This window comes from Amphiura filiformis, chromosome 19, assembly GCF_039555335.1.
Source record: "Amphiura filiformis chromosome 19, Afil_fr2py, whole genome shotgun sequence".
Classification (NCBI taxonomy): Eukaryota; Metazoa; Echinodermata; class Ophiuroidea; order Amphilepidida; family Amphiuridae; genus Amphiura; species Amphiura filiformis.
Genome location: NC_092646.1, coordinates 39,001,093 through 39,231,680, shown reverse-complemented (window position 1 = coordinate 39,231,680; position 230,588 = coordinate 39,001,093). Strand labels below are relative to the sequence as shown.

At 38.2% G+C, this 230,588-nt stretch overlaps 5 protein-coding genes across 5 annotated transcripts; 3 read left to right on the top strand and 2 right to left on the bottom strand.

The window, feature by feature from the left end:
- Window positions 1-6,965: 6,965 nt before the first annotated feature.
- On the bottom strand, window positions 6,966-14,316 carry LOC140140576 (monocarboxylate transporter 12-like). Its single transcript, XM_072162333.1, has 4 exons — window positions 14,133-14,316; window positions 12,049-12,192; window positions 8,441-9,229; window positions 6,966-7,285 (listed from the first exon to the last, which is right to left on the bottom strand). Exons 1-4 carry the CDS (start codon window positions 14,314-14,316, stop codon window positions 7,140-7,142), a joined length of 1,263 nt encoding a protein of 420 aa, XP_072018434.1. The 3' UTR covers window positions 6,966-7,139.
- An 11,375-nt stretch (window positions 14,317-25,691) lies between these two features.
- Window positions 25,692-161,032, bottom strand: LOC140140575 (uncharacterized). Its single transcript, XM_072162332.1, is given in 74 exon segments — window positions 25,692-27,918; window positions 29,296-29,427; window positions 30,742-30,889; window positions 30,892-30,977; window positions 32,375-32,893; window positions 33,695-33,958; window positions 36,933-37,466; window positions 38,401-38,649; window positions 39,325-39,444; window positions 40,570-40,728; window positions 41,710-41,874; window positions 44,408-44,542; window positions 45,032-45,280; window positions 46,035-46,102; window positions 46,104-46,407; window positions 51,716-51,829; window positions 52,454-52,705; window positions 53,316-53,567; window positions 54,512-54,760; window positions 55,565-55,813; window positions 58,135-58,383; window positions 58,887-59,135; window positions 59,832-60,080; window positions 61,174-61,422; window positions 62,321-62,569; window positions 63,305-63,553; window positions 64,780-65,028; window positions 65,456-65,704; window positions 66,926-67,174; window positions 68,200-68,448; window positions 70,578-70,826; window positions 71,306-71,554; window positions 71,843-72,010; window positions 72,012-72,092; window positions 73,934-74,182; window positions 76,359-76,607; window positions 78,364-78,612; window positions 79,049-79,297; window positions 80,618-80,866; window positions 81,039-81,287; window positions 82,385-82,633; window positions 83,111-83,359; window positions 85,432-85,680; window positions 86,369-86,617; window positions 87,316-87,564; window positions 89,174-89,422; window positions 90,164-90,412; window positions 90,975-91,223; window positions 92,500-92,751; window positions 96,085-96,333; window positions 97,912-98,160; window positions 99,678-99,926; window positions 101,650-101,898; window positions 104,918-105,166; window positions 106,707-106,955; window positions 107,511-107,759; window positions 108,860-109,108; window positions 110,369-110,617; window positions 111,452-111,700; window positions 112,145-112,393; window positions 112,841-113,089; window positions 115,967-116,218; window positions 116,402-116,653; window positions 117,200-117,445; window positions 118,952-119,215; window positions 119,547-119,804; window positions 120,901-121,158; window positions 122,314-122,571; window positions 134,228-134,485; window positions 135,669-135,917; window positions 140,382-140,636; window positions 144,013-144,390; window positions 146,486-146,614; window positions 160,862-161,032. Coding segments are annotated over 74 exon segments (17,514 nt in total). The 5' UTR covers window positions 160,914-161,032; the 3' UTR covers window positions 25,692-27,724.
- Window positions 161,033-172,689: 11,657 nt separating this feature from the next.
- Window positions 172,690-180,637, top strand: LOC140141268 (uncharacterized). The gene is made up of 4 exons (XM_072163077.1): window positions 172,690-172,804; window positions 177,642-177,782; window positions 179,154-179,375; window positions 180,297-180,637. Exons 2-4 carry the CDS (start codon window positions 177,677-177,679, stop codon window positions 180,620-180,622), a joined length of 654 nt encoding a protein of 217 aa, XP_072019178.1. The 5' UTR covers window positions 172,690-172,804; window positions 177,642-177,676; the 3' UTR covers window positions 180,623-180,637.
- A 1,155-nt stretch (window positions 180,638-181,792) lies between these two features.
- LOC140141265 (uncharacterized) lies at window positions 181,793-198,958 on the top strand. Its single transcript, XM_072163072.1, has 9 exons — window positions 181,793-182,198; window positions 184,833-184,958; window positions 188,667-189,011; window positions 190,317-190,658; window positions 191,060-191,310; window positions 192,315-192,498; window positions 194,161-194,279; window positions 194,903-195,068; window positions 195,585-198,958. Exons 1-9 carry the CDS (start codon window positions 181,886-181,888, stop codon window positions 198,872-198,874), a joined length of 5,136 nt encoding a protein of 1,711 aa, XP_072019173.1. The 5' UTR covers window positions 181,793-181,885; the 3' UTR covers window positions 198,875-198,958.
- A 74-nt stretch (window positions 198,959-199,032) lies between these two features.
- Window positions 199,033-211,649, top strand: LOC140140573 (uncharacterized). The gene is made up of 4 exons (XM_072162331.1): window positions 199,033-203,155; window positions 205,069-206,040; window positions 207,286-208,404; window positions 211,414-211,649. Exons 1-4 carry the CDS (start codon window positions 199,033-199,035, stop codon window positions 211,647-211,649), a joined length of 6,450 nt encoding a protein of 2,149 aa, XP_072018432.1.
- Window positions 211,650-230,588: the final 18,939 nt, after the last annotated feature.

Sequence of the window (230,588 nt, the reverse complement as noted above, 5' to 3'; positions counted from 1 at the left end):
ATTGGCTATATTTATTCAAAAGTGAGACAGGTGTTGTCAACTATACATAATATCAGTCGAGGGATTAGTACAAGGAAGCCCTATCTGCAATAGCTGCCCTTTATATATAGACATTTAGCAATCTCTGAATTCTATATTGTAGGTCTATACATCTAAAAAATCTGACACGAGGCAGCTGTTGCTGATAGGACATTTTTGTACTCGATATTTTAATCGACGATCCAAGACGTCATGTTTACCAGAATTTTATATAAAACAGGATGTATATCATAATGGTATTAACCGTGACCACAAGGAACTTATATTTATCAATCTACACCACGTATTCTTGATCAGTTGACGTAATCTGCGGCAAGCTCTCGTTTATGTCCATCAAACGTCGTTATGTCGTTATGAATTTGGCAGACAGCCGAATCCAGATTCGGCTTTTGGTAATTTCGTGTTACGCATGCATTATTTTTGAATCAGAGAACAAGGGGTCAAAGGTGTACGAGGGCAGCATATAAATTTTGTAACGGAGATGAGATGATAACAGCGTAATAAGTAATCCAAAGAGGGCGCCATACAGGGTTAGCTAACGGTGCATCGCAGTACGGTCGACGATGGTAACCGTTAAAAATATGCTGCCATCTAAAGTCTGCACAAAAAGTAACTCAGCTGTTATAAATACGCCTATAGCTTCAGAACTAATAATTGTTTCCACAATAGTTTTACATAGAAAGAAGGGCGATTTATTTACGCGCATTTTGATACCCCATTTGTCAAATGTCGCTCAATATTAACTACACAGTGGTGCTTTGAATACCCGAATTTAAAAGTTGCAGTTTACAGCGATCAATGGTTTTTACGCAAGCATTGTGGCACGTAACACCCTCCATTTATCTTCGGGCCGACTTCAAATCAATACAAATACCTGCAACTTTTAAATTCGGGTAATTTTCTTTGAAAACACTGCTGTGATGTTAATAATGAACGATATTGGACAAATGGGGTATCAAAATGCGTGTAATCAAATCGTCCTTCTTTCTATGTTGAAATATTGTGGAAACAATTATTAGTTCTGAAGCTATATGCGTATTTATAACAGCTGAGTTACTTTTTGTGCAGACTTTATATGTAAAGCATTGATCCCATGTTCTCCAAAATAAAGCATGCGTGACATGAATTTACCAAAAGCCGAATCCGGATTCGGCCGTCTGCCGAATTCATAACGATGTGATGTCAATTATACCAAATATCTTTGAACTATAATGCGCACTAAGAGTGTCCGTATAAAACAAATTAGTAATATCTTAACCAAATAAAGTAGTCAATAGATGGAGAATTTTGATACCTTTATTTTCCCCCCAACTTAACTTAAACCCGTTATAAAAGCCGGCAGAATTCAGCCTAGGAGAAAATATTCAAATTTGTCACTCTTGAAATGCCCTCTCTTTTTTTCATTAAAATTGGTAGTCGCGTCGTACCGAATGAGGTATCAGAATACGCAGAACAAAATTCTCTATCTTTTGATCACTTTGTTTAACATAAATTATAGGTTTAAAGACTTTACAAAATCGCGTTTGTTTTATGCATACGGATACTTTTTGTGCGCAGTTTTTATGTAATAAAGTTTACTTTCTCGCTTGACTAAATTATTGTCTCGAAGTAAGAACCCAGAAATATAATTAAGAACAATAAATTTTACATATAAATTATTATTATTATAACAATTACGGTATTTTGTAACATTTCTTACAGATCACTTTGTATAATATTTTATAATTTATTCACAGAATAATCATTACAAACTATCACAATCATTTCCGATCGTATCGGTATTATATATTTCTCTCTCTGGGATTGGTGCTAGGGAACAGTGGGCTATGACAGGGCTTCCCAAATTATTTTCCAGTTACCTAAACTTCATAAGAAAAATTTGGCGTGACCCGCATTATTATACAAATGCTCTTACTGTCCGAAACTTATCAGCGGGGCAAAATTTCCAAAGAGGGTCCACTTTCCAAGTCGTCCCCAGCTGCCAGAATAACTTAACCTAGACGAATGCTCGCGAGCGCGAAAAGAACGCAAATTTTAGATTTTAATGCTCAAATGGGTCGAAATGGGGTTACATGACCAATTCGATGATCCCCTAAACTTTTTGCACGGAGATGTATTTTTTAAATTATTTCCGGTAAGTCCCGCGACCCCCAAATGGGTCGCGACCCACAGTTGGGGAACAGCTGCACTAGGGTTCATTTTGTGGATAGGGGTTCAATTCCTGTTACTTCTCATATTTTGGCTGGAATCTGGCTCGTAATAAGCTCAAATATTAGTCTTACTGATATCGCATTGTGATCCCCGAGTTAATGCATGATGGGCTGAAGGGGAAAAGGTAGGCCCTACATAAAAAATGATTCCTTTCCTTTATGACATTAAATTATTTTTGCCAAGGTAATAATTATGCCTATAATCTAAAAGACACATTACTGATTATTTATTTATGTATTTACTGTAGTGTTAGTCGAGGGAAAATAAAAACACAATTTTATGATCATCTGTATGCGGAAATGCGTCAATATTGTCTCATTTATCAAATACTGTAGGGTTGTATGAGTGCGCTATTAATACAGGGTGGGTCAAAATGGCTTCCTCTATACTCATTTCTTATAAGTGACACGATCTGGTCAATGGGGGCCAAAGGCGGGAAATTTGAAATTGAGATAAAGGCAAAAAATAATATGGAGTAAAAACAATAAAATATATACATACGAAAATAGGCATCACTTAGAACCAAGTATACTAAACCTTTGGTGTTTTCAGTATATGATAGCCTAATGTTTGTATTTATAGTTAGGGTAACTCAATTTTCAAAAATGCCTCCTTTTGCCCCATGGACCAGATCGTGAAGATCAATGTAATAATATCAACAAATGCGTCACAAATTTTTAGTGAAATGACTGAAAATGGATTATGGCTCCTGCCATTCCACTTCTCTTAATGACTAAGCTTGCATTTTCTGTGTTTTTCTTGTTAGCCTAAGTCCCAGTTCAGCAGAGGCGTAGCAAGAGCCTCGGGGCCATGGACAAGGAGCCGTGCGGGGCCCTTCTAACATAGTGTCGGGTTAGTGCAGTGGTCTTCTCACTCGTTACCACTGCGGCTAGGATTTAATTCCCAGCGTTGCCGACATGTGAGTTTGGTTGCTCATCCATACTTGCCCGGCCTCGCTCGGAGATTTTCTCCGGATTCTCCGCTCCGGGTTTTGCACTGCTTCTGAAATCGGCCCTCTTCCATATTCATGTCGCGTCACATTATGCATTCATGTCTACAGTAGAATTCATCTCGACCTTTGCAGGACTTAACCCCATTAAAAGCTATTAAACCAAGATAACACTCATTGAAACAGCTCAACTGATTAAATCGGATCTTCTCTGGTTGTGCACAAGTGACTGTTTTCATGTGCGATATCGCAATAAAGCTGGTATTCATAGCTTCAGTTGGGTAACCGATTATAAAGGAAACGAAAGGAAACAATGCCTCATTTCAAATATATAGTTTTAGTTTTGGTTTTGGTTTTGGTCACGTGGTTTCCTATTGTCCTGCCTAACCACTTGAATCATAAGATATCGAACTCATTGTTTCTACCTTTTGTTTAAAACCGAACATTTGTGTCAGTCAGTTTCGGTTTTGGTTTCAGTTTCTTATAAGTGGTGTGGATCGTAAAATTATTTGATTTGAAGTTACCTACTCTAAGTATACAAAAGAAATGTTTAAATTTCGCAGTGCAATATTCACAAGCAGAGAAGTCGAACAAAGCAGTCTACATTTGAAAGCATTGATTTAGTTTGAAAGCATTGACTTGAGACTACGAATTAGCCTAAGCTGATTTCACTGTGAAAATATATAGACCATCGAAATATTTCCACAGACATTACAATAGGCACTTGACAGATTATGACTTCAGTGTTATAAACACTATTATACACAACTCTATTTATGTGCATGTCGCATGACGGAAGATCAATATCATAGAAAGCTGGTTTAAACTAAATTTTATTCAATTTATTTATTGGAGAATAGAGAGAGATAGAGATAGAAGAGATCGCCAGGGAAAGAGGGTATGTGTGTGTGTGTGAGGGGGAGGGGGTAAGGGTAAGGGAGAAAGAGAAACAGAGGGAGAGAGCATTGGAAGTGGGAAGGGAAGGAGGGGAGAGGGGGCTCAAGAGTGGAGTGGAATAATAGGGAAGAGTCGATATCGAGTGTGGGGAGGGGGAGGAGGAGGTTATATATAGGTGGCGGAGGGAACATAGGTAAGAGGTATGGGTTGTGCTTTCCGGGAATAATCTAATTCATAATCAAATCATCTACATCATCATGCATCGTTTATATTTCAGACAAATAAACAAAACACCCCACCCCCACCCCTCAATATATGCACATGATGTCTATGCATAACTTGGGACTCGGTGTAATTTTATGGTGTCATGGAAGTGTGCCACATACGGCAGAGAGCATCAAAAGTCGTCCGCGTTGATAGATATCGATAATGAAAATGTTAGCACAATAGGCTATTATATACGTATGGTTATAGGCCATTGTACTTTTGATTATATATACCCTCTTGTGTCCTCCCAGCACAATAGTGTTATGATTGCATACCAGTTCATCTCCACATTTTAATCCCTTGATTTTCGGTTTCTGAACAATAGAGAAACCAAAACTATATATTTGAAATGAGGGAATGTTATGTGTGGCTTTGTTCACGAAATCAGACAATGGCGTGCTTTTTGTAAACCAGCATTCTTGAAAATGAGCAACATAATGATTTTTGACTTAACACGGTTTGGAAATAATTTCTTCATATTTTTGGTGTTATCTGTCGTTTACATGTCCTTCCTAAAACACAAAAGTACGACCCTCTCCAAACACCTAAATTAGCTAAAAATTTAGGACATGTTACAAAACTATATTGTCTAGAATTTTAGAAGAGTACTTTTAATATTGGCCGGTTATTTTTCACACAGCGACGTTAACTAGGCAATGTACTATTACCTATAACATTAACTAAAACACCAAAGTACGAATATTTCCAAACATCTAAATTAGCTAAAATTTAGGACATGTTAAAAAACTATATTTTCTAGAACTTTAGAAGAGTACTTTTAATATTGGCCGGTTATTTTTCACACAGCGACGTTAACTAGTCATATCCCCATACTGTTAACGTAGGGCTATTTGTAAAGGTCACGCGTCAATGGGAAAGAGCACTGTGTATTGTGTATAGGAAAACGGACAGTAACTGCAGTATGATATTCGGCAATTCGGTTGGCATCCCTTTAATTCAGTAGCCTTTGAGCACTATTGGTCTTTGCCTGGCTTCGGTCGAATGTTATAAATAAAAATCTCCTTTATTTATTTCAGGTATATATATTTATTAAAAAAACACTCAAATGGCAGCCAAAAAGGCTGAATTACTTGATGAATTACAATCAATTTATAAAGATAGACAAATAATGATAAAATACATAAAAATATTATTATTGAATTATGGCACGATACATTATAATATTAAGTACAATCAAAAATTAAAGGTCAAATTAAATATAGTTATAGCTCATACTCAACCGTACTCAACTCAACACCATATCTCAAACACACACACTCCCGCACTGACACACCCCTCCCATACCCACCCACCCACCAACATCCACTGATGCAATCCCACACTTACCATTGCACAAAAACTCAACCCATTAAAGCCTTAATGGATGGGGTATGGACGTTTGGACAGTATTTATTGTGGGACATTGGAGCACATCACACATATCGAATTGCATTCTGAATACGAAGAATGTCTTTCTGATATCAAATAATTTTGATTTTTTGAAATTTGCAATGTAATACACATTTTATGGCAAATCATTAAAATTGATATTTTGATATTTAACAGTACTCAAGTAAACTTTATAAATCTGATGATTTATACTTAAAGTGTATGTAGGTGGGATGAAAAGCCGACGATCAATTGAAAATTTTGACCTTTCATATTGACGATATGGATTTTTTTCCCAAAACAGCAGAACAAATTAGGTCTTTTGGGGAAAAATCCATATCTTCAAAATGAAAGGTCAACATTTTCAATTGATCGTCGGCTTTTCCTCCCAGCTACATACACTTTAAAAATATATCATTAGATTTATGAAATTTACTTCGAGGACTGTTATATATCAAAAATGTGAAATATATCAAATTTTAATAATTTGTCATAAAATTTGTATTATATCGTGAATTTCAAAAATGAAAATTATTTGATATCAGAAAGACACACTTCGTATTCAGAATGCAATTCGATATGTCTGATGTGCTCTCAAGTCCCACAAAAAATACTGTCGAAACGCTCAAAACGCTCATTCCAGATCCCTTAATATACGATTTCCGTCAAATTTTAATTTTGTTATTCTTTATTCAAAATGTTGCAATAATATTAGTAATAACTGTCGGGAAGATTTGTTGTCCATTTTAAGTTGAAATAACAAGGTAAAGTGAAAGAAACCCAACTGGTTATTTTGGCCAATTAACATGCAGTATTGCAATTCTATGGGAGGACATATTATCATATTTTTTGAATTATGATGGTCGAACTTTGCTCTGTTGACCTACAAAGACAACAAATTTGGCCGATTCCATTTGGGTGCAAGTTGGGACATGTGTAAACATTACAAATATGCAAAAAATCGGGTTTGAAAAAAAAAAACCAATTTCATATTATAAGATCGTACATTATGGCTTTAAAATATCAACGTGACAACATAATAAAAAGATATATGACAAATGACAGGAGAGGGAATTGCACTTGAGGACTTGGACTACCAAATCACACCATCCCACTCCCATCCATCCATTCGCACAATAAATTGTCAGCCTTATTGTCATAGCTTTTGCTCAGGCCTCAGAACCCTCGTAGCCTGGACTTGGAATTCGTCCACCCTGTCCACCTGAAGTTCAGCTTGATGGCTTGCATTAGCTTGCATCATAGTTCATAGTCATGATACTGTTCAGTCGGACCTTTTGATTTTCACGTGGGCTTCCATCATGGTCTCAATCTCATGCAGTCGGCATGTATTGCTAGACATAAAAAGTCAACCAATCCTTTATAATTTTCATACATCAGTCGCCATCTTTTTTGATCTGTCCATATCTCGCATTAGTTTAAATATAGGTATAAACAACACAGCTGCCAAGCAAAGAATGACTCCAAAGGCTAAGTAAGGGACGGTAAATGATCCTGAGGCGTGATGGAGTGAACCTGTATATTATGAGAAGAAAAAAGACATTCAAGTAATAAAAAAATTGCAGGGATTGTACACTCTCAGAAATGTTTCCCCAACATTGGTTAAAGAGGGCACAGCCCAACGTTGGGCAAAATGTTGGGTAATGTTTTACCCAATATTCAGGTTTGGTTAAAGGAATTTACACAACATTACCCAACGTTGCTCTGTGCCCTCCTTAACCAACGTTGGGCAAACTTTTCTGATATCATTTTGAGTAAGAAAAGTAGGAAGATAGAAAATGATGATAGAGTACTATACGATATATATATGTGGGGAGAGGGAGAGAGAGAGAGAGAAAAAAAAGAGGGGAGAGACGAACAAGTAGACAAGACAGACAGAAGAACAACTCCACTGTTAAAACGTTGCAAAATATTGATCGTTGAGCAGTGAAGCAGAGTCACGCTGAAACAGACTCACAGACTTTGCCGGCACGGTAATTGATGTCACATGTAGTACTTTGACAAAATACAGGTACATCGGCTGAACCATTTGCCCAAAATATCTACTTTCTGACAGTAAGCCTTGATTTGACGAAAAGAAATATATTTTTGAAAGTGATTTCGTTCTTTGCCAAATTGCCGGCATTTGTGACGGAATGCCGGTATTCTGGCCTTTGCCGGAGTCGGTGGCCAAAATGTCAGGCCTGTCTCAGAGAGATTGTCAAAACTATATATTTTCTCAACTGCCAAAAATTCGGTCTTCACGAAATTGCCGGTATTTCGGACGAACCATTACCGCAATGTCTGCTTTTTGGCAGTAAGCCTGCCTCGAGATTTGCCGAAATGTACGTTATTCAAACGCCGGTAATTAGGCCGTTACCAAAATGTCGATATTTTGGCAAAACCCTTTTGCCAAAAATGTTTGTTTTCTGAAGTAAGCCTGTCTGGAGATTGTGACTCAACTTTGCTAAAATATTGGTAATTTGGTATTGATATCTGAAGTGCTCTTGATTCCAAATGGCAATTGGGTTGGTAATTCATCTTATCTGAATTGTCCAATTTCGACAACCATTGTTTCAAAATGACAATTCATATTACAAAATGGTATGAGTGGTGAACATAAAAACATTGTCTAGAATATTAATAAGTATATATTTATATTAGAAATAAAAACGTTATTTTTGAGCTTACCTGCAAGTATCATGCCCAAAGTTTGTGCTAGAGCACTCGTAAAAAACACTATCCCAATCGCAGGATCAACTAAAGAGGGCGTGCTCCAATCAACAATCATCCTTGGTATTGGATTGGTTATCAGAGTTGTTATAATTGCCAAAGTGAGTGTAAATATGCACACATTGACCACTAGAAACGCCATATGGTCTGACAATGGGTTCGTGAATAGACTTAAAGCACAGACTATGGTCGATATGCAAAACATAGTCTGCGTTGTCACGTATTTGCGGGTAATAATAATACTATGACCAAGACTTCCTATCGCTCCACTTACACCGCTGATTGTAACAAGTAGCGTGGCCTCGAATGATGAAATTCCCACAGATGTTGCGCGAGGAATGATGTAGACGTAGCCGCCAAAGGCGACCATAGCAGTTAGTCCTACCACAAACACCGACAGTATGAAATGTATGTTTCTATGCAAGGGTGGTCCAGTGAATTTTCTTGAACACTCGTTCTTCGCCGTTGCCGGTTGTTTAGGAGTACCTTTTGCAGTTTTCACCTTGGAGTAAGGTCGATACAAGGCTCCACAGATTATTAGATTCATTGTGAAAGCAGAAAATACGAGCGTCCCTCGTCGCCAGCCATATTGGCTGTATAAGTATTCAAGAAGTGGAGGAAGCAATAGAGTGCCGGTGGATATTCCAGTAAAAGATATCCCATTTGCCAGAATAAGACGTTCTGATGTTGTGAAGTAGGAACCTAGGACCATGACTGATGGCGTATGGGCTATTCCGACACCACAAGCTGAAATAAAGTAGTACGCAGTGACATTATGTAGTCGTCAGACTCTAATTCAAATACATTATAAGAAAGTAGTACAGTTTAATCATCATTCTGGACTCATCAACAATTTTCATGTTACGATTTTCATGTTACGTTGAGACCCGATCACTTGCAGCAGACTATGACTGGTGTTTTCGCCACGTGATGGCAATCTAAGGGTGCATTTTGACAAGGCAATCTAGGAACGCTAACCGGTTGTCTTTCCAACTTCCCTTGATTATACTGATGACAAATGTATCGTCAACGTATAAGAGAAAAAATTTAGGGTAGTATACCTGGACGGTTCTTTAGTTCTTTTTTTTTTCAGCAGACTTGGCAGAGACTTGACAAGTGCTGTCGCCACGTGATGGCAATCTGAGGGTGCAGTTGTTTGATCATGGTTGATTTTGACAAGGCAATCTAACAACGCTAACTTTCCTTGATGATAATGATGACAAATGTGTCAATGTATCTGAGCCAGAGTTTTAGAGAGTTTACCTGGACAGTAATTCTTGAGTCCTTTTTCAGCAGACTATGCAGACCCTATTAAGGCAATCTAGGAACGCTAGCCGGTTGTCTTTGCAATAATGATGACAAAATGTGTCGTCAACATATCTGAGCCAGAGTTTAGTTGAGTTTACATGGGCAGTACTAGAGTACGTATTGTTCAAATTATCAGCGTCAATAACAATTGGCGAGAGGGTAGTCCCATTAAACACAGCAATGTACTCTTTGTACTAGTATTGACTTTACAAATGAAATAAGCAGTGTTCATGCAGATCGATATTAATTCTGATTGTTCTTTAATCAGCTTTGTGCGCTCATTGAGGGTGGATTATTTTCCAGGGATCTGGTAGCGGTATGATTTCATTTTGCTCCAACTTAATGCCCTAGACATTGTACATAAAAACTTTTGTTATATATTAAGGTGACGGTACAAGTAATTTGCTAGCGTATTTGGCTAAGTTACAGGTGATGGATACCGGATCTAATGCTGCTGACAATCTGTCTTACTGGGATCGGCTAATGTAATTGACCTTTTCGGCAAATCCCATAAGCCTTTGCGAGTACACCTAAGAACTCGTCATTTGACGTCACGCCGACTTGCAATGCGCAGTAACGATGTTCGATGTCACGCCGATCTGCGCCGATGCGCACATCGGCGTGACGTCAAATGACGAATTCTCAAGTGTACTCGCAAAGGCTTATGGGATTTACCGAAAAGGTCAATGGACTGTGGATAAACCATAGCGGAAAAACTCTGCGCAGTCTGATGAAGACCCAGTGATCAGGTTGCAACGTACTTGAAAATCGTAGGTGAGTCAAGAATTTTGATTAAATTGTATTACTTTGTTAAATATCACTGGATGACTCTGAACATTCATTTCCTTTGTCATATTGTTAATATTGTTTCAAATCAGATTTTGTTTTTCCATACTTGTAATTAGAATCATCCAAAAATTGTTGTGTTTGTAGGACAACCAAGCAATATTTGAATTACTGTCGTAATGAACACAGTAAATGATGAGCTCCACAGTTAACCGACCAAGATACATTAGTAAGTGCAACGCACTGCAGGGTTTATTGTTCTATTGTGTCCGATTTGAGCGCTGACATATTGGAATATGTTGCCAATCAATATTCATGAGAGTTTACATTCAACGGCCAGTTATCGAGATTGGGTGACTTGTGTTTGGCAGGTGTGAAATACATCTGACTGGGTGTTTAAATTACGTAACGCATAAAGGTTTTGGCATCATTGAATGACCCCTCTTTCACTCCCTCACTTACCCCTGGCTTTTAAAATAGATATTCGTGATAATTAAGAAACCCATTTGACTTTATTGAATAGACCTATAACCATGATAACAACATAATTATAATGCGAAGTAGTTAACTATAGAAAGCGACACAGATAGACCTGTACACCTGGCAGCCATGGCACGCTGTTACGGGTAATCGATCAGCCACTCTATTGAATTTATTTAAATGAGGCGCATAAATTAAAGTGGGTGGTAAATAATTGTACATCGACGGTAAAGTGTGACTTAGTCACACCCGTGGGGCTGTATGAGAACAATAGTTGCCTCTCACTCAAGTGGGCACTTTCACAAGTTCTTTTGATCACCTATTGACAGTAGCCTGTCTGGTAAAGCGTTAATACACTGTCAGGTTAGTTACTGATTTAATAGAATATGCCATAGTCGAATTTTATTAAAAATATGTTATTATTAGTCATGATGAACCCATTTCGTTGAACTCAAAATTATACTGATGTTTATTAAAATTAAAGTATTCAATAGTAAAATGGTCATAAAGAGTTAAAATATCAGACGATTAGTGAAAATAAAAGTAATTGAATGCAACATTATCTTGCATAATAACAATTCTGATTTTGGAATCTACCAGTTTATTGATAGCGAACCCCGATAATTGGGAAGCTAACAAACAGAGGGAGTAGGGTGACTGATCAGATGTGAAAATCTATCAATTGTGCACACATTAATTAAATCAGAGTTTTAAGCTTAAATACAATATCCAGAGTATGCACAATGGGCAAGTGGACTACGGGGTAGTCTACTGATTTAATGGCGGAACTCATTTGTCCTGAACAAAAGGCACCTCTCGATTAATAGCGTGTTGGTAAATCAAATCGGCACAAAGGAACAATGCGTTACGTAATCTATTACGCCTCCACAAGTGGGGTTTCTGTCGGCTTGATCACGAATTTAGATTGTTTGCATGCAAAAGTTTATTTCCATCGGCATACATTACATAAAACAACATAATAATCATCTTACACGTGATAACTCCAAGAAAAATATATAGCTGACTCAAACTCTGTGCAAAGGATGTTGCAAAATACCCCAGAGACGTGACCACACCTCCTATAATTGCTACTGCTCTATAACCGAGACGTCCACATAGAATTCCCGCCACAAAACCTGTAACAAAATAAAAGTTCAGTTTATACTCTAAATGCCGACACACAATATTTAATGTAACATAGCTACGTTGTTTAATCCCAAAGGTGTGTTAAAATTCGCTATTAACGCCTCCATAGATACCCTGCCTTCCTTTACAAATTTAAAACGCTGGGGCAAAAGACTTTTTGACACCTGTCCCCTCTGTAAGGGTAAAGGTACCTTACTGCACATACTCAATAATTGCCCAAATATGCTAGATCGATACTTATGGAGACATAATAATGGTATTCGTATATTTTTATCCACATTCAAAGAGGCTGAATCGTTTAAGTGTGGCAATCTACAAGTATATGCCGACATTGAAAATAATACCATCGGTGGCGGTACAATACCGCCCAACATAATTGCCACATCCCAAAAACCCGACATTGTTTTATTTTGGCCGGCAGACAAGCGAGTCATTCTATTTGAACTGTCGGTGCCATTCGAGCCGAACATTGGTAAAGCCAACTCTATCAAACATGATCGGTACGCTTCCCTTGTTTCCGACATTACCGACGCCGGGTATGATTGCTCGTTAATTGCCATCGAAGTCGGCTCTAGAGGCTTGATTGACACTGACAACAAAAATAGGCTGACTCGTTTGTCAAAACAACTTAACACCCCAAAGAAATTCAAGGTATTGAGAGACCAAATTACCAAATCTGTTCTCATGTCATCTTACTCAATCTTCAACTCAAGATATGAGCCAAAGTGGAATGTCCAAGAAGTCATATAACTTTTTCTTACCGCCATGATGTATTTCCTCATTGTTTATGTGTATATTTGCTGTTTGTAATTGTGTTTACCCTTGCCTGAGATCGGTATGGATCTCAGTTGATCTTGGCGTTATATGTTCTTCTTTTGTTAATAAAGATGATTAAATAAAATTCCCATTCTTTAATTTCTAACGAATGTTTGATGACGAATCGAGGAATTAAAAGGGCATATATATACAGTCCCGAGACTGTGGGATAGTCTAAGGGGGAGGGGCCAACATTCTAAATAATCCACTGATCCACTACTAAAATGAAGCTCGCGAAAATACTATGCAATTTTAACGCTAACATTTGTCGAAATTAGGATAATTGTGGCCTAAAACCGAGCCAAAGGAAGTTACACATTGCAATTGTGGTCAAGTTTGTCCCGGATTTCGAACCAGGAGGGCAACTGACCCCCAACCCCCACTGTACCTGGTCGGTGACGCATGTTTGGCGGTTGACGATATGACTATATAATTGATGGTTCACTATGTCCAATATGACTTAAGGTTCGCTATGTCGAATCTAACTACACTTGAACCCTAACCATAAAGAATTATTATTTTCGACATAATAATAGCGAACCTTATTTTTCAATATTTTACAGATTGTATATTGCCGTTTTTCATAATCTCGTGTATAGACGAATCCAAATACACGCATTCCTACACCTGACTAGCAGCCTTTAGTTGGGTAGCCGTCGGCTACAATGCACTCAAAATGTGAAATGATTCGGCCTTGGCGGAAATTTTAAACTGCATTCCATCACCCGTTTTACACCTTCCGCGAAAACACAGGCAGACAAAAGAATAACACAATACAGTTCCTTCGACAAAACACACAGCATGGTCTATTCGCTGTTGAAGTGACATAATAATCGGATTAATACACGCGGTATCTATGCATTGATGTACTTGCGAACAAAAGGGCTATATGTATGAATAGATGCGACGGGATTACCTGCGGTATTATCTCCATTATATATATTATTAGCTATTATTCTATTAACCTCCTCGTCCTTGCATCTTCTCTAGGTGTTAGGCGGCTTTTATTTGCACAATTGGATGCTCAAAGCACCAGGTTGGTGCTAGCGGCTACCCAAAGATGTCCGACCAAATCCTGACCATGACTTGGCTACTTGGATTCGTCTATACTCACTGGCGACTCCATCGCAGATTGGTATAAGAGCGAAAATAGTACTGACTTCCTGTACGGTCACGCCGAAGTCATAAACCCATGCATTCAACATGATGCCTAAAATACTGCATCCCCCTATGCTCAATGCCTGAGCTAGATGGGAACCAGTCACCACAATCCAGCACCATTTATTTTCTTCCTGCATTGTAAATGGGATATTCCGGTGCGTCGTCCTGGAAAGCGCGAGGCCTATTATAGCCTACTCGCCGTATATTCTTATCGCGAAATTTTTATTTCCACAACTTCGCTCTGTCGCTCTGATGGAGGCATTTACACGTAGTACACGTCGCTGCCGGAGTTCAGATTGTTAAATGCGAAATATTTACGTTACAAAGATTTATCAACTTAAGCTAACAATAACAGAAATGGTATCGGATACTTTGTAGAGTGTGCCAACAATAAACACCAACCATGCAGACCAGAAAGCCCGCCAGAAAGAGGCACTCAGAGCCGGCACTACATGCCGGTTCAACCAGAATTGATTCAAGCATGGTTTATATCCCAGCACTATACCAATTATGAGCTAACCAGTACCAGCATCTTCATGTTGTCATATCCAAAGTAGGCCTGTAGCATATAAAAGTGGGTAATGGTGAATCCAACGGACGAGGACACAAAACACATCAAGGATCAATAAATGATACAAGAGGATACCTTGAATATGAACAACAGAAAAGAAAACGAGCAAGGTACACCAACTTGATGTGGGGAAACATGTAAAATACAGACTAGACAATATGCAGGGGGGGGGCAAAACCAGCAAATGTAGGCATAGGAAGTAGGCAAAGTTCGATAGCCAAAATTACCAGTTCCAAGGCTCACAAAAGTGCTAAACCTGCAAAAACAACAAGGATCAATGATGTAAATCACTGTGCACACTCGGTAAACCAAACAACCAATGTAGGTACCAAAACAGGCAAAGTTCGATGGCCAAAAATTGCCAATTTCAGAGCCCACAGAAGTGTCAGCAAAACAGTACAAAATAACCTGTTTACATGGTTTAGGCTGTCCAAAATCGTACATCAGTGAAACCTCAAACCTCTTTGGTACGAGAATGAAAGAGCACAAATTTGAATCGGATGTAGCTTCGCAAAAACCTTACACCAGGGCCCAACGAAAAACATCAGTTGAAAGCGCCCCAAGAAATCTGCTCTTACCGATCATGTCGCTGAGGACAACCACGTGATTGGATGGGACGAAGCCAAAATAAGAGACATTGAACCCAACAGAAAAAGGAGACATATAAAGGAATCAATTTGGATACGAAAGAGGGGGCAGGCTAATACACTCAACAGGGATTGTGGCAATTACTTCCTTCCGCACATATACACCAATCCGAGAAGCGTTTACTGTATTTGGCCCTCTATTGACGGCAACACAGATGTACCAGAGCGGGAGATTTATTTCGTAATTCAATACTCATGATTGTGTATTGAATATCACTGTTGTGTACAATTCCCGGGTACAATTCTGTATAGCACACAATAAATAATGGATGGAACCCCCGACCTCGGGACACCGCAGTTTTACATCGGGGACACCGCAGTAATGGCGAAGTCGGATAGGTGAGTACGACCAGTTACTAACAGCGCCATCTACGTCAGCTACCAACAGGCAGCAACAGACGAGAAAGGTCAAAGCTGGTCATTCAATTTGAGAAAGTGCTGTGTTACACGAAACGTCATCATGTATGTCAACATCACCTATTTTATTGGATTTGTTTTAGAACCTTGTAAATAATTTCAATCGGACAATCCTGCTGAATCTATTTGCGGACTTCAGTAAGAAAATCCAGGAGATAATCTACAGTGGACAATCTGAGCTGTGGGCTCAGATTGTCCACCAACTAGTCCAGCACCAAGCCCGGGCACCAAGTCTTCAATGCTATGCACCCTCAGTTATTTTCGTCCTTTCTTCACCATCGTCTTCGAGTATTTTTGGAAGTGACTGAAGTGATTGTGTTGTCCTGCACCGAATCATGATGTTTTGCACCGCTGGGCGTGATACCTGTATGGTCTACCCCGGGGGTCTACCCAGAAATCCAGTAGCAGTAGAAGATAGTAGCGTTGTTGTGGCTCCCGTATGCATATATTATGCCTACGCCGTACATCTTGATGAATAGACTTATGATTAAAAGTCAATCAGCTGTATGACCAAGTGCTAGGTACTGGGGCAAGTGCGTGCCGGAAAAACCACTTTGGTAAGACAATTATTGTAAATAATCAGCATACTAGGGACTGGGCCAAGTGCTAGGAACTGGGCCAAGTGCGTGCCGGAAAAAGCACTTTGGTTACAAATGAAGACAATTTATATTATTGTAAATATTACATGTAGATATATGTTAATATGTGATGCGATCAAGCAAAATCAGTCGGAACTCGGAAATATGAAATTTTCAGTTTCTTATAGGATAGTGAAAAGAATGTGCAAAGCTGCATTTTGCAGAAAACCCCATTGAAATTGAACAACCAGCTCTAAAGATATGAGCAATTAAAGAGTTTCCAAAACAACAGGAAACAAACGGAAATATTTCCTTTCTATGGCTATATCTCAAAATCAATATTTCCGAGTTCCGACTGATTTTGCTTGATCGCATCACAATTATTGCAAACCGCTTTGATACTCTTGCTGATGAACTTGTGAATTGTACTAATGCACAGATTAATTGTAATGTTTTCGTTAATGACAAGATTGCTGAACATTGTACAATTAACAATAATTCAAGTACACCAAATGTTACAAAACTATGATAGTCGAAATTCCATAAGCAATTCAAAAGTTAATAATATAAATCAGCCCCACCCCCCTTAAAATAAATCCTGGTTACGGGCCTGCATATAGTATGGGACGGGATAGATGCTGTTTCCAGTTAAAATAAAATTTATCCATGGAAAGAAAAAGTTAACAATTTTTTTAGGAGGATGGCCTTTAAAAATTGTTACCATAATGCAAAGTATTATAAAGAAACAATTATATTTCAATATGCCAACAATAACAATTTAGACAAATGTCCTTCATTGATGTCCCATTTAGATACCAATACAGTGCAACAGGGCATAAATGCCCAAAACTGTAATTTGGACAGATTGACATAGCCTGAATCCTTCTGGCCTCTAATGGCGACGCTTTTTATTTACCCACAATCCTTCACGTTGCTAGATTATGCTTTAGAAACATTGGTAATTTTGTTTCAATCTACAATAAAATGCAAAAAATACAACAACAACAACAACAACAAATACAAAAATATAAACAAAACAAAATAATAAAAATAAAATAAATAATAAAATAAAATAAATAAATAAATTATCAACCCACACAAAAAAAAAAAAAACCATGCGGTTTGCTCAAATTCATACAGATGTTTTCAAATGCGCTGGCTCGTTCAATAACTATTCGCAATCTCTAGTCTATCCTCCAGAATCTCTTAGATTTGAGAATAATAGATTGAAGTTTCTGATTAATATAAGAAACTTGTGTGGGGTGTTGAGCTATTCTTTTCTTGAATTACAATGATAATTTGATATGAGTATTTCACAGTAATCCAGTAATCTTTTATCCATTGTCACTTCCAGGCCAAATATACGCCTGTTGAGGAATCTCATGGGATATTTGCCCTCGGAGTTCTTGAATTGTATGCACCAGTAGTTTATATACCTTTTGTGGGTCTCATCCATGATAGTATTCGCTAATGTTAATCAACGGTTTCCATTGGTTTCAGAGTCTTACACTCGGGAATTCAAGCTCTACGGGGTATGACAACCCTGGGACAAGTTTGGATCTTATTTTGAAAAGTTAACTTCCCCAGTCAGCGTAGAAGTGGACCCAATGGTATCGTCGCGTTCAGTAGTGCAAATTGAAACACTTTACTCCGGTCATACACTGTTGTAAAGTGGAATCTGATGGTAACTGTCGCGTTCCATTATGTTTTCAATAATATTATACTTGTTATTATAATGTGTTTCGGCTGAGATCAGAGGTAATTGGTGTCAGAAACAAATTCCAAGTGCATAATAAAAGGTGACTTGTTTGATTGACATCATGATTATCAAAGCTTTGTGTCATTGTCCTTTTTGGGTTTCTCTGTCTAAGGGTAATACTCCTTTAACAATGGGCTATTCCAGAAAATAATCGCACACCCCCTATAGAGGAGTTCGGATTTCCGGAATTTTTGTCAAGTCATGATTGTTGGAAATCCAGACTTCCAAAATATCTAAATATGAAGAAATCCAGCAAAAAATAGATCAAAATCGAAAATCCTAAATTAAAGGGGCTCATTTCGGACAATTTCTTGATTTTTTATACATTTTATTGCATTTCCAAGCTTTTCCAAGGAACATTGGCAACTGGAATTCCAGTCGTTTTCAGGAAGCAAACCTGGAAATCCAGATATTCCTTTGATTGAAAATGTACTCCTCTATAGGGGGTGTGCACTTATTTTCTGGAATAGCCCAATGAAGATCACAATTGCCCATTTCTTTCTGATCTTTTCATGCACTTGAATGGAATTATATCTGTAACTACAATAAGTAAACAGGTCTTTGATCTCTCTATTGTGGTGTGATATATGATGATTTATGTAAATATATATTATAGTTTGATAGACAGATGTGTCAAATATTATTATCTTGTTTTGTTTAAACTAATTTATATTCATTGATTAAAAATCATAAATGAGTATCCGTTTTTACGTCTTATGGTATGCAACTTGCACACACCAGGCCCACCGAACCAGGGGGGGGGGGCGTCTATAGTTCGGCTGATCCGCTTCTAAAAATTTGACTCAAAAAATGCTGAATACAGGTATTATCAAAATTAATTGGCCTACACACATAGTTATGATAAGATAGGCTAGACATAGACAAATAACATGACATGATGACGGAGTTACATAATGCAATAATGAAATGATGCATTGCCACATACTTCGAAACATGAAAATCAGTTTTATCGATACCCATTTTAAAATGTTAAGAAAGTACGTGTAGGCCTACAGCTGAGACGAAAATCGTCTCAGGCCTACAGATTGTCTATACAAATATCGTGTATACTCACTGGCGACTCCATCGCAGATTGGTATAAGAGCGAAAATAGTGCTAACCTCCTGTACGGTCACGCCTAAGTCATAAACCCATGCGTTCAACATGATGCCTAAAATACTGCATCCCCCTATGCTCAATGCCTGAGCTAGATGTGAACCAGTCACCACAAACCAGCACCATTTATTTTCTTCCTGCATTGTAAATGGGATATCCCGGTGTGTCGTCCTGGAAAACGCGAATTGCTCAGTGTGCGTGTTTAAAAAATTAGGCCTATTATATAATGGCCAGCTCACCGCGCCGTACGTATTCTTATCGCGGATTTTTTTATTCCACAACTTCGCTCTGATACAGTTTTATGATATGCACACATAATAGGCCTACACGTGGGTTGCGGGAGTTAAGATTATTTAATGCGAAATATTTACGTTACAACTTTATCAACTTAAACTAACATGGTATGATAACAGAAGATCCCGTGTCATATACTGGGGTACCCAAAAAGGTGGTTTTGTTACATTTTGATGTGAAGCTTGGACTTCAAAACAGTGTCGCTTGAGTATTCCTTCACTTAGAAGATTCAATTAGGTCTTAAATTGAGGTTAATTTATTCTATATTACTCATGTTTTTATCCGGTTTTAAAATAATTTTTAATTATTTTCTTATGACGTTTGACATGAAATGTTCCAAGGGTGGTTGAGGATTAGGAGGAGGAGGATTATGAGGAGGGATTCGGATCGTAAATTTGATCTAAAACCCCCATTAAAAATTTGAATCTAGTAAAACAATGTCTAAATGAACTCCCAGACATCTAAACCAAGTAAATAAATACAGAAGGTCATTTAAAAGACTAACTTGCTCAGACTTGTAAATGTGGAAAAAAGAGGTGGGGTTAAATCCCACCTACTTTGTGATTGTTTTTGCCCGCACTCTCTCTCATTTTTTAACCGATTTCCATAAAAAAAAAAAGGTTTCAAAATGCTCAGGAGGATGAACCACTTCAAATGAGACGTGTAGGTAAAATGTTTGAAACATTTCATTTTTTTACTAGTTTGTAACACAGAGGTACCCCAGGTTGTGACACATAACCAGAAATGATACCGGCTTCGGTGTAAATAGTTTAGCTGCTAAGCTCTCAAATTTGGTACAATTGTGCACTTTGCTCTCTAAATGTAAAAGAGTGAAAAAATCACTCCTCAAAAGAGTGATTCACTTATAAGGCCACTCAAAAAAGAGTGAAATGCGTTTTTTAACTTTAAATCTACTCTACAAAGAGTGAAACCACTCTAAAAGAGTGAATTTTAACTCTTTCAAGGAGTTAAATGAAGGACAACTCTAAAAATGTGTTATTTTTTATTTAACTCCTTGTAAAGTTGAAATTCACTCTTTTAGAGTTGTTTTCACTCTTTTTTAGTGGTTTTAAAGTTTAAAAAAAACCATTTCACTCTTTTTTGAGTGGCCTTTATAAGTGAATCACTCTTTTGGGAGTGAGTTTTTCACTCTTTTACATTTTAGAGAGGATATCTCAGGTGTTTTGTTACCTGGGTAGCCCATTGAATCATGTTAATATTGATCTACCCACAATCCACGAAAAAAAGGTTGGCACACTTTGCCGGTCTTTTGGTATATCTCTGCCCCCGCTCCCCCAATTCAATGTTGGACCAAGCCATGTTGTCAACAGGTCCGTGAGACCCTCCAACATTGAAAGATGGGGAGTGGGGAAGGGCGAGATATAGGGGGGAGTCTGTACTTCACATATATTGCATGCATGTTTCACTCGCCTCCCCAATTTTAATAGGGCATGCATTTCCATTGTTTAGTGCAAGTGTGCCAACTATTTTTTTCGCGGATTGCAGGTAACAAAATACCCGAGATATAGCAAACTATTATTTGTTTAAACTGTTGTTCCAAGTGGAACAATTTGAGACCACTTAAGCGAAATCGGAGCATTTTTGATTTTTTACGAAGATTAATTCTCTCCATGGTGGATAAAGGTTTCCACTTCTTTCCTATAACAAAGTATTATCGTGTCGAAATGGTGTCCAGGCCTGGCCAGGGTGCCCCTTAGCCCGCGTACCCGTGGGTAGACACGATACGCGCGTATCGTGTTTAGGGTGTCAAAAACATGAAATATTGGAAAAAGGGTAGCAAAATTGCAATTGCTAATACGCGGAAATGAAATTTAGGGTATGAAATTTGATGCAAGGAATAAAATCCCTGTTTAGGGTATGAAAACACTTGTTTAGGGTATCGTTATAGCCAAGGGTTAAATCCTTGTTTAGGGTGCTTTTCAAAAGTTGATTATCGCGGATGGTGTACAGGCCATAATGGGAGTGACCCCCCCGGTTAGAATGTCTTAAACGAAATCGGAAATCTTTGGGATTTGGTCACTGTGCAAACTTTGACCATGGATATCTTCGAATGCCCCAGAGTATCCACCGGGTAGGCCTACATGTGCCCGCTAGATTCTTTTAACGTGTCAAATTCTGCCTGACCGATATCTAAAGCCTTTAAACATGTTAAACTTTGTACCCCATATCTGGCACGATAGAAACCATTTGTTTTGGAGAGTAATTACATGCCTACACATGTGTATTTTTCAACCAAAAGTATGCAGCAAATTAACGTGATTTTGGCTACCCATATTAGACTCATGCCAGATTATCCACGTATATTCTCTACGGACGAGTAAATATCTTTGACATAGGACACTATTATGGTGATGTACTCCATAACACAGAATAACCAGTAGCTTGATCATAATATAGTAACGCGCTTCATACAACATGGACAACTCAAATTGGCAACCACAGGCGAGCAGAAACCAAGCAAGAATAGGTTTACAAGCTATTTTGGAAGAAGGCGCTGTTGTAAAAGACACAAAATGTATCCTCGCAAAGGAGATTGGTAATCAGGGGCTATTCAGACTAGGATGGGCTCGTGATGTAACGACAATAGACAAGGAAATAGTTGTTGCTGATCACGCAACTTCATTGGTAAAAATGTATGACAGAGACGGGTTACTTCTTGATTCATTGTCAACAATTGATTGCCATCCCATTGGTGTTGCAGCTCACCCAGATGGTCGCGTTTTCGTTGCTGTTAAAAACATGGTCAAAGTGTTCAGTCTGTTTAAGCTGACAATGTGGCAGAAATTGTATGAATTCCCTCCTTCGATTGATTGTAGTGGTGTCAACGAACGATCTGAGATTGTCAGCATCACGTTAACTGAAGATAAGTCCAAGATTTTGGTTGGGACAAGATTTCCTGAATATATTACGGAGTTTGACTCTAAGGATGGCAGTCCAGTTGGAGAAGACTCTTGCAGAGCTATCAATATATGTCCTTCGTATATTGCATGCGGTCCATCTGGACAAATCATTGTCAGCTCGTACGGTGTGGAAGAAACAGTTCACATTATTGACGCCAATGGTAAACTGCGTCATATACTCGAACCTCCTCCAGGAGTTAACTCTTGGATACCTTCTGGAGTATGTTTCAACAAAGACGGCTATGGTGGACGAGGATGTTATTGCGTTGCCAATTGGGCAATGCCTGGTCGAGGGATCTATAGTTTTTCGACATCTGGACAATACTTGGGTATTATCACACGAGATGTTTATAATCCTAACGGGTTAGCGATGGCGGATGAAAACACATTGCTTGTTGCAGACGATAAATCCATCAAAATATTTAATTTAAGACAAGACTAAAACCGTCTGCCAATATTGTAAAGTATATAACGCCGCTTCTGAATGGCCGTGAGATCCAACAAAACATTTAGGTTTTGGGAACCCCGGGTTGGGAAGTTTCTATTTTTAAGTTTTCTGTTGTGAAGACAATTGCAATGACTCTATTGCCAAAACTTGCTCTTGTGGCTAAGATTTGCAGTGCAGTGTCCCAAAATTTTAATCTGAAAATCAAGATTGCCTACATGTGAATTAAGTAGGCCTACCACATTATTTTCCGTCGTAGTGAATGCGTCATATCGTATAGGCCTAGTTACTGGTTCATGTTCAGTCAACACATGATCTGTTGGCAACCAATTTGATTCATGCGGTTTAGAAGGCGAATGTGCATCGGGCTTATCATCGCATTCGACTAAGAGTGTGCACTAATGTCCGACTGATGGGTCGCAATTCTCGGTCCTAGCCGGTTTGCCCCTTAGTTACAAAGGGGCACAAATCAGCTAAGACAGAGACTAATTGGCAATATGCGATAGCAATGTGCTCTTACCATTACCAGAGTTCCACTTTCAGGCTTACTTTTGAGTAGGAAAACAGCAAAATACTTGTTCATGTTATTCACACGGGAGAAAATACTTGTTTGGTGCATTTTGCGTTTCCATACATGAGCATAGGTACCGAGTATAGTTACTTGTCAAGTTATAAACTCACAGGCCTTCAAAACCAGAATCTATATTTCATAGTAGGCCTATCATAAACGGAAAACCGGAGAGGGGCACTCCAAGTTTTACAGTGTACTGTGTGCACAAGAGACCTGTTCCGGTATTACTAGTCTCCCCTTTTGAGCAAAAAAACAACAACAACAAACTCTGACCCCTAAACATGAATTTAGCACGGTTTCTTAAAGGAGGATTTCGTGATCCTATAGCATCCTCTTTTTATATTTTTCAGTAGGTATTCACGAAAAAAGCTTATTCCCAAAATGTCAGTTGATTCCGATTTTGCGAGTTATACATGATTATGCTCCATAGGCCACTGTAATTTCGTTCGGGTATACCAGAACGAAATTCAAATTTGACGATATTTTTGCTAAACGAATTAAGAAAGTTTTGGTACATACACGTTATAAGCGTAGCCAGAGGTTTCCAGTGATATAAAAATCGCAACTTTTTTTAAAACAGTGGGGGATGAAGCTGTGGATCACGAAATGCCCCTTAAAACAGAATTACATCACAAAGGTACCCATAACAGGCATTTTATCTTGTAGTCGGGTAGATGCCTTTTGTTTGTTCTCCTTCAGTGTAAAATTGCGTATGACTAACATTTTCTTGTTTAAAGTTGATGCCTAACATGTTGAGAGGTCAAACACTAGTGGCAGGTAGTGGGACCCTTGAGCAATAAAAGAAATGAGGTCAAAGGTTATACAGGGGTCAAAACTCAAAATTGCTCCGATTTGGTTAAAACTTTTTCCAAAATATTCCTCAGTTCACCTTACAAGGATTCAGAAAATATATATTTTGAGTTTTTTGACCTGAAATTTGGGCTCAACATGGGTCAAACACAGAAAATTCATCCGAATTTGATTTTTTTTAAATGGTCTCAAAATGTTTTTCTTGTTATAATAATTCAAAAAAAGAATAGTTCTTACTATGTGTGACATTTCGTTACCTGGTAACGCGGGAAAATACCCAAACATCAATTGGACTCAATGGGAAGTAATTCTTTTTGCTGTATTACCATGGTAAAGGAAACATCGTATGCAAACTTTCGTTTTTGAATTATTATAACAAGGCAAACATTTTGAGGCCATTTGAGCAAAATTTGGTAACTTTTCTGTGTTTGACACATGTTGATTTTTGGCTATTTCTCCATTTATGATCCTGCCCAAAAGTAAGTGTCTTCTTTTGATATGACACGTCACGTTTTTTCTATGCAATTTGTCAAATGGGAAGGCATGTGCCATTCCATGGTTCTAAGATACTAAACCAAACAGTTCCTAACCGGTTTATAGATACTTTAGTCATTCACCATCTACATCTCAAGTCGGGCTTGATGGTATCGGAGCCATTTTGGAAGTGCTCTAATCGAGTAGTAGAACACTGATCAATATACCTTTTCTTTAAGCTAATCGAGCATACACTTTAATTTCCTACATTTTAAATTTCTTTGTACAGTATTGATTGTTTTTATCAATAATCAATACAGTTAATGAGCTAGTATGACTTGAAAGTGCTCATTAATATAATTTTTGCCAATATCTTGCTAAAAAGCGATACATAAATGTTCAGAACATTTTAAATAGAATATTGGTATCAAACTTGGTCAATGTGTTCCTAATGACTTCCAGATAATTTATGCATAATTAGCTAGCCACCCTAATTTGCATAATTAGATAATTATGCAAATTAGTTAATTATGCAAATTAGAGGGCAGCTAGACTATTCAAAACACTTTAAGGCAAAAGTCTTTTATTTATGCATTGATTTTTAGCAAAATATTGGCAAAAATTACATATTGATAAGGCTTTTCACTGATTTAAGCTCATTAACTATATAGATTGATAAAAACAATCAGACACAGAAAATATAAATTGATGTATTATGCTCCAAACAAAAGGCATATTGATCAGTGTATTTTACCCTACTCTATTAATCCGTCTTAAACATGCTCGGGAGCATTTACTAATTTAAAGTATATGCCTAAATTACCACCTAATTATGGAAATAAAACATTTTCTATACAAAATTGGAGTCCACAAGAAAAGTACACAAATCAAAATTAAGAAAATCTAGCCCTTTATTAATATCAAAATACTGTTTTGTTTGACAAATGAAATGACATTTCTATATCCATGACATTTATAGACCTATTTATTTCTAGATTATGTGTTTATACGACGTAAACTGATCTTCTACAATAATTGGTTGATGTCTAATAATACTTATTGCTATCAAATGGAAATAAATATACAAAGGTATGTGCATCCAGTGTCGCCACCATCAAATGGAACATTCCAAATGAAACGAAAAATTAATGTTAACAATGCTAATAATAATCTTTGATACATTTACTTGATTCTATGATAATATTATTAATTCAAGTTATTTGTTGATATTCAAATTTACTAGCATTCCAAGTACTTGCAATGCAAAATTATGAAACATGATCTTCATCCATGGCATTGTCTTTTTAAAGACATTTCTTGTTATTACATGCAAGGTTGATGGTCAATCAAAATAATTAACTGTTTTATGCAGCATGAAAGCAATCCCCCGGAAACTAAGACCTTTCTGATTGGCTCAAAATATCATAATATTCTTCTTGAAGCCAATCAGCAGGGAGGACTTGGGTTGATTTGCAGGCCATCATGTTGTCAAGTCTAGATGTTACAAAAACATTACTTATTATTGCTTGAGTCGCCACAGATGTCATGGGATCAATTGTGTATGTTGATTGTTTATTTTGAACAAAATAGCACTCAACCATAAATATCATATTGTTTAGATCTATTATACTATTGACCATTCCTATAATTGGCACTTTCCTGCCGCTGATGGGGTGAGCATCAATATCACATCAATACCAAATATTATAATACAAAGCAAGCACGGTCAAGAAGGGCATATGATTATAAAGCTTATAAAAATAAAATAAAATCACATGATACCCTTCTAGGCCTTACTTTTACTACCCTATATAAGATATCAATGTAATATCAATCACCCCTCAATGGCAGGAATGTGCCAATTACAGGAATGGTCTATATATATACATGTATGTTTCTCCTACTTAGCTTACAATTTATACATGTTCATATGATATACAAAAAGTTTCAAACACAAACTAAGGCTATCGTAATACAATTCGGGAATTGTGTTGCCATGGCAACTCAATGAGAATTGATATCTAAAAATAAGAGCGATTTTCAATACATAACTGTAGTAATTATGTATCTTTCTATCCAATATAGACATCTTCATTATTACATCTTACAAACCCCTTGTCCACAGGGTTAAAGGTCAACCTTTGTCCACAGGGTCAAAGGTCAATGCAAGGTCATTACATGATAGAGGTTAACTAGTGTTTCTAAATAATACAGATGGTATTTGATAGAACTATTTTCTTTATATGCAAATCAAGAAATATACAAATAAAATAAGTTGAAATTATAACTTAAAATTCTCTACAGCACTACAAAGAACGAGGACTAAAGTTTCACCTCAAAATCGGGTTTATATCGTAAATTTTTCTCTTATTTGTTTTTGTGCTAGCCAAATACTGAAATTTAGATATTTTAGTATCGGGTGCTGGCAGCATTGTCAATGGGCTATTCAATTTAAAATCCACACTACCCCTGTGGAAGATTTTGGAAATATCTTCTACAGGGGGAGTATGAATTTCAGATGGAATAAACACATTAGCAGCTCCATTTGAAACTCACTCTCCCTCAGGGGAAGATTCAGGTTGAATCTTTCTCGGAGAGTGTATGACATTCAAATGGAGCTGCCTAAATGTGCTCATTCCATCAGAAATTCATACTTCCCCTGTGGCAGATAGTATCAAAATCTTCCACAGGGGTAGTGTGGATATTAAATGGAACAGCCCAATATACCCATTACATGCAGCATTGTGACCTGGTTAATACAAAATAAAGCTTTGCATAAATACAGAAAGTTCATAGCACTATCTAATATCATTAACTTGCATAGATATTAACTACAGATTATATTCAGCTGAATTGCGTGTGCTCTTTTCGGTCACCCTAGAGCCATTATATTCTATATATACAAAATGCAAATCTTTACAAATGATTAATTAATTAGTTAATTATGGGCATCTAAATCGGCACGTTTGTTGTAGATGTACGCCCGTCCGTGGCGAGACGCGGAAGACTACTAGTGCCAGGATAACGATGACAAGAACGAGGACTCCCATTGTGACGATAAGCGTGACCTGAAGGAAGGATCCGGAATACATGGGGCTCAGTCCACTCTGGGTTGAGGCGGCTTCGGTCCTGGTAGCTGTAAAGAGATTCAGCGAAGAACGTGTCAAATACATATTGATACACATTAAAAGACAAATATTTAAAAAGGGACAACTTTTTCAAATATTTCAGCCATTTGAAGAGTCTGCTTTCTATTATGCCATCTCAGTCAACACATGCCTTTCGTCGTTAGGCAGGAAAAACCTATGTGTTATTGGCCCCTGAACACATGTAAAGCAAAACCTCCTGTGTAACATTAATAATTTTGCTTCTGCCCACCCAGCCATCCACATTTTTGTGGTGAGGTAAAAATTGTTTTTCCTCAAAGCGACTGCTCAGTGCCAGAAGTGGGTAAGTGCAATAACTGCCCTGTGAACATTTGGCATCTCGTACTCATCTATAATTTGGTTCACCTCAAGTTTGGTAGTGACGTATGTGCATATTTTGTTGGCCTAAGCAGTAAATAGCGCGCATCAAGTTAATCACGCAAAGTGTACACTCACACGCACAAGAGCATTTGTCGGTACGCTTGCGGTGCAATCGCGAAAAAGCATTGATGTCAATACCGAACTTGAAGTGAACCAAATTATACACATGGCAGCTAAACATGGCAGCTATTGCACTTGCCTACTTTTGGTACTGAGCAGTCGAAATATGGTCTTAAATGTGAATATTGGTCATTTTGATATGAAAATTCTTGATATTCAAAGAGGATTTTTCTAATGCATGCACCAGCTTTGATTTTGAGATGGTATAATTGAAGGTGCAAAATTAACCATAAGGCATGCTGTTTTACTGCCGCATTCAGAAATGTCAATCTCGACTACTCCTAAACCAATCACTTCTCATTTTGATTTGATTGACAGGCGAGGCCAAAGGCAAACTAGTATTACTGGCTCGGATTATTATAGACCATATCAAATTAACTCAACAGAAATTGTATACAGTGTCTTAGCTAGCCACCCGTCTGGCCGTCATTAATGCCTTTGACAGATGCTACATTATAATTATAGATGTTGAGAAAGGCTATTGATTTTTTTTTAGTAGACCAGATTTGCAAAACAAGGCTATAGCTATACATATTTGAACTCGTTGAACCCCCAATGGGCTGCAGAAGTCTGGTAAATGTTTTAAATGTCAAATTAGACAGGCAACGGTATTCAAATGTTGGGCAAACATCAATTCCTAGCTAAGACCCTGATGGTATAACAATAACATGGCAGCCATGTTGGTTCTAAGTTCTAAGTTACAGAGGGACAGGTGTCTAGATCGATTCGATAACCATTCATACCTATCTCATGTTTTATTGTATTATCATGAGAATTGCCCCATGGTATCTTATGGTGGACATAATTTTATTCAAATGAGGACGAGTGGCATAGTATTCGATAGGGTCTATAGCAATTTCTCTTACCAGTGAGACAATGTGGTCCATCCCATCCTCTAGCACATCGGCACATGTAGGCTGCATCATCGATATCATTCATGCTCAGGTCAATGCATGTTCCATTGTTAGCACATGGGTTAGGTAAGCAGGGGTCAAGGACTTAAAAGAAAAAAAAATTGCATGGTTGTTTTCAAATACTTTGTAAAATAAACGTACAACTTGTTCAGCTTTATATATCTAAAGAGAATAGTAATGCAGGCATTCTTATTTTATGGGTCAGTATGTGCAACCAATTCTCGAATTTTGGAAGTGAATTTCATGAAAAAATGTCAGCTAAAAAAATAGCCTAAAATTGTGAAAATGTATGTGACATGATCTGGTCCATGGAGGCCAAAGATGGTATTTTCGAAAATTTAGATTTTATGATCATTACCTTATACAAACATTGGGCTGTCATATACTGAAAACACCAACGATCTAGCATACTTGGTTCTAAAGTTATGAAGTGATATCTATTTTATTGTTTTTTTCTCCATATTTTATTTTATATCTCCCTATTATCATACTGGGCTTTTTTTATAATTATTTTAACACCCATACTCCCACTGTATACATGGGTTAACCAAGAGAGCATTTCAAATTGAAAGTTATCTAACTGTCCAATTCTATTTGAAACTTGTACTCCCTCTGTGGAAGACTTCTACAGGAGGAGTGTGAATTTCAAATGGAACAGTCCATAATTACACTCCCCTTCACATTGGATTCCATGACATTGCCATTTGTAATTCTAGTTGAAATCCATACTCCCACTGTGTAAGACTTAAGCTAAATCTGCCACAGGGGGAGTGTGGATTTTAAATGGAATGGCCCATTACACTTGCCTTCACACAGGATTCCATAAGAAACACTGACATTGTCATTTGTAATTCTATTTGAAACTTATACTCCCTCTGTGGAAGACTCAAGCTAAATCTTCCACAGGGGGAGTGTGGATTTCAAATAGAATGGCCTATTGCACTCACCTTCACATAGGATTCCAGAGTAACCAGTTGGACACTGACATTGTACATCACCATTAGTTTAATTCTATCTGAAACCCATACTCCCTCCGTTTAAGACTTAAGCTAAAAGCTCCACAGGGGGAGTGTGGATTTCAAATTGAATGGCCCACTCGCCTTCACATAGGATTCCAGAGTAACCAGTTGGACACTGCCATTGTACGTCACCATTAGTATAATTCTATTTGAAACCCATACTCCCTCTGTGTAAGACTTAAGCTAAAAGCTCCACAGGGGGAGTGTAGATTTCAAATTGAATGGCCCACTCACATAGGATTCCAGAGTAACCAGTTGGACACTGACATTGTACATCACCATTAGTTTAATCTGAAACCCACACTCCCTCTGTAAGACTTCAGCTAAAAGCTCCACAGGGGGAGTATGGATTTAAAATAGAATGGCCTGTTGCACTCACCTTCACACAGGATTCCAGAGAAGCCAGTTGGACACTGACACTGTACATCACCATTACTTCCAGGCTGACAGAGGCCGCCATTCTTACAGAGGCATTCATCAACTGGGCTAATGTCAGCGTCACGACGGCGTCGTCCGCCGCCCGACAGCTGGCAGAGCATATATACTGCGTGGTGGTATAATAGCAAGACAGGTTCTCTGGGCACGGGCTACTGTTACATGGGTTGTTGGGGTTAGCTACAAAAAAAGAGAGAAAAAGTTATTTTACACAAACGTTTTTCACAATATCTTCCAACAATATCATCTGATTGCAATAGACCCATGCTGTTACGTTACATGGGTTGTTGGGGTTAGCTACAAAAAAAAAGATGGAGACAAAGTTATTTTACAAACGATTTTCACAATATCTTCAACAATATCATCCGATTGTGATAGACCGACACTTTTGTGCTTGCACGTCCACACCACTAAATCTAGCAGATGACGAAAGTGCAATCAGACCTGTTGACATTTGACCCTGGTCAAATTGAGAAAAATTATATTCTATGAAAATTTGCATTTTGGTGCAAATTTGTTATCAAATCATACAAATCTGCTTGAAAATCTAGTAATGTGGATTCGGGTCTAGGCGATTAGAAACATTGATGCCTGTGCATTGATCCCATTCAATGGGTTGCATCTTATAACTCTTACATTGACTTTCATCATACACCTTTTTCACCTTTTATCACTACCTAGATCCTGGTCTTGAAAGAAAATGTACATTTGAAGCAACCAGCCGCTTTATAGCTGAGAAAACTGCACTTGAATAGCAGTCATTTTACACAGTAACATCATAGGGGAATGTATTAGCTGTGTGAACCGCACTAAACCACAGTGCCGCTCAGGGATGCCACTCAGTTGCACACAAAAAACGAGCTGAATATAAATAACAATGTGGGAATTTGGATTCACAAAAAACCTGAATTCAGGCTAAAACCTGAAAAGTAACAGCTCTGACAGTGGGTAAATCAAATCTTGGACACTGATGCACCAGCCACACCTTTTGAAGTGATAGTAGCGATCATTTTGGTAGTGGTTCAAGACTCAAAAGCATACGGTTGACAGATAAGAGGAATAGCAACTAATCATTAATACTTTCTTTCGCTTCCATCTTGACTAAGCAAGGTATACACATAATGAAACAAGCCTGATCCACTCGGGTCAAAATTATGCAATTATGCAAAACCAGTTTTAGTATGCTTTTATTATGCCCAAGCCTATACCTGTGGCATACATGGCTTTTTTTATGTTAACCCCATGAGAACTACCTGCCGATTGGCCAAAAAGAAGTTTTCATTATCAATTGGACCAATCAGCAACATTGTTAGAATAATTTCACAACACAAAAAAATTGGGGTGAATTATTTGCAAAGCTCCATTCTGATTGGTGATTAAAGTGAAGATTGTGTAATTGACCAATCAATGTTAGATCAGCTGGTAGTGCTCAGGGGGTTAATGTTTTCCATTTTCACCTTGGTTAATAATTTGCAATGTCAGCCTTTGGTCCGAGTATATCACATGAGATTCTTTACTTTTTTTTTGGGGGGGGGGAGGGTGTGAGGGTTCCAAGGATTAAATAATTGTTAACTTACAAGCAGTAACAGAGACTGTAAATGTGCAAACCGCCTCGTTACCAGCTGCATCACGGAACGTATAGGTCACCTCTGTAGTACCAACATCAAACAAACTGCCAGAAACATGCGTGCTAGTGGTCTCCACAACGCCAACGTTGTCTGTCGCAGACGGCGATACCCATGTCACAACTGCGCTCATTTCACCATTAGCTGCGACACTTGAGGCGCCTGCTGGGCAGTTTGAAATGACCGGTGCCGTGGTGTCAACGATGATGCCACTTTGTTGGACGGTAACCTCAAAGGAGCACAGAGCGCTGTTTCCGGAGCCATCTGTGAAGGTGTACGAGACCACGGTGATGCCAATAGGGAAGGACTGGCCTGGGTTGTGTGAGCTGCTTGTAGTTGGAGTCGCACCAGAGTTGTCAGTTGCAGTTGGTATATTCCAAGTTGCCACAGCGCTTGATGCACCGGCAGCTGCAGTAGTAGATGCCTGGGTTGGGCAGCCAGAGATGATTGGTGCTGTTGTGTCTGCACCGCCTGTTTTTTTTTATAAAGAGGAAAATAGGACAATTATTTGTGATGCTACCAATGAGAAAGGCATTTTGGTATAAACCCTTTGCAGTCATCTCAAAGTGTGGTTCTACTTGTACTTGCAAACTGTGTACAAATTGTTTTTCATACAAATGCTTTTATAAGGCAAGCAAGAAAAGTGTAAATGTGTGCAAGAAAAACACATTTGCACTTGTCATTGCATGGAGAAGTTTTAAGAAAGTACCAATCATGCTTCCTTTAGTACACATTTTAATCAATATTTTTGTGAAAGTATTATGTTGACTGATTAGTGCCAGAAGTGGGTAAGTGCAAATAGCTGTCCTGTGAAAAAATTGGCAATTTATGCAGTATGTAATTGCATAGAACAGTTTTAAGAAAGTACCAATCATGCTTCCTTTAGTACACATTTTAATAAATACTATTGTGAAAGTATCTCGACTGATAAATGCCAGAAATTGGGCAAGTACAAATAGCTGTCCTGTGAAAATTTGGCAATTTATGTAGTATTTTGTACTCGTCTACATGTACATATGGCAGCTATTTCACTTGCCCACTTCTGGCACTGAGCATGTACATGTATCCACAAAAGTTCTTTCTTGCAGCATGCAATATACAGCTATACTGCACCAAAAAAGTATCCTTGCACTTGAAAAAAATTGAAATTTTAAAACTGAACCATATTTGGGTAAATTTATCTAATCCTGCACATTATGACACCCCATTGAATCCAATGTGACCTCAAGAAGTAAGATTATATAGCCATGCATGACATGATTGTTTTCTTACCAGATTCTATTGTGCTGATCACAAAACTACAAGTTGCAGTGTTGCCAGATGCATCAGCAAATCTGTACTCCACATTCAGTGTCATTCCAGCCCCGACAAAGATGCTTGGGTTGGGGTAGGTTTCAAATTCCAAAGAGGCTGTTCCAGAGTTGTCGGTTGCGGTTGGTTCAGTCCATGTGACTTGGGCGTAGCCTGATGGTACTACCTGAGTGATATCACTTGGGCATCCGCTAATCACTGGAGCGGTAGTGTCTAAGATCACACCTGTTGTATATGAATAAATTTACAAATTTGGTTCAAAATTACGAATTCAAAATTGTTTGCAAGTAACAGTTTTTTATAATTTATCCTGAAGTTCCGATTATTACATCTGAAACTTTATAAAGTTACTAAAACTTCTATCACTAAGAACAATTTTGGGAGCATTTTACTGCACTGCATTAATTGTGCAGGAAAAACCTGTGGCCTTTTAACATGTTTAAACAAGAGCACCACTGGTGCTGTAGCTCATTTGTTATGGGTTATGGTCAGGAATACCATGCGTAGCTATGTATAGCCATGCATAGATATGTATAGCCATGCATAGCTATGTATAGCCATGCATAGTATAGCCATGCATAGTTATGTATAGCCATGCATAGCTATGTATAGCCATGCATAGCTATGTATAGCCATGCATAGCTATGTATAGCCATGGATAGCTATGTATGGTCATGTATAGCCATGTAACCATGTCATGGCCATGTATAGCCATGTATAGCTATGTATACAGGGCTGCCAACTTTGAAAAACACATTTCAGTATTCTCAAAATCACCATAGTGCTGTGATCAAGCACAAATCAGCATTTTGAAAATATACTTACGGTTCTCAAGATATTTATTTATTCAAGGCATTTATTTATTTGTACCTTTTGCTTGTCGAGTATCCTTTGATTTGATTTTGTTTAATACAGTTTTGTTTGTATATTTAATGTCTTGGATGCACCATCGGATAGATGAGTGCCACTGATGTAAAAGCAATTTCCAAATAAAAACTTGAAACTTAAAAACTACAACACTTTCATGGTAAATGGCATGCATAGCTATGTATAGCCATGCATAGTTATGTATAGTCATGCATAGCTATGTATAGCTATGTATAGCCATGCATAGCTATATATATAGCCATGCATAGCTATGTATAGCCATGCATAGCTGGCATGCATAGCTATGTATAGCCATGCATAGTTATGTATAGTCATGCATAGCTATGTATAGCCATGCATAGCTATGTATAGCCATGCATAGCTATGTATAGCCATGCATAGCTATGCATAGCTATGGATAGCTACATGTATGTATGGCCATGTATAGCCATGCATAGCTATGTATAGCCATATGTAACCATGTCATAGCCATGTATAGTCATGTATAGCTATGTATAGCCATGTATAACTATGTATACAGGGCTGCCAACTTTGAAAAACACATTTCAGTATTCTCAAACCTCAAAATCACCATAGTACTGTGATCAAGCACAAATCAGCATTTTGAAAATATACTTGCGGTTCTCAAGATATTTATTTATTCAAGGCATTTATTTATTTGTACCTTTTGCTTGTAGAGTATCCTTTGATTTGATTTTGTTTAATACAGTTTTGTTTGTATATTTAATGTCTTGGATGCACCATCGGATAGATGAGTGCCACTGATGTAAAAGCAATTTCCAAATAAAAACTTGAAACTTAAAAACTACAACACTTTCATGGTAAATGAAATAAATAAATAAATAAAATTTTGCACACACATCTAATTTTCCTGACTTCATATTTCAAACAAGTGCTCTCTTCAATCTTCAGAACAGGGAAAGGCCACTAGCCTAGTGTTTACCCCCAGCACTTCCCTGTTCAGACTTTCTGTTTGTCTGTTTTGTAATGTCAGAGAGGGGTTGTCATGGTCCCATATACTGATATACTAGGCCAGTGCCAGTCAAAGGACATTTCACCTTGATTAAATGTTTACATAACTAATTGGGTCAAGATGTGTGATATAAAGTGTAAATGAGTGAGATGTTTGTTCATAGTCAGGGTTGCCAACTAACAATTTGGTAGCCCAATTAGTTCTGATTTGGGAGAATTTGAGACACTATTTGCTCATGGCTCTTGCACAGAAGTAAGGGCCTATAGACAGCACAAGCCCAATTGGTGCTAAAAGCAACACTGAAAAGCAGACATTGTAGCTGCACTGAAACAGTAAAGTTCAACAATCTCTTTTACAAATTCATACGATCAAGGAGTTTGTACAGTGTTTGTAATATGAAAAGCACCACAAACAGTCTACATAGGAGACTATTCCATGAAATTTGGTAGAACTTTTAGTAAGAAAATGCTCCAAAATGATACTTTCTGTCCGAATTTTCTTAGCTAATCATGAACGATCATGCAAAGATCGCCGCCTCAAATTACCAGATCCATTGCGCAAAAGATGTAGTAAGAGAAAGAAAAAACATACAGAAATATGGACTATGCCTATAGTGCATTGCGTTTACGCAATGAGCTAAAAAAACTGCTAAGAGGTAACAGATGAGGTTTTGCTTTAAACATGTTCAGGGGCCAATGACACAAGGTTTCTCATGCCCAAAGATGAATATTCTTTATTCCAGAAATCAATCTATAGCACTGTAAAAGTAGCAATTTTCATATTCACTGATTTGACCTTTGCTCGTTTATAAATTGATGATTGACCTATGGATAAAGTAAATATATTCCCACATTTTTATTTTCACTGTAGCTGTAAAAATTAATGTTCTGCAAAAATTCAACTTTGATAATATTAACATTTGTTTACCGCTGACCTACTATGCAACCAATTTGACCATAATATTTTGAGTTTGATACATTACTATGAATCCTGACAAACCCACAAAAACAAATTTGTCTACAATCCTGGACAAAATTGTTGGAACACTTGTGATATGGGTATACTTACCCCCCCCCCATTAACCCATTCAATGTTGCAACTGGTTGATTTAGTCATGTCCCACTTGACGCACCCAACACTGCTTGGTGGGTAAGGGGGAGTGTTGTAGAAGTTTCAAAGGAATCAAAACTTCAAAGAAAGTGAAATTTTAGAATACAACAGTCCTACTTTTACACAAGTGTTCCAACTACAGTACTTGTGACTCGGATTGTAGCATTTTAAATTTTGGTACAGCTACCAAGAAATAAATTTGGTTCTTTTTAAAATTTTATTACCAACCTGCTTGGCGTACTGTGACGGTGAAAGAGCATGTTGCGCCATTTCCAGAAGCATCAGTGAAAGTGTAGGTGACAATAGTATCTCCAAGGCCAAAGCTCTGTCCCGATTGGTGGGTGCTCATCACAGTTGGGGCAACACCAGAGTTATCTGTTGCAGTAGGTGAAGTCCACAAAGCTGTGGCACTATTTGCTCCAGTTGCGGCTTGAACGGAAACGCCACTTGGGCAGTTGGAGATGACCGGTGGGGTGCTATCTGTGAAGCCAGATTGGGTGACCGTTACTGGGAAGGAGCAGGTGGCAGTGTTGCCAGTTCCATCGCTGAAGGTGTATGTGACCGTTGTGGTTCCCAAGTTGAAGCTCTGTCCTGGGTTGTGGGTGCCGCTTCTTGTGGGGGCGAATCCAGAGTTATCAGTGGCTGTTGGCAAGTTCCATGTGGCGACTGCGCTGTTTGCTCCGTTGGCAGCCTGGGCGGTGACACCAGTTGGGCAATTGGAGATGACTGGTGGAGTAGTGTCTACTACTGGGCTTGTTCCAGCTGTATTAATAAATATCATAAAGAAAGGGGAAAACTAAAGTTTAGCTTAGTTTGGAATTCTAATCTACAAATGTGATGCAATCAAGCAAAATGAGTTGGATGTCGGGAATATTGATTTTGAGATTTAATCAATAATAGTATTCAACTTCCTTTGTATTTTACTATTCTGAGCAACACTAAAATGGTCATATCTCTGGAACCTGAAGTCTAATTATGATGGGGTTTTGAGCAAAATAAAGCTCGGAGAATAGCTCATGTAATGAGATTGAAAACTGAATTTTGATTTTGATCGACAGACTCCGTTTGCTTCATCGCATCACAAATGTGTTAAATTAGACAAGCATCAATATTAATTTCTCATTTTTCTGTGAATACACTTTTCTTCTGATATTCTCTTCTGCTTGAGTACTCTTGACAATGAAAATCACACTGAAATTTACATCAACACTGAAAATATGCTGAAAAAAATTTCAGTGTGAAACATCACACTGAAAACAAACCCTTTGTTATGCAGCTATGCAAATGAGAATAATGCTCATTTTCACTAAAATATCTTTGAAGACTTTAACCTGGGGCAAATCACACTGAAAATCTACTGAAAAGAATTGACCTCTTGGTAAATCATACTGAAATTGTTCACAACTGTTGCAGTGGTAATAACAGGGATTCTTTAATCCCACTGAAATTGATTTAATCACACTGAAATGTACTGGCCAGTGCTATTGTTATGTAAATTTCTCCTCTGAGTCATTGCTCATTATTGCATGTATCAAAATACTGAAAATACACTGAAATACTTCTGAAACACAATTTCAGAGTTGACTTTCTTTTGTTCTGGTCATTTCAGTGTTGAGGTTTGCTTTTCAGTGCTTTTTTCATTGTCAAAATTTCATAGTCTAAGGAAATAGCCACTGAAGTTCACCAAAAAACTTACCTTGCAAAACAGTCACAAAGAATGTAGCAGTGGCAGCGTTATTGGATGGATCAACGAATACGTAGGTGACGGCAGTGGTTCCCAGTGGGAAGTACGATCCTGGAGTGTAGGTCCTACGAGACAAGTTAACCGTGCCCGAGTTATCGGTGGCGGTTGGTTCATCCCAGTCTGCGTTGTACCCAGTGTTAGTAGTGTAGTAGTAGAGAGGTGCTGGTACTCCAGAGATAACTGGAGGCACATTGTCTTGAGCTGGAGAACGAAGAATCAAATCAAAACATTTAGGATGTGTGGATGTCCACGGTTGGTTGTTTGTCCATAGTTTATCAGAATTAAATAAAGTCCACAATTCCCCGAATCTAAAGGTCTTTTCCCAGCTGGTTCCTACAAGCACTCTTATGTGACAAGTAGGCGAGCACATACACACCACCACAATCCAAACCCTGCCTTACACATACAGTACCCAACATCATCTTACATATGTTGACTTCATTTGGTTCCTACATATCCATTAGGACACCCCACAATCCACACACACAAACCCACTCCCACATTGAAAACCTCTTCCCATCTGTGTTGAATTAAAATCAAAATGGTACACCGCCACGCATACTAAAATCTTAGAACAAGTATTCGGAACACTTGGTACATGTTGTAAATCTGTGCAGAATTTGCAATGATCACGGAAATGATGTTTATTTTGTTTAACAAACATGACATCTACAACAATGATTTACACTTCCCCTCTCAATTTCAATCAATGCTGGAACACTTTGGAAGACATTGGCATTTCCCAACATTGCACAGGGGAGAGGGGCGTCAGTTGTCCATTTTTGACTTATTTCCAAGATTGTAGGTATTGAACAATGGACCCCGCGCCCTCAATCCATGCACATCAAACCTCGCACACATTATTGGCCTTCTCACCTGTGTTGATGTCGCAGTTGATTCCAACAAATCCATTAGCACATTGACATGTAAAGTAGGTATTGAATGATTGACACACAGCATTGTTCAAACATGGGTTGCTGTTGCATGGGTCAAAGTCTGCAAGAAAAAAAAGATCAAGTTGGTTAGTAAAGATGTACATTTGTGAAATGAGTCGGATGTCGGTATTATTGATTTTGAGATATTGGCAAATAAAGTGTTGGAATTTTTTTGTTTTATGTTGTTTTCAGCGATTGATAAATTGATGTAACTTCGCAAAGAAAAGTTGTATCAACATGGAGTTTTCCGTTTCTGAAAGCTCTAAATGTCCTCTTTAGAAACATGTGTAAAACTCATTTTCGATCAGGGTCGACATGCGACTTATTCCCCTTGATCATGTCACATTTAGTGTTAAAAGGGCATTTCGTGATCCACAGTATCATCCCCCCACTTTTCTCAAAAAGTTGAGATTTTTATATGACTGGAATCCTCTGGCTACATAATGTTTATGTTCAAATTAACATTTCTTGCAGATTAATTTGTGTAGCAAAGATATCGTGAAATTTGAATTTCGTTCTGGTATACCAGAACGAATTACAACACATTGTCTATGGCACAGTGTAATACACATAATCATGCATACATTGTAACTCGCAAATGCAAAATCGGAATCAACTGAAATTTTGGAAATAAGCTTTTTTCCTGGATATCTACTGAAAAATGTCCTAAAAAGAGGATGCTAGGATCACGAAATACTCCTTTAACTAGAATTGTCATCCTATGAAACCGGAACTACATTTTCGATAAATAAGCAAATCTCCTGGCTTATGTTATCCTCAATATCGTAGAAAATAGTTTATTAATCAGAAGATACCTAGCCCTTCACAGAATCCTTTGAAACATGATGCATCACCTCATTATATAGCAAATGGTACTTGTAATACTTTGTTTTCATGTTGAGAATAGACTGGCTAAACATGGGTCAATAGTCAAGAAATAAACTATGCATGATCTGGATGTGTTCTGTTCATTAAGGTACTTTTCATCACAAAAGACCCATGTTGCACTAGATAGCAAATCAGTACAGCAAATTGAAATGGAAGAAATGCATATGTTATACGCTTTTAATGTTTGGTTTTTTTTCACACAAAACAGAGGGCCATCCGTATATCAGAAGGCTGAAAATTAGATCAATACCAATATCAGTCGAGAGTTATGCTGCAAAATGTCAAGCAAAATACTCACAAAGGGTTTCGCAGTTGTGTCCGATGAAACCAACTGGGCAGTCGCAGACATAGTCTACATCTCCGTCATAGCTATGGTAAGCATTATGACAAATGCCTCCGTTGTCGCATATAGGTCTGCTTCCAATGTTACAGATGTCCAGAGCTTCATTGTTGGGTGCTGTATGAAAATCAAATTAAATAATTGTAGATTATATCTTAATACCCTGCATGCTAGCCATAGGCTCCAACAAAGATATTTTTAAGGGATGTCTTTAGAACCACCGAACCAATTGTTTGGCTTGTTTGTACTCATTTTAATGCTTAGTTCATGCCAATTCCAAATATGGTCATGACGATTTTTAAAACTAAGTTTGAAGCTTGTCATCTGCAATTGACACCTGCTTGGAGAGTCAAGGCTGGGATTTTTGGTTAATTTTGTGCTGGATACCGTATGTCATTTACAGGCGGGTACCTGGGTACCATCATCACCTGGGTACCATCATCACCTGGGATAAAGTCAAAATAGAGCGCTATATTTTTGCACTTGGAAAGCAAACACTGGTGTGAGTTGCATTGATATTGAGCGAATATATATACCGGGAAAATATTTAATGTAAACATATTTCACAAGCTTTATTTGACATTGAACTCTGGCCTCTTGTAATTGGATTATGTGGCTAGGGACAAAGTTTATCAACTCATTGGTGCCATTACCATTGAACTTTTCAGGCAAACTTCTCATGCCATGTTAAAGCTTGTAAAAACAAAAAATAATAACAACCATTGGGCAACCCGGCACCTGAATTCAGACCCGGGTACCTTAAGGACGGCGGGCACTGGTGAGCCTGCCCCAATATCCCAGCCTTATTATTTATAATCCAAAAAGTAGCCAGTAAAATTTCTCATTATTCATCCAAAACGGATAACTCGGCTTTAAGGGTGGATGTTAAGGTATTTCCGGTTCAAAAAGAAAAATCTCAGGTCTAATTATGTTGAATTTTTGGTCATTTAGCATCTAAATCATCTAGTTTTATCCGGTATGAGAGTTCTGAATTAGACAATTCTGCATGAAATTGGTAATTTTTCCATTAAAAACTGTAATAGGTAATTCATGGCATTTAATTTCATGCAATTCAGCATAAACTTGAGGTTTACTTACATGTAGCGAGAGCACAGTTAGTTCCTGAGAATCCATTTTCACATACACATGTGTACTGCCTGTTGAATAGTCCATTTAAGTTATTATTGCTGTTGAAGCTGTTGACGCATGTCGCACCGTTGGCGCAAGGATCGATGTTACATCCATCCAGGCCGGGATTACTCACTGGGGAAAAAAGCATGACATTGAAGAGATTATCATAGAAATTTTGTACAATATTTTGTTCATTTGCCCCACCACCTAATAATAAATAAATAAATTCCTGCATTCTGGATCCAATCAACAATTTGTCTTGTGATGAACAGAGCCTTCACTGCTCAAGGTTACATACCACTAATAGGCCTGGGCGATACATGGAAATACGTTGAGTAACTATCTGAAAAGACTGCATTAAAATCGCTGAAATTGATCAAGTTATATAGCCAAAAAAGTACTTTTCAGGGTTTGATGCTTCAAAATGGTATATTTTCTCTCATGACATTTTTGTTGTAATAGTACCAAAATTCATACGCACAGCTTCAGTTTTTAGTAAATATTAAGCCCTACCATATTGTAACTTTCAGCTTGAGGCGCACTGCCATTTTAAGGTGTTTACGGTTCAGTGCATTAAAACAAGAAAAGTCTCAGGTCAACCTATGTTGAGTTTTTGATCATTTGGCATCTAAATCATATAGCGTGTGTTTCTATTGAGTCCCCTGCATTTTACCGGTAAAACTGTTCGCCGTCAAATAGCGGCGAAAGGCGGATAACAGTCAGTTTCCATTGCACGTTGTTTACCGGTAAACACTCGATGAACAGCGTCAATTGACACCTTAAAAGTTTGCCGGCGAAAGGTCGTGCACTGGGGTCAATCGCAAAGCATTGTGGATTTTGATATTGTAGTATTTTCTTAATTGTTTGGCTAAAAATGAGGTAGCAAACACGAGAAAAGAAGACTGAAGAATAATGTTTTTTATTAGCGTTTTAATTCGTTCTCGTACATCAAATTACGCCATTGGGAAATCCCCCTCAGTGATATCGACGCCTTGAGTACTCAGTATTGTTGCGCATAAAAAAAAATAGGTCTTAGAATTTAATCTTTCAGTTTAATTTCAGTTAATATTCTTTTTTAGCAAAAAGTAATTTAACATCAACAACATAATATTAAATTCATGAAATCTTTCTAATTTTCTGAAGCACACACCGCCATGGATCCGAGTTGATTTCTATTTATTTACATGCACAGCTGGATTCATCCGCTGATGTTGTTGTTGTTTTATTTCATGGCTTTTACTAGGGTCATAAATCATAACTCATGTTAAATATTTAGCATAATATGTATAATGCAGGGATAATGCATTATGAATATTTCTTCCATTTACTTTATTTATAGCAAGTGAGTCAAATATTTGTATGTGATTAGGCCTAAGAATTTTTGCGAACGGAATGGTATAATCATGGTATAATACATAAACAAGCTAGCTCATTGATGATGCAGAGGTCAATTTCGCGACTCAACTTCCGTTTTCTTCCCTGTATGCGCATTCAATCGTAGAGTGAGTTTCTATTGACGTTTACGGTAAGCGTCCCGCTATTTTCCTTCCTCAAGAAGGAAAACGTTATCGATAAAAACTCCCCTCTGTTTACCGGTAAATAGCGGGAAGGTCAGTTTCTATTGAGCAGAAATAATCCCTTTACCGTCTTTTTACCGGTAAACGGTCCCAATAGAAACACGCCTATATAGTTTCACCTGATATTAGTGGCATTTAACTGTGAGAGTTCTGAATATGAGAAAATTCCACCCAAAATTAGCCATTTTCCCATTGAAACCTGTGTAATACATAATTAGTGGTATTTAACCTCAAGGGGATCATGCATTCACAAATGCAACCACAATGAAATGGATCACCTTGCCAGTTGCTATTAGAAACTTTACCACAGTTGTATCTTCAAAGAAAATTTATTCCCTCATGTTTTCCTCTGGTTTTGGAGGTTTTATCTTTTTCCTGCTTTTTTTGCTTTTGTGTGCACGAGACATAATACTTTAGCCAATAAAAAGTCCATATGAACAGTTTCAAATATTTGATTGACTTTTTTTAAAGTAAACAACTAACAAGTACAAGTTGGATAGCAACTTGCAAATTGGCAACTTGCAAGTTGGATAGCAACTTGCAAGTTGGATAGCAACTTGCAAGTTGGATAGCAACTTGGATAGCAACTTGCAAGTTGGATAGAAACTTGCTAGTTGGATAGCAACTTGCAAGTTGGATAGCAACTTGCAAGTTGGATAGCAACTTGCAAGGTGGATAGCAACTTGCAAGTTGGATAGCAACTTACTTACAACTTGGATAGCAACTTACTTACAACTTGGATAGCAACTTACTTACAAGTTGGATAGCAAACAAGTTGGATAGCAACTTACTTCCAAGTTGGATGAGCAACTTCCAAGTTGGATAGTAACTTACAGGTTGGATAGCAACTTCCAAGTTGGATAACAACTTACTTACAAGTTGGATAACAACTTACTTACAAGTTGGATAACAACTTACTTACAAGTTGGATAGTAACTTACAAGTTGGATAGTAACTTACAAGTTGGATAGTAACTTACAAATTGGATAGCAACTTACAAATTGGATAGCAACTTACAAATTGGACAGCAACTTACAAATTGGATAGCAACTTACAAGTTAAAACAACATCACATATGATCAACTTACCCACAGTATTTTGGCAGTTGATGCCCATATAGGCTTCAGGGCACATACAGATGTAATAGTTGGAATCCATAGTGAGACAAGAGCCTCCATTAACACATGGGAAGGAGTTACATGGGTTGATGTTGGTGGTGGTAACTGGAAAAGAAATCAAGTGGAAAATGTGAAGACATATTTGTATGTTATGACCAACATTTTGCTTTATGATACATGTACTCAAAGTCCCCAAATCTACAGGGCTTATTTTTATTGAGACACCTTGTATAGATTTAAAAAAAGGCTGCTTGACAATGCAATGCACTGGAATGTACACTGTACATACTGCACTGGAATGTACACTGTACATACTGCACTGCAATAAAACGGTGCCATTGAATATAGTGCACTGCAATGTAAGAAATTGATACCCAGGTAACCTGATGACAAGCAGGTACCGGTGTTCCCTGGAATTTATCCCAGGCCTACTGCAATGCAACAGTACAACACAGCACACTGCGCTGCAATGCAATGCCGTGTTACAATGCAATACAAATGTACACTGCAATACAAAGCAACCCAATCTAATCGCAATGCAAATGCAATGAAATTATGTACTGCAATACAGTGTTTCTATATATTTTAACTTACTTTGCTGACAGTTGGCTCCAGTGAATCCTGAAGGGCAACTACATGAGTAGGCCGAACACTGTCCAGCAATAACGCTACACTGGCCACCATTCAGACAAGGATCATTCAAGCATGGGTTACTGATACCAATTTCACAGTTGAATCCGGTGAAGCATCCCTGGCATTCGCAGGTGTAGGCTGTGCAGGAGCCAGCGACTCTTGAGCATACGCCGTTGTTACCGCATGGATTAGCTGCACATGGATCACGTTCTGTAAAGAGAGAAGAAATGAAAAAAAAATTTAGATCAACTGTTCATTTCACAATTTTTTACATTTTTGGCATGGGCTATTGCTTTTAAATGGCTTAACACTGCAAAAAAATGCAAGAGAACCGACACAATAAATATAAGGGAACACTTGTTTCTTGGATTTGTCATTACAAAAAAAAATATGATACACAATGACTTCATGACAATTATTTGGAGGGGCTTCAAATCAGGGCCGGAGTTACCATTGGGCCAGATGGGCCCGGGCCTAGGCCCAAAAAATTTGCCCTGTGCTTGTTCCTTTATAGCCTTAAAATACCATGTTTTGGACCAAAATATGGTAAAATTGCACAAATTTTTCACATTTCACACACATTAGCCCTTTACATAGCAAAATTCATGTTCATTTTGGGCTAACTTTGTCTGAAATTGAAATAAAAAAAAATAATAAAAATGAAATGCTTATCTCCCTCTAAATTGCAATGCTTCTGCCGCCACTCGATCTTAGTTATACTAGGCGCCCCTATTTGTAAGCCATAACTTGGCCTAAAAATAAGACCAGGATTATAGCAGGGCATGATATGGTGGATTACACAGGGACTAAAACCTTCCACTATACTTGGAAGACAAGGCACTTCATCATATATATGGAGGGGCTGCCATGCGAAATAACACATTGGTCATGTCTACCAAATGCGAGTGCAAGATATATATATCATTACATTATGGCCGACATAAAACATTTCTTTAAAGCGTACCAATTTGGCAAAACTCTCCAGTGAAACAGCCGCCGCAAGAGCAGGTATACTCGGTACAAAGCGCCATTCAGTGTCTGTACGCACTGTCCTCCGTTCTCGCATCTGCTAGCGCTGCAAGCATCAAACTGGTTCTGGCAGAATTGTCCCGAATAACAGGTGGGGCACTGGCAGAAGTAGACCGTGCAGTCGTCTGGGTCTGGTGTACACACGGCGCCATTCTGGCACTGGTTGTTGTCGCATGGGTTGACACGCTGGGTGCAGTATTGACCAAAGAAACAGTCGTCACATTGGCATTGGTATTGTGTGCAGGATCCGGAGACTGGTACGCAGGCACCGCCGTTGGAGCACAGATTGCCATCGCACGCATCCTGAGCTGTTGAGGGGAAAATAAACAAGAGCAAGATAAAGTGATGGCAACTAACTGTTGACCAACTTACAGTCACAAAATTTGTATTTTAGCCAAAAAAGTTTATTTGTCCTTAACTCCAAAGATATTGACCAATCATGTTTATGTTTAATAGTTGTACATTCATATCCCAAGTCAGAATGATGAATAAATGTTTATTTGACTGGCATTTTAATACCATAAAACATGAGTTATGCATTTAAGAGACCTTGTGTATAAAAATCAAAGATGTGGTGGCAGACTTCAAAAAATCGATTTTCTTTATACATTGCACATGGTTCGACAATGAGTCAACATGTATAAATTTGGTTAAAATTTTACCTCTTCATCTATGGTTACCATGGTAACGGCCAAAATATGAATTGACCCAATTTTCACTATTTTTACCCTTTTCACAACTGGAAAAATGCTTAAATATTAGGTCATATTTCTGTATGAAGAACGTGAATTAAAATAATCTTCTCCCATACAATAAAGTATCCATCCTTGTCCTTTCCAAAAATGAAGTAAACATAACAATTAAATATTTCAATATGGTAGATACCATTTTGTAAAATAGGGGTGTTTTTCATTAATTTAATTATGAAAAAAAATGATCTTTTTAAAAATGACGTAACCTCCAAAGTGGTGCTTTTTTAAAATTATTTTTGGCAGGGTAGGTAGATAAGATATTGGTCTACCTATCTATAGAAAAAAAAGTTCCGGTAATTGTTTTACTGGAAAGCAGTGTTGCCAGAAACTTTGAACTTTTTAGGATTGTTGACATTATAAGATAGTGTGGAAAAATAGGGATTTTGAGCATTTACTTCCACTGAAAATCCTGATTAGGGTTGATAATGTACCAAAAGAAATTGGCATCAATACACCGTAAAGTGAGACACGATTTGATAATATTTTAATGACAGTGTTGCCAGAAAAAAACGTCTCTCAGTGAAGCTGTTGCTCATCTTGTTATTATTAGCTATACAGCTATGCTGAAAAACGGCCAAATAGACCAGGTTAAAAATGAGCTAGGTCCCACACATGAAAGGAGAAACTGAGGAACAAGAATGTATAAGGTAAAAATCCTGTATCCTGAAAACTTTCCTGTGAGGGCGCTTTTTTCAAAATGGCTGCCAAAATCCAATGAAAAACAATTATGCTCTTAAAATAGGCGGATAAAAGATAGAATTTGTTAGATTATGGATTTGTATTTATGAAAGTAATGTATAAATAAGTCGGTATATTAATAAGAAGATACTAGGAGGTCACAGTTGGGGACGCTTATCAAAATGGCCTCCAAAATTAAAAGAAACGCATTATACGTTTACCATAGTCAATTATGAGGTATAATTGACCAGATTTTGTTTAAGTATTGATGACAGTAATGTAACGATAAATTAAGATTTCAATAGGAAGGTACCAGGAGGTCACAGTTGAGGGCTCTTTTCAAAATGGCTGCCAAATCCAATGAAAAGCTTTAATATATATATGGTACACCGTCACTTAAGAGGCATAATTGATCTGAATTTGGATTAATATTTATCAAAGTACAGTATAATCAGCCACAAAGCCTCAGATACCGGTAATGTTATTGAAAAACAAATTGAAACATTGAAATAGTTGTCTTTGATGTAATCGTAGTCTTCAATCATTGTCATCTCTAAGTTATCGTTTTGAGGGTGCAAAAGAACGAGTCACAAAGTCAAGATGACCACTAAAATGTCCACAGGAATAATTTATTGTCCCTATATGTTCACGAAGGGCAACATATTAACTAAATATACTGCGCCAAGAAAGTATCCTTACCCGGGGCCACACAACTTTGGGCGACAGTATGTGCCTGTCAACCCTCTTTTGAAGGCGACTAATACCCGATGACCCCTTTTTTAAAAGTCATACCCGATGACCCCCCTTTTTTAAAAAGTCATACCCGATGACCCCCTTTTTAGTTGCGGCTACCCAATGACCCCCTTTTTTGGTTGTGGCTACCCAATGTCCCCTTTTTTCTAGAAGAACATCATCAAAATGCAACAAGATAATGTCAAAACTTTCAAATTATGCTCCATTTTTTCAAAGTTTTGCCGAAACTTTTCAAATTTTGCTCCATTTTTTTCAAAAATTTCTACCCGATGACATATTTTTTGAAATCTTATACTCAATGACCCCCTTTTTTCAAAATATTATACCCAATGACCCCTTTTTTATTTTTTTGTTTGTACCCAATGACCCCTTTTTACAATAACGCTTTGTTACCGATATGCCCCTACTTATGCGACACGGTAGGCACATACCCGTCACTTCTAAAGTTGAGTCCCCCCCGGATCCTTTTATCTAATCCTGCACATTATGACACCACATTGAATCCATTCCAATGTGACCTCAAGAAGAAAAGTTACAAGCAATTGAATAGAGCGAAGATCCAGTTTTAAAAGTGACAAATTGGCCTATACGATGTGCAAAAAAAAGATTCCAACAAAGCGCAACAAAGAGACTACACAGTTTCTTCAATGAAGCTTTATTTAATTTATTTCAGTTTTTACTTCTCTGTACTTTTCATAACTTTTTTTTTTTTTTTTTCTTTTGTTTCAGTTTTCTTTTGTTCCTTTTCTTTTAAATCAAAGGCACACACAAATTAGCCATTTACCACTCTCAAACCAGATGTCTAGTCCGTGTTGTTTTGAATAGGCCAGTGTGTCACTTTTAAAACTGGATTTTCATCTAATCAAATGCTTGTAACTTTGCTTCTTGAAGTTACAGCAAAGGCAACTGGCATTGCATGTGCCGTTGACCCGATGGCTTTAGTCAGGACATTTACACCTACCATGTATGAGGATTTCGCTTTAAACATTTTTTTGCCAGTAGGCCTATATGCAAGACAATTGATCATTGTTGCATTTTTCCTTGACATAAAGCATCAAGTATGTTGAGAGAAAAACAAGAGGTATGACAATAAATTCAATAATGACATCCAAAGTTATCGCCAGGTAATCACAGTTGTCTTGTGATTTCAACAGTTTCTTTACCAACATCGAGAACAAAGCAGTCTATTGGTGTCAAAGAAGGAAAAGGTTTTAGCAGACTCAAAGTGCAGCTATCTTCTTTTCAGAGAACGCATAGCGTTTTCACAAAAGAAGATATATATGACCTATATGCCGCTTTGATTTCAGATAGGCTAGATAATGAAGAATAATTTTCTTAATGTAGTGATATCGATGTGAGTGATCTCGAAGATAAACACACAATAAAAGAATTCAGTGAAACCAAGAAGAGTAGGAAGTAAATATCCTGCCCTTTGTCAATACATAGGGACAATTCTCTGGTGGTCATTTTGGAGATTTGGTGATCATATTAGCCATCTTGACTCGCTATATAGCACTCTGTAGCTCGCTATATAGCACTCTGAAACACTTGCTTAGAGGTGACAATGATCAAAGACAACTATATTTGAATGATTCAACAAAGACAACTATTACATTCTCTTATCAAAGACAACTTTCTTTCTTAACACTTTTATCTGTGGCTTTGTGGCTGATATCATGCAGCTCTTTTTGGTGGGCATTTTGAAAGGCAACCTCAACTGTGACCCCGGTATCTTCCTATTATTACATTGACTTAATTTTACTGTACTGGGATCAATATTAATTCAAGATCTGGTCAATTATACCTCTTTTTAAGTGACTATTTTAAGTTTAACGATTGTACTGTGTTGGTCCGACATTTTGAAAAGTGCCCTCAGCTGTGACCTCCTGGCACCTTCCTATTAATATCTTGACGTATATTTGCATTACTAGCCTATAACTGCTGTCAATGCTTAACCAAAATCTGGTCAATCATGCAATGGCGTAGCACCAGTTATCATAATAGGAGGGGGCACCAACCAATGTGGGTGGCAGTCCGTTTTTTTGGATTTTTAAAATTCAGATCGATTGGGGGCCATGTAACCCCGTGCCCCTATGACGTTACGCCACTGCAATCATACCTCATAAGTGACTATTTTAACCATATATATGCTTTTCATTGGATTTTGGCGGCCATTTTGAAAAGCGTTCCCAACTGTGACCTGTTGGTACCATTCTATTAATACCTTGACATAGTTATACATTACTTTCATCAATACAAATGCGAAATCTAGTCACTTTTATCTTTTATGCGACCTTTTTAAGCGTATAGTAGTTTTCATTGGATTTTGGCAGCCATTTTGAATAAAGCGCCCTCACAGGAAGTTCTCAGGATACGGTTTTTATTTTTACCTCATAAATTCTTGTTGCTCATGAAAAACTGGTCCAGAAAAACTATGTGAGAATGTTTCCTTTCATGTGTGGTAACATTTTTAACCTGGTCTAACTCTTATTTTTTGAAAAATACCTATCTTTATGGCAATCACTGTTTGCCAATATTAAAATTACCGCAACTTTTTTTTATTTATTTGGGTACAGTACTATCTAGTCCAGCCACACTGAAAAATATAACATATAAAAAGCACCACTTTGGGGTTACAGCTCATTGAATATTGCTATATTTCAGAAAGTCAAAAATTAAGAAAAACACCCCTATTTGAAACAATGGAATATCCCAAGTAGGACAGACTGTTTGTTAAAACAACTGTATTTTTAGAAAGCTTAGATGTTGCCAATTATGTCGTGGAACTCTCAAGGTTTACCTCTTTTTTTCCTTTATATGGTGAATCCTGAAACTTGTTATATTTTTTTGCCTTGTAAAAGTGCGAAATAGTCTAAAACCTGTCATTTTGATGTTTTGGCCGTTGCTATGGTAACGAAGGTGCAGTGATGAAATAATTTTGATTTTGTAGACTTCACCAAAGTTGCATCCTGATATAAAGTAAGAAGAAATTCCATTTTTGAAGTCTGCCAACTATTTTTGATTTTCTTTGACTGGTACGCAATACTACTCTTAATGTTTTGGGATGATTAAATTGTTGATTTAAGTTCCCCCACCCAAGAGCTATTAATTACTACTTATCTTATACCAGTTGATCATGAGACACTTTGTATGCTGCACCAAAAAAAGTATTTAACACTTGGGGAAAAAATCCCAATTTTAAAACTATTTGGTACAATTTATTTTTTTAATAGAATGACTATCTAATCCTGCCCATTATGACATCCCATTGAATCCAATGTGACCAAGAAGTAAAGTTGCAAGCATTTGATTAGATTAGATAGTGCATCTTTTAATAAAATAAATTTACCCTCAGGTGGTTTAGTTTTAAAATTAGGATTTTTTCTGAGTTTTCAGATACTATTTTGGTGCAGTATACTTTAGGTAAACTTACCAATTTCACAATTTTGTCCACTGTAGCATTCCTGGCACAAGCAAGTGTAGGTTGTCAAACTTTCAATGACACAAGTTCCTCCATTCTGACAGGGCTGGTTGAGGCATGGGTTAGCTGCAAAGGTCAAAGAGTCAGAAGTTAAGACCAGTTCTCACAGAAGAAAAGGAACATGTCAGAAAACAATAGGAAACAAAAGGATTCTTCTTTAAAATGGCTTTGTAAGGCCAAATTAAAAAAAGTTCATCTCAGAGCTCCAGCAAGTATTAGTTTTTTCACCCGCATTATTTTAAAAAAAATTCCCTTTTTTTTAAATACAATCAAAATGCCGTCTTGGCAATTTTTTTTAAACTTCCGCAATTCATTTTTCCCTGTACTTGGGTCTAGTACAATAGCAGCATCACTTTCTGTTAAATACAACACTTCATACAGTAGAATAGAACTGAGGATTTGTCACATTTGAAAAAAATCTTTGGAAAAAAAAACGCATTTCGTTTTGGAGAGCTTTGAGACCAACCTTTTCTTTAATTTGGCCAAATATGTATATTTTCCACTTTGCAGCCAAACATAATTTATCCATATAACCATTCAAAAAGCTCATAACTAGGCAATTGAGTAGGACTACATACATAGCAAATGAGAGGTTGCTAATCTCTAGACCTTAAGCTTTAAAACTTGCTCCTTATGTTAAAAAAAAATCAATATTTTGATAAAAATATATGAAATTAGCCAAATTCTCACCATCTTCGACTGTAACAGTGAAGCTGCAAGATCCAACATTGCCAGAGTTATCAGCATATGTGTATGTCACGGTGGTGGTACCAAGACCGAAGAAGTTGCCGGACTGGTGGGTCTGGGAGATCAGGTTAGCGGTTCCAGAGTTATCGCTGGCCACTGGTGCAGTCCATTCAACCTGGGCACCGTTGTTAGTGCCGGACAGTATTGTGACCAGGGCATCCTCGGGACAGAGGACAACTGGTGGAACAATGTCGGCTGTAGATTGAAAACGAATACAGATTATTACATGTGACCAATTTCATAGGGAGGGAGATTGGTTTAGGCTATTCCATTTAAATTTCACATACCCTCTAGGGTTGTCTGTTACATAATTCATATTTCCAATCATTTACCCATAAATCATATGCACATGCAAGTCAAGTTTTGCTTGGAAGCAATCTCTATACTATTTTGAGCTAAGGTGTTAAGTGAATTAATGTTTCAATAAGATTTTACACTCATTTGACAAAACTATTTCATACACTCTACAGCGTGAACCAATCAGAGCAAGCGTTAGAAAAATCCAAACCATGCATTGATTGTGTATAATGTGCACTATCCGTACTACGCGCAGTGCTTTCGCGCGCATAGGCTTGATTCATTTTTCGGGCGGGTTGATGCATTTATATTTGGTTCTATTTTCCAATATTTTAGTGATAATTTTGTTATAAAAACAGCAAAAATCACATGGTTTTTTTTTTTTCTTCTCATTACAATTACAAGAGTCAAATTTCTATTCCTAAAATCAAACTATATTTCACAACATTTTTGGAATATCCGGTATGAACCTTCGAAATATTGTACAGTAATCCCAGCCTAAACCTACTTTCAACAATGGTGACTGTGAAAGAGCATGAATTGCTATTTCCAGATGGGTCGGAAAATCGGTAGGTCACGGTGGTAGTTCCAACGGTGAAGAAGCTTCCTGGTACATGAGTCCTGCTGGTCATCACAGATGTGCCAGAATTATCAGAGCTGGTTGGTTCAGTCCACTGGATGACCTTGCCGTTGATGCCAAGGTTAACGGTGTCCACAATGTTGGATGGGCAGCCAAGAATCTGAGGTGGGACTTCATCAACTGCAAAGAAATTGGAAATAATTTGATTATCACAAATCTAAAGTTTGCAGCAAATGGGATATTTTGACAGTTCTTTGCAAATATGTGACCCAAAAAAACAAAAACACGGCAGTTGTCGTCAAAACGGAACTTGTAGGTTTCTTTACCAGACTAGAGGACTGCTTTTAAGCTTTAAAATGACGCCTCTTCCATTGATGTCGTATGTAGAATGGTGATTTTATCTGACAAATAGAATTCAAAATCCTTATTATTTTCTTTATTTTTTGGGACACATTTTCTTCAGTATCTTTAAATGTGGGTTTCCGACAACTGCCGTGTTTCGATGTGATGGGTCACATATGCAGTTACAGTTCGATACATAAGTGACATGGGAATGGGGTAATATGGAGTAATATTTTTAAGGAACATATCGGGACAATATCCTACTCTTTCAAGCCAGATTGCAGCTTTTGTCTCTCCATTCTAAATAACCATGAGTGCAAAATCTGAATACAATATATACTCAGAAAGGCTATTGAATGAATACAGAATGACAAACACCTCCACAACCATTACAATTCATACAGAGGGTGGGTACAAGACTTTTCAGAATGGAAATCCCACACACATCTAAACAACAGCACAGTATTAATTTAAATGCATTTCTAACTGGAGGTGTCAATAATGTATCCATACAGTCATACAATAAGTGCATATACAGACACCATGGGATAATTATATCCAAGGACTAAAACAGAGTGATTGGTATAACAGGCAAATGTTTATAGGCACTTTTTATTTATTGAGGGTGAATAATGTTAACTTTTCTCAAACAAGCATCTATTTCGGTAAGTTTGTGTGCTTTATCACAGACCCAAAGTAAGGTAGTTTTTATACCCAACCAATATGCAACACTCTCCCATATATTGCATACAAAAAAAGTTTGTCAACATGGCAACACTTACCTTCGGTGACAGTGACAAGGAAGGAGCAGCTAGCAGTGTTGCCAGATGGATCTGTGTAGGTGTAGATAACAGTTGTGGTGCCGGGGCCAAATAGGCTACCAGGGTTGTTGGATCTGCTTACGAGATTAAACACGCCAGAGTTATCGGTGACTGTAGGCTCTGTCCATGTGACGCCAATCTGGCCTGATCCAAGAGGAATGGTACGTAGGATGTTTTCTGGGCATATCACTACTGGAGGTATGGTATCGACTGGAAATAACAAAATATATCCAATAGATTTAAGTCTGGGGAATAATACCACAGAAGCTTCTTAGAGCAAGTGGTCAATTGATACCAACACACTAATACCCTGGCAAACCTAGCAAAAAGTGAGAATTCTGGTGCCAAACCACAAATCCCAAAGTACCTCCCCTACCTCGAGGCAATTTAACAGTCCTCCCCAATCCTGGATCCCTGACAAACAATTAAAGCAATCACTTATTCACCAACTGCCTTTCTAATGGCTTTTCCGATTGGTTAAATACATGATATATTCATCTGAGTAACCAATTAGAACGCAGCTTCTAAATATTTAAGCTCACTCATCTTCAGCCCTATAACCATTGCCCTATCACCCTTGTTACCATATGTTGCTGATTGGCTCAATAATAGTCTTTTAACCAGTACTTTTTGAAAAACAGCTAACACAATAGGGCGTTCATCAGTTGTGTCCGTCATTCTTCAAAAAGGGCATATGGGTTAGGTTAAATTGGATGGCAGATTCAAGTGGATCAGCATTGCTACACAAAAATTTCAACATGGTCATACATGTATGTTAAGGTATTTCTGTTTTCTTACTTAAAAACTTGAGTTAATTTACCTGAAAAAACAGAGCCTTTCTTTGAATCCCATGGGCACTACCTGCCAATGGGTTGGGAACTAAGGGCTATATCATCTATTGAGCCAATCAGAGCACGGATAGGTCTGAAGGTGATAACGGTTAAGTGAACTAAAAGCTCAATTTTGATTGGATAATTACATGTCCAAGTAACCAATCAGAGGTCTTGTTCATACCTGCATTGACAATGACATTCCATGAACAGCTGGCTGTGTTTCCACTTCCATCTTGGAAGACGTATGTTACAAGTGTGGTACCAACGTTGAAGAAGCTTCCAGAGTTGTGCGAGCTGGACAAGAGTGAGACTGTACCAGAATTGTCGGTAGCTGTTGGCTGGATCCAGGTGACGGCGGTGCCACCGGTACCAAGCGATACGGTCTGTGTAATGTCCTCTGGGCAGCTGAGTACAGGGGATTCATTATCAACTGCAAAATTGAAGCAAGGGGAACAATGTAGTGGTTAAAATTGACGTCATGTTGCATGGAAGGTGCACGAGGTTGAATGGGCTATGCATTAAGTGTCATTCTGGGTGAAACCAAGCCTGAACCCAGTAGGACACTTCGCGTATGATAATTTCCTGCACTATACTGATGCTGAACCTAATTACTAATTGATCATACAACCAAGTCATTCTAAACATTTTTAAACAAATAATAAACTAACAATTTGTAAACATTCTAATTGTTGCAAAAAAAAAAGGAAAAACATTACAGAAATTAGATGACTGTTCCGCGTATTGCGTACATATTACGCACCAGGTACATGCGTATCTCGCCGTATACATGTATCATGCTTATGCAATATGCTCACATTTACTAGTAAACACTCACTAACTAGATACTATTAGTTATTAGGTTCAGCGTCGGTATGAGTGCGGAAATTATCGTGCTTGCTGAAGTGTCATACTGGGTGAAGCGAACGCTGAACCCAGTATGACACTGAGCGCACGATAATTTCCCGCACCATACCGACGCTGAACCTAATAACGAATTTATCATACCACTAAGTCATTCTAAATATTGAAATAATTACGTTTTTAAACATTTTAATTGCTGTTAAATAGAAAAAACATTACAGAAAATAGATGACTGTTCGAGTATTACAGATTATGCGTGCATTTTACGCGCCAGTTTACGCTGAATCGCCTTTATCACGCGTACCTCGCCGTACAAGCATATCGGCCTAGCGAAATACGCTCTCACTGACTAGATATAAAGCGTAATATACGCACTCACTGACTAGATACAAAAATATATCAGGTTAGCGGTGTTCTTTGATGTTTCCCTTAGTGGCATGATAAATACATATATCCGGTTGGTGACATTCTTAGATGTTTTTCTATCTTAGTGGTATGTGCGATCTATTTCTTTCTCTAGAAAATTGAGATTAGAATGTTCTATTTGTTCAATGATTAATCTTTTGCCAATAATTACTGTTAGCTCACATCCTAAAAGTGCCACTGGACTAGGTATTTCATTTGAACATCAAGAAGCACATGAATTGATTTGTGACATCTTAAAACTTTCCTGCATACCAAGTGCCCAGTGTACCTCTTCTAAAATCATGGAGCCGATCCTGGCTGCTGTGGTATAACATTGTGAAATGTGTGAGCTGAGCTATATATATTTCAAGCCATATACCCCAGCAAGTCACCACCAACACCATGAATTGAACCCAACCCATCATGCACCATTATTATTAAGCATTTCCACTTTTGTATACAAGTAAATAGATGGAGGAAATGGAATCTAAACTGAGCTCAAAAAGAAATTTTTCACAAGGTCATATCTTGAAATCCTGTCCATCAAATTGAACCCAAATTACACACAGGTTTACTTCAATACTCTACTCTTAACACATGTCAGTAACCAAGCAGTTATCCAACTGACACAACAGCAAAATGCACTGACATGGAACAGCTTCCTGGACCACATTCACAGCCCAGCCCTGTTTCATGAAAAAGTGTATGAAAAGCAGAAAGCAGCACCGTTTTATCATCTGTGCAAGGATCTTGTGTGCATTCTCACAGATTTTTTGTGCTGTGTGTCAAATGTTGGGCTGTGAAAGTGGCAGAAGTCCAGGAAGCTGTCCCATGACAGTGCATTTTGCTGTTGTGTCAGTTGGACAACTGCTTGGTTACTGACATGTGTTTGAGTAGAGTATTAAAGTAATCCTGTGTGTAATTTTGGTTCATTTTGATTGACAGTATTTTAAGATATGACCTTGTGTGTGATTCACAAGTTGTAAAAAAATATAAGTTTCTTTTTGAGCTCAGTTTATATGTGATGTGAACAAGCTAAATGAGTCGGGATGTCGATCAAAATCAAAATTTAGTTTGCAATTTCATTACATGAGCCATTCACCGTGCTTTATTTTGCTGAAACCCCATCATAATTAGACCTACAGTTCCATTTTAATGTCGCTCAAAACACTAAAATTACAAAGGAAGTTGAATATTATTATTGGCTATATCTCAATATTAAAATTCCCGACATTTTGCTTGATTGCATCACATATATGACGTGATCCACTCAGACCAAAGTTGGACATTCTGAGAATTACACATTAACTTATTCTGTATCTAAACTTACTGATGCAGGAAACCTTGGTATACTTGGTTGAAAGCTGTACACTTTTTACATGCCCAGTTCCTGTTTTTAGATTTTAATGCAAACTAACTTCAGTCCGAGTGGATCATATTGAGTCGCATAATAGAAAAAAATTTATAAAGATTTTCAATAATTACTTGGTGTTACGGTCACATCAAAACTACAGGTGGCGCTGTTTCCAGATCCATCCACAAATCGGTATGTGACGGTAGTCGTGCCAACGGGGAAGAAGTTTCCTGGTTGGTGGGACCTAGAGGCCAGGTTAACTGTGCCAGAGTTATCAGTGGCTGTTGGTTCTATCCAGCTTACGGTGGTTCCTCCTTGGCCGAGATTGACGTTTGTGGTGATATCGTTGGCGCAAGCAATCACTGGCGCAACTGAGTCCACTGTTGATACAAAAAAACATGTTTTTATTCAAATTTGCTACAAACATCATCAGTGCATCTGGATCAAGGCTTCTCTTAAGTAGGTTTATGAAGTAATGACTTGCAATTACATATCTGTTCAGTGCCAGAAGTAGGCAAGTGCAATAGCTGCCATGTGTAGATGAGTATACAATATACTGTGTGTAAATTGCCATAGCTATTGCACTTGCCCACTTCTGGCACCGAGCAGTCGACATGTGGTACTTTGTTGCTTGTTATTAATGAACTAATAACTGATAATGCTAAATTTATTGATCATTGTTAATACATACAAAAATGAACAATAGTTAATTGATGGTCAATCGAAAGATCTAACTCATTCGTTTCTATTGCCTTAAGCTTATTCCCCTTTAGCTCTACTGACTATTTCTTACCATATCTCTGATTGCCTCAAAATATGATATAAATAATATCCCTCTTTATATACCCAATCAAAATAGTCATTATCATGGGTTTAAACTCACCTGGAACAACAATAACATCAAAAGTACAAGTTGCGCTGTTGCCAGATCCATCAGTGAATGTGTAGCTGACGGTGGTGGTACCAACATTGAAGAAAGATCCAGGAGCATGGCTTCTTGATGTCAAGGAGGCTGTGCCAGAGTTGTCAGTGGCAGTTGGCTCAGTCCATGAGACGGTAGTTCCAGGGCTGCCAAAGGTAACTGTCTGGCTGATATCATTGATGCAGGCTATGACAGGTGGAATTGTGTCCACTGGATATAAAACAGAAAAAAGGTAGCATTGTTTGAGAAAAAATGACATGCTCAATTGTTTTATTAAGAAATACAGGGTAAATAATGCAGTATCGTTTACACCCAAATAATGTGTCTGGGGCAGTAAAACATAAATAATGGACGAGGCGCAGCCGAACCCATATAAACATCTTTACTGCAGAGTGCACATTTCAGGTGTAAAGGATAATGCTACACCATTTATTTCTATTCTATTACTACAAAATAATGAGATTTAAAGAGAAAATCACTTTTTGCCAAAATATTTTCGGTTATTTACTTTGAGGTTTACTTTGCAAATCATCTAGCCAGTTGCACAATTTTATCAAGGGTTTGAAAATTTTTCTACAGCCTTGTGCTAACTTTATGAACAACAATTGGCATGCAGCTAATCTTATAGACCACTTGATATCATTGTTTATCAACAAAGGCGAGGGACTGGTCTATCGATATGCTTGAATGGACCGCTACACTGTTCAATGGCTTTCTTGTACTATATTAAAATGCACGTGCCCTGAGCAAACTGCGATAGGTACGCACACTGCAGGGCAAGGAACAATGGAAATTGCCATAATTTGCGCGCATACTGCCGGGCAATGACGTCACATGTCAAGTGGTCTATAATTGTTCAATGTGGTTAATAGGTCAGTAAAGGGAGCACATTTTTCTATTACTTACACTCGATAATGTTAACGTTAAATGTACAAGTTGCACTGTTGCCGGATCCATCAGTGAATGTGTAGGTAACTTGAGTGGTACCAACTTGGAAGAAAGTTCCTGGAGCATGGGTTCTTGACGTCAGTGAGACTGTGCCAGAGTTGTCAGTGGCAGTTGGCTCGGTCCAGGTAATGACCTCGCCAGTTACACCACTGCTGACGGTATCGGTTATATCAGCAATGCAGGCGATGACTGGTGGAATGGTGTCCACTGAAAGAAAAGCAAATGTTTGTCAACTTGGATTTATCTTTTCCTGGTTGTGTAGAGTGTACTGTGTAAATACAGAAGCAGGGTTTCCAAATGGCTAATAAAATCATGAAATGTTGGCAACTCATTTGCTGCCATTTCTTGTAAACTTTGCAACAACTAATTTTAACAACTAAGTTTATATTGCAGTCGTAATTATGTCAAAGTATGTACTTCGATTGAATGCTGCTTCTTTCAAACACGCTAATCCACCAGGTGCACGCGAGACGTACATTTGTCTCGGTATAATGTGAAATTTTTACAGAGTTATGATCCGTCCAAGGGTCCATTTCACTCAACTTTACGAAGCTTCGCAAGTCTCAAAATCGTTTGTAACTTACGACGAATCATAAGTTCCATTTCACTAACTTCCTTACGAACAGTACCCTTCGTAAGCAATAGGAATTTACTATATGGACCCTTCGACGAACAGTTAGGGAGGACAGCTTTTATGGTCTACTTAGCTCAGCAATGCTTTGCTGTCTTCGATAATGGTTCATGTACGCCGGAGCGTTCGATAGGATCAAGCGAACAGTATACGAGTTTGCTGATATCTATCTGAGCGTTCAGCAGAGCAGCAGGATTATAAACACGGTCGATGGTAAAACCATAATCAATTTCCTTTGTGTTCAGTAAGTTCATAACGACCCACTCATCAACTACTCAAGTGGTCATTAAATAAGCATGTCAGCGGTCAATAAAAAGTCAATATTATGTGTGTAAGTTTATATGTTTACATAAAGTGGTGTAATTCGGTTTCAAGGGTTGTTAATTCAAGCATGGTCGTTAAATTGATTCTATCGATATTTTGGTCAACGCGTGGTATCGGATCGGAGTGTACAATTGAGCGGAGCCTGACAGAGTTTGCTACAGACTTTTATGGGTTTGGGCTTTGATAAAAGCCAGGTACCTCTCCGATACAATGCGTTATCGAAGACAGCAAAGCAATGCTGAGCTAAGTAGATCATAAAACTGTCCTCCCTTACTTGAGTTATGAAGGGTTGAAAGTCTAGTAAAATGGACCCCTGGTTTATGGTCAAACAGAATGCACACTTACATTGTACGATATTGACATTAAAGCTACAAGTTGCACTGTTGCCAGATCCATCAGAGAATGTGTAGGTAACTTGTGTGGTACCAATGTTGAAGAATGATCCTGGAGCATGGGTTCTTGATGTTAGTTGGGCAATGCCAGAGTTGTCAGTGGCAGTTGGCTCAATCCAGGTGACAGTAGTGCCAACTTGGCCCGATCCAACAGTGTCTGTGATGTCACCAATGCAGGCAATGACTGGAGGAACACTATCAACTAGAAATGGAACAATTGCAAAGATTCTACCATTAGTATAATACTATTATTTCATTTTGTAGGGTCAAATTTTTAGTGAACCTATTTGGTGGTGTAATTTTCAAGAGGATTTGCAAATTTAACCAAGATGTTGAGACCTGTTTCCCCCCAAATAAAAAGGAAAATTCTGATTCATAATATCTGGATCATAAGTTTTAAAAATGAACCAAAATTACACAGGATTACTTCAACACTACTCTAAACACATGTCTGTAACCAAGCAGTTGTCCAACTGACACAACAGCAAAATGCACTGACACGGAATGGCTTCATGGACCAATAATTGGCACCCAGCACAAGAAATCTGTATGAATGTGAAGAAGGTCCTTGCACAGATGACAATTCCCAAAGAGTAAGTGGAATAGTGTGGAACAAGATCAGTTTCTTAAAGAAAGTGTGTGAAAAGCAGAAAGCAGCACCATTTTGTAAATTATCATCTGTTCAATGATTCTCAAATATTTGCTGGGTGCCAATTATTGTGCTGTGAATGTGGTTCAGTGGACAGGGACCTTAATTCTTGTTGGGATTTTCAGGAGGGAGCTCTCTATTTGTACGCGAAATTTTACACAAAGGCAAAGGAGCCCATACTTTGTTTATATCAAAATACTCCATCTACATTTAGCATTTCACGCTTTGTTTACAATTTTTACAACAGAATCAGACCAGGCCTTTTATTTTCAGCCCATATTTGGTGTTTACCCCAATTTTACACTGTTTTTCAGTTTTTTTCTTCATTTTTGGTCTGTGGCCTCTCACACCCCTGATGGGAAACGCCTGGAAGATGCCAAGAGTATAACCTGGAATTGCAATGAATCAAAAGCATAACTGATTTTAAAATGGTTGTTAACCTGAAACTTACTTTCAATAACATTGACATCAAAAGTGCAAGTAGCACTGTTGCCAGATCCATCAGTGAATTGGTAGGTGACTACAGTGTTGCCAACTTGGAAGAAAGATCCTGGAGAATGGCTTCTTGATGTCAGTGTGACAATACCAGAGTTGTCAGTGGCGGTTGGCTCAATCCATGTGACTGTCGTACCAGTGACACCGGTGTTGACAGTGTCTGTGATGTCGGCGATGCAATTGATGACTGGAGGAGTGGAGTCAACTGAAACATCAAAATAAAATGTTTGTTGAAAATTGCAGACTATGACTAGATGCTGTGTACAGATCATGGTCAGCACTTCATGGGCTTTAGACTAATATTTTTGTCCCCCCCCCCCCAGGTTTTGTCCCCACTCTGACAATCCAATATGGCAAATATACCATGGCATTGGACTATTCCATTTAAAATCCACTATACCCCTGTGGAATATCTGAAATATATCTTCTACAGGGGGAGTATGAAATTCAAATGCACATTAAACAGCTCCATTTAAATTTCATACATCCTCTAAAGATTTAACCTGAATCTTCCACAGAGGGAGGGTGAGTTTCAAATGGACCTGCCTAATGGGTTCATTCCATTTGAACAGCCAGGGCCACATTGAATTAGTATTACCGTAGTATGCATTGCTAGCAGTTCAATAGAAGCAAATGCAAAGGTACAAATTTATCCAGCTTTGGAAAAAAAAACTTGGCAAACATCAATAGAGGCCGTCAGCGTGACGTCATATGCCGCCATCTTGTGGGTACACGCTGTGATGGTCGTTCGATCTCCATGCGTGAACATCAAAATCACCGTGTTGATGCGCGATAACAGCTGCGTGGCAAGCTGCGCCCTGCGCGTAGTGTCCGACGCATGAACACACAGATCATTTGTACCCACAAGATGGCTAAAGGCTGACGGCCTCTATTCCATATGGTGGTATGAAGAGGTTGAAAAAAAAATCACAATAAATACCTTCAGTGATAATAACATTGAAAGTACAAGTTGCACTGTTTCCAGATCCATCGGTGAATGTGTAGGTAACTTGAGTGCTTCCGGTGTTGAAGAATGATCCTGGAGCATGGCTTCTGGATGACAACGAGACCACACCAGAGTTGTCGGTGGCAGTTGGCTCGGTCCAGACGACATTGGTTCCACCAGTTCCTTGTGGAATTTGTTGGAAGATGTCAGTGATGCAAGCAATGACTGGTGCAACAGTGTCAACTGAAAAGAAAGAATAAGCAGCACTCAATTAAGGTTGGGCCTGAGAGTAACAAATTAAAGAATTAAAGACCATTGTGAGTATTATAATAAAAAGTTTTTTTGAAAATTTTCCTGACCTCTTCGGATGGTATCAAAACAGCTTATGAATTTTTCTGAGGGAGAACAGCCACGCCCAGAACCGCTGCCTGTGATTGGCTATTGGCACGGGTGTCGACCTGATGGCACAACACGCATGGCTCCGCCTTTTATTGATCTACAGGACAATGAAACCCTTTTTCAACAAAACCCAGGGCTTATTACGCCAATGACAATTTTGGTTTTGATTGAAGTTTGCTCAATCAAAACCCGATTACTTTATGGGCTTCTTTTTGTCATCAAAACAATGCGGTAATCAGCAATGACACACATATTTATTTGTATAGCTGAAAAATGGAAGACAAGTTTAATAGGTGGGTGGCACAGATTTTCCTACTTCCTTGCCCAAGATGCCAATGCTCTCATTAACTCTCCACGCAGAGGACAAGTTTCCATTTTTTAATTTGGACTTGTATGGAAAAGATAGTACAAACAAGCCTAGTATTGGTTCAGTACTTAAAAGGGCATTTCGTGATCCACAGCATCATCCCTCCACTTTTCTCAAAAAAAGTTTTTTATATCACTGGAAACCTCTGGCTACATAATGTTTAAGTACAAAATTTTTCTTGCAGATTAATTCGTTCAGCAAAGGTATCGTGAAATTTGAATTTCGTTCTGCTATACCAGAACGAAATTACAACACATTGTCTATGGAGCAGTATAATGCACATAATCATACATAACTCACAAACGCAAAATCGGAATCAACTGAAATTTTGGAAATAAGCTTTTTTCGCGGATATCTACTGAAAAATATCATAAAAAGAGGATGCTAGGATCACAAAATCCTCCTTTAAGATAGCTCTTAATATTTTGAGGAAATATCTCACAACTTCATGTTGAAGCCTATGGCTAAGTTCGTTCGGCTTATGCATTGATATAGAATGGTGTGCACCCAGTTGGGCGCAGTGCTTACACTAGTTGTGCGTTGCGTAATGTCATGCCTGGTGCACGCATGTGAATTTACGCAAGCATGAGTTGGGACTTTGACATGCGCAGTGCCAGGAACTAAAGGCGAATAATTTTCGCCCTATATAACCCTAACAAACTTGAGCACACAGAGCAGTAGTGTTTGGGAAACATGTTCCTACCAGCATTAACAATGACATTAAAGCTGCAGCTAGCCTGGTTGTTAGATCCATCAGTGAACACATAGGTGACTTGCGTGGTACCAATATTGAAGAAAGATCCTGGAGCATGACTTCTTGAAGTCCTGGAGACTGTGCCAGAGTTGTCAGTGGCAGTTGGCTCGGTCCAGGTGACGCTGGTTCCACCAGAACCAAGGTTTACAGTAGTGGTGACATCATTAATGCAGTTAATTACTGGTGCTACTGTATCAACTGAAATAAATTGGGAAATAATTGTGGATTTGTGAAGGTACATGTAGTCACTATATGAACTATCATATTCCATACCCTCTGTGAAAGAGTCGGCCAAAGTCTTCCACAGAGGGAGTATTATAGGTTTCAAATAAACAATTGGGTAACTTCTCATTTGAAAAATTCACTCCAGGTTGTGTAAGATATGGAAGGTAAAGCCATATAGAGGGAGAGTGCAATTAAGTTTCAAAAAGTAGTGGAGACATCATCGATGCAGTTGGAAGCATTCACCCCTAAATTTACCCAATTCTGGCTCGGTAATTCCTGAAATTGACTTATTGTAATACAGCATTGCAAATTTGTGTGCGCAAATATAAATTTCACTGGGCCAAAATTGCGACATACAGCCTCCGAGTAAATACTGCCCTGAATTTGTTTTAATACCCACCTGGTGTAACGGTAACACTGAAAGTACATGATGCCAAGTTGTTAGAGGCATCTGAGAAGGTATAGGTGACCTGCGTTGTACCAACTGGGAACGAAGATCCTGGAGTATGCGATCTGGATACAAGATTGACTACGCCAGAGTTGTCGGTGGCTGTTGGCTCGTTCCAGGAGACTTGTGTTGATGATGTGCCCAGCTGGACAGTGGTTGTGATGTCATTGATGCAGTTGACAACAGGGGCAACACCATCAACTGCAGGATAAAAAGCAATGGTCAATGTAAGTGTGGACCTAGACATTCATTCTTTAGCCACCAACAGGTGTAGGGTTGGTAAGTAGTGTGATAACGTCTGGAGATTGAGATGGTCACATGTTTTAACACTTAAAAGTGTCCATCACTATTTTCACTCGGTATAATTTGGGACTGTTATCACTGCTGCATTTGTGCTGGTACCTTTTCATACAATTCTCAATTTGAAGAGTTTGGATGTAAAAAGCAATATCCATTTTCCTCTTGTAAAAGAACAATTTAGAAAATATGTGCCGTTTTTGATCCTAGTGGGGTGTCAATTAAACCTAAAATAGAGGGCAGATGTTGGTGGCCGTAACGCAAACAGTTTGAACTCTTCAGACGGACAATAGCTTGATATTCTATAATAATAATAAGGTAAAAGAGTAAAAGGTAAAATGCACGAAGCCAAAAAAATGGCACCCAGCACAAGAAATCTGTGAGTAAGTGGAATAGTGCAGAACAAGACCAGTTTCTTTAAGAAAGTGTGTAAAAAGCAGAAATCAGCACTGTTCCACACTATTCCACTTGCTCTTTGGAAATTGTAATCTGTGTAATGATCTTATACGCATTCTCAGATTTCTTGTGCTGGCCAATTCAATGTCAGAGCATTTTGCTGTTGTGTCAGTTGGACAACTGCTTGGTTACTGACATTGAAGTAAGGCCAAGAAAAAAAAATTGTTTGCTTGCCCTCAAATGAATTTTAACAATTGGGTCGGTCAGGATTTCTTTTTTTTAATTACTAGCAAACTCTATACTGTTTGTATTAATTCAGGCTCAACATATGAAAAATGAGACAATTTTGGTGTCAAAAAGAATCAACTAACATTACAAAACAACTAAAATCTTGAACACAAGCTCTAAACTACATTTTTTTTACATCTTCAGAATGCAAAAATTTGAAAAGAAAAAAAAAACTTTCAGGAATTTTTTTTGGCCTAATACCGTGTGTAATTTTGGTTCATTTTGATGCACAGGATTTTAAGATATGACCCATTTTTAGCTAAGTGTACAACAATGAAAATACAAACCATAATAGGGTCATGCTGTGCAGTGTACCATATGTGATCTGTCACCAAGCCAACCTAAAATATGGTTATTTTATTGGACTGGAGGTTTTTTTTATGGCTGTAACTAGTAAGCTAAATTGTGGTGACCATTTCTTTATACAACATGTCAATGTACCTTCGGTAATGATGACGTTGAATGTACAAGTAGCACTGTTGCCAGATCCATCAGTGAATGTGTAGGTAACTTGAGTGGTACCAACATTGAAGAAAGATCCTGGAGCATGGGTTCTTGATGTCAGGGAGACTATGCCAGAGTTGTCAGTGGCAGTTGGCTCAATCCAGGAGACGGTTGTTCCACCGGTACCCAGTGTGATGGTTTGTCCGATGTCGTTGATGCAAGCAATGACGGGAGGAACGGTATCAACTAGAAAAGATAAATGGGCCAATTGTGTTACAGATTTAACTACGACAGACGATATTAGCCTATGTTTTCCAATACGCTCTACAATATATAATTGATGTCCATTCTGAGGTAAACAAATGGGAATATTAATAACATTATCATTTCAACTTCAAAAATAAAATCATTCATGCATCACAATGAACAGACAAATTCAGTCCTCAAACTACCCCATGCAGTATATACTTGTCTACCTCACATCATCTCGGTAAGATGCCAGACTGGGAAATTGACACCCTGATGACCTCGGTTAGAAATTTGGCTTCCTAACCAAAAGACCAGCTAGAATTAAGTTTGCAAAAAGCCAAAGATTTATGAATTGTCATATCCTTCAAGGTTGCATCATAAAAAACACAAGGTAATCAACCTAAAGAGATTATACCCAAAGAGTACCAACTTAATATTACCTAGTGTGTAATGCCATGATAAATCCGCCATTTTGGATTGTTGCGCACAGATGGCAAACAGAACTCTGGCGTTTTTCGGAATCGATCAAAGATTTGAATTTTAAGCATGAGCATTTAAGGTTTGTGCACTCCGCACAACACTTTATACATAGTTTGCTGGGTGTGTTGCGCAATTGTCCAGAGGTACACCGTTGTCACAAACCGCTCACGGAAGTATCCTGCGCCTCCTCGAGCCACTTCTGGTCCTGTCGGGACTTGAACCCATGACCCTGGGATTAAGAGGCGAGCACGCTAGTGTATAGACCAAAAAAGGACTTCCCCATCAGGTCTATAACACCAACGCACTTATACCTCAGGACACTGTTTGCGCTTCATGAGCGACATGCTAAACATGGCCGAGTCGGTACTCTTTGGTTCTACCTCCTTGTATTAACCCAAAGGTGACATCACCTAAAGGCGATATCACCTCCAGGGGATATCACCTCAAGAAGGAATCGCCTAAAGGGGGTATCACCTAAAGGTGGTATCACCTAATGTGATACCACATATCTAGTCTACAGGTCACATATCCTGTAGGCTGACCTTCAATAACTGTTACATCAAACGAGCAACTAGCACTGTTCCCCGATCCATCAGCAAAGGTGTACGTGACTTGAGTCGTCCCCACTGGAAAGAAAGAACCCGGTGTGTGGCTCCGAGAAGTTTGAGTGACAATGCCCGAGTTGTCTGTAGCCGTTGGCTCAATCCACGTCATGGCTGTACCACCGACTCCCGTTCCTACCGTTGAGCTGATGTCGTCTGTGCAGGCTATGATCGGTGGTACGGTATCCACTAAACAAAGAATGCAATATTGACTGTCAATTTGGAGGAAGATGTGAAGAGTTTAGGTTCAAAATGGGATACCATATCATGTGCTGCCTTGTGTCAATTTTATCACCACAGAGTCAACTGAATAAAATAACCTAGCAGACAATGTCTCCCCATTATTTTCCGATCCTCGCTTCCACTTTTTCACCACAAAAAAATTCAGTCAATTCTGTTTTTGCATTTGCAAGTTATGCAAAATTATGTTTATTACACTGATCCATAGGCCACTGCATTGAATTCTTGATTAAATCTTTGCTAAATGAATTAATCTGCAAGTAGTGTTTTGTTCATTAACATTATGCAGCCAGATAAAGTGGGGGATGAGGCTGTGGATCACCCCTTTAAGAATGTTTTGTTTTTAATTAAACCAGGCAGCCTATGTAAGTATCACAATTTGCAGCTAAACTCTTATGTATCTGAGGAAGATAAAGACATGCCAGCACCATGGGAATATTTCCTTCTTGTTCTAATATCTGTAATGAAACTACAAGAGTATATCATTAAATATCATGCAAAATGATCAGTAAATAATGCAATATGAATGTGATCCTCAATTGGGTGAAATGGGTTTTCCAATCTGATCCAATCAGTATTGTCGCATAAATTCAGAAATTTCAATCATGACAACTCGTAAACAAATCGTTTCCGAGTTTGCCTCTGACATCGCCTGTCAATCAAACTAATATTTTTTATCTCTAGCTCCGATTGTAATAGTATTAATTTTGTAACTTTCAGCATTAAGGAAAGTTATGGTACAACCCTAGTTGGACCAGTTTGGATCACATGATATGTGACCAAGCAAAATGAGCCGATGAAAATTCTAGTTTACCAATAAGTGGAGACATGCAAACAAGCCACAAAATCACTATTAGAAATATGACAAATGTGGACTTTGATTTCAATCTACACAGACTTATTTTGCTTGATTGCGTCATACATGCCATGAATGGAAATATCCGAATAAAAATGATCTGAAAATATAAATGCAAAATGACCCTCAAAACACTCCATGTATATTACATCTGCCATCTATTAGGCACAGAAAAATCGTCTTAGAGAGATCCATATGGTGCTGGCGATGGCCATGTTCAGTAGCATAGCCAGCGGTGGGGCAGAGTGCCTCCTGACAAAAAATGAAAAAGAAAAGGGCAAAGGATCGAGCCCCTTTTCTAGCAAAATTCAGGACCAAAATAGTGTAAAATACAAAATTTTCCGAGCTACGCGCGCACGTTGTAACGATAAAGCCCTTTTCAGCCGGATAATGGGCGAAAATAGTGTAAAATATAATTTTTTATTTTTTTATTTTGCCCCCCCTCGACCAAGAAAGCTGGCTACGCCCTTGGCCATGTTTTTCCCTTGATGGCACTGTGACATCATCAGTGATCAAAAATGAATATGACATGAACTTTCCAGTATGTGAAGCTCGTCACCATTACACACAACAACAGCTCATGTACCATTTTGGCTAACATCCAATATGCTGTGTGTGTAAAGATATTAAACAAGGGGGATGGTATGAGAAACTGGGCACTTCATATATGTGGCCATGGGATATTCCAGTTGAAATCCATACACCCCTATGATAGTGCAAATTTCAAATGGGGCTGGTTACCTAAATGGGCAGCTCCATTTGAAATCTACACCCCCTGTAAGGTAATGTTTTCCATACACGTATGGATTTTTTGTGAACCAGCCCAATGTTCTGCAAGATTTGGATGTTTTTAGCGGGAAATTCATTTTTGCCACTTGAGTCAATTCATATGCAATGCAGGTCATGACCAATGGTGGCGAAATGTGGAATGACATGGGGGAATTTGGTGGTCCAAAAGGATAGCACCTAGCTTTATGTCTCGGGGATCAAAAGGACTAAATGACATCTGCTAAAATGAAATACATGTATGAGTTATGAGCATAAATGACCTCAACCTGTTCCTGTTCAAGATAAATGTACAATTATTAAAACTACACTAGATGACCTGAAACACCCACACGAAAGAAGGTACTGCTACTTCTAGGTGAAGTACCATGCAAATATAGCAAAAAAGTTGACAGAGCTCAATGTCCCCAACTAGCTCAGACCAACACCAACTTGCCTTGTATAATGTCAACTCTGAAATTACAACTAGCGCTATTGCCAGCTTCATCAACAAATACATAAGTGACTTGAGTGGTGCCAACTTGGAAGAAAGACCCTGGTGTGTGTGACCTCGAGGCCAGGGTAACCACACCAGAGTTGTCTGTAGCAGTTGGCTCCGTCCAGGTGACGGTCTTCCCCGCTACGCCGGTGCTGACCGTCTCCGTGATGTCGTTGATGCAAGACACAACTGGTGGAATATTATCAACTGTACAATAACAAATGGGCAATATAAAGTGTTCTCATTTCTGCTTGTTTTCTGCTGACAAGGGGCAGTCGTCAGTAAACAGCTCTTTTCAGAGCCACCACACCTTTAAAATAAGCAGATAGGCGAGATCTGCTTGTTCTCTGTTGACAAGGGGCATTTTTCGGTGAACGGCTCTTTTCAGAGCCATCAATAAGGGGTGGCCTACATGTCTCATTCTTAGGTACTTTGTCCTGAAGTCAGAGCTACTCCTGACTTGTCCCATGGCGAACCTGCTAAAAAACCCACTAATAATAAATATCACTGGTTTGTAACCGAGGCATAACAATTTTTAAACAGATGGAATCCTGAAAAAAAAGCACAATTAAAAGTAGCTTATCCTGTCTCAGCGAGGATCAGAATCCAACAGGAGGACGAGAGATATTTTCTTAATTCCTTTTTGGACAAACCACCCGTCATATACTCATTGAAAACACACTTACGTTGAATAACGTTGACATTAAATGTACAAGTAGCGCTGTTGCCAGATCCATCGGTGAATGTGTAGGTGACAGTGGTGGTACCAACATTGAAGAAAGATCCTGGAGTATGGGTTCTTGATGTCAGGGTGACTGTGCCAGAGTTGTCGGTGGCAGTTGGCTCAATCCAGGAAACGGCGGTTCCACCGATTCCACTGTTGACTGTTTGTGTGACGTCGTTGATGCAAGCAATGACTGGTGGAATGGTGTCAACTGAAAAATAGATGGTAAAATATTAGCACTTTGTAGCTATTCAGGTAACTTAGACACAAGGTTTTTATTGTTTCTTTGAAAAGGTCATGATTTTGACAAATACAATCACTGGTTTGTAACTGAGGCATAAGAATTATTAAACAGATGGAATTCTGAAAAAAAAAGCACAATCAAAAGTAGCTCATCCTGTCTCTGCAAGGATCAGAATCCAACAGGAGGACGAGAGATATTATCTTAATTCTTTTTCGGACAAACCACCCGTCATATACTCATTGAAAACACACTTACGTTGAATAACGTTGACATTAAATGTACAAGTAGCGCTGTTGCCAGATCCATCGGTGAATGTGTAGGTGACGGTGGTGGTACCAACATTGAAGAAAGATCCTGGAGTATGGGTTCTTGACGTCAGGGTGACTGTGCCAGAGTTGTCGGTGGCAGTTGGCTCAATCCAGGAGACGGCGGTTCCAATCGATTCCACTGTTGACTGTTTGTGTGGCGTCGTTGATGCAAGCAATGACTGGTGGAATGGTGTCAACTGAAAAATATATGGCAAAATATTAACACATTGTATCTAATCGGTTAACTTAGGCACAAGGTTTTTATTGTTTCTTTGAAAAGGTCATGATTTTGAAATATACAATTTCGAATAATTTTCAAAATAAACTCCACAATATCGGGCACTGATTGTGGGTTTTAAATACATGCAGGATGTTAAATCCTATTTCTGTTTTTAAGCTCTAGGATGATATTTCCTCACAAATCTATTTTCAATAACAATTAAAACCTTTTGTTCAAGTTAACTTATTGCACGAAATACATTATCAACTTCAGAACAGGGACTGTCAATATGCCCTCTTTTGCATAAGGCTGCGGTCACATAGAAGTATACTATTCGGCTATACGGTGCATGTTTTGCAGGTGCACGCGTATAGCTGAAATTGAACAACGTAATTTCATAGTACCGGGTCACACAAGGCTACGATCACATAGAAGTATACTATTCGGGTACACGGTGCACGTTTTGCAGGTGCACGCGTATAGCTTAAATCAAGCAAGGTAATTTCATAGTACCGGGTCACATAAGGCTACGATCACATAGAAGTATACTATTCGGTTTTACACGGTGCACGCTTTTGCAGGTGCACGCGTATAGCTTAAATCAAGCAAAGTAATTTCATAGTACCGGGTCACATAAGGCTACGATCACATAGAAGTATACTATTCGGGTACACGGTGCACGTTTTGCAGATGCACGCGTATAGCTTAAATCAAGCAAGGTAATTTCATAGTACCGGGTCACATAAGAAGAGGGCACTTTTCAAAAAGGCCATATACCGGCATATAGTATAGTATAGTGAGAATTGTGCACGTTCGATTTTAGTGCAGCGTATACCGTCCTAATTTTAGAACTAAACCATAAGTGGGCAAATTTATTTTTAAATAGATGCACTATCTAATTCTGCACATTATGACACCCCATTGAATGCATTGTGACCTCAAGAAGTAAAGTTACAAGCATTTGATTAGACAAAGGTTCAGTTTTAAAATTGACAAACTGACCTATTATACACGCCTGATCGGAGCATAGTCGTATACCGAATAGAGCATAGCGAATACCGTATACTATACCGTATACTCCTATGTGAACTCGGCCTTATGGATAAATCTTACTATAAATAGGGGAATGTTGTGTGTTTGTGGGTGTGTATGTCAACGAACCAGTTCCGTCAGTTTCGATCCAAATGTCGCCAAATTCACACGGGAGATCGAGGAATATACGACAATGTGTTTAAAGTTTATTTGGTTCAAAACGGTCAAGTATTGGCCTCAAAATCAGTAAAAAAGTGAGTTTTTCGGGCAAATATATAGACCCCCTAGCGGCTGTTTGTTTACGGGCTATGCCAACCAATGCGTCGAATTGGCTAGCAGAAATCGCGCCGTCGTTAGCGGGTCGGCGTACCATCCGCGCGCGTGACTTGACTCGCACGCGGGTGCGCATATCCAACTTGCACACGGGTACGGTTTATGGTATACGGGATGGGATAACGTGATTAGGCCTACTAAATATCGTAAGGGTACGGGAGGAAGGAAGGAAGCATTATGCCATTAGGCCCTATGCCTATAAATAGTCTATCATATAATCTGTTTCCCATTTTAGTAATCACTCCCGTTAACTCAACTAGCGGAGGCCCGCGCGGAGCGGTCTGTAACTAGAAAAGGTCCGAGGCAAAACAATTTTTAAACAAATGGAATTCTGAAAAAAGAAGCACAATTCAAATAGCTCATGTCTCAGAATCCAACAGGAGGACGAGAGATATTTTCTCAATTCTATGTCAGACAAACCACCAATCATATACTCATTAAATATACACTTACGTTGAATAACGTTGACATTAAATGTACAAGTAGCGCTGTTGCCAGATCCATCGGTGAATGTGTAGGTGACGGTGGTGGTACCAACATTGAAGAAAGATCCTGGAGTATGTGTTCTTGATGTCAAGGTGACTGTGCCAGAGTTGTCGGTGGCAGTTGGCTCAATCCAGGAGACGGCGGTTCCACCGATTCCACTGTTGACTGTTTGGGTGACGTCGTTGATGCAAGCAATGACTGGTGGAATGGTGTCAACTGAAAAATATATGGCAAAATATTAACACATTGTATCTAATCGGTTAACTTAGGCACAAGGTTTTTATTGTTTCTTTGAAAAGGTCATGATTTTTGAAATATACAATTTCGAATAATTTTCAAAATAAACTCCACAATATCGGGCACTGACTGTGGGTTTTAAATACATGCAGGATGTTAAATCCCATTTCTGTTTTTAAGCTCTAGGATGATATTTCCTCACAAATCTATTTTCAAAAACAATTAAAACCTTTTGTTTAAGTTAACTTATTGCATGAAATACATTATCAACTTCGGAACAGGGACTCCCATTGGAATGGGTTACTTTGGAATAGGAGGGCATGTTATCTTTCATTCAATATGCCCTCAGTTGCATAAGGCTGACATTCTACCAAACTAGGTCCAATTCATCTTGCAAGGAATTGATTGAATAATTAAGAGGTAGTCATTGCGTCAACGCCACCATCTTGTGAGTACGGGTATCATTGTTGCTAAGATCACCGTGTTGATGCTTGACTGAAGAAGTGCGTCACGTGCTGCGACTTCCGCGTAATCGGGGGCGTAATGTCCAACGCATGACATGCAAAACGGCAGTATACCCACAAGATGGCGGATCCCGCGGGAAAGGCCGACGGCCTCTATTGGTTACATGTTAAAAACACATAGGAAAACTAAGCATATTATTTCATTGGAGTAAACTTTCTTCTGTTTAAGCTGAGACGAATATAACTAAATAGATACAAAGCAATGCACAGCCCTATTGTTATCACATATCGTATTCTGAGGTCTTCCACGGCACCATGTAAAAGACCATAAAAAAACCTAACGCGCGTCAATTTGTGCATCAATATGCAGCTTTATGGATAAATGTGAAAATATCTAGTCTTCTGATAGTACCCAAGACAAGGAGATATGCAGTTCAAGAAATACTTCCCAAGACACCTTCAAAGAGGCATTATAATGGAGTGCTCATCTGTATAAGGGTGAAATAAGGCTCCGAAGGTGATTGCGCTGGTGCTCTACCAATGAATTACTTCTCTTCTGTAATTTGGTTTGTGCATTCAGTTAGTACTTTTTTATACTATAGCGAATATTGTAAACAACTTTCTGACCCCAGTGTATTGAACCTGAAAGTAAAGCTGTGTAATTGATTTGAGCGTGCGCAGTAAGCAGGCAAGAGTAGAGCTAGCGCAATCTGAGAGTACTAAATTAAGAGAGGAGCTACTTCGATCGCTAAAGTGAGGACAGTGTGAGCTCGGTACCTGTGTAAGAGTCTGTTCGTCACGTCGCAAATCCTGAAAGGTGATTGTGAATATGTAATGATATGAATGAGCTATAATGTGACGTAGCTACGTAGGCAGGCCGTGACCTGGGTAAACGCGTACAAAGCAGGGGATGCGACTGTGCCACAGGTCTTGTCTTCGGAATAGGCAATTTGTACAGTGTGCCGCTAGCCTGGCGCAATTTGCATAACAATATCCATGGAGACTGGGATCACTGCACAATGTGCCGTGCACATGGTATGAATAAATGGGGCTTCAGATCTCTTAAGTTTAAGTTTATGCATATTTCATAAAATGTTTTACCAGAATTTTTAACTTTTATTTATTTCACTATTTCATTTATTTCATATAGCCATTGCAGATGTGGGACTACTGTATTATGAAGTTTTAATATGTTTGTAATTTCTAATTATTGTAACCATAACGAGTTTGTAAATATATTTTCTGCAAGTAGTACTTTTCTGGGCAGTCCAACAGGCATACTCTTTATAAATGATAGGCTCGCATCTGGTTGTCATGCACTGCTCAAAATACGAATAAAATTCCTTCTAAATCATATCATAAATATCCGAACTTCATCACTGCATGATAGGTTGTATAATCGAATTAATCTTTTGGTAAATCCAATAAGCCTTTGTGAGTACACCTGAGATGTCGTCATTTAACGTCAGTACGTGTCAGGCTGATGCGCACATCGTTTAGCGAACATCGTTGCAGTGCATTGCAAGGCGGCGTGACGTCAAATGACAACATCTCAGGTGTACTCTCAAAAGCTTATGGGATTTACCGAAAAGATCAATTGTTTAAATCAAATTTTGAATATTCTTTGATGTCCGAAAACCTTTGATGATATCAGATAAAAACAAAATTGTTATCACACAAAAGTATACTACCTGCAGTCACTATCACATTAAAAGAGCAGCTGGCACTATTGCCAGTCCCATCTCTGAATGTGTATGTCACAAGTGTGGTCCCAACAAAAAAGAATGATCCCGGGGTATGAGACCGAGATGTGAGAGGCGCTACACCTGAGTTGTCAGTGGCTGTTGGCTCCGTCCAAGAGACGAAGGTGCCACTGCTGCCAGATGCAACAGTACGAAAGACATCATTTATACACGATACTACTGGTGGCACAGTGTCAACTAAAATGCATGGGATGAGATAATTTTTGATGTATATTGTTGGAAAATTGGTAAAAATTCAGATGAAAATATGGATTTAGTTGATGAAATGATGGTATCAATTCAGATGTATATGGATGAGTGATGAATTGAGTTATTGAAATGACACGTCAAACAAGGGGATTCAATTTTTTAATCATTTTATGTTATAAAATATCACAAGTATGCAACTTCATGCCCATATGGCCATTTCCCCGGACTACTATGTTCGAAGAAAGTCGTTATTTGCGAGATCATCATGATGATTGTGCGGGATTAAAAACTGTAAGTCATGTTACCAATGAAGATCTATATTCTGTTTCATTTCAGGTTGAGAGTAACGCCATGTTGGATTTCACTGTATCCAACTGTTCAAGGTTCAAATCGCTCACGCTAAGCCAAGCTATTCGCGCTCCGCATATACAAATGCGTAGAAGGGCGATTTGTAAGTATGCTGGCAATACAACCCCATAAACGCATTGGAATCTGCCCTGCGAAATCCAACAGTGTTACTCTTAACTATCCGATGTAAATCCATTTTTTAATTTTTAAGTACTAAATAAATATACTGTGAATGAATTATTTTCTGTATACAAGATCAGACACAAAATTGTATGAATGAAACCCAAGGCTAGAGCTTCAGATTGGGTGTTCAAAAACTAAATCTAAATTAGTAAGACATTTGTGATGATACTGGTTGCAAACTTTATTGCCCATTTTCCTAAACTAGCTGCACAGTGATGCATGAACTCCGCACATGGCTCTGTGCTGTAGCTTGAGGACGCTTTCTTTAGGACGTTGTGGTTTTTTTAATTCAATGTCCTAGGATCATTTGCAGAAATATGTAATGATATGATAAGTAATGATATGGAATGATAATGATAATAAAAATGATAATGTAATATGTAATGAAAAATGAAAATATGGAATGATAAATGTGATTATGGGTGATAAAACACTGCAAGCCATATCGAGGGAGGGATATCTTAACATTCACTGTCGCTAAGATTGTACCATATTTAGGGTGTGTGTGATACAAGTGGATCATGGATCTTTTTAATATAAAATATGAAAAATAATAAGTTGATAGCATGTTACCTCAAAATAATATAGCCAAATTTATAGCATCCTGACAATTTCGGTTTGTCAGATAAAAAATATTGAAATTTTGGACCAAAAAAACCTCATGAAATGATTAACACATTCAGTGCATGATAAACTGTGCACCAACATTATCCCAATAAAAGTAAAATAGATTTTGAAACCTTCAGTTGTTTTTATTTTATTTTAATGGGCCAATCTGAGTGGATAAAAGCTTGTTCTACTGGCCTGACCGACCCTGATTTTGCATTGGGGGGATTATTTTTATAGCTGCATGCTGTTTGGAAGTGGATTCATTTCACTTAACAAAATGAAAAAATTGTTAAAATCTGTTTGCAAGCCGTCAGTTAATTTTTAGAGTCATTTAGCCTTTTTATTCAAAAAAAAAGATGGACCCACCCTGCTAAGCAAGTCAGTCTGCCTGCATGTTTTTTTTACGCCGCCTACATTAATTAGCCTTTTCGAGATATGGCGGAACAATATAGGATGGCGCTGCACATAGTGGGTAAAGTCTTTTGAATTTGCCGGGTTTTACCCAGATTTAAGACTGCCCTCCTTTTGTGTACACCATACTTCGAAAAGGTTAATTATGGTTTATCTTTTGCGCTATTACTAATTTATGGAATAAATATACTACCTGCAATCACATTAACATTAAAAGAGCAACTGGCGCTATTGCCAGTCCCATCTCTGAATGTGTATGTCACAAGTGTGGTGCCAACATTAAAGAATGATCCCGGAGTATGAGACCGAGATGTCAGAGACACTACGCCGGAGTTGTCAGTGGCCGTTGGCTCCGTCCACGAGACGAAGGTACCACTGGTCCCCGAAGTAACGGTCTGAGAGATATCGTTAATACACGATACTACTGGTGGCACATTGTCGACTAAAATGCATGGATGAGATAAATTGGGATACATTGTTGGAAAATTAGCATTGGTTATAGCGACAAGTGAATGGATGGATGATTATGTCACAAGACATAGCGATCTTGATTATGCTTATAGTTTGGTCAGCTCGTAATCGAGCTCGTTATCACAGATTGATATCGAATTGTCTTGACATCGCCAAAAGTATGCACAAATTAATAATTTAATTCCTATATTTTGTCTACTTTATTTAACACGTACACACAATAAAGACCAGATAGGTGAAGTATATCACTCTTAACGTGGGACTACTTTTCAGCGTAGTGGTAAGAGCCTAATAATTCATGCCGATTACGAGCTAGTCAAACTATAGTCAAGATCCAAAAGAGGTCATGACCTCTCAGCAACTAACACAGGTCAAAGGTCACAAAATAATGGAAGTTTCACACTTACCGGCAACAACGATAACATCAAAAGTACAAGTTGCACTGTTTCCATTTCCGTCAGTGAATGTGTAGGTGACGGGGGTAGTACCCACATTGAAGAAAGATCCTGGAGTATGGGTTCTTGAAGTCAGGGAGACAACGCCAGAATTGTCAGTGGCAGTTGGCTCAGTCCAGGTGACACTTGTTCCAGTGCTGCCGGACACAGTTGTTGTGGTGACATCATTGATGCAAGCAATGACTGGTGGTATGCTGTCAACTACAAAAACATGAAATGCGGAAAATTTTGTGAAAACTAGACTTTTTGGACCTTTTTTATCCAAAAAAGCGTAAAAAACAGATTTTTTTTTTTATCGCTATGCTCGCAAATTCTGAAATTTTGGGACTCTTTGTATACTTTTCCAAATCGCACCCCCTGCATACAGGCCCGACTATACTAGGAACAGCTTGTAATAGGCGAGATTTATTCCATTTTTGTTACTGCGCGAGTCAATAAAGTCGCAAAAGCACACATCAGTCATGCAATACATATATCGTATAGCGAATACCGTATACAGTATACTTCTATGTGATCGCAGCCTTATGAGCTGATCATAGTAGGAATGCACTTCTTTGTTTGACTTTGGGCTGTTCTATTTCTATTCGACATCTACCATACCCCTGTGTTGGATTAAAGAAAAGTTTTCCACAGAGGGAGTATGTTTTTCAAACGCAATTTGCTGGGGTTAATTATTTTGAAACCATACTCCCCCTGTATTATGATTTACCTATATCTTCCACAACTGGAGTGAGTATTTCAAATGGAAGTTACCCAATTGTCTGTTCTATTTAAAACCCATACTCCCTCTGTAGAAAACTTTAGCTCAATCTCCCACAGGCGGAGTGTGGATTTCAAATAACCCAATAATGAACATGTTAAGGGATGGGGTATGAGCGTTTGGACAGTATTTATTGTGGGACATTAGAGCACATCAGACATATCGAATTGCATTCTGAATACGAAGAATGTCCTTCTGATATCAAATAATTTTGATTTTTGAAATTACAATGTAATACACATTTTATGGCAAATGATTAAAATTGATATTTTTGATATTTAACAGTACTCGAAGTTAATGTATGAAGTGTATGTAGGTGGGATGAAAAGCCGACGATCCTTTCGTATTGAAGATATGGATTTTTTCTCCAAAACACCAAAAAAAATCGGTCTTTTGGGGGAAAAATCCATATCTTCAATATGAAAGGTCAAAATTTTCAATTGATAGTCGGCTTTTCCTCCCAGCTACATACACTTTAAGAATATATCATTAGATTTATACAATTTACTTGAGGACTGTTATATTTCAAAAATGTGAAAATATCAAATTTTAATAATTTGTCATAAAATTTGTACTATATTGTTAATTTCAAAAAATGAAAATTATTTGATATCAGAAAGACATTCTTCGCATTCAGAATGCAATTTGATATGTCTGATGTGCTCTCATGTCCCACAAAAAATACTGTCAAAACGCTCAAACGCTCATTCCAAATCCCTTAAGGAAAGCGGTCGCAAAAAAAAGCGGTAAGGAAAACTTACTTTCAATTACTCTGACATTGAAGGTGCAAGTTGCACTGTTGCCGGATCCATCGGTGTACACATAGGTAACTTGGGTGGTACCAACATTGAAGAATGATCCTGGAGCATGGCTTCTTGATGTCAAGGAGGCTGTGCCAGAGTTGTCAGTGGCAGTTGGCTCAATCCAGGAGACGGTGGTTCCGCCGACTCCAGTGTTGACTGTTTGTGTTACGTCGTTGATGCAAGCAATGACTGGTGGGATTGTGTCCACTGAAAATCATTATTGGGAGAAAAAATTAGACAATTGTTACCAAAAAATTGCTTTTTATGGAAGCTAAATCATAAATAGGGAGGGCTTTCAAGTTAAAAACAGACCATAAAAGAATTCTTCAGGCATGGTTCAGGTTAACATGTTTGTACAAGAAATAATACTGAAACTTACATTCAATGACTACGACATTAAAAACGCAATCTGCGCTGTTGCCAGATCCATCGGTGAATGTGTATGTAACTTCAGTGCTTCCTACTGGGAAGAAGGCACCAGGAGCGTGGCTTCTTGATGACAGGGATACAATGCCTGAGTTGTCAGTGGCAGTTGGCTCAGTCCAGGTGACGGTCTTGCCAGTAACTCCAGTACTGACGGTGTCCGTGACATCGTTGATGCAAGAAACAATTGGAACTATGGTATCCACTGAAAAAAACACAGCAGAGCCAAGTCTTCATGTGACATTCTCTTCACAAAGGGAAGGTGGAAGGTAAAGTGAAAATCTGAAGGGATGATCGTCCAGAAGTAGGGTGTACTAGAACATTGTGCATTTAAACAATCTTCTAGTAGCCAATTGGTTTAATCGAAGCAAATCCAGAACATGGCTAAATGTAGAACAGCTGATATACCGTATTCGTTCCATTAACTGTCCATGCCTCATAAGCACCACCTAGTGACTTTTACAACAAGCAAACTGCCCATGCAAATCTGAATTATGGACCGAGCCATATGACACACTGATGATGATAGATGAATATTGTGGGCTTTTTTACGTCTTGTTGGCCTAGACAATGTAAAAAATAAGTGTCAACCCAAAATGATTTCTTTAAGTGCACTGGGTGGTTAATGGAACAAATACGGCACACTTTGGTCAAACCCTATACAAATGAATCTTGAAGACTCTCGACTATCTGGTTGCAGCGAATTCCATGGCTGCACATTCAAGTTAAGATCCATTGCATTTGAAATATGGTATGTCTGGCACATGGGACAAAGTTTCAACAAATTCCAAGTATGTTAAGATCTTTGGTCCAGCAGACTGGACCTTTACCATTGCTTTAAATGGGCCAAAAACTGGGTTAAACAATTTCCCAACACTCCCAATGGCACCTACTTTCTGCCATACCATGCAATTTGTCGAACCAGAAATTCGGATTTGTGCATATTTGGACCATAGAAGTGATACTGAAGTGTGGACAAATGACGTACATGGAAGCCAGCTGATCAAGTCGGACATCAAAATATGTCTGTACTTATTATTTCTGATTTTTTAATCGCATTCAATATGGTATGACGCTAGCAACAGAAACCAAGGCAATTTCAGAGCAGGGTTTTACATGTTTTATCCAATAGAAATGATATATTCATCTGTGGCTGTGGTCAAATTGGACTATAAATTGGAAAGCCTTAAGTTTCTGGTTCGCAATCCTTGATTTGGTGGTGCAGTTGTAGAAAATATTTTGTACAGAAAATTTCTGAAAATAACAAGCCTTCAGGCCATAGCATATACACAAGCTACTTACACTGGACAACGTTGACATTGAATGTACAAGTTGCGCTGTTGCCAGATCCATCAGTGAATGTGTAGGTTACTTGTGTGGTACCAACATTGAAGAAAGATCCTGGAGTGTGTGTTCTTGACGTCAGAGTTACTGTGCCAGAGTTGTCAGTGGCAGTTGGCTCAATCCAGGAGACTGTGGTTCCGCCGATTCCACTGTTGACTGTTTGGGTGACGTCGTTGATGCAAGCAATGACTGGTGGAATGGTGTCAACTGAAATAAAAATGTCAAAATTGTTTGCTTATTCAGATGATTATATCATGTAAATAACCAATCAGTGGTAGTAGTGCTCAAACCTTTTTAAAGTATGGCGGGCACAATTATAGGACTGTTGTTCAGTTTGGGAAAAGACTTTTGCATTCAAAAGACAGGCCTGGAAAATAAATTCACTTCCCAGGGATGTAGACAAATTTCCCGCCAACAAATCATGGTTTCCCACCATTTCTCATGTATTTCTTTATAAAAAAAAAGAGCATAATTTTTATAAGCGAGCTTTATAATAAAGTAAGCCATTCTTCTGGCATATCGTTCAAACAGTTATGGTCCCAAAACTAATACTTCTGCAAATTACCAGAAAAATGATTTTCAGAGGCTTTGGGAGAGTTAGTTACATCACATGATGCACCGAGAATAAATCGCAAAATTTTAGGCAACGCCAAAAAGACCCTGGTTATTGCCATATATACTTGCCTGCTATTACAACAACATTGAAAGTACAAGTTGCACTGTTGCCAGATCCATCAGTGAATGTGTAGGTAACTTGAGTGGTACCCACATTAAAGAATGATCCTGGAGCATGGGTTCTTCCTGTCAGTGTAGCTGTGCCAGAGTTGTCGGTGGCAGTTGGCTCAGTCCATGTGACTGATGTTCCACCAACTCCACTGCCGACTGTTTGAGCAACATCTTCAATGCAGGCAATGACGGGGTCGATGGTATCAACTATATATGGAATATGGTAATATGAATATGGTAATATGAATGAATGATAAATGATAATTGAGAGATTACAAATGGGCTATTCCATTTAAGGTTGGTCTGAACCCTGGAATTATGGAAACTTTCGGGCCTCATAACTTCTAAATGGTTGGTCTAAAGTATATAAAAGTATACATATTTAGAATGGCAAAGACTTGATAAGTTCATCTGTGAGGTCAAATTTGGGCCAAAATGCCAGTTTGGGCCCAAAATCCCAAAAATAACGGGTTTTGGCCCACTTCTTTTTAAGTGCATCCTAACAAAAAAAAAATCTTGGGCCAATTTTTTTTTTTTTTGTTAATTTTTAAAAACTAGATCAAAATATCTAGGACCCGTTTTTTCATTTTTTTGAATTTCGACCAACTTTGAGAAATTTGCACCAAAAATGGTCAAAAAATGCTGATTTTTCAAAAAAATCATTTAAAAAAAGCCAGATTTTGGCCCAAATTTCAAATATTTTTGGTGAAATTGGTCAAAATTCAAAAAAATGAAAAAACAGGTCCTAGATATTTTGATCTAGTTTTTAAAACTTTAAAAAAATTTGGCCCAAGAATTTTTTGTTAGGATGCACTTAAAATGAAGTGGGCCAAAAACCGTTATTTTTAGATTTTGGGCCAAAAATGGCATTTTGGCCCAAATTTGACCTCACAGATGAACTTATCAAGTCTTTGCCATTCTAAATATGTATACTTTTATATACTTTAGACCAACAATTTAGCAGTTATGAGGCCCGAAAGTTTCCATAACTCCAGGGTTCAGACCAACCTTAAAATCCATACTACCCCTGTGGAAGATTCGTCTTCAACAGAGGGAGTATGAGTTTTGAATAGAATAGACAATTTGATAACTTCCATTTAAAATACCCACTGCAGTTGCGGAAGATATAGGTAAAATCATAATACAGGGGGAGTATGAGTTTAAAAATTACTGACCCTGATCAGTTACATTTGAAAAACATACTCCCTTGTATAAGATCTTTCCAAATTCTTCCACAGGGGTAGTGTGAATTTCAAGTGGAATAGCCCATTTTAAAGCCAATGCCAACTTCTAGGCACATACCAGTTAAACATAAAATATATACAAAGTTCATTAGTTGATTATCATTCAATAAATTTTAACCAACTAGCAAAGTAGTTTAATATTTTTTGCCCTCCCAACCATGTTATGTATAGAGATGCATGATTTGTATGTGTGTGGCCTCATGGTCTCGCCCATTTTATTGCAGGCAAATTACTGGAATATGAATTATGTCACAGCAAAATTTGGTGCACTGACAAATGAGCCAAATATTCTGCGATTCTGAAAAAGTTTATTTACAAATTGACACAAGCGATATAAAACAAATGTTAACAGTCTCAAATTTGTATAATGGTAGAAACACAATCACTCGGTTTGAAAGATGGATTGTTCCATTTCATGAGCCGGAACAATCCATTTCTTAATGATATTTTGTAATCAACTGATTTAACTGGTGTACACATACAAGCCGGTGTTGGCATAATCACCATCTCTCAAATATCCAATATATGACAATGAGTAAATATGGCTGTAAAGTGTACATCTACATAAATGAATACTAACATTAATACTAAATAAATACAGAGGTCTAAAAGCAAAAATGATGTTGTGGTGACGCGATTAGTTGACAACAGATTTTTATAACAAAAAAACCTGAGGAATATAATTTGGTAAGTCATGAAACTTTCTTTGTAAATTTAACCATGGTCTTTAAGCAATAAAATAGGCCTTTTAACCAATCAGATGACATAAATCTATATTAATCCGTATATAAAACACATATTGACTGCTTTATTCGGGTCATGGTTAAAATTATAGGCCCGCAGTGATCTCAAAACCATGTTATGACCCCCGGCTGCGCATCGGGTCATAGCATGGTTTTGAGGTCACCTTTTTAATTTTAACTATGCCCCTCATAGCAATCAATATTTGTATACTATACAACATCTAGATGGTGGTGATTTTAAACTGGATCATGAAGTGTATATGGGTTGATGATTGGAGAGCAGCATACTTACGCTGAATGACATTAACATTGAAGCTGCAAGTTGCGGTGTTCCCTGATCCATCGGTGTATTCATATGTAACTTGAGTGGTACCAACGTTAAAGAAAGATCCTGGTGCATGGCTCCTTGATGTCAGAGTGACTGTGCCAGAGTTGTCAGTGGCAGTTGGCTCAGTCCAAGAGACAGTGGTTCCACCGATGCCAGAGTTGACTGTTTGTGTGACGTCATTGATGCAGGCAATGACTGGATCAATAGTGTCAACTGAAATGAAATAAAATGTCAGAAGAAATAATTTTAAACTAGTCTTTTACCTAGCCCGAAGATATATGAAACATGCTCATGTCTACTACATGAAGGACAATAGTATAAACTAAGATAACAAATAATCCAATTACCATATTATCTAATTATCCTTCAAGAGCAAAGTGCACCAAGGATTACTTGTGGCCGATGCTTTACTGTGCCCCTTCACTCTCGTTGTTCCTATACTATGATCATCAGCTCGTAATACATGTAGGTGAGAATGATTCAGTTTTTGTTACTGCACGAGAACAGCAGCTGAAAGGAGTATCCCATCATGCATTGCAGTATATCTGCATGCTCCATAGCAAATGTATACAAAATATAAACAAGAGCCGCTTAGATATTGAGAGCTATTGATAGATTCACAATACTCTATGGGTGATATTTTTTCAAACAAAAGTCTAAGCTTCCCTGATTTAAGCGAGTAATTGAAAGTTGAAGTGTGGGATTTTGTGTACATTTTCTATGACACAATGGTACCACAAAGCATAATGGGATACTCCCTTGAGCTGCTGTGCTGCATGAGTCAATAAAGTTCCAACTTTATTCCCAAATTCACAAAAGTGTGCGTCAGTCACGCAATATAGCACATGAAAATTATGGGGAGAACATAGCGACATTTTCTTTGACCGAATTCTACACTTACGTTCAATAACAAACACATTGAAAGTACATGTTGCAGTGTTGCCAGATCCATCAACAAATTGGTAGGTGACCTCGGTAGTACCAACTAGGAAGAAAGATCCTGGAGCATGGGTTCTTGATGACAGTGAGGCTGTACCAGAGTTGTCGGTGGCAGTTGGCTCGGTCCAGGAGACTGTGGTTCCACCGACTCCGCTGTTGACCGTCTGCGAGACATCGTTGATGCAAGCGATAACAGGAGGGATAGTGTCCACTGATAGAGATGAAATAATAGAATTGGTATACATTAATAGAATAGAACAGAACAAACCCTAAGCTATTGGACTATTCCAGTTAAAATCCACACTACCCCTGTGGAAGATTTTGTAAATCTCTGAAACAGGGGGAGTATGAATTTCAAATGGAATGAGCACATTAGGCAGCTCCATTTGAATTTCATACACCCTCCGAATCTTCCCGTGAGGAAGAGTGAGTTTCAAATGGAGCAGCTAAAAGGGAGCAGCTAATGTGTTAATTCCATTTGAAATTCATACTCCCTCTGAGGCTCTGTGGAATCTTCTACAGGGGTAGTGTGGATTTTAAATGGAATAGCCCATTGAGCGGAAAATCACCGCATAATACAGAAAATTGCAACGTTGTACTGTGGCAATAGAAAATTGCCCATTTTCAGCATATTGCAAATATTTCACTCGTTTTTAAATAAGCGATTCTAAGCTTTGTTACATTATCCTAATATGGAAGGAAGGTATTTGTGCAGCAGAAGCAAGAACATATATAAAGTGAGAAAACATCCGCTTCTACAGAAGGAAAAGTTATTACAACATTTAGGTTAGTGGATATAGTGGCAGGCTTGGAAATAAGCAGCAGCTGGGTGTTATTGCAAGCCTGTGGACAAGCTCTGCTGGATTTTCTATATTTGCATGAAGCCCAACAAAATGGAATGATACTTACATTCAATAACAAAAACATTGAAGACGCAATCTGCGCTGTTGCCAGATCCATCAGTGAATGTGTAGGTCACTTCAGTGGTACCAACAATGAAGAAAGATCCTGGAGCGTGAGTTCTTGACGTTAATGTGGCTGTGCCAGAGTTGTCGGTGGCAGTTGGCTCGGTCCAGGTGACTGTGGTTCCACCGACTCCACTGTTGACTGTCTGGGTGACATCGTTGATGCAAGTGATAACGGGAGGGATAGTGTCCACTGATATACATGTAGATGAAATAATAGAATTGATATGTATGAAATATTAGAAACGAACAGATCAATACAAATTACCGCATAAAGAAAATCGCACCGCTGTGGCAATAAAAAGGTGTCAATTTTTAGCGTGTTGTGAGTTTTTAAGTTAAATTGTTGATTCTAAGCTTTAAATTATCCTATACACAAAAGCAATATTATTTGTTCTTTGTTATTTTTGCGGCAGAAGCACTGAAGAAAGATCTTGGAGAGAGACTTCTTGCCGTCAATGTGACTGTGCCAGAGTTGTCAGTTGCAGTTAAATCAGTCCAGGTGACTGTTTTGCCTGCTACTACTCCAGAGCTGACTGTGTCGGTGACATCCATGAAGCAAGTGCAGAAAATGCATGTGCAGAATATAGTTTGATTTAATGTATGATTCAGTTTAAAATATCCTGGAGTGCTTAGTTTGTTGTTTCAAAAGACAAAATGTTGGCAGGGTGAAAATACTGATCAAACCAATGAAGACCAGATCGGAAATACTGGATTCACTTCCGCATTGTGCATTTTATGCAGGCATTCGCCATGCCGTGTTCAGTCAAATTAAATTCTTACTGTGATTTGGAGGAAAGTGTACATGCTTCTGGGAAGTAGGTTAAATTGAAGTCACTACCAAACATTGAAATAGGATCATGTTACAAAAATTACTAAGTGGTCAAAAGGTGCAAGGTGCAAGGTGCAAGGTGCAATTCAAAATGTGCCACTTTTAAGCTAAACCAATGTCACATCTTGTCACAAATAGTGCTATTTAATAAACCATTAAATGCTTTAGTCTGGCATCTTTAAGGGCTGGGGTATGAACGTTTGGACAGTATTTATTTTGGGACATTAGAGCACATCAGACATATCGAATTGCATTCTGAATACGAAGAATATCATTCTGATATCAAATAATTTTGATTTTTGACATTACGCAATTTAATACACATTTTATGGCAAATCATTAAAATTGATATTTTGATATTTAACAGTACTTGAAGTAAACTTTGTAAATCTGATGATTTATACTTAAAGTGTATGTAGGTGGGATGAAAAGTCGACGATCAATTGAACATTTTGACCTTTCGTATTGAAGATATGGATTTTTTCCCAAAACACTAAAAAAAAAATAGGTCTTTTTGGGAAAAAAATCCATATCTTTAATACTGAAAGGTCAAAATTTTCAATTGACCGTCGGCTTTTCCTCCCTGCTACATACACTTTAAGAATATATCATTAGATTTATATAATTTACTTGAGGACTGTTATATATCAAAAATTTGAAAAATATCAAATTTTTATAATTTGTCATAAAATTTGTATTATATTGTGATTTTCAAAAATGAAAATTATTTGATATCAGAAAGACATGCTTCAGTACTCAGAATGCAATTCGATAGGTCTGAGGTTCTCTCATGTCCCACAATAAATACTGTCGAAACGCAATAAACGCTCATTCTAGATCCCTTAATAGAACCGTATTGTTCCAGCACATTGGTTTAACCCTTCCTAACATTGCAATGACTGACCCCCTTGTAATATGCAAGTGGTTTCAAGGTCTCATTCCCATGTCACATTAAAATTGGTACACTTACATTGAATAACATTGACATTAAATGTGCAAGTCGCGCTGTTGCCAGATCCATCAGTGAATGTGTAGGTTACGGCGGTGGTACCAACATTGAAGAAAGATCCTGGAGTATGGGTTCTTGATGTCAAGGTGACTATGCCAGAGTTATCAGTGGCAGTTGGCTCAGTCCAGGTGACGGTGGTTCCACCGATTCCACTGTTGACCGTTTGCGTTACGTCATTGATGCAGGCAATGGTTGGATCAAGGGTGTCAACTGAAAACAAAAATGTATAACTTTTAACATCTATGGCTTAAAAATCCATAAAGCAATATGCATTACCATAAAACGACTTGCAGCTTTCGGCCCGTCAAAAATTGCTTACCCCTTGGCCCCTCCTTTGCAAACCGTAAATGGTCTATATATATAATACAAGTGTAGCAAACAGGAGATTTAGCATCTTTAATCATTTCCGTACTGTAGCCCGTCAATGTGTGCAACAAATTGCTTGTCGCTCCCGATTTTACCCTCCCCGGCTCACATTATGCACAGCCCTCAAGGAGGCTCAAGAAACACTTTGTTAACTGATCATAGAAAGATGCAGTTTATTTTAATAGCCTGGTTCAAGTTTATTTGTTCAGGCAATACATTCACAAAAACTAGAAATACTAGTAGTAAATAATTTCTGCGATAAAATGGTGTGGGTAGCAACCAGGGCTCGAAAAGGGGGGAAAGCTCCTTCCATGCCTTGCGGGAAGGGAAATCAGAGCTGCCGCAAAAAATATATAAGAAATTGGACAATGATGATCAATGGACAGACAAATTACCCTCGATTTCACTTCTAAACATTTGTAGTACCTGTAATCTAGCTCAATCAAATTTATCAAAATAGTTTTAAGCCTTGGCAGCAACAAAGTCGCAATAATAAAGTACCCATATTTAGGGGTACATCAAAAACTACCCTATTTTGTTAGTTCTGCGACGACAATAATATCAGCGATGTCTGCATTCACTTACGTTCAATAACATTCACATCAAATGTACAAGTAGCACTGTTGCCAGATCCATCAGTGAATGTGTAGGTGACGGCAGTAGTGCCCACAATGAAGAAAGATCCTGGAGCATGGGTTCTTGATGTCAAGGAGGCTGTGCCAGTGTTGTCGGTGGCAGTTGGCTCGGTCCAAGAGACTGTGGTTCCACCAACTCCAGTGCCGACTGTTTGGGTGACGTCGTTGATGCAAGCGATTACTGGAGGAATAGTGTCCACTGAAAATGAAATTTATTGTAAAACATCAAGAACATTCTATGAAAAGAATTGAATAATACTATGTCTTAACTTGTAGTATAGGTAAGGTGACAATCATTGCAATTCATATAGCGTCTAAACCAAAATCTTTGCACGAAGATGCTCAGAGAGCTGGTTGCATTTTCGAGGAGTGTAACAGGAAAAAGCTTTGTCAGTGAATGTTGTAGTTCTAGCTTCAACAAGGAGTCCTGGTTTGATGCACTGTTGTGACAAATGCCACAACAAAATTGTCACTGCATTGTTTGGTGTTGCAAATTTGGCAGCAAATTTGCCTGCACTGTGTATAGGGTAGTTGCACGGAAGGTCATTAGTTCAAATCACCCTCCAGAAGACATGCAATACCAATCACCTGCTAAAGTGGTATCGATTCTTTTGTACTCCATGCATTTGCATGTCTTCTTGAGTATGGTTTGAACTCATGACCTTTCATGCAACCACCCTATAGCCAAATAAATTTGCCCCAAACACAGCTAATCAGGAAAATCAGAAATGAAATGACTATAGAATCCTAAATATACTTACATTCAATAACATTCACATCAAATATACAAGTTGCACTGTTGCCAGATCCATCGGTGAATGTGTAGGTGACGGTGGTGGTACCAACATTGAAGAAAGTTCCTGGAGCATGGGTTCTTGATGTCAAAGAGGCTGTGCCAGAGTTGTCAGTGGCAGTTGGCTCGGTCCAGGACACTGTAGTTCCAGTGACTCCGGTGTTGACTGTTTGGGTGATGTCGTTGACGCAGTTGATTACTGGGGGTATTGTGTCCTCTGCAGTGAAAGATATGATAAATTCATCAAATCTACTAGATCATTTTGAAGGGAATACCTTTATATGACTGACTGTGATGGTATCCAGTTTATTTTAATTGGTTCAACAGCTCTTCCAAAACATTTTCAGCCATCCAAGATGTTTTGTACCATCTAAAGCCCATATGGAATACTCTCCCTGCACATATTCTTTATCAGACCTTCGGCCAGCTTCAGCAAGTAGGTTATATAACTACCTGGGTACAAACCTGTCAGGAGTTGTACTACTGCAACTCTCTGCTTATTAACATCACAGCCAAAGACATACAGAAGCTTCAAAAGATCCAGAACCGCTCTGCACGTCTCATTTTCCGGGCAAGCAGACGTGAAAACACTTCTCCTCTGATTTAAGAGCTGCACTGGTTGCCAGTCAAGCAGCGAATCATCTTTAAGACCCTTCTGCTTGCTTACAAGTGCCTGCACAATCAAGCCCCCATTTACCTCACTGAACTCCTTCACATTTACATTCCGTCTGTCAACCTGCGTTCCGGGCAAGACCAACCTCGCCTTGTTGTCAACAGAACTTTCACTACTCAAGGGGATCGCGCTTTCACACGTGCTGCCCCAATATTATGGAACACTTTACCAAATGTCATCAGAAACTATCACAGTTGCTTCTTTCAAGAGCCAAACAAAAACTCATTTATTCCCGGACTAATTTCTTCCCCCATGTTTCTTGCTGCTTTGTTTATTTGTTTAAATTAGTAATGTAAGATGTGTAGTTTAAGATATTTTTTCTGTAAAGCGCCAAGGTCGTGTTTTGCTCATGTTACGGCGCTATATAAAAGCTGCTTGTTGTTGTTGTTGAGTCTTGTCAAGATAAGTTTCATGCTGTTAATGATTAGGTATGCATTGTCATAAAAAACAAAGAGCTCTGTTCCATGAGATCACGACCACTGGAGCTAGATTTTTACAGGTTTCCTCAACCTCACATAAAATTTCTGAAACTTTTTTCAAAGACTAGAACTCTGTGGCCGCAATGCCTCCACCTTAACACAGATCCATTTCTCTGAAAAAAAGAAATTCCCAATTCCAAAAAAACAATTTAATGCAAAGGAGCAGCCACATTAGCACATTCTGCCAAGTAAACCTAATGGAATTTGAAGACCTCCAACTGCAACCCCTCCACTTGCAACCTCGGACGGACAGACAGAATAAAGGACGGGCAACCGGAAATCCTAGTACCAATTATCCCTAACACCCCCCTAAAAACAATCTGGGCTCAAAGGTTACTTACGTTCAATTACAGTTACAGTAAAACTGCAGATAGCAGAATTGTCACTCTCGTCGGTGAATGTGTATGTGACAACGGTGCTTCCAACGTTGAAGAACGATCCAGGCTCGTGGCTTCTTGTTTCAGTGATGACAATGTCAGAGTTGTCTATGGCAGTTGGCTCGATCCAGGTGACGATTCTTCCGGTCACGCCAGTACCGACTGTTGTTGCGATGTCAGCAGGGCAATTGCTGATTGTAGGTGGTGTAGAATCAACTGAAAATGAATACACAAAGTGGTTTATTGTCAAGATGCATTGACTATTGTTTTATCCACCCAAATTGCAGTTGTTAAATTTCATCAGGCAGCAGGTACAGAAATGGGCTATTCCATTTAATATCCACACTACCTATGTGGAAGATTTGGATGAAGTCTTCCACAGAGGGAGTATGAGTTTTGAATAGAATAGACAGTTAGGCAAACTCCAGTTTGGGAAGATTGGTAAAACCATGATACAGGGGGAGTATGGGTCTTAAAATGATTAACACTGACCAATTACATTTAAAAAACACACTCCTTTTGCCCATTTGTCTTCTCTATCCTGCTCTTTTAAAATATTTAAAATTTCGCAATTGCTTTGATGACAAATTTTTAAAACTGATTTTATATTTATACTTATTCTAATGATATTTATGCATGGTAATGAATATTGCTATCATGTTGGTGCAACTATCACCCTACATTATCTGGGATGAACTATGATCATCTTTAAGTAATGACAGTAAAATAGTTATTGTAATTCACTACTTATTTAATAGATAAAATAAACTGGCTAAATCATGGTATTCATTGTGTGATCAGGCACGATATCTTACCCTTCCCACAATGCATTTCTTCCCTTACCGATTTGCTATTCAGTGCAACACGGGTCGATAGGTGGAATGCATTGTGGGAAGGGAAGATATCTTTTCTGGCGTGGGATCAAGTTCCCTCTAAATGAACGACATAATAGATGATTTGAGATCTTTTGGTGTCTTTGGCAAACTGTTACTACATCACTACCACATTCATCTATACTACAGAAATTGTTCTTATCAACTTGTGGTCATTTCAAGTAAGTGCTGAAAATACCAAAATCTTTATAAAAAAAGTTTTCCTGTTAGGCAACAAAACCTATGCCTCTGAGCTTGCAAACATTCCCCCCCCCCCCCCTCAAATCTGTCAAAATAAGCTTGAGATACCTGTGAAACATTTTCAAAAATTTTCCAAATGTTTTTTTTTTCCAAGATTTGCACTGTGAATGTGTGCTGCAGCTCAGAGACACTCATTTTTTGCCTTAATATCAAACTAAGATACAAAAATATCCAGGGGAGTAACCAATGGGTAGACTCGCCCTTCAGAAAAAAGTACAGGAGGAAAAAGATAGTTTAAATTGGATCCAGTTTTCTCTGCAACTGAAACAAATTTTTAAGTTAGCCACTCTCTGATAGACAATCCTGGTTACTCGCCCGACAGTCTTCCACTCAAGTTGTAGAACCGTATTCTAGCCGTAATGTACTGTTGATGAATTGATATGATTGGTGCATTCTATATGTATTTCCAATGTGTGCGTAGCTAATGATCGGGAACTAACTCTAGATATGACACAAACTTGCATGTTCACAAATCTTTTAAATGTATTTATTGGTGGGTAATAACACTTATGCATTAATTTTTGTCAATGCACGAATGTGAATTTGTGTTCACATATTACTGTGTGACATGCACGCATCCATGGCTTGGTCAATTTAATTATGGGTGAGCAATGCTGGGCCGCCAATGATGGTATTTTTGATTTTGGTAATTAACCTTTAGCACAATGGTTTTAGAATAACTGACATGAAATATTTTCCAATAATCTGGTATTGTTATTTGCACTACAACAAGATCATATTCAGTCATCATCCTCTAATCGTATCCCATATAAGATTCAATGAACAGGCAAGAGTGACCACATCTATCAGTTCCTTTTTATTCCTACAATGGGGGTCTATAATCGATGCCGACTATTTTGGACTACCTTGCAGAATATTCACATCAAAAGAACAAGCAGCAAAATTTTCATTTTCATCTTCAAAAATGTATGTGACTATGGTTGTGCCAGCTGTGAAAAATGTTCCGGGCTCATGTGATCTACTCGTCATGGTTACCGATCCGGCGTTATCTGTAGCTGTGGGCTCAAACCAGGCCACGGTAGTGCCGGATGAATTGGGGTCGGTGCTTTCCACTATATCCGATGGACAACCAAGGATAACCGGTGGTTCTAAATCGGCTGTGCGTGTTGAAGGGTGTGACGGGTTGTGTAATTTTATGTGCAAAAGAATCAAAAATATATCATTGAAATATGTTATAGCAACCAAACACAAAAATGATACAATTTTTAAAGTTCTTCGGATACTACTGGTAGAAATATACAATCGTGAATGCGATGATGCCAACAATTTCATGAAAAATTTGTTAAAATTTGTACCAATATTTTTGTGTAACAAAATTTCCCCATATTTGAGTACAGCTAGATATCGTCATTGGCCCCTGAACATGTTTAAAACAAAACTGCCAACCAGTTACAAAAGGGATTTTGCTTTAAACATGTTCAGATGCCAATGACGCATAGGCTTTTCCTGCCCAACAACGATATATTCATAAGTCTATAATGGGCTATTCCAGTTCAAATTGATAACCCTTTTGGAAGCCATGACCACACACAGGGTAACACCATATGAAATTCACACTCCCTGTGTGGCAGATTAAGGTCATGTATTACACTGAGGGTGTATCGATTCTAACTGGAATAGCCCAATTCACACTTCAATCCAGTGATAAAAAAAATGATCAAAGCATAGTGATTAATAGTACCAAATTATAAACAGTCCTCATCCCTCCATCTTATTCAGATAAGGCTGAAAAAAAGTTCTGCTTCCGAAATAAAATCCCATATCTTTGACCTATAGATGAGTTGACTTCTGACTGGCAGTATGCGCGCGCAATCATAATTTGTTCAGGGCCTGTGTTTTTAAAACTCCCGCCACATCACAATAAAGCTCTTGAACAGTGTAGTGGTTGCATGGGGTTCACTCAAGCATATCGATATACCAGTCCCTTCCCTCTGTTGGTCAACTCATCTATACAACACCCAAATGTCTTGGCCATCTCATTTTCTTGGTCGGTATCTCATTGGTTGTTACATGCGCCCTCTGACATGAAGGGGACGCTTTCAATAGGGAAAATCACAAAACATGCCATAAACTGAACTATTCGACTTCGAACCAATAGGGATTTCAAGAGGGTGTCCCCTAGCTTTGTCAGACCTGCGAAATGAGCAAGCACGGTAGATGGAACAACCCCGACCAAGATAATATCTTAAATACAATATGTTAATCCAGTTGAAATCTATGCATACATGTCCAATGTAAGACAACCTTAAATCTCGCACACAGGGAGTGCCGATTTTAAATGGAGTCGCCCATTTAGGTAGCCCCATTTTGAATTCACACTCCTTATGCAAAAGATCAAGGTTATATCTTCCATAGGGGGCGTATAGATTTAAACTAGAATAGCCCAAATACTTACTTTGTAGAACAATGACGTTGAATGTACATTGAGCGGTGTTTCCAGCGCCATCAACAAAGATGTAGGTGACCAGCGTAGCACCAGGGTTAAAGTTAGTTCCTGGAGCATGTGACCTTGACTGCAGAGTGACCACGCCCGAGTTATCGGTTGCGGTCGGTTCTTCCCAGGTGACTGGTGTGCTGCCTGTGTTGACGGGCACCGTCACTAGGACATCGTTGATGCAAGCTACGACTGGTGGAGTACCATCAACTGCAATGAAAATGTTGATTATACGTCTAGGATACTAGGATAAATTTTGCGTAATGTTTGTTGATTTACCCCTCCTCTCCCCTCCCATGGGTCTGCCACTGCATTGTCCCAATGAACTGCTCTCGGAATGAATCTAGCTGCACCACCTTTGCAAATAAACCTGTATTAAGGAGCTATGAAGCATTCCATTTTTTGACAATGAGTATACACAAATTAAAGCCAACTCCATCTTCCGTCTCTTATACACTTATTATACCATAAAATGATCCAATATATATTTTGTTATGCGTGTAATATTTGAATCCTAATTATCTGCAGTATTCCTGATAATTAAGGAATCGCGGATAGCAACGTTTGCACAATATTTTTGTGGGACCTAACAGCACTTCAGACTCGAATTGTATTCTGAATACAAGGAATGTCCTGATGATATCAAAATAATGTTGATTTTCGCGATAAAATACAAAATTGCAAATAATTGCTATTATTTACCAGTCATCAAAATAAACATTATAAAACTAATGATATGTATGAAGTTGGAATGAAAGCCGACCATCAATTGAAAATTTTGACCTTTATATTTCCCAAAGACCTACTTTTTTGGTGGTTTTTTTTTGGGGGGGGAAGTCAAAATTTTCATATGATGGATGGCTTTTCATCCCAGCTACATACACTTTAAAGACATATCATTAGATTTATACAATTTACTTCGAGGACTGTTCAATTTTAAAAGTATCAAATTTTGTTCATTTGCCATAAAATGTGTATTACATCGCAATGTGCTCTCGTTTTGTGAAAGCGTCGCTATCCGAGCCTGTGTATTAATGTTCACACTTCCTTCACGGACATCTGCTATACACTTTGCAAATTAAATTGGCAAAATTCGCGATTTTTAAGGGATCCAAAATGAGCGTTTATTGCATTTCGACAGTATTCTTTGTGGGACATGAGAGCACCTCAGACCTATCGAATTGCATTCTGAATACTGAAGCATGTCTTTCTGATATCAAATAATTTTCATTTTTTTAAATCACAATATAATACAAATTTTATGACAAATTATAAAAATTTGATATTTTTCAAATTTTGATATATAACAGTCCTCGAAGTAAATTATATAAATCTAATGATATATTCTTAAAGTGTATGTAGCAGGGAGGAAAAGCCGACGGTCAATTGAAAATTTTGACCTTTCATATTGAAGATATGGATTTTTTCCCAAAAAAGACCTAATTTTTTTTGGTGTTTTGGGAAAAAAAATCCATATCTTCAATTCGAAAGGTCAAAATTTTCAATTGATCGTCGGCTTTTCATCCCACCTACATACACTTTAAGTATAAATCATCAGATTTATAAAGTTTACTTCAAGTACTGTTAAATATCAAAAATATCAATTTTAATGATTTGCCATAAAATGTGTATTAAATTGCGAATTTCAAAAATCAAAATTATTTGATATCAGAATGACATTCTTCGTATTCAGAATGCAATTCGATATGTCTGATGAGCACTAGAGCACTAATGTCCCAAAATAAATACTGTCCAAACGTTCATACCCCAGCCCTTAAGCCAACTCACCAGAAATTACATTGACATCAAAGTTACAACTTGCACCGTTGCCAGCTCCATCAGTGAATGTATAAGTGACGACAGTAGTACCAACATTGAAGAAAGTTCCTGGAGCATGGCTTCTTGATGTCAGGGAGACCACGCCAGAGTTGTCAGTGGCAGTTGGCTCAGTCCAGGAGACGACGGTCCCACCGACTCCAGAGGTAACCGTTTGGGTGACGTCATTGATGCAGGCAATCACTGGTTGTACACTATCAACTGTAAAAATCATTTGAAAACAAAATATACTTCAAATTCAATGTTGCCTTAAGGTACCTACAAACATTTTTCATTTCATTTCATTTTATTTGCCAGATAAAAAACATTAAACATACAGTAAAACACATACAATGATCGCACAATATTAAAAGCATTTAACATTTTCAATTGACCAGCAATTAACACGAGTTATTTTTTTAGGAGTTATTAAAAGGCAAGGCTCCAGTCCATGATGAGGAATCAAAGACTCCCTCGGTGTGCAAAAACAGGAGAACAAGACTCAGAGCCTCTGGCAGGGATAGCTAAGAGTAACAAAAGTCACTTTCAAAGTGGCTAAACCTAAAAACTAAAAAGACAGGATTTCTCCCCATGAACTAGAGTTGGGTAAATAAATAAACTAAAACATATTACATTAGAAACACTCTATAAAAAAATCAATTCCAGCTGAGGTTTTTGAAGTGCTCTTTGGAATTTGTTAAAACCCCATTTAAATTGAAAAGAAGTTGATTACAGAGATCTTGAGGCAGTTGATCAAAAAAAGCAGGAAATCCGTTGAAAACAGTGAATTTAAAACCATCTGTGCGAGGTGTGATTAAATTTTTAATTCTCATTGTGGCGGGGATCACTGAGATAAACTTAAAGGGATTGATATCATACCTCCCATACAAACATTTTGAAACAAAAGACAAAGCAAGGTAAATATATCTGTTACGCATAGAAGATAAACCAAGCATTTCCAATCTGAAATTGTAACTAAGCTCCCCCGGGGAGCATGCACACATTTACGGCCATTTCATCTTGATCACACTGTGACCTGATTGGTATCAGCCAGTAGCGCAGCGAGGATTTTAATGTGAGGGGGCAAAGCCAAATTTTCATCCCTTTGGCAATTTTTTGTCCCATTTTACTCTTTTCCACCCCCATTTTAATCCTTAAAATGTGTTCCCCAATGGCTACACCCCGGGTATCTGCATATATTCACTTCCTATATATTGTTGGTGACAATTTAGGCTTTTAAGCATTTGCGTGTGTGGCACTACCTTAAGCGATCTAAATTTAGCTCATTACTTGAGTTGCGAGCAGACAGACAAAATGGCGGATTGTTACCCGAGGTTTTACAATTTGTTCTACCACTGAACGCACTAAAATGACTAGTATTGTGAATCATCAACGAATATTAAAGAAGTATTTATCAAATCAAAACTGTTTGGTGCGTATGTCATCGAATCCCAGGTACATTCTGCAAGTAGGAACAATCGGTCTCACATCGGCCAAGAATTCACTAGTCGGGGCGAATTCTCGGAAAAACCCTACATATAACAGCAATATCAGGTCCATCTGCACAGAATTTCAGGAAACATGAGGAGCCAATTTCTGTTCAACTAAATGTAAGCCGATATAAGATGATAGTAGAAATGTAGCTTAGTGAAATCTAGCACTTCTGGTCTTGGCATCTTGCCCAGAACAAACAACCCTTCCTGTCAAATATTTCTAACCAACAAAATCTTCAAACTCACCTGCTGATACAATGACATCAAAGGTACAAGTTGCGCTGTTGCCAGATCCATCGGTGAATGTGTAGGTGACGGTGGTGGTACCAATATTGAAGAAAGATCCTGGAGTATGGGTTCTTGAAGTCAGGGACACAACGCCAGAGTTGTCAGTGGCAGTTGGCTCAATCCAGGAGACTGTTGTTCCAGTGCTGCCAAATGCTACAGTTTGGCCAATATCATTGATGCACGCAATTACTGGAGGAATGTTGTCAACTGAAAATGGACAAAGAGTGATACCGTGTATATTTTGTTAAACCAGTGGAAATTAAGGGTTCTTTATTCAAATTAAGGGCATGATCAAATAAGGGTTTATGACGGAGCAGATAATGACAATCCCTGTTCATACATACCAGAGCATTTGTGACCCATCACATCAAACCTACCACTTTGCAGCAGAAATGAAAATGGAGATTTAAACACTAGGATATCAGATACAGTAAAAAAGGTTTTACTTTTATGAGGCAAAACAAGCTCAAATTTCTTTTTCTTTATATTTTCTCATCTTCTTTCATTGTTGTCTGCTGATGAAGTGGTTGGTTCAGCCGTGAAGTGGTTGGTTTTGATGTGATGGGTCACATTTAGTGATTGCATTTCATCAAAATAATACCCTTGTGCTAAGCAGCTAGGCTCTCAACCAATCACACATGCCGTATGATAGTACCTATGTATGAATACCAGAATAAATTTTTAACATTGAAATCTTGAGGCTAGTAAATATAAATAGCAATACAATTTTAGGAGCAAAAACAATTTTTGGGTTGGTATGCACAAATGCTTAATTTTAGGTCTACAGGGCATATCATTCTAGCAGTCAGCGTGTAATTTCAATATTACTAGTAATCAAATGCTGGTAGCATTTTCACAATCACTACCAGCATTCAGTTGTAGCTAGCGACAAAGTTGCTTTCAAGTCAGCTGGTGGCGACTTGATGCTATGGCATGCTAGCGACTTGTCGATCAGATATCAGCAATCGCTTTTCTGAGAAGCTATAGAAGTTGCGTAACATAAAACGATATGCTCATGGCAATTGCACAGTAATATAACATGCCCTCAAGTAGTATGTTTAGACCTGTAAACAGGCCTATGAGTGGGGTTTTTAAAAAAAAGCGTAAAATTTACCTACCAAACTACAAATTCAATGCTATTCATGCATATTTCACAGATTATAAGCTCATATTTCATTGCATAAATGTGAGCGTCGCTTGACAAAATTATGATATACCGTAAACGTTCGCCTAATGGCGCTATGAGCTCTCTTGACATAACTGGAATTTTAGACGCAAACCAAAAGTGTCCTCCCATAAAAAAATCCCACCTGCAAATAAGGGCACATACTCTTCATTCTTGTTGCGATTTTTAGTGGAGGGAGCTCTATTTGTACATGAAATTTACCCCAAGGCAAAGGAACCCAGGTGCGCCATTAGGCGAACGTTTACGGTATGGTAGCCATGATGTATCTTCTCTTTAATTCCATATGGTTTTATTGAATCAAATGTCACACTTCCGATGGATGGTTTGGATTAAAAAATATCTATCGGACAATCATATATCGCCACATTGGGAGAAGGGTGCCATTTAACATCATTCCGAAGGGCGCAGTTCTAAACAAACATATTACACAATGAGTACGAACATGGAATCAAAGAATATGTGACCTTCGCTCCACAACATCGCGATGACCTTTCAAACATCGTTAATCTCATTTGCTAGTCGTTTTATTGCGACACATAAATGCTATCAGAAGTGCAGACACTATTTTGATTTTTGATGTTATAATTGTTTAAGCGGAAATTGAAATCTGTCAGAAAAATGAATAAAAAGCGGATTTCGGCTAAATAGCGGAGATCTCGCAGGCCTGTGTAAAAAAGATTTGCAATGAATTATTCCAGAACAGACTATTCATTAACAAAACCACAAAACCTGACATGATCATACCTTGAACAACATTAACATTGAATGTGCAAGTTGCACTGATGCCAGATCCATCAGTGAATGTGTAGGTAACTTGAGTGGTGCCAACATTGAAGAATGACCCTGGAGAATGGCTCCTAGAAGTCAGTGAGACGACGCCAGAGTTGTCAGTGGCAGTTGGCTCAGTCCAGGAGACTGTGGTTCCGCCGATTCCACTGTTGACTGTTGTAGTGACGTCATTGATGCAGGCAATGGTTGGAGGTGTGGAGTCAACTGAAAATGGAGAAAGCAAAATTCAAAATTTGAAATTATCTATCATATCAATGTGCATTCGTTTCATTATTGTGGTTGTTGCATCAACAGCTGTAAAACTACCGTAAAATTCCGTCTACAAGCATATATATGCCTCTAAACGAGGTTTTTTTGACACAAGAGACAAGAGGCAGACACTCTCAACAAAAACGTTATTTGGAGTTTGAACAACTATATTACTGATAAAGGCGGATGTACAAACATGTATAGTTGTAAGACCAATATATTGCAATGTTTTTGAGAAGGGTATTGGCCTTTCATATCTTTCGTTAAAAAAAAACCTTGTTTAGAGGCATATATGCTTCTAGACGGAATTTTACGGTATGGTAAATGCAAATCAATCAAGGTATTAGATTATATCCACACGGTATGGAGGCTTAGTGGTTAAGTGATTGGATCCATAATCATGGGTCATGGGTTCAATTCCCATCACGGCCAATGAGTTGCATCTTTGGGCAAGGCACTGGTGGCTTAGTGGGTTGCATTGTGTTCTTGGGCAAGGCACTTAATCCCGTTTGCTTCATTTCACCCAGTTGTGACTGGGTACGGCTTATATGCTGGGAAGGTAAATAGAACTATTGTGAGGACTGCTGGATCCCCCTCAGCAATATTATACACAAGGGTCTGCCCCCCCCCCCATCACTTCGATAGAGATGGGCACTCCATGCATGAACCTTTACATTGCCAGTACCAAAGTCCACAAGTCGTCCCAAGTCGTTCACATGATGGATTTTCAAAATTGTTTCATCCTCAACCACATAATGACAGCTATGGAGACACACGCATTAGCATTACCGCGAAGAGTGCAGCACCTTTTGTTGAAAGCACTTTGACAGCTGATGAGCACATGCATATGGATGAATCGGAGGAAATGTGGTTATGGAAGAAAGTCCTTCTCTTATGGAATTATTGATGGAAGAAATTTCTCGAATGAAGACATGAAAGAAAAACAGGTGTGGCATCAACTACAAGTTACATGATTAAAATATATATAATTATCGCAGAGATTAGACTGCAGTGATATGATATGATTTGATATGATTTTGTTAACCTGCACAACATTGCGGCCAAACGGCCGAATTGCATTATACAAGAAACACAACAAATATTATGAAAGAAACCAATTACACATAATTATAAAGCAAAAAAAAAAAAAAAAAAAAAGCAACTTGGCATGGAGGACAGCAGAGAGATGCAAAAGGGCACAAAGGGAAGCCACCAGCACGCAAGCAGATTAATGTAGTATGGAATGGGGCTTTTGGCAAATCTTCTTGTGCACGCACGCAATTTGGAGATATGGGCTGCATTTCTCAGCTGTCTTCCATGGACTTCACTTCTACTAGGAGGGAGCAACATGTTGGTACACTCTGATTTTGCAAGCGATTATCTTGTGAACTTAGGCGAGTGTTGTTCCTCCTGGCAGAGAGAGAGTCTAGCTTACATACACTAACTGCATTATCATACAAAATATAATTAGAACCCAAAATGATTCTGCATGCCCTTTTTTTGACATGCTCAAGTGTACTGGATTGCTTAACAGTGAGCGATGAATGCCAAATGGCATCAGAGTATTCCAAAAGGGGACGTATGTAACCAACATAAACTGTGGTCAGCACCAAAACGTTTCAGAGAACTGAGCATGCAGAGGCGTTTGTTAGCACACTTGCACATGTGATCCACCTGGGCATCCCATTTAAGATCTTGCTGTATGAAGATGCCCAGGACTTTGGCAGATGAAACAAAAGAAAGCAATGAATGGCCTATCTTCAGAATGGGATGAGAAGGTGGGTTTCTCAGTCCGGACTCCGGCATGTGTATCGCTCATCGAGGGCAAAGTAGCTATGGAGGTCACACACATTGGTATTACCAATAAGAGCACAGTAAGCATATGAAGGAAAACCGGTTACGAAAGAAATAGTCTTTGTGTATATGGAATTATTGATGTTAGAAATTTCTCGAATGAAGAAATGAAAGAACAAAAGGATCTTCTCATGCAGTACTGTTACCCAGGCAGAGACTGATATAATTTATGGGAGGATAACACCTAATGAAGTGACAAGAAACTCAAAGAGAGAAATAGGATCTCCTCATGTAATAAGCAAAGGAATTTATCAAGTGAGGAAAAGAACTCCTTGATTAGAACTCTGATTCAAATAAGCATCTCGGTAAGTATACATACTAACGCAAAAAATTATGAACAATAATACTCCCTATTCCAGAATAAAACAGCACCAATTTTTTTGGATACAAAAAATATTATCAAGTTTTGCCAAATGAAACGCTGCTAAATCACAATCCTTTAGTTAGTTCTAACTGGCAATGAAAGTCAAACTTTAATATTTGGTCAATTTTTTATGCAGTGCAAGTCCAAGACTTGTACAAAGACTAATTTTAAGTTATGCATTCTAATTATTGGGAAACACATTTGAAACTTTTATAACCAATTTTAAAAAATAGCATGAAATAAACATTTTGAACCCACTCTTATCCCTATACTCAAGATTTTGAGTGATTAGATGTGTGCCAGGCCTTAGAATTTTGTGACTACAATTGAAAGAAAATGTTTTTCCTTGAAATTGTAAAAATATTTTTGCCAGAACTAAAAGGATTAGGATTAAGCTATGTTTCATTTGGCAAAATAAGATGATATTTTTTTAATTTCAAAAAATCAGTGCTGTATTTTTCTGGAATCGAATAATAAGTAGAGATGTCCAACAAACTTCGTGAATAATACTAAAAGACCAATAGGAATATGAACGCATGTGGACTAAGGAAGCACTTTCAAGTTATTAGAGAGGACAAGATACTCCTCATGTAGAAACTAGATGGAGACAAAGTTGAAGCCAGGATACAGATCTCATGAAGTATACAGCATGATACAATGAACTTCATGAACGGCGTCAAGGAAGACAGAAATGGGGAAAAGGCATGAACGGAGAAACCACAAATGTTGGTCTTTGATTAAAACTTGTGACCATACCTGCTACCACATTAACATTAAAGCTACAAGTTGCACTGTTTCCAGATCCATCAGTGAATGTGTAGGTAACTTGTGTGGTACCAACATTGAAGAAAGATCCTGGAGTATGGGTCCTTGACGTCAGGGAGACAACGCCAGAGTTGTCAGTGGCAGTTGGCTCAGTCCACGAGACGCTAGTTCCAGTGCTGCCAGATGATACCGTTGTGGTGACATCATTGATGCAGGCAATTGTTGGAGGTGTGGTATCAACTGCAAGTTACATGGTTAAAAATATATAAACTGATCTTTATCATTATTGTAGAGATGACACCAAAGCACTGTTACCCCGATAGCTAAATAAGACGTGCACATGGATGAATCACAGGAAAAGCATTTAGGGAATTATCGATGTTAGGAATGTCTTGAATTACTTGAATGAATAAATGAAAGACGACGAGGATCTCTTCATGAAGTCCTGGAACCCAGGTAAGAGACAGACATCATTTATGAGAGGATAAGTTAACTCCTCAGAAAGTGTACATATATGTAAAGAGAAACCATACAAGCAACTCTAATGGAGAAAAACAAAATTAAAATGCAAGAAACAAAGGAAATTTTCAAGTAATGAAATTGGAATGAGGAAAAGGAACTCCATGACTAGAGCCCAGTATCATAAGGATCTCAGTAAGTATACATACTGAACAATACTAGGACAAAAATAGAAACTTCTCATGTAAGGAGCTAAGGAATTTCGTAAGTTAAGGAAATGGAATTGAGGAAAAGAAAGTAGAACCCAGGTTGAGACAGTTGATGTGTATCATAAGGTTCTAAGTTAAGTATACATACTAAAGCAAGAACTCAAAGAACAATACTAGTGATGACAGAAATAGGGTCTTATGTTGGAAAGTAAGGAACTCCTCATAAATCCCAGATAGAGACAGACAAAGCTGATACAAGGATAACAAACTCCTCAGAAAGTATATAATGTAAGATGAGAAACTCTGAATAACTAACTAAGGAAGCACATTTCAAGTCGCGAAATGCAAAAACCAGATGGAGGCAAACAAAGTTGAAGAGAGGATAAGGATCTCAGGAAGTATACAGCATGAGGCAATAAATAATAATAATAATAATAAAACAGCATTTATCCACGCTTTCTGAATACTCAGATTCCTCAAAGCGAGCCACGGGTCGATATGCTGCCAAGCCCCAAAGGGCAGCGCAAGTTGACCTCAATGCTGAGTGTGACAGACAACAGGCCCGGGCTGATCCCCTGCTCTTTACGAAAAGGCCTGCAACTTTTACATTTCCAGATATTGCTCTCTTGGTACATGGGACCACCATTTAACGTGACTCTCCGAACCACTGTGGTGTCTGCACGTTTAGGGCCACAATGAGTGGGATAGAGGATAAATGAGAAAGCTCATGATCTTACAACCTTCTGACTGATAACTTCAAGAACAGTGTCAAGGAAGACAGAAATGGGGAAAATGCATGAATGGAGAAACTACAAAAGTTGGTCTTTGTTTAAAGTTTGTGACCAAAGCTCCTCAGGAAGTAAACAACATAAGATGAGAAACTCTGAATAATGCTAAGAAAGAGGAATAGGAACTCCTCATGTGGACTACAAGTAATCGCTTCAAGTCAGAAAATGAAGAGGACAAGAAGCTCCTCATGCTGAAGTTGAAGAGAGGATCTCAGGAAGTATACAGCATGAGAAACTCCATGAACAGTGTCAAGGAAGACCCAAATGGGGAAAAGGCATGAATGGAGAAACTACAAAAGAAGTTAATCAATTGACAATTCATACCTGCTACCACATTAACATTAAAGCTACAAGTTGCACTGTTGCCAGATCCATCAGTGAATGTGTAGGTAACTTGTGTGGTACCAACATTGAAGAAAGATCCTGGAGTATGGGTCCTTGACGTCAGGGAGACAACGCCAGAGTTGTCAGTGGCAGTTGGCTCAGTCCAGGAGACTGTGGTCCCACCGATTCCACTGTTGACCGTTGTAGTGACGTCATTGATGCAGGCAATGGTTGGAGGTGTGGTATCAACTGCAAGTTACATGGTTAAAAATATATAAACTTATCTTTGTAGTTATATCGCCGATATCTGAAGAGCACATGCACATGGATGAATCATAGGAAATGATGGCAAGTAACTCATCAGAAAGTGTACATGTAAAGAAACAAAGGAATTTCAAGTAAGGAAATGGAAGTGAGGAAAAGAAACTTCTTGACTAGAGCTCAGTTGATTAGAGTATCTTAATGATCTCAGTAAGTATACATACTTTAATGAACTAGTGATGGGACAGAAAAAAGAACTCCTCATGTAGTTATTTCTCAAGTAAGGAAGACAGAAGTTGGTAGAGACAGACAAAGTTGTTGAGAGGATAAGGAACTCCTACAACATACTGCTAAGGAAGAGAGTAACATGAACTCCTCATGTGGAATAAGGAAGCACTTTCAAGTTGGGAAATGGAATTGAGGACAAAAAATTCCTCTTGATGGAGACAAAGTTGAAGAGAGGATAACGATCTCGGGAAGAAACTTCATGAACAGAAATGGGCATGAATGGAAAAAGTCTTTGATTAAAGCTTGTGACCATACCTGCTACCACATTAACATTAAAGCTACAAGTTGCACTGTTGCCAGATCCATCAGTATATGTGTAGGTAACTTGTGTGGTACCAACATTGAAGAAAGATCCTGGAGTATGGGTCCTTGACGTCAGGGAGACAACGCCAGAGTTGTCAGTGGCAGTTGGCTCAGTCCAGGAGACGGTAGTTCCAGTGCTGCCAGATGATACCGTTGTGGTGACATCATTGATGCAGGCAATGGTTGGAGGTGTGGTATCAACTGCAAGTTTACATGGTTAAAAATATACAAACTTATCTTTATAATTATCGTAGAGATTATACCAAAGCACTGTTACCCCGATAGCTGAAGAACACATGCACATGGATGAATCATAGTTAATGCATTTAGGGAAATAGTTTTTCTCGTATGGAATTATTGATGTTAGAAATTCTCGAATGAAGAAATGAAAGAGAAGACGAGGATCTCTTCATGAAGTCCTGGAACCCAGGTATAGAGACCGACATAATTTATGAGAGGATAAGTTAACTCCTCAGGAAGTGTACATATGTAAACAGACCAGAAACTCTTCTCAAGGAAATCAAAGTGATGGGAAAAATCTCCTTGACTCGAGCCCAGGTTGAAACAGACAAAGTTGATACTATCATAAGGATTTCAGTAAGTATAAATAATAAAGCAATAAAATATGAACAATACTAGACAAAGAAATTTCTCAAGGAAGAGAGGAGATGGAGACGGACAAAGTTAATGAGAGGAAAATGGACTCCTTAGGAAATATACAACATAATACTAAGAAAGAGGAATAGGAACTCCTCATGTGGACTAAGGAATCACTTTCAAGTCAGGAAATGGAGGACAAGAAATTCCTCATGCTTTAGTTGAGATGATCTCAGGAAGTATACAGCATGAGAAACTCCATGAACAGTGCCAAGGAAGACAGAAATGGAAATAACTACAAAAGAAGTTGGTCTTTGATTAAAGCTTGAGACGATACCTGCTACCACATTAACATTAAAGCTACAAGCTACAGAAATAGGAAATCCTCATGTAGGAATTTCTGAAGTAAGGAAGAGACACCGGCAAAGTTGAAAGGATAAGTAACTCCTCAGGAAGTATACAACATACTACTAAGGAAGAGAGGAACAGGAATAAGGAAGAGCACAAATGAAAGAGCACAAAAAACTCCTCATGCAGAAACTAGATGGCGACAAACAAAATTGAGCGGCTAATGATCTCAGTAAGTTCACAGCATGAGACACAAAACTTCATGAACAATGTCAAGGAAGACAGAAATGGGGAAAAAGTCATGAATGGAGAAACTACAAAAGAAGTTGGTCTTTGATTAAAGCTTGCGACCATACCTGCTACCACATTAACATTAAAGCTACAAGTTGCACTGTTGCCAGATCCATCAGTATATGTGTAGGTAACTTGTGTGGTACCAACATTGAAGAAAGATCCTGGAGTATGGGTCCTTGACGTCAAGGAGACAACGCCAGAGTTGTCAGTGGCAGTTGGCTCGCTCCAGGTGACTGTAGTTCCAGTGCTGCCAGATGATACAGTTGTGGTGACATCATTGATGCAGGCAATGGTTGGAGGTGTGGTATCAACTGCAAGTTTCATGGTAAAAATATATAAACATATCTATATTATAATCATTGAAATTACACCGCAGCCCAAAATGTGGCATATTTGTGCATCGCTCAAGGAGAGCAAAGTAGCTATGGTGGAAACACCCATTAGCATTACCACAAAGAGCACAGCACCTTTTGTTGAAAGCACTTTGATAGTTGATGAGCACATGGATGAATCAGAAGAAATGCAATTAAGAAAGAAAAAGTCCTTCTCGTATGGAATTCTTGATGCTAGAAATGTCTTCATGTAGTACTGGTACCCAGGCAGAGACCGAGGATAAGTACCTACTCAGGAAGTACAACAACTCTAAGAGATAAAGGACTCAAGGAAATGGAAGTGATAAAAAGAATCTCCTTGACTAAAGCCAAGGTTGAAAATATCTCAGTAAGTATAAATAATAACACAAGAAACTCTATTAACAATACTTGCAATGACAGAAACAGGAATTCTAATGTAGGAAACAAAGGAATTTCTCAAGGAATTGGGGGCAAGGGAAATAAACTCCTTGACTAGAGCTCAGGTAAGGAAGAGAGGAGGACACCTAGGTTTCATTATCACTGAGGTATAGGACTTTATTTTTCGGAGAAGAGCAGGTAGGGCAACTACTTGATTATATTTCTACATGTTCATACTACATACTCTGAAAATTTTAGAGTCCGTTTTTTTAAAATCACATTTTGTTCCTAAAATGGGAGTTATAGCGCCCTCAACGGGCACCCTCTCCATAAGGCTACATGTAAAGACCCGTTATAGACAAATGGCCCTAAAATAAAACGGACTCGTGCAAATTTCCTCAAATTTTGCATATGATGTAGATTTAACATCTGGAATGTAATGCAAGTGATGTCATTGCTGCTCTTCTAAATTCATTTTTAAAATGTCCGCCCCAGACCAAGGTGAGGAACTCCCCATAAATTCCAGGGAGACCGGTAAAGTTAATCAAAGGACAAGGAACTCCTCAGGCAGTATACAACATACTACTAAGGAAGAGGGGAACAGGAATTCCTCATGTGGACAAAGGAAGCACTTTCAAGTAGGGAAATGGAAGAGGACAAGAAACTCCTAATGCAGAAACTAGATGGCGATAAACAAAGTTATGGATGAAGATCTCAGGAAGTTCACAGCATGAGACAAGAAACTTTATGAACAGTGTCAAGGAAGACAGAAATGGGGAGAGGGCATGGATGGAGAAACTACAAAAGAAGTTGGTCTTTGATTAAAACTTGTGACCATACCTGCTACCACATTCACATTAAAGGAACAAGTTGCACTGTTGCCAGATCCATCAGTAAATGTGTAGGTAACTTGTGTGGTACCAACATTGAAGAAAGATCCTGGAGTATGGGTCCTTGACGTCAGGGAGACAACGCCAGAGTTGTCAGTGGCAGTTGGCTCAGTCCAGGAGACACTCGTTCCAGTGCTGCCAGATGATACAGTTGTGGTGACATCATTGATGCAGGCAATGGTTGGAGGTGTGGTATCAACTGCAAGTTTCATGGTAAAAATATATAAACATCTATATTATAATCATTGAAATTACACCGCAGCCCAGAATGTGGCATATTTGTGCATCGCTCAAGGAGAGCAAAGTAGCTATGGTGGAAACACACATTAGCATTACCACAAAGAGCACAGCACCTTTTGTTGAAAGCACTTTGATAGCTGATGAGCACATGGATGAATCATAGGAAATGCAGTTAAAAGAAAGTCCTCGTATGGAATTCTTGATGTTAGAAATGTCTCTAATGATTCCCTCATGTAGTACTGGTACCCAGGCAGAGACCCAGGATAAGCAACTGCTCAAAAACTATACATAAACAAGCAACTCTAATGAAGAGATATAGTAACTCCTCACGTAACTTCAAGGAAATGGAAGTGATGAAAAGAATCTCCTTGACTAGAACCCAGGTTGAAAATATCTCAGTAAGTACACAAGAAACTCTATGAACAATACTTGTAATGACAGAAATACGAATTTCTAATGTAGGAAACATAGGAATTTCTCAAGTAAGGAATTGGGGCAATGGAAATAAACTCCTGTGACTAGAGCTCAGGTAAGGAGGAGAGGAGGAACTCCTCATAAATCCCAGGAAGTCGAAAGGATAAGGAACTCCTCGGGAAGTGTATACACCACACTACTAAGGAAGAGAGGAACAGCAACTCCTCATGTGGATTAACGAAGGGAAATGGAGCATGCAGGAACTAGATGGCAACAAAGTTGAGGATACAGATCTCAGGAAGTTCACAGCATGAATGAGGAAAAAGTCATGAATGGAGAAACTACAAAGTTGGTCTTTGATTAAAACTTGTGACCATACCTGCTACCACATTAACATTAAAGCTACAAGTTGCACTGTTGCCAGATCCATCAGTGAATGTATAGGTAACTTGAGTGGTACCAACATTGAAGAAAGATCCTGGAGTATGGGTTCTTGACGTCAGGGAGACAACGCCCGAGTTGTCAGTGGCAGTTGGCTCCGTCCATGAGACGCTTGTTCCAGTGCTGCCAGATGATACCGTTGTGGTGACATCATTGATGCAGGCAATGGTTGGAGGTGTGCTGTCAACTGCAAGTTACATGGTTAAAATATATTAAACTTGTCTATATAATTATTGTAGAAAAAGATGGCATATGTTCCTTGTCTCCATCTGGGGTTAATTGAACATTATGTTTTGTCAGAAAATTTGATAAATGATCACAACAACCGCGGTAAGGTATGACCATCTGTGTGTCTCGCACCCGAGGGCTCAGGGGTTCAACACCCCAAAAAATGAAAATTCATCGCTTCCTTCTTTTCCTTTCACCAAAAAGTCTGTGAATTTAAAGTTATAGCTGCTTTTTTTTTCTTATTTCAAACATTATTTTGAATATCCACTCGTATCATTTTGTTTGTATGACAAAACTGCAGATGTCAGTGGCAATTGGCTCAGTTGCCGATTGCAACTGGACTAGCCCAATGCCAATAACATGTACACTAAGCATTATAATATATGCAAACCTTACTACCTACCTGATACAACATTGACATTAAAGCTACAAGTTGCACTGTTGCCGGATCCATCAGTGAATGTGTAGGTAACTTGAGTGGTGCCAACATTGAAGAAAGATCCTGGAGTATGTGTTCGTCCCGTCAGTGTGACAACGCCAGAATTGTCAGTGGCAGTTGGCTCAGTCCAGGTGACACTTGTTCCAGTGCTGCCGGACACGGTTGTTGTGGTGACATCATTGATGCAGGCAATTGTTGGAGGAGTGCCGTCAACTGCAAGTTAGGTTAGATGGTTAAAATATTTAATATATAATTATTAAAAAGGGTTGACTAACAAGTCCAAAAATATTAACTTGCCCAAACACCACAAAAAGCTGCAGCAGCAATCCACTACAAGCACAAGTATTCCATGTGATGCAATAGAGTCATACAAAATCGCACATGGGAATGCTTGGCAAAGGTAATCCCCTGTGGCCAGGTATAGCCGTCTGTGTGTCTAGCAGGGTCGGGGGTTCAGAACCGCACCCACGAAAAAATTCTCTCCATCTTCTTTCCATCCGCTCCACCAAAAAGCCTTCATGAAGTTAGGGTTCTACAACCACTTTTCCACTTGTAGACACATTCCCTAACCCTAACTTGTCCGAAAAGCCACAAAAAGCCACTGCGAGATGTATTATTACAGACAATACGATACTGTATAAATCAAACTTTATTACTTACTTGAAACTACATTGACATTAAAAGTACAAGTTGCACTGTTGCCAGATCCATCAGTGAATGTGTAGGTAACTTGAGTGGTACCAACATTGAAGAAAGATCCTGGAGAATGGGTTCTTCCTGTCAGTGTGGCTGTGCCAGAATCGTCAGTAGCAGTTGGCTCAGTCCAGGCGACATTCGTTCCAGTGCTGCCAGATGTTACCGTTGTGGTGACATCATTGATGCAGGCAATTGTTGGAGGAGTGTTATCAACTGTATATTGGATGTATAAATACAAATGCATTTAATCCAAATATTTAGAACACAAAGATATGGTATAGGAAATAAAAACAATCCAAAATTTAACACAATTGAGCAAGTGTCAGATAAAAACAGTTTCTAACATATGCAGTTTATGGTCCGACATCTCCCTATTAAGTGCAATATTGGTAGACGCAAGTGTGCAGATGGAGCATAGAACTGTCGTCTGCTAAGTGCCAGAAGTGCATAGCTGCCAGGTGAACATTTGGTAATTTACACACAGAAATTGTATGCCAAACAATTAATACATAAGGACTGGGCTGTTCTAGTTGAAATCCATACACCCCACTATGGAAGACATGACCTTATCTCCCATACACGATACATGGAGTGTATATTTTCAATGGAGTCACCGATTCAGGTAGCCCCAATTGAAATTTGCGCTCTGTGTCTTCAAACTGAGGTATATGGATTTCAACTGGAATATAACCCATCTCCTGATGCTGCCTTCAATATTACACAAAGCGGTGAAAAGCAAAAAACACTGTGCACATGTGCAGTCTGGCTGTTGTCAACCTGTTAAGTAAATTGCTAGATACATGCACATCCAAAAACTATTATGCAACAAATATTAGAACATGCTCAAATGTCCGATGTACTGCCGAGATAGTCCAGGAGTGTGTACATATTGTCAAAATTCTGCACCTGCTGAAAAGAGGTCAAATTAATTACTATGACCTAAAAATGCATGCAGTGCAAACAGGTGCAGTCCCAAATGCTTTGAAAATTAAACGCAAGGTAACTTGATATACTGTGTCCATGCCAGAGCGAAACGTCCAATGATGTCATTCGACGATTCCACCATCTCGGAGAGGGTTTACTGTAAAACTGCTTCATAATCAAGTCGCTAGCGATGACCACTTGCAATTTGATCAATAAATGAATTGGTTTTTATTGTGCAAGTACTATAATTTCAGTTCATTGACAAAATGGCTCATCGCTGGCAAATAGAACATATACCCATCTATCTCAGACTAGACCCTCCCTCGGGTCCATGGAGAACGACTGGTAATGTAGATTACATAGCATTAAAAATCAACCCAATACATGGACCCTCCCAGTCTGTAAGCAATTTGCCTTCAAGTTCCCACAAAATGCTGGGAGTTCACTTTTACGGATTTGGAGTCACGTAATCTTTCTATATACCACATCCATGTTTTCACTACATTAACGTTTGTGTAAGCGACTAAAACAACGATATTGTATCCGACCAATCAACACAGCTTGGCAGCGGGGATATTTGAAAAGGCTTCCTAGCTAAATAATGTGCAAACATTTGCAAACCGCACGCGATAATATACGCAATATGGACAATAGGCCTAAGTCCGAGTCGAGTGGTTGCCTTTTATTATTGCGCTGCGTACCATGGGTCTATCAGACGCGTGCCACTTGAGCTCAATACCTCTCAGTTGTTGACAAGTGTCCCATCCGATCTTCGTCACATCCCGCGCATAGCTTTGTGCTACCATATTTGAATTGAAACTGGGCGGGCTTTCGTAAGTGACACGGAAACAACGTGCTTCGTTGAACGAATATTTGGAAGGGAGATCTCTAACAGATTGGACCAGTCTCGGAATCAGCGCTCAATGGACTTTCGCGTTCACTTATAATACGAGTATATTTCTATATTGCTGCATGGTTGACTGTGGTGGTGTAATTAGTGGCGCCAATTTGTGGATGAAGAGGAATGGGTTTTTGGCATTGAAGAAAATAAGGGGGGGGGGGGGGTACAGGACTTTTCATATTTTTTTCATACATGTAGGGCATTATGTAATTATTTATTGTTACATTATCCAGAGATGGAACCAAACCGAGACTGGGGGCCAGTCTAATCTCAGACCAGATAGATGTAGCTTTGATGATAGGAAAGAGGCAACTCATGAAAAAAACAAGATTAATTTTTCCCACTTGAAGAAATACAAAGTTCGTTTACAAGGACAATTAGGCCTACAGTAATTTTGCAACTGATCAAGCAGCAGAAGAGCACATTATACATGTACTTGCTACCCTAATCTCACATGATATTCAGAAAAAATCTAATTCAGTTTGTCAGCTTTTTATTGTTATCATTACCACTTTTACACATTAGACATTCAACTGAGAAAGTTGATTTATCCTAATGTTTAGTTTATTGACACCTTTTTTAATCATACATGTTTAATTGTTTATATCACATTTTTAGACTTGTACCTACTACTATTATAGTCTACCAGTGCGTTCTCTTAAGCTAATTAAAGATTTTTTCAAAGCAATATGAACAAGAAGTTGTAGGCCTATTAAATAGACATGAAAGAAGTATGTCATATAACATAATAAAGATCTTTGATGGCCCTCTTATCACTAGCTGATGCCGAAATCACAGATGATGCTTCAAAAAGAAATCAATTTGTATTTGTTGGTGGATATTTTGGACCCAATATAAATATGTTAATATAGCTACAATAACCGAAGAGTTACAGGTAACCTGAAGGTCTCGATAATAGGCAAAACTATTTTTATACCTGGACATCCCCCTCAATATCAAAACCACCTATCCATTCAAGTGAATGATCCTGGGATTGGTTGGACGGACTATAGATGCTTCCAAAGCTTAAAAAACTTCCAACAATTCTGTTTGGCTGGTAGCCAGTGCAGTTCAATCAATAGTTAAGGAATAAAACTTTTAAAAAGTGCATGCTAATTGTTAAAAAATTGTCTGCAACAATACAGAATTTGTGTGCTCAATCTTAATTGCACAGGTGACAGAATACAAATTGTATACAAATTGAAAGCAAAAACATCCATGTGATGGCGCTTATATGTGCAGTACCAAGTAACACATATAAGTACCTGTACTTGCGACAACATTAACATTGAAGCTGCAAGTTGCACTGTTGCCAGATCCATCAGTGAATGTGTAGGTAACTTGAGTGGTACCAACATTGAAGAACGATCCTGGAGAATGGGTTCTTCCCGTCAGTGTGGCTGTGCCAGAATCGTCAGTGGCAGTTGGCTCAGTCCAGGTGACACTTGTTCCAGTGCCAGTTGATATCGTTGTGGTGACATCATTGATGCAGGCAATTGTTGGAGGTGTGTTATCGACTGTATATTGGATGTATAAATTCAAATGCATCTAATCCAAACATGTAGAACACAAAGATAAGGTATAGGAAATAAAAATTACACAGGTGACAGAAAACTGGCAGGACTGGTATACAAATTGAAAGCAAAAATATCCATGTGATGGTGCTTTTATGTGCAGTAACAAGTGACACATATAAGTACCTGTACTTGTGACAACATTAACATTGAAGATGCAAGTTGCACTGTTGCCAGATCCATCAGTGAATGTGTAGGTAACTTGTGTGGTACCAACATTGAAGAAAGATCCTGGAGAATGGGTTCTTCCCGTCAGTGTGGCTGTGCCAGAATCGTCAGTGGCAGTTGGCTCAGTCCAGGTGACACTTGTTCCAGTGCCAGTTGATATCGTTGTGGTGACATCATTGATGCAGGCAATTGTTGGAGGTGTGTTATCAACTGTATATTGGATGTATAAATTCAAATGCATCTAATCCAAACATGTAGAACACAAAGATAAGGTATAGGAAATAAAAACGATCCAAAATTGAACACAAGGACACTAGCAAGTGTCCGATAAAAACAGTTTCTAACATATGCAGTCTATGGACCGACATCTCCCTATTAATATTGGTAGACGCAAGTGAGCAGATGGAGCATACAAAGCACACACAAATTATATGCGAAACAAAATATGGACTGCACTTTCCTAGGTGAAATCCATACACCCCAATATGAAAGACATGGCCTTATCTCTCATACAAGAATACAAGGAGTGTAGATTTTTCAATGGAGTCGCCTATTCATGTAGTCCCAATTGAAATTCTCACTGTGTGGGAGATTAAGGTCATGTCTTCCATATGAGGTAAAGGTCATGTGAGATTAAGGTCATGTCTTAATGTGAGATTAAGGCCATGAGGTATATGGATTTCAACTAGAATAACCTGTGCAAAAATATCCATGTGCTGGTGCTTATGTGCAGTAACAAGTAACACATGCAAGTACCTGTGATGACAATAACATTGAAGCTGCAAGTTGCACTGTTGCCGGATCCATCGGTGTACACATAGGTAACTTGGGTGGTACCAACATTGAAGAAAGATCCTGGAGCATGGCTTCTTGATGTCAATGTGACAACGCCAGAGTCGTCAGTGGCAGTTGGCTCAGACCAAGAGACGCTTGTTCCGCTGCTACCGGACACGGTAGTTATGACATCACTGATGCAGTCAATTATTGGATCAGTGGTGTCAGCTGCATGGGTAGATTAAATTCATTCTTGTTCATTTTGTCCAAAAGCAAGAAAACAAGCACACTTAAAGCCATATTGTAACATTTGACATAAATTTTCATGCTTTAGTTGAGACAAAATTTGAGATTGAATAAAATGATGAAATATATCAAATAATAGTCGAATGCATAAGTGATATCCACATAACATGGCTTGTGGGAAGGTCATAACACATCAAAAGGATTGCACTTGTTCACGATAGACAGTGATGCAAATTAGCGACATTATAAAAATATTAAAAAAATAAATAAATAAAAGCGCAGTGATTTATAGTGCGCTACGCACAGGCACAACGCCTAGACGTTGATCCACAAGCCTCAGCACACTTCACAGATTGTCGCTGACCACTACGGCCCCACATCATTCCATAAACCATTAAACAACAATTCAGGGACTTTGCTGCTTCAAGAGCGCACACCCTAGACATTCCACAAATAACCACATCGCAACCAGGATCAGCTCCCCGGGTTTCGTACGGGTTACAACGAGACAAATTAGCAGTAAGTTCCTTGTCCAGGGGAATTTCAAGCTAACTCAATTTTTCCATGAGAGCGTACTAGGCACCTACAGGGTTCGAACCCGCAAACTTTCACACCATAGTCGAACACCTTATCGATTGAGCTAACTTGACTGCTATGCACTGGTATTAAATAGCGATTTTCTTTGTTTTGCCTGATACGTTCTGGTCAAAAATAATGGGACATATCTGATGGCGAAAACTAATCTAATAAATTATGGAAATGTTACAACATGGCTTTAAATATAAAATGTAACATTCAGTACCATATCAGACTACCTAGTGCAAAAGTTATTGAAAAATTGTACAAAGTAAAACCAATAATATTCCAGGTTACAGATAACAGAACATTTAACTTACAATGAATTCAAATAGCAATATTGAAAAAATTTCAACAAGAACATGGAATTACAGCCAAACAGTGCATGCCCTATTCATTCTATGATACAAACCACAACTTAATGATCAAATGGAACAATAATATGTAGTTTGACATGGTTAAGCCATCTTAATTTAATAGCTTGTCTCTGTTGAACAAATTTAATTTTTTTCCTGCTGTTTGATTTTTTTCCAAATCCACCACACAGTCTCACGTCCGACTTGGTCAGACGTGAAAATAGCCTAAGTAAATTTCTTTATCTCGACTATAGCGAAGTCTCCTTGAGATGAAAGGTAGTCTATTCTTGTCAAAAAGCTCGTCCCACAGATTTAAAATAAAAACAAAACAAAAACTTGGGTAAGGGCTTTGAAAGGAACTATTAATTTAAGATAACCTTAAAGGTTTGCTTCTCTCTTCAGTGGTAGAATTTGCATCTGCTGAGAATGGTTCTTGGCTTTCCAGGAGCCAGACTTTGTTGATGAATACTTCCATCAAGTACAATCTGTGTGCAAGGTGAATGTAAACCAAAACTAAATGGTGCACAGTGCAGATATACCAAAGCCAAAAACATACCCTGGGCCTGCTCTATAACATTAACATTGAAGGTGAAGCTAGCTGTGTTTCCAGATGGATCTTGATAGGTGTATGTCACCGGTGTAGTACCAACATTGAAGAAGGTATTGGGTGATCTTGTCCTAGATATCAAAGTTGCAGTTCCAGAGTCATCCGTTGCTGTCGGTTCTACCCAGTTGACACTGGTTCCAGGAGAACCAGATGGAACAGTTATAGTGATGTCATCAATTGGACTGATAACTGGTGCTTGATTGTCTGATGCACCTATGCATTTCAAAATTCACAACAAAGCTAATAAACCTGAATTCATTTTTAGATATTTAAAATTAACAAAAAGTGCTGCTGAGACTAACTAAAACAATATGGTCTAGTTATAGCTGCTGGTAATCCTGATGTACTTGTCATTTCAAAAGGAGTGCTCTGACCTCAACACTTGTCACTTGCAAAGAACGGTATTTTACTTAAAATTTCCAGAGATATGTCTTTCTCAATGAATACTGCCATAAAGTAAAACATGTGTGCAAGAGGGATGTCAACCAAACCTAAAATGGTGCACAGTGCAGATACAAAATGTATAGCAAAGCCAAAAACATACCCAGCTCTATAACATTAACATTGAAGGTGATGCTAGCTGTGTTTCCAGATGGATCTTGATAGGTGTATGTCACCGGTGTGGTACCAACATTGAAGAATGAATTGGGCGAGTTTGTCCTAAATATCAATGTAGCAGTTCCAGAGTCATCCGTTGCTGTTGGTTCCACCCAGTTGACACTGGTTCCGGTAGAACCATTTGGAACAGTTACAGTGACGTCATCAACTGGACTGATAACTGGTGCTTGATTGTCTGATGCACCTATGTATTTCAAAATTCACAACAAAGTTGATAAACCCCATTTCATTTTTAGATATTTAAAATGAAAAAGTGCTGATATTACAATAGGATGGTTTAGTTAGGCTACTGGTAATCCTGCATGGATTTATGTACTCGTCATATCAAAAGGTGTGCTCTGACAAAGATGATAAACCTCTATTATTTTTAGATATTTAAAATTAACAGAAAGTGCTGATATTCACGGTTGTTTGATGTGACCATTAATTAGGTTTTCAAACAAAACATCATGTACAACCCAATTTTTAGGCTTAAACAGCTTAAAGCGGTATCATACTAATATATACAGATGCGTATTGAGTCATTTTCAACTTTGATTTCCCGTTATTTACAACATTATTCACTTTCATAGCATTTTTTTAAGCTTTTTCGGATATAAAATGTATCTATTTATGACAAGATTGGTGGCGCTATTGAGATACTGGAAATTACTCTTTCAGGCTTTTAATAAAAATAATTCCTTTTATTTTTTGACAAAATATGTTTATAAAATATCTTTGTTGCTTGTTTCACCTATTCCATCTGTTTAAATGTGAGTGTTGATTACCTATCCCTTGCAAATTAAGAAATATGATTTATGATAAATAGAGCCATCTGTAGGTTGCATTTTCTTAATAATGAAGCCAATTCTGTATACATCAAACAACCGTGTATTAGGCCTACAATAAGATGGTTTATTAGGCTACTGGTAATCCTGCATGGATTTATGTACTCGTCATATCAAAAGGTGTGCTCTGACCTCAACAACAAAGTTGATAAACCTCTTATTTTTAGATATTTAAAATTAACAGAAAGTGCTGATATTACAATAAGATGGTTTAGTTAGGCTACTGGTAATCCTGCATGGATATATGTACTTGTCATATATATACTTGTTCTCTGACCTCAGCACCTGTTGATAGAACTTTTATCTGCAAAATGGTACATGTACTGGGCTTTAAATTTCCAGGGGCATGTCTTTCTCGATGAATACTTCCGTAAGTACAACATGGGTGCAAGGTGGATGTAAACCAAAACGAAAATGGTGCACAGTGCAGATACAGCAAAGCCAAAAACATACCCAGCTCTATAACATTAACATTGAAGGTGATGCTAGCTGTGTTTCCAGATGGATCTTGATAGGTGTATGTCACCGGTGTGGTACCAACATTGAAGAATGAATTGGGCGAGTTTGTCCTAAATATCAATGTAGCAGTTCCAGAGTCGTCCGTTGCTGTTGGTTCTACCCAGTTGACACTGGTTCCAGTAGAACCATTTGGAACAGTTACAGTGACATCATCAACTGGACTGATAACTGGTGCTTGATTGTCTGATGCACCTATGCATTTCAAAATTCACAACAAAGTTGATAAAACCCTATTTCATTTTTAGTAACAGAAAGTGCTGTTGAGACAAACTAAAACAATATGGTCTAGTTAAGTTGCTGGTAATCCTGATGTACTTGTCATTTCAAAAGGAGTGCTCTGACCTCAACACTTGTTGATCAGTCCAAGAGAACGCCAAATATGGATCAGGAGTATTACATAATAATACCCTGCTATGACAATAGCTGCACTAGGTTAATGGTATAATCTCCTTATGTGGTTAGCATGACTGGGCCAGGAAATCCACAAGGTCAGCCAATGTATGTACATGTATTCGATACATGTACCATATCTTTTACAATGGGTGATAAATTTCTGGTTTTATTTCAAAACGCAACATTCGATATTCTAAAGCTTGGTCCAAATCCAAGAGAAGAACCAACTCTAGTAATTTATGTGGTTTCAAATTATATCAGGCGTTGCCTTTTTGATAGAAATGGTGTTTGTTGATGTGCACAGTTTCCCATTAGATCATAACATGCTGTTGTACATCCAAGGTCAAAGGTCTTTTAATCCATATTTGGTGTTGTTCTGGTCTTTTAATCCATATTTGGCATTGTTCTGGGACTGTTGATAGAGCTAGCAAAGAACGGTATTTTACTTTAAATTTCCAGAGAGATGTCTTTCTCGATGAATACCAGGGTTCGCAGGTTTTTGCCGCAGGTGGAAAAAAAAGTGGTTTTAACCACGGTTTTAACCGCTTGGCAAAAACAGTTTTTGCCAGTTTTTGCCGGCAAAAATGGCAACAAAAAAAATAGTAAAATGAAAGGCATGCGTTTTCATTGCTTAAGTGCATTTAACCAAAATGTGGCATATATCAAATTCAAAACTTTTTCATTTTAAGGAATTGATGAGACAAACAATAAGTTGAATGATTCATTAAAAGTTGCATGTTACTGTTTATGAGCTTTATGTGTTACTTTTTAATATTTGAGTGACTATAAGTGAGTTTTTGCCAGTTTTTGCCACCCTTGTCGGCAAAAACAGGTTTTGCCAGCAAAAACCGAACCCTGATTAATACTGCCATCAAGTAAAACATGCGTGCTAGGGGTTGTCAACCAAAACTAAAAAATGGTGCACAGTGCAGATATAGCAGAGCCAAAACATACCCAGCTCTATAACATTAACATTGAAGGTGATGCTAGCTGTGTTTCCAGATGGATCTTGATAGGTGTATGTCACCGGTGTGGTACCAACATTGAAGAAGGTATTGGGTGAGTTTGTCCTAGATATCAAGGTAGCAGTTCCAGAGTCATCCGTTGCTGTTGGTTCTACCCAGTTGACACTGGTTCCGGTAGAACCATTTGGAACAGTTACAGTGACGTCATTAACTGGACTGATAACTGGTGCTTGATTGTCTGATGTACCTATGCATTTCAAAATTCACAACAAAGTTGTAAAAACCCAATTTCATTGTTCTATGCTTTAAATTTTAAGTGTAGTTTTAGCTTATTCTTTCTTTATTGAGGGTAACAACTTCAGTGACCGGCACTGCATTCCAAGCACGCCCTCAGTCAATACAAAACATAATATTCATAGTATATTAGTACACAAAAGTGATGCAATATAAGATATACAAAAAATCCAATCACAATTAGGAATTCATAAAATATAGGCCTACATTTCAACATGAAATGAGAACACTTGTTTTGAATTGTCTCAAAGACATATTTTCCATAATAGTTTGAATCATTGGTGATAAACTGTTCCAAATATGAGCAGCTCTGACGTGAAATGTACGCAAACCAGAATTAGTGTTGTATTTTGGAACAATCAATGTATTAGAAGAATGATTTCTGGTTACATGAGACCAAGTATTATGAACAAATTCAACTGAGATGATAAATATGTGTAGGTATTGATGTAAATAAACGACGTATTGATGTTAATATGTTACTATATAGACAAATATGTGCAATACCAATTCATGAGTGCTTGGAGGATGGGTACATTGTAGACCACAGCCTAAGGTAACAGAAATTGTTAATAAACAGTAAATTTGAGGAAATAACTACCCAAATAGTAAGAACAAGCGCATATAGACAAATCCTGATTCCACGCATTCCTACACATCAATGGCAGCCATTTAAGTGGGCCATCCCACCTGAAATGTTAAATGATGCAGGCTTTGGGCAGTTTGGTGCAGATGGCCCCCAGCAATGGCAGAATGAATTCTGACCATCACTTGGCTTGTCGGATTGGTGTATATGTACACTAGTCAATGCAGATCCCATATTGTGCTACAAAATCCACAACTTTGTGCTTAGAGAGATATACCAAAGCATAAGAACATAGTTAAACAATCAAGATGGTTTAGTTAAACTGCTGGTGATCCTGCATGGATATATGTACAGTATATATACTCGTCATATTAAATAGGCGAGCTCCTCAACACTTGGTGATAGAATTTGCATCTGCAAAGAATGGTACTTGAGCTTTCCAGGAGTATGTCTTTCTTGATGAATACGTGTACTTCCATCAAGTACAAATGTACAAATAGCATATAAACCAAAACTAGAATGGTGCACATTGATGATATACCAAAGACTATATAGACCAGGCCTTCTCAACTGGCGGCGCGCGCACCGCTTATGGCGCTTGGAGTCGGTCGAAGTGGCGCAAAAAGTGGCACGCGGTACTTTTTAATAATTTTTTCACATAAATTTTGAACAAAAAAGGGGTGAAAATACCCAATCTGGGCCTTTAAAAAACCTTAAAATCCATGAGCTTCCGGGGGCGCTGCCCCCTGGACCACCGATACAGCACCGCTGCACCTTAACCGCTATGCATACGCGCTACATCGCAGAGTCCTCCCTTGACATGTTGCCACTTCATGATCACTCAAATTTTCCAGTTGGCACTTCAAATAAACTAGCTGAGAAGGCCTGTAGACAAATGTGCAATACCAATTCAAGACTTAGTGCTCAACACTTGGTGATAGAATTTGCATCTGCTAAGAATGGTACTTGAGCTTTCCAGGAGCATACTTGACGAATACTTCCATCTACAACAAATGTACAATGTGCATATAAACCAAAACTAGAATGGTGCACATTGACGAGATACCAGAGCCAAAAACATACCCTGTTCTACAACGATAACATTGAAGGTGATGCTAGCTGTGTTTCCAGATGGATCTTGATAGGTGTATGTCACCGGTGTGGTACCAACATTGAAGAAGGAATTGGGCGAATTTGTCCTAGATATCAAAGTGGCAGTTCCAGAGTCGTCCGTTGCTGTTGGTTCTACCCAGTTGACACTGGTTCCGGTAGAACCAGATGGAACAGTTATAGTGACGTCATCAACTGGACTGATAACTGGTGCTTGATTGTCTGATGCACCTATGCATTTCAAAATTCACAACAAAGTTGCAAAAACCCAATTTCATTTTGAGATGCCTAAAATTTTAAGTGGCATACAATTGATCAGGTTTTAGACCATGATACATGTAATGAATGGAATGCTTTTCAAAACCTTGTGTAGGTTCATAATTAGCTGCCATTCAAACCAAGCTCATTAGAATGAACAAAAAGTGCTTTTAAGACGAACTCAAAAAATACCAAGAGCTTGGAACTACAGTTGATCCGCATGTATATATGTGGCTCAAAATATGCTAAGGTGTCATATTATAGCCATATATTTTGACATCTTTTTTTTAAAATAATAATTATAGAAATGGAATATTTGCTAGTTTAGTGGCAAGTTTAGGTAGTAAAGACATAGCATACACAATTTAAGTAAAATCCTTTCACTCTAAATAATAAAAATAATAAAAATAGCTGTAAAAATGCCTATTTTTACACTTTTATTTGTAACATGCCAAGAGACGCCTTTTTTCAACAGCTTTTAATTTTTTTTATGGATCCTTATAGAAATTCATGTGACCTGTTTCCCAAAATGGTGCAGTAAACCAATCAAAAAAACAGAAAGAGGCATTATGAATTATAAGTTAACAGATCAAAAAAAGGATATAAAAGTTTGCCTTGTGTATGTTACTATTGTCTGTCAAACTTTTGATTGATTTTGAAGTCCCTCAGTTTTTTATAAACAAAGACTTGAAGCATAAACTAAAGGGTAAATCTATTGTAAATAACTTCATTTCTCCATATTATAATCAATTTGTAAGTGGCTGCCATCTTTTTTGAACATATAACAATTTTAAAATTTTTCTTGAAATGTCTGTCAAATAGTAACATACTCAACACGGTGCTGTAATTCCTGCTAAACTAGGGTGATACAGCTAATTATGCTACATGACATAGCATTTAGCTCCACCTAGCTTTGTGGCACTATCACTTTGTGAGGAGAAGCTTTTGATGACACAATCCATTGTTAAGTGTTGTCTGTCAAACATTTGTACGCTAGATTGTACGCAAGATTTGTATGTGTCTGTCAAAAGTAACATACGCAATACGTTTAAAAAATTAAAAATCACTTGATGTTCACATTATGATGATAGTTTAGAGTTTATAAAAGTGTTTTAAAACATGTGATTTATAAACTGCATGTGATCTTTATTCAATTTCCCATCTTGAACTACTGTTTTTGCCAAATTATTATTCTGTATGTTACATTTGACAGACATCTTATGTATGTTATGGCTTGACAGACACACATATTTTATTTATAACAATTTATCCTCCTTATTGTAATATTTGGACACATTTTTTTCCACAATCAGTTGCTGTAGGTGCTACACCTAAATAACCACAAAATACCTGATGTAATACTTTATAAATTTTTATTTGATTGCAGAAAATCATCAAAATTGTGTCTGTCAAATATAACGTACGCAAGCGCTAGAAAATCAAATTTGTGAAGTAAATGGTCTATAACTTATCTTTCTTTTAGTGTATTATGAACGATATATGTGCATACTATAATTTAAACCTGGTTGGAGACCAAAAGAAAAGAGCTGGAAAAATAATTGTGTGTTACACTTTTATGACACCTTAGCTTATTTTGAGCCATGTATGTATACTTGTCATTAAAAAGGTGAGCTCCTCAACACTTTGCACAACACATATCAATGTTCTACACCTTTTCAAATGAGCCAACTTGACTGCAAAAGTACTGAAGTTGTTAATAACTATATAGACAAAATGTGTGCAATACCAATTCACAACTTTAGTGTTCAACACTTGGTGATAGAATTTGCATATCTGCTAAGATTGGTACTTGGGCTTTCCAGGAGCATACTTGACGTATACTTCCATCTACTACAAATGAACAACGTGCATATAAACCAAAACTAGAATGGTGCACATTGACGAGATACCAGAGCCAAAAACATACCCTGTTCTACAACGATAACATTGAAGGTGATGCTAGCTGTGTTTCCTGATGGATCTTGATAGGTGTATGTCACCGGTGTGGTACCAACATTGAAGAAGGAATTAGGCGAATTTGTCCTAGATATCAAAGTTGCAGTTCCAGAGTCGTCCGTTGCTGTTGGTTCTACCCAGTTGACGCTGGTTCCGGTAGAACCAGATGGAACAGTTACAACAATGTCATCAACTGGACTGATAACTGGTGCTTGATTGTCTGATGCACCTAAAGTTGCAAATTTCATTTTAGATGCTTAGAATTTTAAGTGGCATACAATTAATCAGGTTTTAGACCATGATACATGTACATGAATGGCACGCTTTTCAAAACCTTGTGTGTAGGTTCATAATTAGCTGCCATTCAGATCAAACTCATTAAAAATGAACAAACATCGTGTTGAGAAGAACTCAAACAATCAAATAGCTGTTGATCCACACATCAACGTTCTACACCTTTTCAAATTAGCCAACTTGATTGCTAAAGTATTGAAGTCGTTAATTACTAGATAGATATATGTGCAATACCAATTCCAGACTTAGTGCTTGGAAGACAGGTAAACCACAGCCTAAGAAAACAGAAATGTGACCCCTCGGCACAACTGAGCCCGGATGTCGCCAGTGCCACTATTGAGATATGCTCCATCGAACTTAACAATAAACAATAGGAAACAAAGGATTTATTGACTGTTTTATTGATTTTCACTACTTAAATGCCAAGTACTATAGACATGATATACATCATTTTAAAGCTAATTTCAAGCAGAATATTTTGGTTGAATATCTCAAAAATGATGATTGGCGACTTCTGGGCTCAGTTGTGCCGAGGGGTCACAAATGGTTAACAATAAATTTGAACTACCCAAGTAGTAAGAACAAGCACATACATGTACACTAATCAATGTAGAATCCATAGTCAGCCCTCAAATTAAGGATCTGAAGGGGCACGGCAACATTTTAGGGCAAGTTGATAATTGCCTTGGATTTTCACTGAAAAGGCAAGGCAGCACAGCAGTTTGTAATATTTCAAGAGGGCATCGTGGCAACTGTTGAAAATTTGAGAAGGGCACCAAGGCAATTTCTCAAAAGTGAAAAAAACACACAAACATCTAGATAGATGATTTTATAATGAAGGGGCAGGGCTGGGGCACCGACGGCAACTTCATTATAGAGGGCACGGCAAGTGACTGCCTTGGGTAAAGGACATATTTTGAGGGCATTATGGCAGTGGGGTTGGGCACCCACGGCAAAATGCCATGGGTGCCGTGGGTTAATTTGAGGGCTGTCCATAGTGCTGTAAAATCCACAACTTTGTGCTTAGAAGAGACATGTAACAAAGCATAAGAGCAAAATTAACACAATCAAGATGGTTTAGTTTAGCTGCTGGTGATCCTGTATGGATATGTACTCGTTATATTAAATAGGTGTGCTCCTCAACACTTGGTGATAGAATTTGCATCTGCTAAGATTGGTACTTAAGCTTTCCAGGAGTATGTCTCTCTTGATGAATACTTCCATCAAGTACCAATGTACAACGTGCATATAAACCAAAACTAGAATGGTGCACATTAATGAGATACCAAAGACTATATAGACAAATGTGCAATACCAATTCACAACTTTAGTGTTCAACACTTGGTGATAGAATTTGCATCTGCTAAGATTGGTAATTGGGCTTTCCAGGAGCTTGTCTTTCTTGATGAATACTTCCATCAAGTACAAATGTACAACGTGCATATAAACCAAAACTAGAATGGTGCACATGGATGAGATACCAGAGCCAAAAACATACCCTGTTCTGTAACGATAACATTGAAGGTGATGCTAGCCGTGTTTCCTGATGGATCTTGATAGGTGTATGTCACCGGTGTGGTACCAACATTGAAGAAGGAATTAGGCGAATTTGTCCTAGATATCAAAGTTGCAGTTCCAGAGTCATCCGTTGCTGTTGGTTCTACCCAGTTGACGCTGGTTCCGGTAGAACCAGATGGAACAGTTACAATGATGTCTTCAACTGGACTGATAACTGGTCCTTGATTGTCTGATGCACCTATGCATTTCAAAGTTTCAAAAACCCAATTTCATTTTAAGTGGCATACCATTGATCAGGTTTTAGACCATGATAAATGTACATGGCATGCTTTTCAAAACCTTGTGTGTATGTTCATTATTAGCTGCCATTCAGATCAAACTCAAAAAAAAAAAAAAAAAAGTGTTGAGACGAACACAAACAATCATAAAAGTGCTGTTGAGATGAACTCAAAGAATAACAAGAGCTTAGAACTATTGTGTACTTGTCATTAAAAATGCGAGCTACTCAACACTTGTTGAGAAAATTTGTGCAACACATATCAACATTCTACACCTTTTCAAATGAGCCAACTCGACTGCAAAAGTATTCAAGTTATTAATTACTATATAGTCATATGTGCAATATCAATTCACGACTTTGGTGTTCAACACTTGGTGATAGAATTTGCATCTGCTAAGAATGGTAATTGGGCTTTCCAGGAGCTTGTCTTTCTTGATGAATACTTCCATCAAGTACAAATGTACAACGTGCATATAAACCAAAACTAGAATGGTGCACATGATGATATACCAAAGACTATAGACAAATGTGCAATACCAATTCACAACTTAAATGTACAACACTTGGCGATAGAATTTGCATCTGCTAAGATTGGTACTTGGGCTTTCCAGGAATGTCTTTCTTGATGAATACTTCCATCAAGTACCAATGTACAACGTGCATATAAACCAAAACTAGAATGGTGCACATTGACGAGATACCAGAGCCAAAAACATACCCTGTTCTACAACGATAACATTGAAGGTGATGCTAGCTGTGTTTCCCGATGGATCTTGATAGGTGTATGTCACCGGTGTGGTACCAACATTGAAGAAGGAATTAGGCGAATTTGTCCTAGATATCAAAGTTGCAGTTCCAGAGTCGTCCGTTGCTGTTGGTTCTACCCAGTTGACGCTGGTTCCGGTAGAACCAGATGGCACCGTTACAACGATGTCATCAACTGAACTGATAACTGGTGCTTGATTGTCTGATGCACCTAAAGTTGCAAAATTCACAAGTTGCAAAAACCCAATTTCATTTTGAGATGCTTAAAATTTTAAGTGGCATACAATTGATCAGGTTTTAGACCATGATACATGTACATGAATGGCATGCTTTTCAAAACATTGCGTGTAGGTTCATTATTAGCTGCCATTCAAACCAAACTCTAATATTAAAATGAACAAAAGGTGCTGTTGAGACAAACTCAAAAAATAACAAGAGCTTAGAACTACTGTTGATCCTGCATGTATATATATACATTATACTTGTCATTAAAAATTTGCGCAACACCTATCAATGTTATACACCTTTTCAAATGAGCCAACTCGACTGCAAAAGTATTCAAGTTGTTAATTACTATATAGTCATATATGTGCAATATCAATTTGCGACTTGGTGCTCAACACTTGCATCTGGTAAGAATGGTACTTGAGCTTTCCAGGAGTATGTCTTTCTTGATGAATACTTCCATCAAGTACAAATGTACAATGTGCATATAAACCAAAACTAGAACGGTGCACATTGATGAGATACCAAAGACTATAGACAAATGTGCAATACCAATTCACAACTTTAGTGTTCAACACTTGGTGATAGAATTTGCATCTGCTAAGAATGGTACTTGAGCTTTCCAGGAGCATACTTGACGAATATGTCCATCAAGTACATGTACAAATGTACAACATGCATATAAACCAAAACTAGTACGGTGCACATGGACGAGATACCAGAGCCAAAAACATACCCTGTTCTGTAACGATAACATTGAAGGTGATGCTAGCTGTGTTACCAGATGGATCTTGATAGGTGTATGTCACCGGTGTGGTACCAACATTGAAGAAGGAATTAGGCGAGTTTGTCCTAGATATCAAAGTTGCAGTTCCAGAGTCGTCCGTTGCTGTTGGTTCTACCCAGTTGACGCTGGTTCCGGTAGAACCAGATGGAACAGTTACAACAATGTCATCAACTGGACTGATAACTGGTGCTTGATTGTCCGATACACCTATGCATTTCAAAATTCGCAACAAAGTTGCAAAAACCCAATTTCATTTTGAGATGCTTAAAATTTGAAGTGGCAAACAATTGATCAGGTTTTAGACCATGATACATGTACATGAATGGCATGCTTTTCAAACCTTGCTTGTGGGTTCACAATTAGTTGCCATTCAAACCAAACTCATTAGAATGAACAAAAAGTGTTGAGACAAACTCAAAACAATCATAATAGATTAGAACTATTGTTGATCCTGCATGGATATGATATATACTTGTCATATTAAAAAGGCGAGCACCTCAACACTTGTTGAGAAAATTTGTGCAACACATGTCAACGTCTACACCTTTTCAAATGAGCCAACACTGGAGTTGTTAATTACTATAGACAAATATGTGCAATACCAATTCATGACTTATATAGTGCTCAACACTTGGTGATAGAATTTGCATCTGGTCATTTTCACGGTAAAGGGTGTAACTTTGAATTTTTAACATTTTGATCCGTAGTGTTCTAATAAAGCCACAGAATTCCATGATTTTTGGCCACATAAGTCATCTAGTTAGCAGCTACCTTGGGTAGCATAATCATCTTCGGGAGTTACTGCGTTCAGTTTTAGCAGGCTTAAATGTACCTAATATTGCCATTTTGAAAAACTATAAAAAACAGTAACATTTTTGTAAAACCCTGTGTTTTCTTCAGTTAGTTCATGGATAATTTTTCTTATCCTGAAAGTACGGTCATATGTTCAGTAAACACTGCCACATTAGATTTAATTGTGGACAGCCCTGTATTTTTGAGAACCGGACTTCGATATTTGTCGTTTCGGAGGCTTCATTTTCCGTTAACAATTGTTAACAAACTTTGTGGGTATAGCTTTGGCTCATAATTCTTTGTTATTTCTTCACTTCTTCTTGATTCATAACAGTTGATATCTTAACTTGAAATGGGTAACAAAAATTAGTCGATTAGCAAGCTTTTAAAATTTTTATAAAATCTTGACTTCAAAGAGCCGTTTTTCCGTTAACTTTTTTGAAGCCTCCGAAACAATCTGTTCAGCAAGCTTGGGGAAATATAAATAAAAGAGCTCATCCAATCTATTTATCAAAATGTAGCAAAGTAGATTTTCAAGTCACTTGTTTTTAAATCGAGGAGATACATATCACCGTTTGAAAATGGGACCCAATACAAACTTTCCGTTAACAATTGAAGCCTCCGAAACAAATGAAGCCTCCGAAACAACAATAAGATTAATTATCATCTATGCATATCTAAATTGGTGTTTCATACTGATATCTGCATTGTAATCGTTACTTAATATGTGCAGAATGTCATAAATTTAAAAAAAAGTTGATATTATGGTTAATGTTTGAAAAATATACTGATACCCAAAAAGCCTGTTTCGGAGGCTTCACATAAAAAAAACACCATACTTAACAAATGGGTGAAAAAGTTAACATGCTATAAATCTACAATATCTGCCGCATAGAATCATTGATTCAATACACACAAGAAAATAACAGCTTAGATGATCCCAACAGTGTTGTTTTCAAAAAAACCACTTCTGCAGTGTTTAGCCATTGTTAACATGAAGCCTCCGAAACAAAACAATGACTTGCTGTGATAATTCAATTTTTGTCACAACTGAAATTCAATACTTAGAAGCAAAGCATGAAAATTGGTAATTGTGATATTTTTTACCTATTTTTTCATGTCAACTTGCAGTAGTTAGCCAAATATTTTACTTTTATGATCACCTGTGTTGTTAACTGAAGCCTCCGAAACACAAATCGCTTGAATTGCCAATTCTAAAAGATAACTCCAATTTCTGTGAAACTTGGCTGAGAGGTTCCTTTTATCAAGTAGTATTTGTACATGAAGTTAGACATTCAAATTATTTTAGGAACCCAATTAAAACTTAAAAAATATGTTGAAGGTTGGGAAATTTCCATTGTAAATGACACTTTATGTTAAACATTTTCATAACTGCAATTACAAACATAGCAAAACATGGTATAAAATGCAACTTATATCTGTTGACTTACTTTGGAATGGGATTTCACATGTATTCCAGCTTTCATGTCATAATTTTCTAAGCTTATGTAAAATACATTTTTTCTTATAATTTAACCAAAATGTTATGGAAATGTCAAATTTTTTATTAGAAATCAAAAGGTTTAAGCCTTGAAACATTATTTTACTGGAATTTAAGTTGCTCCTATGCATGATTTCAGTAAACAGAAACATATTTAAGTGGTTTGAAATTTTGACCCTAAAAATCAAAAGTTACACCCTTTACTGTGAAAATGACCATCTGCTAAGACTGGTACTTGAGCTTTCCAGGAGCATAATGACGAATATGTCCATCAAGTACATGTACAAATGTACAACATGCATATAAACCAAAACTAGAATGGTGCACATTGACGAGATACCAGAGCCAAAAACATACCCTGTTCTACAACGATAACATTGAAGGTGATGCTAGCTGTGTTTCCAGATGGATCTTGATAGGTGTATGTCACCGGTGTGGTACCAACATTGAAGAATGAATTCGGCGAATTTGTCCTAGATATCAAAGTTGCAGTTCCAGAGTCGTCCGTTGCTGTTGGTTCTACCCAGTTGACGCTGGTTCCGGTAGAACCAGATGGAACAGTTACAACTATGTCATCAACTGGACTGATAACTGGTGCTTGATTGTCTGATGCACCTATGCATTTCAAAATTCACAAGTTGCAAAAACCCAATTTCATTTTGAGATGGCATACAATTGATCAGGTTTTAGACCATGATACATGTACATGAATGGCATGCTTTTTCAAAACCTTGTGTAGGTTCATAATTAGCTGCCATTCAAACCAAGCTCATTAAAAATTAAAACATGTTGAGATGAATTCAAAAACAATAGCTTATACTGTTGATCCTGCATGGACATATATACTTGTCATTAAAAAGGCGAGCTCCTCAACACTTGTTGAGAAAATCTGTGCAACACATTAACGTTCTACACCTTTTCAAATGAGCCATCTGACTGCAAAAGTACTAGAGTTGTTAAATACTACATGTATATTATAGAAAATATGTGCAATAACATTTCACAACTTAGTGCTTGGAAGGCGGCCAAAGGGAACATAAATTGTTAATAAACAGTCAAATTGAGCTTGTAACTCTCCAAAGAGTAAGAACAAACACATACACAAATAATGCAGAATCTATATTGTGCTATAAAACCACAACTCCGTGCTTAGAGAGATAGACCAAGGCATACCACAGAAATTGTTCATAATACACAAATATCCATCTTTGATTTGGACCCATAACTGGTAAATTAGAACAAACAGACATCAACAGATAGAAATAAACATATCAGCAATATCAATCCCCACTTTAAAACAATGAAAACAGAGCCAAACATATTAGGACAGAAATAGTTAACAAGTAGTACAAATAACCACCTTTGATTTGAGCCTAAACTGCCCAATTAGTAAAAGTACACTCACTAATTGAAAAAAAACACTGATTTTACAACCCATTTTAAGAAGCAACAAAGTTAGAAAAGAGCAGCAGAATTCCACACCAAAACAATGGTTAATCAAAATGGTGCACAGTGCAGATACCAAAGAAAAACATACTTTGCTGTAAAACAATAACATTGAAGGTGAAGCTAGCTGTGTTTCCAGATGGATCTTGGTAGGTGTATGTCACCGGTGTGGTACCAACATTGAAGAATGAATTGGGTGATCTTGTCCTAGATATCAAGGTAGCAGTTCCAGAGTCATCCGTTGCGGTCGGTTCTACCCAGTTGACACTGGTTCCGGTAGAACCAGAGGGAACGGTTACAGTGATGTCACTGATTGGATTGATAACCGGTGCTTGATTGTCTGTATTTACTGTATTTTAAGAAAAACATCTATGCATTTCAATATTCGATAAAAGTTGCCCATAATATCATTTTATATATGGTTTAGACCATAATACATGAATGGCATGCAGTTCAAAAACTTGTGTAGGTTCAATATCTGCTATTTGAAACAAACCAATGAAATTAAACTGAAATGATTTTTCTAAAAAAAGAATAGAAACAATGTCATTAATCAAGCTTTCTAAATGTGAAAATTAGACTGAACAGATATGGACATTTTAGAGAAATTGGCATTTCTAAAATCGCTAACAATTATTTCGCTCATTCAAGTGGCGACCTCTGCATTTAGCTCTTTCATATTTGTCAAAAGTCTCCCCGATTATGGCAAGTCGTTTAGGCGTGTGTTGCATCCTGTGCTTTGCATCTTATGAATTATTGCATATTCATGAGGGCCGATCCTGTCTAACAATTATGCCAGCGTTATGCGTTCCTTTGCGTATACTGCGATAGAGTGTTATGTACTGAAAAACCATAAAAATATGCAGTATGAGCGACATGTATGCGTAGCAGTTTCGCCAGACTTATTTCATGGAACGATCGGCCGTCATTATCAGGGAATGCTGGAACTTTTGGCTGTTTGTGGCTAGTCTGTATATCTTTAGTTTATGGTTGCATCATCTATCTAGATGCTTAGAAATGATTACACGCCGACAAATAAAACATTAATATGGTTAATTAATGATGATATCCATCAATTGCTGCACATCTTGCTTGAAAATGGTTATAATTTCTATTAGAAAAGAACAGAAACAATGGCATGCCAATCTACAACAAAATGACGGACTTGATGAGACAAGTTACACTACTGCCATATAACCAGCAAGGTAAGTGTTGAGAAACATTAACCAGTTATAAGCGCCATGGGTTCAGATACCTACATAATGTTAATTTCAATAGTTAGATATATGCCAAAGGTCGCATCAATACCAATCATTGAGTTTCTACAACAGATCAAGAAAATCCCAGATGGAAAATCAACTGGCAATGCCAGGCCCTGCGCTGGAGATGCATCTAGCATCAGTTGCCAGTACCAATCACTCATCATCAAGTGTTGACCAAGGCAATGACAGTGTTTGCTGCAACATACTCCAATGCATTTTCTGGATCGGCTATTGAACCTTTTTACCGAGTTATATATCTTGTTGACCTACCTTGTATTACATTGACATTGAATGTGCAAGTTGCACTGTTGCCAGTTCCATCAGTGAATGTGTAGGTCACTTGAGTGGTGCCAACATTGAAGAAAGATCCTGGAGTATGGGTTCTTCCGGTCAGTGTGACTGTGCCAGAGTTGTCAGTGGCAGTTGGCTCAGTCCAGGCAACGGAAGTTCCTGTGCTGCCGGATGACACAGATGTTGTGACGTCACTGATGCAGTTGACCACTGGAGGTGTGGTGTCGGCTGTTGAGAGAGATGCAAATGCAACATTGATGTGTTATAAGTTTGTTAGTGTCATATAGACAGTTTTTGTTACTTGCATAATGATCAGTCCCAGAACAACGCCAAATATTAATTATTAAGGATTAAAAGACCTTTGACCTTGGATGTACAACAGCATGTTATGATCTAATGGGAAACTGTGCACATCAACAAACACCATTTCTATCAGAAAGGCAACGGCCGATATAATTTGAAACCACATAAATTACTAGAGTTGGTTCTTCTCTTGGATTTGGACCAAGCTTTAGAATATCGACTGTTGCGTTTTGAAATAAAACAAACCAGAAATTTATCACCCATTGTAAAAGATATGGCACATGTACGAATACATGTACATACATTGGCTGACCTTGTGGATTTCCTGGTCCAGCCATGCTAACCACATAAGGAGATTATCACGATTAACCTAGTGCAGCTATTGTCATAGCAGGGTATTATTATGTAATACTCCTGATCCATATTTGGCGTTCTCTTGGACTGATGATACAGACCGCAAAAGAATTAAGGGGGTACTACACCCCTCTATAAATTTGTGTCTATTTTGCATTTCTCAAAAACTAATAACACAGTGGTAACAAAAGTTATGTATATTATAGGGACAAGGAATCCAATTTCTACACTGGAATTTCAGTGACCTAAGACAAGCGGTTTGTTATTTATGATAAGAAATAAGGTACCACAAGGATGTACCTCATTTCCTATCATATATACTGAACCGCTTGTCTTGAGACACTGAAATATCAGTATAGTAATTGGATTCCTTGCCCCAATAATATACATAACTTTTGTTACCAGTGTGTTATTATTTTTTTAAGAAAAATAATAAAAATAATCGCATGTTTACCACAGGGGTGTAGTACCCACTTTAAGGTACCAGTATGTTCACCCCTGTAAATCATACACAGAAAAATATGTCGATATTTTTAAAAACCAGCAGTCAAAACTTGCATCCTTTAGCTCTAATAAGACCTATTTATTGACTGTTTGAGAAAACCCAAGGAAGGAACAATCAAAAACTGCATTTTTATGTTCTAAGCAATGGAAAGCATAGCATTAGTCCTTTAGAGAATGTTTTGTGTACAAATAGGGTATCCAATGGAGCAATCTGAACCTTTTGAATTTGCATCTTCCTTGGGATTTGGGATCACTGTCATATGTCAATGAATGAGGTCTTTTAAAATAACATTCTAATTTATGACATATCCATCTTTGTTTAGGATATATACAGGGTGAAAATAAATTAATTCCTTTAAGGGGGTACTACACCCCTGCCCAATTTTGTGCCTATTTTTGCATTTTTCTGAAAAATTATAGCGCATTGGGGACAAGTAAGATATGTATATTATAGGGGCAAGGACTGCAACTACTGCACTGGAAATCTTATTTCAGCACAGACAACAGTTGTGGAGTTGCAGTCAAAAATGAGGGAAAACCAATATTTGATCAATAAATCAATAACTACTTGCTTTGAGTTGCTGAATTTTCAGTACAGTTGTTGTAGTCCTTGTCCCTATTATTTACATCTTACTTGTCACCAATGTGCTATAATTTTTGAGAAAAATGCAAAAATAGGCATAAAATTGACCATGGGTGTAGTACCCCTAATTCCTTTAATAAGTTATCAGTGTTACAATATTATAACCTCATATCTATTATAATGCCATACCAGGACAATAGATCCTAAGCAATTTTTCCAGTTTGCTATATCTGAATAAGAGCAAAGTGTCTGAAGGAATCCTTTAGTGCATGAGGTCCCGGGTTCAATTCCCGGCGGTGGCGATTTGCTGGGATATTGACTTGGAAAAAAAATTAATTGGCAACATCTGTAGATTAAATTCAGACTTCTGCTCTCCCCATGGTTCATTTAGAATTGGGTAAATGAAACGTGAAAGTACTCCGTCCTTCGGAGGGGACGTTAAGCCGTCGGTCCTGTGTGCAGAGAGCCATACCTGTACAAGTATTTTGCAGCCAGTTTCGAAAAGAGTAGGGTGTATAATCCCTGACTGTTCCCAACCCGTCCCGGTGTTCAAATGGCCCCCAATGGAAATAAGCTTCAATAGAGGCTTTCTTGGGTTATCCAGGGTTGTCAAAATCCGAACAAATCAAACAAATCAAATCAAGATGAATGGAGCATTAGCTTTAAGCTTTGTCCTCCAATCAATTCAGATCCTATTCCGACTTTTTAGACAGTTGATTGCCTACAATTGTACAACAAAAGATTTCAAGTAGTTACAAGAGATAAAAAAAACCTTTAATCCTATTACCGTCTTTAAAAGTCTGAAGAAGGGTCTTTATTGACGACAAAAGGCTAATAGTGTAATAGCCTGTTTATTCGGATTTATTCAAATTTGATCTTCTCAGACATTTGGAGTTACTCTAATCTGAGACTAGTAAACCTTACTAGTCTCAGCTCTAATTTTTTTTATTCCAAATACTTTTATTCCAAATTCTCTTTGTGGGTATACAAAAAACTAGTAGTAAAAAAGTTTTTTCCCTAGTAAAAAACATTGCAAGTATTAATAGAATATACATCGCTTGACAACAAGGGTACATGTGAACTAAGAAATAAGCATTTCTGTTTAAATAGTCCTGCTTGAAGCTTTAACATACCTGAAGCGGTGTTAACAATAACATTAAAGACACAAGTTGCATTGTTGCTAGATTCATCAATAAAAATATAAGTCACTTCGGTGGTACCAACATTGAAGAAAGATCCTGGAGCATGACTTCTAAATGTCAATGTGACAATGCCCGAGTCATCAGTGGCAGTTGGCTCAGTCCATGAGACTGTTGTTTCTGTGCTGCCAGATGATACTGTTGTAGTGATGTCGCTGATGCAGCTTACGACTGGTGGAGTGTTATCAACTGCAATTTGACATATCCGTAACATCAAATCGTGCCCAATTTGGTGCGTCTAGGAACTTGCATGTATGATCTAGCTGTGCAAGCTGGAGTGGAAAGTAATCACTACAAGTCTTGCCCAGGGTTGCCAAACCCGCGATTTGGTAGCCCAATTGGGTGACTTTTGAAGATTTGGGCTGAAATTTTTTGGCAACCCTGGTCTTGCCCCATTTGGCGTAGACACTGTCTATGAATTGGCATGTACATGTATGATCTAGCGGTGCCAGCTGGAGTGGAAAATGAATCTTTATGAGTGTAGTGCATTATGACAAACTTGTCATACAACAGGCAGAGTGATGAACATTAATTTGTGGCCATTTTCAATATCTATACATTTTCAGCATCATTATCAGCAGCAGTACAACATATTCTATGCAGAAGTTCATATTGGAGTCTACTCGCACTTCGGTTGAGGTAGTTGGCTAGAAAATGGACCTGTTACCTTTAGCCAATCTTACCTTTAGAATTGATATCCAAGGTTGGAAACTTAACAAATTGTTGCAGGAAATAATTACACATTTTGATGAGTGGCATAACCAGAAATGGAGGGCAGGTTTTGATCCAATAAGATCCAAAATGGTAAACCCCTTCATGAGCTGGCAGAACAGCATCTATAGAGAAGATCTAGACGTCTACCTCTTACACTGGATAGCCCACATCCAATCCCGTCATTCCAATACAAAGAATAGTCTCGTTACTTCCTCTGGAACCCCTCAAGTAAAGCTGCATGGATGGCTGGAACCATTTGGAAAGTCTGTGAGACAGTGGGCAATCCAACCAATCATTGTAACATTATGCTATTCCAGTTGAAATCCATACCCCCTATGGAAGACATAACCTTAATCTTCGACACAGGGTGCGTGAATTTTGATTGGGGTTACCAAAATGGGCGACTCCATTTGCAAGTGGAGGAGATGTCTCATGTCTTTCATAGGGATGTATGGATTTCAACTGGAATAACTTTATCACAATCTCACAATTTGCTTTGCAGGTGTCTTCATGTAGGAAGGAGCCATTCACCAAGTAAAGGATGTGCCAGTGCATGGAATGAGGACCTCCTGGCCATTGCATCTGGTATTTGAAAAAGGACATCTCTAGAAGGTCAATCTGGATCTGGATCTGGATTATACTGCCCAACACCACCCTTAAACAGGAGTGAGCAGGGTGGTACCGATCTGCAGATGCTTTGATGGTTGCTTATTTCTTGATTTGAAGTGCGTTTCTGTTTCACTGCTGCCTTTAATTTCTTACAATATTGCTGATTGGTTCAATAAATCCTAATAGTCTTCTTGTAACCAATCAGCAGGTAGTACTCATGGGGTTAAGCCTCTGCAGCCCTATCACCATTCTTACAATATTGCTGATTGGTTCAATAAATACTAATAGTATTCTTATAACCAATCAGCAGGTAGTACTCATAGGGCTAAGCCTCTGCAGCCCTACCACCATTACAATATTGCCGATTGGTTCAATAACTCCTAATAGAGTTAAGCACTCGTAGAGTTAAGCACACTTGCAACATACCTCCTGTTTGACCACTGCTGACAATAACATTAAAGGTGCAAGAAGAACTGAATCCCCAGGGATCTGAAAATGTGTATGTGACCGAGGTGGCGCCAATATTGAAAAAGTCGCCCGAGTTATGGGTTCTTGTCAAAGACACTAAGCTCTCATCTGTTGCCGATGGTTCTGCAAATGATACTGTGGTTCCTGTGCTTCCAGATGGGGCTGTGGCACTGACGTCACTAATACATGAGGTGACTGGAGCCTCTGCATCATCTGAATAAGAATTGTACGCAAATTTCGGTAAAGAAGCTTCCTTCTAGTTAGTAGAATCATGTGCAGAACATTCCACAAGTACCGTGAAGAGGTTGTGCAGTATCACTCAAATCAGAGATAGAGGAAAAGGTGTGCAGAGTCATCAAGATCCATAGCAGTGTGCAGTAATCAACTCCCCATAGTGCCATTAGTTTGATAGTACTTGTACCAAACTGAAGATTTTGTTCTTCAGATGAGGTGCGAAAAGTGTGCAGGAAGATGCCTCATAGTGCCATTTGTTTGGTAGTACTTGTAAAAACTAAAGGTGCGAAAGGTGTGCACTGTGCAGTAATCAATTCCCCATAGTGCCATTAAGTTTGATATACTTACTAGTTGGTACTTGTTGTACCGAAGAAGATTTTGTTCTTCAAATGAGGTGCGAAAGGAGTGCAGGAATCAACTCCCCATGCATTGTGAGATTAGTTCAATAGTATTACTAGTACTTGTTGTACCGAACAGAAGAATTTGCTCTTCAATTGAAGTGCGAAAGGTGTGCAGGAATCGACTCCCCACAGTGCCATTAGTTTGATAGTACTAGTACTTGTTGTACCGAACTGAAGATTTTGCTCTTCAGATGAGGTGAGAAAGGTTTGCAGGAATAGACTCCCCATAGTGCCATTAGTTTTATAGTATTAGTACTTTGTACCAAACAGAAGATTTTGCTCTTCAGATGAGGTGCAAAAGGTGTGCAGAAATCACCACCAGTGCCATTAGTTTGATAGTACTAGTACTTGTTGTACCGAACTAAAGATTTTGCTCTTCAGATGAGGTTCAAAATGTGTGCAGGTATCGACTCCCCAAAGCGCCATTAGTTTGATAGTATTAGTACTTGTACCAAACAGAAGATTTTGCTCTTCAGATGAGGTGAGAAAGGTGTGCAGGAATCTACTCCCATAGTGCCATTAGTTTGATAGTATTAGTACTTTGTACTGAACAGAAGATTTTGCTCTTCAGATGAGGTGCGAAAGGTGTGCAGGAATAGACTCCCCTTACTTTGATAGTACTTATACCGAACTGAAGATTTTGCCCTTCAGATGAGGTGCGGAAGGTGTGCAGAAATTTAGCTACTCCCCCATAGTGTCATTAGTTTGATAGTACTTGTAGTATTTGTATCTAACAGAAGATTTTGCTCTTCAGATGAGGTGCGAAAGGTGTGCAGGAATCAACTCCCCATAGTGCCATTAGTTTCAATTGTTTATTCTAAAAGATCTTGATTTACAGACAAGGTGCAAATACTAAAAGTTAAAAAGGCTATTCCAGTTGAAATCCACAGGGAATGTGAATTTCAAATGGGGTTACCTGAATGAGTGACTCCATTTGAAATCCATCACACCCCCAAATTTAAGAGATTAAAGTCATGTGGGTGTATGGATTTCAACTGGAATAGCCCAGTAGTGCAGATGCAAGCCGGAATGGACCAGACAAACAGGTTTCAAAATGATCCAGCCAAAGTGACACTTTCACTGGAGCACATGAGTAGGTGATTTGTAATGGGTCGCATATTTTTTTTCTGGAATTACACCCATGGAGATCTCTCAGATCTGAAATAATCAAGCGAGCACCAGCACTAGCCATCACATTAGTCCGGCCAGAACTGGGCCCACTCTGGCTGCAATTGGAAGTCCGGAAGTGCCGCACCATATTGGAGCAGTTGTGGCCAGTGCTAGTGCTCACTTTATCTGGCCCATCATCCCTGGTCAGTATATAATAGCCTTTTTGTCTGGGCCAGTATTATAATAGTCTTTTTGTCTGGTCCAGTACATGCGGGGATCTGCTGTGTAGTTGCAGGTGTCATATAGAGGTGATGAGCTATTTAAAAAAAGCTTGATTGCCATTGCCAAGTGTAGGAATAAAATGCATGCAACAGCATTACCAGATCTGCTCTTTCTCTTGCATGGAAAACATTGCTTGTTGTTAGTGTGCAAACAACTTACCTTCCCTAAACAAATTGGGCCATTCCATTTGAAATCCATACACCCCCTATTGAAGTCATGACCTTAATCTCCCACACAGGGGGTGTAGATTTCAAATGGAGTCATCCATTCAAGTAGCTCCATTTGAAACTCCCGCCCCCTGTTCCATAGATGATGTGTGGATTTCAACTGGAATAGCCCAATATTTACATTGATTATAGCTGTTGTCAGAGTACTAGTGAAGTACAGATCAAGTTGCATCGATATTTAGTGCTATTAAAATTGTGCAAAATCATGCTATGATTGCAATATTGATAGAAAAAGGATACCCAAGCTACATTGTGAAATAAATTCATTACAAATGTGATGCGATCAAACAAAATCAGTCGGAACTCGGAAATATTGATTTTGAGATATAGCCAAACAAAAAACAAATTTCCTTTTGTTTCCTGTTCTTTTGGAAACTCTTTTAATTGCTCAAATCTTTGGAATTGATTGTTCAATTTCAATGGGGTTTTCTGCAAAATCCAGCTTTGTAAATGCTTTTTACTATCCTATAAGAAACTGAAAATTTAATATTTCCGAGTTTCGACTGATTTTGCTTGATCGCATCACAAATAATGATCAAATTTAGTTGATTGTACAATAAAATGCAAAGAGGCACTTATTGCAACCAAAAAACAAATCAAAATTAACACATTTGTCATTACATGTGCACCTAGTAATTACTTAATTTTTTAAGCCATTGATCGTAAGTTGTTCAATAAGTAACAAAAATCAGAAATATTCATTTTGTTACAGAATATGTCTTCTGCATTTTGACATCTCATTTGTAAAATTTGCCACAAAGCGACAGATCTCAAGCAATAAGTCTTATCAAAAATCATTCTACAATTTGTCTGTGAATTTCAGGACATCAGACATGCCGGAAATACAAATTTATTTATTTGCATGATATGGCATGGAACTTTCGGCATTTTGTTCACCTTTTCATTGAAAAAATTATGGGAATGTTTGAGTGGGGCCACAGTGGCATAACGTCATAGGGAAACGTGCCCCCAATCACTTTGATAATTTAAAAAATCCCATTGTGAAATTGACGAAAAATGGCCCCTTCCCCCAATCAAGCCCGGGCCCACAATCATGCCCCAACCCCCATAGGTCGACCCATGCTACACCACTGGGGGCGTTTGTTAGGAACAATACGGTACATTATGTTTAATTGGCTACATCAAGTTTTTGTTTGTTCCTTTTGAAGTTTGAAAACTCCACTATATGGCAGTAAAAAGGAGCTAATAGGTTGAATAAAGATGCCTCAAAATGCCCCTGATATACTAAAAGTAAAATTTGATAAACAGTCATATTTTTTCAAGGATAACTTTCTCCGCTTTCTGATATCACATTTACGACTCGCCATTTCTTACCATTCCATGTCAGGCGCCATCCATTCAACATTATGTTCTTATCAGTCAAGAAGTACATCCAAACTGTGTCGGAGAATAGAGTGAAAGATGCCGGTGCCGTAGTGCCCTCAAAGAAGTACTTGTCCACTGGACTGGTGGTCGACGTTAACCCATCCAACTCGGCGAAATCAAACTCCAAACCGGTACCTACGTACAACTCATCCTTGTTTTCCTCGACTCCAAAGACATTATCAAAGGAGAAGTTGATCTGGGTGGCGCCGGGAATGTACAGGAGATAGAGGGCGCGATGACGATCATCGTACGCATTTGGGTAGTTGATGGATTCGAACGAACTAGCCACGCAATCCCCTCCATAACATGTATTCAGGTATTGGTTATCTGCAAGGTAAACATACCAAGGAAAATTTGATTTTTCAGAAAGAATCAAAATATTGAAGCCCAAAACCAGGCGGCATAGGACACGCAACATGTGACGTTCGAGGCTGGCGAAAATACAAGGCTGACAGCCCCATTCAAATTATCGGTTAGCAGTTATAAATTGAAAAACAACATACTTACAGTGTGGTACATTGTCGTACCCCAACGGTTTTAGAGTAAGATAATTTTGCTTTGACACCACATAACAAATTTAGAATTGTTTGTGAAGATTTCATGATTATGTGTTAAAATCCAACGGGGACGTCAAAAATGACGATATCGCATCCACCATCATCTGGCTTGATCTATCAACATAGAGTACAGGGAAGAAATGCATTGTGGGAAGGGAAAGATATCCTCTCTGTCTTTGACCTAATTGGATCAAAATGGGCTATTCCATTCAAAATCCACACTACCCCTGTGGAAGATTTTGGAAATATCTGCCACAGGGGGAGTATGAATTTTAAATTGAATGAGCACCAAGGGTCGCGCTGGTGCGAGTCTGCGCGTCAGGGACGCGTGGAACTGTTGTTGGGACGCAATAAAATTAACCTTAAGCTTACCTAATGCGTTAGACAAGAATATCTCAGGCGCTTTGAAAATCAGGCATGTAAAACCTTATGGACAGGGCACAAAACAAATGCGATCATTTCAGACAGAATGTCAAAAATAAATGCTCCAAGAACTATATCAGATCGTTCACTCTGAATACCAATCTGTTGAAACATTGTGCAAGTCAAGGCTCTGCGAATGAAATAGTGTGACAATTGACTCCACTTGCGAAAGAATCTCTCCCTTGTATAAACTGTCAGTGGGGATTTCCCGATCATGCATTAATGTTTACTACTGATGATCGTTTTATCGGGAGTTTTATACCATAGTAAATCATCATTTAACTAATTTTCATGTCATGCTAAGTAAAAATGGAGTTTCCTCAACACAAAAAAGTCAACTTTGTATTCTTTATTGATGGCAATATAGGATAAAATTGCAGTGAATTAGCGGGACATGGTAAGATTTGGGGTGTTGAATTCTGCACCTTTTTACATTAAAAATACACATAAACATAGTCACGTCGTGTGATCATAATTTTTCAGAACTTTGCCAGTTTTGAAGGGGTTGGTTCAGGTTTAGGAGGTGAAAGGTCAGAATTAGGGTTAGGACTACGTTTTCGATAATTAAGGGTTGGCGTTTTGACTAAATAAAAAACTCCATTATAACATTTATAGGCCTACATGATGAACAAACAGGACTGGATTGTAAAAACAAGGACTGGATTGTAAAAACAACCCCTAGTTTTGGGGTTTGCACTCCCATATTTTGGATTTTCTTGAAGTTCAGAGGTTGTGCAATTATGAGGGTAAAATGGGGGGGCAAGAATTTTTTGGCAGCCGGGGTGCAATCTTTGGAAAGTCAAAAGGAGGAGGGGCAAGTGCAAGTGATTTTGAGCACACATTCATGGGGCATGTTCAAAACTAAACGCTTGAAACAAACTTGAGAAATAGTAGGCTTATGGAAACTTTTACATTTTCCTGCTTGCGACGAATACAATTTTAGCAGGCCGGGTGCAAGCAATATTTACCTTTTTTTAGCCGTTTGGAAATTTTACCCCCTGGGAGGCTCATAATTATTGCATGCTGTATTTTGTTGATGTAAAATGCATAATACAACCCCATGTCCAGCATATCGTAACCTCTAATATTAGTGGGTGATGTTTCCATAGTCGGACTCGGACCCCTTAAAATTCCCATTGGACCCCTTAAATTTGACTTTTGGAGGGCTGAATGAGTCCAACAAAAATCACTCGGACCCCTTAAATTTTGAAGCCAGCGCTACCCCTGATGAGCACATTGGGCAATGCCATTTGAATTGAATACACCCTCTGAGAAAGATTCCACTTGACACTTCCCCCGAGGGAGGGCGAGTTTCAAATGGAGCTGCTGATGTGTTAATTCCATTTGAAATTCATACTCCCCCTGTGGAAGATATTTCAAAAATCTTCCACAGGTGGAGCGTGGATTTTAAATGGAATAGTCCGTTACATAGCTCTACTTACCAGATGATGTTTGACAGTCATATCCCATACGGAATGCCTGGTTACATTCACACACATAGGTAGGCTGACCGGCAACATTCCTGTTGTAACAGGTCTCTCCACTTTGACATTGGTTGACGGTACACAAATCTGAAAGTAGGACCAAAAAAAAATCGGTAAAATTAATAAGTAGCACTGGAATGACTGAACGGGTTAATAATTTTCTTTATTTTTTTCCCTCTTGAAAAGCTTTTTAAGAACCCAAGTAACAACTTATCAGATTTGTCAGGCTAGTTTTAATATACCGTACTGACTTGAGTATAGTCCCACCCTGTTTTGGGGTGAACATTTTTCAAAATTGGGGGTAGGACTATAAAACAAAACTTTTTTTTAAAGTTATTTATTATTTTGGTTTTGGAGTGTCCGTGGACCTAGAGCTAAATGCTAGGATCATTCATGGTTGATTTTTTAAAAATTGTAGCCTATGTGTTTTGAATACATTTGTACTGTCATACTCTATTAATGATTTTAAAATGGATACTAATTCAAATGACATGAATACAAATTTTTTCAAAACACAGGCCTACAATTTTTTTTTTTTTTTGAAGTCAACCATGATTGATCCTAGCATTTAGCTCTAGGTCCAGTTCATTGACACTCCAAAACCATGAAAACTTTTTTTTACAATTTCTAAAATTTTTAACAAATTTGGTGGTGGGACTTGACTCGAAGGTGGGACTATACTCGCGTCAGTATGGTACATGATCATTTTCACAGAAAGAAGTGTTACTTTTGATTTATGTAACTGTTCACTGAAATCATGCATAAGTCTAGTTTGAATTCCAGTCAAGTAAAATAATGTTTTAAAGCTTGAACCTTTTGATTAAAAAATTGACATTGTATCGCATATACCCTCTTTATGATTAACATTTGTGAGAATATCAAACGTTTTGACATGCAATATGTTAAAAGTTGGAACCATTTCCTTTAAAGACTAGACTACTATTTGAAATTCACCACAACAGAAATCTTTTACTCCAGTGTCAGAGGGAGGTTGAATAGCCAGTTAGCCACAGAATAGCCATTAGCCAAATTATGACAACACTTCAACTGGCAGAATAGACTAAGCTTGCAACTATTTTTAAATCCATGTGAAAAATAAGCCAACAATTCTATAAACTTGAATGCCTTATTGTTATGAGTGTATAACCATGTAGTTTGCCATGAAGCTTAAGTCCAGTAATTAAACATGTCCTGACAGCTGATTGCACAGTGACTTTGTACAGTGCGAGTGGAGTGGGCAGTGGAATTCATAAAACAGTATTATATCAGGCAATTGACCAATGGCATTTCATGCATCATTTCATTCACTTCTGGGTTCCCAATAATGAATTTGTTACTTTGCTAATTTTTTTTTAAATTTAAAATTGCAGTTTCAAAATACCTCTTACAATGGTTTATGTTTACAAATGTTGCTGTGCAAATTAATTTGGGGTCGTGCAATGTTCAAGAAAATGGGTGTAATTGAGCATATACCGGTACACAGTGACATCGCCCCGATATCTCCATGGTAGAAATCGCCATGGTAGGTTGAATCCACAGCCACGAAAGGTCATTTTATTCCGACCTTATGAGACGCATATAATTAGCCAAGTGACCTGACTAAGGCTACTGACAATAGCAGGGTAATTGATTTCTCGCTGTGTGAGTAAGCTTGTATACGACATTGCAGTCAATGGTCATACATACTGCCTCCACTCTGAGACGAATATACCTATGCGCTGTAGTCCATACAGGACCAAGCCCAACGCAATATAAAATTAACGATTTTGGTCAGATTTTGAGTTCAAGACTCACGGCCGTTTCTCAAAGCGCAAACTAGCGACCATCATATCTGTTCAACACATATTTTCAAGTGTATGAGACCAGATCTGGTTTCTGGAGACTAAATCATATACGGGAGATATTCATCATTTTCTAACCCGGTATCCGAAGATTTTCGTCTGATATCAAAATCGTGCATAGCAATTCACGTGTATCGATCCTGTGTATTCATTTTAGTGTCTCTGCTGCACCAAATAATTATTAGCCAGGCGATGTCGGTGTGCGGTAGTGCATAATAACCTTACATAGCTCTCCATGTCAACATCAGTTGACTTTTCACCATTTCACAACGATAGTCAAAAGTGATTGGCTAAAACGACATGGTAATGCTTTTATGGAAGTCACTATCAAGTATGGTCAGCCTATTTACAAGTTTACTTCAAATGACCTTTTGACCTCGGTATGTGACCTTGGATATCACCAATACATGTACATGAAGGCAGCCATTAAAATTGCAGCTATGACCCACGTTCAGTTGCAATAGGATTTGAATTGGTAAGGTTTGCACATACGTTACAAATCTGTTGTTTTTTTATGTGTTAAATAAAGTTTGCTAATTATATCTACAAGTACAACAATGCGATATACAACTATAGTAATAAATTGGCAAGTTTCTTCAGCAGTGTCCGACAGCTCTTTCTGATTATCGTGTAAAAAGAACTAGGTGACATGCAACGCTACTCAGCCGATGACGAAATTCAATTAGCCCATCACGATCAGAGTCCCACTTCCGTGTTTACGCCATAATTTAACCGAGCCAAATCGGCAGGCCGATGACGAAACTTGCGTCGAAAACTAGTATAACCTATGCTATAGGCTATAGCCTTTACTGGCTAATCACGTCCAGTCAGTGTCACACACCGACACCGCCTGGCTAATAATTATTTGGTGCAGAAGGGACACTAAAATGAATACACGGATCGATACACGTGAATTGCTATGCACGATTTTGATATCAGACGAAAATCTTCTGATACCGGGTTAGAAAATGATGAATATCTCCGTCATGATTTTTTTTTCTCAAGAAACCAGATTTGGTCTCATAAACTTGGAAATACGTGTTGAACAGATATGATAGTCGCTAGAATGCGCTTTGAAAATTGGCCGTGCGCTTTGAACTCAAAATTTGACCATTTTATATTGCGTTGGTCCTGTTATGGACTACCGCATGCAGCGTGTAGTACAGCTGCACTCACTGTAGGCAGTATAAAAGTCGATGACCATTGACCTCAATGGGGTATACAAGCTTAATCACGCACAACCAAGATCGATTACCCGGCTATTGTGAGTAGCCTTAGTTATGTCCCTCGACTAATTATTAGTTTAAAAGAGCTTTAAAGGTTTGAACCAAATGGCTAATCGTGGCTGTGGATTTAACCTACCATGGCGATTCCTGCCATGAAGATATAGGGTCGAAGACACTGTGTGTCAGTGACTGTAATATTTTAAACTCATGTTAAGCTTACTTCATTCATTCAAACCGTTTAAATGTCAAGCACATTTTAGGCGGAATTTAGGATCACGTTGATATTTTTTCACGGTATAGATCCGCCCAAACATGGCCGATATATTGCTTGTTGACATTTGGTTTTCACTTCCCAAATGACTGAATATTAAACAGTAATATTTAGTGTGCCTCTTGATCTCCATGTCCATTGCAGTATTGAAACAATTGAACTCGGCCGCTCCGGGGCGCACACCACTAAATAAACTCCCATTGAAATACGTGTAAATATACATGAAAGTAAGTTTGTTTTTCTACCCCATGTAAAACCATTTTTCATATTTTGGTAGCACCAATGTCTTAAATAAAGATTACAATTTAATTTAAAATGGGTTTTTGACACAAGTTGAGACTAACTTTTAAGCTACGGGGACTTGAACAGCGCCACCCTTATTTTCAGCTTGCACGAATGCCTCCTTACCATGTCCGTACGCGGATTAGTTTTGGGAGCCAAACTTTTTGACCAGATCAAGATGCACCATTTTGTGATATTCTGAACATTTACCAATTGCATATCTTTTACTTTAATTATAATAAACAATCATGGCTACTCATCTTGCTCCCAAGGGACACCCACTTCTTTGCACTACCGACCTATGTTTACCGGGACTATCAAAGGTTACACCAAATGCGGAAGGATTTAGTGGTGTGCTGCCTTCTAAGAACAAAATATTTTTGTTTTTCTTTATTTTTGGAATCAGTGTTAAACATCTTAAAAAGTGTCATTTCTTTTTATTGCTAGTCGCTCCAAAGTTATAAAACAGCGCTTCAAACAAGTTCGCACCTAGTGAAAAATGTACTACTTTTTGCCCTTTTTAGAATTCTAGGGCCAGAGCAACATAGTAGGCCATGTTAAACTGTATTTATATTCCCATTGATATCAGAAAAGTGATTGATTTCTTTCAAAAATATTCACAATCATAAATATGACATGGTGGACAAACAGTATGTGAGCATTCCGCCCCCCCCCCCGCTCTTTATCATGCAGTATATACGGATATGCCAAAGGCCTATGTTCTAAAGTTTGGGGGTATGGGTAGATGGAACGTCATTTTGGCACTTTAAAATGTTCATTTTCCAAGTTGTGTGTATTATTGTGGCAAGATCTAAAATTAAGAAAACCAATCATTCAAATTGTTTGATATATTTCTCTCTTGGGAATTGAATATTTGACAAAATCTTTAAAATACCGGCATTTTGGGCCGTGTATTACGAAAAAAGCATGCATTGACTTTCAAAGTCTATTGCGACCCAATTAAATGGTCAGTGATTATTTTAAAAACGTTAACATACGAGTTTTATTCTTATAATTACATTTTGCATCAAAATAATTTCAAAGATGTTTCACTTTTTCTGCGCCGGGATAATCAAAAGTGACCACTCCTATGATGTTAAGGCCAAAATAGCTCATTTCTATAGCACGGTCTTAAATTGTCAATTCGATGGAAACCTTTGTTTTGAAGACAATTTCGTGTGCGTTTAAGAATGAAATCGCGTATTTGTAGACGGTAACAGAAAACAGACATTTTTTCTTTGCAAATAGAAAAGTTTCAGGCAAAAATCTCAACTTTTTGGCACTTAAAATCAGGTATCAATCATGCCCATAGCCTACAAAAATGAGTCTTCGAAGGGCGCACACCACTAAATAAACTCCCATTGAAATACGTGTAAATATACATGAAAGTAAGTTTGTTTTTCTACCCCATGTAAAACCATTTTTCATATTTTGGTAGCACCAATGTCTTAAATAAAGATTACAATTTAATTTAAAATGGGTTTTTTGACACAAGTTGAGACTAACTTTTAAGCTACGGGGACTTGAACAGCGCCACCCTTATTTTCAGCTTGCACGAATGCCTCCTTACCATGTCCGTACGCGGATTAGTTTTGGGAGCCAAACTTTTGATCAAGATGCACCATTTTGTGATATTCTGAACATTTACCAATTGCATATCTTTTACTTTAATTATAATAAACAATCATGGCTACTCATCTTGCTCCCAAGGGACACCCACTTCTTTGCACTACCGACCTATGTTTACCGGGACTATCAAAGGTTACACCAAATGCGGAAGGATTTAGTGGTGTGCTGCCTCCGCCGCTGCGGTATTGCTAAAGAGAGCTTGTAGGCCATTAGACTAGACTAGAAACGAAGACGGCAACTCTCCTGTTGCCGCATCGCAGCTATCTACTGAAGATAGCGAGTCATTTTGATTAGATTTTCATAGGGCCCGGGTAGTGGGGCAATGTCTATAACATGTTTTCGATTATTTTGCTATAAAGTTTAGTGCTATATTTGTATTGGGAATGTATTTAAACGAGAAAATGAAAGATGAGTCTAAATTCTGACAAATCAATGCACATGAACCGGCGACTGAGTTAGCGCAGCGGTAGTTCCCTCGCTTTGCACCCGAGGTCCCGGGTTCAAGCCCCGGCGCGGCTCAAGGACTCGTGTGCACTTGGTTTATCCCGATCCCATGCTCGCTCTCGCAGGTTTTCTCCCGGATCTCCGGTTTCCTCCTGCTTCCAAAAAATCGGTGATTAGTTGTTTGGTTATCAAAACTTCCTTCACCCAATGGAATTTGGGAGCTTTTGGGGAGCTGCAACAGATAGGCCTAATTGGTGGATGAAGTGCGGATAGGTCTGCGCCTGAGGTTCGGCTGCAACTGGCCTAGATGAGGCTTACTGATTGTGATGATTCACCATGGCAGTGAAATTACAGCGCTTTGAATCCTTCAAGATCTAGCTGGAAAGAGGCGCTATATAAATCTGAAATTTATTTATTTAAATTTATGACGGTTCTGTTTCCAAGTCACAGCCCACCCCTAATTGATTTTTTTTTTTTTTTTTCTAATTTGAATAGTTTTAATATGAAAAGACGGCCTCCTTCTTAATGTTATCTCTAATTTTTTTACACGGTTTGGACACACCGGCTAAGAATGAAATTCCGAAGTCATAATCTACCACTGTTCACAAATTCCACTTGCCGCATCGGAACAGGCTGGTAGGACTAATAACGCACCAGTATGTGTCGCCATCAATACAAATAGGCCAGGTAAATATGCCTCATAGTTCTTCAAGGTGCGGCTTGCTTTATCCATGCATGTACATTTAAATCATCGATTATTATTCATGTTATCCTAACACGTCTATTTTACTCGGTCCAATCTATTATTCTCAACTAAGTAAATTTATTTTCTATTGAAACGCTCATTCCGTATTGAATTTATGTCTGCAAGGGGGTTCTCTGGGCCTATCAATCCATAATTATATTTTCTGGGGAAGGGCAATGCACTCATAATAGCATAAGGGGATTTTCCCAAGGTTACTAAGCAGTTGGAGCTTGAACAAACTGCGATTTCTTTTATCAAAATACAGTCCCCATTTCTGCTACATCTATTGTAGCTTATTGTATTGTTATTTGTAAGCATATGTCCTACACTTTATAAATTATAAAAGTGTAGCAATGTTCCGTTTGCAAAATGCATTTGATCCAAATATCACGGTATCCTCAATTATTTGATACATAAATTATAAAAGCATTTCCGACCTGATGTAACGGGGTTTACGAGTTACGTAGCCCAAATTACACAAGTTAATTTTGAAACCACTTTCATCATATAGGTCCATGTACTTGCTTTCAGTAGGTCCATGCACTTCTTGCATAATTTATTAATATTATCAATTCATAACCAATCTAGATGATGCATAATCTGTAATGATTATTTAAATATCATGGGACAAAATATGTTTTCATGCATCTTTAATGAACTTAACAAAGCCCAAGTATTTGATTTCTGACATTCCGACTTGATATAACGGGCTAAAGTTACGAGTTACGTAGGCCAATTAATGTTACAAATTAATTATTGTTGAAATCACATTAGTTGGTCCATGTACATCTTGCATTATTTATGATTATTGGCAATTCATAACCTATTAAAAAGTTATACATGCATAACTTATAATTAATAGGTATGCATAATCATGGGACAAATAGTGCACGTTATAATTCAGGCCTAATATATTATATTGAGTAATATACTGGCGAGTTCGAAAATGCCGCTCTTCCTCTCGCCAACGTATACACCATCCCAGTTTTTATTTTTTCAAAACGTTTCAAGGGCACGGTCACTCACCTTTGCACAGTATTTTGTGTGATGGGACCTGAGAGTATACAGACGTACCTATATTTGCATTCTATATATACGACGAATGTCCTCGGAAGTTATCTTTGGGAAACTTTATGTAATATCTTCAAAATGAAAGGTCAACAAATTTTCATATGATGGTCGGCTTTTCATCCCAGCTATTTAGCTACAAAGGCCTACACTTTAAGTTCATAGCATCCGATTTGTAAGTCTACCTGGTTTACTTCGAGGACAGTTAAATGTTCAATTTAGTGAATCAATTTGATATCAGGACATTCCTCGTATTCATAATGCAATTTGGTGTGTCAGATGTGCTCTCAGGTCCCACAAATACTGTGCAAATGTGTGTGGTGGAGCCCAGCATTTGAATAACAGGTTAAATTAGTCAAAATACTTCAAAAAGTGTTGTCACTTCAAATATTATTACAATCGCTTTACCAAAACATTACCAAAACATTGTGTTAACGTTTACTATAGCAATACGTTGAATTATTTGGAGCAACCAGTTTTTATAACGATATGACAAAATGTTTTATACTCTTTATACAACTAGCCATTTAATTCTTGAAGACCTTTTACTGCTCTTTTCTAACATACGAAACGTTTTATGTTCGCTGTGTTTGAAGTACAATACAAAAATACAAATGTGCACTGCTAATTGTTATATCGTCGTTTTCTTTTCAAATAGGCCGTTGGCGACTGGTTGGCGATTCAATTAACAGGAGAAAGAGGAATTTTACAGAAAACTGCATAAGTGCCTTAATTCGATTGGCATTTATATAGGGGCCTATTTAGGCTCACAAAACTTGTTCATACATAATTATGGGCGAGAAATTTCACATTTGTACAAAGAAAAATTACATTTGTTCAGAGCGAAACGGGGTACAGTAGGCCTAACCTAAAATTTTGTTTCGAAAGTTTTTAATTTCAGTTATATCATGATTATTGCGCAATTATTGTAATCATAATACTATTTTTCGTGACTACATACATAAAATGTACCAAGTTGGCAACTTCGGCCAACAAATGCTACAAGATACACCATGAATACACATGCTTTCTCATTACGTAAACTTATCTTATAATTTATTTTTATTGTTTTGATTATAATATTATTTCAGGGTGTTGTTCATCCTGGGGGTACTCGACTTTGGAAGTGACTGGGAGGGGACAGCAGTTCGAAACTAGACGCCGAAAAAGGGGAGTCTTTCAGTGAGAAGGAAAAAAGGGGGTCTTTCCGTGACTGGGGAAAATCTTACCAAAAGGGGGTCATTCAGTGAGATTGGGAAAAATTTGGGGTCAAAATATAAAAGTTGATACAAAATTTTCAAAACTTCATCAAAGTTTGAAAAAAAAATTAAAATTCAATCAGAAATTTTCAGAAATGTTTTGAAAAAAGTGGGTCTTTTGATGACAGGAAAACAAAAAAGGGGGTCATTGGGTGGGAGGGATTCAGTAAAACAAAAAAGGGGGTCATTGCGTGAGAGGGAGTTGAAAATGGGGATCAATGTGGCAGCACATCCCCGTCACCCATTTTTAGTGAGCCATGCATATCGAAATTTGGTGATTTGGTAATTTGGTAATTTGTTATGATCTGAGACGTTTTACCATTTACGTAATAAGAAAGCATGTGTATTCGTGGTACATCTTGTTGGCGTTTGTTGACCGAAGTTGCTATCACGTCAGTAAATTTACATATTTATTATATATGTAGTCACGAAATAATATTAGGCCCTATAACAATCATGAAAACTTTCAGAATAGAATTGCATGGAGTGTACCGGTCTGAATAAATTTTAAGTAAAATGTCCATTTTTTTATAGGCCTACAAGAATGTCTCGCTCATATGACCAAGTTTTGTGAGGTGAGCCTAATAGGCACTATATAATGCTAATCAAATTCTAACGCGAAAGGCACTTATGCAAAATTCCTCTTTCTCCTGTAATTGCATCATCACTGGCATATTTGAAAAGAAAACTATACTTTTGAAGAAAGCAGTGCACACTTATTAGTGCTTCAAACATCGCAATGATTTCATATGCATGATACCAGATCATATATTATGCATTTAGGCCTATGTAATGATATTTGTATATGAGCTATCCTCGTAGAAAGCTAAAGCAAATCATTAAATATTATTATAGCTAAATTTAGGTCTTTGTGTACACTCCTCAAAAGAATTAAGGATCAGTTGAATACTCAGCATTTTTGAAAACATTGGATATGATGATAACATTATTAGGCTATATATTAGTTCAGTGGCGGTGCCGGATTTTTTTCGGAGGGCAGGGGAGTGAATATCAGGCCGGGGTGTCAATAAATTTACCACAAAGGTGGATATTTTTCGTAATTTTGAAATAAATCTTGAAAGGGTATGACAATAATTTCATCTCAAATATGCATTTTAAGCCAGTCAGGCTATCGTTGAAGTTATGGAGCTTTATGCAGATCTTTTTGAATGACCCTCGGTGCCTCGCATCATGCTCGCATGCATGGGAAACAGGACGTTTCGCCCCACACCGGTACAGTACCACGACCAGTTCGCCCTACTGGACCACGACCAGATCGCATGCTCGGCCGCATTGAACCATCGCACAAAACTATACTTTTTCTGAATCCCATCAACGCTATATAATGGCGTATAGGCCCTACTTGATTGATGACCTAAAATTACTATGGAACTTTATGCTCGGATCTGACATTCACGCGTTTATAGGCTACTGAGCGTATACGACTTTTTTGACCCGCTATGATTTTCTGGGTACAAAAGGGTGATATTGGTCCGGCAAATTGCACTGAATAATCGACTTTCGATCAATTGAATCAGTGATCCATGGTCCTTGTCTGATCAGTCGATAGGATAATTTGTAATCTTCACCTCCCAGGGACCTCAGCTGAATTGTTGTAGCATGGATAATACCGATTTGCACATAACGGGATGCGGGGATTTCGAATGAATGTAACGGGACATTTATAGCTAACAATACAGCGACGCATCCGCCCGTGTATAATGAAGGACGTGCGTATGGATTTTTAAATCCCAAAAGTACTTGTAAAACTTTGTTATTATCGACTTATCCCATTTATAGCACATGGATAATACTGGTGTGAATTTTATAGGTCGAACTCATGGTATCACCCAGTCAAATATATTTAATTAAAAATATCAGGAGACCGGATGCAGACGCTGCATCTATCCTAATCTTCTTTAACTATCCCGGTTCATTTATATGTACATAAAATAAGAATGCTAAATATAATACAAATATGATTTGGCGCAAGTGGCATGTAATTGGTTCAGAGAAAACTATTTTCTAAACCTCTTGTTTTAACTTTCGTTCAGGTAAATTAAGCATGCTAATATAAAGTCGTTACAGTTATAGGCATATTAAACTGTAAAGCTACTGTCATGTATTGTTTTCCGAACACTGTACGTTACCAGAATGTGGCGGCAAACCGGGGATGGCACAGTGCAAGTGTGCCATTCTGATTTGAAATTCGAGTTACTCAAAGTCAACATGGTCAAAGGCAGCTATAGATCATCATGATCAGATAGTACTTCTCTTGTTGAGCCAAGAACGCAATGTTTCTTTTGGTGACTGAGCTTTTTTGCTGCCAAATGCTACCAGATTGTGGAATAAACTACCAGGTCAAATCAAAAATTCTCTGCTACCTCCATGAACATTGAACAGTTTAAGTAACTCCTAAAGAGCCACCTATTTCAGGATGCTTCTAGTTTTTGAGCTAATGAACATTTTGAATAGATTGAACGATGGTGACGTTCAATTATGTTTTATTGACACACAAAAAACCCAACTTTTTATTTGGATGTTTTATGTCAATAAAACATCGTTGAATATCGTTCAATCTATTTTACATAACTGATTGATTGATTGATTGATTCTCAGTCTAAATCGGATCGAAAAGGTTTAAAAATAAGCATTATGATATCAGTCGATGGGTCCATATTTTTTGAAGAATTGGTATATTGATATGATAGGTCAACTTTCAAATTCTCAGTGAGTGGCACACCCCTACCCAGACCAAACTTGAGTACCCCCCCCCCATGTGCGCCTGTGCCGAATGGAAGGGTAGGCAAAAAAGCTAAGTTTGTATGTGTAAGCTATTAAAAGAACTGAACATAAAAAGCCCACAAACCAGCCTTTTAATTTAATTGTTCGAACTGTAAGTTTAAAAGCTAATAAAAATACACTGTAAAGAAATTATGCATTTTTACATCAAACACCACGTATAGAAGGATCAAAAATAAAACAAATAGGCCTAATTTTTTCCATTCAATGAGCCTCCGGTATCCCGTTCCATGATACTCTGAATGAAGTAAAAACTTTTTTAAAAGCTTTTTACATGTTCAGACCCTTGACCTAAAACGTTTTGTTCAAACATATTAAACCAGAGTTAGCAAACAATGGTTTGTGAAAGTTAAATATCTATTGTAATACGAGGTCGTTCATGTATATTCATTACGTAACCATCCACGCCCATCTACGCTTTACTACGTTTTATACGTATACACGATGACCTAAAAAGTTAAAACGATGTTCAATCTTTCATGCTCGGATCTGACCAAAAGTGATATTGGCCCGGCATATTGCAAGTAAATAATAACAATAATATTGAAGATTATATTTATCTTTTTTCAGGGTCTATCTTCATGATCTTGTGACTTTTAAAATTTGCGGCACATATATAGGCCTACTTTCATTTAGATGCACACGAGGCGCAGTATGATCGAAACAGATTGTACAATAACGCTCAATATAAAATAATAATACAATAAAGGAGGAACCCGCTTTGAAATTCAACATCACTATAGTCTTCTGGACTTCGATTTCACGATCCAGTGCAATCAAGCCTATTAGGCCTATATTAAACACAATATTTCTATTGATAAAAAGGTTCAAGAAAAAATCATTTGAAACAACCAAACATGGAAGTTGAAAAAAGCACTAGATGTGGGTAGCCAACTTTTCTTCCTTCTCGGAGGCCGCTACAGTATTCGGCGTGGAATATTTTTAGGCCTAAACATATCTACGTTATTTAATCGGTATTCCCGTTCTATTTCCAGTAATGTTTTTAAACATTCGTTAAACATTCGTTAAACATTCGTTAAACATTCGTTAAACATTCGTTAAACATTCGTTAAACATTCGTTAAACATTCGTTAAACATTCGTTAAACATTCGTTAAACATTCGTTAAACATTCGTTAAACATTCGTTAAACATTCGTTAAACATTTTGACGACGTAAAATCGATAATGTTACGTAGAACATCCGGTAGAAATATATATATCATCGCCATATCGCTTTACGTCAAACATAACTGGAAATAGATTAAATAACGTAGATACATGTATGTTACATCGAATATTCTACATCTACTAAAGTCTGTAGAGTCATTTAGGTGGTGATGGCCCTCCATTTTGTCAAGTGTGACCTAAATCGATGCCAATAGTTGTTTATAGGTTCTTGTTAAATGATTTGTATAAAATCACAGCCCATATAACATTTCTTTGCACCGATTACATATGCTTTGAATGAAACGCACAATTGTCAAGTTGTTGTTGGTGCTTTTAGGCCTACTTATGCCTATATCGGATGAGGGGATTAGAAAATTATATCCCAAACAAGTCAATGGAATCCACGCTTTCGATTTCAATATTCGTTTACTTGTAAAATCACAGCCCATTTAACATCATTGCACCGATTACATGCTTTTTGAATGAGGTAAAGTGTCAAGTTTTTGTTGTAGGTGTTTATTATAGGCCTAATACTTATTGGAGCGTACATCGGATGAGGGGATTAGAAAGTTACACCCCAAACAAGTCAATGGAATCAACGCATTCACCCGTGACGATCCTCCAGTTTTGCAACACGGCAAATAGTCCTACGTAACGTTGGACATTTTTCTCGGTCACTGAGCATAAACTTTGGGTGTTACAAACATGACAAAGGAAGACGAGTAAAACGCAAGATCTGGCGAAAGTCTTCGTTCTTTGTTTAGCAACACACATAACTTTTAGATGATAAACAGGTATAGGCCTATAACTAGTATATAACTAAATAATGAACTACATAACATTTTGTTAAGGGCACAAAAAGGGTATGTCTTGCATTTTACGTCTTCTTTCTAAAAAAAAACTACCAGGGATCCAGGCATTTTCAATAGAGAGGGTGGGGATCGATCTTAATATACATAGGTACGGCGTAGGGCCTATATAGGACTGGCAAGCAAGTCTAGGATCGATCTACAAAATTTAGGGGGGGCGGCCCCCTAAATTCCCCCACTGAAAACAAAAGCAATTCAAGATTGTCAATTGTCGAGAAATATTTTGAATGTATTTATGATGCTTAGGAATTTTAACACGCTTTTAGCTTTAACGCAAATTCAAGGCAAGAATGCGTTTTTTGGAGTGCATGTCCAGGGTTCGATTCGTAGAACCTTTTCATTCAAGATCCGTGCGTTACTTTTCACACAAGCAATGTGAAATTTCATGGAACAACGTCATAAATCATTATCTGGCAGCGTCACCTTAATTGATTAAAGTGATGCTAGGCAAGGCCTTACATGGTATCTGCAACATGGAATCGATTTTATGCACAAGAAGATTTTAAAAACTTCCACACGTGCATTCGTATTTTTTTTTCGACCGAAAAATCGCAGGAATGAAAAGCGATGATAAGTTGCTTCGTGATTTTTTTCGTAACCATTTAATACTTATCATGAATGCAATATAATTTGACAACCTATATCATCAATCCGATATACTCAAAAAGGCGGCAGCTCAGTTTCACTTTTAAAAAGTTACAAAATCATTTTGTTTCCTTAAACATCTTACCTTGGGCCGTTGTGACTGCCACAAGCAACGCTAATGCTAAATAGCACCTCATGATTCCAAACCTCAAGAACTAGTCAGCAGCCAGCTCTTTTGGTGCAAAATAAAGATGAGGAAGGTATGAGACTCCCCGAAAGCTCTCTGATTCCAGCAATCCGATTTGGGAGTGGGCGGTGGCTTCAAACCCAGAGAGGAGAGTGGCGAGAAAAAATTAGCACGCCACAGCAACCACTCAAGTCGACACAGCCTACCAATCCCGATAGGCCACCTTTCATCCAGAGAAAATATCTTACCCTTCCCAGAATCCTTCGCAACATGATACATCTCCTCATTTCAACAAATGACCCTCCCATTTTGTTTTGTTTAACTTAAACTTTGTTTTCATTTTGAGAATAGACTGGTTGAACATGGGTCGCTAGTTAAGAAATAAACATATTTTGCAAGATCTGGAGTGCTGTTCACGAGGATATTTCGTTACTATCGAGTCGACCCAAGTGGCACAACATACTATATTAACAAATCAGTACAGAAAAATGAAATGGAAGAAATGCATTATGGGAAGTGTAAGATATTTTCTCTACCTCATTGTGTTAGCTTATTTACATTTGAATATAGGCTACATAATAAATAAATGGACCGATTCTTTTCTTTAGATTTCTTTGCTTTCTCCATCGACCCGTTTAGAGTCAATACTCAACACAAGTCAAATTACGTAATCACCAATACTTTTGTAAGTCCAAGACATTTAAATTTGACGAAGCGTGCTTTATGCTATAGACTTCATCAATTTTTAACATTAATACCTGGAAGTTAATAATATTATAATTAAAGTTATGAATGAATACGAGTTATATGACTGAACCACGTTTCCTATATTGTAAATTAATGATTTTTGAATCTCGGATGATCTTCCGGGGTGATCTTATTGAGGCCGAAGTTCTGCTGGAAACTCACCCAGGAGATCCGTAAATAATCTTTGATTGTACCTTGGGAAAATAAGTGTTGTTTTTATTTTATTCTTTTCTGGAAACTATTTTCTTTTACTAGTTTTGCCAAGTCAGTAAAAAATACGCCCCTGGATCGGATAGCAACGTTTGCACAGTTTTTGGAACATGAGAGCACATCAGACAGATCAAATCGCATTCTGAATACGAGGAATGTCCTTGTGATTACAAGTTTTATGGCAAATTATTGAAAAATATCAGTCTTCGAAGTAAACTTTTTTTAAATCTAATGATATGTATACTTAAAGTGGGAGGAAAAGCCATCCATTATTTGAAAATGTGGACCTTTCGTATTGAAGATATATATTATATAGTCCTACATTTTGTTCTTAAAAAACCCAAGGTGACATAACTTTTTGTAAGGACTGTTGGCATGGCGTTTTAGCTTCCCACTGACCTGCTAAAGTGACATTAATACCACTGGCACTGGCACAATTAGTGCGCGCGAAGCGCGAGAAAAGTTTAACGCTAATTATGGACATGTCCGGGTCAAAGATTCGCATATTTTGGGACGGAGGAGGGCAGATTGCCCCCTTCCCCCGGTCGGTATCTCGATACGCCTCTGGAAAAGAATCATGTACATCAGTACATGGAGAGTAATTTTGATGACATAACTTTTTTGGTAGGGCTGTTGGCGAGTGGCTTAGGCCTATTAAACACTTACTTGCTTAGAAACTCTTTGCCCTTATGATAATGTAGCATAGAAAAAAAAAACTTTATTAGTCTTTTATTTTCCAAACCTATTTTAATTTGACCCGGGTATATCAGGTTGACTAATCGTTATTTTTTCGATTTCAACCAGAAATTTTAGGCAAGACACAAACCACAACCTCTTTTTAATTTTAACTATAGTTAAAATTCAAAGATAACTATAGTTAAAATTAAAAGAGGTTGCGGTTTGTGTCTTGCCCAAACTCTCTCCATGATTATCCCTATCCATCTGCCTTCTTTTTCATTTTAATGAGCAAACACGTCACCAGTGAGTCATAAGGTGTTCCCTTCTCTCCTTAGTTTTAATAACAGGAGTGAATTAGACATATTGACGCAGATTTCTTGGACTTGGTTCAGATCAAATAAAAGGGCGGACCAGAGCTCTGGGGTAGAAAAGCAATGCATTTTTTGCGCAACATTTTGGGCACTTGTAATAAACTGGCGTAGAGCCATTGCGGGCAGATGACCACTCTGTTTTATATTCAGAAGTTTTATTCAACAAACAAAAACACAAAGGACAAGACATAAAACATAATAAAAAATAGATGATGACAAAAAAAAATCCATTCACGGTCACACACTCACTCATCAATAAGAGGCCAAACATTTCAGGGCATTGTCATGTATGTAAAGATTTTTTAAAGCGATAATGTATGATTTCGGCCAAATTTTTATTTAAAAAAATGAAAACGAGAGAAAACCTCTTAGCCACTTAACTCAGTGTAGAACTCTATGGTAGTCTTTCTAGTATTTTCCTGTAGTCATGGTATGGTAGTAGGCCCAGCCTACACACCATTTGGGCATTGCAATCATGCATAAATTCGAGAACAATTGAGGGCGTCGCTGGAGCAAATCACACACATTTAATATGCGATGTATTGTTGGTCGAAGCACTCGAAGCATCAGGGTGAAATGCAGAAAAAGAGCCGGGAAAAGAGGAGACAAGTGGGGGGATTTTGAGCGGACGCGGTGGGAACGCAACACGCAACATTTTGTGTGTCAATGACGTATTGAATAGTCCTAGCAGGAACCTGGTCCTAGGCCAAATAAAATTCACGCCCAGGTCTTCGAAAAAAAGTTGCAAGAAATTGCTTTTTTATTGCAAAATTGGTGTAAATACCCATGCATAGACAAATATTTGTTATTCTGAGAGGTGGGCCCCTCTAATCATCTCAAAACTGCCCAAAAGTGTTTCTTGTACATTACCAAGTTATAGAAAGCATCTCAACTTCCTAGACATATTTTTTGGAAAGTTATAGTTGAATTTTAAAAAAATTGAAAATATAATTGAATAAACCTCAAAAAAAGGAATAATAATAATAATAATAATAATATCTTTATTTATTCACGGTAAAACATGTTCAATATAAAAGTCATTGTTCTTCCACAATCCCATGTCCGTGGCATATACACATTAAAGTAACAGAATTATAAATTAGTACGGAAGCGGGGGACGTGAAACATGTTTTTTTTTATTTGGCCTTATTACGGATGTATACAAAACATGGCCTGGCTAGGCCAGCTGAAAAGTATTATTTGTTTGTGTTTGTGCATAACATACTCTGGTATTGATTGAATACCCACACACTTTCAATTTGTGTTTAAAAATCAGATCCTTAAGGGGGTGCTACACCCCTGGCCAAATTTTTGCCTATTTTTGCATTTTTCTCAAAAATTATAGCGCATTGGTGACAAGTAAGATATGTATATTATAGGGGCAAGGACTACAACTACTGTACTGAAAATTCAGCAACTCAAAGCAAGTGGTTATTGATTTATTGATCAAATATTGGTTTTCCCTCATTTTTGACTGTAACTCCATATCTGTTGTCTGTGCTGAAATAAGATTTCCAGTGCAGTAGTTGTAGTCCTTGCCCCTATAATATACATATCTTACTTGTCCCCAATGCGCTATAATTTGAAAGAAAAATGCAAAAATAAGCACAAATCTGCGCAGGGGTGTAGTACCCCCTTAAAGTAAATATCTTGATACTCCCATATTATGATTTTATTACAAAGACACCCCAGCATAATTTGCTAACTTTGTTCGGTTTGTTGGCTGCAATGCATATTATTTATATAGTAGGCCTGAAGAATGCAGCCTGTTAAGGGCGTACTACACCCATATACTGGTTTGATTGGTCTAAATAAATATTGTTTCATTTATAGCTAGGCGATATATGCACGGATCATGTGAAATAAAAAAAAATATGAAAAAAAGAAGAAAAAAAGTGCTTTTAAACAATTGTAGTAAGTCATTTTAGCCCTATATATATTTTGTTTACTGTATCCTAGTTACTCAGATGCGTGTTTCATAACAAACCATGATTTATTCTATTCAGCATGTTCAAGTAGGGTACATGAATAGAATACATTAAATCCTTTGTTATACTCTCTATAGAAAATCTAGTGGTGCATGCAAAATATATAAACACTTACACAATGGATGTATAGTCATTAGTCAATAATATTATAATGTGTTGTTAGGAGAAGAAAAGGCTATTAGGTCACCGTATGTCAGGTTATAGGTCAATTGGTTCAGGTCAAATTTAAGCATCAATTTTGAATACACATGTGAGAGTTTGTGATATCATAATGAGGAATAATTTTGATATTCTGTCTTTAACTGGATATATATCGAGAAGTGCAAGGTGGATATACTAATATACCTTGGGATGTAAATGGTGAGTACAATTTAGAATGCCTAGTTGAGACGGATTTCACAAATAAATATAAAATAGTTACCAAAATCACAAACGTTAAGCTTACGGAAAACTACCCAATATGGTGGTATAGGTGACAAGAAATACGAGTTTTTATACCATTGCTGTAGTATGGTTGTGGTAACCTGTTACCTGTGGCTTAATTAAGTTTCAGTGAAATAATGTCGCAAGTTAAAAATACAAAATATAGCTCAACATTGAAAATAGAAGCATTTTAACCAGTTCCTTTTTTGATAGTTGTGGAGCACCAAGTTCATGAAGTCATAAAAGAAATCAGGAACCACTTATTCCCATTTTACATATCAACTTTATTTCCCTAACGTGTTAGCAACACATATCCAAAATTTTAACGAAATCCGTTGATAGTAAGCTTTCCAAAATGAAGTGAATTTAAATCATCAGTGATGTACCACCTTTTGGCTTCTACTTTTAAAAGCATGTAAGCTACGTTGATACCGATGCCACCAATAAAACGAGAAGATTTGCCCCTTCATTTTGCATACCACTTTGTCCAATTTTTTTTGTAATTTCTTCACAAAATGCAAAAAATGCAAAAAAAATCAATGGGTGTAGTACCCCTTAATCATAAAAGAAAGTTTGTCATGAGTAGAATGGTACAAATGGCATGAATAGAAAAGATGTTATTATATAATTAGAACAGTTAAATACACCAAAGTGATTAGAACAGTATTTGCAAAATGACACTAGTTTCAATCTTCACATGGTATTTGCTAAGGGAACAACCCAAAAGTTCGATGAAGTCTAAACGAAAGTCCTTTCGTTATAGGCTAACATCCTCCCCCCTCCCCTCTAACGTAAGTTTCAAATATCAAAAATTCCAATCCGTATTCATTGGGCACAGGGCCGTCGATGGGGTTGTGGAGGGGTGCGACATTGCTAGGATATTGATCACGTTATAAGAAACAATAATTTATTTTGAAATATTTTTCTTCATAAAAAATTAGGACTTGCTGGATTTTCAAATAAAAAAGAATCAAAGTGCGGTACAGCTGCTTTTAAAAATGAACTTACAAGTTGCAGGTACAAGTTGAGCACTGTACTCTATATTTATTTGAAATTATTTTGAAGCAAACACTGTAAAATGTCAATATCGTACTTCAGAAAATACTAAAATTTTACAATTATATATTAAATCCTTAAAGGAGTGTTTCGTGATCCTAGCATCCTCTTTTTATGACATTTTTCAGTACATATCCACGAAAAAAGCCTATTCCCAAAATTTCAGTTGATTCCGATTTTGCGTTTGCGAGTTATGCATGATTATGTGTATTACACTGCTCCATAGACATTGCGTTGTAATTTCGTTCTGGTGCACCAGAACGAAATTCAAATTTCACGATATCTTTGCAAAACGAATTAATCTGCAAGAAATATTTTGTACAGAAACATTAGGCCTATGTAGCCAGAGGTTTCCAGTGATATAAAAATCTCAATTTTTTTGGAGAAAAGTGGGGGGATGAGGCTGTGGATCACGAAATGCCCCTTTAAAAAAGATCAACTTTGACCGATATTTTAACTAATTCTTTACAAACGTAATCGGACTTTTTGACCCCCCCATGAAAGGACTTTCGTTTATAGGGCTTCATCGAAGTTTTGTGGTGTTCCCTAAGAGACAAACTGATGAAGGAATATAATAAATGCATCGAGCATGGCGAAAATGTCATGCGCCTTGCCAACGATTTATAGTACGCTACACACCGACATCGCATGGCTAATAATTACTTGGTACAGCAGAGATACTAAAATAAATACCCGGGATCGATACACGTGAATGTGCTATGCACGATTTGATATTTGGTAGAAAATGATGAATATCTCACGTAATGTTTTTGTTCTAAAGAAGCCATGTTTAGATCCTTGCACTTGAACATATGTGTTGAAAGGATATGATAGTCATTAGCTTGAGTATTGAGAAAGAAGGGTGCGTCTTGAACTCAAAAACTGGCCAAAATTCTGATTTTATATTGCGTTGGTCATGTATGGACTACAGCGCGTAGGCTATACTCACTCCCGTGGAGGCAGTATAAAAGTCGATGACCATAATGGCGTATACAAGCTTACTCACACACAGAGAGATCAATTACCGTGCTATTGTCAGTAGCCTTAGTCATGTCCCTCGGCTCATTATGCGTCTCAAAGGTCGGAACAAAATGGCCATGCGTGACTGTGGATTCAACCTACCATGGCGATTTCTGCCATGAAGATATCGGGGCGATGACACTGTGCGCTACGCACAGACATAACGCCTAGACGTTGATCATTCCATAAACCAACACCAACACAGCTAGGGACTTGCAGCTCAGAAGCGCACACCATAGACATATCTTCGCAGCCAGGATCAACTCCCCGAGTTTCGTATACGGGTTACAACGAGACAATTTAGTAAACTCCCGGGGAATTTCAAGCTAACTCAATTTTTTGTACACGAGAGCGTAGGCCTACTAACTACCGCCGGGGTTCGAACCCGCTACCTCTTGCATTATAGTCGAACGCCTTATCGATTGAGCTAACTTGACTGCTATAAAGTGGAAAAGGAATAAATCTAAAACGGGGCTGTGCAATAATTATGAATTATTAAATATTTCCAAACGGCCTGCCAAAAATCGCTTTCCCCCTCTTGCACATGCCAATTTTTTGGGATCCCAATTGTCCCAGCCACCTTTGGCAATGCCAAAAATCCCCCCTACCGCATTTTCTACCTGCGAAGAAATGCTCGCCCCCCCCCCCCTTTGGCCTTTCAAAAAATACCCCTCCATAATTTACCACCCCGGGGCAAGCCCGTACGCAGGATTTCATTGGGGGGGGGGGGGCTGATTTTGAAAAAGTGGACCTTTTTCCAAGGGGGGGGGTGATTTTGTGAAAAGTGGACAAAATTTGGACCTTTTTTGTTTAAAAAAGCGTAAAAAGCTGATTTTTTTTTTCGCTACGCTCGCAAATTCTGAAATTTTGGGACTTTTTGTATACTTTTCCAAATTGGGGGGGAGGGGGGTGCGTCGCACCCCCGCAACTCCCCCCCTCCCCCTGGGCCTGCCACGGGGGTATATATACATAATTATTGCACCACCCTAGATAGAGCTGTCAACAGGGTATATAATGATATTTTGCAAAATGGGGTAAATAATCAGTTTGGCCTTTTTTTCATAACAAAATCGTATATTTAAAGAGGAGAAGGCTTCTCCAAAATTAAAGAACCTTTTTTAGAGGTTCAAGAGGGAGGGTTCTCCTGAGAGGACAAGAAAGGTTCTATCTCGAACCTTTATTTCCTAGAGTGTAGATTCTAAAATCAGAATTGTTTAGTATTGAAATTATGCCAGTAAGATATGTTGCACTCAATAATGTTAGCCTATACGTATACTTGACTTTTAACTAATTATATAAACCTTTTTTTATAACCATTTACTAGTATTTTGATATAAATATAATTTTGAGTTAAACTGAATACGTTCATCGTGATTAATAGCACATTTTTATTTATCAAAAATCGACCATGGCATAGTCTACAACAGATAAGATATAACAGAGCTGACCATTTGAGATTGCTATCTTCAGTAGATAGTATTAGCATGACAGGAATTATGTCAACTGCTAATTTGAAATTGAGAGTGAAATATACAGTAGATATCATCAGGAGGAAGTATGCACAGGACATAACAGAATTTGAGAGCGCTATCTTCTGTAGATAGCATCAAGATGAAGTACCGTAAAATGGGGTAACTTCGGTCAGCGGGGTAACTTTGGTCGGTCAAATATATTTTTTTTAATGGTCATATTTTCGTACAGCAATATTGTTTTTAGTCATATTTGGTGTCAATTTGTTAAGAAATATGTTTGGAAGAAATAATAGTCGCTCATGTGTAATTTCCTTGAAATTTACGAAAAATCAGGATTTTTGACCAAAAATCAGCATTTTTTTACATTCTTTTCAGAAAAATAAAATCGATATTTGTGAGCAAGGATGTGTGTTTGATTAATTTTGCAAGGTGTTAAATGTCACAAAAAACAACAACTTGCCCATATTCAGCGAAGATCAATTTTTTTGATTTTTTTTCCTTCATGGAATGTAGGCCCTAATACTGTGACCAAAGTTGCCCCGAAGGCGGGGTAACTTTGGTCAGGTCATTTTGAACCCCTAGGGCACCCTTACAAAATTATTAAAAAAATCTTTTCAACTTCAAGGTGTAGAAGGGAACCCTAATGTCACAAAAAAGAGTTAATTAGAAATATAATTGGTTTTGTTTGGAAGCAGTGGTTTAAAAACTCTGAAAAGTGCCCAAAGTTACCCCATTTTACGGTATGCCAACGGCAACGGACAGGACACAGAGCTGCCAATTTGAGACTGCTATCTTCTGTAGATAGCATCAAGATGAAGTATGCCAACGACAACGGACAGGACACAGAGATGTCAATTTGAGACTGCTATTTTTAGTAAATAGCAAGGTTAAGAGGAAGTCAAGGGAAAATGACGCAACAGAGCTGCCAATTTGAGAATGCTATCTACAGTAAATAGCATCACGAGGAAGTATGCCAACAGATAGGACATGCCAGTATACCAGATCTCTAATTTCAGAGTGCTGTCTTCAGTAAATAGCTTCATGAAGAAGTATGCCAACGGATAGGACGTAGTAGGGCTCCAATTTGAGAGTGCTATCTTCGGTAGATAGCATCAAGAGGAAGCCTGCTATCGGACAGGACATAACAGAGGTGCCAATTTGAGAGTGCTATCTTCAGTAGATAGCTTCATGAAGAAGTATGCCAACGGATAGGACGTAGTTGGGCTCCAATTTGAGAGTGCTATCTTTAGTAGATAGCATCAAGAGGAAGCCTGCCAACGGACAGGACATATTAACAGAGGTGCCAATTTGAGAGAGCTATCTTCAGTAGATAGCATCAAGAGGAAGTGCGACCAGGCACACGATATAACAGATCTGCCAATTTGTGAGTGCTATCATCAGTAGATGATATCAAGAAGAAGCATGCCTACAGGGTATGCCTACTGTTAATTTGAGAGTGCTATTTTCGGTATACAGAGTTCAAGGGTTTTGCCGCAGGTGGAAAAAACAGCGGTTTTTAAAAACCGCTTGGTAAAAAAACCTTTTGCCGGCAAAAATTGCAAAACTGAAAAAAGTGATTTGTGTTCTGTTTTTTCATCTCAAAACAAAGTATTAGGTTACAAAAATAATTTCCTGAGTGTAACGAGGCCAGATTTTGTAATTATATAGTAACATATTAAGAAATTAATAAAGGCATGCTTGTTCACTATTGCATTTAACTGAAATGTGGCATATCAAATTCAAAACTTTTTTCATTTGAAAGATTTAATGAGACAGGCAAAAAAAAATATGTTGAACAATTTCACTAAAAGTAGTGTGTTACTGTATATGAGATTTCTGGGTTACTTTTTAATATTTGAGCGGACAATGAGTTATTGCCCGTTTGAACCATTTTGCCGGTTTAAACCAGGCAAAAACAAGTCTTGTTTTCATCCGAAAATGATTGCCATGGACAATTTTGCAATATTTAGGCTATACTGTTTTTTTATGACCAAAAGGTTTGAAATTGATACCCTTATTGCGGCCCGCGCGGGCCGTGCATAGGCCTATACCCTTTTCGGCGTTTTTCTGCTCGAGGATGACTTCAAGTTTGATTTAAGTGGCCCCTGGTCCCCCACCTATAGAGGAGTAACCTGACTTGTTAAGAAAACAAGTACATGTATCTGGATTTCCCAGTTTGCTTAGGCCAAAACCCCTGCGTGGATTAATAAAATCACCCGCTTTTGCGAGTTATTCCCGTTGGATTGAGTAAACTATACATTTGTTTTGCGCCGTTTTATTTTTATTTTTTAACATCCGCACACAAAAATATCACGTCTGACATTGTCATAGGCCTACATCAAAATAGTCTAAAACGTAAATCTCAATAAAATTCTTCATCTTGACCACAATGAAACCTTCTTGAGAGATGAAAGGTTGTCGTACCGGTACCACAGATAAAAAAAAAATCAAGCAAAACAAAAATAACCCTACAAAAACGCATTCCGCATTAGGTTTTCAAATTGGGAAGGGCTTTGAGACAAACTAAATTAAGATGGCCGGCCTTATACTGAAACCGACTGGAATTCCAGTTGCCAACCATACACACTTAAAAATATGGGGTCAAATTTGAACGTCCGGCCCTTTTTTAGTCGGTGCATATCATTTTTGGCCCCGTGCGGGGTGCAATTTGACTACAAAAGTGGCTTCAAAAACGGGTCACAAGTTCAATTTAGTTTAGTTGGTGCATATTTGACCCCATATTTTTAAGAGCTTAAGCGTAAATCCCGGGGGCTGGGGCTGGGGGATAAATGGCCCATACAATCATCCTGTAGGTGGGGTTCTGATCAAATCAACCTCATATTTGGCCATTTTAGCCTAAAAAGTACCAATATTTGTGTGCTCCGTACGAATTTATTCCACTTTTGCAGTTTAGCTTCAAGTATGCCAATTATTTTTGTGTGCTTTGCGCGCATTTGATAAACTTAGGGCCTATTTCGGGTGCTGCATTCAAAATACATACTTCAAGAAAATATTTCCCAACCTCATCCCCCCATGTCAAAAAGAAGTCTACGCCACTTTTACTTGAAAAGGCTTGGAAATGCAATTAAATGAATGAAAAATCACTGAAATGTCCAAGCTCTCAAATTGCGGATTGGCTGATTTTGAACTATTTTTCTGCTTGATTTTTTTTCGCCTTTTATAAACACTTTAAAAGTCTGGATTTCCAATAATCACGACTGGACAAAAAGTCCGGGAATCAATCCGATCTACGGGCCTGGGGCCCGGCCCGGGGAGTGCAATGTGCATCTATTTTCTAGAATAGCTCATTTATGGAAGGTTTCCTACCGACATATCCAGATCCAGATATTTAATTAGGGCCATCAAAGTTGTTTGTTTAAAAAGACTTTTTAATTTTCAAATGTATTTATATTAAAAAAAATTATAATTGAACAAAGTACATGTAGGGCCTACATAGACCTCACGCCAGTAAACAACAACACTGCAACAAAACAACAACAAAAAAACAAAACAAAACAAAACAAAACAAAACAAAACAAAACAAAACAAAACAAAACAAAACAAAACAAAACAAAACAAAACAAAACAAAAACAAACAGAAAACAACAACAAATAACAAAACAACAAAAAAAACCACAAAAAACACAAAACAAACCAGAATATCAATTATCAAGGCATATCATAATACATCATTACACTATAAAGGCATAATTTCTACTCCACTAATCTATGCGTCTTTGGATTTTTAAAATCGTGCGCCAAACAGAATTCCATAATGTACTACTGGCTTTCCTACGGGCTGTATTTACTTAATCCAACAAGGTGTCATGGCGGGTCTGCATTTCATTTATCACAACAACGTTGTGCTTTGTTTTACACCGAATCTTTGCAAGTTAATGAACCCAAATAGCTCTGATCCTGTCATCAGTCGATAGCGTAAGTATAAGAGTAGCTTTTGAAATATGCTTTGGTGAATATTTTTCATGCATCTTGATGCAAAAATGTCCTGAATTTGAGCAACGTGTTTTGCAAAATGTAAGCTTAACAAACATGTGCTACGCAATTGTGCTGATATTACGCCGCTGCATTACTCGCTTTCGTCATTGCGCTGTCTTGTTTCATCATGTACATATCGTAGAGACCCTTGACATTGTAGATCATGTCTTTTTGAGCTGAAAATTGTACAGGGGATGTGATTTTTATCCTTAAGCTTACTTAACAAGTTTTTAAGCTTACTGAAACTGAATTTTCAGTGAAGGATATGGGCATCAAAAAATTCAAAATGGCTGACAATAGCTTCACATTGGTGTTCAATGCCAATTTAATACATGTTGTATGCAATGATCTTGATTTTTCTGCTATTTTCTTTGAATGCAACATAAGTCAATATTTTTAAAAGCTAAACTTTTTTTCTCTTTTTATTTATTTTTATATCTTCAATTCTTGCCAAAAAAAGGAAAGTAATTCATAAGAAGCTAAAATTCAGTCATAATCAGAGGTGTGAGTCATAATCGGAGGTGTGAGTTTCTCCTCTTTTTTCTATGCTTGCTTCACCCGTTGCTTCAGTGCAAAATTTATGAGCTTGAAGTTTAATTTGAACTTTTAGACTTCTTTAAAGCAGTTTTTCTTGTACTTCAGGCCTGTTTGTTGGCTGTTTTCTTCCTTTTTTACTTGGTAGGGATGCTCATAAAATTTTGAAGTTCAATATTTTTAGCTGAAAGTTCTTTCATTTGAAAGAGAATTAAATTACCTAAACAATAAGGGGTCAATCATGTTTCTAGTGCATATACTTTTGAAGTTCACTTACAGACAAAAATAGTGTCATCAAATTGCCCAAAATTTTGTGTGTGAAATTGTGACAGCAGGCACATGTACAATGCACACTACTGTATGTGACCCCAGATGACCTCCTATTCTTTACTGTAAGAAAGCTGTTTTGGATGGTCTTGATTTACACACAAATTGCTTTTGAGCTAAATCGAGTGTCGACTTGGTGGAACATGGATTGCACTATGTGATAGTTTATGAATCCAGTATTATGCCAGTACCAACATAAGTCAACATCACTTAGGTTTTGGTTGTCAAAATTAATTTTTAGTGATTTTCTCCATTGAGCCCCACAGTAAAGCCATTTTTGGACCGTACATGCACATTCCACTTCCCTATGGACGAATTGCGCCACCTATAGTGTGTGATGTGAGCTAGGCTATACTTGGTCACCGGTCCTGCTTGCAGAATAATATGATTATATTTAATTGCAATTGGCCATTTATTTTGTGATGGATCATTTCTGCATCACACATTCACATGTTGCAGCCAGCTAAAAATCACACATTTCCTCATTTAATTGGTTGCATATTTTTCCCATGTAATTTGCCTTAAGGGGGTACTACACCCCTGCTCAATTTTGTGCCTAGTTTTGCATTTTTCTCAAAAATTATAGCGCATTGGTGAAAAGTAAGATATGTATATTATTGGGGCAAGGACTACAACTACTGCACTGGAAATTTTATTTCAACACAGACAACAGTTGTGGAGTTACAGTCAAAAATGAGGGAAAACCAATATTTGATCAATAAATCAATAACTACTTGCCTTGAGTTGCTGAATTTTCAGTGCAGTAGTTGTAGTCCTTGCCCTATAATATACACATCTTACTTGTCACCAATGCGCTATAATGTTTGAGAAAATGTAAAAATAGGCATAAAATTGGTTAGGGGTGTAGTACCCCTTAAGGGGTACTACACCCTGGCCAATTTTGTGCCTAAAGGGGGTACTACACCCCTGGCCAATTTTGTGCCTATTTTTGCATTTTTCTCAAAAATTACAGTGCATTGGTGACAAGTAAGATATGTATATTATAGGGGCAAGGACTACAACTACTGCACTGGAAACTTTATTTCAGAACAGACAACAGATGTGGAGTTACAGTCAAAAATGAAGGAAAACCAATATTTGATCAATAAATCAATAACTACTTGCCTTGAGTTGCTGAATTTTGAGTGCAGTAGTTGTAGTTCTTGCCCCTATAATATACATATGTGGTAGCTTACTTGTCACCAATGCGCTATAAATTTTGAGAAAAATGCAAAAATATGCACAAAATTGGCCAGGGGTGTAGTTCCCCCTTAAAATTGCACAATTTGTCCCAATATTTGAAATAATAAAATGGGAGATATTTTGTCATGTACATAGATATAAAATCGCCTGAAGATGAAGTGGTTATTTCCCATTCCCAGTTACTCGAGAACTCGAATTTGCACATGATAGTTACGCATTCGATGCTAGAGTGCATTGCTATCGTTATTCGGTCGGACAGCGGTGCAATTTTTTGCAACAGAGGTTATTTATTCTGTTAATGTTGAAATTTGGATGCAAGTTATCTCGATGAGTCAACTATATCTTTTGAGCAAAGTCAAAAATTTTGCTGAAGTGTAATTTTAGCAACATTTTTGATGCAATGGCATGTCGTGATCGTTTGTGTTTACTTCCGAGCTTCCATTGCTTTACACGGTGTCATGCTTCAGCGAATCTGACTAGATTTTGAATGCAATTACAATGGTCTCTAGCCTAAAATGTGAAGCTATCGGTGAGCAAATTCTTGGCTAGACTTCTCAAGCAAATTCCCAGGCAAGAGTAAAAATAAGAGAACTTAAACCAGGGAATACTTTAGCAAAAAAGTTGTCCCTGGTTCACCAAGATTTGGAGTGAACCATAGGCCACTTTGGATGAACCAGAACAATATTAAACCCATAATGAATTTCCGAATAATTAATATTAATTGAAAAAAAAAAATGGGCCCTATAGTTTATATTGCTACCTGGAGTTGCTGAAAGCGCTGAGTGGGCACTTGTATTTCTTGTACACAGTTTTTGCATGAACAATATTATTACATGTACGGTACCAGTAATGTTTAATTTAAAAATGAGTACTGGTATCCAAAATGAATATCCCAAAAGCCCAATTTTATGTTTCCACATCAGAGAAAAACTTTCCATTCCATCAGTAGGCAGGACTAATTTCTTGCATGTACATGATGTCAATTAGTGGTTTAGCGGCTCAATAGTATTTTTTTAATGAATGGAACTTCTCCGTATTTGATGTAGCTCCTTTCACAGCTTTTGCCCAAGCTTTGAAATTGTGCAAAAAAACACTGGGTTTTAAATATGAAAAACAATAGGCCTATCATGAAACACGGAACTCAGTTACACACAGTTCATGATTTTAAAATGTTGTTTTTGTCAACATGCATGGTCACACTTGTTCAACTTTCTCTTATGTTAAATTTACGAGTCGGGGAGTGTCAGAGACTCCATAATGTACAAGCGCCACTTGGGAGAAATTGGGTGTCTCTTGTCAATATTATATTTTGCCTTGCCACAGGCGCATTTGCATGTTTTCTGTGGCCAAACGGTTTGTCCAATTTATGAAAGCTGATTATAAAATTTTAAACTGTTAAAGTGGAAATTTCTGCGCAAAATAGGGCTTACTGTTTGCTCACAAATAACCGGGACCACTTTTTTTTAATGCTGGACCCATTCAGATTCAGAAGGCAGAAACACTTGTATATATTTTCAGTACTGGTGCGAATGATAAATATTGAAGTAAACCGAATTCGCACCAAAACTTGCCTGAAGTCGAGCCAATTACTGGGTAAGATGACTTCAATAATTGGGGGGGTGCAGGGTTCCTGCTAGGTTCAAATATCCCTATAATCTGCAAAATTTGAAAACTATGGGGTCCCAAACAATTTTTTGGGGTCTTTAGACACAAATTCTCACATGTTAGTCTCAAATGATGACTCCAAAACTTGGTGTAGCAGGAACCCGGGGCGCACCTATCCTTTGGCCCGGGCCCAAAACCCCTAGCTATGCCACTGACCAAATTGTTATAGATGTCCAAAGAAAAATAACAATTTATTAATGTTCGTTTTGTCAATAGACCATTTTAGATTACCGTACTGAAAGCTTTCGTTCACATCTAGATCTTCATCACATTAATTTGCACAGCATGCAATCAAGATGTGTCTATCGATGATATGTCATCAGAGATTAAATTGCAAAGGCTTTTAGCATTTGAAACAGAAATGGTCTATTACATGACGGGCCAGGGTTGGCGCGATTTAAATCAAAATCACAATTTAAATCAAATGATTTTTTTTTTAAATCACTGATTTAAATCAACTTTTTCAGTTTTTACCGTTTTTGATAAATTTAAGTTAATTTCTATCTTGAATTGCCTGTTTTACTTCATTTGTAATGTTTCTACACCTTTTGGATACAATTAAATACCACTATGATGTCATTTTATCTATTGCTAAAAAATCATTTTCAAGGTGCAGAATTCAACAGGTTTTTTCCCATGATTTTACCAAATTTTTTCTTTGAAATTTCACATCTGAAAACATGTTTTGATTTTTTGTAAATACCTGATAGGATTGTGCATATGTCTAGCATTCCACTGGTCTCTTTAGACTTTATCATGGGGTATAGCAGTTCTTGGGATAAAAAAAAATCGATTTAAATAAAAAAAATCCGATTTAAATCAAATAAATCGATTTAAAAAAAAAATATTTGTAAAAAACAAACAAATGGCCAACCCTGTGACGGGCAGTCATTTCCTCTGTAGAGTCCTTTTGTTTGGTGCACTGGCCTTTGCTGAGATCAGATGGACATGCAAATTGTGAAATTCTGACGGATGCCATTTTGAAGAAAAATGAAAACCACACTCGGGATATTAATATTGATGACATATATATTTTTTGTGTTTTCAGGAAAGTCTCTCAAGAGTGCTGGACTCCATCATAGTATGGAGGCTAGTAGTAGCTACCTATATCCATCATCCCCTGAGGAGTCTTCACTGGAATCGGAGGAAGGGCATTCTCCTGAGGAAATAAACACAGAGGGGGGAAAAGGTGAGTCAATGAGGGTGAGGAAATAGGCACAGAGGGGGGAAAAGGTAAGTTGGTGAGGGTGAGGAAAAAGGCACGGGGGGGGAGGTAAGTTGCAGTATTTGAATGATGAGCAGGTGTGAATGCAATCATGAACAAATGCATGTATGTTTACAACATAAGGAACAATGTTTGAGAAAGAAAAAAGTTTGAAAGAATTTCCACTTGAATTGGAGGAAGGGCATTCTCCTGCGGAGAAAAGGTGAGTTGCTGTATTTGAATGATGACTCTGAGCCTTTGAATGCAATCATGGTCAAATGTAACATAGGGAACAAAGTTTGGGAACGAAAAAAGTTTGAAAGAATTTTGATAAATGTGGTAGTGCCCTCATTGTGATCTTTAACTGTTGCAATAAGGCCTAACAAAAATAATGTTTTGTTTCTTTGTAACATGCTGGAAAAAAGAGAGTCGGTAGGTAGGAAAAAATATTATTTTGTGGAAATCATAGGTCATGGAAAAAAAATGCCTGAATGTTTTTCTGGTATTAACATGTATACCGTTAAAAACAACAGGGACATGCTGACCGTACAAATTTGATCAACTTTTTGAAAAAGAATTTAATTTTTTTTAAAAGATGATAAATTTGTTCGGCCAGCACATTTTTGCAGTCAGTTGGTTTACAGGAAACACAATATCATTTTTGTTAGGCCTAATAATGTGAATGACGCTTATCAACGGCATCTAGACTTGAAGAACATAAAGCTTAACCCTAATGCCAAGTGCTCTGTGGCGAATGGAAAGGAAAGAAGAAAGGAATTAAGAGAGAAGATGAACAAAGAAGTTGTTTGTTTCCGTCAGGATTCGGTCCAAGATCCCTTGCATGCTTGGCACGCCCGCCAAGGAAACTGTGCATCACTTGGGATGCATGTATGCACAGTTGCTTTGCTTTGTAAGATACCCAGGATTTCCTCAATTAAACGCCCCCAATGGTGTTGCATTTTCCATAAGGGGGGCGACCAGATTTTCGCCAATTATCAACGCTATACCATGTGTGCAAATTGGTAAGCTTACTACACAAGATAGCATGGAAATATAAGCATTTTTTAAACATCTTTGTTTGAAAAAGTGGTGGGGCGTTTATTTGAAGGGGGCGACTATTCAAGGAAGTACGTAACATTGTAGTAAAATTTCGTCCTAGATAAAAAATAAACATGACATATCTGAGATGTCAAGCTAAGTCTTGATGACCAAAAAAAAAATTAAGATTTACCGTATATGATGAGATAAAAAATGGAAAAAACAGCAAAGCGGTACTTTTTAAATTGATTTTGCTTATTACAAAATCAGTAAATGTGCCATACATTTCTTTATCTCCATCGTGTTTTATTTTTCCAGTTGTGACTGACACAATGTTGAATATTGCTCAACAAATCCAAGCGCTTCAGTCGATGGTCGCCACGGCTAAGAAACGCAAGGCCAGCGGTTCCGATGAACCAGAAACTCCCAAGAAGAAGAAGAAGCGGGGACCGAAGAAGAAGAAAGCAACGCCAAAGAAGGTTGCTACTGATGATGATGGCGATACCCCAAAGAAGAGGAAGAGAAGAAAGCAGAGCCTAGGTAAGCTGGAAGTTTTGAAGCTGTAAAGGGAAATTTATGCACTTATTTTGTGGGAATTGTCATAATTTTACATGCATTACTGTGAATCTTTCCCTTATTCCATTCTACTTGCAATTTTGTTGGGGTAATTCAAACATTTTATTGATCCGGTGTGTTTTGACCTTTGTTTACTTTTACTGTGATAGTGACAATATTTATGAGGTACCGGTATAGTAAAACAAATACAAATACTATTACTTCAGCATGCATGCTCCACCTTGAAGTGAAAAACTTAAAATATTTGGGCAAAAAAAGTGATGTTTTGTCTTAAATTCCATTTCGGGGAAGTATTCAAAACTATTCAAAGCATCAAATCATCCAACACCTCAGGACCAGTAGTTTTGAGTTGGCTACTTCCCATCAAAACATGTTGTATTTGTATGATATCCTTCAGAAACCTTCACCATGAGAGCCTCCACAAGGACACCTTGTCAAATCAAATCCGTAAGCAGGTGGACAATTTTTGTTGCGGGTTAGGAGAATCAATGTTGATTCTCAATTTCAAAAATTGATTCTCACCTTATTATCCACATGTTGTTTACTCAAAATTTTATAGACCACTTGACATCATTGTTTATCAACAAAGGCCAGGGACTGGTCTATCAACATGCTTGAACGAACCGCTACACTGTTCCTTGTACTCTATGAAATGTGGTGGCCGATTTAAAATACATGTGCCCTTAGCAAACTACGATGCATACACACACTGCAGGGCAAAGAACAAAGGAAATTGCCATAATGTGCGCATACTGCCATGCAATGACATCACATGTCAAGTGGTAGGAATCTGTTTTGATTCTAGGTCATATATGGCTTCCCAAACTGTCAGATACAAAAAAATGTATCACTATTATTATTAAAATATTATTCTTCATTTTGCAGAAGGGTACAGCGAAGAACAGGTGGTATTCAGAAAAGTTGTGTACAAACTCGGCCGAAGTATGAGACAAGGTACAGGGTGGCTCATCAACAAGTTTGTCTTTGTAAAGAACTATGAACGAGACAACAAGATCTACCTCAAGTGCCAGCAGAAGCGCAATTTCAAGAGTTGCAGCGCCACTGCTGTCGTGCACAAAGGGACTAACGTTGCGTTCCTACGCTACCCGCATCACACTCATTCTGCTCCGCTCCCTGGGGAGATGGTGAGCGGGGCAGAGTCCTCGGACAACTCGGACAAGGAACGGAAGCGTGTTGTTCCGAAAGGTTAGTTGAAGTTGACTTGCAGTAAAAATTGATTTTCTGTTAAATTAATTTAAAATATTTAAATAATTTCAATTTTAAACTGGTGTGAGTGTGGAGCTGCTACCATGGCTACAGCCAGACCGATGGAACAAAACATACTTGGGCAAAAAATGTGAAATTTTCTCTTTAAATCGCACTATTTTGTAGTAATAGAATAGAAATAAAAGATGTAGCATTAGATAGAAAGATTTATTTGGCAAATTCAACACAATATTATACAGTACACCAGAACAGAAAACGTATAAAAAATTTCAATAAAATACATCACACAACATATTTATAAAATAACATACAATGCCAAGGATAGCCCAAGAAAGCCGTAAAAAGGGCTTATTTCCATTGGGGTCCTTTATAGAATAAAACATTAATTACATAAAAAATATTGCACTTTTGGTGCTATACAATACAATACAATACAATAAACGGAATTTATATAGCGCCTTAGCATAAGTATGAACAAAGCGCTTTACAATGATCTTAAAAGTACGACTTACACTACATCTTAGGCTACAGTAAAATGTACAACTTAATTAAAAATAAAAACTTAGTTTGGAAACAAATAGGTTTTCAGATTAGATTTAAAAGTGGCCAGACTATGTGAAGTACTTAAGTTTTACAGGTAATTTGTTCCAGAGAGCTGGCACAGAATTGCAGAAGGCATTATTCCCATATGTTGTGTGAGTTCTTTTACATTCAAGCAGACTGCCATCAGCATGTGATCGTAGGAACATACCATCAGAAAATGAATAAACTATGCTATGAATAAACTGCATAATTATGATGAAACAGATTCAAATCAAGATAAAAAGTGACTTTTAACTGCCTTTTTAAGAATGAGTTTTGGATTTTTTTACATCAATTGGAAGCAAATTCCATTCCTGTACACCAGTAAAAAAGAAAGTATTACACTTCTGTCCCTTAGCTTTTGGTACCACAAAGCATTGTCCTTTACACCCAAGTGATGTGTCCTCAGCAGTAAAAGCATTTCACCCATTAATTATGTTTTCACTGCGTAATTATGTTTTTACTGCCTCGGACATATATATTATTCGGATGTAAATGATACTGCATTACCATCTATGTCTTAAGAGAAGCACTTGGTTGATTATTAATGTTTTTTTTTTTTTTTTAAAAAGAAGAAACAGAAAAAAAAAAAAAAAAAAGAAAAAGCTGATAAGAAGAAAAAGAAGCATAATAAACCCAAGTCGCAAGCAATCGAAGACGAGGACATGGATTTGGGCAATAAGGTCCAAGAGATTTCCTTCGATAAAATCTGGGGTCCCAAACTGGGCTCTGCGTGGTTGCTGGGGGAGTACGCTTTTGTGAGGAACCTGGAGAGCGACAACAGGATCTTCTTGAAGTGCCAGAAGAGTAAGAATCGTTGTAAAGCCACGGCGGTCATCGATAAGGTGACCAATACGGCGTACAATCGTCAGGTGACGCACAACCACGAGCCGCCTGACCCTATGGAGTATAAATATGTGAGACAGGATGCGTCTGACGGGGAGAGCAGTATACCCAGCAGTCTCAGCAGCCTGGATGGTGGGTACCATTTATAGGTCAATATAACTGCGCATCAGTTATTGGGCTATTCCATTTAAAGTCCACACTACCCCTGTGGAAGATTTAGCTAAAGTCTTCTACAGAGGGAGTAAAAGTCTTAAATGGAATAGACAGTTAGGGAACTTCTATTTGAAATACTCACTCCAGTTGTGGAAGATATAGGTAAAGCCATAATACAGGGGGAGTATGGGTTTCAAAATGATTAACCCTGACCTATTACATTTGAAAAACACACTCCCCCTGTGGAAGATATTTCCAAAATCTTCCACAGGGGTAGTGTGGATTTTAAATGGAATAGCCCATTTGGAGAGCATTGTGAAAAATCTAAACATTTTGCCTTTGGAACCGAGGAATATTCTGATTGCGCTCCAAGGTATAATTCCGAGGTCCAAAGCAAATGTTTAGATTTTTTTACAATACCTGACATAATACTGATGCAAAGTTACTGTATTAACGAAAGTCATAACCGTTAATTTTTAACTCATCACTCAAACAATTAGCAATATTTTGCCCCTCCGTGGACTCGGATACAACTTTTAAAATGGCCTCTTTTTTGACATAATGAATCACTGTGGCTGAACACAATGATGCGTGATGCTATAAATTGGTCCAGATGTGTACAACAAATAAGGTTACATACCGCTCATTCTACAAAATCCGGTGCCAATAGCCTTTTTTCCATTCTTTGGTCCACGAAAACTTTGTCGAGCATTTAGGGCATCAAATATGTTGTTTTTCTGGTAGAACTCAACGAGATCTACACGGACATATATAGTTTTCCATACTTTAAATGCTTTCTTCAGCCTGATTAACCCTCGCAAAGGCTCAAAAATCACTAAAAATGCGTTTCCACTGCTCAAGTGTCACATCTAACCATGAATATTTTCTTTGAATAAATGCGATTTCTTTACATATTTGTTGTTTTTAATTAGATAACCCACCATCATATTGTTTATCAACATTACTTTTTAGTGATTAAAACGTCTTTGTGTAATTCTAAAATAAATTGCACTTTCCACCAAAACGCTGTGAGCTACGTTACCCCTTTTTAAAACACGTTATTGGAAAGAAGTAAAACAGAGGTATCAATGTAATTTGCGGTTTTTGAAAGGAAACACTCATAGGTTTTAAAAATCACAGTAAAAATCGTGATGCTGTAGCATTTTTGGCATAGAAATGTTGTAAACATTGAAATTTCGACCGACCATGTTAAGATTGGTGAGCTACGTTACCAGGATTCTATAGTATGCACTTGTATTAGATGTACTTCCTAATAATATGTGAAAGCTACCAGTGGTCGAACACCATTTATATTAGAATTAACCGACATAACCTTCTAACGTTCGCAAAGCACATTAAAAACATTAAAAACCAGTGAACTACGTTACTGTGAGCTACGTTACACACTCCTTTATGCATCTTCAAAACTTCTATGAAATGGTGAAATCTATTTTACATTTCACTCAAGTGATCTTTAGTTTGCTTTTTATGACCTTGGATTGAGTAAAACCAGCCCTTTTTGTAGTCGGTAACGTAGCTCACATTACATTGAGTTATAGTGTTAAAAAACATCATGACTTCCTGAAAGAAAAATATGCAAGTGGTATTGGCAATTTTTTACATCTGAAAGTAGTGATACATTTACTCTTAAAAAACACAAAAAGCAGGTCTTTTTGAACAACTTTTATTTTTTCTATTTTTTTAGTGGATTGGCACCGGATTTTGTAGAATGAGCGATACATTGTAATACCTTTTTACATTTTGTAAAATATTTTTTTGAATTATTTCAAAAAGCGTTTGGGCCGCTTATAAGTTTGGATCCAATAGACGAATCCGACGAACCAAGTGATGGTCAGGATTAAGTCGGCCATAGCTGGGGGCCATCCGCGCCAAACTAGCTTAGTTCGTTTAGAATGCGATCCAAGATGCCCACTCGTGAGCACTTGCGCCACGTCACGGGAGCGGCAAACGCTGCACGCCTATGATACTGGCATTGCGTAAAATGGATGGATGGCCCCCCGCCATGGCCTGGCCGCCATTGAGGTGTATGAATGTGGCTTGTCAGATTTGTCTAAAAAATTAAAAATAAATACATGGGGCAGTCTCGTAATATACCACCCACATTATCATTGAATTGCTCTAGTTCCACCCGATTGGGTGATTTATGCTTTAAATGTTGGTAAAACTGACCCAAATACCCGGTATTGGGTGCTTTTTTTGGAGTTTGGGCTACTTGAGAGTCATTCAACATGGCATGGTAAGCCAATTCACCGTGCCTTGAGGAAGTTGTGGCAAGTCTGGATATTATGATGATTAGCAATTTAAATAAACCAGGCAATGTGATTGAGCATTCAATAATATACTGCGCACAATAAGTATCGGAACACTTACAACAAAAGTAATATCTTAAAGACACTCAATCTAAATTGCAAAATTGGGAGATTAAGGTCATGTCTTCCATAGGGGGTGTATGGATGTCAACTGGAATGGTCCAATGCATTTCCACATTGACTCAATGGTATTTTCAGCAATCAGCATTTATGGAAGAGTTTTGAAAAAAAAATTGTTGAGAGCAAATAAATGTAATATATCTAATGACGTCTCATTCCCCAGATTTATCAGACGACTCATCTGATGATGAAGGCTACAGGAGACCTCCTGTCAGATCTCCCAGACAATCTGGCAGATCCCCAAGACCACCCCTGGATGGTGACCTTCCATCAGACCTTGATAGTGATGGTAAGATCTTACAGGTCAATACCTACAGTGAGCCAAAGAATTAAGATACCAGTTGTGTTCACCCCTGTATATCCTAAAAACGACAAGTATGTCAAAATTAAAACATGCAGCCACGAGCTACCTGGACTCTTTAGCTCTGATTTAAGACTTTATTTGTTGAAATTGGTTGAGAATTAAAGAAACGGTGATCTAAAACCTAATGAAGAAACAAAACCAAAAGTTGCACTTTTGTGTTGTAATCAATGAAAGCACGACGCTCATTTTAACGTGCTAATCACTGGAAGCAAGGCGCTAGTTCTCTTGTTCGCGAACACTTTGTGTACAAATCAATAGGGCATGCAATGTAGCAAACTGCAACTTTTAAATTGGTGTTTTTGGATCGTCGTGTTTTTATTTCTAGAACAATCTCAACAAATGAGGTCTTAAATTTGAGCTAAAAGATGCAGCTATTGGCTGCTAGTTCCAATTGTGACATATCTGTCTTTGTTTAGGATATACAGGGCTGAATATAACTGGTACCTATATTTTTTGGCTTACTGTATATATGTCCGCATGCTTTCTCCGGCTCAATGTTCTTCCGAAGAAAACATGCTGTTAACAGATTTATGAATTGAGTTCTATGCTTTAAGGCTGCTTACTTAAATTGTGGGATATAGACTATGGGACATGGGCATTTATCTTTCACTTCCGTAGTCCACTCTTGGGCAGAACATAAAAACATAACAAATCAAGAGTAAATATATGTCTGAATTAATATCCAAAAAGTTCCCACGTTTTACTTTACTCATTTAGGAGTTATTTGGGGTTAAAAATGAGTTTTTCAAGATTTTTTCCATTTTTGCCCAAAATGTCAAATATTAAAATAGCTGTAACTTAAACATAAATTGAGTAGAAATTTCATTTCTATTGTAGATGTTACATGTCATATGGATTTCCAACACTGGTGAATCAAAATGTCACAGCACAACTCTAAAATATAAAAAATGGCAAAAACCATATTTTTGTGCTATTTTGGCCATTTTGACCTAAAATGTAATTTTTGCATGGGGAAAAAAAATAAATATATATTTTCTGGATTAAACAAATATGTCATTATATCAACCTAGTTATTCTGAACAAAAAATTTAATGATGGTGAATGTCTATGACCTATAGTTTTTGATCTATGGCCCTTTCAAATTCACATATGGACTAAAATAGCATGTTTTTGTCATTTTTTCCAATATTAGGCTGAAAATGGTACTTTTTTTGTAATTTTAACAAAATTTTCAGTGTTTGGAAAGTGGAACTTCACATATATTATGGATATATTATAGTACTTTCATTTTAAGCTAGTTGTAGATCCACTGGTAGCTCGGTTTCCATGGCAGAAGCAATTATATCGTCACTTTTACTACTTTCAATGCAGCAAAATCATTTTAGTCATCATTTTACTGCATTGAAAGTAGATAAAATTGCTGCTACCACGGTAGCGGGCATACTAGTGGATCTTGAAATAGCTTAACATTAAAGTACAATTACATGTTCATATTATTAAGTGAAGTTCCCACTTTCCAAAAACTAACAAGTTGGTTAAAATGGCCATAAAGGACCATTTTTACGTAATATTGGAAATATTGAACAAAAACATGCTATTTTAGTCCATATATGAATTTGAAAGGGCCATAGATCAAAAACTATAGGTCACAGACATTCACCATCAATAACTTTTTTGTTCAGAATAACTAGGTTGACATAATGACATATTTTTAAATCAATAAAATTTATATTTATTTTTTCCCCATGCAAAATTACATTTTTAGCTCAAAATGGTCAAATAGCACAAAAATATGGTTTTGCCATTTTTTTTTATATTTTAGAGTTGTGCTGTGACATTTTTATGCACCAGTGTTAGACATCCATGTAATATGTAACATCTACAATAGAAATGAAATTTCTACTCAATTTATTTTGAAAGTTACAGCTATTTTAATATTTGACAAAAATGGAAAAAAATCACGAAAAACACATTTTTAACCCCAAATAACTCCTAAATTACACAGTAACGTGCAACTTTTGAAAGTGGGAAATGTTATATTATTGATCAGTGATATAATAGCTATATTTTCATGTATAAACCATCCTCTACCCAGAAAGGGAGAACAAAAACTACTTTCTGAAGCACTTAGCAAGCCTTGTCCCATGGTCTAATAGGCTTTTACGACGGGAGTTCATAACAATATTGTAAGTTTTTAGCAGTCCAACAGAAATATTTACAAGCATAACATTTGACCCCTGATTTAATCCGATTCGGAGGTTATGCATACCTCAAATCAACTATTTTTGTATTTGTTTTGAAGAGAAGTGTAACTTAGTCAAATTTCGATTGAATCGGTGCATTTTGAATATTTGGCTTCTGTGCATGAGATATTTGACCTTATTTACTCTATAACTCCTGTACTAAGCACCCAAGTGCAATATGACAATTGACTTTTTTCATTCCTAGCAATGAGAGGATCAATTTGAGGTACTTAGAACCTAAAACAAATATATAATTTTGGCACTATTGTGACCTTTGACCCCTCAGGTGAAACATAGGGGCAAAAAAATGGTACCAATTAAATCCTAATTTTATCCTTTGAGGTGTAAGGATGCCAAATGGCAGAGAAGAGCAGACAAGTAATGTAGCATGTCAAAATAATTCCCTAGCTGATGATTCAGTACTGGCAACAATCATCATTTGTGATGCGATCAAGCAAAATAGGTCTGAAGTAGCCCCAGGTCAATTTTGGGATTCTTACAATTTCAAATATAACATATTAAAAGCTCCAGCTCCATATTAGTGAAATCCCCAAGTCAATACGACCTTTGGTTACAAAGTTACAACAATTTGAACATCGTTCAAAAGAAAGAAACAGAGAAAATCAAGGTTAGGGGTTTTTCAATAACTATATCTGCCAGGACTATTTATGGATTGTCTTAAATGTATCAAAAATTGTTTAGAGAACCCTTATAGGAGATTGGTAGATCACCAGCGTGGTCATCTTCGGAGTTTAATTTCACCCTTCTGAAGATGATGGTACATGTAGATCACCAGCGCGGTCATCTTCGGAGTTTAATTTCACCCTTCTGAAGATGAGCACTCCTGGTGTAGCTCTCTCTTGGTAGATGACAAAATTGGAAAAATCACCTTGTTGCGGTCTAACTAACAAACAAACAAACAACATCAGGGTTTACTTAAGCCTATGAATAACAGGGCTTAAGCTACACTAGCAAGTGCCACACGGTTGCAACGGTCCACCCGGGGTGATGTAAGGCAGCAGGCAGGACTAGTGTATAGCTATGAAAAGTGTTGTCATCGAAGTTAGAATACTTATATTGAATCATTTTTTAGCACACCTAAAATACATGTAAATGCATAGTCAACTTAGCAACGATACCTTTGGTTTTTTTAAATGGCTACGAAAGTTGGCATAACAAAACGCTAAATCTGAGCTTCTTTTGGAATAATTTCACAATTTTTGACAATTATCAAAGTTGGACAGGAGTCAAAAAAGTAACCTTTTAAACATTTTCTCTTTGGAATTTTATCAAAAAATATTTTCATGTGATTTTTCCACCCCTACACCCCATTATTTGGCCCATATCTCAAAACTAGGATTGCCGAGTTCCGACTGATTTTGCTTGATCGCATCACCTGTTATGACCAACTTCGATTTATTCCACACAGAATCTTCCAGTGGTTCATCATCCAGTTCCTCCTCCAGTAGTAACTCATCTAACTCATCAATTGAGTCCTCATCATCGAGGCCTTCGTCTCCGGAACCCGATGATGGGCAAGGCGATGCAAACTTCTGCGAGAAATGCAACCGAGCGTTTGCTACCCCGGCCGTGTACAGGAAACACATGGAAATGGGTCGGCATAAGAACAAGAAAGGCCTGTACGCATGCGTGGAGTGTGGGAAGGAGTACCAGTACCTGAATGCTCTGCAGAGTCATGAGGCGTTGCACGCGATGATATCACGCGCACAGGTGCAGGCGGAGTCTAGCTCATCATCTGACCAATCAGAAGATGGTAAGTTGACTGATTTTAAACTCTTTTGTTTTGGTGTACATTATTTACAGGGGTGTGAGAGTTTCTCTTTTCAGCTGATTTCCTCTTTTTTTGTTGCCAACATTTATGTGTTTCTCTTTATTTTCAACCCATATTTTGCGTTTTTACCCTGATTTTACGTTGTTTTTCAGCATTTTTTGTAATTTACCTCTTTTTTAGTCTGTGGCCTCTCACACCCCTGTAATATTTATCCAGTAGTTAAAACATTAAATGTGTCTTTGTCTTATAGAAAGCAAAAGTGTGCAATTCATTTTACCATGCTATCCATGCATGTTGAAAGGGATTCAATCATGTTTCACTGTTGAACACCACCGTTTAATAATGCATGGTTTGCTTCACTAAACAACACAGTTACAACAAAGTAAACAACACAGACGATGCAGACGCACCATTGTTAAAGAGCAACAGCGAAACATGATTGCACCCCTATACTCCGATCAGCTCATAATAGGCAGGACTTGTAACATCATGGATTGGTATATGTTGGTGTATGCACAGCTGGGTGCAGAACCTATACACAAACTGTGCTTGGTGTATTGCGTGACTGATGCATGCTTTTGTGAATTTATGCGGGCGTAAGTTTTAAGTTGGGACATTATTGGCTCGCGCAGTAACAAAAACGGAATAATTCTTGCCTGTTACCAGTTGATCATAGTATAAATACTTTACATAATTTGGTTCACCTCAAGTTTGGTAGTGACGTACGTGCGTATTTCTCTCGCCGCAGTATTGAATCGCGCGCGTAAAGTTAAACGCGCTGAGTGTACACGCACACGTACAAGAGCGGTTTGTGGTCACGCTTGCTGCGCAACCGCGAAAAAGCATTGACGCTACTACCAAACTTGAGTTGAACCAAATTATAGAGTGATGTGTGAGCCACAGTGGTCAGCAATGATCTGTAAAGTATGCTGAGGCCTTGTGGGTGGTTTTGGCATAGTGCACTATAAATCACTAATGTAATGGGCTATTCCAGTTGAAATCCACACTACCTCTGTGAAAGATTATGGAAATACCTTCCACAGGGGGAGATGTATTTCAAATGTAATTGGTCAGGGTTATGCATTTTGTAACCCATAGTCCCTATTATAGCTTTACCTATATCTTCCACAACTGGAGTGAGTATTTCAAATGGAAGTTGTCCAATTGTCTATTTTATTCAAAATTCATACTCCCTCTGTGGGAGACTTTAGCTAAATCTTTCACAGGGGTAGTGAGGATTTAATTGGAATAGCCCAATAATGCAATGTTGGATTTGCTTTGTTACAGAGAGTTCCGGATCCGACTATCCATCCTCCAGTAAAGGAAACAATCCTCCCAAAGCAGCCTCGCCTAAAGGGGGCCAGGAAACCATCAGTTGGGACGTCCTCAGCAACCAGGCCAAATATTGCACCAAGTGCAACCAAACGTTCACATCTTCCAGCGAGCTGAGGGAACACATCAAACTAGGGATCCATAAGGATAGCAAAGGCTGGTATACTTGCCCTATGTGTAACCTGCAGTTTGAGTTTCTAAGAACACTACAGGTGCATGAAGAGGTTCAGCACAAGGGGGAGAAGCCTGCTGCAGAACCTGAGAATGATAGTTCGTCCGATGAGGCAAGCTTTAAAGGTAGGTACTCTTAATTTAAGGTGGGTGGGGTGTAACACTTTGATTTGAAGAGCCAGGGTTAGCATGTTGCTGTGCCCAAGGGCCAGCAAAAGCTCTGCTCGTAACTCTGACATCACTTATAGACCATTTCAAATCAAGATCGGGAAAACTCGGTGCAGTTAGCGGTATTTATTCAGTAAGCTAGGGGGTCAAAATAGTGGACAAGATAATTATGAATCACAGTGCCCTTTTGATCGAAAATACAGCTTATTTAGCCAATGTCAACATGGGGTCATCAGGTAAAATATTTTCCTTACATATTGAACTAACACCTTCGCTATTTGACACTTTACAAATGATTTTGTTCTCCACTGAAATATAAGGCATATAACAAGTAACTTTATATCATTTTGTTCTTACAGAATCCTCCAACGCAGGATCCGAGTCTGCGATATCCGATCCAGAGCAACTCGCCGCAGGTTCATCTAAGAAGAAAGCATCGCCTGCAGTGCCACTGTCGCCAAGCAAACGTAGCCGTATGGACTTCAACGACGCAAACTATTGTCAGCTGTGTGATCGTACTTTCACGACCAAGAGTCTGTTTAACAAACACATGTCTGCGGGTCGTCATAAAAACGAGAAGGGCTTGTATGCGTGTCGACTTTGCTTAAAGGTACAGTCGTTTTTGTAATGATTACCGTATTGTTATGATAAACGCTACCTGTCTAAATACACACTCCATAATTTTGAAATGAAAAAGTGACTGAAACACAGATATATCTATGCCATATCATGTGAGAAAAATGGTACAAAAGACTATAAAAGCACTAAAAATTTCAAAAACTAATTTAAATCTGCTCTATCTCTGTGCATGTCTTGTCTTGTCTATTTGTTATTTGATTTTATATGTACAAATTTATATACATATAAATTTTGTTTCATTTCTTTCATTTGACTCATGGAGCAGGCGACTACAAAGTTTCTTGTGATGCTTGGAGAAACTGTAATTGCCTGCTTCAGTTGAATGAAATAAAAATGAAATGAAAACGTGTGTATTTTTTTTTTATTGTATTGTTGAAACATTTAGGTTAGGGTATGGTCATAATTGACCTCTCAATCATCTCCCAATATCATTGTTTTGAAGTTGTATGATTTTGTTCATGTTACAGAAATAATATTGATTGATTGATGTTAAGGACCGTCGATGTCAGGATTTTAAAAATATATTGGCCACTCAGTATCGATAAAAGTCCATAAATTGATTTTCCTCATAATTTTACTCATCTTATCTAAATTCATCCATTTGTGATGTCGGACAATTCCAGTCCTTTTTTCCTGATTTTTCGATACTTTTTTTTTCATTATCTGGGATACATCAATTTTCTTCAGAAAGTGATATCGGCAATATCGATATTATCGGATAGTCAATTTATCAATTATTATCGATATATCGACGGTCCTTAATTGATGTAACCAGGGTTCGAATTCGGCTGTATCGCATAGCAGTTTGCTCCTTATTTTGAAGTAACTGCTACCCAATTTTGCATTTGTATAGCACTTTTTATAGTGCTTTAGAATATGGATGAATTATGATGAATTAGCCAAAAACTGCTACGCAAAATTTTTAAACAAAATCGAACCCTGGATGTAACCCTGCCTGATTATTGTTTTATACAGGAGTTCCAGTTTGAGAAGGCGTTACAGAGCCACGAGACCATGCATAGTGGGCCAGAGATCTTCCAAGGTGCTCAAGAGACGTTGTTCTTCAGGCAGGCAGACAAGGCACTGACAGAGGTAGAAATGAACATGAAAGCTAAAAAGAAGACGACGCCAGTTGTAACTCCACGGCCAGTTAAATCAAGTGAGTATCAAACTGTAAAGTCAATTTTCGTGCCTCCACTGGAGTTATTATGTTTCCTGGTTGTCTGTCTGTCCGTCCGTCCGTGCAATTTCTCAGAACTTGTAAAGCGTATACAGTTTGATCAGCTAGACAAAGTATAATAATTTGTGATACTTCTGGCGAGATGTCACAAGACAATTCTCGAAATAAAACAAATGCAAGTGACTTTGGGGTATATGCATGGTCACTTAAACAGTTAGCATGGTTAGTTAGACGCAAGTGACCATGTACATACCCCAAAGTCACTTACATTATATTATAAAGGGCAGAATTAACCGTCCATTTGTTGCCGAAATGAGTAATAATAATAATAATAATAATAATAAAAAAATGAGTAACATGTAATTGTGGACATAGCTACTTCTGGCTCTAAGCCCTCGATTTATTGATATTGATCTGCGATGATATAAGGCCCGCCGAAAACAAACTGATCCAAATATAATGATGTGATTTTGTGGAGGGGTGGCAATTAGCGGTCTTCAAATTCCACTAGGTTTACGTCGCAAAATATGCTCATTTGGTAGCTCATTTGCACAAATTTGCATAAATTTCATTCTGAACAATTTCTTGGAACTTGTTAGGTGTATAGTGATGTGAGTGACTTGGTGGAGGGGTGGTAATAAATTAATTTTATTTAAATTAGAATTTTCCCCCAGCTCCAATTGAAATTGCCCTGATCAAAATAATGTGTGTTATTACAGCAAAGATGGAGGCATTGTAGAATCGTGAGATTCTAGTTAATAGTTCTGTGATCTGTGCTGTGCGCCGAGCGTACACAAACATAAACAGAAAGGTGATAAACAATCACGCTGATTGGCTGATCAACAGCCATGATAACAAGATGGTTGACCCATTGGTCATCGGCATGTAGAAGGGGATGAGACCTCATTTACGCGATCAATCATCACCATCGCGTACATGGTCCACGGAAGTATTAAAAAATATACTTTTAATGTATCATGTAGACCCAAGTGATGCATAATACCGTAAAACCTTGTCTACAAGCATATAGAGTGCTTTTGATGAAAGCTAAATTAATCCAGGCGCCATTATGGAGTTTGAGCAAATAAATTACAGATCCAAGCATATGAAGAGCTTTGTTTCAAAACCCCTTACATCCACTTGCCCATTTTTGAGAACACATCAAAAAATCATCAAAAAAATCACTGATATATGGGTGTTTGCAACAAAAGCAGTTTTTGGCAGGATGCTTGGGTAGGATGAGCATCCTGCCAAAAACTGCTTTTGTTGAAATCACCTTATATCAGTGATTATTTTGATGATTTTTTGATGTGTTCTCAAAATTGGGCAAGTGGATGTAAGGGGTTTTGAAACAAAGCTCTTCATATACAAACAAGTATTATTGTAAGACCAATCTATTGTATTGGCATATTCATGCTTGTTTCATATTAATTGAGCTTTAATCAAAAACGCTATGTATGCTTGTAGACAAGGTTTTACGGTATAAAATGAATCAAACACTTGGCTGGGTTATTCACATCTGTGAGCTCAAACAAAAGTGTCAATATCGTGAAGTGGGAGCAAAAACAAAACAAAAACAAAAACAATCTTAAATAAATACCAGGATCATGAATGATATCTTTTTTTACAATTGCCTTTCAGAGCCTCCAGGAGAACCTTTGGAAGCAGTGGAGTATCAGGAGATTCACTTCAGGAATCAGACCAAGAAATGGTTGATAAAGAATTACATCTTCATGAAAGCTTCAGAAAGTGAAAAGAAGGTAGGCACTTCCCTTTTTTTTATTTGATTTGTTCGGGTTTTGACAACCCTGGATAACCCAAGAAAGCCTCTATTGAAACTTATTTCCATTGGGGTCCATTTGAACACCGGAACGGATTGGGAACAGTCAGGGGTTAACACCCTACTCTTTTAGAAACTGGCTGCGAAATACATACAGGTATGGCTCTCTGCATACGGGACCGACGGCTTTACGTCCCCTCCAAAAGACGGGGTACTTTCATGATTCATGGTGAGAGCGGAAGTCTGAATTTAATCTACAGAAGTTGCCTTTTTTTTCCAAGTCAATATCCCAGCAAATTGCCATGCACTAAAGGCAAGTACCCTAACCGTTGCGCCACACTCTCCCTATAACTTTCAATTACTTGCTTAATTCAGACAAGACTTTTGTTTGAAAAAATATGACCTGGATAAAGTATTGTGAAACTGTCCATAATCTGTCAATATGTAAGCAGCTCTCACTAATTTTGTTGTTTGCATGTACTTGTTATGGAGCAAGCAGATAAGACTGCAATGCATGATGGGATACTCCCTTCAGCTGCTGTGGATAAAAGCAGTCCTATGAACAAATATGAATACCAGTTCCTCTCCATTTCTTTATCACAGATCAACTTACGTTGTCGCGAGCGGAACGCGTGTCGTGCAACAGCGTACATTGATAAGGCGGATAAGTGTGCGTACCTGAGGCAGGGTCATCACTCGCATTCCCCGCCCTCCCTGGAGCAGATGAGTCTAACAGAGAAGTTAACGGTTGTGTCTGTTGGGCTGAAAGGTAAAAAAATGGGCCATTTCAGTTATAATCCATACACCGGTGAAAGACATGATCTTAGTTTCCCACATAGGGGGTGTAGATTTCAAATGGAGTTGCCTATTCAGTGACTTTTTTAAATTCACCCTCCCTGTGTTGTGAGATTAAGGTCATGTCTTCCACAGGGGGTGTATGGATTCCAAATGGAATATCCCAACTTTGTGGAATATATTTGTCGGAGCAGAATTTTGTTGTGCAATTAATTTTCATTTCTTTGAAAGGAAATTCATTTGACTCTCCCTAATTATCTATTGTGTAACAAGTAATAAAGCAAAAATAAAGCATACAAATATACTGTGATTTAGTCAGCAATTCGGCTGATGATTCACCATGGCAGCGAAATTACAGTGCTTTGAATCCTTCAAGATCTAGCTGGAAAAAGGCGCTCTATAAATCCGAAATTTATTATTATTATAATTACAATTGAAGTCTAAAATAGTTTTCTTACATTTGCTCTTATTATCTCTGCTATTGGTATAGATCCAAACCAAGCCGGGACCTCAGCTGCTCCAGAGGACGAATCCATCGGCACCGAGGCTAAAATGTATGACACGACCAAAACCAAACTACCAAAGCAAGAATCGGTTGAACTCATTCCTGTCGACAACATAGTGGATGTCGTCGTCAAGGATAAGGAAGTGGTGATCCACACAGTCACGGAGGCGAACAGGCCTGTGGTGATCCACGCTGACGCAGGAGAAAAACTGATGATGCAGAAACGCGAAGCGAAGAAGCATATGAAACATCAGATGAAATCATCCGATCTTCCAGTTGAAGCAGAGGAGACAGTTGGAACCGAGATGATCGTTGAATCAGAGGAGACTGTTGCGACGGATACGCCAGTTGGGACAAGAGTGGGAGCGGAACCAGGAGTGGAGTCAGAAGTGGAAGTACAGACAACAGTGGGAATGGAGACCATGGTGGAAACTGTGACAACAGTTGGAGCAGAGGCAATGGTAGGAGTGGAGAGCACAGTGGGTGAAGAGATGACGGTGGAAACTGTTGAAGAGGTTGTTACTCAAGTTGAGGTGGAAACAAATGAGACAGCTGGCAAGAGGTTGTCTCTGCAGAAACCAGCTTCTGAGGAAGTTGTGGAAGAGGAAGTGGTAGAATCATTTGTTGTGGAAGAGGTAGTACAGGGACAGACAACTCCAGAGGAGAGAGCGAAGCCACCTGATGAAGGCAAAGAGGGGAAGGCGCAGGAGCCTGCACAGAAACAGCAGCAGGATGTGGGAGTAGTCAGGTTATCCATAGGAACCTTTCAAGTGCATTCCACAGAGACAAAGCAGTCTGTGACCAAGACTGTTAAAGACTCGACAGACGAACAAGCTGGAAAATCACAAGACGGGAAAGAGACTGTGTTGGCACAGATACCGGTTTTGGAAGAGACACCGGTTTTGGCAAAGATACCGGTTGAGGCAGAAACACCCGTTTTGGCAAAGATACCGGTTGAGGCAGAAACACCGGTTTTGGCAAAGATACCGGTTGAGGCAGAAACACCTGTTTTGGCAAAGATACCGGTCGAGGCAGAAACACCTGTTTTGGCAAAGGTACCGGTTGAGGCAGAAACGCCTGTTTTGGCAAAGATACCAGTTGAGGCAGAAACACCGGTTTTGGCAAATATACCGGTTGAGGCAGAAACACCGGTTTTGGCAAAGATACCGGTTGAAGCAGAGACACCTGTTTTGGCAAAGATACCAGTGTTGGCAGAAACGCCCGTGTTGGAAGCTAAACCAGCAGAGACTGCCCAACCTGAGAAAGGTGATGAAGATGCGCTGAAAGGTGCTGGTGGAGAGAACGCATCAGTTGACCAAACTTCATCAGAGGGCAAAGGTCAGAAAGAGCATGTGTCTGTAGCAGGTCATGGAGATGGCCGCCTGGAGGTAGGAAAGGAGAAGAATAACCAAGAGAGTGAACAAGTAGGGATGAAAGAAACAGTGGTGGAAACAGAAGCGGGTAAGGAGAAACAACTCGATAACAAATTAGAAGAAGTGATTCAACCGGAAGAAAAAGATGTCAAAACTGACGACGGCGAACGAGTCAGAGCAGCTGAGGACAAGTCCATTCCTGATATACAATCAAAGGTGTCTGAAACGCTTCATTCTGATTCAAGAACTGATGGTGGTGGGAGAGAGCTACGTCCAGAACGAGATAAACTAGAACCGGGAGGAGAACCCCAGGAGGAGGAGGTTGCAGGTACCTGTGAAGATGGGCTCCATTGTCCAACAAGTGCTGAAGGTAGTCTAGACTCAGATGTACATGCCAAGCAAGATGCAGCTGATTCCTCACATCCTGCTCCAGAAATGAAAAATGATGCCACCAAGAAACCAGATGGCACAGAGAATGTAGTAGACAAAGAAACTCCAAACAACCAATCTGAAGGGGTGACTTTTTTAGCGGTTGAGGGGTCAATGGAATGTCAAAGTCAATCAAGGTTAGAGGCCAGAGAAACATCCCTTGATAAACTTGAATCCCGTGATGAGACGACGTCAGATCAAGCGAGTACAGCGAACAACTTGAAACAAGACTCATCCAGTGATCAGCCAGCAGGCGGCTGCACGAAAGTTGACCCCGGATCAAAAATATCAGTAACTGCAACAATGTCTGATAATAGCCAGGAAGTGGCGATGTCATCATCTGAGGAAGATAATAGTGAAAGAGAACATCGGGCGGAAGATGTAAATACGAACCAGGAAATACCATCTTTGCCGTCATCAGAACTTGATGAAGGTAACGTGTCTGGTTTGAAAACATCACTAGATGATGATGAAGAGAAGAGTGGAAAGTCAGGAATATCTTCGCTTCAAGCATCTTGCGAGAATGACACAATCATCGCAGAAAGTGCAAGTAAAGCAGATAGCATATCTCCGAAGGAAGATGATTTTTCTGACAAGAGAGAGGCAAGGAAAGGAATATTAAATAGTAAGGAAGATCAAGACAGTAAAGAGGTTTCAAGTGATGCGGAACCAGCTTCTTTTGATTGTGGCATGGATGTGGATTCAGATGCTGCATCCTCGCCTAGATGTCTTGAGATTGATGATACGGATGGTGCACAAAGCGGATCATCTGGAGATGTATCTCAGCTAAAGAAATGTGATGTCACAGATAAGAAAGCTGGTGATGATGATGATAACACGATGCAAACTGAAAGAAATCAAGCGGGTGATCATCAAGAACATTCTGAAGTGGAAGAAACATCCAGCGCATCTACTCAGGAAAATGTAGGACCAGAGCAACATACATCAGGAGAAGAATATCAGTCACAAGAGGGTGTTTGTAAGGTTTCAGTAGAAGAAGACATGGCATCAGAGCTTCTAAAGTTAGCAGAATCTTGGAAGGTCACGGTGAAAGTAGACAAGGTGTCGGAGACTCCAACGATGGAAGAATCTTCAATGAAAAATGACAAGGCAGAGATGGAAGATACTACACAGAGGAGCCCAATGCAAGTGCAGCTTTCAACAGGAGAACAATCGGAACCAGAGCAAAGTAACCCAGAGGAGAAGTTGACTTCAGTGGATGGAGATGAAAATGAGCAAGGGATTCCAATAGAAGGAGAAACTTCACATGATCACACTGGTGAGTCTGAGATAGATGATTCCAACAAAAGCATCTTGTTGACAAACCTATCACCGGACTGCGATGCGGAAACCGTAAAGAATCAGAAGAGGAGCGACATGAAGAGGAGGCTGAAAAGATGGATGATGATGATGATGATATTGGGAAGGAAGATGATGAACATCTGGAGAAACATGATGAAACTGTATCAGTAGACAAGGAGAGGAGAGCGTTTGACCAAAATGATAATGCAAGTGAAGAGAGCTCTAACAAAAGCCAAACAGACAATTCAAAGAAAGATAGCCCTAACCAAAATACTGAAGTAAAAGATTCACAAGATGGAAAAGATGAAACTCCTTCTGAACAAAATAATATGGATGAAAAAGAAGAAAGGGCCAATGAAAGTAAAGATGCTACAGAGGATGAGGACTCTGCTGAAAATATTCCAGATGAAACTGAAGAACAGACCAGTGTGGATGGAACTCAAGGAACTACTGAAGATGAGTTGGAAGAAGAGAAGGGGAGGGCCACTGAATATAAAGATGATGCAAGTGAAGGGAGCCCTAACAAAAGTAGTAAGGTGAAAGGATCACTTGATGGAAGAGATGAAAGTACTTCTGAACCAAATGCTACGGATAAAGAAGAAAAGTCAGGTGAAAGAAAAGTTGCTACAGAAGATGAAGACTTCACAACAGATATTCCAAAGTCCAGTGAAAGAAAAGATGCTGCAGCGGATGAAGACTGCACTGAAAATATTCCAGACGAGACTGTGGAACAGACTAGTGTGGATGGAACTCCAATAGTTGCTAAAGGTGAATCTGAACATGGAGATGATACAAGTGAGGAGAGCCCTAACAAAAGTACTGTTGTAAAAGGTTCACTTGATGGAAGAGATGAAACTACTTCTGAACAAAATGATACGGATGAGAACGAAAAGCCCAGTGAAATAAAAGATGCTACAGAGGATGAAGACTTCACAACAAATATTCCAAAGTCCAGCAAAAGAAACGATAATGCAGCGGATGAAGACTGCACTGAAAATATTCCAGACAAGACTGTGGAACAGACTAGTGTGGATGGAGCTCAAAGAGCTGTTGATGAAGACATTACATCTGAGGGGGAACTAAATGAAACGGAAAATGATGAAAATGTAGATAAAGATGAGAATGATACAGAGACACCGGAAGAACATGGCATGGATTTGGAAGAGAAGAAGGAGGTGGAAGAGGGCAGAAACAGAAGTAGCAGTCCTGCTGGAGATGATGGAGATGGGCAAATGCAAGTTATTTCTGATGATGATGATGGTGACCCTGGAGAGTTGGAAGCTCGTGATGACAATGATGAAAGAGAAGCTAATCGTGATACCCTAGAAGCAGATCATCAAGTGACGTCCAAGCAGCAGTCGGAACAAGAAGATGAAGCTGAGACCAAGGAGTCATCATCTGGAAGTGATGATGATGGTAGTGGTGATGATAACACTCATCAAAAAACAAGTGACTCTTTGACAGCAAAGGTGGTCGAAATTGAGGATAAGACCAAAGATAACAAGTCTGTTTCAGAAAAAGAGTCATCATCATTTGAAAGTGATGATGACGATGACACTCGTCAAGAAACAAGTGGTTCTGCAGCAAAGAAGGTGGCTGAAATCGATACGACCAAAGATGAGAAGTCTGACTCAGAAAATGAGTCGTCACCATCTGGAAGTGATGATGACTCTCATCAAAAAACTAGTGGTTCTAAAACAAAGAAGGTAACTGAAATTGATGATTTGACCAAAGATGAGAAATCTGACGCTGAAAATGAGTCATCACCAGCTGGAAGTGATGATGAGGATGATGAAACCCATCAAGAAACAAGTTCGGCAACAAAGAAGGGAACTGAAATTGATGATATGACCAAAGGTGAGAAGTCCGACTCTGAAAATGAGATGCCGCCATCTGGAAGTGATGATGAGGATGATGTAGCCCCGGATGAAGCCCATCAAGAAACAAGTTCGGCAACAAAGAAGGTACCTGAAATTGATGATAAGACCAAAGATGATAAGTCTGACTCTGAAAATGAGTCGTCACCATCTGGAAGTGATGATGAAGATGATGACACTCATCAAGAAGCAAGTGATTTGGAAATAAAGAAGGGAACTGAAATTGATGATAAGACCAAAGATGATAAGTCCGACTCAGAAAATGAGTCGTCACCATCTGGAAGTGATGATGATGATGATGACTCTCATCAAGAAACAAAGGGGTCTGCAACAAAGAAGGTGCCTGGAATGGAAGATAAGATGGATGATAAGGAGGAGTCAAAAAGCCAAAGCCAAACTGAGAGTAAGAATGCGGACAAAAGGGATCAAACTATAGACAAGGAGAGTGAATCAGAATCCTGGTATTGTCAACTCTGCGACAGGTACTTTGCCACCAAAGCTCATCTGGACAGACACAATGAACTTGGGCGTCACTTCTGTAAGAACGTCAACGGCGTGTACAACTGCCGGTTCTGTAAACAGGTGTTCGGCTCCATCGGAGGTGTAATCTTTCACGAGTCGATTTGTCCCAAGAAGAAGAAAATACCAGCGGCATCTTCCGAAGCTGATAAAATGCAGGATGTGGCTAAGACAAAGTCATCTAAGGCTGCATCTAAAAAGACTCCGGTGAAATCAGTTGGGAAAGCATCAAAACAGCAATCTCCCAGAGTTGATAAACCTGCCAAAGCAAAGTCGTCTAAAGCTGCCTTGAAAAAGACTCCGGTGAAGTCAGCTGGGAAAGCTTCAAAGCGGCAGTCTCCCAGAGTTGATAAGAAGGAGGAGGTTGATGAAGCAAAGTCATCTAAGGCAGTCCCTAAAAAGACTCCAGTAAAATCACCTGGGAGAGCTTCGAAGCGGCTGTCTCCCAGAGTTGGCAAAAAGGAGGATGTCGATGAAGCAAAGTCATCTAAGTCTGTCTCTAAAGAACCTCTGGTAAAAAAGCCGCCATACAAGAAATTGTACAACTGCAAATATTGCAATCAGGAATTCTTGTCCATTGGAGAGGTTATCTTTCACGACACAAAATGTCCAGAGAAGAAGGAACTACCAGCAGCATCTTCTGGGGTTGATAAACAACAGGATACCTCTATAGCAAAGACAACTAAGCCAGGTTCTAAATCAGATGAGACACTTTCAAAGCAGCAGTTAATTAATGAGAAGAAAGAAAAGATTGTGTCTTCCACTGATGGCAGGAGACTTTCTAAATTTAAAGAGCAAGATCAAGTGGACACCTCCGGCATAGAAACAGGCAAGGTTGTCCTTTGTCAATTTTGCGGTGTCGGGTTTGCTGTCGCAAATATTCAGAAGCATGAAGAGAAATGTGTCGAAGTCTACTGCAAAATCTGCAAGAAAGCATCCCGCAATGCGTCCATGTATAAGGACCATGTAAAGGAAGGACTCCACATCAACCAGAATGGCATGTATCAGTGTGAAGTCTGCAAGGCAGAGTTTGAGTTTGTGTCTCGTCTAAAACTACACTGGACTAGAGCTAAGGACGAGTGTCATTCCAGTCTCGAGAAATTGGCTGCAGAAAGGAAGAAAATTGACGGATCTAAAGGACAAGTCACGGAAACGGCCTCCAAAAAGAAGACAGAAGGTCAAAACTTGCACCGGACCAGAGCTAAGGGAGCGTCTCATTTTAGCCTTGAGAAATTGGCTGCAGAAACAAAGAAAATTGCTGGATCGAAAGGACAAAACACTGCAGTGGCCCCTGAGACAAAGTCACAAAGTCAACATGCTATAATCTTAAAGTATCAGTGCAAAATCTGCAACCGAGATTTTGAATTCCAGTCGTATCTCAAACGCCACCGTGATAGGACTAAGGGAAAGTGTCAGGCAAGCCCTGAAAAACCGATCCCTGTGAAAGCAAAGAAATCTGTTGTACCTAATGAAGAAAGCACTGGAATGGTCTCCAAGAAAAGCACAATACCTCAAGGTCAAAATGTTGCAGACTCCTTTTATGCGGAACATCTAAATGAGAAAACGGGCTTTTATCAGTGTAAAGTCTGCTTTGCTCAGTATCAATACAAGTCAAAACTAAAACGGCACTGGGTTAATTCCAAGGGAAGGTGTCTAAGCAGCGATAAACTGGCTCTTTTGGAAACAAAGAAGCTTGATGGATCTAAAGAACAAAGTGGGGAAATGGCTTCGGTGAAGAAGACAATACCAGAAGGACAAACTGTGGCAGATGAAGGTACTGATAACTTCTGCAAGACTTGCAGCAGGTCTTTTTCAAACAGGAGACTCTTCGAGAAGCACATGACAGCCGGACTCCACAAGAACTTGAAAGGGATGTACGCATGCGATGCGTGCGGAGCTGAATGTCAGTTAGTGTCGTTGCTTCAGAGTCATAGGCTTGAACACAAGGATTTGCAAACTCCTCAGCAACATCAGAACTGGCATGCAAGTCCGAAGAAAATGGAGGAAAGGGTCTTTGATGAGAAGAAGGATATTATCAACGTGGTGAAAAGCACAGGTGAGTTGAAGATATTTTACACATTGTTGATGTATAGCACAATTTTCATAAAAAAAATATTTAAAAAAGCCAGTTGATAACCTTACACTCACTATGGAAGATGTGACCTTAATTGCACACAGGGAGTGTAAATTTGAAATGGAGTTACCTGAACGGTGACTCCGCTTGAAATGCACACCCCCTGTAGGGGAGATTAAGGTCAAATTTTCCATAGGGGGTGTTTAATTCAACAGGAATAAGCCAGTGGACATTCACAGAAGAAGGTACTTGAGGTGTTGTGCAAAAAAAAACCCAAGCTATTCTGATTAAATTGGTCAAGTATATGTGATCAATTCACCGAGTAGTATGGCAAAATTTTTCTACTTGGTAACTAAGCATTAATACTATTTTCCACCTTGATGTGGCAGTGACTTGTGTTCGCTCAAAAAGCAAGCATACTTTAAGACGACACGTAGATGCGAACGGGAAATAGTTGCATCAACGCATTGACATTGTCACATCAGGTTGAAAAATTGTATAGAGTTATTGGCCTAGTCAATTTGAAATCCATACATTCCTATTGAAAGGCTTTGATATTAGCCTTTCACACTGGGGTGTAGACTGCAAATGGAGTCAAACCATTCAGGTAACCCCATTTGAAATTCACACTCCCTGTGCGGAAGATTAAGGTCATGTCTGCCATAGGTGTATGGATTTCAACTGGAACAGCCCATTGTATTTTGACGGGTTCACAAAGAAATCACACAAAAGTAAAAAAGATTGATATAATTATTATTAAGGCCTAAAAAAAAATTGTTTGATTGGCGTAACATGAAAAAAAAAAAAAAAAAATTAGGGTAGGTCGGTCGGCAATTTTATTTAAAAAAAAAATTTTACACACATTTTAAGCTGAATATCACGAATTTTTCTTCTTTTTTAAAATTTTAATCTTTTTTAAATTTTTTTATCCATTTTTTGCAAAAAAATAAGAAAAAAAGTCTAGGGTCGGGCCTATTTTTAGGGTCGGTTGGGTTACGCCAATCAAACAATTTTTTTAAGGCCTAATGAGAATAGAATGCCAATGAATTACACACAGACCTCAAAAGAATTAAGGTACCAGTTATTTTGACCCCTGTATATCCTCAAGATCTGACACTTTTCCTCTTTTTAGCTGATTTCCTCTTTTTTATTCCTGGAATTATTTTCAGCTCAATTAGAGTTTTTATAGCATGATTTTGCGCTATTTCCCCCTTTTTTTTACAAATGGCCAGTTTCAGGTCTGTATCCTAAACAAAGACAGTTATGTCATAATTAGAACTTTTAGCTCAGATTTAGAAATAAAGAAAATGATCCAAAAATCCAAGGAAGATGAAAATTCGGAAGTTGCAGATTGCTCCTTTCTTGGATTTTTGATCATTGTTTCTATAATTATAAACTGATGTCAACAAATGAGATTTATATTTGTCTTTATTAAGGACATACAGGGGTAAACATAACTGGTACCTTAAAGACCCATTCAGTGATCCCAGCGAAAGTGTTAAAAAAAATTGTTTATAAATTGCTTAAAAGTGAAGGATAAGTCATTCAAATTGTCATTTAGTATTTTTGAAATGAAATATTTGGCAAAAAAACAGCAGTATTGACGAAGTTGAAGCTCCATTCAAATACACATAGCTAATTTAGATGCTGTTAGTATCTAAATTACAGATTCATGTAAATTCCTTATTTTTGTCTTAAATACACAGCTCTCGGCAGAACCATTCGCAGGCTATGTTAGCACATCTATGACAATGACAAAGTTACCAAAATCTGAATTTTGATGATTTTTACGATCGTCCGGATGAGCAAATCACTGAATGGGCCTTTAATTATTTTGCAGTCTATATAAATGTGAATGTACTGAAGTTTTCATTCCTCTTATTATTACCATACAGGTCAGAAAGAAACTCGGAATAAAGAAGTCAGCGCTCCAGGACAACCAACCACCAGAAGAAAGAGAAAAGTTGAAGATGCAACTTCACCCAGTCCAAAGGAAAGCCAACACAAGAGAACAAAGTCTGCTATAGACAGCCGCGGTACATCTAAACACAGCCCGGGTGCTGCATTCATGGATACAGTAACACATGGAATTAGAAGCGGCAGTAGTTCTCCTGCACCAAGTGAGAGGCGGTCCAGTTTTGGAAGTGTCGACGGTCGGACTACCTCCCCTATGTCGCCGATGGGGGGAACGTTGTATTGCAAATTCTGCAATCTGGTTTTCAGGAGCGACGGTGCTATAGAGAAGCACGTCAACTCGTGTCAGCCGTTTAAGAAGACCGTACGAATCGGCTGCAAAGCGTGCAAGAAGGATTTAAAGAATGTTGAAGCTGCAAAGGCTCACAGAGGGCGCTGTACCAAAAGTATGGAGCCTGTTAAAACGACTCCGAGGCGTAGCGACCTGCCAAACTATTGCAATCAATGCCGGAGAACGTACGAAGATATCGATACTCACAGAAGGGTCGGAGTTCATAGGAATGCCAACGGGAAATTCGAATGCAAATTCTGCAAGAAAGAATTTGACGAAGCAAACATGATGTTGAATCACAAACGTAGCGACTGCGCACTAGCCAAAGAAGCAGCGCAAGCTAAGACCACCCTGGCGTTAGCAAAGACAAAGTATTGTCAAAAGTGCGACAGGACTTTTGCGACTGTGATTGCATGTCAGACGCACGTGGCGGCAGGCCGGCACAAGAACGACCAGGGGGTGTACGTGTGTGAGCAATGCGGCAAGGATTTCCAGTACGAGAAGGGGCTTATTAGTCACGAGCGAATTGATCATCCCAAGGAAGGAGACAAGGATTTGGTTGCGGAACTTAAGCATGGGTATGGCTTGGACAGTGATCAGACACCAGGGGACAATGCCTCGGGTAAGAAGATATTTCTGCTCGTCTTCTTTTTTTTGCATGATCCCTGTTTCTTTATTTCTGTCTGTCTGTTGTAGTCAGTCGTTTCTGTCTCTCTCTCTCTCAGTCTGTCTATACTTTTTTTTCTTACCTTCCGTCAGTTTGTTCTTTGTTACTACTTGGTCGTTATATGCAGACCTGCCAACTGTCCCTCATTTTGAGGAACTGTCCTTTATTTAGGGTTTACCAAAGTGAAAAAGAGGGACAGTCCTGCTTTTTGAAAATTTCAGTGATTGCAAATTTAAATGTAAGAGCAGCAGAAAATGATGCAAATTTCACTTTAAAATTTTACTATAGCATTCTCTTTAATCTATTGTGATAAATTTAGACCTGCAAAACCTTCTCTGAATTCTGAAAATATTCCCCCCCTCTAGTCTTTGAATTTATCGATACCTGGTTTGTGTACATGTACAAGGTTTTTGTCTCAATGTCCCTCTTTCTGACTTCGGTAGGTTGGCAGGCCTGATACTATCTTGATCCATTCATGTTAATTATGTAGGCCTGTAGTGTTCCCGTATAGGTGATCGCAGGATAATAGCGGCTTGCATAGGTTTACCTGCTGCTGAAGTAGCTGCCAGATCCCTAATTGGGCTAATCCAGCTGAAATCCACACACCCTCTATGGAAGACATGACCTTAAACTCCCACACAGGGAGTTTGAATTTCAAATGATGCTACCAAGTGGGTTACTCCATTTGAAATCTACACCCCATGTGTGGGAGATTAAGGTCATGTCTTCCGTAGGGGGTGTATGGATTTAAACTGGAATATTTTCTTATATCTGATATTGTCTCTGTGAAAGGTTGCGGTTTGCAATCCTAGAATGCTACACATTGTAGATGGGAATAAATCCAAAGGAATGATTAATGTTAGCCCTGTGCATAGGCACTACTACTAATTGGTTAATTATATGAAACAATCACCTGAGTAACCAATAAAAATAGAGCTTTCAGATCTCTTAGCACTTTTAAGCTTATTAATCTCCTTCAGCCTTACTGCGCATTCTTACAATATCTCTGATTGGCTTAATATAAAATATAGGTCTCTTTATAACCAATCAAAATAAGTCTTAGAAGCTGATAATGTGGACAGTAGTGATGGGGTTATGCAGCTGATCAAATGGTTGAAGTGTGTGTTAATACTTATTTGCGAAATATTACCGTAGCAAGTTCATTTTCTCATACACCTTGCTATTTGTTGTATCTTACAGGTGCAAATAGGAAAGTGGGTTCAACTCCACACTCTCAGAAGAAGAAAGCAGAACTACTACCCCTGTATCACTGTGATCATTGTGGCGATGTGTTTACTTCTGAAACCAACTTGCAAAAACATGGCACCGTCTGTGGAGGAAGCGGCGATTACAGAGAAAACTGTCGTTTCTGTGAGGGAACGTTTTTTGATCGAAAATTGCTGGAAGAACACGAATCTAAATATTGCACAAACAGGGAGGTGGTCGTTATCGGTGGATCTTTGAAATCGCAGAAGAATTCCGCGAAATCTGGCAAAACAGCCGATGAATCACAGTCGGCTCGTGCAACTATCAGGGTAGAAAATGATAGTAAAGATAAGCTGGCTGATGATGTTGATACAGATGGAGGGACTAGCAAAACATGGAGTTGTCTTCAGTGTCACACGACATATTCACAGCAAGTTGCTTATGAAAAGCATATGCTTGGGCCACACAAAAACAAGGATGGGCTATACGCCTGTGAAATTTGCAAAACAACATTTCAGCATGTTAGGACTCTATACAGACACAAACGAAACTTCCATGCCAATCAGAAGGAGCACAAGGCTAAAGAGGATTCTGTGATTCGTTGTAACATCTGTGGAGAGCAATTCCAGACGAAGAGAGTTCTCGCCAACCATGTTAAGTTACACGAAGAAATGTTAGGTGAACCTAGTAGCTCGGGGAACTCAGATGCAAAGTTAACGTGCACGGAATGCCCGAGAAAATATTCCACTTACGATGAATTGACACAGCACCAAGCGAAACACAACAAGCATCATTACTGCCACAAGTGCGACCTAGTGTTCTACAATGTGCTCGGTTTTGAGGGGCACATTAAAAAGGGCTACCACAAAGAGAAGAACGCACGGGGACAGCTGGTGTGCGATGGCTGCAACAGAGTCTACTTTAAGATAAACGAGGTCAGAGACCATGAGACTAAATGTTTGGCACGCCTTGGGAAGGTGGTGAAGCAGAAAGAGCAAATTGAAGTTCCCGAGAAAATGGAGCGGATGGAAGAGGAGAAAGAAATTGTGGAGGAAGCAAAAGAAGTGGAAGTTTCAGATGATGACGATGATGATGGTCCTGACGATGTAGAAGGTGAGTAACTTGTGACCTGATCTGATGCACTCAGGCTAAAGTCGGAAATTTTGAAAATTGAGTTACTACCATTACTAACTTGCTCAGTACCTACACTTGTTGATGTGGAATCCCCAGGTCTCTTGAAAACTTTGTTGCAAAGTTATGAACCTTTTATATCTCCATTTTCTTATGTTTTTTTTATTGTTTTTCTCTTTTTGCCTATATCTCGGTTTCATCATTGCCGACTTTAGCCTGATAGGATCAGATCTGGTTACATTTATATCATGTGCAAATGGCTTACTAATATGTGACACGATCAAGGGAAATGAGTCGGATGTCGCTAATATTGATTTTGAGATATTGGCAAAGAAAGTGTTAAAATTCTTTTGTTTCCTATTGTTTTCAGCGATTGATAAATTGATGTAACTTTGCAAAGAAAAGTAGTATCAACATGGGGTTTTCAGTTTCAGAAAGCTCTAAATGTCCTTTTTAGAAATATATGTAAAACTCATTTTCGACCAGGGTCGACATGTGACTCATTCCCCTTGATCATGTCACATATTGGAGCTTGAAATAGAGGCCGTCAGCCTTTCGCCATCTTATGGGTAAAAGCTGGTGAATCTGTGACGTTGCATTTCCCTTAATTCAGCAACTCCTCCTATACCTTTGTACAGGGGCCAACCGTTGTTAATTCGTGATGAATCCACACTTTTACTGGGGGACATAGCGTATACGCGAACGCGAGCAAGACTACGCGTTACGCTATAGCGCGTAAAATTTGTCATGCCTGGAATCTGTGTGCGTACGTTTCACCGTTGTTCATCACTGCGTCTGGCGCGTCTGTGTGGTTTACTTCGCTCGTCGTGAAGTAAACCACGCAGATGGCGCAGATGCATCGTTGTTAAACGGTGATGAACAACGGCGAAACATGATTGAATCCCTAATTGCTATATTGTCATGGGTGCAAATCTGTGTGTACCCGTCTCTAGGTTATCACACAATGTTTCTATTATACTATGAAGGTAATTCAAATGGTTTACCGACAAGATGGCCTAAATGATGTCACACTGACGACCTCTATTGCTTACCTGACAGTGAAAAGAAGGAATGTCAGAAAAAGCTAATGATAGCAAATTCAAAAAATTGCACTTTAGGAAATAAAATCCAGACACTAGTCAGAAATAGATTTTGATATTATGACAGAAATCTAAACCTGTCATAAAGTGCTGATATGATAGAGAATCCAAATATTTGTCATCAAAAATTGCTCAATATGACAAAGTCCAGAAATTGCTAATCGTTACCATGCTACGATAATTGCCTTACTCATTTTTTGTGGTTTTGATTGGTCAGTGGCATTGTTAGAGCAGGTGTACATGCTGATAGAGGCATGGTGAAGGCAAAAAGGTTAATTCGGCTGAAAAGCAATTATCATAGCAGGGGGACGTTATATTATAAGAGAATCCAAGAGCTTAACAGAAATTGCTTTTATATCGCAAAGAATCCAAAACATTTTAGGAATTGCTTATATATATATATATGTCAATAAAAAAGAGTGGAAGAGTAAAAATTGATGTTATATAACCCAAATGTTGTCAGAAATCGCTTAAATATTAGTAACACATGAATCCAAGAACATATCTACATTGCATCAGAAATTGCTTATATGACATAATTCAAAACTTGGTAATTGCTAGATGGAGAATCCCAAAAATTGTTTGAAATTGCGTGTGACAGAACAAAAACAAAAATAAACCCAAGAACTGGAAATGACTTATGTTTCAGACTTCCATTCTCACCATGGTGCATTTCTTCTTCTTCCTTATAAGTGCCTCCCTCATATGTATGAGTATTATCGACTTTTTGCATACAGACAAGCTGTACTTATTTTTACTCTGGAACCTAGAGTAGATAAGTGTATTTTGAAGTACAGTCAACATGACCGGATGATCCCCTGCTCTTTTGAATAGCCTGTGATGTTCTTTAACGTGCACACTACATTAATGTGAGAAAATATGCATGTACACGGGACCGACAGCTTAAAAGTGCCCTCCTAAGCACTAAGCAAGTAGAGTGAAGTGTCTTGCTCAAGGACACAAAGAGCCGGACCTGGGATTCGAACCCTTGACCCCGGGTTCACAGTCCTGTGCCTTAACCGCTAGGCCACGCTCTCCTCATTTAAAGTTGGGTTATGAACCATGAGAGAGTTCTGTTCTTCACAGGGAACATTAAGCCACTGGTCCTGTGTATACAGAAGATCCAACAATGTACATGTAGATTGCAGTCAGTTTCAAGAAGAGTAGGGTGTCCTAACCTTTCATGGTGTTCAAATGGACCCTAATGGAAATAAGCTTCGTAAGAGGTTTTTTGTGGGTTACCCAGGGTTGTCAAACCTGAACAAATCAAATCAAATATGATAAATAAAATTGAATACCTGAGTGGAAGAAGGGCACAACTCCATCAAAAACTGTTTTTGAGATATTAAGAAAAAACTTAATATTTGGAAAAGTTTTATAGACAGAATGTTTTCATCTTCAGGGGACCTTTAATACATGAACATACAATATTACATACATTCGAAATTATATATGATGTTTCCATGGCAACGGTACAGGTCTTAATACGAGCTGGAGTTGGGCCCTTCTTCCACTAATATACTGAAAGTGCTAGTTACGTGTTATAAATAGCTACATAAATTAGGAATCACCATTAATTGCACAAGTAGAACTCATGTAATATCTTTATAGCAAGAAAGTTTATTGTAGTGAAAAGCAGATTTCATGGATGAACAAAAGTGTACATGGAAGACTATTTAGAGAGTGGATTTTGGCTCATCTTTCACACATAAGGAAGAACAGTCTGCTGGCAATAAAATGCTGGGTTTAACTCATTTTTGTAAAAAATTGGAGTTGGGCCCTTCTTCCACTCAGGTATTCAATTGTTTTGCTACAGTTTCAGAAATTAGCATTCTTAGCATTGTGTATTTACCCTTTTGCTTCTATTTTTTAATTTTTCTATTGTATACAGTTGTTTCTTCTTCTGATGATGATGATGGTAGTGATCAAGAAAGTCCTGTGAAGAAACCAGAAAAGCTTTATTGCGAAGCGTGCAAAGTGACCTTCTCACATGAATATGATTATGAATGTCACATGGATGCCGGCTACCACAAAAACAAAGATGGCTTCTACACCTGCACCTTCTGCAAGCGGCCATTTAAAACCATAGCAACGCTTACGGAACACGAAAAGGACACATTTCCTTAAAGGCGTTGAATTATTCCAAGAACACGCCTAAGATGAAAACGTGGGAGGAGTGTTTTAGTGATTTTGCCAACCGGTTCGAGTCGGATGCAAAGACAACTTCTACGCCTAAAGCAAAGTCAGGGTCTACTTCTGTATTGGCTGATGGTGTTTCAAAAAGTCCTGATGACATCGTGGAAATCATGTTTGAGTCGGCTGAATCGGTGGATGATAACAGCAAGGAAACACAATCTGGAAGCAAAGAGGTAACAACTGTTTCAAGGGGTAGACCAAAACGTGATGCGTCAAGAAAGCGTAAGCTTAACGAAGCGGAAGAACCCGACGAGAGAAAGTCTCCAGATGTTACGCCATCCGATAAGAAGGCCAAAACCGTGCATGACGATTCTGACAAGAAGGGGCTGAGAAGTAGAAGGGTGTCTCTATGCTGTCAGCAATGTGGAAAGACATTTTCCTGGAGGGCAAATTTACTGAGGCACGAGCGCGAAGATCATCCTCATTCCGTGACTGAAAAATCTTCCTCCACCACACCACCAAGCAACAAAGAGCAATCGGGCACAAAACGTGCATCTGCTAAAGCGAAATCTTCTCCACCAGAAAAGAGCCACTCGGCCGATGCGTCAGTGAAGTATTATTGCGTGTTTGGTTGCGAGCCGCCCAAGGAGAAGACGTTTGTGTCTCGAGAGAGTCTGTGGTACCATGCTATGATGGAACATAAGGATACTAGCAACCAATGTACGGTTTGTAAGTTGACGTTCTCAACGTGGGGAAAGGCTAACCGGCATTTAGAAAGCAAACATAAAATTGAGCCGGAGCAGGAACCGGAAGTAGTGCAGGATGTAGAGTTCATTGAAAGTGAGCCTGAGGTGGAGTCTAAACCTGCATCAGAGTATGGGTCAGAGCTAGAGTCGGAGCATGAACTGCAAATTGTAGAAGATCCCATACCTGAGCCTGAGACAGCGTTGGAGTCTAGCAAACCTCAGTACCTATGTGTATTTGGGTGCACATACCAAGTGTTTAATTCCTTGGTGAATCTGGAAGCGCACGTGAAAGATAGACACAAGAATTACCATAACCTCTGCTCCCATTGTAATTTAGTGTTCCGTACTCCAGAGACGGCTCTATTTCATGTGGAAGAATTGCATAATATAAGCAGTTCCTCAAAGGTCAAGGAGAGCGCCAGACAGGTCAAAGAGAGCGCCAGACAGAACAGCGGCGTTCGAGGAACGATTCCTGTGCACGTTCGGTTGCCAGATGAAAATGTTTGTTGTATTGTCAGATCTGCAGTCTCACGCACAAATCCACCACAAATCCTATTCGGTGTGTCAGTTGTGCGACATAAACTTTGGCAGCCGCGAGGAAGTAGTGAAACATGCCGGCAGATGTCACAAAGTAAAGATCTTGCCTGCAGACGAAGAGCAAAAGATGTGTGCTTTGAGGATATTCGAACTTCAGGGAAGACAGGTTAGCACCAATGAATTTCCCGTACCGGGAACGTATGATATTGTGTGCCCGTACGGATGCGAGATCGCATTCCCAAGTAAAAACGAACTTCGTAAGCACGTTGTGAAACATCACGATGGCGGTGTTCAGGTATGCAACAATTGCCAGCTTGACTTTGACAACTTTATGCAAGCGTTAAATCACCTCGATAGATGTCCGTTCATGACCATTGTTGATAAACAGAAGACTACTGACAATGTGCAGCAAAACACAAGGATCATCGAGAATCATAAAAACCTTGAACCTGTCCAGCAGAAGGAAATGAGGAACAAAAGGAAGAGCGTTGAGAAAGAGACAAGCGTAGAGAGTGGACGGAACTGGAGTATTGAGGAACAGAGAGACAGTGATAATGTAAAGAAATCAAGTACTTTTGAGAAACCCAAACCGAATGGGAATGAGCAGCAATCCATGGCACGGGCATCAAACAATAACCAAACGACGATGTCTGTACAGTTGGGTACGCTTGGGCCACACAAAAACAAGGATGGGCTATACACCTGTGAAATTTGCAAGACAACATTTATGTATGTTAAGACTCTAAACCGACACAAACAAAACTTCCATGCCAATCAGAAGGAGCAAAAAGGCTGAAGAGGTCATTCATAGTCTGGTTAGCAGATCCCAACCGCCTCAAATTTCAAACAGTACTGTGTCGTCAGGTGCACAGACACAGGAAGGTGCATTATGCATCGTAAAAAGAATCTATTTCTGCACGTATGGATGTCAAAACAAGGAGTTCAAATCTGTTGCCGATTTAGAAGCTCATGCAGAGGCATGTCACCAAGAAGAGACGAAACGTAGCTGGTGTCCGGACAGCCCGGCTTCCGTTTCCTGGCGTGGTGTGCTGCATCACATTGCAAATAATCACTTCGAGACGGAACCAATTTCGGCCCTGCAAGCTGAAAGTGCCGGAGGCCCAAAAAGGTACTATTTTTGTACATTTGGATGTCACAACACCGAGTTTAGAATTATAGATGATTTGGAACGCCATGTGATGAGATTTCACGGCATGATGAAAGAATGCAAATGGTGTCGCCATCATTTTGCGAATTACTCGAATGTTGTTCGTCATATACTGCAGAAGCATTACGAGATAGTTCCGAAACCACCTTCACAGCCAGAAAGATACTACTATTGCACATTCGGATGCCCGGTCACCATTAAAACCAATGTATACGAAGTCTCTCCACGAGTTGGAACTTCACGCCGCAGTATGTCACGTTGACGTGAAAGAGTGCAAATGGTGTTCAAACGAAGATTTCTCAGACAGAGAAAGTGTCCTTGTACACATAGCTACGTCTCACTATAAGCTTACAGAGTCAGTGCAACAGAAGCAGGGAAGACCTCTCTATGTCTGCACGTTTGGATGTCATAACAGTTATTTCCAGTCTCTGTTCGATCTGGAGATTCACGCTGCAAAATTTCACAAATCCGAAAACAAGTGCAAAGAGTGCGTGAAGATTCTTGGCGGCAGCTATCATAGAGTAGTGCAGCATATTGCAAGGAGGCATTTTGTAACGGTATCCGATTCATCATCGTGCGTCATCGTCCGTACAAAGGCGGTGGGTTGACATCATCATCACCACCTGTACAGAGTAGTACGGTCATACCGCCACCAGACATGCAGGGCGGCGTTCAGGAAATACTTTTTGTGCACACTTGGATGCGAAAATAAAGAATTTGAAGCAATCGATGAATTGGCAAGTCATGCTGGAGCAGCGCATATGTCTGCAGTGAGGTGTAGTCGGTGCGAGATCAGTTTTGCTACCCAGCCATTATTGATCAAACATATAGAGCGCATGCATGCGACAATGGTCCCTGCATTGTCCAGTACTTTGGCATCAAATAGCAATGTGTCGTCATTACAGAAGGAAGCACCACTAGCTGTTGCAATGCCACATGTATCGCAGGCTGCTGTACGTCCATTTATCCCAGCTGTTGAAAGTGCTCCCAGCCTAAAGGAGAAGTTACAGCAGCAACCTACAGCAGCAGTCCAACCCATTAAGCAGCAGCAACATGCTCCGCCTCAAGTCAGTCCTCAGGTGGCAGAGCCATCTTCAAAACCTGGACAACCGGATGGATTCAGTGTTGAGGAACATTACTTGTGTACCTACGGATGCCAGACGAAAACCTTCCCATTGATGTCCGAACTTCAGGACCACGCTCGGCAAACTCACAGCAATGAAACCAAGTGCCAGGTTTGCAACATTGACTTTTCAACAACCCGATTTAGTTGCGCAGCTTTATTGGAACCTACCACACGGTCAAAGTCTGCAAACCAATAAGTCTTCAGAGTCCTCCACAGTTCCCGGATAGCAGCACGTCACCCGTTAATTCACAGCCTGCATCTCAGGGGCATTCAAAAGACAGCAGCAATGGAGCTCCTTGTACCGCTCAGGTTAACACAGACATGCCATCCACACCAAGTTCAATTTCTTCAGGACCACCCGAGAAAAACACATTGCTGCTGTCACCACCGCCAGAAGTAACAACAACAACGCAGGAATACCGTTGTACTTTTGGTTGCGATAACGTTTCTTTCATCAGCTTTAAGAGCCTGATGATCCACACCCGAATTCGCCATTGTCTTCGCTGCCAGTTGACGTTTCAATACTTTGAAGATGCTCGAGAGCATGCCGAGAAAGTGCACAAGACCGTACTGACCCATGCTGTTCCGGACCAGTCGTGCTCAGAGGCTGTAGTTGTTATTAAGAAATTGAAAAGTGGGAAGACAAATTTCGCGGGTGGTGATGCAGAAGTTTCCATGTCACATATGTTTGAAACTTCCCTGGAAGATGAGGAGGAGGATAGCGATGAAGCCGGTGGTCATGATAAAGAAAGGAAGAAAGATGAGGTAGAAAGATTGGATCCTGGTGGGGATGATGATGAAGATGAATGTGCTTTGGTTATAGTAGAAATGCCAACTGATGCTGACGATAAAGATAGTAGAAAAGCAGGTGCGGAGATATCAGCAGAGAAGAAATTTGATAAAAAATTATCAAGTGGTGATAGCATATCAAAACAAAGAGAGATGACAACTTCATCTGGCAAGAGGAAACTTAGCGTTGATGGTGCTAGTAAGGTGCCACCGCCAAAGAGGAGAAAGTCAGTGGATGAAAACGGCAATAGGAGAGTACCAGATAAGGAGTCTCGTTCTGGGAGCCCGCACGCGGTGATGAATTCTCCAGACGTGGAAAAGGAGAGAACAAATATCTTTGAGAGCATGCAAAGTGTTGGAGAAAGTCATAGTGTCGAAGTCAGTGAAGATGCACTCACTACATCTGGAAAAAATGCAGCAGTTACAGAGAAATCACCTGTAAGCAAAGTGGCTGAGAAAAATTCGTCTGGAAGAAAGACTCCGGTGATGGAGTCCAAGTCAGGGTCTGCAAAAACGAAGAGTTCTTCGGGAAGAAAGACTCCGACGATGGAGTCTAAGGCGGAATCTGCAAAGACAAAGAGTTCGTCTGGAAGAAAGACATTGGTGATGGATTCTAAGTCGGAATCTACAAAAACGAAAAGCTCATCGGGACGAAAAACTCCGGTAATGGATTCCAAGGCGGAACATGCAAAAGCGAAAAGTTCATCCGGAAGAAAAACTCCAGTGTTGGAATCTGCTAAAAATGTGTCAGAAAAGGAAAAGGCTGGTAAGGTTGCAGTGACAGCAGGGAATAAACCACCAAGCAAGACTGGGTCTGCGATGAAAAAGACCCCTCCAGCTGCAAATTTCATGCTGGATTCATTTTTTTAACTGCTCCGTTTGCGGGGTACAATTCACGAACAATAAGCAAAAAAGCGAACATTTGAAAAGCGGCACATGTTGTAATGAGGCGCAAATCGCAACGCTAACAGAGAGGAGGAAAAGCGGCGAGGGCACTGCCAGGAAATTGGTCAAAGACAAAAACCGCAAGAGACGGAAATCAGGTGGTGATGCAACAGCATCTAAAAGTCTTTTTCCAGATAAACCGTCGTCTGCTACCGGTAAGAGTGTGAAAGATAAAGCAAGAAGTAAAAGCGGAGATGATAGTGGAAGGAAGTCATCTGTTGATGAATCAAGGAAGAGAAGAAAATCTGGAGGAGATGCAATGTCAGGGAAGAATCTCTTCCATGATAAGCCGTCATCCAGTACCTCAAGGTTGGATGAAAAAGATGACTCTTCGGACAAATCAAGCTCACCATCCCCTTCTCCCGAGGAACCTTCGCCTGTCAAAAGGCTTCCGCAGAGGCTTCCAAGATGCGCTTCTGAGGAACATTTTTGTGTACCTTTGGGTGCGAAATGACGACTTTTGCCAAGTTTGACGATTTGAGAACTCACGCGAGGATTTGCACAAAGGTGATAAAAAGTGCATGCCGTGCAAAACGCAACTTTTGACGTTCAACTCGGCGCTGGACCATATCCAATCTAAGCACAAGATCTGGTGTATGGTTGTAGAGGAGAAACCAAAACCAAAACCAAGAGAGTATTTAGCGTAAGTTGTGTAACCGTGGAAACTACACTATACTTGCAAAACAAATCATGCAGACTACAGGGTTGATGTATCAATTTGCTTTCCTAAACTTTCCCCTAATTCATTCACATTTTCGTAGGTTAGCAAATTCTGAAAGTTGGTCAAAATATTTGGTTTAAATATGTTCGTAAATTGAAGAATTGTGTGCTGAAATCAGCGTATTATATACATTGTAGGCCCATTCTTAGGAGCACATTTTGTAGCTTTCATAAACAAAGTCCTGTACTAAAATTGTTGTATTATATTTGGAATCAACTATGTGGACATTTCGACTGCTCAGTGCCAGAAGTGGGTAAGTGCAATCGCTGCCCTGTGAACATTTAGCAATTTACACACATTGTACACATACACATGGCAGCTATTGCACTTACCCATTTCTCGCACTGAGCAGTCGTTTTGTGATACCTTTGATCAACTGTATTTTATATCTGTATTTTATAAGAATACTGGAAGTGGATAGGCCATACTGTTCACTGTGTAATACTTCTTGCCATGTTTCAATGAATATGGTACTTTAGTTTTCACTATCGGGTATGTCCTCTTTTACGTTTGGGCCAAACAAACAAGGTTAACAGAAAATCGCTCTTTCCTTGCCAACACATAATATCGATCACAGTGTGTATCGATGCGTTGAGGTTGATCTGTTGAACATCTGATAGAATCGTGCATGGACATATATGACGTAACCTAAAGCCATGTACAAATGCATGCATAGTTTATATGTCAATGATTATGTTCAACTGAGTTTGAAAGCATGTTTCGATAACTCTTTTTTCCGATCGTTAGGGAAGATACTGGTTTCATAATAAAAAAAAACCCCTTGAAATTCAGGCTTATTCACAGGGTATTTATACAATCATACAAAAAAGTAAAAATTTAAGAAAACTTGAGGGCACCGCCGTGAGCAAATCACACATTATCATGGCTTGAATAATTTGTGAACACTGGCAGATTATTGTGGGTCCATATCAGGGTTAACTTGTAGAACCTGTGCGTTCCTTCGATTTGCATATGGGCAATTCCATGTTAAAATGACATTTTTTCAAAAATATGAACTTTGCAATTGGCAATGATTGATGATATATTTTGATTATACACCCTTTAAAGTTAAAAAAAAAGAAATTTTCGAATGAATATCAGCTGCAGTATTTTTTTTTTCATTGATTTGAAGGATTTAATGTATTTTCCGACATTTTGTTAATAGCAGACAGTCAAAAGTAATTAATTTTTTTTCTCATTAATATATGGAACAAAAACAATTCTTTTTTGTGATAGTGTTGTTTGATACATAATTTGTCAAAATAAAAAACAAAAAATTAGGAAGCTGTGTTGGTAATGGTCAGGATGGCACGGCAAGTTGTATAATGTTAAGCATGTAACGCGAGTCACAAAAAGAACAACTTTTTAATGCAGTAAAAAATCTAAAGGGTTATAAATGTTCCCTTTCATTTTCCTCCTGGTTTGGGTCATAACTCATAATTATTTCATAAGGTTTTTGGTTTCCTACAATTGTACCACCAGAGACAGACTATTCAAAATGGTAACGCGAGTCACAATGTAACGCGAGTCACGATATTGTAACGCGAGTCACACATATTTTACAGCTCTCTATACAGTAGGGCTAGAAAATAATCCATAAATAATCACTAAAACTTCTCCCTCCCACTTTTACCCTCCCCAGGACTCATAATTATTGTACATTTGTACATCACTTAACAAATTGCAGGACTGGAAATCGTTTTGTCCCCATCTGTGAATTCAAATTTACAATTTGACTTTCCATTATAAACACCCATTATAAACACCCACTGCCACCATTCCACCCCAGTTTCTCCACCTAACCCCAGAATAGAAGGTCATGTTTAAAGTTGAATTCCACAATGTAAATTAAATAGAGCATGTTTAGAGCTTTCAAATTGGGCTGTGTTATCAAATAGTGAGTGTAACAGTCACGTAACGTAACGCGAGTCACGCACTAAGTTGGCCGTTTTAAAAATACCAAACTCAAATGTACTTAATGTTTGCTTCTGTAGTACAGTAAAAGGTAGCCTAATTACCTAGTGGTATCAACTTTTGTGTGCAGCTTCTTGTTTGAGGAGAAATATTGAAAAAGTAAAAGCTGAATTTGGAAGGGGTAATTTTAGTAACAAAAGTCACAACCACATTTTTGCCAATAAATGTTACATCGTTACATAGAGTTATTCACAAATTATAAGTTTATGTGATTTGATACATGTAAAGAGAAGATGAATAAATCAAGTCTGAGGAATGTGTTCCACATTGATCAGCGACAGCCTTTTATATTTTGCTACTAGGGGCTCTGCAATAAGCAGACCTCCCCTCTCAGCCTGCCATAAATTGCTTGATCCTCTTCTCAGCCTGCCAAAAAATCCTTACCCCTCTTTGCACATTATGGAAAAATTTTAGGAACCCATTTTGCAAACCTTAAATGGTCTATATCAGTTTTGCATATACACCAGGCACAAAAAGAAACTCGTCAGTTATAGTCACCCTTGCTGTTCAACAACTTGATAATTTTGCATTATTCTGAAATATACATTTTGTTAGTTGGATTTTGCTTTCTCGTTTGACATCCTGTTCATTAAAATCGAGCAAGAATTGACCAAGATATGTGCCTCCAAACCCCAAAATCGAAAGTTGCAATTTTAACGATTCAATTGTGCCTGTTACACTGTGTGCTTTATTGATCAGCCCGTGGTACTTGTGTACAACGCAACGATGCATCCCATTGAAAATTGTTGAAATTGCACCTTTTAATTTTGGGGTTTGAGAGTTTGGAGGCGCATGTCGTAGTCAATTCTTGTTCAATTTTTACGAACAGGGTGTCAAGTGAGAAAGCAAAGTCCAATTAACAAAATGTATATTTCAGAATAATCCAAAATGATCAGGTTGTTGAACAGCAAGGATGACTATAACTGACAAGTTTCTTTTTGTGCCTGATGTATATGAATGTTTCCATACAGTTTTTCAATGCATTTTATGTAATAAATGTATGAAAATTGTATTCTTATTCAAATTGCCAGTTTTTTTTAATTTCCATCATTAGCCCCCATTACCACCACCCCACCACCACCCCACCCCAGAGGAGAGGGTCCTTTTTAATGCTGAATTACAGTATTTTTATAGTGCTAAAGTAAAACTGACCACAATGGAAATGAAATTGAGCGTGTTTAAAGCTTTCAAAGTGGAACCATGTAATCAAAATAGTGAGCGTAACGCGAGTCACGTAACGCGAGTCACACACCAATTTAGCGAAAGTTGGCCATTTTAAAAATACCAATCTCAAATATACTTGGTGTTTGTTTCTGTAATACAGCTGAGATATAAGGTAATTACTTATTGGTATAAACTTTTGTCTGCAGCTGTTTGTTTGAGGAGAAATATTGAACAAGTAAAAGCCTAATTTTGAAGGTGTAATTTTTAGTAACGCGAGTCACAATCACATTTTTTGCTATAAATGTTTCATGTAGTTATTTACAAAATTAAAGTTTATGTGATTTGATACATTGGGTCAGTAAGTACATGTGGAGAGAAGATGAATAAACCAACTCCTTGTTCAATTGTATTTATATGACATTGAATGTGCTGATTTTATCAAAAATGTAACGCGAGTAACATGGAATTGCCCATATGTATCAGTCAAATCGTAATTATGTTTGTGGCAAATTTGAAAAGTGACGGTGTATCATAATTGTGAATATGTAAATATTAGAGGTAGTCACTCTAAATCTTGTTGAGAAATTATGTTCATTTAACATGTTACATGTAATTAACATTTGCTTAAATAAACATCAAATATTAGTATGTAGTTCAATTTTCACTACTGTTGACTATTTTAATATAAACACGAGAGGGTAGTATGAATGCCTTTGATATGAAACTACGTGTATTTGTAACTATGCATTGTGTTGAGGGAGTGGTATGGACACATGGATTGATAATTAAGGGCCCATATCGTCGGCAGAGTGCTACATTATCGTAAGTGCAGTAGAATTTAATAGCTGCCTTTTGTAAAACACCTATTATTTGCAGCACATGCCCTCATTGGAAAGTGTTGATGTTCTGTATTACTTGCCTGATGGCCACTAAGTTAACCCAAGATATCACCTTTACATGTAGTTGGGTGTTTTTCTATTGTTATTGGTTAAAAGCAAGTACATTTATTGAAATGTTGCAAATGGCAGCTATTACATTCTACTTCACTTACGATAGTGTAGCACTCTGCCGACGATATGTAAATACCAGCTGTGTACATCAGCCAAGCTGGGGAATACCTCATTCAATGGGAGCATAAGCATAGTGGCTGCTGTATAGCTGCAGGTTGGATGAGGAAGGCTGTACACTGGTAAATAGGTGTGGGCCCTAGGAGGGTTGTTCATTTCTTATGAATCTGCTAATTCTGCAGAAATGCAATCCAACCATAGAAATGGATAAAGGAGAATATGTATTAAAAATGGTGCTGTTGCCCATGGAGGAAAAACTGGGTATTTGGGTCCTTCTGAGTGCATATGAAAATAAATATTAACCATTTCTGTGTTTCTTCTCAAGTGCAAAGTGCCAAATCTGATTATAAATCGTCACTTTGCGGGAAAAACCTCACATTGTACTTTTTGCCCTTGAACATGGATGAAGCAAACCATTCAATATAAAGTCTACACCTACAAGGCTTTATCCATGTTCAAGGGCCAAAAGTAAATATGAGATGTTTTCTGCATGTATTTTGGCCCTTGAACATGGATGAAGCAAACCATTCAATATAAAGTCTACACCTACAAGGCTTTATCCATGTTCAAGGGCCAAAAGTAAATATGAGATGTTTCCTGCATGTATTTTGGCCCTTGAACATGGATGAAGCAACCTCTCCAATATAAAGTCTACACCTACAAGGCTTTATCCATGTTCAAGGGCCAAAAGTACATAATATGAGGTTTTTCCCGCCCAGTGACGAAATGTTGTGCACGCTTGTATCACACACTGGTACGTATGCTTTGTCTGCCAATATCGTACCTTAGCAATGATTAGTTTGGGATGCATACCGGGCAAAACAAAATTGTACCACTCCTTTTTTTCCCCTCCATGCTGTACAAAGATGACGGGAGTTCTCCTTTATCTGTCGTCGTTGGGCATGAAAAACCTGTGTCATTGGCCCCTGAACATGTTTAATGCAAAATCTCCTATGTAACCTCTTTGACAGTTTTGTTTTAATCATGTGCAACTGCCACAAGTACATGGGAGGTTTTTCCTGCTCAACAACACTATGTCTGTGGACCCAACATACAAGTCGTCATTGAGCAGGAAAAACTTCCTAATGTGTTATTGGCCCCTGAACATGTTTAAAGCAAACCCCCCAATGTAACCTCTTGGCAGTTTTGTTTTAAACATGTTCAAGGGCCACAAGTACAAAGGAGGTTTTTCCTACTTAACGACAAAGTGTAATGTTACCATCTAGAGTTAACATTTTCCTGAAACTAAAGTTTTGGATTTAATGTCCATTGACTGTTATCTTTAGTAAATATTGTCGCCACAAGTCCGTGTATGAGATGTGGTCTTTATTTCCAGTAATCTATAAACAGAAAGTGGACGATTAATATTGATAATTATGTTGTACCAATTTTATTTTTACAATTTATGGTGTCATTTTATTTTTTGAGGCTGTTTTGTGATTTAAAAAAAATGCAAACTGCATGTAAATATTTTGTAATTATCGTTTCAATCGAGAAGGAAGTGAATTCACTCAAATTTTTTCAATTTGTTTTAGTGCCATAACTGTTAACTCATGAAGAAAGGTAAAACATATTGAAATTGTGTACAGAAAATAATTGAAAATATACTCATTGTAAACAAGCTGTAAAATGAATCGTGCTGAAAGTAGCCAGTAATGTTGTTATTGCTAATTTGTATTTAATATAACCCTATTAATACTAATTTTGTACTGGCATCTTTCTATACATTTACTCCCATATGTATTGCTCTAGCCAATTTTTGGCCATGGCAGATGGAACTTAGTGAAGCTTTGTCTCCCTGTGTTAGGGGCTCAGCGGCACAAAGATGTAACTCCATTATGTCGTTGGGGAGGAAAAACCTCCTATGTGTCATTGGCCCCTGAACATGTTTAAAGTAAAACCTCCTATGCAACCTCTTGGTCATTTTATTTTAAACATGTTCAGGGGCCACAAACACATAGGAGGTTTTTCATAATGTTGCTTGTGATATGCATGGTGCAAACACTCACTCAACAGGCACAGGGCAGGGATGGTTCCTTTAGTGAACTCATCATATCACAGGTATTGGGCTTTTCCAGTTAAAGTCCATACATCCCCTATGGAAGACATGACCTTAATCTCCCACACAGGGGTGTGGATTTCAAATGGAGTCGCCTGTTCAGGTAACCCCATTTGAAATTCACACTCCCTTTATGGAGATTAAAGTTGTGTCTTTGATAGGGATGTATGGATTTCAACTGGAATACCCCATTTATACACACAGCAGCTGGTAGATGGAGATGTGTCCTTCTGCCACTGATCCATCAAAAATGTAATATGTTGAAATTGGGCGATTATGTAAGTAGTAACTTGAAATTCATGCATAAGTTTAATTACAAATACCATTAATACCATGAATTTTGTACTATTAATACCATTAAAGCATTGTAAAGTTCATAAAGAATTTTGCATAATTACTTAAAATTATGTTTTAACTAATACTTTTACAATTTACTATTGTACTTGACTATGTATGGTTTAGTAATACCTTTACGTAAGCATACACTTAAGAGTTAGCCTTGTGCAGGGGTTTTCAGTTATACAAGGCGGTGTAGGACACGCGAGGCTGGCAAAACTGCAAGACTGACAGCCCATTCAAAATAGACAGTTAGCAGTTACAAATTGAAAAACAACATGTCAGTGGTGTACTCTGTAGCACCTCAACGATTTTAGAATAATATAATTTTGCTTTAACACCATGTAACACATTTCGAATTGTTTGTGAAGATCTCATGATCTTGTGTTAATCCAGTGGCGACATCAAGAATGGCGATATCCTGTCCGCCACCACCTGGGTTGTATTTGTTCTCGGGTATGGGCTAAAAATAAACAAAACTTGCAAAAGCAAATTGTATAAAATGTTGCTCATTAGTTGGATGCATTGAGCAGTTATCAGGGCTACTAAAACCAGTTTATTGAAAATGAGGAAACAGCACTGTGCGTAAACCTTTGCATCATACAGCCATTGTAATCAGTTGAGTGTTGGCGACCATACAATCAGTTCCATGTTATATTTTTATATTGTCTGTGATAAAGCAGGGCTCAAAATAAATGGTAGTGTCTACTGGTAATTAACAATGGGGCAATTCCAGTTGACATCCATACACCCCCTATGGAAGACTTAACTTGAATCTCCTACACAGGGGATGTAGACTGCAAATGGAGGCACTCATTCGGGTAATCCCATTTGAAATCCACACTCCCTGTGTGGAAGATTAAGATGATGTCTTCCGTAGGGGGTGTATGGATTTCAACTGGAATAGCCCATACTGTGTTTTTTACTTCGGAGGGCAGATTTGGCAGGCTGGGCAGTTCTAAAAGTAGGACATGTTGCTGTAGAATTAACAGCCTTACTGGCTGATGTAAAAAAGGTCAAGTGTACAGCCCTATGGGTAATGGACCTGTTTTTGCCTCTAATCTTCATGTATGTCCATGGTTCAGGGCAAGAAGATTTTTAATAGCTGCCAGATGTGAAATTTAGCATGTAGAGCATTTGATAAGAGCACACAAGTAGGAAGGGCAGCTATTGCTTTTTTTTTGCTTTAAACCCTCAACATTGTTTCTGCAATCAACTTGTGCATAGCATAATCATGTTTATCCAGTTCATGCAAATTTGTCCCAAAATATAAACAAAGATGTGAGAACTAGAGGACAAACTTCTGCAGAAAGTTGCTCCTAGTTCTAATTTTTGAGCCCTGCATGTGAATATTCCCATTTGTAGATAATGTATTATATGCCTATTTAGCTAAGTAAGTGTCGAGAAATTGTAAATATTCATAAATTTAGCGGTCCAAGATATCAGTTGTTTTTTTGTGTCTATTTTTTACAAATGTTGAAACTAAAAACGATTACATGACTGTAGAGAACATGTTTTTGACAGGAGATTTACCACTGAAATTGGTCAGTCAATTGTAAGAATTATTATTTCGGTACGTTGTGCTTTTTTATACCACGTTTGGAACAAAATAAAAGCTCAATGATGTCCTATAAATGAAACTAGCTTCATTACGAGGCTGACATCCTCCCTCCCTAAAATAAAATCATGAAATGTGTCATTTTCTGCACTAATATGTTAATCTTCTGTTCGGTGGTCACATAGGTACATGTTATCACACTTTCAAACCCCTGTATAATGAAACTCGTTTATAGGACGTCATCGATATTTTTGATTTGTTCACTAATATATATAATGCAGCTAGCCGTGTACATAGTGTAGTAATGTATTTTGCGTAAATAATTTTAGTATTCATTAACAATGGGCAATTTTTGTTATGGAGTCGATCTGTATAATATGTTGAATGTCAACAAATAAACAGTAAATAGGTTCAATAAAAAGTTACCCAAAGTGAAATAGTTGAGTTGTTTTTGTTGTTGTTATAGCTTTGTGTGATGTTTGTTTACAGCAGAGGGTGAGGGGTGGGGTGGGGGGTTGGACAGTTTTGACCAGAGGGGTACATAGCAAAGTTCAGACAGTTTGAAGGACTGCATGCAAATCTGTATTATTACAGTAGAATACAAAACCTGTTCACAGAATCTTCCTGAAAACACAAAATGCTATTTGCTGTAGAAGTGACGGAAGGATACCAGCAACAGATGAATACAATTTTTGACTATATTGCCCTGCACTACAACGTTCACACCATATGCTGATCACTCGCACCTGTAAGATTTTTGAAAAGAGCGGTATTGTAGTCAATCTGTGATTGCAGACATACACAGGTGATGAGTGCAACCTGCTTTTAGTGCAGGGCGATATAGTCAAAAATTGTATTCATCTATTGCTATGGTAGTTAATCTGATTATAACGTCAATTCTACAGCAAATTCAAGTCCCAAGCATATATTGTGAGTAAATTGTAAAGACCGGCTGTTAATGCAAAATCCGATTCTAAAATCTGATTCCCTGACAATTTTGGGTCACTTTCTCACGGTCTCACGCCAAGAGCCCTCCAAGGTAGTATAATCTCACGCTTAGTAGTAAATCTCACGCAAAAAGCTGGAAAATGAGTAAAATCTCACGCATCGTCATGAATAATTTGTTGTTCCTACCCCCCCGCTTTTCTCATTTTCCAGCGTCATGGCTCAAATAATCATGGTTCAAAATGAACATTGGAGTCGGCAAATCCCGGTACGCCTCTATCTCACGCCAAGCAATTCCAAAAAGTTGACAGCCCTGATAATGGTAGATTTTGTATCCGCCCCGCATCTAGGGTACCCAATATTGATCAATCAAATTGAACGTGTATGGGCTGCACAAAATGGCGAATCTGCCAGCATCGGCCTTATTTTATTATGTTATCACCAAAGAGATTAGTCCAAAAGAGTATCAACTCTGTCATGCTTGTACTGTATGTCACACATGGAGGCAAAATAGTGTACAATTGTTTCACCATGCGCCCAGTAAATGCACACCGAAGTGCTATGCGCACAAACCTTTGTAATGCTTATTAAGCTTCAAGGCGCAAATTATCATTCAATAAATGCTGGCGGTACACTCTTTTGTCTCGGACAGTACAATCCAATATGGCAGATTTACTAATACCGTACTGACGCGAGTATAGTCCCATACTTTTTTTTACAATTTCTGAAATTTTTCGAAACTTTGGGGGTGGGACTTTACTCGAAGGTGGGACTATACTCGCGTCAGTACGGTAATAGCATTATGCAGGGTGCTATTCCGAGTCGATCACGGCCCACAATATTACCAACAGGGCTGGATTTACATTTATGCTGGCTCCTGGATCAAAGTGTTACACCCCCACCCCACTACTGTAACCTTAATTCTTGCTTCAAGTTGCTCAAGTACAGGGTGAGTCAAAAAAAGTGCAATAGAGCAAAGAATCAATATTTATGCAAGAACCAAGTCAAACTTTCCCATTATTGAAAAAGTTTATAAATGCCACACTCAAAAGTCACCCTCTGTGAAAATATGAAGTGAATCGCGACTACCGTTTAATTTTTATAGGTCCTTTTGCTGCGATACCCAATTTCGTTATTTGTCCACGAGATACTATGTATTTTGAATGAGAGCACACAATGCACGGTAAAGGCACCAGCTCTGAAACTGACATCAACTTAAAAAAAGGTTGATTTTTGCGTTATTTTAATTTCTTTTTTTTTCTTTCTAACATTACTTTAAGTCCTTCATACCTCACTCGACTCCAACTCCAGTTTTTTAATCCCAATATGTCCAACTTACTGGATATTTTGTAATTTACTCCACTTAAATTTATGCTCATTTTTTTTTGACATTTGAAAAAAAAACGCCTACAAATTGGTATGTTTTTGATTGAAAATAAACATCTTTAAAGTAAAGGTAAAATGAAAATAACAACAAATAATGTTTCTTTTCCTTAAAAAAGACCAAGGGCAATAACACTTTGGGTGCTCCATTTAATTTCAATGCCAATGAGGTTAAGAAAATGGCAGTTGTTCCAAATCTACCTTACACAGAGTGCGCTGACATTCAAATTTTAGATGTCTCTTGGACAAACATTAAAATTGGGTATCGCTATAAAATGTGTCATAAAATGTGCTATAAAATGTGTCATAAAAACAAAACGGTAAATGCTAATTCCTTTATTTCTTCACTCAAGGTTGTTGATGAATATATCATATTTAAAATGTTTTCAAACCTAAAAGGTTCAACTCTGTTCTTTAATAAAAATGGATTCTTTTCTCTATTGCACTTTTTTTGACTCACCCTGTATCCTCAAATGTGATGCGATCAAGCAAAATCAGTCTGAACTCGGAAATATTGATTTTGAGATATAGCCAAACAAAGGATATAAATGTAGAACAATTTTGAACTTATTTACACAAGCAATAGTAAAATTTCACTTGCGAGTGGAATTTTCGTGTCTCATCCGAGATCACTTCTTCAGCACTGAGCAACAAACGATATATTTCCTTTTGTTTCCTCTTGTTTTGGAAACTCTTTAATTGCTCATATCTTTGGAACTGATAGCTCAATTTCAATGGGGTTTTCTGCAAAATCAAGCTTTGTAAATGCTTTTTTACTATCCTATAGGCAACTGAAAATTTATTATTGCCGAGTTCCGACTGATTTTGCTTGATCGCATCACAAATGAGTACTATAAGACCAAGCAAAGAACTAAAATGGGGCAGGGGCAAATGTGGCCTAAATCTGGCACATTACAACTTATTCCAACTTCCTCCCCCATCATGAGTCTGGGCCTACTGTGCCCTGTGCTAAATCCAGCCCTGATTAGCAAGATTGACAAGTGCATCCATGATGATACAGTAGTATTGATTATTTTTTCCACAAAACAAACAATAACTCGTAATTTTCTTTGACAAAAGGTTTTTTATTAAGACAAAACTTTGGCTTAATTAATTCAGCTGCTATTGTACAAGCAATTTGCTAAAACAGGCAAGTTATTCATTTCTAGTATATCCCTTGAAGAACTGAATACAGTTGACGTACCATATTTACTATAATTATTCATTCATTCATTCATTGTATTTTATTAAGTATGTAGGCCTCCAGCCCATAGTACAAAGCAAACAATAATTACAATCATATGACGTCATCAGTGAGAGATATCCCGATTGTAGACAAGATATCAACACAGCATCACCATCTGCTGAAGACGCTAGTCGGACTAGTGATGGGGGCGTTTATTTGAGGGGGGGGGGGGCGACTATTTGACGAAATACGGTAATTAATAATTAATTAAATATAGCATATGGTTACAAAATGAAATGTTGTGTTTTCCATAGTGGCATATCCACCACATTTTGTAATAGTAAACAAACTAAGAAATATTGAAAAAAATGAAAAATATTGCACGGCATATTAGCGTATCACCTTTGCTTCATTACATAGTGGGTCACCTTACCCTACTATGGAATGCAGCCAACGTAAAGTAACACCACAGCAATTACATGGGAGCCTTGGTGGTGTATGGTTTACGGACATGTGTTTCAATACTGAAGTACTAGCTCGTACTTATTGTTTTCAATTTGCCAGTAATAACATGTCTTTATTTCTTTTGAAAGTTACATTAGGATAAAATTATTTATTTTATTACAGAAATTTAACATCAATATTACAAAATATAATGAATGACCGATTTATTCAACTTTATTTTATACTGACATTTTTTCAAACCTGATTTTTTCAAAAAGTTTTTTATTTGTGGTGCCCCACCTTATGTCACTATGGAACGAAGCTGACGATGCAACATATGTTTGTTAAAAACAATTGAAAATTACGCCATGTAAACCACCTCGTAAGGGGTGGGGGGTAAACATCAAGTCGCAGAAAAATAAAGTCTTAATTTAGTTGTATTACCTAAACTATAAATTGAATTGTAGAATTTATATTATTTAATGTTCAAAATATGATTAAATATATGGCTATTATTTACAGCAAATTCATAAAAAAGAATTACAATATAGTGTAGAGTTGATTTTAGAACAACTATTAATTTTGAAACTAATTTGAAGGCACATAATTCTATTTTGTTACAGGTTGTTGGTACTCACAAAGAATGACTATAAAGGTCCAGCAGAGTTTGATTGCATGGAGCACGAAAGTTCAACAGCATGGGCTGCATGGTTCACATAAGTGTTATATCTTCTAAGGGGGATACTTAACACAAATTTATCATACGGGTATGTTCCCTGAAA

Coding starts and splice junctions, on each gene's coding strand:
- LOC140141265 (XM_072163072.1), top strand. CDS start 181,886: ATGGATTTGGGCAATAAGGTCCAAGAGATTTCCTTCGATAAAATCTGG. Junction 192,499..194,160: donor TCCACGGCCAGTTAAATCAA/GTGAGTATCAAA, acceptor ATTGCCTTTCAG/AGCCTCCAGGAGAACCTTTG. Junction 195,069..195,584: donor TGTGTCTGTTGGGCTGAAAG/GTAAAAAAATGG, acceptor CTATTGGTATAG/ATCCAAACCAAGCCGGGACC.
- LOC140141268 (XM_072163077.1), top strand. CDS start 177,677: ATGGAGGCTAGTAGTAGCTACCTATATCCATCATCCCCTGAGGAGTCT. Junction 177,783..179,153: donor AAACACAGAGGGGGGAAAAG/GTGAGTCAATGA, acceptor TTATTTTTCCAG/TTGTGACTGACACAATGTTG. Junction 179,376..180,296: donor GAGAAGAAAGCAGAGCCTAG/GTAAGCTGGAAG, acceptor TTCATTTTGCAG/AAGGGTACAGCGAAGAACAG.
- LOC140140576 (XM_072162333.1), bottom strand. CDS start 14,316: ATGCAGGAAGAAAATAAATGGTGCTGGATTGTGGTGACTGGTTCCCAT. Junction 12,193..14,132: donor AATCTGCGATGGAGTCGCCA/GTGAGTATAGAC, acceptor ATTTTGTTACAG/GTTTTGTGGCGGGAATTCTA. Junction 7,286..8,440: donor TTTGGGCATGATACTTGCAG/GTAAGCTCAAAA, acceptor CATAATATACAG/GTTCACTCCATCACGCCTCA.
- LOC140140573 (XM_072162331.1), top strand. CDS start 199,033: ATGGATGAAAAAGAAGAAAGGGCCAATGAAAGTAAAGATGCTACAGAG. Junction 206,041..207,285: donor ACCAGGGGACAATGCCTCGG/GTAAGAAGATAT, acceptor TGTATCTTACAG/GTGCAAATAGGAAAGTGGGT. Junction 208,405..211,413: donor TGGTCCTGACGATGTAGAAG/GTGAGTAACTTG, acceptor TATTGTATACAG/TTGTTTCTTCTTCTGATGAT.